Source organism: Artibeus jamaicensis, unplaced genomic scaffold, assembly GCF_021234435.1.
Source record: "Artibeus jamaicensis isolate MK-2021 breed Jamaican fruit bat unplaced genomic scaffold, CSHL_Jam_final contig_467, whole genome shotgun sequence".
In the NCBI taxonomy this organism is placed as follows: Eukaryota; Metazoa; Chordata; class Mammalia; order Chiroptera; family Phyllostomidae; genus Artibeus; species Artibeus jamaicensis.
The window spans coordinates 3,923,337-4,195,098 of record NW_026521845.1 but is presented as its reverse complement, the minus strand read 5'-3'; the positions used below and the strand labels follow the sequence as shown (position 1 = coordinate 4,195,098).

The 271,762-nt window shown below is 40.8% G+C and overlaps 6 protein-coding genes and 2 long non-coding RNA genes across 13 annotated transcripts; 6 read left to right on the top strand and 2 right to left on the bottom strand.

The window, feature by feature from the left end:
• The first annotated feature begins 4,229 nt into the window (after positions 1–4,229).
• CFH (complement factor H) lies at positions 4,230–50,635 on the top strand. The gene is made up of 22 exons (XM_053667278.1): positions 4,230–4,566; positions 14,732–14,917; positions 15,853–15,958; positions 18,952–19,028; positions 20,669–20,860; positions 22,984–23,154; positions 27,055–27,228; positions 28,664–28,852; positions 29,253–29,429; positions 33,333–33,515; positions 35,056–35,232; positions 37,296–37,472; positions 38,433–38,615; positions 38,963–39,142; positions 40,630–40,806; positions 42,913–43,089; positions 43,563–43,772; positions 45,130–45,303; positions 47,118–47,300; positions 48,876–49,049; positions 49,583–49,765; positions 50,213–50,635. The coding sequence occupies exons 1-22, from the start codon at positions 4,509–4,511 to the stop codon at positions 50,410–50,412; spliced, it is 3,708 nt and encodes a 1,235-aa protein (XP_053523253.1). The 5' UTR covers positions 4,230–4,508; the 3' UTR covers positions 50,413–50,635.
• A 9,243-nt stretch (positions 50,636–59,878) lies between these two features.
• Positions 59,879–88,987, top strand: LOC119047441 (complement factor H). 4 transcript variants are annotated; one of them, XM_053667279.1, is made up of 17 exons: positions 59,879–60,034; positions 60,442–60,615; positions 61,993–62,181; positions 62,606–62,782; positions 65,479–65,661; positions 67,187–67,363; positions 68,660–68,836; positions 69,917–70,099; positions 70,453–70,632; positions 72,104–72,280; positions 81,328–81,504; positions 81,979–82,188; positions 83,522–83,695; positions 85,503–85,685; positions 87,267–87,440; positions 87,973–88,155; positions 88,593–88,987. In XM_053667279.1, exons 1-17 carry the CDS (start codon positions 59,965–59,967, stop codon positions 88,787–88,789), a joined length of 2,985 nt encoding a protein of 994 aa, XP_053523254.1. In that variant the 5' UTR covers positions 59,879–59,964; the 3' UTR covers positions 88,790–88,987. The 4 variants fall into 4 exon arrangements, with proteins under 4 accessions (XP_053523254.1, XP_053523255.1, XP_053523256.1 ...); XM_053667280.1 differs by lacking the exon at positions 60,442–60,615 and having other exon boundaries at positions 59,880–60,034; XM_053667281.1 differs by lacking the exons at positions 60,442–60,615; positions 61,993–62,181 and having other exon boundaries at positions 59,880–60,034.
• An 11,681-nt stretch (positions 88,988–100,668) lies between these two features.
• LOC119054641 (uncharacterized) lies at positions 100,669–130,034 on the top strand. Its single transcript, XR_008392057.1, has 4 exons — positions 100,669–101,460; positions 120,127–120,248; positions 127,292–127,418; positions 129,743–130,034. It is a non-coding gene; the product is annotated as an uncharacterized LOC119054641 (long non-coding RNA).
• Positions 116,151–183,453, bottom strand: WDR64 (WD repeat domain 64). Its single transcript, XM_037152595.2, has 28 exons — positions 183,309–183,453; positions 181,319–181,449; positions 175,216–175,315; positions 173,247–173,350; positions 170,410–170,439; positions 169,095–169,205; positions 167,296–167,510; positions 165,814–165,948; positions 163,179–163,258; positions 158,755–158,894; positions 155,327–155,453; positions 152,326–152,474; positions 148,850–148,973; positions 146,749–146,924; positions 143,888–144,064; positions 143,341–143,471; positions 140,494–140,595; positions 139,423–139,489; positions 138,477–138,513; positions 137,789–137,928; positions 135,200–135,305; positions 130,770–130,828; positions 127,329–127,438; positions 121,398–121,586; positions 120,131–120,236; positions 118,580–118,660; positions 117,958–118,071; positions 116,151–116,234 (listed from the first exon to the last, which is right to left on the bottom strand). The coding sequence occupies exons 1-28, from the start codon at positions 183,451–183,453 to the stop codon at positions 116,151–116,153; spliced, it is 3,270 nt and encodes a 1,089-aa protein (XP_037008490.2).
• Positions 183,454–191,182: 7,729 nt separating this feature from the next.
• On the top strand, positions 191,183–226,861 carry OPN3 (opsin 3). The gene is made up of 4 exons (XM_053667287.1): positions 191,183–192,411; positions 216,748–217,067; positions 220,621–220,872; positions 225,089–226,861. Exons 1-4 carry the CDS (start codon positions 192,039–192,041, stop codon positions 225,350–225,352), a joined length of 1,209 nt encoding a protein of 402 aa, XP_053523262.1. The 5' UTR covers positions 191,183–192,038; the 3' UTR covers positions 225,353–226,861.
• CHML (CHM like Rab escort protein) lies at positions 198,602–205,699 on the top strand. Its single transcript, XM_037152588.2, has one exon. The coding sequence runs from the start codon at positions 198,913–198,915 to the stop codon at positions 200,863–200,865; it is 1,953 nt and encodes a 650-aa protein (XP_037008483.2). The 5' UTR covers positions 198,602–198,912; the 3' UTR covers positions 200,866–205,699.
• Positions 226,487–267,902, bottom strand: KMO (kynurenine 3-monooxygenase). 3 transcript variants are annotated; one of them, XM_053667284.1, is made up of 16 exons: positions 267,564–267,901; positions 257,631–257,700; positions 257,051–257,148; positions 255,732–255,821; positions 249,347–249,395; positions 245,538–245,625; positions 243,987–244,152; positions 240,916–240,987; positions 239,779–239,900; positions 236,857–237,004; positions 235,018–235,075; positions 233,507–233,589; positions 231,987–232,088; positions 231,832–231,891; positions 231,653–231,752; positions 226,490–227,731 (listed from the first exon to the last, which is right to left on the bottom strand). In XM_053667284.1, the coding sequence occupies exons 1-16, from the start codon at positions 267,615–267,617 to the stop codon at positions 227,607–227,609; spliced, it is 1,485 nt and encodes a 494-aa protein (XP_053523259.1). In that variant the 5' UTR covers positions 267,618–267,901; the 3' UTR covers positions 226,490–227,606. The 3 variants fall into 3 exon arrangements, with proteins under 3 accessions (XP_053523260.1, XP_053523259.1, XP_053523261.1); XM_053667285.1 differs by lacking the exon at positions 240,916–240,987 and having other exon boundaries at positions 226,487–227,731; positions 267,564–267,902; XM_053667286.1 differs by lacking the exon at positions 231,653–231,752 and having other exon boundaries at positions 226,496–227,731; positions 267,564–267,656.
• LOC128627761 (uncharacterized) lies at positions 251,267–255,738 on the top strand. Its single transcript, XR_008392060.1, has 3 exons — positions 251,267–251,430; positions 254,746–254,958; positions 255,638–255,738. It is a non-coding gene; the product is annotated as an uncharacterized LOC128627761 (long non-coding RNA).
• Positions 267,903–271,762: the final 3,860 nt, after the last annotated feature.

Below are 271,762 nucleotides of genomic sequence, written 5' to 3'. Positions count from 1 at the left end.
ATGCCTGCTCCCATGGCCAGAGCTTTCCCCTAATATTTGTGGAGAAAACTTTTAACATGTGTGTATTTGCCCTTGACAGTCTTATGCAGGATTTGGACTAGACTTGGGGCAAGGTTGCTTCTAGACACATACAGCCCAGGCTGTATTTTAAAAAGCCTCTTACCCACTCCTTACCCCCACCTTATTTTTCCTTCAGTCTCTGGGGACAAAGTTTTGGGTGTCTTCTGGGGTGTTCACACGTGTCAAAGAGATGGAAAGATTCACCACTTCAAGGGACAGAGAAAAAGGAGGCATATGATACCCTAGGCGTTCAGGTGTTCACATCTCTGTTATCAGAAGTCTAGGCTGATTGCTATTTCAAATTTTCCTGTGTTTTGGAGGTGGGATAGCACGGGGCATGGTTCATCTCACTGGCCAACTCTAAGAGTTTTCTCTGTTCAGAACAAAAATTGGGGCCGAAGTGTGGGGGTAACGCACATTTACAGTCAGAATGGGGGTGGGAAGCCAAGGGTTGACACAACCAACCGTAAAACCAGGCAGGTTGGGCTCTACTCTTAAGTAGGTCACTAAGTCACCTGTGTGAAAATGGGGTGCTAGAACCGGCTTCCACGGTTTATGGGGGAATTGGAGTAGATAATGATTTGATACAGCACCTGGCACACAGAAGTTAATCATCAATCAGCCACGGCTGCCGGCTCAGGGGGCGTGGTGAAGCAATCTCCGCACTGAGGCAAACAGGGGACTTTGCTCACAGAGTCCGCATAGAGGCCTGAAAAGTCTCAGAAACATGCAGCTGGGGGGGGGGCGCCCTGGGGTGCATGCATGGGGACCAGGGAAAGAGGGCCTGTGGGTGTAGGGAAGGGAGGGGCTCGTCCTCTGCACAGGCCCCTCCAGTCTCCCAAAGGTGCTCCGACAAGACTGAGAAAGTTCCAAGGAGATAACAGGGTTTTTTTTTTTCCTTCTTTTCGGTTAAGAGGTTGAATCATTCAAAGAGCCTGCAATCCAGTTGTAGAAAAGCACCTAATAAAATAAGTGCAACAAATAAAAATGGAGGCCCTTGGGTCCTCATTTCCTCCCAAATAGAATTAAAGAAAAGGCAGAGATGTTGTTCTTTTCTTCCTTAAGAATGATTAAATTAGGCTTTGCCAGCAGAGTCGAGGTGCCCCTTGGGAAGAAGTGAAGGCGGGCACCTCCTGGGAGGCAGGGAGGGGAGCCCTGCAATGGGAGGGCTTCTCCAGGCAGGTGAGGATGCACAAGGAGGACCTTCACCTGAGCCCGTGCTTATGTTGGGTAACCTGTACCTGGTTTTTCACGTGACCGAAGAGGAAAGACGACAGTTCCCCAGGTTCTATGGAATTAATTTAAACTTAAACAAGAGTAAGTTTGTTCATGGCCGCCATTGCAAATATGGGTTCAGAAGCCAGAGCTGTTAATGGCCTGAAGCAACCCAATAACAAAGACTGTCATGCGGGGATTAGATTCAGGAAACCGTAAGGGCACGAAGCACTGTCCTGTAAAAACACGTCTTTGGGACGACATAAGGGTCCTTCTGGTGTCCTAGATATCACAGTACAGAGTGACCCTCGTTGTCACCTGTCACTTTTTATACTGCACCGTACTCAAAAAAAGGCCCAGTCTCTTTGGATGGGGCCTGCAATTTGGACAGACCGCCTCAAGGGGAACGCAGACTGAGAACAAAAATTAGCATTGAAAGCAAATATTGGCTTGAAATTAGAAATCAAAAAAGAAACTTAAAGTTAGAAATGAATTATTGCTAATCACAAAGTTAATACACTTACAAATACTGTAGACATTATGAAAACCAGAAATAACCTAATCTGCATATTAATTGTCTGACACACTATGATGCCCTTACTTTACATTTTTGGCTGAATACTCTGTGGATTATCTCTTCACATGACACAATTCTCTAGTATTTACTGTATGGAGAAAGTAGAAAAGTAATTCAGTTTTTTCTTTTGCGGGTGTGATTTAAATCTGTTGCCTGTTGTTGAAATGTTGGAAAGGTTCATAACTCGTGATCTGTACTGTCCTATAAATTCTTAGGGTTGTTGGCAAGTTTTGGAAAAACTCCGTGAAACCTTCCTGACATGATGAAGTACCAGATTTCAGGGCATTGGAAGAGTCTTTGAGCTGCGATCGATACTTTTAAACACTCTCCGGACTGAGGTCCTGAGAACTAGTTTGCCCTCAATGCCACTGGCAGAGACATTCAATGTCCCGGCATCCTCACTGATGTCAACGCAGCCTGCACAAGAGCAGACTTCCGTCCTTACCAGCTTACCAGGCACCCAGGAGAATGGAGCCATCTACTTAAATTGGTATGTGTGTGATGATCATTTCCATACTTTTACACACTTCTTTCTTCTTCAATACCCGTCTAGCCCTGGGCCAGGCACTGCCTGGCACACATGTGTGTGCTATGCCTTCAGCCTTCACGTTGGTGTCACGGTGCCCACTGGTTGGACGGACATAGGGGTGACAGGCATATTGCTAGGAGCCAGTCTTACACTTGGAGGGCCGCGGTTACCAGGTTATTTACGATGGTGATTACAGCATATCCCCGAGCGATCGCAAGCTAAGTGGATTCTGTCCTAGAGTTCTCGGTTGAGTCCCCCACCTGCCCGGAGCTGTCTGGTGTCAGCAGACGTGGTAGAAGCAAGTTGGAGGGGGAGCTTACGCTCCAGCAGTTAAAGGTGTCTTCAGTTTTTACAAAAACGTCATACCCTCAAAGAAACATCACTGGGGGTGCCTTTTGGTCCTCAACTGGGTCTGTTCAAATGAGAATTCCTGTGGCCACATTTCATCAGCTCCGACTCTTTTCTCAGTTTTGCCTTTGTCTTTCCATGTAGCTTCCAGCCACTGGTGAGTCAGGAATTCCTTCAGGAATCTGCTCATTTGCTACATATTCTCCCAAGGCCTTTCCTCTCCCTCCATGTCATTGCAACTGCCACGGACACTCCCACACTGAACTTCCTACAGTCCTTTTCCTTGATTAAATCTATCAGAGATTACATAGTGCCTATAAAACGATGTACGGTTTTTTTAATCTGAAATTCAAACCACTCCTCATTCAAAACCCCTCTTACTTCTTCCGCAACTTCTTGCAACTTCCTGGTGCAACACCAGGGCTCCAGTGTCGGTGTTCTGGTTAATTCTAGAACATTCGACACTTTCCTCTGTACCTCAGAGTCTTTGCTCAGGTGCATGCTTCCTTTACACTATAATTTAATGATGAAATATTCACAAGATCATCCCTAATCAAGGCTTTGGAGGAAGTAATTTCTTGCTGTACACTCCCGTGGTATATATGGATTGCTCCTACCAGCCATTTGCCACTTAACGTAGATGTCGCTGACTTCTAATTCTAAAAATATGAAATGGTGATTTTTTGAAACTTTGAATAACATAGCAGTCCAAATGAGAATCTACTCAGATGCCCATTCACGGGCACAAAGATAAATAAAATGTGGCATATTCAAGTAATGGACTGTTACACAGCTACAAAATTTATAATCTGTGTATCTATGCACAAAAGTGTGGTTGAATGAACTAAAGAAAATTCTTAGTGGAAGGATCTCAACACAAAAGAATCAATCTTTATTTGATTTATATAAAGTACCCAAACTGGCCAACCGATCCCATGGTCTTTGAGACCAGGCCAGAGGGCACCTGTGTTGGGGGAGGAGGGGGGAGGGCCTGGTGGAATGGGAGGACTGGGGTTTTCTGCAAGGGGGTGTTGTTCAGTGTCTTCACCTTCTTAATATTCAGCAAGCATTTGCTTCTATTCTCTTTCTGCAGTCTCAATACAAAGTTTTAAAACGCCAGCATTCCCATTTTGTGCTTTCTTAATTATTAAATTCGCTTATACCTGTGACTTGACACACAGGAAGATTAACTGCATAAATTTCCAGAGAAGCAGGTGCTCCGGATCAGCCAGCTCTGCATTCTTGGTAATGTTGACCCACGTCATCCAGGTCTCCACTGTGGGAGGGTTGTCTGCCCTCGGGTTCGGTAAAGGATTTTTAAAAGAGCTTCAGTACTTTATCTGCTGGGGTGTCTGTACTATTGGCCTGACAGGGGTTTGTGTAAGTGGAGGGTCTCTGAACCCAGAGGGCATCAGGAGTTATTGCTCTGCCCACTCCCAGAACACGGGCAGGTTCCCGCAGAGAACTTGCCTGGGTTTATAAAAACAAAGCAAGAGCTGCCAGCCAGAGCACTGGCATGCAGTGGGAGGGAGCGCCCTGAGACTGTCTGCAAACTCTGAGCTGCTGGGGCTTGTGCTGGATTTTTTTTCCCCCTAACTTTGCAAATGTTTCTGATGGGAGGGGCATTTGGTCATCTCTTTGTTTCCTGACCTACATTTCAACTTCCTTCTGGAGCAAGTACTTTCCTGCACTCATCACAACTTTTCTTCACAGAGGAGAGAACCCGAGAGAGTGTGAGCATTGTCAGCCACTAAATGTACCCCTGAAAGATCCCCCGAAATGAGATTCCCAGCAAAGGTCCTGTGGCTTATGTTATGGACAGGTTGTGTAGCTCAAGGTAAGAGTAAAAAATGAAAGGTTTTGGGGTTTTTTTTCTCTAACTCTATTATCGGGCATTTGCTAATATGCTTTTCATAGTGGTAATAAAAATGTGGTCTACAAAATGTGGATTTTTTTACAGCTGTGTAGCTTAGCATTTGAGTGGTTTTGACGGTGTGAAGTTTACATCCTATACAAAGCTTATTTGAGTGACTTTCTGATTGTTTTCCATAATTTTATGTGTTATAAGATTCCAGAAAATATTTTTAAATATTTTCGAACATTATAATATGTATAATTGCTTCTTTTGTAACTGTCATAAAATATGATTTACTTTTTTGCTTAGGATTTTTACTAAAATGGCTTTATGTCAAAGTATTTAACTGTATGTGAATGTTCATAGAACCTGAACATGAATTAGACAATAAAATCCTTCAAATCATATAATGATTGAATTTATTTCAGAAATAGATATTAACTCTTTCTCAAGAAATATTTATCATTTAGCACTGATATTGTCATGGCCTTAAAATTCTGGTAGGTGTGTATTTACTTGAATCATTAGAATAAAAACATTATATGATTTTGAAAAAAATGAAAATGTAATCTCTGTAATAGAGATTGTTGAAAAGGGTTTTCTCCCTGTGGTTGTATGTAAGATAACATTCTAAAAGAATGCTCTTTAGGTGTAGTGAATGGGAATGTGGGGGAGTTTCTTTCTGGCATCAATAGGGCAATTTCTGGATTCATAATTACATGCAATTCTATCACCATGTCTCAATACATTAATAAGTTTCTTCTTGAAGGAAATTCGCTTTCCTGGTTCATGATAGTTAATTATGTGATAGGTAGACGATTGGTATTTTAAAACCAAATGAATTACTTATCATTCATAAATTCTCAAAAGTCTTCACTAGGGTGACAAGGCTCGACTACAAAGCTCCCTCCTGTCAGCCTTTAACCACTGAGGAATATTGTCAGGGAAGACCTGCCTGGGGGTCTTTCACTAGAAAATAAAGGCAGATATCTTTTTTCCCTTATATCCTATAGCAATTTATTTAAATTTATTCCAATGTGTTTAGTACTTTTTGAGAAATAGAGCTTATTTTAGTGATACATTCTAATATATTATTGTGTGATTTTCAGCTTGTAAACTTTATAGCAGCTACTTTTAAGACGAGGCATATAATTATTTCCCTGCACATATCAATATGACAATAAGTGTTTAGAAGTAAAACATTATACCTTGACAAACAGTTCGGAACAATGTCAGTGTTACTAATCTTAGAAAACTTTTTCTTTACACGTGTCCTGTCTTCTTGTAGTAGGAATACTTTTAGGGTCACGCCTATCACTTGTTGTTTGTTGAGGTTTTACGGAGACATCTTTTGTCACGTAGAGATTTGTTTTCTTTCTAGTTCATGTTTAAACCTCAAGAATCGAGCCAAGTTGGATAAACTGTTTAAGTGATTACAAAGTGCAATTTGAAGTGTCAGGACTTGCTGCAACAAAGTATTAGTGATAAAAATTGAAGGAGTTTAAATTCTGTGCTGATGTAATCAATTTCAAATGGCGTATGCCATCAGTGTGTGTTGAAGTGTGACATCAGTTTCTGCCGGTGAGCTGGTCCCTATAGATGTCACAGGGAGATGACTATGCATCTGGCTAATTCCGAACAGGGTAAGTGCAGCTGTGATGTTTAAACAACACTCAAGTTAGTGTCACGGCTTTGACAAATGCATCCATAATGCACCAGCTGGTAGAGGGAAATGATGTGAATTTTCCGTGACTACAGAACGACCATTTTATTCCTTGTTTGCAAAAGAATTCTGAAACTAAATTAGTTTTCTGTGAATTATTACAAGTGGACAACTTTCCTGCAACAATTTTAGTGGGGGGAAGTAGAAATGGAGGAGAAGCAGTGTAAGAACCAGACGAAGCAATTCTGGAAGATGGGTATTTCCAGGTAGCCTAGATCCAATAGATGCAGTGGTCCAGGACACCGTTTGAGATGGGGTGGAGACCTACCAAAGCAAGCCTTGTTATTTAAGGGTAGGCATGTCCTGGAAATGCATCTACTCTTCACATGCTTGTGGAAAATGGTAAAGTAGAACTGAATGGTTTCAGTGTTGCTAAAATTATTCTCAGCTAGAAGCAAGTTCCCAAATAGAAATTGAAGCCCAGGTTATTAGAGATTCTTCATTATTGACCTTTGACTGCCAGGGCTGGAGCCAGAGTCTACACTGATCCATTTTTATTTGGTCAAACCCAGATGGTCCCACTGCCTTTACCACTTTCCCTTCTTTCCAGCATGGCCTCCTCCTCCTCACCCCACACCCATTCCCCCACCTGCCTGGTTGTGTTGTTCTGCCAACCAATCCATTCTGCATTCTCTTCACTCATGTGCACTTGACCCATTTCTTAACAACTGTAACTGGTCTCAGAACACAGTGCATGAAAAGGACATGGTGTAATGAGGGAAAAATTTGTTAGATTTTAGCTTAAAATGATAAGGAAACATGAAAATGGTTCTGAGAAAATAATGAAACAGAAAAAAACCACACAAAAAAATAAAGGGAAAGGAGAATAAAAGATTTGACAGGGTACTTTTATTTGTTTGGACATTTTAATGGAGAGAGCCAAGTTTCTCATAACCCCTGTTAACTAGAAATATAATGGATTGAAAGGAGATTATAAAAATGTTCCTTTAAAGGTTCCCACAAGGTATTTTTAAGCAAAATTGATTTATGACTTTAGAAAGTGCAACATAAATTCAAACTTAGGGCATGTGAACAAGACTGGACAGTGGGTTATAGATATTACAGTTTTTTGAGTCCATGCAACTAAGGTTTCAATGTTGTGTCCTCCCTGCTCGTCCTTTACATTTGCTTCCATCTACGATGCCCTTCCACAGGTTGTCCACAGCAGACAACAGATACAATGGAAAGGTTCCGAGCTAGCTTCATGCATTCATGCATTCATTCATTCATTTGTTCATTCTACGATTATTTCTGGATTAACTGCTAAGTACTGTGCTCACTGGCTGACTAGCACTTTCCAAAAGATAGTCACTTAGTGGGGAAAACCAAAAGAATGATTATTGCATTTAATTAGCATATTGGATTTTATCATATAAAGTATTGTGATGGAGGTAAACAAAGGAAGTACAGGGAAGGTGAAAATCCCAAACTGGATGGAGAGAGTGGAGGGAGGCAGTGTCTGCGAAGCTGGTTTGTGAGGGGCGTAACGAGGAGAGAGGAGTGTGTCAGGCTTGTGATGAGAAATTGTTATGCTCTTTTTCACGATTAACATTTTAAAAAGAAATTGTATAGTCATCTGTTTAACTTTGTAAAATGCAAATTCATTTCTTCAAATGCTTATTTAAAGCAGCATAGTTTTTCCTGCTTTTCCTAGAGTTTATTTTTAAAATGTTATTGTAAGTAATATTTTATTTACATGAGTACTTATTTATATTACTTCCCAAATTACTTTTAATTATTTTGTTAGTTGTAAAATAACCAGAATATCTCTTATTTTGAAAAGTGAGTTGGATCATATCATATACATGCATATATAAGTAATATGCATATATACAAATGAAAAGATAGGAAGGAAATTTAATATAAAATATCTATTTTTGCTATTCTTAATTTATCTGTTTTTAAATTTTTAGTTTTGCCTTATAATATATTTTAATATTTACTAAGTTTAGAATTAGGCTAATTAAAAAGTAGAATCTGCTATTTTTTACCAAAATAATTTTAGAAAAATAGATTAATTGAACAAAGAGACCCACTTTATTTTACCAAAGAAATGTGGAACAAATTTGATTAGGTTTTATCAAGTGTATAACTTTATTGTGATTTATTTAATTTGATTAAGGATACTTTTGAAACAATAGTTTATATATGTACATATAGGCACTGAAAACAAGTAATTACTTCTGTATTTGCGTGTCAATAATACCCCTTTAAAATTTGAAAGTAGAAAATTAGGTAAATACTGATTACTAAAATATCAAGTGTATTTGTTTCTTACCTTTGACCAAAATTTTTATATTATCTGTTAAAATAATAAAATTTAAAATATAAAAAATATTTATATTTTATATTTCAAACTAAACTAAAATAAATTCTATTCCAGTCTAATAGCCAAATCTGTTCACACTCTTTATTTATAGACTGAATAATTTTAAATTAGAAAGTCAGACCAAGTAAATAAACAGTTCACCCAGGTAGTGTTTTACAAAGAAAGAAATGAATTATCATTTAATGGACTGAGTAAACACAAGATGAAGTACTCATTGTTTAAATCCAAGTCAATACTTCCACCTAAGAAAGCTTAGCTTCCTCCTTAACTAGTACTTGGGAGATGTGATGGCTATTCAAAAATAATAATAATAGCTTTCAGATTAATCCTACCTCAAAAAGATGCTTCCATGCTTTTGAAAATAGTTTCCTCTCATTTAATTCAAGTGAATGATGTTAGTGTACATCGGTGCCAATAACTGTTTTTCTACTTGAAACTTCCTGACAAAAAGCTTGAACAGTTAGCTATTTGTCGATGCAGGCAAATAAAAGTTGTGTCATAAGATCGGTTTAATTATTGTTATAACACAATTTAGTGAATCATTCCTGTAAATATTTTGGTATGACATGAGTTTCTAATGCTCAAAGTATTAAAAAGCAGACCAAAACCAGACAGGAGGTACATTTGATATTAGAAGCGCAGAATAGTAATGAAACACCCCCCCCACTATAAAAAACAGGGCAAAGGGGTTCTTATCCTCAGGGAACCTACGTGCGGATGGGAGAATAAGTGAAATTCTAGTAAACATAACAATAATTATGAATCATAAGCTACATTGTGAAGGAAATCATATTTAAAGACAGCCAGAAAGATGAGACAAAGCCAACCATCAGAAGTCTGTGGTGAGAATGTTCCACCGTCAAGGCGACAGACAGATGAGGGTCATCAGAGCCAAGACCGTGGAGAGAGCCACAGAAAGATCACAGATGGACCAGAGGTGACATATCTTTTCTTATGGGGTCAAGAGATGCCATTTAAAGCCCCTGAAAGAAGCACAGAGCTTCAAGTACTATTTGAAGTGAAGGGAGTAATGAACTTGGGAGCTCTGGGAGGAAAGGGAACAGGAGCAAATGTTGACTCTAGAACACAGAATAAACACTGAAAAAAAAAGCTGATGGGAAGATTATGGGAGATGTGTATCTTTGTCTTCTATCTCTGGTTGTTAAAAACAATGAACTAAATTCTAAAAGTCAAGAATTAGAAGGGTAAGTCTGGGAATATAACCATAACCAACAGGAAAATACGTCGCCTCGGGCCAGCAAATAAATGGGCTGAATGTTTTAGTGTCTGGGTTCCTCTTTGGGTAGGATCACTATATTAGTAACCATAATTTAAATCAAATAAATTAAGTGATAAAAAATTGTATTACCTTTTTCTTGTATTAGCTTAGGAACAGAATAGGAACCAAGTTTATCAAAATCTTACTATATTCGTGGAAAATTGTTCTCTATTCACAATATAGGCATCTACATTTGAAATTTAACTTATTTATTTTACTAATAATCTGAATGCCATGAAGTGAGTCTGAACATTCAAAGTGAAAAACACTCTAATGAGTCTGTAATTCAACAGAAAATTTTTATCTAAAAATAAACAGGAACATTAAAGTTGTAAAAAAGAAATGAAAAACTTGCTTCGGCAGGCCAGAGGTGGCAGGCTGTTCTTGTGGTTTTATGGCAGGGTATGACCACCATCTAGTGGCAGAAGGTATATTTATTTAACTTGTAAAAATCAAAAACTTTGCTGTGGAATCATTTATTACAAAGTTCCCAGACATAAATGTGCTAAAAACATTCAAAAACTTCAGAGGAAAACTAGTACCTATGGAATCCTACACAAATAGTATTTATCACATAAAAATGTAGTTTCACATGGAGCTTTCTATTCTATAAAATGTTGCAAAATGTTTTCATAATGCTTATATTCTGTGATGAGATCCAGCTGCGTGCATTGTATTTCTCCCTTGCCCTTTAAAAAGAAATTCTGGAATAGAAAGTTAAACTGTGGGTTTTTTTAAATTTTAAAAGAATCCTTTTTATTTTCTTTACCTCTCATAGTTTAGAATATGTTGGGTATTATGTTCATACAGGTCTAAAAAAGCTACTCTTACAAAGTCAAAGATAGTTTATCTTCATAGGGCCGTAATATTGTATCATACTAAAGTAGTAGAAATGTTTAAGGATTATATGATATTTTTTATACAGAGATTTAATAACTTGGTGGCAAAACAACTGATTATATGTCTGTAAGAGAGGAATCTTTTCTTCAGTAAAACCCTAAGTAACTTTTTAAAATATATTTTATTAATTATGCCATTACAGTTGTTCTATTTCCCCCCTTCATTCCCCTCCACCCTGCCCACCCCTCCCCCACCATTTTCCCTTTTAGTTTATGACCACGTGTCTCAAGTTCTTTAGATTCTATATTTCCCCTACTATTCTTGCCCTCCCCCTATCTATTTTCTACCTACCATCTATGCTAATTATTTTCTGTACCTTCTCCCACTCCCCTGATGCTAACCCTCCATGTGATCTCCATTTCTATGGTTCACTCCTGATCTAGCTGTCCTTTTACTTTGCTTTTGTTTTAGGTGTGGTTGTTGATAATTGTGAGTTTGCTGTCCTTTCACTGTTCATCTTTTTTATCTTCTTTTTCTTAGGTAAGTCCCTTTAACACTTCATATAATACGGGCTTGGCGATGATGAACTTTTTGAATTTGATCTTATCTGAGAAGCACTTTATCTGCCCTTCCATTCTAAATGAAAGTTTTGCTGGGTAGAGCAATCTTGGTTGTAGGTCTTTGGTTTTCATGACTTGGAATACCTCTTTCCAGCCCCTTCTTGCCTGTAAGGTCTCTTTTGAGAAATCTGCTGACAGTCTGATGGGAACTCCTTTGTAGGTGACTGTCCCCTTAGCTCTTGCTGCTTCTAGGATTCTCTCCTTCATTTTAATTTTGGCTAATGTAATGATGATGTGCCTTGGTGCGTTCCTTCTTGGGTCCAAATTCTTTGGGACTCTCTGAGCTTCCTGGATTTCCTGGAAGTCTATCTCCTTTGCCAGATTGGGGAAGTTCTCCTTTATTATTTGTTCAAATAAGTTTTCCACTTGTGGCTGTTCCTCTTCCCCTTCTGGTACCCCTATAATTCGGATGTTGGAACATTTAAAGATGTCCCTGAAGGTTCCTAAGCTTCTCCTCATTTTTTTGAGTTCTTGTTTCTTCATCCTTTTCTGTTTGGCCATTTTTTTTTCCTCTTTCTGGTCCACTGCTTTGATTTGAGTCCCAGTTTCCTTTCCATTACTATTGGTTTTCTGTGTATTTCCACTCACTTGAATTAGTTTAGCCTTCATAGGTTCCTCTAATTTGTGTCTAAATCAACCAGTTCTGTGAGCATCCTGATCACCAGTGTTTTGAACTGTGCATCTGAAAGTTTGGCTATTTCTTCATTGCTTAGATTTATGGGCTCTGGGGCTCTGAGTTGTTCTTGAGCCATTTTTGGTCTGTTCACACCTGTTAAGTATGAGGAGTGGAGCCTTAGTTGTTTACCAGGGCGGGGCCACCCAGGTCACTGGTTTGTGATGCCGTATGTGGGGGCGGGGTCAGAGAGGGACAATGGCGGTTTCCTCTGCTGCTTCCTGCTGCTGGGGCCTGGGCGGTCCGTCTCACTGCTCACTCCTTCACCGGTTTATCAGCGCACGAATGTGTGACAGTGATCAGCCCTCAGTGGGTCCACCCGCTACTCCACACCTGGGATCCGCCCACAGCTGCTGGCGCACCTGGGTCTCGCGCCCGGGTCAGTCGGGTGGATCTTTCCTGCTGAACCCCGCTCTGCTGCTGGCTCTGCCCCTCTTATCAATTTGGCTGAAGGGTTCCTAGTTGTCAGACTTCTGTGTAGTTCAATTTTCTGTGGTTTGGCTGCGTTTTTGTTGCTAAAACTTTGTTGTTTTTAAACTTGGTCGTGCAAGTAGGGGCAGTGCTTCCACCTATGCCTCCATCTTGGCGGAAGTCCTAAATTGTGGTTTTAAAACCAAGTCAGGGAAGGAGTTTAGGGATGAAAAAATACCAATAAATATGTGTGCTGATAACTATGTGTCTTTATATGTGCCATTTTTTAAAGTAATGTGTTGGGAGTTTACTAATGTAATCATTCTAACACCAGGGGTAGTTATATGTAAATTAAGTGATAGGGAATATTAAAAATATGAGCAATAATCGCAGTGGGCATGAGCTTCTTTGTTACTTTTCTGTGTTCTCTTTATAAGTCATTCAGTTAATTAATTTTTGCAAAATAATCATACTGTACATGCAGATTCCATTAATTCCGTGTTCATTGTAAAATATAATGCATGTGTAAATAAAATACGATTGTACTATGGTAGAATTAAGTATAATCATCCTGTCAAGAAGTAGAATGTTTGGCAAAACCTGTGGGTTTCTTTTAGATTAATACCCCTACCTTCCTCCTAGAAGAAAATGTTATCTTACTATTTATGGTCATTACATTTTTGCTCTTCTGTAATAGTTTCAGAGCCTATGTACTCATTCCTGATATATATGTCTGTTCTTGAATTTTATATAGATTAAATAACCCTGTAGCAGTTGCTGTACCTCTCCATCTCTTTACTTCATGTGATTATTTTTTTCTTTTCACATCGTTTTGTAGAACTGGTATATCATTCCACTGCACGTATATTCTGCACATTTTTACATGTTCAACTGTTAATGAGCATGGAAACTGTCTCCATTTTTGACTGTTAAGAAAATCACGTGGCTATGGGTTCCCGTGCTAGAAATCGGGTTCCCTTGCCCAGGAGGATGTAATCCTGGGAATGGAATCTCTGGGGGGTAAACAGCTGTGCTGGGAGTCGCTGGGTGCTTTTCTGTGTCGGCGACTCTGGCTTTCCTCCCTGCCATCAGTCTCTGGGGCTCCACGTTCTTTCCCAGTGGTCAGATTTTTTGAGACTTCTTAAATATTTACCAATCATGTTATTTTACTCAAGGTTTATTATGGTTTTAATTTTCAGCGGGAGCAATTTTTCATACGTTTATGAACCTCTTGGGTTTCTTCTCTTTGGTAAAATGCATGTTCAAGTCCTTTACTATCATTATCTTCTTTGTTTTTTCAACTACCCTGGTCGGGTTTTAATAACTAGTTTATTTCTCCTTGTATGCTTTATAAAAGTAGCAGATGAATACAACCAATTCTATAAATGGATGCTGGAGTTTTCTTTCTACTTTTTGGTTCTACAATTCTTGAGGTTTTAGAATCTCTCTGAGTCAGTTTTAAGTCATTTTTTTCTAGGAATGCATCTATTTCATCAGTATTCTGTTAAAAATTTTTTATTGTGAAATTTTTAGAGCGAGGGGAAGAGAAGGAGAAAGAGGGGGAGAGGTACATCACTGTGTGGTTGCCTCTCACACGCCCCTTACTGGGGACCTGGCCTGCAACCCAGGCATGTGCCCCGCCTGGGAATTGAACCTGTGACCCTTTGATTAGCAGGCAGGCACTCGATCCACTGAGCCACACCAGCCAGGGCTGTTAAAGTCTTTTTGACATTTACAAGATTTCTAAAGGAATCCCTTTCTGATTCAACATCATGGTTATTGGCGCTTTCTCTCTTTTTTATATCGTGATCAGTTTTGCCAGAATTTTATCACTCTTATCAGAATTGATGGCCCTGTTCCATCGTGTTCTGTCTTATTTGAAATGTTTCCATATATTTGTGTGTCCTGTCACCATGCTTTATATTTGTAAAGAAAACTCATCTATCTACATCTCTCTGACTACTTATTTAATAACTCACTTCCTTACTGGGGCAGACACAGTGTCTTTTTTCATTCACTGTTTTTTCTTCACAACTTAGATTAGTGGCCAGCAAATATTGTCCCACTGTGGTGCATCAGTGAAAACAAGGTAGTAAAGAACCATTCTATTCCAGAACTATTCTTACAAATTTATGCAGATTCAAGTCCTGTAAGCTTGTATATATTTGTAAAATCTGGCTGGATGTATAACCATATAGATATTTTTAAAACCAAAAAGAACCTAAGCATAAATAATTACTTTAAGCCCTTATTCTGCTTCCATCATCTGCAGATTGTGTAAGTCCTCCTCCAAAAAAAGACAGGGAAATTCTTCTGGGTTCCTGGTCTGAACAAAGCTACCAAGAGGGCATGAAGGCCACATACAAGTGCCGCCCTGGGTTCAGGACATACGGCGTGATTACAATGCAGTGCAAGGGAGGGCAATGGGTGGACCTCAACCCATCGAAAATATGCCAAAGTAAGTGACCTGTGTTTGTTTCCCCCCTTTTTAAAATTAATTATTTATTTTATTATATTGTTGCTCAATTACAGTTGTCTGCACTTTCTCCCCACCCCTACCTCCCACCCCAACCAAATCCACCTCCCTCCCTTGCTTCCACCTCCCCCCTTGGTTTTACCCATGTGTCCTTTATAGTATAGTTCCTAAATACCCTTCTCCCCTCTCTCCCCTCTCCCCTTCCCTCTGGCTATTGTTAGATTGTTCTTAATTTTAATGTCTCTGGTTATATTTTGCTTGCTTTTTCCTTTTGTTGATTATGTTCCAGTTAAAGGTGAGATCGTATGGTATTTGACCCTCACTGCCTGACTTATTTTGCTTAGCATCATGCTCTCCAGTTCCATTCATGCTGTTGCAAAGGGTAGGAGCTCCTTCTTTCTCTCTGCTGTGTAGTATTCCATTGTGTGAATGTACCATAATTTTTTGACCCACTCATTTACTGATGGGCACTTAGGTTGCTTCCAGCCCTTGGCTATGATGAATTTTGCTGCTATGAACATTGGGGTGCATGCATATTTTTGGATTGGTGTCTCAGGAATCTTAGGATATAATCCCAGCCATGCTTTTTTTTTTTAATTTACAAAACCTTTTAGTTGCCAAAATACTGAATATTCCCTCCTGCAGCAATATGAGATGAGTTATATCAATGTTACCAATTCAATACAAAACACAGCACTGCCATTTATTCTTAACAAGGGAGTGGTAATCTTCCAAAACTCAAAAACAAAACCTACAGACAGGTTCAATTCTCAAATAATGACTTTGCCATTTGTGACTTTTCCGTGGCTTTGGTTCTCTCCTCTAACATAATATCAAACATCCTTGTCCCTGACCTCTCCACGTACAATGCATTTCCTGCACTACATGCTGCTATTGTATCCTTTTCTTCATTTCAGAAAAGCCCTGTGGGTACCCTGGAGACACACCCTTTGGCTCATTCGACCTTGCAATAGGAGACAGCTTTGAATACGGTGCCAAGGTGGTTTATACGTGCAATGAGGGGTGAGTAGTCAATATAAAACAATGTCTGTGACTGAGGTAACCACACCTGATATGATCAATCAGAACTGTCCTAATGTATATTTTTAAGCTTACTGTATTTTTCTATGAGCCTTTGTACGGGCAGCATGCACGTAACTCCCCAAATTAAAATTAAATAGTGGAAATGATTATATCTGGATACCATGTTATCTCCTCAACATTGAAAAGTTACGATGAATTGTAATAACTGTGTTAGAGGGGTGGCTGGGAAAATAGTACAAGTATAAACAGGGGTTCATGCCAATGAGTCCTCAGCCCATTCTGTGATGTGCGGGATATTACGGGGATGCAGCGGGTCGGGCACAGAGGAAATGGTGAAGAGTTATGTGACCTGCTACCTGTTTTGGTAAAATCTTATAAACTGTAAGAAAAGCAAGACTTTTTACACTGAAATAATAATAACTATTCTGTAAGGTCCCACAGTCTATAAATTATTCTTATCATGTTGGCCCCCAAATGCTGCTGTGTTTATCCTCATTGACTCAGGTCCGACTCCGGTTTTCAGGAGAATCTGTGCACAGGGGCTTACCTCCTCACCGCCCACTGTCCCCTGTTATCCCCAGCCAAGCCACAAACTGGTTTCGAGGAACGTTTCACACATGGAGAAATCAGGCTCATCGCATCAATATAAATAGCACCAAGAGATTACAAACGACGTCTTGTTATCCTCTCCCCATTGACTTCCTGGTGCATCGGCTTTGGAGTGAACCCGCATTCCAGAACTGCGCCACTCAACAAATGGTTGCATTTTCCAAAATCCCACTTCACTCCCATCTCCTCACTTATAAAAGCAGAAATGTACCGGGCGCAACACAGGGTCGGTGGGGGAAGTGAACGAGACCCACACTGGAAGCCCTGAGGTTGCCAGGGACTCCGTGGACACCCTCGAAGTGTTAAATCTCGTGATTTAGTCTTCAGTCATTACTGCAGACTGTACCACACGTGCCCAGCAAGATGAAGACCCCGTGGGCTGCACTCCCCCACTCCCTCCTCTCTGTACCTCTAAAGTGCCCCCTTTAGTCCAGGCTCGTTTGGTCTTTCCAGGTTCCACCTCTGACCTGGTAACAAGAGTGAACACTCCCAGACTTTAGAGCCCCTGCCGCTCAGCACCCAGCAGTGTTTAGAATGTGGTAAAGAAATGAGTGGCCTGCTTACTTCTAAGTCTGGCTCTGCTCTGCTCACCTGCACCCCCTTCACCCTGTATGAATTGTGGGTGTCCTCAGTGACAGGCTCCTGGAAAGTAATGGTCTTCTCACTCAGCCAGGGACTCCAACAGGACCAGATATTTGTCAGCAAAAAGAAGTTCTTGGGTCACCCAAGGTCAACAAAAGGAAGTATTGTACGCCGTTTTTAAATTTTACTTGAGTTTGACCTATCTGAGGGCGTGTAAGCCTTTTGACCCAGTTGTGGGATCTAATGGCAGAGGGCGTATACTATATCCATAGTTCCTGCCAGTAAACTTGACCTCAGGCCCCTTGTCCCCACTGACCCACTCTTCACTGAATCCCTATTTAGCTGAATACCAGGCACTTAGGGGGAGATTCAGGGTGGGAACCCTGTTTCACTGTCTTACAGGTCGGAAGAGTTAAGGAGGCACCCTGCAAAGGTTCTGGTGTTTCTCGTAGCTGGGGTGGCAGAAACACAACCCTCACTGCCCCCACCCTACCAGTACACGTGTGTACAGGCTTTCTCTCTTCCCCTCCCCACCATGCATACAGATTCTGCAAGGTTTTGTGTAGAATTGTGTGGAGTTGCTGAAGGAGCTTTGGGGGAAATGGATGGGTCTCCGTTGTAGGTGGGAACTGTTAACCAGGAAACCTGCTTCCTCTGGGCAGAGAAGAGAGGAGAACCTGGAATAACCAAGGCCTTTGCCTCCTTCTAAGCCTGAGGCTCAGATGCTTGACTTCTGAGGTTTGCATTTAATTTCATTGAAATATTTCCTTCCCTGAGAGAACTAGGAACAAACCAACAAGAATCAAAGAAAGACAAGGTATATTTGGAGGAAGAGAGCTTATTTGTGTTACTTGTGCAATGAGCGGGACTGTATATCCTTATTTGCAGATGGAGGAAACATATTTGTCTATGTCGAATTTCTGAGAAACTTATCAAAGGCCCTTCCCAACACTCTCTCTCTCTTGTGGTTATCAAAATGCCTTCCCATTATTTATTCTGGGGACACCAGCTTTGGGCTCACAGCCCTCCACTGTAACTCAGAGAAGGACGCTTTCCCTGGATCTGAGACCTCTCGCCACGACTGCCCATTCTGCAGCCATCTCAAGGAACTTCCTTGCACATAGAGAACTTCAGATTTTAAGGGCTGGCTTGATGAGTTGCACTAATTAGATAAAGTCGACACTGCATGGGTTCTGTAAGCAGACTGGGCTCCACAGCCACGCTCCAGAAAGAATGTCAAGGATGGGGATGGGGACAAGCGCCGACAATACATCTCACACTAAGGAATTTTTGTGGGCACTGTCCTTGACTGTGTAAAAGGCCCAAAGTGAGCAGAAAACGTCACCGTCTTGGAGGACAGGAGAAAGCTAGAGGAGGGGGACCATAGGGTTGTCTGCTGGTTACTGGCTCTTTATGGTTGTCTTTCTTTTGGGTGACAACTCATGGAGCCTATTACATTGCTAGGTGGAAGGAGTTAACTGACTCAAAGAAAAAACAACAGCAAACTGTGCGTGAAACAGTGAATCTGTGCCATCGACCAAGGACCAAGATTATTCCCAGGTCATCTCCCTGAGCATTTATGGGTCTTTCTTAAGAAGGAAAAAAAATTAAGAAAGATAAAAAAGACATAAGAGTTCAAAACAGAAAGAGATGGCAAAAGAAGAAAACGCATATGCTCTTAACTTCCCCTGAAATGGAAGTTGACCGTGCAGAATGTTATCAAATTTAAAACTGCACAGAAACACACATCCGCTGATGTCCCTGTTACTTTTGGGTTTCAGGTACCGAATGATAGGTGAATTTAATTTCCGGGAATGTGACGCTGATGGATGGACCAACGACATCCCTGTATGTGAAGGTAGATACAAATTCTGAAAATACCTCAGATGGTTTGCAATGTCTTACATTAAAATATCCTTAAAGTCTATAATCAAATATTTCTCTTTTTTTTTTGACCCAGGAGGTCCATACCATTTATTGTAAAGCACAAAACAGGCATTTTAAAAGTGAAAGTATACATTGAAAAAGTATCTTCATATCACAAAGCATTGACCGCATGATAGTTGCAAATACATTTGCTGGAATGTGTACATCTGTGCTAAATACCGAAAAATAGTATTTCTTACTCAAATTATTTTTATGGTTTTGAACATAATATAGAGTATATAGCCAACCTTTTTACTACTGCATGATTTTGTGTTTCAATAACCAAATATGAACACAGTCTCATCTGATCTAATATTTAAAGTATTAGAGCCTAGGACACCTAAAACTTATTTTTCCTTCCTTTTGGATTCTAACCTCTAGAAAGAACACAAATATCACTCTTTAACCTGAAGAGCAGAATCGCAGTATGAGTAATGATGCGCTCACCCCCAAACCGCCCCCCTCCCCCCACCCCAGCAGGATCTCTGGGCACAGCCAGGGTGGGGAACCCAGCTGAGAACTCTCTCCCTTCCTGCCTGCCAGAGAGAATTTCCTGGGGGCTTAGTCTCTCTGGAAAGACAGGGGAAGTAAGAGAGAGCTCCACCCCTTCTTCCTGAGCCAGAAAGCAGGCAGTAAGAATGGGGAAATGCCCATCCTGTCTCCAGAATTTGAGCTAGTAATCCCAATACTTGCTCATCGTGGAGATAAACAAGATCAGTCAGAATAGGGTTTCCCAATTCCATGGGGAGGAGAGAAGAGAGAGGGTGAGAGAAAGGTGCAGAAAGAAAGGTAAGGAAGGAGTACAAGAGGAAAGGAAGGAAGAAGCAGAGAAATGTGGTCATGAAAAATAGAGGAGACCCCTGCTTTAGAGAGCAGCTGCGTGGGAAACCACCTGGGGCGCAAGTTAAAAACTGAAATTTGGGTTACTGAAGACCTCCTGAAGGGACATCTGTGGGGTGATGGGCAGGGACATAGCCATCACCTGTCCATTTTAACAAGCGTCCTGAGTCACCTCACTGTTCAGTGAAGCTTGAGCATCATAACCTAAGAGCTATTGGGGAATATTACGTAAAATCTAAAGAAGCACTCAAATTATTTTGAACGCTGATGTGGAAGAGAAAGGAAATTTCAAACCTATTTCCCTATTGAAGTAAATACAGTCAAAAAAGTTTGCCGTTACACCTCTAGGAATACAGTGTTAATGAGTGTGAGACTGAAGTGGAAATTTTATATTTCATTCTTCCAAGCTGTCTATTTCTCAGTTATTTAAGAAGCACTCGTTTGTTCCTATAAAAATATAAACTGGTAGTCAAAGTAGTACTCTCCTTCATCCACTTCCATACAAAAGTTTCAAAGATAAATTTACTATTTATTTTTCCCTTAGCAGGCTTGATCTCCAGCAAATAGGCATGTTGAATGCTTTAAAAACAAACAAACAAACAAAAAACACACAACCCACATTTATTTCCTCCAATCTTATCTTGATGACCTTATAATTATATATGTATCTATGCATATTTTTCATGATAAAGTTCCCAACTTCTATTATAAAACATCCTATTTATTTTTCAGTTGTTAAGTGCTTACCAATGACAGACCCAGAGAATGGGAGAGTTATCAGCAGCGCATTCAGACCAGACCAGGAATATTCTTTCGGACAGGTGATAAAGTTTGAATGTAACCCAGGCTTCAAGCTTGCTGGCCCTAAAGAATTACATTGCTCGGAAAATGGTGTTTGGAGTGGAGAAAAACCAGGTTGCGTGGGTAAGCTACGCCTGCTGTTCATTTGATTATGTGAGTGATTTGGGGTTTTCTCGTGAAAGTATACATTTCAAAACACTGTGCCTCCCAATGAATCTAAATGATGCTGCTGATAAGTAGCATTTATTGGACACTTCCTACTTCCCAGGCATTTCTCTAAGTTCTTTATATGTGTCATTTCATTTCACATTCAAAGTGACTTCCATACCCTGTGTGCCAAATGCTCCTCTGTTTTATCATCGAGGGAACTGCAGTGTAAGGAGGTTAAATCACACGTACACGGCTACCCTGCACATATAGTCGAGCGAATATCCAAACCCAAGTGACCTGACACTGAGGTCTACGCTCCTAACCCTGATTGAATTGTACTCGGCTCTTAGGGTTTACAAGAGCGGCAAGCTTTCCTGCTGCACGTTCTGATGCTGGCCTACAGAACTGGCTTCCCTTACATTGGACAGCCAAAGATTTATTATTTATTTCCAGTGATGCATCATGATGACCTTGTTTTGAAATAATCTTTCTAAGAAGTGGCTATTTTATATTTGGGCTGTGCCTGTTATAAGTATTGTTGAACTGAATTGAATCCATTAAATATGCCTTTGCCTTTAAAATAGAGTTCTAGAGTAAACCATCAGACAAGAATTCTTTAAGGTACAGCACAGCGAATATAGGCCAATGAAATGTCATACGCGTATGGTGCCAGGTGAGTGCTGGACTTATCAGGGTGAGCACTTCGTATTAGAGAAACGTCAAATCGCTGTGTTGTATACATAAAACTAATCTCATATTGTATGTTGATTGCAATTGAAAAGTTTTGTTATATAAACTACTGACCCACACATCATGCCCCATAGGATGATTTTGACCTTCATAAAGAAGCATTTTGGTCAAGTTATTTGAAGCCTCATACTTTGGTTTTACCAGCATTTCTTTGGCAGAAATGTCTGCCATGTTTATATGCTAACATTACCTAAACTCTCCAAATGGTTTACACTTTCTTAGTCTAGTCTATCCTACAATAAGATGCAGAGAAAAGCATGCCTCTTCTTAAAAACTTTTTTCTAACAAAACTAATTCTTCGAGTCAGAAATGGTAAATATTTCTATTTGGTGTAGCAAATACTGTGGACCCTAGAGGCTTATGGAGAGGGTGTACTTCTCTCACAAGTAAATTTCCGTGGTCAGCGAGCCCTCCCTGGAATGACTAATGCCTGGAGTGTCTCAAAGGGAGAATGGGAACTTGTTGTTGAAGTTAAGGAGGGAAACCCATACTAGTCAACAGAAGCTCATGCAGAAGTAGCCAAATGTATCCAGCAGCATGAAGCTCCTGGTCCCCTTTGTCTTCAGGCCCAGATAAAAGACGCAAGTAGGGATTGGCACTGTGGGACCAAAGATGGCCTGGTATGAGATTCTGAGCTGCTGAAGAATTCTATACTGTACTGAAGAATTGGGCTTTCATTCAGGCTGAACTGGGAATCACTGAAGGACTTTAAGTGAATCAATGAAGTGACAAGAAAAAAAGGGTCATTATGTTACAAACAGGACAAGCAGTTGGGAAAGTGGGAGAATAGAAACTAGAAAATTAGTTCTTGTGGCCATCGTACTAGGAAAAAAGTGTTTGCGAGGAAAAGGACAGCAAAACCACCCAAGTAGAGGCCAGTAACTTTTTGGAGCTATAATGACAATGAGATCAATTAATTTATTTGTCAAAATCAATAGTTAATAGCTCTGTCAATAATCACTCTATTATTGGTAACAGGGAAATATGTAGTTTTGCAGGTTACTCCATGACAATGCTTATCACAATAGCCTCATGGCTATATTCAATTTTATATACATCAATTTCATATGATAAATGTGATTGCCACTATTTATTTCAACAAAACTAACTTATCCTTAGACCAAATAAAATTAGCAACATAATTGTAATCAGAATTTTAACTTCTTTCAGAAATGAACAGTAAGAGTAACAGGTAAGTTCAGCAAGCATTTAAGTCAAAGCAGAACTTACATTTGATCGCCTGCTTTATTCAATGGGAACAGAATTTATGTCTTCGTACAACTATGTCTTGGACACAGCCCTTTAATGTATCACAAACATTTGGGAATGTTGTCCCTTCTATTTAGAAATTTCCTGCCAAAGACCAGAAATTCTGCATGGAGAGCCCACATCCCTGAAGAACTTGTACAAGGAGAAAGAAAGACTTCAGTACAAATGCTTCTCAGGCTATAGCTACAGTGAAAGAGCAGAGGCCGTCTGCACCCTGTCGGGGTGGATGCCATACCCCTCCTGCAAAGGTAACGTCATACTTCTCGTCAGCGTCCTCTGCCATGGGCTCTACCCATTGTTTTAATGACCTTCACTCTCTGTGCCTAACGCTATACCCCGCATACTCCTGATTTCCCTGCTACAATGGACAAATACCTGCTGACAATGAAGAACCCCAAAAGTACGTATATTTCTCTTAAATCTTTAAGACATTTGAAACTAAATAATAAAGGAAGTTTTGAAGTAAAATAATATAGACTAAAACACTTAAATTTTCTTTCATCTGGTCTATGATTTGTATGTGTCAGGGAGTTTATTGGAAGGAAATTTATCAAAACTTCAGTCTCCGTTCCCAGTAAGGGGCAGTCTCTGACAGCACATCATTGAGAAGAATAATTAAAAGCACCAAGACCTGCTCAATAAAAAGCACTCTCGATCCAACCTCTGCCAGTCCCTGTGCAAACTGGATTTTCTACTGACTGACAGCAGAGACTGCCAATACTGAATTATTAAATTATTTCAAATCTTAATGACTATTCCTAACAGCAGGAAAGTGTGGCCTCACACATTTTAACAGTCTCAAATATTAGTATTTTGGAAAGAGGCAATGTTTTGATAGCACTGTTTATTTTAATGTAGATTATAAGAGTAGAGAATTAAATTTTTTCAAAGGATGTATGCCCACTGCTTGAAAGCAATCACCAAAAGGTCTTCTATTCTTAATCAACTCAACAAAATTCTCCCAATATTACTTTGTTTTGGTCTTAGCGACACTTGTGATTAATTTTTTCATATTGTAGCTTTTTGGGGGATTAGTTTTAATTTTTTTTAATTTTATTTAGTTATTTTTCAAGTATAGTTTTTTTTGTCTATTTCTCCCATCCCAGCCCCCCTGCCCCGTCATATTGTAGCTTTTTACTGCAAACCTTGGTGTTAAGTTTAGCTGTATCAGAAAGTGAAAACTAAGATGTGTCAATTGGGCTGCAGTGGGAATGTGAAAATGTGAAGGACATAGCAGATTAAAGTGAGAGAAAAAATTAACATATTTAAGTTTCCTTTGAGGATAGTGTCAACATCCAACACTGAAGACATATTTTACTTAACACTTGTGTTTAGGTGCTCGTATATGTTTTCTATTATTTTTAATATGGTCACTGCTAATATACGTAAGTACCTCAACTAATTGTGTCATGTTGGCAACAGGGACATAAAGCTTACTCTGGTGGAGTGGAGTATAAATTTAGGTCCAACTGAGAGATTACTACAATAGCTGTAGGAGCTGAAGGTACACAGCAGAAGTATGGTATGGAGAGGGGAGATATATAAGCAATATTTACACCTCTAGTGTTTAACTACTGGAGTTGATGGGAGGAAGAAAATGGGGGTACACTTCAGGCTTCTGTCATGGGGTCCTGTGTCAGAAATTAAAATACGGAAAGAAGACTGGTGATTTTAGTTGGACCTGTAATAAGTTGGATACGCCTTTGGTTATATGCATGAATCCTTCTAATGTAAAGCAGCAGTTGGATTAGAGTCAGATTAGAGTTGGATTAGAGTCTCATGGAAGAAGTTGTGAGCATAAATGGTAGTAGCTTTTGATCATGGAAGTGTCTTGAATCACACAGTGAATATGAAGAGAAAGCCAACAAAGTTGAGGGTAAATACTCAAGTAGAATCATAACTATTCATTCACACATGTCTATAGGGTCTTTACAGATGATGCTTCTGGGCTGTGATAAGGACCAGTGAGAGGACCCAGCAGAGAATCATTGAGGCAACAGGGCATGAAAGCAGACGTGGCAGAACTAAGCTTGGCTGAGTGAAAGCCTGGCAGTCCATTGTATTGACAGCTCAGAGGGCAGGGAGGAAGTGGAAGGAGAAGTGACCTGAGCAGGCAGGGTCCAGAATTCAGTAGAGCAGAGGAAGAGGAACAGCTACAAGTGGACTAACTTAAGGAGACTAAATTAAACAAAATGGAATTGTTTGTGCCAAGATAACGAGAGCTAGGACGACAGAAGAAAGCAAGGCACTGGAGAACTTCAAGAAGTCAGTGATGAGCTGTGTGAAGTTCTGCAAAGGGTTTTTATGTATTCAGTACAACAAATAATTAAGGAGCCCACATTCTAGACCAGCCTCTGCAATATGTGGAATACAAGAGTTGGTGGATCTTGGAAGTGGAGCCCTTTGGTGACTTCTGTCAGAGCAGGGCCCGCGCAGGGGAGACATCAGAAGCCACTGGGACGTGGGTTGCAAAACAAATGGAAGAATGAACAAAGTGGAGAGAGCAATTGTAAAAGGGCTTTTGAAGAGTCTTGGCTATGAAGCATAGGAGAAAGATCAGACATTAGCTCAACTTGGGTAAAAGGCAGAAAGAAGGAGTTTAAAACTCCTTGAGCATCCATTCAAGGGGAAGTGGTTGACAAAGTCAGAGTGATGGAAGAGATAAGCAATGGTTTGTAACCCATGGCAAAATAAAAGGGTTGAGAGGCTTGCTTGAATATAAAAATAGGAAAAGGCTTAAGTTCAGAAAAGATATAGCTAATGTTAAAGAAATTTTCAAAAGCTCTAGGCAACCTGCAGCTGGTAGTCTCAGTAGCTTTCTAGGAAGGCAACTCTCACTATCTAGCAATGAAAGAGCAATTGTATTAGGTGACTTGAGTAAAATGAGACTATTGATCCCTTATCATGGGAAATAGAATAAGAAGTGAACTAGGGTCATATACCTGAGTTCAGTCAATACTGAATGTCCACCACAGGTTTTGAGTCCAAAATGAAACATGGCAGCAATATAAATGGTAATATAACATTTCTACAACAGTTAAAAGGCATTGGTTGGTTGTCTCGATGTTGATCAGCATTTCTCAATGCATATTTATATCAAGTCATCATGTTCTACACTTTAAATGCATACAATTACACTTGCCAATTGTCCCTCCATAGAGCTGGAAAAATGAATTAATTAAATTGGGGGGAAAAGGCATAGCATTTTATCACAAAAGGCGTATTAGGAGATGATCTATTGTAATATAGCAAAAAGTTGATGAGAAGGACCCAGAGAAGGAGCTTCATCACTTAGGGTGGACTAGGTCAAGGGAGATAAATGCCAGGTCTGATCCCCTTCATCCCCATTTTATAAACCAAGTTTCCATACAATACAACCATGCACCACAGCTGCTCATGGTAGTTTGCAGCAGCTTCTGCAGTCCAAAGACAGAGCAGACTGGCCAGCAGAGACTTTTACCTGGCCCTTCATATAAAAGGTCTCCCAAACCCTGGACTAGGTTATCCTATTACAGTAAGAAAAGTATATTCCCAAATTTCATCAGCCCAACAAAGTAAACTTTATTTCCTCACCATGCTGACTTCATATGTAGGTCTGCAAGGGACTCTGCTCGTGCAATTAATTGTAAGAATCAGAAGATAGAGACACAGTCTTCCCTTGCCCTTCTATAATCACTGCTGCCAGGGGGAAGAAGAGATAAAAGTTCACACAGTGGCTTTCAAAACATCCTTCCTACAAGGAAACATATTACTGCCACATTCATTTCATGGCTGCATTCAAGTCGAGGAAGAGACTCAGGATATTTGTGAACAGTTCTTATCAGAACTTCAGAAGCCAAGGAGGTTGAGGGAAGAGGAAAGTGTGGGCAAAAGTCATATATTATGAGCTCAGGCCCATGCACAGAACAGCACCATGGACGCAATGGCTTTGGGGAAAGAGGATCCAAGAGCGCAGGTGGCGCAAACACCTCAGGTGAGCCAGGTGAGGAGGGAAATGAGTGATGTGGGGAAGGCTGTGAGTCTGTGCTCAATTTAATGCTATTTTGCTCTATGATAAGAACCAAAAAATGACATTCACTCTATTCTCCTGGACTTGACTTTTCCTGGGCAGTGGTTCTGCATTATCCACCTGTCCTTTTTCTTTTCAGAAGTGACATGTGATCCTCCAACTATTGCCAACAGCCACTACATTCCTGACAGGACCTCATACCGACGTGGGGATAGAATCACATACCAGTGTAAAGGTGGCTTTTATCATTCCACCCAAGGCAGTACATCAGAATGCACCGATATGGGCTGGAACCCCCCTCCAAGGTGCACCTGTAAGTTCCAAGCACATCATGACCTGACTCTAATTCTGCAGTTACTTCTGTTGAACACCAGTGTAATGGGAACTGAAAGGGCCCCCACACTTCCTTTACTGAGAGCGTAAAGCAGGGGATGCAGAGGCGTGCTGGGCTGTTCAAAGTAGCCACTTCAAATGAAGTTCAAAATGATGTATTTCTTTTTTTAAAAGATTTTATTCATTTATTTTTAGAGTCTCTGGTTAGGAAGGCCTCAATGAGTATTCTTTAAACCTTCTAATTCTTGGTACTTAGGGTTAAATACATGTGGGTATGAATATGTGTTTCTCTCACTAATATTCTAACATGCAAATTAAAACATTAGCTAAGCACGCTACCATTCACCATCTAGTATATTTGTTATTTACTGCTGTGTAACAAATGTACCCCAAATATTACTGACTGAGAAAAACCACCCTCTCATGACTCAGGGTCACAGGGTCAATCCTAGGGTTACTGCTCAGCCCCCAAGTTCCTGTCACTCTCTGGGTGGCACTGGGACACTGGTCCAGAGTGTGGGCTGAGGGCTGGGTGCAGCTGGGACCAGCTTCCAAGAGGGCACCTCCCTGCTGGTGCAGAAGCCTCAGGGCCTAACCACATGGGGTCTCCATAGGAACCTGAGTGGCACTTACTATTCCCAGAGTGAGTGATCTGAGACACAAGAAGGACACCTCTGTGCCATCTATGACCTGCTCACACACAGTCACCTGAGCCATTTGTACCTTTAGAAGAGGGTCCCTGAGTCCAGCCCACACTCAAAGGTGAGGGCAGTGGGCTTCTTCTCTGAGGGAGGAGAGTGGGAGACACAGTTGATTTTCTGACACCATCACATGTCACAAAGTGCCACTCAGTTCAGCAGGGTGTTTACTTCTGGGGAGGTTTCTTTGGCCCCTTTCCAGAAGCTTTCTGCCTTGACCATCATGTTCTTCTTGTTCACATATCAGTTCCCTGTAGAGGTGTCCATGTTGCAGCTGGACTCCATGGCTGAAAAACAAAATGATGCTAATTGGAGGTCAATGGCCTCATGTCAGTTCAGGACAAATGTCCACATGAAAGTGACAGTGTGATGCCCTAAGAGGGGCTGCTGGCCTCACCATGACACAGACCTCCATGAGTGTGACCACCACAAGGAGAGTGTCTGTGTACTCACTAGACAGAACTGACAGGCAGCACTGTGCTGTTTCAGGTGTGTAACAGGATGACCCCACGTGTGCACGTATCGTGATATGACCAGAGACAAGTGTTCTTTACATCATCTGAGTTTACAACCCTTCTTGTCCTAGAAACCCTAATGCAATGAGGATAATTATGTTAATAATAATATAATTCATTAGGGAAACCTTTTATCTCTCATTGGATTCTATTAAAGGAAAACATCATTTATGTTGGTTTTTTTGTTTGTTTTTATTGCAAGTTAAGCCATGTGAATACCCAGAAATAAAGCATGGGAGCCTATACTGGGCACGCAGAGAATACTTTCCAGTCGCTGTGGGACAATGGTATTACTATTCCTGTAGTGGCAACTATGTGACGCCCACAGAACGCTACTGGGATTCTATTATTTGCACAGCAGATGGATGGTCACCTGACGTTCCCTGCCTCAGTAAGTAAACCTCTTCCTCCTTGTGTACATGGGGACACTTTGGAGAAGAGGGGGCATTAAACAAGTGAGAACAATGAAGCTGTGTGCCCAAACTAAGGTGGAGGGCTGAGTTCTGTGAGCAGGAAGACCAATGTTGGTTGTTTGTTTTATGAGAGGTTCTTCATTAAAAACATGAGTATGCAAGAATACCTATATGATTAGTACATATTATAATTGTGAACTGCAGATAATTATATTTAATATTATATTTTACAAAAAATATTTGATAGCAGCTTTAGTATTTCTTATTCTATATGTTATTTTTGGATGCTTATGGATTCTAATTTGAATATGAGGAATCATTATAATTTCTCATTTGACCAATTGTTGGGGGTTTTTCATTATCACTTATCATCCTTAGGAAAATGTGTTTTCAATTACCTGGAGAATGGATATTATCCGAGGTATGAACAAAAGTATTTACAGGGTCAATCTGTTAGAGTTTCCTGCCATCCTGGTCACAGTCTTCCAAACCAGCGGACCACGATGACGTGTACAGAGAACGGCTGGTCCCCTCCTCCCAAATGCATCCGTGTCGGTAAGAAAACATGTCTGAGATCCAGGCTGTTTGTCATTTTCTAAGACTTCCCTCTAACTACTGTGAAAGATTTTTATATCAGCTTCTTGTTTTGTCAATGGACTTACTCGCTTTTATTTTTTCAAGTGTGTATAAGTGGAAATGCCAGTTGCTTGACATGTCAATAGCATGATAAAGACACCTATTGGTAGACATTAATTTAGAAAACCACCAAATACTGCAGAGAGGAAACATCTAATTTAATACATGGAAAGCAGGATGGCATGTCAGCTGTTCCTATTGTCTTTCCACAGCCAACATTGACTTTGGCCATCACTCTGGATAAGGGCAGCTTTGTGAGAGTCAGGAATCTGGCAGACAGGTTCCTCCTGCCCCTGGGGCAAAGAGACCCAAGACTGGGTGCATGGAAGTGTCTGGGAGCAACAGCTTCACCTCCCTGAGTTAACTCCTCCCCAGTCATGCACCTTGTGGTGGTTTGGGTCTGAGACCTCGAGTCTTAGTGGTTTTATATTTTGTTTTGCTGTTCAGGTGGATTTGATCCATTCAAGGCTCGTTTCTAAACTAACAAAGCTGGTTTGGCAGCCTGCCCACTGGGACCAGTCTATTCAGAATATGGATGAAGAAGGCGTCTTCTGGCCCCTCTAGTAAATGAGTTGTGTTTAAAGACATCTTTGCAATTTGTATGATCCAATGGGAATATCTCCCAGTGTTGAGGGTGCCCTGGGAATTTTTGAACTGATTATTTTCTGCTGGTTCTTCTTCGAATGGTTATTCCCCGCCCATTGTCATGGGACTCTGCCCTGCTCTAGAGTGTCATGTTTTCAGCCCTGCAGATGTGTAGAGCTCTCTCATTCTGTAGAGCTCCCTGCAGATGTGTACAGCTCTTTCCACTGGGTTCTCTAGATTCCAAGTTCAGTGATGTCAGCCTGTTTCAGAATGCTGGATTTTGTCCTTCTATTCAGTGTGACTGATGATTTAGGCTTGAGTGTATTCTCCCTTGTTGTAATCGGAAGAGTTTGCACCCCCACCCCAATAAAGCCACTTTGAGAACAGAGCTCAAAGCATTCCCCTTACCTCCCAGGAATCAGAGCCTGGTGCTGGCCTTGTGCACACACCTCACAAGGCTGTTTTCATAGGTTTGATTCAGTTTCTTCACTATGCAGGGAGGGAATTCTCTTCTGTGTTCTTACTGTGCATTTCTTAATTTTATTAAATTTCTCCATGAACCACTTTGAACTCTATTCATTTTCTACAGTGTGTTTTTCATTTATGTCTGGTGGCATTGTTATTTTTTCAAATATGTTTTTCTGTGTTCAGTGTTAATGGGAATGGAATATGTGGCAGCTTGTTATGTTGACACGTGCACAGGAGATGAAGTGACCACCAGGTCAAGGTTGTTAGCATACCCATCCCCTCCTGTAGGGACCATGGTTCTGTGAGAGCCATGAACACCTGGCTCTTCCTTCTCAGCAATAATTAAAACTCGTCCTGGGAATAGATGTATGCCAGGAACGCACTGGTCAGCTATAGCATTCCACATGCAGTAGACAGACAGATCCTAATAATTTATTCTTTATCTTCATTTTTATTGGTGACACTATTACAGATGTCCCCATCCCCCCCTTTGCCCAATGCCACCCCACCTCTCCTCCTTCCTCTGGCCATCAGTAATTTCTTATACGGCAATCTGAATCTTTTAAGTCTTCCTTAGTTCCAAGATCTGTTTTTAATATCTTTTTAAAAATTACTATTGTTCTGTTACAGTTGCCTGGCCTTCTTCCCTTTGCTCAATTGAACCCCACCCCCTCACTCCCATAGTTAACCCAACCGCACCCTCCAATTTTCTATGCCCATGAGTCCTCTATTCATGTTGCTTTGCTTGTCCCTCACCCTTCTTTCCCCTGTTGTATCCCTCCTACACCACTCCGGTCACTTTCAGTGTCTTCTTTATTTCCATGTCTCTGCTTCTATTTTGCTCTTTTGTTTTTGGTGTTGATTAGCTTCCACTTATAGGTGAGATCATATCATATTTGTCCCTCACTGCCTGGCTTATTTCACCTAGCATACTGCTCTCCAGTTCCATCCATGTTGTGTGCAAAGGGTGGGAGCTCCTTCTTTCTTTCTGCTGGGTAATACTCCATTGTGGAAAAGTACCACAGGTTTTTTTAAAAATATGTTTTATTGATTATGCCCTTACAGTTGTTCTATTTCCCCCTTCATTCCCCTCCACCATGCACACCCCCTCCTTCACCATTCCCCCCTTTAGTTTATGACCATGTGTCTCAAGTTCTTTAAATTCTATATTTCCCATACTATTATTGCCCTCCCCCTATCTATTTTATACCTACCATATATGCTAATTATTTTCTATACCTTTACCCACTCCCCTGTTGCTAACCCTCCATGAGATCTTCATTTCTATGTTTCTGCTCCTGATCTAGCTGTCCTCTTAGTTTGCTTTTGTTTTAGGTGTGGTTGTTAATAACTGTGAGTTTGCTGTCCTTTCACTGTTCATCTTTTTTATCTTCTTTTTCTTAGGTAAGTCCCTTTAACATTTCATATAATAAGGGCTTGGTGATGATGAACTTTTTGAATTTGATCTTATCTGAGAAGCACTTTATCTGCCCTTCCATTTGAAATGAAACCTTTGCTGGATAGAGCAATCTTGGATGTAGGTCTTTGGATTTCATGACTTGGAATACTTCTTTCCAGCCCCTTCTTGCCTGTAAGGTCTCTTTTGAGAAATCTGCTGACAGTCTGATGGGAACTCCTTTGTAGTTGACTGTCCCCTTATCTCTTGTTGCTTCTAGGATTCTCTCCTTTATTTTAATCTTGGTGATGTAATTATGATGTACTTTGGTGTGTTCCTCCTTGGGTCCAATTTCTTTGGAACTCTCTGAGCTTCCTGGATTTCCTGGAAGTCTATTGCCTTTTCCAGATTGGAGAAGTTCTCCTTTATTATTAGTTTAAATAAGTGTTCCACGTGTGGCTCTTCCTCTTCCCTTTTGGTACCCCTAATATTCGGATGTCGGAACATTTAAAGATGTCCTGGAGGTTCCTAAGCCTCTCCTCATTTTTTTTTTTTTGAATTCTTGTTTCTTCACTCTTATCTGTTTGGTCATTTTTTTCTTCTTTCTGGTCCACTCCCTTGATTTGAGTCCCAGTTTCCTTTCCATCATTATTGGTTTCCTGTGCATTTTTCTTCATTTCAATTACTTTAGCCTTCATTTGTTCCTCTAACTTGTGACTAAAATCAACCAGTTCTGTGAGCATCCTGATCACCAGTGTTTTGAACTGTGCATCTGAAAGTTTGGCTATCTCTTGGTCATCTAGAATTATTGGTTCTGGGGCTTTGAGCTGTTCTTGAGCCATAAGGTTTTGGCGCAAACCTACCACAGGTTTTTGATTCACTCATTTACTGATGGACACTTACACTGTTTCTAGCACTTGGCTATTGTAAATAAGGCTGCTGTGAACATTGTGTTACATAGGCTCTTTTGAATTGGTGATTCAGAATTCTTAGGGTATGGTCCCAGCAGATGGATTGTTTGATGGAAAGTCAGTGCCATCTTTAGTTTCTTGAGGAAACTCCACACTGTTTCCCACAGTGGCTGCACCAGTCTGCATTCCCACCAGCAGTGCACTAGAGTTCCCTTTTCTCAACAAACTCACCAGCACTTGTTGTTTGTTGATTTGATAATGATGGCAATATCTTGATATATATTTTTGGAAACTCATAGCTTATAGTCTCTCACACCACACCTTGGATGATTAGGATTTTCCAGGTTTTCATTGACAACACACGCTTTAGTTTTTGTTGTTTTTGTTGTGTATTGTTAGAATCCTAATGAGCATTCCTAGAGACCATATGCTTAACTTTCCCCCACATTCTCTTCCTTTTAGTGACATGTTCAAAATCGGATATAGAAATTGAGAATGGATTTTTTTCTGAATCTGAACTGACATACCCCTTACATAAAGAAACACGATACAAGTGCAAACAAGGTTACTTAACAGAAGATGGTCAGACCTCAGGAAGGATCACGTGTCAGCAGGACGGATGGTCCCCTCCCCCCAAGTGCATCAGTAAGTCATTCATGATGTTGAGTTATTGCCCCATTGCCAGTGGCAGAAATGTTCACTTTACCTGATTTATTTTCCCTGGGATGGTGGAAGCTGGGGTGGTTCCATTCGAAAAGATAAATAAAAGGTTTTTGAGAAAGTATATGCAAGTTTTTGCCTTTTAAAAATGATTACTAGAAGGTAGATATAAGATCATCTTTCAGTTCAAGGTTTTGCCTCCACAGAACTTCCTGTGATTTACAAACTGGTGAGGGACCTTCTGTGTATTCTGGTGTCAACTCGACACCTTGGCCTGGGCCTGTTTCCAGGTGGTCAGATTTTTATGTCTGGGTGTTCATTCCTAGAAATAAAAGTTATGTGTTTAAGTGAAAATATATGTTCACAGTGCATAGTTGTAGAATAATGTCCCCTGTGTAATTTATATGTGATACAGCAGAGCAAAAAATTCTTCTGAATAAAATTTATATTTTTAAGAAAACATCTACAACACTGAGTCATGGAGAGTAAGAAATGCTTGGAGAGTAAGAAATGCTTGTTGCTTCCTTGATGTTTACGAGAATATTCTAAGACCAGTTTTCTCATTTTATATTACTTATCCAAAGCCACATAACAACATTTTTCATTCACATGAAGTGAATATTTAAAATATCCATTTTTATTTTTTTCATTTTTTTCAGTTTCTATACTTACAATGGGAACTAGCGAAAAAAATGATAAAGGTTGCCTTTATATCAAACTAATACTATATTCAGTTGGGATTAATTATCCATTACAACACTCATTAGAAAAGAAAAAATGTCTCTTATTATTTTTATTATTATAGTTTTCTCTAGTTTTTTAAATCTTTAAACTAGCTGGCTGCATAATAGGTCTTAAAATTTGAGGAAAACTATTGAAGTCTGTATTAACATCAGTCCAGGAATGTATTAGTAAAAACGAAGACTATTTGTTTAACAATTTAATTTCTTATACTAGCTATAAATGTGGAACTATTTCTACATTCAATCTTAATAATTATAGAAGAATATCCATTAATTTGGTGGATATTTGTAAAAAGCTAAAGTAGCGTGTGAGTTTTTAAAATAGTAAGTTTTCAAGTAGACTTCTATAGAATGTTTAAAAATCACTCTCACTGTTGAAAATTTCTCTTTTTGTTGAACCACTGAACTTGTTTCTGCCATTAATGGCACAACTGCTACTGAGTTTGGCACCTACCTTGATTCACAAACATTATTCTACTTTGCCAAAATTCAAATCCAGCACATCTGTGAGGGCCTAGTTTACTGCTAGGGTGGAATGCATGTCTAAGTATAATGGCACTGAGAAAAACATTCTTAAATTTTTCAGAGGATTTAAGTGATGGTAAAACTGCTTTGTAGAAACACCCGCTTTCTTCTTGAGTAGCAATATGAGGACAATGAGTTATCACTGGTATTCAGAGATTGCTCTTTTGTGATACATTGCCTTGGGATGGGACTTAACTCCATTTGAGTGTGTGTTAAATGCTACTGGACATGAAATCTTCAATTCCATCATGCATTAGAATCTTGTGAAATGCCAGTGTTTGAGAATGCCAGAGCCAGAAGTGGCAGCACGTGGTTTAAGGTCAATGACACGTTGGACTATGAGTGCCAGGATGGATATAAAAATGAAGATGGACACACCACAGGCTTCATAGTGTGTGGTCACAGTGGTTGGTCTGGTACACCCACCTGTAACAGTAAGTCACATTTCAGGATTATCATAATAACATTCATTTAAAATGTTTTTTACCAATTTGGGTTATGTGGAGTTATTTTTAATGCACAGTGAATAAAACTGAGGTGTCTTCCTTCTGATTTAATGCAAATTGGGAGGAAGGGCTGTTTTGAAGTCTAAAGAGAACAGCCGATCTGACCCAGTGCATTGATGCGCCCTATGGCCCATGCACATCACAGATCTGTGATGAGAGCATAATAGTGCTCTCAGTCTTTCCTGGAATCAAAGGCAGAGCTGGGTTGTATGAACCCAGAAGCTTTGATAGCTTTGAGGGCCTCCTTTAAGGAAGAGCAATCAATCAGGAATATGTGATTCCAAGGCCATCAGACATGACAGAACAATGTGAATGAATGGATGTGGAAGTGACAGAGACAGCAGTAGAAAGCACTGGGGCCAATATGGCTCTCTATTGGAAATTTGCAGTAACTGATGACTTTGAGGATGCATTGGTCGGAATTCACCAGCATGATGTATTGCTTCCAGGGATGCAGCAAAGAAATGGCAGTTTAGCATTCTTTTCAGATAACTTTCCTGGGTTGTGTGCAGGGAGTGGCCCACTGAATAGCTGATACTGGAATTTACTTCAAATGTCCTGGAAAGTCTCCCTTTAGGGGAGGATTCCAAGGAATGTTATCACAAACCATTAAGCCAAACAGTGCTAACAGCAATCTTAACTAAATGTACAGTTCAGAATCCAAAATCTGTACCAATATATTCAAGTCTCAGTGCTAGGATTTAGAAATTTGATATTTACATGAATATTAATAAATTATATAATTCAGTATATGCCCATTTATTCTCCTCCTTAAATTGCATTCCTTAAGTCATTCTATAAATATAACAGCTGGAAATAGCCAACAGCCAAGATCTTTTCATTTGGTTGTTTGTTTGGTTTTTTTTTTGCTCAAGGTTTCATTTGTTTACAATATGATGGGAGAGAGAATTTATACAAAATGACCACAAAGTAGGTAAATGAGAACACATACTAATAAAAGAATCACTATGCAGAATATTAGAAAAACATTTTAGACCTATCCCAGTGGTTCCCATTCAAGCATGATCTTCTCAATAAGCTACAAAGCTCAACATTAAAGTGAAAGCCAAAACAATAGCAAATTACTGAGGTTTTTTGTGACACCACTTGTAAAAATCATTACGTTATGTCTACCTTTATGATTATGTGTTAATACTTGACTTTTAAATCATATAAATTTTCTTTTTGGTTTGATTGCAAATTTTAAATTCCACTTATTAATTTTTTATATTAATTAATGAGACAGAGGAATCAAGGAAAATATATTTTTATAACATTTGGCAATGCCATAAACTTCACAAATTTAAAAAAATTTAAGGCATAATTCACACATTTCTAACTTGACTCAGAATAATTAATAATTCATTAATAGCCAACATAAACTATACCTAAGTAAGAGCAGATAGTTTTCAATTATGTAAATATTCAGGGCACCTAGAATATGCCTACCTGTGTGACCTTGGGAATGTTATTATATCTTCTTTTATGTTTCATTTTGATTCCATTTTGGTTTAATTTATCAATTAAGCAATTTCTAATGTTCCTCTAAATGAAATATATCATAAATGCCATTCTGAGTGTCCTGGTTTCCCATGTGTATTAAACAAATTTCCAGTATTTCCTTACACAAGCAATTTAAAACTGTAGCATCAGTGGGGTTTTTTGTGAGAGAATAGTTTTGTTTTGATAATACAAAAACTGGTAGCATTAAATTTTATAAATGTCAATGATAAAATCAGATCCATATGAGCAAGCTGACCATACAAATTTTCAGGACGCATGTATTGTTCAGAGAGTCCCATATGAAATTTGAAGAAGGTGTAAACTGAATGGATAAGTGATTTTCTGGGAGAATATTTGTTTGTTGCCTCTCTGTATATGCAACACCCAGCAACTTATTTTTGCATGATGTATAGCATATACTTTGGCAGTGAAAAATTTTATGTGCTCATTAAATTATTTTCATAACAATTATGAAAATGTTTTTATAGAAAAAGAATGCATTGTTCCTGATATAGCACAAAACATAATTGCTCAGCCCCAGAAAGAGAAGTATTTCATTGGAGAAGTGTTGAAATTTTCCTGCAGACAAAGACTGAAACTTGTTGGACCAGATTCAATTCAGTGTTACAACTTTGGGTGGTCACCAGATCCTCCAACATGTAAAGGTGAATGTTTATCTGAAAATTGCTCCAACAAGAATTGGAATTTTGGTTATCACATTGTGTCTCTCTGTTAGTTTTCTGTTGGATTCCAGGGTGTCTCTAACCGAGGGCATTAAGCCAGAGATTTACTTGAGAAAACCATGCATTGGTAGTATGTGCCTCAGATGTCCTTGTTTAAGAAGGTCACCTTCAGTGGTGTCTGGTGCTAGAGCCACGTCTTTCCAGTCCTATTTTTGCATCTCATTCCATCAGCATGGGCTTCACTTCAAGTTCCACTGAGTGTGTCTAAACAATATTTAAGCATCTTGGGGTCAATTCAATCATACATATGACTTAAAAGTGGTTGATCACATGCTTGGCTCCAATGATGGTACTTTTTCAAAAAGTCTTGGCTCTGGCCAGGTAGCTCATCTAGTCAGAGCATCATTCCAATGTCCAATGTTGCAGGTTCAATCTCAGGTCAGGGCACATACAAGAAGCAGCCATTGAATACATCAATGAATGGAACAACTAATCTACATTTCTCTCTCTCTCACCCTTCCATCCTTCCTTTCCTCTCTTTAAGCTAAATAAATAAAAAACATTTAAGATAAAAGTCTTCATAAGATGTTTCTAAGGAAAATGAACATCATTATAAGTTACACTAGTATATTTTTTAATTAGTTTGCATATACTTTTAGACGAATATGGAACATGTTTCCTGGGCTTAAATATACATACAGTTTGCTGAATTGACATAAGTAACAGAACTGGGAGATGTGAATCTAGTGTAAACACCACACTTTTTTTTTCAATGACTGCTATAATAAATTAGATAATAATAATGACTATACTTTCAGAAATCATTTCTATAGTTTCTTAATAAATTAGATAATAAGTAAGAAATTTAAGAAAAAATTGTACTGGGTTTCAACTGGTAAATTACACTGTTTAACCAGTAATTATACTGCACTTCTACCATAGAGGAAGTAAAATCGTGTGGTCTACATCCTCAACTCCCCAATGGGAAAGCTACAAACACACCAAAAGAAGAATATCAACATGGTGATGTTGTGGAGTACATTTGTGACCCCAGGTTTCTGTTGAAGGGCTCTAAGAAAATTCAGTGTGTTGATGGAAAATGGACCACCTTGCCGCAGTGTATTGGTAATGTATAAAAATTTTAATACTTGGACTTGAGTCAACACTCTGTGTTTATATTCATAAAAATGCATTCTTTATATTTTATCATATTGTTTCTTTTGAGGAGCTTTATTTTTTATTTCTATTGCTGTTGAATTACAGTTGTCCCCATTTTCCCCCATTTCTTTCTCCTACCTACCAACCCTCCACATCCCACATTCAATCCCTCCCCAATGTGTTTGGCCATGGGTCCTATGTACATGTTCCTTCACTTAACTCTTCCCTTCTTTCCCGCAGCGTCCCTCTCCTCCCTCCCCTCTGGTTACTGGCAGTTTGTTCTTTATTAGCATATGCTTGTGACATTTTCACAGAGGAGAACAGCACCTGTGAAGACATACCTGACATTGTTCACGGCTCCATCTATTCCCGGGAGGGTCCCTATCACCATGGAGAGTCCTTGGAGTTCAGCTGCAGAGAAGGGTTCACATTGGTTGGGCCCAGATCAGTGACATGTTTCAAGGGAAAGTGGACCCAACCACCTGAGTGCATTGGTGAGCATGCCCTTCTAAAATGACCCTGTAAGACAATTTAATAGTTTTACTGTAAAGCCCTTGCCACCATATTTTTGAAATGTGGAGATGTTCTTGAAAGTGTCAGGTCATGAATTACAATGAATCCAAAGATTTGTTGTTTATAGTTCAATAGTGTCTACAGGAGAAAAATAGAAACTAGTGATAGAATTGTATGAATCTGTTCTGATGTTAACATAATTTATAAGTATGAAGCTAAATTTTACTTGTAGATAGATGTATGATTAAAATTTTCTCATTTGATGTTTATTTTGTACCTCCCTAGAGTCTTAACTTTTTGTTCTCCTCAAGATGCTTATTTTTTCCTAATAAGGAAATTATTTCAGAAACTAGTCACCATAAGACTTAGGATAAGAAACTCACACATCCTTTCAACTATAAATCCTCCTTCAGTTACCAACCTTGAATAGGAATATTGTTGTGGGGTTGGTTTTTTTTTTTCAGCAGTCTGGAAAAGTCATGGGAAAATAAGACTAATTCTCAAGAATCTACTGTGTTTTAAATTAGTCCCCTTTATTTTTTTCAAGTTTGCATTACAAAATCCTTAGTATTTTTAGGCAATTACTTGCATTTTCTTTCTTCTGTTCATCCTCATTTGATATCATTACCAAATTATTAACAAATATGACCTGAGACCTACACTGACATCAAGTTCAAAACAGGATTTGCCATATGCATGAAATTTTTGCAATACATACTTATATAAAAACTTGAATAATCTACAGATAACATTCTGAAGCCAGCAAAATGGATTGTTCTAGCATTATGATATTGCATTATATAATATTGGATTATAGGATGATCAAGTGTCTAAAACAGCTTCTCAAAGATTCTACAATATGTGTGCAAATAGGTTATGAATTAACCACCTAAGTTGTTATTCTGAATTCTGGTGATCATGCGCAAGATGTGCTTCAATATTCACATTCTATACTCGACACCTTAGATCAACTTTTCTTGTTATTTTACCTTAACTTTATTGAAACAATATAATTAAACTACCAATTTCATATATTCTATTTGCACAGATAATTGCTTTCTTCTAATGGTCTAAGATTGTGGTTAAAAATAACGCAGAAATGTTTGAGATCAAGAAAAGAATGAATGTGAACATTTGCACAGATTTCAGATGGGACCAAATTTTGTCATGTGATGACTCTTCTCTATGCAGATAAAGCAAAACTGAACCTCTATGTTCTTGCAATTCCCGAAGTGCAAAATGCCTGAATGATGGTTATTCTCCCTGAGATATCAGCACTTACTGCATATGGGACTGTGTTCCTACATAATAGCCCACCTCATGCACCATGATCGGGAATAATTTTGCTGGTGGAATTTATAGACCTAAATTCCAATTTCATTATACTCTGGCCTCTATAGCTATGTTTTGTATTAGTTGCTTAGATTCTCATGATTAGTGTTTTCAAGGTAATGTCTTTATTTTACAGAAACAGCTAACATTAAGATGTGTAAATTACTGAGGTCACATGAATACAAAATACTCCAGTCAGATAGAGTTGACTACAACCATGATGAGCAAGTGAATTACACATGCCCAAGGAGGTCAGAGCAGAAGCACTCAGTCTGCGTCAATGGAAGATGGGATCCCGAAGTGAACTGCACAGGTCAGCTCTTGATTACAACATTTTCAAATGTCATCCTATTTCTTCCTACCTTGTAAAAGGAGTCCTGTTGTGTCTTAAAACTTGTTATTAACTATTTCTTATTACAAGTAACTCCCAGCTGGAAGGTGATTTAGAACATAACCAGAGCACTGTTTCAAAATCTTAATTGTATCATGTGTGCTCTACAGCTACGTGACAAACCACTCAGGAACTGGTGACTTTCACATTGGGGAGTGGATCTGCTCATTGCTATTGGAATACCATTGCTGCCATTGCTACTATTTTTTTGTGTTATTATTGTGCTTATGCTTATACCTCTAACTCATGTAGCTATCTTAGCATCTAGGGATGTACATACCCTTCTGTGTATGTATCCATCTGTCTCTGTAGGTATCTACCCACTGAGCCATCTATTGTTTTGTTTATCTGTATCTGTCGTAGAAACAGTCTTATTTCCACCCCCAGTTCCAACAGCACAGGGCTCATTCCCATTCCCCACTTTCCACATCTGTGTTGCTCTTCTCCAACTGTAGGGCACGTGGACTCACTGCCCTCAGTTAACGCTCATAGGCAGTGATACAGTATTCTTTCTTTACTTTCACGTACTTGATTTACTGATTCGGTTTTAAGAATTTTCCCATGTATGTTCACAGAGGATATTAGATTACCATTGCTGTCTTGGAATGTCTCTCCCAGGTGTTGTTATCAAGACTATTGAGGCCACAGAAACCCAATAGAGAATTGTTCTTGGCTCCTCCGTTTTCAGAAAGTACATGTGTAATGTTATTGAAATCAGAGTTATTATATTATTTTTCTCTTTAAATGATTGATAGAATTCACCTGTGAAATCATCTGATATATAGTTTAATTTCTTTTTTTTTTCCAAAAATGTTTTACCGATTAACGTAATTTCCTTAACAGAGAGTGGGCTATTTGAACTTCATATATATTTCTCTTACCAATTTGGCAAGATAGGAAACAAAAAGCTGCAGGAAAGTTTTAAACTTTTAACAATAAATAAATCACTAGGTAACATACCTAATTTGTATCTCAGCCAAGACTCTGTATCAAATTCATTGATCTTTAACGAAAGGCAATTACTCGCTATGTGACACAGACTCTGGCCAATGGTGTCCATGGTATGGTGGATGTGATGAACAAAATCACATGGACTTCAGCAGTGATGTGCAGAGAAGAGACTGCATGGCCTCTCTCTGAGTAAGAGAATGCCCCAACCCTTGCCTGCACAGGCTTTTATTGCTCTCTGGGAACATAACATCAAGGAAGGTCCTCATTCATTATACACAGGTTTGCTTGAAGTGATTATTTCTTATAGATAACAAAAAATGGAATGTTGCAAATGCTAGGAAACAATAAAAGTGATGGATCTGATTACACTCCATGCTTGGAATGCCTTAGCACAGACTTTAGTGAGTTACTTCAAAGATATACATTAAACATCTGCTTTCTTAGCTCAAGTGAGAGAGTCTTAGGAACAGCAAGCCTCAAAGCAGCCTAGAAATAATGCAGGGCTGGTCCTCCATGGGAAAGCCGATCTGTGGGACTGGCTCCTGTGTGCCACCTCTCACCTCTAAGTTTTCCAAACCAGGGCTGAGCTACATTCACCATTGCCACATGTTCCCTATACCTATGGGTATAGGGAACAAATACCTATGGGTATTCAGCCTCTATTGGCACAACATCTTCTCAGGGTTTTCATCAGCTCCCAGTACATTTGTTGAGGGATATCCATAAAAAAGATTCTGATATCTATCTTGATTTTATTGACTGTTATTGAATGAATCATCCAGGTAGGATGTTCTACTGGTTACAAATCTTTAAAACAGGCTTTCCCCAAATTAGCCAAGCTTGATCACAGAAAGAATAAGAGAAAGACTCTACAAAGAAGGCCATGAGAATATAAACCCAGTGTGGTATGTTACAGTGGTAAGCAAGAAGGAAAGTATAACAAACTTAAACCTAGAACAAGTCATAATAATTTGATCTTTTCATATGCATAATTACTGCCAGTTTTATTTACTGAAATATTCTTTTAATATTTTTAACTTGTGGTTTTCCTAAGAAATCTAATTTTAATATTTTTAGAAGTACCAAGATGTCCACCTCCACCTCAGATTCCCAAATCTCAAAATATGATGACCACAGTGAATTATCAGGAAGGAGAAACAGTCTCTATTCTCTGTCAAAATAATTCTCTGATTCTGGAAGCTGGAGACCTCGTGTGCCAGGGTGGAATCTGGAAGTCAGTCCCGCGCTGCATTGGTCAGTAGTGCGTCACTTGCATCACACCTGTCTGTCAAATGAGGGTTAGACTGCCCTGTGCTTTGTGGACAGGGACAGATGAAGCCCTTTCTCCATATCCGTTCCACTTCACCTCAAAACGCTATAGCACAGTCTCTGTACTGAATCGATCAGCATTATTCCCCTTGTGTTGTGAAGTGAGCACAGAGAGAAGCTTTGAGTTATTGTGGAAACACCAGACACGGTTGCTCCAGTTGTGTATTTTGCTCCTCAGGATGAGCAGGGAGGGAATGAAGGGGCCCAAGGAATGAGTGGATAGTAGCGTTGATTTTATGGAGACATATATCTTTGCGCATTTCAAGTTTCATTTAGTTATTAAATAATTTTGTTAGTTCAAATTATTCTTATTTTAAAACCCCAAGTGTGTTTATTTTATTTTTCATTGTAAATATGATCTTTGTGCCTGATCCTTCAGCCTCTGTTCTGCATTGTAGAGAAAACACCGTGTTCTCAGCCACCTGATATAGAACATGGAACCGTAAATTCCTCCAGATCAGAAGAAGAAGGAGAGGAAACACTGGAGCCCAAGGTCTATCCACATGGCACTAAGTTACATTATGTTTGTGAAGATGGTTTCAAGATAACCGGGAAACCTAAGATAGCATGCCACCTGGGGACATGGGGTTCCCTGCCTCGTTGTGTAGGTGAGGACAGCCTGCAAACTAAAATTCTATTTTGGTGCAATTCATTAAAATAAGCAATCATCATCAAAGTCATGAGAGATAATTCTTTAGATTTATAAGTAAGCAAATCTATTTATATGTTTATGCACTATTATGTGTTAACGTATTTTACCAAACAATTTTTGTATAAACAAATACATCCTATTTTTGTTAATGTCATGGGTTTATTATGAAATTGCTTTAGTTTTTCTTTCTGTTTCATCATGACTGAGGTCCCCATTTCCACCTCTTTGTGCCCTTCCACCCAGCCTCTACCCCCTGACTTCTCTCTGGCCACCTCCACATTGTCTTCTGTGTCCATGGGCTATGCATACATGTCCTTTAGCAATTTCTTCACCTTTGGTCACTCAGCCCCCCTCTCCCCAATTCCCTCTGACAGTTGTCAGTCTGTCCCATGTGTCCCACACCTCTGTTCTATTTTGTTCACCAGTTTCTTCTGTTCACAATTCCACATATAAGTGAGATCATATGGTATGTCCTTCTCTGTCTGGCTTGCTTCACTCAGCATAATGTTCTCCAAGTCCATCCATGCTGTCGCAAAAGGTAAGATGTCCTTCTTTTTCACAGCCACATAGCAGCCACTGTGGAAAACAGTATGGAGCTCCCTCAAAAATTAAAAATGGAACTGCTTTCTCACCCAGCCATCCCACTCCTGGGAATATGCCCTAAGCATCCTGAAACACCAATTTGAAAGAACATGTGCACCCCCATGTTCATAGCAGCCAGGACCTGGAGACAGTCCAAGGGCCTATCAGTCCATGAGTGGAAAAAAATGTGGCACATGAAATCACTTCCAATTATGGCATTTTCCCTACCAAAACTTGATGTGTAGTGAAATTAAACTATTCACATACGTACAGCTATTCATATTATTCTAAATATTTGTATACGTTGCAGTGAAGGCTTTGCCACCAGGTTTTTAAAATTTTACGTTCTTCCTACACTGTCCTTTCTGACCTCTTACAATAGATGAGAATTTTCTTAACATGATTCTCAAAGTGTTTCCTTTTGTTACTTGTGACTTGTTAGAGAAGCAGGGATAGTCCCATTCCTAAATATATTGACCTTTTTCTTTTCCATCAATGCATACCACAATTATGGTTTTAGCAAGCCTTTATGCACCTTTTTCATAATATAATATATCATAATAATATATCATAATAATATGACATATTATTGGCATCATAATAATATATCATAATAATATGATATATTATTAGCACCTGTGTGATCATATAAAAGTACTATGACAACCAGTACATGAAATAAACTTCAGAGTTAGTGAAATACGCAGTCATTCTCAACTTTTCTCTTTCAGGACTTCCTTGTGGACCACCACCTTCAATTTCCAATGGGGCTGCACCCAACAGGAAACAGAAATATGAGTATGGAGAAGAATTTACATACAACTGTGCACAAGGATTTACGATTCATGGACCTGCATCTGTGATATGTTTAGGAGGAAAATGGAGTCCTCCCCCAGAATGCACAAGTACGGTGTATTTAATTTTATTCTCAGGCTGATCAATATCTGTAATTAGAGCATGAATAATATAAATTTAAACCTATAGTCACTCTAGAATTTACTAAGGTATCTCTGGAAAGTTCTGGATTCTGGTGGAGAATTAATAGCCCTAGTCACAGGAACAGGTTGGCAACAGGAGCCTCTGGCGGACACTGGCCAGCAGCGTCCACCTGTGGTGGCTGATGGCGAGAATGAATGCACAGGCGACAACAATCCTGTGTGGAAAAAGGGAACAGGCACGACTGCTCTCTCAAGGGGAAAGTGCCTATGGGTGCCTCAGCCACTCCCTCAAGAGGGGAGCACCCTGACCCTTGCCTAGACAGGCTTTTATTGTTTTCCTCAGGTCTTACATCATAGAAAGATTTATTGTCTATTACTTAAAATATTATTGTCTACATTTTAGGTACAATCAAGAAAATGAAATTAACATGCAGAGGGGAATGGTGATGAGCTGATTAGCTCTGTCCTTGGGAGAACTCATACAGGCTTTGGAAATTACCTTGAAGATAGACAATACACATTTGTTATTTTTAGACCAGGGTGATGGAGTTTTAGCAAGGGCAAGCCATAACAGTCTGTATGCATTTTCTAGGCCCGATTCCCATGGGAAAACTCGGTTTGAAGGTTTGGCTCCTGCCCACCACTTCACTTCTGTAGGTTTTCCATACAGAGCTGAGTCACATTTGCCAGGCCAAAACAAACCAATCCCCTACAATTCCCCCCTTTTTTTCTTTTTGTAAAGGCTGTTGTGGTGACACATCTCACAAGACTTGCTACTTGCTGGTCTCCTTTATGACCCTGAGCAAATAATTGCACCCGAACAGGGAAGCAAAGGCTATCAGCCACAGGAGCCCCATTGGGTTACTTGGAAGTCCCCCGTCCCCTGCCCATGTTCCATGTGCACACTCAGACATGTCCTCTCTGTGGAGGGCAGCTGGCCCCTGCTCACCAGTCTCATCATGACCCAGCTCATGTCACTTTACCAGTTACCTACCTATAGACATTTGTGTCATTTTCCAATGCTTCACGTAATTCTGGGAAATGGACTTGGACAGAAGAAAAGGCTAGGAATAGGGATATAATGTAGATGGCCTCTCTGTGCAAAAAGGAATCTGAATGTAAGTAATTTGGTCCTGATCTCTTCAGGCTTTCCAAACCATCAGTCTCATATAATACATTTTTTCAATTACTTTATTTATTTTTTAATTGTTTTTTAGACACAGTTGTCTCCATTTTCCTCCCACTGCTCCCCCCCCACCCCACCCATCCCTGCTCACCACCCTCAATCCTACCCTCTTTGGGCTTTGTGCATGTGTCCTTTATACATGTTCCTTGATGACTCCCCTCCTATTTTTTTCATTGTCTCTCTCCACCCTCCCCTCTGGTTACCATCAGATTGTTCTTAATTTCAATGTCCTTGGTTATATTTTGCTTGCTTGTTTATTTTGTTGATTAGGTACAACTTAAAGGTGAGATCATATGGTGTTTGTCCCTCACCACCTGGCTTATTTCACTTAGCATAATGTTCTCTCCATCCATCCATGCTTTCATCAAGGGTAGGAGCTCCTTCTTTCTTTCTCTTCATAGCCATATTACACTTCTGATGAATGTAGAGTCATTCAATGTAATGAAGTCAAGACCACTAACACATTTTCGAGTTATAAAAAATATTGTACAGTATGTATTCATTTGGTATGCACCTATTATTCTAGAGTAAAGTTATTGGCCAATGTCTATTTTTAAAGATTTGCTGAATGAGTATTTTGTGTTCTTCCTTTCAGAAACAACTTGTCCTTCCCCACCCAGCTTTAATCATGCCATGCCTAAAGATGTAAATGGGAAGAAGAAATCGTATCAGCCAGGAGATGAAGTAGCTTATAAATGTCAAGAACACTACCAAATGGATGGATCCAATGTTGTTCGCTGTGTGGCTGGCAGATGGATAGGGACACCCACATGCAGAGGTGTTTCATAAACTTTGACATTTTATTTTCTGAAGTGTCTTCAATACTATAATATAGCATTGCTTCTAGCATGATGAAGAGATGAACATAGGCTATGTCTTAGGCCAGATCAAGGGGGGTTCGTGCCTTCACACAGAGGAACCAAAGGGGTGGTGATGGTTGACCTGAGAGCCCTTTGTTCTCATTGGGTGGCTCCTGACACAACAGAATCAGCACCTACTGGGAAATTGGAGGAAATACAAATGTAAATTCACAGGTTTACTCAGAGTACTATCAAAAACTCGGGGTTGTGACCTGAAAATTTGTTTTTGTTGTTGTTATTGTTCAAGTACAGTTCTCTGCCTTCTTTTCCCACCCTCACCTTTCCCTGCCACTTCAGCCATCCCTCCCTCCCTCCCCTGATATCACCTCCAAGTTGGTTTTGTCCATGTGTCCTTTATAATTGTCCCTGAAAACCTTTCACCCTCTTCCCCCCAGTATTCCCCCTTGTACCCCTTCTGGTTACTTTCCGTTTATTCTTAATTTCTATGTCTCAGGTTATATTTTGCTTGCTTGTTTGTTTTGTTGACTAGATTCCAGTTAAAGGTGAGCTCATATGGTGTTTGTCTCTTACCACCTGGCTGATTTCACTTAGTCTAATGTTCCCCAGTTCCATTTATGCTCTCACAAAGGGTAGGAGCTCCTTCTTTCTCTCTGTTGTATAGTATTCCATTCTCTAAATGTACCATTGTTTTTTGATCCATTCATTTACCGACAGACACTTAGGTTTCTTTTAACACTTGGCTATTATAAATGGTGCTGCTATGATCATGGGGTGCCTAAGTCCTTTTGAATTGGTGTTTCAGGGTTCTTAGGATACCATCCTAACAGTGAAACTTCTTCAGTGAAAATTCCCAGCAGCTTTCACTGGGTCCTATTACTACTTACATCCAGCTGGACCTCATTGCTCATAGCATCAACCATAAGCATTTGTACTCTCCACCCTAAGAATACTAGAGTACTTTAAGTTATAAATTCATTTTTCTCATTCTCTGTTTGGATCTGTTGTGAGATCACCCTCTTCCTTTAACTATGTGGAATTCCTCAAAGTGTTTAATTCTTGACTTACTCATTAAGGAAATGACTAGTGTACTTATGAGTTCAAGAGCCTAAAACTACAACGAATAGACATGATGATTTCAACCCAAATTTGAGGCCAAATAATCTGCTATTCTGCATTTTTAGGGTTTATCAATTGATCTTAAATTGGTAAAACTTATGTTTCTTTTCTAAATTCAAATGGGAAATGTTCTGAAAGCCATCATTTACACTCAGCAGAAATGTCTTTTAATCTTTGAGAGGATGGGAAAGAAATTTAAGATGTAGAAGCTTAACTCTTAAACACACACACACAAAAAAACAGCAACAAACCTGCATCATCTCCTCTTTTTAATCATACATGTAAGTTTAGAAAATTTTTCAGTCTTCATGACAGATTAATATGGATTTATCCTCCAGAAATATAAGGTAATCTCATTTGTTGATTTGAGTTCTAAACATTCATTACATGATATATACTTTTTTCCTTTAATTCAGACAATTCCTGTGGGAGTCCTCCCATTGTTGAAAATGCCACTATACAAAACAAGAAGATTCGGTATCTGTCTCGTGAGACAGTACGTTACGAATGCATGAAATCTTTGGACCTATTTGGAGATGTAGAGGTGACCTGTTTGAATGGGAACTGGACAAACCCACCTCAGTGCAAAGGTAGAATATCTTATTCTCCCCCTCACCCGCACTTAGGAGGATATATTAGGGGTGAACTGTGTTGGTATGAATACATAATGAAGTAGTTCCTATGAAAGAAATAAATTCATGGAAATAAAATGGTGGTGCTCAAAGTCCACTTCTATTAATGGATTGAGTGAGTACTATGGCGTATTTCTTCTAGGACAGATTTGGCCACGTTAGAGAAAGAGATGTTCTGTGTTGTGGATTCCATAATGAGGTAGAGAGTGTGAGCTCTTCAATGGGGTCTTTCAGCCCAGCTGCCCTCCAGCTTGTTAGCCACTGTCTATGGTGGGAGGGTTAAAGCTGTCCGTAAGTCCTCTTTGCTTATCCATTTGTGTGGCTGCTTCTGTACACCCTAGGTTTAAGAGTCTTGGTCAGGCATCCTTCATTTGGTTATTCAGGTTGCTTACTCCCTTATTTAGCTGTAGTCCAGTTTGGTGCCCCTAGAGGTGAAGATAGCTCCCATCCACTCCAAAGCCACCTTAAATCAAAGACTATCCCTCTTGTAGAATCCAAAGGAAAATGCGGGCCTCCTCCAACCATCGACAATGGGGACATTACCACATTCTCATCAGCTGTCTATGCTCCAGGAGACTCAGTGGAGTACAAGTGCCAGCTCTACTATAAACTTCAGGGCAACAGGATAATAACATGTCGTGATGGAAAGTGGTCAGAAGCACCCAAATGTTTAGGTAAGTGTGTTGCCATTCCAATGCCTTCTAGGAAATCTGTGTAGAGAGTGTGACGTTCTACTCTTTATAACAGAACTTTCATGGATTAACAGTTATTCTGATGAAAGCTTGACTCCCTCATAGTGATGTGTGAGCAAATAACATATGAAAAAGTCTTAAGCAGGAAGAGCAACAAAAATTCTTTTATGAAAACTCTATATGTGACAACTGGTATTATGAACTTGGATTTAATATTTAATTATCACAAAGAGTACCTTCTTTTACATCATTAATTGTTTACTGACTTACATCCTGACTTACAGGATGGCTTTTCAATGAATTATATTGGAAAAGGTTTTGAGAATGAGTTCCTGGATCTGTGTAGAAGTTTTTGCATGACAGTCTAAACTTCTGTAGTGAGTATTTGCACAGCACTTAATGTTTTATGTTCCTTGTTTTTACCTTTAGAGGCATGTGTAATCTCAGAAGAAATGATGCAAAAGCATAACATACGTTTAAGATGGAGACCGGACAAAAAACTTTATTCGGAATCAGATGATACTCTTGAGTTCGAATGTCGATATAGGTATCGTGCAAGGTCACCACCTTCTGCATTCCGGGTAACATGTCGGGAAGGAAAACTGACGTATCCTACTTGTGTAAAATGATGTGTTATACAAATGATGTGTATAAAATGATGGTTATATTGCAGTCTGGACATTGAAATACACATATTCATTTAGAATATTTTGTAGTAATCCGATTCTCTATTTCTCCAAGTATATGTTATCTCATTTTTCTTCATAATCTGAATTTATGTTGATGTCATTGTAATCCGAAAGACCAAGGATCACTCTGAAAATGATCTCATTAAAATGTGGCAAACCACAATGCTGTGTGTTCTGTTCGTGAAACATCTGTGGTGAGGAATCCCAGCCATCTCTTCATGGCCCACTTGCACCCAACCACTCCCCTAACATTCCCATCACTTTGTCCAAAATTTCTGAGACCCTTTGCAAAAAGAATGGGAAAACATGCTTGTCTGCATCTTCAAAATATAATCACTTCACAAACATGTCAAAACTAAACTATGTCACACCTGTGTTGGCGAAAAGATGTCAGCGGTTATTACCTGTCCTAGCAAAATACACACCACAGATGGTGACAAGCATGATCTTCTGCACTGTCCCTACACTACATACAAGCACTCAGACATGTCACAGAGAGCAGGTGGAGTTCAATTCAGGGCATGACTTCGGGACAGTGGCACGCACCCTGATGAAAACACAGCATCAGTATGAACACATTCACATGTTCTCACAACATGCTGTGAACAGTAACAGAAAGTCACTGTTCACAGCAGAAAGTGCTGTGACACACTTACCACAGCTCTACTGTATGTAGATAATGGGGGGAGGAGTTGGGGTTCACTTCCCATAGTCCCCCATTCTCAGTATTGAACATATATCACCTTTGAACCAGGAAATATGTTAATTTAGGGTAAATACATACAAAAAGTAAGACGCACACATGTTGAGAACTGAAAAAAGCTGTGCATGAAGATGGGTGGATTGAATGTCATTTTACTGCTTTATAGAGTTTTGGAAACTTTTAAGTACCACAGCCTAAAATATGTTTTTTATGTTTGTGCATTTCAAACACATACTTAATTAAAATTACTTGACTGCAAACATTTTCAACTTCTACAAAAACATTAATACTTTAAGATGAATGCGAAGATATAGATCTTACAATTTGCAACAGCATGGATGCACCTGGACAGTATTGTGTAAAGTGAAATAAGCCATTCTGAGGAAGACAAGCTGCATAAGATTTCAAATATGTGCAGAATCTAATGAACAAACTAAACTAACAACCAAAACGGAGACAGACACACAGATACAGAAACAGACTGAGAGCTGTCAGAGGGGAGAACTGGGGGGACTCATTGAGAACTATGAAAGCATTAAGGAAAAAAATAAAATAAAATAATAACCTATAGAAACAGACAACAGTATGGTGATGACCAGGGGAAGGGGGGTGGGGGAGGTAGAAAGGGGTAAGTGGGGGATAAATGGTGATGGAAGGAGACCTGACTGGGATGGTGAACACAAAAACACAATTTGTAGATGGTGTATTATAGCATGAATTATATAGCTGAAAGCTATATAATTTTATTAAGCAATGTCGCCCAGGGAATTCAATAAAAATTTTAAATGAAAATAAAGCTATAAGTAATTAAGCTGCAAATACCTGAAGTGGTACCTTGTTGCTCTGTGTTAAAACCAAATACGGGACAGCGTACCAATGAGGAGACTGGCTGTCACCAAGGAGCCATGTTACAGAACCTGTGTCACCAGGATGGCCAGCTGTCATGTGAAGGGACATTGTCACGATGGACACGTCTGTTTGCTATTAACGCTGATGTTTGCACACATACTGTTTCTCCCAACCTTTTGCCCAATAGTAGTGGAACCTACACCTGGTTTTCATCATTTTTTCATTGGTGGCCGCAAAATAGTAATTTCACAGATCAGTTCTATCATTCTTCTGTGTTCATTCACTGTACCTTTGTACAAAGATAAGTGTCCCTTCACCAATGCTACATAAGTTAAACCTTCACCTAGAAAGATAGGGGTAACCATTATGTTTGTCCTTCAATCTCCAGTTTTTGGAGCAAGACTTGTATTTGTGTCCTTCTATGATGGTGTTCAAGATTTCTTTTCTTCTTTAGAAATGCTCAGTGTTTAATAATCCATTTGTCACGTTCATTTTTGCATTGGCGGCCTGGATGACCCCAGTCTTGGTGAGGGGCTGTCCCCAGAACTGCATTCTCGGAGCTTTGGCCGAATCCCCACTTTCGTCATTCCACCTTTCTATTCTTTTTAGCACAGCGTGTTGTTCCACACTCACCATGTACTTCTCCCAATTGCTCACGTGCACACACATGCTTGCAAGAAACTCAGATATTTTTTTATTGGGAAATAGCATTTAGAACCCAAGAACTGTGTGCTACTGGTGCCGCATGGGTGTGTCCAAGAGTGTGAGAATGTTTTCACTTTCAATTTCTTTAGCTCGTCAGATCATTGAAATGGAAATGAAATTACAATGCATTGCAAGGATTCACAGTACACACATAACAAGAGTAAGTACATTTTTACAGACATGATACACTCTTCTACAAAGAATTCATCTGGCTCTGAAACAGCACACGTAACAGAGTGTTGTCACAAGTCAATGAAGAAAATACTGTTACGAGAATGAACAACAAGCAGGTCCCAGTGCCAAGCACAGTACCTGACATCCAGAAGGCGCTCGGCAAATTTTTGCTCATCATTGCAATTAATAACACCTATGTGGACTTCCGCCAAGATGGAGGAGTAGGTGGAAACACTTTGCGTTCTCGCACAACCAAACCTAAAAACAATAAAGTTTTAACAGCAATAAACACAACTAAACCACACAGAAAATCCACAATACAGAGTCCGAAAACATCAAGCTGCTCAGCTAAACCAGTGAGTGGAGGGAAGCCAGCAGCGGAGCAGGTCAGGCAGGGAAGATCCTCTAACCTGAGCAGTGCACAGGCAGCCAAGGACTCGAATCCCAGGTGGGGGCTAGCTATGGGCGAACACAGGGAAGAGGCGTGGCTGGCTGTCTGTGGTCGGTTGAGCATTTGCACACAGATAAACCAGTGAAGAGGTGAGCATTTAGACGGCACGGCACAGGGCGAACGGCTCGACTTTTGTGCTCAGATAAACAGGCAGGGAGTGAGCAGTGAGGCGGACTGAGCAAGTGGAGAGGACCGACATTGCTCCCTCTCTGACCCCGCCCCCACATACAGCATCACAAGCCCAGCAACCTGGGTGGCCCCACCCTGTTGAACACCTGAGGCACGTCTCCTCATACCCAACAGGCACAAACAGATAAAAACATGGCTCAAGAAGAACTCAGAGCCCCAGAGCCAATAAATCAAAATGATGAAGAAATAGCCAAATGCACAGTTCAAAACACTGGTGATCAGGATGCTCACAGAACTGGTTGATTTTAGTCACAAATTAGAGGAACATATGAAGGCTAAACTCATTGAAACAAAAGGTAATGCACAGGAAACCAATGGTAATGGAAAGGAAACTGGGACTCAAATCAAGGGAGTAGACCAGAAGGAAGAAAAAAATGACCAAACAGAAAAATATGAAGAAACAAGAACTCAAAAAAATGAGGAGAGGCTTAGGAACCTCCAGGACATCTTTAAACGCTCCAACATCCAAATTATAGGGGTACCAGAAGGCGAAAAGGAACAGCCACAACTGGAAAACTTATTTGAACAAATAATAAAAGAGAACTTCCCCAATCTGGCAAAGGAAAGACTTCCAGGAAATTCAGGAAGCTCAGAGAGTCCCAAAAACGTTGGACCCAAGAAGGAACACACCAAGGCACATCATCATTACATTAGCCAAGATTAAAATGAAGGAGAGAATCCTAAAAGCAGAAAGAGATAAGGGGACAGTCACCTACAAAGGAGTTCCCATCAGACTGTCAGCAGATTTCTCAAAAGGGACCTTACAGGCAAGAAGGGGCTGGAAACAAGTATTCCAAGTCATGAAATCCAAAGACCTACATCCAAGATTGTTCTATCCAGCAAAGCTTTCATTTAGAATGGAAGGACAGATAAAGTGCTTCTCAGATCAGATCAAATTCAAGCAGTTCATCATCACCAAGCCCGTATTATATGAAGTGTTAAAGGGACTTATCTAAGAAAAAGAAGATTAAAAAGATGAACAGTGAAAGGACAGCAAACTCACAGTTATCAACAACCACACCTAAAACAAAAGCAAATTAAGAGGACAGCTAGATCAGGAGTGAACCATAGAAATGAAGATCACTTGGAGGGTTAGCAACAGGGGAGAAGCAGATGGAGAAGGGGGGAGAAGGTACAGAAAATAAGTAGCATAGACAGTAGATAGAGAATAGATAGGGGGGAGGGTAAGAATAGTATAGGAAATATAGAATTTAAGAACTTGAGACACGTGTTCATGAACTAAAGGGGGGAATGATGGTGGAGGGTGTGCAGGGTGGAGGGGAACAGAGGGGGGAAATAGAACAAATGTAATGACATAATCAATAAAATAAAAAATATACTAAAAAAAAGAACTTGAGACACGCGTTCATGAACTAAAGGGGTGTAATGGTGGGCAGGGTGGAGGGGAATGGAGGGGGGAAATAGAGCAAATGTAATGGCATAATCAATCAAATAAAACATATATTTAAAAACATTAAGTATATTATTAAATAAATAACACCTATGTGTGTAAAATATTAAACATTCAGCTTACGATGAGTTCACAGAATATCATAAGGTCATGGACTGCCACAGGACACTTGGCTGGCCTTGGGAGTGGAATGCAGTCTGTGCTTTCAACAAAATGAAATAAAAATAATATTCCAGAGCTACAGAGATGAATGAACAAATAGATAAATAAAGAAAGCATTAGTTCCATTTAGATTTTACAGTTCAACTAATAATACAGGATCTAGAAACTCTTCAATGCATTTTCTCTGTCTCATTACTTCTATATTCTTACATCTCAGTTTCAGAAAAAGGCTTCAACAGTGCAATGCAAACACTCCTGTTAGCAGTGTAACTACTGAGTGATGGTTAAAATGCTTTTGTATTTATTCTGTCCCAGGATGTAGAGGGAATACACCCTCTAGTATTTAAAATGACTGGGCAGAGATTCTAACCTCTGCTCTCCTTGCTTACCAAATTAGTAGTAACATTTTACACTTACTTGCATTGGTGATATTTTCCAATTTTAGATTTTTCTGCTTTGCCCTCTATGAGTGTAATCTTCTTTCAGTTTATTCACTTCTTTATTTCTTTCCTGCACACGCCCTTATAAATCTCACCATTGTATTAATGAAAACTCTACTTATTTGCTTTCTTTTTTAATATAATTGTATTTTAATTGTTTTTCAATTACAGTTGTCCCCATTTTCCCCATTACCCACCCCCTGCCCTACCCACACCCCCCACATTCAATCCTCACCCCACCCCGTGGTCTCTGTTCTTAGGTCCTTTACACATGTTCCTTGACAGGTTCCCTTGCTTCCCCTGTTACCCCCCTGCTCCCACCCCTCTGGTCTATGGGTTTGGTCTTCATTTCCATGCCTCTGGTTTTATTGTGCTATTGTTTGTTGAGTTGTTAAGGTTTTACCTAAAGATGAGATCATATAGGTAAGAAGCCACCTGGCTTATTTCACTTAGCATAATGCTCTCCAGTTCCATCCATGCTGTCTTGAAGGGTCTATTCATCTAATCTTTGACATACCTGCAAACACATTCATGCTGTAAAAGTCCAAGTGAGAGAGAAGAGTCTGTGCAAAGTCATCTGACTCCCATCAGACCTGTTCCCCATTTAATGTGTTTCCGTTTTATCCATTTCTGACATCTCTCCAGTGTTCTTTAGTGAAAAGGAAGGTTATTTGACACATTTATCTATGCCTTGCTGTTTTCACTTTACATGTGTCTGAGTCCATTCCCATATCTTACTGTCCTGGTAATAAATGATGTAATGGACATACTCAGGTGGGTACATTGTCCATTACTGCCCAAAGTGAAAGGTATGGATCCTCAAGCAATTTCACAGACATTTCTACTCTTTCTGAGGGATTTGTTGTCAATATGTAGATGTTTTCATCTTCAGTAGATAATACGTGGTACCCATGAGTAGTTTTAAAGTTCATTTATTATGAATGTGCTTATTAGCACAGAAGACATTTAAGGGCCACTTGTCCTGGGATTTTTCTCTTATTTCCTGATTCACATACCAGTCCCTATTTCTATCATTGTTTTTCTTTTGTTGAGAAATAATACAATCAATACTTTTTAGACTTCTGTCTAAAATTCAGACTTCTGTGATAAAATTAAAAGTATTTTCCACCTTGTTATTTGGCTTTGAGTTCATGTTAATAGTTCTAGGGAAAATGTTTGAATTGTATGCTCTCATACTTACTAATCACTTTTTATTAACTCGAATTCAAGGCTAAAATCAAACCAAATTTTCAAAAGCATGAAGTCATAAGAAAGGAAGCTGTTATCACCATGAGGCATGTCACTATGCAGGTGAATTATAAGAAAAATATTCACCAGATTATGGTTGTGTTTTCAAAACAGTGGATGAGGCAGAATGTATTTGGGACCAAGTGAGGTCCAACTGTATCTGGACTAGTGGGACTTTCTGGGGTCTTTCTTGGGGTCATGGACAAGGTGTGGAAGTTGGAAGGTTTACCAGATAATTTGCAATTTCTTCAAATGAACTTACCAGATTGGGAGGTACAGGGCTCTGTTTGCAGACCTGCTCTCTCATCACTGTGTGACCAAATAGTTTGGGGTTTTAAGGGAAAAGCAGTGAATTCCCTTCTGGGAGGACATGGAATGAGGACAGTATGTCACAAACAGTCCAACATGCTTTCTGGCATCTGTAACACTTCTCAGTGACATTTAGCTGGGGTGACGTGGACATGAAGGACTGTCCCACAAGAACCCACTACACCAGCACAGAGGGACTAGCAACCCCTCTAGAAATTCATGAATATCCAGTGAACACTAAGATCTCTAACATCAGCCCAAGGTGCACCCACTGTAGCTGCTCAGGAGACCGCCACCTGCATTGGCCAACATCTAAGAGGGAACCTGAGGCAGCTCTCAGTGCCACGCATCTCGATTCTGCTCTGCCCATCAGTTTTCACTCTGTCCACATTCCGTGAAACACCAGAATGAGGTGGATAACTGTCCCTCTTCTTGAAGCAGACCACCAGGGTTCCAATCTCTTCTCCACTATTTAATGACAAAACTAACGGTGCCTTTTCAGACCCACTTTCCGCAATCCCAGACTCAGTTGTGTCCAAGGCAGAACGATTATTACGGGTCACATGTCTTCATGTATCTCGGTGAAAACTTAAGCATCTCATGTCAGGAGAAAATATTCAAGATCTCCAAAAGCCACTGAAACTACACAGAATGTTACTCAAGATAATGAGACTAGATGAGCATTTTATCCCCAACATTAAAAGCTGCCAAGAAGTAGGAAAACTCCATCAATGATGTGAGAGAGGAACAGACTGCAGGCCAAACGCTGCACCTGGGGTGGGGTCACTCCCAGGTCTGTGTTGGAAATAAGACTCTGGGATGTGCGAGCATCAGAGTTCAGAATCTTCCTAACAGGCCTGTGGAAAGCACTTGAAAATGTCCATAAGCAAGCAAGACAGGAAATGGGGCAGTCCACTTGGAGGTGGGTGCGATCTTGACTATTTGGACAATCTGTGTGTGTCTGCTAGTCACTGTTTTAAATGTCATTGCTTACAGTTTCTATAAATAGGACCATAGTCTGGGGTAAAAAATACTACTGGTCTGGTATTAAGAGTGTTAGAGTATTACTAAGTCATGTCATGTAATGGGCACATTTTCTGAATTAATATGTGTAAACAATAGGCACTTGTACATTTATTCAAAAGTATTCAATAGGTAAATAATGCAATAAAACACAATTATATCCCTTTGAATATTTTTAATAAGATATACTTAAAGATGCATTTTCAATTAAATTTGAAGTACCCCATCAAATGTTTACCATAATTTACTTATTGAGATATTAAGAAGTGTTTCTTTTCATTTTTCTGGTTAATAAAAACAAAGTCTTGCATAAATGACTATTTGAGACAGGAGATAAAATGTTATTTTTCTGTGTGATATGATACAAAGAGATATTATTTTTCTATATTTCTTACACTGTCTCCAATAACTGGTGGGGGGGGGAACCATGAATGTAAGGAAATAAAACAAGGAAACTATGAGACACCACAATCTCTCTGCATGAACTAGTGTGAGAAGAGAACCCAGGGTCCTCTTTCTGCTGAGAAATGAGATGAAACAAAAGGGGGACACAGGAGCTGAGAGCTGAAAACAGCCCCTTCATCCCTGGAGACAGCACACCTCTCCTCTCCCAGCGCTGGACCACAAGGACTCTGGAAAACACAGCAAGTGCGTCCGAACAGTTCACTTTCTCCAGAGTCCACATCCAAGTTCACAAATCACACGACCCATGAGACATAATCTCTTTCACCTCAGCAAGATGTCCACACCAGCTCTGCCCTCCAAACCCTGTAACCCTTCTCATCCCCAGAGCCCTAAACCAGGAGGACAGTGATGCCAAACAGGAGATAGTTCATCTATGAAACAATTCTTCTGTGTTTTCATTGCTCATGGAAATGATTACTTCATCTGCTCCTTGTTTTTGTTGCCAGTGACACCATGAAATATTCCAGAAAGAAAGCACAGATGTCTGTACATGAAAGGCAGGTATGAACTATACTTTCCAGCACCTGAAGGAAAATGGTGCTACAGCTGTGCGGACAACCGTGTGACATTTTCACAAGGTGGCAGGATGGCATCACTTGCACGTGAGAAGGTAGGTCGCCAGAAGGACCAGGCCCCAGTAAGTGACCTGTGTAAAGCTCCCTGTGTGTGAACTTTTCAAAGATCAGAGACAAAGGTGCACACAACCGAGGGCAATGAAGTCTGGGTGACGATGATGAGCTCAAGGGGAACATTGTGGGAGTGAAAATGTCCCCAAATGTCTTTTCTTTCATGAGATGCTCTTCAAAAAAACCACAGGAAATGTGAAAGAGTCCTTACAAGAATAAAATATTAATTATACATTTTTTAGTAATAAACATTTACATAACATTGAATAGTAACATTTTAACAAATGTTTGCTAGTAGCTTTGTTTGTTGGTGCTCACAGACCCAAAGGAATGAGGCTGGGTGAGGACACATGCAGGACAAAGGACAGTTACAGGACTTGGACTCAGAGTTATTCCCTCAGAGTTATTTCTCTGGGTGGAGAAAAAACCTCCACCATTTCTAGAATTGTTTAATTAAAAAATTACTCTTTCATGTCAGGTTTCGATCAGGTGTGTTAATGTCACTAAGAGAGGTTGTGCAAGTGCAATGAGGAAAGGGAGTCACGAAGAGATTGGGAAACTTTTAACCAAAATTTGCATATCTTGCGAAACTCTCTGAACTTTGATAGCAAGTGAGCTCAGCAGACCAGCTTCCTGGCAGTGCCCTGAAATTCAAGGTCACACTAACCACCGCTCACAAGGCAGACTCACAACCCACAGAGCACGGCTGGAATATTCGTGTTAATACACTGTCGGGGATGCCCAGCATGCTGCTGTCCCTGATCAGTGTCATTGTCACCTTGTGGGTCTCCTGGGCTCGTGGACAAGGTAAGCTGGGCGGGCACAGAGCTGCACACTCAGCTCCCTCCGACCTGCAACTTCTTCTCCTTCCTACTTGCTTGTGTCTCTGGGTTTAATGAATGGACTGGGTTTAAGGGATAGTGTGTTCCATGACATCAAACAGAGAATAACTCATAGGAAGATCATGGTATATTCATCGAGAGAAAATAAAGTGAGTAGTTTTCTCTCTTCTGAGTTCCACAGTTGGAAAGCCTCTCCACAAATATTAGAGTCATGCAAATATGCTCATGAAAACTTGACTGGAAAATGGGTGACAGAAAAGCTAGTTGATACCCCAAAATGTTGGGGACAGTCTTACAACATTTGCTCTGTTCCCATGGACTTGACTCTTCTCCTGAGCAGTGGTTTCTGCATTATCCACCTGTCCTTTTCAGAAGTGACATGTGATCCTCCAACTATTGTCAACAGCCACTACATTCCTGACAGGACCTCATACCGACGTGGGGATAGAATCACATACCAGTGTAAAGGTGGCTTTTATCATTCCACCCAAGGCAGTACATCAGAATGCACTGATATGGGCTGGAACCCCCCTCCAAGGTGCTCCTGTAAGTTGCAAGCACATCGTGACCTGACCCTAATTCTGCAGTTACTTCTGCTGAACACCAATGTAATGGGAACTGAAAGGGCCCCCACACTTCCTTTACTGAGAGCGTAAAGCAGGGGATGCAGAGGCGTGCTGGGCTGTTCAAAGTAGCCACTTCAAATGAAGTTCAAAATGATGTATTTCTTAATGAAACCTTCTAATTTTTGGTACTCAGGGTTATATACGTGTGGGTATGAATATGTGTTTCTCTCACTAATATTCCAACATGTGAATTAAAAAATTGGCAAGCACGCTACCATTCACCATCCAGTATATTTGTTATTTACTGCTGTGTAACAAATGTACCCCAAATATTACTGACTGAGAAAAACCACCCTCTCATGACTCAGGGTCATAGGGTCAATCCTAGGGTTACTGCTCAGCCCCCAAGTTCCTAGTCACTCTCTGGGTGGCACTGGGACACTGGTCCAGAGTGTGGGCGGGCTGCAGACTGGCTGCAGTTGGGACCAGCTTCCAAGAGGGCACCTCCCTGCTGGTGCAGAAGCCTCAGGGCCTAACCACCTGGGCTCTCCATAGAAACCTGAGTGGCACTAACTGTCCCCAGGGTGAGTGATCTGAGACACAAGAAGAACACCTCTGTGCCATCTATGACCTGCTCACACATTGTCAGCTGAGCCATTTGTACCTTCACAAGAGGGTCTCTGAGTCCAGCCCACACTCAAAGGTGAGGGCAGTGGGCTCCTTCTCTGAGGAAGGAGAGTGGGAGACACAGTTGATTTTCTGACACCATCACATGTCACAAAGTGCCACTCAGTTCAGCAGGGTGTTTATTTCTGGGGAGGTTTCTTTGGCCCCTTTCCAAGAGCTTTCTGCCTTGACCATTGTGTTCTTCTTGCTCACATATCAGTTCCCTGTAGAGGTATCCATGCTGCAGCTGGACACTCCATGGCTGAAAAAATGAAACAATGCTAATTGGAGGTCAATGGCTTTAGTGTCAGTTCAGGACAAATGTCCACATGAAAGTGACAGTGTGATGCCCTAAGAGGGGCTGCTGGCCTCACCATGACACAGACCTCCATGAGTGTGACCACCACAAGGAGAGTGTCTGTGTACTCACTAGACAGAACTGACAGGCAGCACTGTGCTGTTTCAGGTGTGTAACAAGATGACCCCGTGTGTGCACGTATCGTGAAATGACCAGAAACAAGTGTTCTTTACATCATCTGAGTTTACAACCTTTCTTGTCCTAGAAACCCTAATGCAAAGAGGATAATTATGTTAATAATATAATTCACCAGGGAAACCTTTTATCTCTCATTGGATTCTATTAAAGGAAAACATCATTTATGTTGGGGTTTTTTGTTTGTTTTATTGCAAGTTAAACCATGTGACTACCCAGAAATAAAGCATGGGTATCTATACCGGGCAAACAGAGAATATTTTCCAGTCCCTGTGGGAAAATGGTATCATTATTACTGTAGTGGCAACTATGTGACGCCCACAGAACGCTACTGGGATTATATTACTTGCACAGCAGATGGATGGTCACCTGACGTTCCCTGCCTCAGTAAGTAAACCGCTTCCTCCTTGTGTATATGAGGCCACTTCACAGCAGGGGAGAGGAGGAGGGCATTAAACAAGTGAGAACAATGAAGCTGTGTGCCCAAACTAAGGTGGAGGGCTGAGTTCTGTGAGCAGGAAGACCAATGTCGGTTGTTTGTTTTATGAGAGGTTCTTCATCAAAGACATGAGAGATAAAAATAGAGTCTGCAAGAATGCCTGTATCATTTCTACATATTATAATAGTGAACTGCAGATAATAATTTTTAATATTATATTTTACAAAAAATATTTGGTAGCAGCTTAGGTATTTCTTATTCTATATGTTATTATTGTATGCTTATGCATTCTAATTTAAATATGAGGATACATTTTCATTTCTCACTTGACCAATTGTTGGGGGTTTTTTATTATCATTTTATCATTCTTAGGAAAATGTGTTTTCAATTATTTGGAGAATGGATATTTTCCGAGGTCTGAACAAAAGTATTTACAGGGTCAATCTACTAGAGTTTCCTGCCATCCTGGTTACAGTCTCCCAAACGAGCAGACCACGATGACATGTACAGAGAATGGCTGGTCCCCTCCTCCCAAATGCATCCGTGTCGGTAAGAAAACGGGTCTGAGATCCAGGCTGTTTGTCATCTTCTAAGACTTACCTGTAATCACCATGGAAAAAAGTTTATATCAGCTTCCTGTTTTGTCAATGGACTTACTTGCTTTTATTTTTTCAAGTGTGTATAAGCAGAAACGCCAGTTCCTTGACATATCAATAGCATGATAAAGATGCCTATTGGTAGACATTAATTTAGAAAACCACCAAATACTGCAGAGAGGAAACATCTAGTTTAATACATGGAAAGCAGGATGGCATGTCAACTGTTCCTATTGTCTTCCCACAGCCAACATTGACTTTGGCCATCACTCTGGATAAGGGCAGCTTTGTGAGAGTCAGGAATCTGGCAGACAGGTTCCTCCTGCCCCTGGGGCAAAGAGACCCAAGACTGGGTGCATGGAAGTGTCTGGGAGCAACAGCTGCACCTCCCTGAGTTAACTCCTCCCCAGTCATGCACCTTGTGGTGGGTTGGGGTCTGAGACCTCGAGTCTTAGTGGTTTTATGTTTTGTTTTGCTGTTCAGGTTGACCTGATCCATTCAAGGCTCGTTTCTAAACTAACAAAGCTGGTTTGGCAGCCTGCCCACTGGGACCAGTCTATTCAGAATATGGATGAAGAAGGCGTCTTCTGGCCCCTCTAATAAATGAGTTGTGTTTAAAGACATCTTTGCAATTTGTATGGTCCAGTGTGAATATCTCCCAGTCCTGAGGGTGTCCTGGGGATCTTGGAATTGGTTGTTTCCTGCTGGTTCTTTCTCAAGTGGTTATTCCCTGCTCGTTGTGAGGGGACTCTGCCCTGCTCTAAAGTGTCACATTTTCAGCCCTGCAGATGTGTAGAGCTCTCTCATTCTGTAGCTCTTTCCACTGGGTTCTCTAGATTCCAAGTTCAGTGATGTCAGCCTGTTTCAGAATGCTGGGTTTTGTCCTTCTATTCAGTGTGACTGATGATTTAGGCTTGAGAGTATTCTCCCTTGTAACTGGGAGAATTCACACCCCACCCCAATAAAGCCACTTTGAGAACAGAGCTCACAGCATTCCCCTTACCTTCCAGGAATCAGAGCCTGGTGCTGGCCTTGTGCACACACCTCACAAGGCTGTTTTCATAGGTTTGATTCAGTTTCTTCACTATGCGGGGATGGAACTCTCTTCTGAATTCTTACTGTGCATTTCTTAATTTTATTAAAGTTCTCCATGAACTACCTTGAACTCTATATGTTTTCTATAGTGTCTGTTTTTCATTTATGTCTGCTGACACTGTTATTTTTTCAGTGTTAATGGGAATGGAATATGTGGTAGCTTGTTATGTTGACACTTGCACAGGGGATGAAGTGACCACCAGGTCAAGTATACCCATGGGTTAGCATACCCATCCCCTCCTGTAGGGAGAGCCATGTGAGAGCCATGAACACCTGGCTCTTCCTTCTCAGCAATAATTAAAACTCATCCTGGGAATAGATGTATGCCAGGAACGCACTGGTCAGCTATAGCATTCCACATGCAGTAGACAGACAGATCCTAATAATTTATTCTTTATCTTCATTTTTATTGGTGACACTATTACAGATGTCCTCATCCCCCCTTTGCCCAATGCCACCCCACCTCTCCTCCTTCCTCTGGTCATCAGTAACTTCTTATAAAGCAATCTGAATATTTTAAGTCTTTCTTAGTTCCAAGATCTGTTTTTAATATCTTTTAAAAAATTATTATTGTTCTGTTACAGTTGCCTGGCCTTCTTCCCCTTGCTCAATCGAACCCCACCCCCTCACTCTGACAGTTGACTCAACCCCTGGTACCCCTCTGGTACCCCTATAGTTCGGATGTTGGAACGTTTAAAGATGTCCTGGAGGTTCCTAAGCCTCTCCTCATTTGTTCTGAATTCTTGTTTCTTTGTTCTTTTCTGTTTGGTGATTTTTTTCTTCCTTCTGGTCCACTTCCTTGATTTGAGTCCCAGTTTCGTTTCTATCATTATTGGTTTCCTGTGTATTTTCCTTCATTTCAATGAGTTTAGCCTTCATATGTTCCTCTAATTTGTGACTAAAATCAACCAGTTCTGTGAGCATCCTGATCACCAGTGTTTTGAACTGTGCATCTGAAAGTTTGGCTATCTCTTGGTCATTTAGAATTATTGGTTCTGGGGCTTTGAGCTGTTCTTCAGCCATAATGTTTTGGTGCAAACCTACCACAGGCTTTTGATTCACTCATATACTGATGGACACTAATGCTGTTTCTAGCACTTGGCTATTGCAAATAAGGCTGCTGTGAACATTGTGTTACATAGCTTCTTTTGAATTGGTGATTCAGAATTCTTAGGGTATGGTCCCAGCAGATGGATTGTTTGATGGAAAGTCAGTGCCATCTTTAGTTTCTTGAGGAAACTCCACACTGTTTCCCAGAGTGGCTGCATCAGTCTGCATTCCCATCAACAGTGCACTAGAGTTCCCTTTTCTCAACAACCTCACCAGCACTTGTTGTTTGTTGATTTGATAATGATGGCAATATCTTGATATATATTTTTGGAAACTCATAGCTTATAGTCTCTCACACCACACCTTGGATGATTAGGATTTTCCAGGTTTTCATTGACAACACACGCTTTAGTTTTTGTTGTTTTTGTTGTATATTGTTAGAATCCTAATGAGCATTCCTAGAGACCATATGCTTAACTTTCCCCCACATTCTCTTCCCTTTAGTGACATGTTCAAAATCGGATATAGAAATTGAGAATGGATTTTTTTCTGAATCTGAACTGACATACCCCTTACATATAGAAACACGATACAAGTGCAAACAAGGTTACTTAACAGAAGATGGTCAGACCTCAGGAAGGATTACGTGTCAGCAGGACGGATGGTCCCCTCCCCCCAAGTGCATCAGTAAGTCATTTATGATGTTGAGTTATTGCCCCATTGCCAGTGGCAGAAATGTTCACTTTACCTGATTTCTTTTTCTTGGGCTGTTAGAAGCTGGGGTGGTTCCATTTGAAAAGATAAATAAAAGGTTTTCGAGAAAGTATATGCAAGTTTTTGCCTTTTAAAAATGATTACTAGAATGTAGATATAAGATCATCTTTCAGTTCAAGGTTTTGCCTCCACAAAACTTCCTGTGATTTACAAACTGGTGAGGGACCTTCTGTGTATTCTGGTGTCAACTCATTTATTTCTAGCTGACACCCTGGCCTGGGCCTGTTTCCAGATGGTCAGATTTTTACGTCTGGGTGTTCATTCCTAGACATAAAAGTTATGTGTTTAAGTGAAAATATATGTTCACAGTGCATAGTTGTACGATAATGTCCCCTGTGTAATTTATACGTGATACAGCAGAACAAAAAATTCTTCTGAATAAAATTTATATTTTTAAGAAAACATCTACAACATTGAGTCATTGGAGAGTAAGAAATGCTTGTTGCTTCCTTGATGTTTATGAGAATATTCTAAGACCAGTTTTCTCATTTTATATAACTTATCCAAAGCCACATAACAATATTTTTCATTCCCATGAAGTGAATATTTAAAATATCCATGTTTATTTTTTTCACTTTTTCAGTTTCTATACTTACAATGGGAACTACCAAAAAAATGATGAAGGTTGCCTTTATATCAAACTAATACTATATTCAGTTGAGATTAATTATCCATTACTACACTCATTAGGGAAGAAAAAATGTCTCTTATTATTTTTATTGTTATAGTTTTCTCTAGTTTTTTAAATCTTTAAACTAGCTGGCTGCATAATAGGTCTTAAAATTTGAGGAAAACTATTGAAGTCTGTATTAACATCAGTCCAGGAATGTATTAGTGAAAATGTATTATCAATTTAATTTCTTATACTAGCTATAAATATGGAACTATTTCTACATTCAATCTTGATAAGTATAGAAGAATATCCATTAATTTGGTGGATATTTGTAAAAAGCTAAAGTAGCATGTGAGTTTTTAAAATAGTAAGTTTTCAAGTAGACTTCTATAGAATGTTTAAAAATCACTCTCACTGTTGAAAATTTCTCTTTTTGTTGAACCAATGAACCTGTTTCTGCCACTAATGACACAACTGCTACTGAGTTTGGCACCTACCTTGATTCACAAACATTATTCTACTTTGCCAAAATTCAAATCCAGCACATCTGTGAGGGCCTAGTTTACTGCTAGGGTGGAATGCATGTCTAAGTATAATGGCACTGAGAAAAACATTCTTAAATTTTTCAGAGGATTTAAGTGATGGTAAAACTGCTTTGTAGAAACACCCGCTTTCTTCTTGAGTAGCAATACAAGGACAATGAGTTATCACTGGTATTTGGAGATTGCTCTTTTGTGATGCATTGCCTTGGGATGGGACTTAACTCCATTCGAGTGTGTGTTAAATGCTACTGGACATGAAATCTTCAATTCCATTATGCATTAGAATCTTGTGAAATGCCAGTGTTTGAGAATGCCAGAGCCAGAAGTGGCAGCACGTGGTTTAAGGTCAATGACATGTTGGACTATGAGTGCCAGGATGGATATAAAAATGAAGATGGACACACCACAGGCTTCATAGTTTGTGGTCACAGTGGTTGGTCTGGTACACCCACCTGTCACAGTAAGTCACATTTCCGGATTATCATAATAACATTCATTTAAAATATTTTTTACCAATTTGGGTTATGTGGAATTATTTTTAATGTACAGTGAATAAAACTGAGGTGTCTTCCTTCTGATTTAATGCAAATTGGGAGGAAGGGCTGTTTTGAAGTCTAAAGAGAACAGCCGATCTGACCCAATGCATTGGCGTGCCCTATGGCCCATGCACATCACAGATCTGTGATGAGAGCATAATAGTGCTCTCAGTCTTTCCTGGAATCAGAGGCAGAGCTGGGTTGTATGAACCCAGAAGCTTTGATAGCTTTGAGGGCCTCCTTTAAGGAAGAGCAATCAATCAGGAATATGTGATTCCAAGGCCATCAGACATGGCAGAACAATGTATAGGAACAGATGTGGAAGTGACAGAGACAGCAGTAGAAAGCACTGTGGCCAATATGGCTCTCTATTGGAAATTTGCAGTAACTGATGACTTTGAGGACACGTTGGTCAGAATTCGCCAGCATGATGTCTTGCTTCCAGGGATGGAGGAAACGAATGGCAGCTTAGCATTCTTTTCAGATACCTTTCCTGGGCCATGAAGTAGGGAGTGGTGCACTGAGCAGTTGATACTAGAATTTATTTCAAATGTCCTGGAAAGTCTCTCTTTAGGGGAGTATTCAAGGAATCTTATCATAAACCTTTAAGCCAAACAATGCTAACAGCAGTTTTGACTCAATGTACACTTCAGAGTTTTAGATCCATACCAACATATGTGACCTTGAGAATGTTACTTCATCTTTTTTTGTTTCAGTTTTATCACATTTCAGTTTAATTTATTAATTAAATTATTTTAAATATTTTTGTAACTGAAACATATCAGAAATGCTTCTCTGAGTGTTCTGATTTCCCATGTTATGAAACAAAAATTCCAGGTTTTGTTTAAGCGTGCATATAAAATTGTAGCATCAGTGTTTTTGGTTTTGTTCTTTGTGAGAGAATAGTTTTGTTTTGATAATACAAAAACTAGTAGCATTAAATTTTATAAATGTCAATGATAAAATCAGATCCATATGAGCAAGCTGATCTTACAAATTTTCAGGACAAATGTATTGTTCAGAGAGTCCCATATAAATTTGAAGAAGGTGTAAACTGAATGGATAAGTGATTTTCCGGGAGAATATTTGTTTGATGCCTCTCTGTATATGCAACACCCAGCAACTTATTTTTGCATGATGTATAGCATATACTTTGGCAGTGAAAAATTTTATGTGCTCATTAAATTATTTTCATAACAATTATGAAAATGTTTTTATAGAAAAAGAATGCATTGTTCCTGATATAGAGCAAAACATAATTGCTCAGCCCCAGAAAGAGAAGTATTTCATTGGAGATGTGCTGAAATTCTCCTGCAGACAAAGACTGAAACTTGTTGGACCAGATTCAATTCAGTGTTACAACTTTGGGTGGTCACCAGATCCTCCAACATGTGAAGGTGAATGTTTATCTGAAAACTGCTCCAACAAGAATTGGAATTTTGGTTATCACATTGTGTCTCTCTGTTAGTTTCCTGTTGGATTCTAGGGTGTCTCTAACGGAGGGCATTAAGCCAGAGATTTACTTGAGAAAACCATGCATTGGTAGTATGTGCCTCAGATGTCCTTGTTTAAGAAGGTTACCTTCAGTGGTGTCTAGTGTTAGAGCCACGTCTTTCTAGTCCTATTTTTGCATCTCATTCTATCAGCATGGGCTTCACTTCAAGTTCCACTGAGTGTGTCTAAACAATATTTAAGCATCTTGGGGTCAATTCAATCATACATATGACTTAAAAGTGGTTGATCACATGCTTGGCTCCAATGACGGTACTTTTTCAAAAAGTCTTGGCTCTGGCCCGGTAGCTCATCTAGTTAGAGCATCATTCCAATGTCCAATGTTGCAGGTTCAATCTCAGGTCATGGCACATACAAGAAGCAGCCATTAAATGCATCAATGAATGGAACAACAAATTCACATTTCTCTCTCTCTTCCTCCTCTCTCTTCTACCCTTCCTCTACCTCTAAGCTCAATGAATCAAAAATATTTAAGATAAACGTCTTAATAAGATGTTTCTAAGGAAAATGAACATCAATATAAGTTATACTACTATATTTGTTAATTAGTTTGCATATATTTTTAGACTATCTAGAATACGGAACATGTTTCCTGGGCTTAAATATACTTCTAGTTTGCTAAATCGGCATAAATAACAGAACTGGGAGATGAATCTAGTGTAGACACCACTCTTTCCTTTTCAAAGACCGCTATAGTAAATTAGATCGGGGTGTCAAACTATTTTCACTGGGAGCCATATTTCCTCGTGGTTCCCTTCAAAGGGTTCAAAATTAATTTTAGGACTGTATAATGTATCTATTTAACTAGGGAATTTGTAGAGAGGTGCTGGGCCAGATAAAACAGGTGGGGGCTGAAGTGTTTGATGTCAGTTAGATAGTAAGTAAGAAATTTTTTTAATTGTTCTGGATTTTAACTTGTAAATTAGACTAATTTAATCAGTAATTATACTGCACTTCTACCATAGAGAAAGTAAAATCGTGCGGTCTACATCCTCAACTCCCCAATGGGAAAGCTACAAACACACCAAAAGAAGAATATCAACATGGTGATGTTGTGGAGTACGTTTGCGACCCCAGGTTTCTGTTGAAGGGCTCTAAGAAAATTCAGTGTGTTGATGGGGAATGGACCACCTTGCCCCGGTGTATTGGTAATGTATAAAAATTTTAATACTTAGACTTAAGTCGACACTCTGTGTTTATATTAATAAAAACACATAATTTATATTTTATCATGTTTTCTGTTTCTTTTGAGTTTTGCTTTTTATTTCTATTGCTGTTCAATTACAGTTGTCCCCATTTTCCCCCATTTCTTTCTCCTGCCCTACAAACCCTCCACATCCCACATTCAATTGTCCCCTCCCTGCTGTCTTTGGCCATGGGTCCTATGTACATGTTCCTTCACTTAACTCTTCCCTTCTTTCCCCCATCGTCCCCCTCCTCCCTCCCCTCTGGTTACTGGCAGTTTGTTCTTTATTAGCATATGCTTGTGACATTTTCACAGAGGAGAACAGCACCTGTGAAGACATACCTGAGATCGTTCACGGCTCCATCTATTCCCGGGAGGGTCCCTATCAACATGGAGAGTCCTTGGAGTTCAGCTGCAGAGAAGGGTTCACATTGGTTGGGCCCAGATCAGTGACATGTTTGAAGGGAAAGTGGACCCAACCACCTGAGTGCATTGGTGAGCATGCCCTTCTAAAATGACCCTGTAAGACAATTTAATAGTTTTGCTGTAAAGCCCTTGCCACCATATTTTTGAAATGTGGAGATATTCTTGAAAGTGTCAGGTCATGAATTACAATGAATCCAAAGATTTGTTGTTTATAGTTCAATAGTGTCTACAGGAGAAAAATAGAAACTAGTGATAGAATTGTATGAATCTGTTCTGATGTTAACATAATTTATAAGTATGAAGCTAAATTTTACTTGTAGATAGATGTATGATTAAAATTTTCTCATTCGATGTTTATTTTGGACCTCCCTACAGTCTTAACTTTTTGTTCTCCTCAAGATGCTCACTTTTTCCTAATAAAGAAATTATTTCAAAAACCAGTCACCATATGATAAGAACCACATACATCCTTCTGACTATAAATCTTCCTTCAGTTATTGTCCCTTGAAGAAGAATATTGTTTTTTTCTTTTTCAACACTCTGGACAAGTCCTGGGAAAATAATACTAATTCTCAAGAATCTACTGTGTTTTAAATTAGTCCCCTTGATTTTTTTCAAGCTTGCATTACAAAATTCTCATTATTTTTAGCCAATTACTTGCATTTTCTTTCTTCTGTTCATCCTCACTTGATATCGTTACCTAATTATTAACAAACACGATCTAAGACCTACACTGACATCAAGTTCAAAACAGGATTTGCCATATGCATGAAATTTTTGCAATACATACTTATATAAAAACTTGAATAATCTACAGATAACATTCTGAAGCCAGCAAAATGGATTGTTCTAGCATTATGATATTGCATTATATAATATTGGATTATAGGATGATCAAGTGTCTAAAACAGCTTCTCAAAGATTCTACAATATGTGTGCAAATAGGTTATGAATTAACCACCTAAGTTGTTATTCTGAATTCTGGTGATCATGCGCAAGATGTGCTTCAATATTCACATTCTATACTCTACACCTTAGATCAACTTTTCTTGTTATTTTACCTTAACTTTATTGAAACAATATAATTAAACTACCAATTTCATATATTCTATTTGCACAGATAATTGCTTTCTTCTAATGGTCTAAGATTGTGGTTAAAAATAACGCAGAAATGTTTGAGATCAAGAAAAGAATGAATGTGAACATTTGCACAGATTTCAGATGGGACCAAATTTTGTCATGTGATGACTCTTCTCTATGCAGATAAAGCAAAACTGAACCTCTATGTTCTTGCAATTCCCGAAGTGCAAAATGCCTGAATGATGGTTATTCTCCCTGAGATATCAGCACTTACTGCATATGGGACTGTGTTCCTACATAATAGCCCACCTCATGCAACATGATCGGGAATAATTTTGCTGGTGGAATTTATAGATCTAAATTCCAATTTCATTATACTCTGGCCTCTATAGCTATGTTTTGTATTAGTTGCTTAGATTCTCATGATTAGTGTTTTCAAGGTAATGTCTTTATTTTACAGAAACAGCTAACATTAAGATGTGTAAATTACTGAGGTCACATGAATATAAGACACCCCGATCATATAAGGTTTACTATGACCATGATGAGCAAGTGAATTACACGTGCCCAAGGAGGTCAGAGCAGAAGCACTCAGTCTGCGTCAATGGAAGATGGCATCCTGATGTGAACTGCGCAGGTCAGCTCTCAATGGCAACATTTTCAAATGTCATCCTATTTCTTCCTACCTTGTAAAAGGAGCCCTGTTGTGTCTTAAAATTTGTTATTAACTATTTCTTATTACAAATAACTCCCAGCTGGAAGGTGATTTAGAACATAACCAGAGCACTGTTTCAAAATCTTAATTGTATCATGTGCGTTCTACAGCTACGTGACAAACCACTCAGGAACTGGTGACTTTCACATTGGGGAGTGGGTCTGCTCATTGCTATTGGAATACCATTGCTGCCATTGCTACTAATTTTTTGTGTTACTATTGTGCTTATGCTAATACCTCTAACTCTTATAACTCTCTTAGTATCTAGAGATGTATATACCCTTCCGTGTATGTATCCATCTGTCTCTGTAGGTATCTACCCACTGAGCCATCTATTGTTTTGTTTATCTGTATCTGTCTTAGAAACAGTCTTATTTCCACCACCAGTTCCAACAGCACAGGGCTCATTCCCATTCCCCACTTTCCACATCTGTGGTGCTCTTCCCCAGCTGTAGGGCACCTGGACTCACTGCCCTCAGTGCTTTACCAATTTCCTCAGAAATAGAATACAGAGAAATCAATTTCATACCAATACTAAAGTCATACTTATTTTCAGATCTTCTCTTTCTATTCTTTATTTTTTTTTAGATTTTATTTTCTTATTTTTAGAGGGAGGGAAAGGAAGAGAGAAACAGGGGGAGAGAAACATCAGTATGTGGTTGCCTGTCCAATGTCCCCCACCGGGGACCTGGCCTGCAACCTGGCCTTGTGCCCTGACTTGTGCCACTGGAATCAAACCAGTGACTTTTGGTTTGCAGGCCAGCTCTGAATCCACTGAGCCACACCAGCCAGGGCATATTTTCAGATCTTAATGGAAAGAAGTAATAATTACAGTCTGTAAAATGCAAGTGTGCATCTGTTTTCTTCTAAGAAGCTTTATATAGTTTTAGCATTTATGTTTAGGAACATGTTATCCTATTTCTTCCTACCTTGTAAAAGGAGCCTTACTTCTCCATGTTGAATTAAGCTTAAGTGGGCTATAAAACAAGGGTGGATCTTTTTTGCAGACGGGCATTTAATTGTTCTAGTAATATGAGTGGGGAAGTCTTTGAAATAAAAATCAATTGTCTCCGGAAGTGACAGTTCATTGTTCAACGGTCTGTTTAGCTCATTTACCCAGTTTTCTATCCTTGGACCCATTATTTTGCCTTGATAAGTACTACTTTACACTAAGTCTTGGAGTCTGCTGTGTTTTCACCAATTATGCTCTTCATCTTCAAGATCGTTTTAATTATTCTGGTCTTTTCATTAACAGAAATTTGGGGAAAACTAGTCAGTTTCTGCAATGCATCTACAGGTAAAAGCAAACAGATGGCTTGTCTAGTGAAAGATAAATCAGGGAGAGCTGGCATCTTTGCCATGTTGAGTGTTCAATCCATAAACTTGATATATTTCATCAGTTATTTATTTTGGCTTCTATTTTCCCAGGAACGATTTGTGTAGAAGATGTAAAGATTTTGAAATGTATTTATATTTTACATTTTTGATATTTCAAGTGGTATTTTTCATATTTACATTTTCTAATTTTTGTTCTAAGTATAAAGAAATGTACTTTACTTTTGGAAATTGATTTTATACTCTGAAACTACACAGAATGATGTTATTCATTTTATGTATTCTTTTGTAGATCAAGCATATCATTCAAATACACAGATTTCTACCTGCCCTTTTTATTTTGCTATTTTGCTTGTCTTCTTTATTGTACTGGCTCAGACCTTCAATACAGCATTGAGTACAGCATTGAAAGGAAGTGAAGAGAACAGGCATCTTCTTCCTATTTTTGACCTTGGGGAGACAGTATTTAATTACTTACCACAACTACAATGTTAGTTTAGAATTTTCGTAGGTTCCTTTTATCAGTAGAATTTCCTTCTACTCCCACTTTGCTCAGTAAACAATTTTATCATCAAGTACTGTTGGATATTTTTAAGTGCTTTTTATGCTTTATTGATGGGATAATACGACAATCTTAATTTTTTAAATTACTTTATTGTTGTTCAGGTACAGTTGTCTGCATTTACCCCCCACAACCTCCCCAGACATCCCCACCCCCTTCCCCTACTTCCACCCTTCCTCTTGGTTTTGTCCATGTGTCCTTTATAGTTGTTCCTGAAAACCCTTTCTTTTTCTACTCCATTATCCCCTCCCACCTGCCCTCTGGTTACTGTCAGATCATTCTTAGTTACAATGTTTCTGGCTATATTTTTCTTGTTTGTTTGTTTTGTTGATTAGGTGAAATAATATGGTATTTGTCTTTCAGCACCTGGCTTATTTCACTTAGCATAATGCTCTCCAGTTCCATCCATGCTATTGCAAAGGGTAGGAGCTCCTTCTTTCTTTCTTCCTGCTGTATAGTATTCCATTGTATAAATGTACCATCATTTTTTGACCCGTTTATTCACTGACGGACACTTAGGTTGCTTCCAGCACTTGGCTATTGCAATTGGTGCTGCTATGAACATTGGGGTGCATAGGCTCATTTGGATTGGTGTCTCGAGATATTTAGGATATAATCCCAGCAGTGGAATCACAGGGTCAAAAAGCAGTTCCATTTTTAGTTTTTTGAGGACATTCCATTCCATACTGTTTTCTACAGTGGCTGCACCAATCTGCATTCCTACCAACAGTGCACTAGGGTTCCCTTTTGTCCACATCCTCACCAACACTTCTTATGTGTTGTTTTGTTTATGATGGCCATTCTCACCGGTGTGAAGTGGTATCTGATTGTGATTTTAATTTGCATCTCACTGATGGCTAGTGATACTGAGCATCTTTTCATATGTCTCTGGGCCCTGTGCATGTCCTTCTTGGAGAAGTGTCTGTTCAAGTCATTTCCTCATTTTTTTATTGGATAGTTTGTCTTTGTGGTGTGGAATCATGTGAGTTCTTTATATACTTTGGGGATTAAACGCTTGTCCTAAGTATCATTGGCAAATATGTTTTTCTATATAGTTGGTTCTCTTTTCATTTTAATGCTGTTTTCTTTAGCCATGCAGAAGCTTTTTAATTTGATGAGGTTCCATTTGTTTATTCTTTCTTTTATGTCCCTTGCTCTAGGGGACATAACAGTGAACATATTGCTGTGTGGAATATCTGAGATTATTCCACCTGTTTTCCTCTAGGCCCTTTATGATGTCATGACATATTAGGTTTTTATCCACTTTGACTTTATTTTCATGTATGGTGTAAGTTGGTGATCAAGTTTCATTTTTTTGCATGTGGCTGTCCAGATCTCCCAACACTATTGGTTGAAGAGGGTATTTTTGCTCCATTTTATGCTTCTTCCCCACTTTGTCAATTAATTGGCCATAAAGACTTTGGTTTATTTCTGGGATCTCTATGTTGTTCCATTGGTCTATGTGTCTGTTCTTGTGCCAGTAAGAGGCTGTTTTGATTACAGTGGCCTTGTAATACAGTTTGCTATCAGGTATTGTGATCCCTCCTATGTTGTTCTTCTTTCTCAAAATTGCTGCAGCTATTCGGAGTATTTATGGTTCTATATAAGTTTTTGAAATGTTTGTTCTGTATCTGTGAAATATGTCATTGGTACTTTAATAAGGATTGCAGTGAATCTATGTATTGCTTTGGGTAGTATGGACATTTTGATGATGTTAATTCTTCCAATCCATGAGCATGATACATGTGTCCATTTGTTTCTGTCTTCCTTATTTTCTTTCTTCAGTGTTGCGTGGTTTTATGAGTACAGGTCTTTTACATCATTGGTTGGGTTTATTCCTGGGTACTTTATTTTTCTTAGTAAAGTTGTGTATCAAAGGGGAAGTTTTCCCATTTGATGGTTGCTATATCAAATGGGATGTTTTCCCTGATTTCTGTTTCTGATATTTCATTGTTCGTGTACAAACATGCCTTTGATTTCTGAATATTGACTTTGTATCCCACTCTTTTACCAAATTCATTTATTAGGTCAAATAGTTTTCTGCTGGAGTCTATAAGATTTTCTCTGTACACTGTCATGCCACCTACAAAAAATGACACTTTCCCTTCCTCCTTTCCAATTTGAATTCACTTTATTTCTTGTTCTTGCCTGATTGCTGTGGCTAAAACTTTCAATACTATGTTGAATAGGAGTGGTGAAATGGACATCCTTGTCTTGTCCCTGATCTCAGTGGAAAAGCTTTTAGTTTTTGTCCATTGGGTATAATGTTGGCTGTAGGTCTCTCTTATATGGCCTTTATTATATTGAGAAATGCTCCCTCTATTCCCAACTTGCTGAGTGTTTTTATGATAAATGGGTGCTGTACCTTCTCAAATGCTTTTTCTGCACCTATTGATATGATCATGTGATTTTTGTCTTTCCTTTTGTTTATGTAATGTCTTATGTTTATTGATTTTCAAATATTGAACCATCCCTGCATACTTGGGATGAATCCCACTTCATCATGGTATATGATCTTTTTAATATATTTCTGGATGCGGTTTGCCAATATTTTGTTGAGGATTTTAGCATCTATGTTCATCATCAATATTGGCCTGAAGTGTTCTTTCTTTGTTGTCTCTTTATCTGGTTTTGAGATTACAGTGACACTGGCTTCATAAAATAAAATTTGTGAGTCTTCTATCTTCTTAGATTTTTTGGAATAGTCTGTGAAGGATAGGGATTAACTCTTCCTTAAATGCTTTGTAAAATTCTCCTATGAAACTATCCAGTACAGGGCTTTTCTGTGTCAGGATTTTTTTGATTATTGCTTCAATTTTGTCAGCTGTTATTGGTCTATTCAGGCTTTCTGCTTCTTCATTCAATTTTGGAAGATTATAATTTTCTAGAAATTTGTCCATTTCACCTAGGTTATCAAATATATTGGCATATAGTTATTCATAGTAATTTCTATTTTAATATATTTTATTGACTATGCCATTACAATTGTGCTATTTCCCCCCTTCATTCCCCTCCACCCTGCACACCCCCTCACTCACCATCCCCCCCTTTAGTTTATGACCACCTGTCTCAAGTACTTTAGATTCTATATTTCCCATACTATTCTTGCCCTCCCCCCTAACTATTTTCTACCTACCATCTATGCTACTTATTTTCTGTAACTTCTCCCCCCTTCTCCTTCTCCCACTCCCCTGTTGCTAACCCCTCCATATGATCTTCATTTCTATTGTTCTGTGCCTGGCCTAGCTGTCCTCTTAGTTTCCTTTTGTCTTAGGTATGGTTCTTAATAACTGTGAGTTTGCTGTCCTTTCACTGTTCATCTTTTTTATCTTCTTTTTCTTAGGTAAATTCCTTTAACATTTCATATAATACGGGCTTGGTGATGATGAACTCCTTGAATTTGGTCTTATCTGAGAAGCACTTTATCTGCCCTTCCATTCTAAATGAAAGCTTTGCTGGATAGAGCAATCTTGGATGTAGGTCTTTGGATTTCATGACTTGGAATACTTCTTTCCAGCCCCTTCTTGCCTGTAAGGTCCCTTTTGAGAAATCTGCTGACAGTCTGATGGGAACTCCTTTGTAGGTGACTGTCCCCTTATCTCTTGTTGCTTCTAGGATTCTCTCCTTCATTTTAATCTTGGCTAGTGTAATTATGATGTGCCTTGGTGTGTTCCTTCTTGGGTCCAACTTTTTTGGGACTCTCTGAGCTTCCTGGATTTCCTAGAAGTCTATCTCCTTTGCCAGATTGGGGAAGTTCTCCTTTATTATTTGTTCAAATAAGTTTTCCAGTTGTGGCTGTTCCTCTTCCCCTTCTGGTACCCCTATAATTCAGATGTTGGAGCATTTAAAGTTGACCTGGAGGTTCCTAAGCTTCTCCTCATTTTTTTGAATTCTTGTTTCTTCATCCTTTTCTGTTTGGTCATTTTTTCCTTCCTTCTGGTCTACTCCCTTATTCTGAGTCTCAGTTTCCTTTCCATTACTATTGATTTCCTGTGCATTACCATTCATTTCAATTAGTTTAGCCTTCATATGTTCCTCTAATTTGTGACTAAAATCAACCAGTTCTGTGAGCATCCTGATTACCAGTGTTTTGAACTGTGCATCTGAAAGTTTGGCTATTTCTTCATAGCTTAGATTTATCGGCTCTGGGGCTCTGAGTTGTTCTTGAGCCATGTTTTGATCTGTTGGTGCCTGTTACGTATGAGGAGCAGAGCCTTAGTTGATCACCAGGGCGTGGCCGCCCAGGTCTCTGGTTTGTGATGCTGTATGTGGGGGTGGGGACAAAGAGGGACAATGGAGGTTCCTTCTGCCGCTTCCTGCCACTGGGGGCAGCACAGTCCATCTCACTGCTTTCTCCTTCACTGGTTTATGGTTTATTGGTTTGGTTGAAGGGTTTGTTGTTGTCAGACATTTATATAGTTCAATTTTCTGTGGTTTGGCTGTGTTTTTGTTGCTAAAAACTTTTGTTGCTAAAAACTTGTTGCTAAAACTTTGTTGTTTTTAAACTTGGTTGTGCAAGAAGATAAAGTGTTTCCACCTACGCCTCCATCTTGGTGGAAGTCCCTCATAGTAATTTCTTACAATCCTTTGTATTTCTGTGGTGTCAGTTGTAATCTCTCTTCTTTCGTATCTGATTGTGTTTATTTGGGTCCTCTCTCTTTTATTTCTTCATGAGTCTGCTTAAAGTCTTGTCAATTTTGTTTATCTTTTTAAAGGACCAGCTCCTGGATTTACTGATCCTTAGAATTGTGCTGTTAGCCTTTATGTCATTTAATTCTGCTCTGATCTTCATCATTTCCTTCCTTCTACTTGCTCTAGGCTGTTTTTGTTGTTGTTCCTCAAGTTCTTGTAGGTGTACGGTTAGGTTTTTTACTTGAAATATTTCTATCTTTTCTAGATAGGCCCATATCGCTACAACCTTCTCTCTCAGGACTGCTTTTGCTGTGTCCCATAAATGTTGGATTGTTGTGAGTTCATTTTCATTTGTTTCCAGAAAGTTTTTTATTTCTTTCTTAATCTCATTTTTGACCCATTCATTGCTTAATATTGTGCTATTCAATCTCCATGAGTTTGAGTGTTTTTGAGTTTTTTCCTTGAGGTTTGTTTCCTGTTTCAGTCCCTCATGGTCAGAGAAAATTCTTGATATTATTTCCATGTTCTTGAATTTGTTGAGGTTTGTTTTGTGTCCTATCACATGGTATATCTTTGAAAATCTTCCATGTACATTTGAAAGAATGTGTATTTTGCTTCTTTTGGATGAAAACTCTATATATATCTGTTAAGGCCATTTGATCTAAGACATTGTTCAATACTCCAATATTGTTGTTGATATTTTTTTGGAAGATCTATCTATTTTTAACACTGGGGTGATAAAATCCCCTACATTAATTGTGTTGCTGTCAATATCTTTCTTGAAGTCCTCCCAGATTTTCCTTATGTATTTGGGTGTCCTTATATGGAGAACTTTTCTTCTCTTTATTGATGTTCAAGTACAGTTGTCTCCATTTTCCCACCACAAACAATACCATTGAACTGCATATAATAATTTCTCATCCCTGGAGTTCATTCTAGTTGACAGTGTCATGGTATTCTTTCTTTAGTTTTATGTACTTGATTTGTGATATATATTTAAGAATTTTTTGCATTTATGTCCATGGGTGTATGAAATTACAGTTACTTTTTCTAGGAATGTCTCTGCCAGTCATTATTACCAAGGTTATTGTGGTCTTAGACACCCAATAGAGAATTGTTCTTTGCTCCTCTGTTTCCAGAAAGTACATCTATAATATAATTGCACACAGAGTGATTATATATATTTTTAAATGATTGATAGAATTCACCTGTGAAATCATCTGATAATTAGTTTGGGTTCTTTTATCTTTAAAAGACTTTTCACTGATTAACATAATTTCCCTAAATGAGAATGGGCTATTTGGACTTCATATATAGTTCTCTTACCAATATGGCAAGCTAGGAAACAAAAAGCTGTAGGAAAGTTTTAAACTTTTAACAACGCGTAAATCACTAGGTAACATATCAAATTGCATCTCAGCCAAGAATCTGTATCAAATTCATTGATCTTTAACTAAAGGCAATTACTCACTATGTGACACAGACTGCAACCAGCAGTGCCCATGGTATTGTGGATGCGATGAACAAAATCACATGGACTGCAGCAGTGCTGTGCAGAAAAGGGACTGTGTGACCTCTCTCTGGGTGAGAGAATGCCCCAACCCTATGCCAGACAGACTTTTATTGCTCTCTGGGAACATTACATCAAGGAAGGTCCTCATTCATTATGCACAGGTTTGCTTGAAGTGATTATTTCTTAGAGATAACAAAGAAAAGAATGTTGCAAATGCTAGGAAATAATAAAGGTGATTACACTCCATGCTTGGAATGGCTTAGCACAGACTTTAGTGAGTTACTTCAAAGATATACATTAAACATCTGCTGTCTTAACTCAAGTGAGGGAGTCTTAGGAACAGCAAGCCTCAAAGCAGCCTAGAAATAATGCAGGGCTGGTCCTCCATGGGAAAGCCGATCTGTGGGACTGGCTCCTGTGTGCCGCCTCTCACCTCTAAGTTTTCCAAACCAGGGCTGAGCTACATTCACCATCGCCACATGTTCCCTATACCTATGGGTATTCAGCCTCTATTGGCACAACATCTTCTGAGGGTTTTCATCAGCTCCCAGTACATTTGTTGAGGGATATCCATAAAAAAGATTCTGATATCTATCTTGATTTTATTGACTGTTATTGAATGAATCATCCAGGTAGGATGTTCTACTGGTTACAAATCTTTAAAATAGGCTTTCCCCAAATTAGCCAAGCTTGATCACAGAAAGAATAAGAGAAAGACTCTACAAAGAAGGCCATGAGAATATAAACCCAGTGTGGTATGTTACAGTGGTAAGCAAGAAGGAAAGTAAAACAAAGTTAAACCTAGAACAAGTCATAATAATTTGATCTTTTCATATGCATAATTACTGCCAGTTTTATTTACTGAAATATTCTTTTAATATTTTTAACTTGTGGTTTTCCTAAGAAATCTAATTTTAATATTTTTAGAAGTACCAAGATGTCCGCCTCCACCTCAGATTCCCAAATCTCAAAATATGATGACCACAGTGAATTATCAGGAAGGAGAAACAGTCTCTATTCTCTGTCAAGACAATTCTCTGATTCTGGAAGCTGGAGACCTGGTGTGCCAGGGTGGAATCTGGAAGTCAGTTCCACGCTGCATTGGTCAGTAGTGCGTCACTTGCATCACACCTGTCTGTCAAATGAGGGTTAGACTGCCCTGTGCTTTGTGGACAGAGACAGATGAAGCCCTTTCTCCGTATTCGTTCCACTTCATCTCAAAACGCTATAGCACAGTCTCAGTACTGAAATCGATCAGCATTATTCCCCTTGTGTTGTGAAGTGAGCACAGAGAGAAGCTTTGGGTTATTGTGGGAACACCAAACACGATTGCTCCAGTTGTATATTTTGCTCCTCAGGATGAGCAGGGAGGGAATGAAGGGGCCCAAGGAATGAGTGGATAGTAGCGTTGATTTTATGGAGACATACATCTTTGCAAGTTTCAAATATTGTTTAGCTATTAAATAATTTCATTAGTTCAAATTATTCTTATTTTAAAACCCCAAATGTGTTTATTTAATTTTTCCTTGTAAATATGATCTTTGTGCCTGATCCTTCAGCCTCTGTTCTGCATTGTAGAGAAAACACCGTGTTCTCAGCCACCTGATATAGAACATGGAACCGTAAATTCCTCCAGATCAGAAGAAGAAGGAGAGGAAACACTGGAGCCCAAGGTCTATCCACATGGCACTAAGTTACATTATGTTTGTGAAGATGGTTTCAAGATAACCGGGAAACCTAAGATAGCATGCCACCTGGGGACATGGAGTCCCCTGCCTCGTTGTGTAGGTGAGGACAGCCTGCAAACTAAAATTCTATTTTGGTACAATTCATTAAAATAAGCAATCATTATCAAAGTCATGAGAGATAATTCTTTAGATTTATAGGTAAGCAAATCTATTTATATGTTTATGCACTATTATGTGTTAACGTATTTTACCAATTTTTGCATAAACAAATACATCCTATTTTTGTTAATGTCATGGGTTTATTATGAAATTGCTTTAGTTTTTCTTTCTTTCTTTCTGTTTCATTGTCAACGTCATGACCAAGGTCCCCATTTCCACCTCTTTGTGCCCTTCCACCCAGCCTCTACCCCCTGACTTCTCTCTGGCCACCTCCACATTGTCTTCTGTGTCCATGGGCTATGCATATATGTCCTTTAGCAATTTCTTCACCTTTGGTCACCCAGCCCCCCTCTCCCCAATTCCCTCTGACAGTTGTCAGTTTGTCCCATGTGTCCACACCTCTGTTCTATTTTGTTCACCAGTTTCTTCTGTTCACAATTCCACATATAAGTGAGATCATATGGTATGTCCTTCTCTGTCTGGCTTGCTTCACTCAGCATAATGTTCTCCAGGTCCATCCATGCTGTCGCAAAAGGTAAGATGTCCTTCTTTTTCACAGCCACATAGCAGCCACTGTGGAAATCAGTATGGAGCTACCTCAAAAATTAAAAATGGAACTGCTTTCTCACCCAGCCATCCCACTCCTGGGAATATGCCCTAAGCATCCTGAAACACCAATTTGAAAGAACATGTGCACCCCCATGTTCATAGCAGCCAGGACCTGGAGACAGTCCAAGGGCCTATCAGTCCATGAGTGGATAAAAAATGTGGTACATGAAATCACTTCCAATTATGGCATTTTCCCTACCAAAACTTGATGTGTAGTGAAATTAAACTATTCACATACGTACAGCTATTCATATTATTCTAAATATTTGTGTATGTTGAAGTGAAGGCTTTGCCACCAGGTTTTTAAAATTTTATGTTCTTCCTACACTGTCCTTTCTGACCTCTTACAATAGATGAGAATTTTCTTAATATGATTCTCAAAGTGTTTCCTTTTGTTACTTGTGACTTGTTAGAGAAGCAGGGATAGTCCCATTCCTAAATATATTGACCTTTTTCTTTTCCATCAATGCATACCACAATTATGGTTTTAGCAAGCCTTTATGTACCTTTTTCATAATATAATATATCATAGTAATATATCATAATAATATGATATATTATTATTAGCACCTGTGTGATCATATAAAAGTACTATGACAACCAGTACATGAAATAAACCTCAGAGTTAGTGAAATACGCAGTCATTCTCAACTTTTCTCTTTCAGGACTTCCTTGTGGACCACCACCTTCAATTTCCAATGGGGCTGCTCCCAACAGGAAACAGAAATATGAGTATGGAGAAGAACTTACATACAACTGTGCACAAGGATTTACGATTCATGGACCTGCATCTGTGATATGTTTAGGAGGAAAATGGAGTCCTCCCCCAGAATGCACAAGTACGGTGTATTTAATTTTATTCTCAGGCTGATCAATATCTGTAATTAGAGCAATAATATAAATTTAAACCTGTAGTCATTCTAGAATTTACTAAGGTATCTCTGGAAAGTTCTGGATTCTGGTGGAGAATTAATAGCCCTAGTCACAGGAACAGGTTGGCAACAGGAGCCTCTGGTGGACACTGGCCAGCAGAGTCCACCTGATGTGGCTTATGGCAAGAATGAATGCACAGGCGACAACAATCCTGTGTGGAAAAAGGGAACAGGTGCGACTACTCTCTCAAGGGGAAAGTGCCTGTGGTGCCTCAGCCACTCCCTCAAGAGGGGAGCGCCCCGACCCTTGCCTTGACAGGCTTTTATTGTTTTCCTCAGGTCTTACATCATAGAAAGATTTATTATCTATTACATAGAATATTATTGTCTACATTTTAGGTACAATCAAGAAGATGAAAATAACATGCACAGGGGAATGGTGATGAGCTGATTAGCTCTGTCCTTGGGAGAACTCATTCAGGCTTTGGAAATTACCTTGAAGATACACAATACACATTTGTTATTTTTAGACCAGGGTGGTGGAGTTTTAGCAAGATCAAGCCATAACAGTCTGTATGCATTTTTTAGGCCCGATTCCCGTGGGAAAACTCGTTTGAAGGTCTGGCTCCTGCCCACCACTTCGCTTCTGTAGGTTTTCCATACAGAGCTGAGTCACATTTGCCAGGCCAAAACAAACCAATCCTCTACAATTCCCCCCTTTTTTTCTTTTTGTTAAGGTTGTTGTGGTGACACATCTCACAAGACTTGCTACTTTCTGGTCTCCTTTGCGACCCTGAGCAAATAATTGCACCCGAACTGGGAAGCAAAGGCTATCAGCCACAGGAGCCCCACTGGGTTACTTCGAAGTCCCCCGTCCCCTGCCCGTGTTCCATGTGCACGCTCAGACATGTCCTCTCTGTGGAGGGCAGCTGGCCCCTGCTCACCAGTCTCATCATGACCCAGCTCATGTCACTTTACAGTTACCTACCTATAGACATTTGTGTCATTTTCCAATGCTTCACGTAATTCTGGGAAATGGACTTGGACAGAAGAAAAGGCTAGGAATAGGGATATAATGTAGATGGCCTCTCTGTGCAAAAAGGAATCTGAATGTAAGTAATTTGGTCCTGATCTCTTCAGGCTTTCCAAACCATCAGTCCCATATAATACTTTTTTTTCAACTACTTTATTTATTTTTAATTGTTTTTTAGACACAATTGTCTCCATTTTCCTCCCAGTGCTCCCCCCAACCCCACACACACCTGCCCACCACCTTCAATCCTGCCCCCTTTGGGCTTTGTCCATGTGTCCTTTATACATGTTCCTTGATGACTCCCCTCCTATTTTTTCATTGTCTCTCTCCACCCTCCCCTCTGGTTATCATCAGATTGTTCTTCAATTTCAATGTCCTTGGTTATATTTTGCTTGTTTGTTTGTTTTGTTGATTAGGTACAACTTAAAGGTGAGATCATATGGTGTTTGTCCCTCACCACCTGGCTTATTTCACTTAGCATAATGTTCTCTCCATCCATCCATGCTTTCATCAAGGGTAGGAGCTCCTTCTTTCTTTCTCTTCATAGCCATATTATACTTCTGATGAATGTGGAGTCATTCAATGTAATGAAGTCAAGACCACTAACACATTTTCGAGTTATAAAAAATATTGTACAGTATGTATTCATTTGGTATGTACCTATTATTCTAGAGTAAAGTTATTGGCCAATGTCCATTTTTAAAGATTTGCTGAATGAGTATTTTGTGTTCTTCCTTTCAGAAACAACTTGTCCTTCCCCACCCAGCTTTAATCATGCCATGCCTAAAGATGTAAATGTGAACAAGAAATCGTATCAGCCAGGAGATGAAGTAGCTTATAAATGTCAAGAACACTACCAAATGGATGGATCCAATGTTGTTCGCTGTGTGGCTGGCAGATGGATAGGGACACCCACATGCAGAGGTGTTCCATAAACTTTGACATTTTATTTTCTGAAGTGTCTTCAATACTATAATATAGCATTGCTTCTAGCATGATGAAGAGATGAACATAGGCTATGTCTTAGGCCAGATCAAGGGGGGTTCGTGCCTTCACACAGAGGAACCAAAGGGGTGGTGATGGTTGACCTGAGAGCCCTTTGTTCTCATTGGGTGGCTCCTGACACAACAGAATCAGCACCTACTGGGAAATTGGAGGAAATACAAGTGTAAATTCACAGGTTTACTCAGAGTACTATCAAAAACTCGGGGTTGTGACCTGAAAATTTGTTTTTGTTGTTGTTATTGTTCAAGTACAGTTCTCTGCCTTCTTTTCCCACCCTCACCTTTCCCTGCCACTTCAGCCATCCCTCCCTCCCTCCCCTGATATCACCTCCCAGTTGGTTTTGTCCATGTGTCCTTTATAATTGTCCCTGAAAACCTTTCACCCTCTTCCCCCCAGTATTCCCCCTTGTACCCCTTCTGGTTACTTTCCATTTATTCTTAATTTCTATGTCTCAGGTTATATTTTGCTTGCTTGTTTGTTTTGTTGACTAGATTCCAGTTAAAGGTGAGATCATATGGTGTTTGTCTCTTACCACCTGGCTTATTTCACTTAGTCTAATGCTCCCCAGTTCCATTTATGCTCTCACAAAGGGTAGGAGCTCCTTCTTTCTCTCTGTTGTATAGTATTCCATTCTCTAAATGTACCATTGTTTTTCGATCCATTCATTTACCGACGGACACTTAGGTTTCTTTTAACACTTGGCTATTATAAATGGTGCTGCTATGATCATTGGGGTGCCTAAGTTCTTTTGAATTGGTGTTTCAGGGTTCTTAGGATACCATCCTAACAGTGAAACTTCTTCAGTGAAAATTCCCAGCAGCTTTCACTGGGTCCTATTACTACTTACATCCAGCTGGACCTCATTGCTCATGGCATCAACCATAAGCATTTGTACTCTCCACCCTAAGAATACTAGAGTACTTTAAGTTATAAATTCATTTTTCTCATTCTCTGTTTGGATCTGTTGTGAGATCACCCTCTTCCTTTAACTATGTGGAATTCCTCAAAGTGTTTAATTCTTGATTTATTCATTAAGGAAATGACTAGTGTACTTATGAGTTCAAGAGCCTAAAACTACAACAAATAGACATGATGATTTCAACCCAAATTTGATGCCAAATAATCTGCTATTCTGCATTTTTAGGGTTTATCAATTGATCTTAAATTGGTAAAACTTATGTTTCTTTTCTAAATTCAAATGGGAAATGTTCTGAAAGCCATCATTTACACTCACTAGAAATGTCTTTTAATCTTTGAGAGAATGGGAAAGAAATTTAAGATGTAGAAGCTTAACTAATAAACACACACACAAAAAAAACCCAGCAACAAACCTGCATCATCTCCTCTTTTCAATCATACATGTAAGTTTAGAAAATTTTTCAGTCTTCATGATAGATTAATATGGATTTAAGTCCTCTAGAAATATAAGGGAATCCTATTTGTTGATTTGAGTTCTAAACATTCATTACATGATACTTACATTTTTTTCTTTTAATTCAGATAATACCTGTGGCAGTCCTCCCATAGTCGAATATGCCACTATACAAAACAAGAAGACTCACTATCTGTCTGGTGACACAGTACGTTACGAATGCATGAAATCTTTGGACCTATTTGGAGATGTAGAGGTGACCTGTTTGAATGGGAACTGGACAAACCCACCTCAGTGCAAAGGTAGAATATCTTATTCTCCCCCTCACCCGCACTTAGGAGGATATATTAGGGGTGAACTGTGCTGGTATGAATACATAATGAAGTAGTTCCTATGAAAGAAATAAATTCATGGAAATAAAATGGTGGTGCTCAAAGTCCACTTCTATTAATGGATTGAGTGAGTACTATGGCGTATTTCTTCTAGGACAGATTTGGCCACGTTAGAGGAAGAGATATTCTGTGTTGTGGATTCCACAATGAGGTTGAGAGTGTGAGCTCTTCAATGGGGTCTTTCAGCCCAGCTGCCCTCCAGCTTGTTAGCCACTGTCTATGGTGGGGGTGTTAAAGCTGTCCGTAAGTCCTCTTTGCTTACCCATTTGTGTGGCTGCTTCTGTACACCCTAGGTTTAAGAGTCTTGGTCAGGCATCCTTCATTTGGTTATTCAGGTTGCTTACTCCCTTATTTAGCTATAGTCCAGTTTGGTGCCCCTAGGGGTGAGGATAGCTCCCACCCACTCCAAAGCCACCTTAAATCAAAGACTATCCTCTTGTAGAATCCAAAGGAAAATGCGGGCCTCCTCCAACCATCGACAATGGGGACATTACCACATTCTCATCAGCTGTCTATGCTCCAGGAGACTCAGTGGAGTACAAATGCCAGCTCTACTATAAACTTCGGGGCAACAGGATAATAACATGTGGTGATGGAAAGTGGTCAGAACCACCCAAATGTTTAGGTAAGTGTGTTGCCATTCCAATGCGTTCCAGGAAATCTGTGTAGAGAGTGTGACGTTCTGCTCTTTATAACAGAACTTTCATGGATTAACAGTTATTCTGATGAAAGCTTGACCCCCTCATTGTGATGTGTGAGCAAATAACATATGAAAAAGTCTTAAGCAGGAACAGCAACAAAAATTCTTTTATGAAAACTCTATATGTGACAACTGGTATTATGAACTTGTATTTAATATTTAATTATCACAAAGAGTACCTTCTTTTACATCATTAATTGTTTACATTGACTTACAGGATGGCTTTTCAATGAATTATATTGGAAAAGGTTTGGAGAATGAGTTCCTGGATCTGTGTAGAAGATTTTGCATGACAGTCTAAACTTCTGTAGTGAGTATTTGCGCAGCACTTAATGTTTTATGTTCCTTGTTTTTACCTTTAGAGGCATGTGCAATCTCAGAAGAAATGATGGAAAAGCATAACATACAGTTAAAATGGAGACGGGACAAAAAACTTTATTCGGAATCAGATGATTCTCTTGAGTTCGAATGTCGATATAGGTATCGTGCAAGGTCACCACCTTCTGCATTCCGGGTAACATGTCGGGAAGGAAAACTGACGTATCCTACTTGTGTATAAAATGATGGTTATATTGCAGTCTGGACATTGAAATACACATATTCATTTAGCATATTTTGTAGTAATCCAATTCTCTATTTCTCCAAGTATATGTTATCTCATTTTTCTTCATAATCTGAATTTATGTTGATGTCATTGTAATCTGAAAGACCAAGGATCACTCTGAAAATGATCTCATTAAAATGTGGCAAACCACAATGCTGTGTGTTCTCGTTCGTGAAACATCCGTGGTGAGGAATCCCAGCCATCTCTTCATGGCCCACTTGCACCCAACCACTCCCCTAACATTCCCATCACTTTGTCCGAAACTTCTGAGGCCCTTTGAGACTCTTGGTGCAAAAAGAATGGGAAAACATGCTTGTCTCCATCTTCAAAATATAATCACTTCACAAACATGTCAAAACTAAACTATGTCACACATGTGTTGGCGAAAAGATGTCAGATGTATTTTGTCCTAGCAAAATACACACCACCGATTGTGACAAGTGTGATCTTCTGCACTATCCCTGCAGTGCATACAAGCACTCAGACATGTCACAGAGAGCAGGTGGAGTCCAATTCAGGGCATGACTTCGGGACAGTAGTACGCACTCTGATGAAAACACAGCATCAATATAAACACATTCACACGTTCTTACAACATGCTGTGACAGTTACTAGAGCACAGACTGGTAGGAAGTGCAATGACACACTTACCACAGCTCTATTGGATGTAGAGATAATGGGGGTAGGAGTTGGGGTTCACTTCCCATAGTCCCCCATTCTCAGTATTGAACATATATCACCTTTGAACCAGGAAATATGTTGATTTAGGGTAAATACACACAAAAAGTAAGAAGACACATGTTGAGAACTAGAAAATGCTGTGCATGAAAATGGATGGATTGAATATCATTTTCATGATTCTACTGCTTTATAGAGTTTTGGAAACGTTTAAGTACCAGAGCCGAAAATACTTTTTTTATGTTTCACCATGAATGTAAGGAAATATAACAATGAAACCATGAGACACCACAATCTCTCTGCATGAACTGGTGTGAGAAGAGAACCCAGGGTCCTCTTTCTGCTGAGAAAGGAGATGAAACAAAAGGGGGACACAGGGACTGAGAGGTGAAAACAGCCCCTTCATCCCTGGAGACAGTACACCTCTCCTCACCCAGCGTTGGACCACAGGGACTCCAGAAAACAGAGCAGGTGTCTCTGAACAGTTCCCTTCCTCCTGCATTCACATCCAAGTTCATACATCATATGACCCACAAGACATAATCACCTCCACCTCAGCAAGATGTCCACACCAGCTCTGCCCTCCAAACCCCGTAACCCTTCTCATCCCCAGAGCCCTAAACCAGGAGGACAGTGATGCCAAACAGGAGATAGTTCATCGATGAAACAATTCTTCTGTGTTTTCATTGCTCATGGAAATGATTACTTCATCTGCTCCTTGTTTTTTGTTGCCAGTGACACCATGAAATATTCCAGAAAGAAAGCACAGATGTCTGTACACGAAAGGCAGGTATGAACTATACCTTCCAGCACCTGAAGGAAATGGTGCTACAGCTGTGCGGACAACCGTGTGACATTTTCACAAGGTGGCAGGATGTCATCACTTGCACATGAGAAGGTAGGTCGCCAGAAGGACCAGACCCCAATAAGTGACCTGTGTCCCACTTGAAGGGGCTCTCAGGGACTTGCCTAGGACCTCAGGAGTGGCCCCAGGTCCACCCCTGGGCACCCTCCTCCTTCCAAGAAAGTGGGGACCGGGGATGTGTACCTTCCCTGGAGTAGGGGGGGAAGGGGTGGCACTGGGGGCACTTTCCCCAGCTCCTCACCCACCAGTTTGCAAACCTGCTGGTGTCCCTTCCCTGGCTTAGCCTTCCAAAGAAGATGCCACACAGCCATGGGTTGGGACAACCAGTGGCAGGGCTGTTGCTGTGCAAACTTTCCTGCATCAGATATTATGTCCTTTGGCCTTTGCTTATTTATTCATCTCATACACCATTTCACCCGGGCAGTCAGAATACCAAGACACCTATTACAGCTGCTTGTTCTTCTGCACCCAGGTCCCGGCAGAAAGGAGCCCATTATTGCTACCCACGCTGCAGACTTAGAGAAAGGTTTAGTTGTTAAGCAGTTAAATAAAACGAAGAAAGAAATCTTCAAAGTGCTTAGCACAGGGCTTAGCATGCAGGAGGAAGTTGAGAAGTTAGTTTTCTTCTTCCTATGTTCCTTTTTTTCTAGGTTAGTTTTCCCCTCTCCTCTCTTCCCAGAGAAAATGCAACTGCAAACCAACAGGGTCCATTAGGGGGTTCCCAGGCAAATCATTCAATGACCATGAGCATGAACACTTACCTCTAAATCACACTTATTTGTCAGAAACCTTCAGTTATAAATGACAAGAACCCAACCGAAACTGGCTTCAAAAGGTACTACAGCCCCCTTCACTGAACAGTCCAGTGGGGTTCAGGCACCGCTGGATCTAGGTCCCAAGTGCTAGTGTTGGGAACGTTTCTCTATCTCTCTGTTCTACCTTCTTCAGCATCGGCTTCACTCTGGGTTAGGCTTTGAATGTGGTGGCAAAAATTTTTCTTTCAGCACCTCCACATTGACAGATTTGATAGAAAAATGGAAAAAAAAAAACACAACATTCTCTTTCTCCAAAAATCCAGAAAAAGCCTCAGGACTGACTCTTACTGGCCCAGAACAAGTGATATGTCTATTCCTGAGTGACAGCTAGGCCCTGTGCAGTCCTGAGTGGCATGTCACCTGGAGGCAGGGATGGAGCCCAGCCACCATGGTGTATTCATGTCCTAGGACCGTCATAGCAATGTGCCCCAAACTGGGTGGCTCAAACAACAGAAACTGATCATCTCACAGTCCTGGAGGGCAGAAGTCCAAAGTCAAGGTGTCAGCAGAACTGGTTCCTTCTGGAGGCTCCGAGGGGGCATCTGTTCCCTGGCTCTCTCCTGGCTTCTGGTGTTCTTCCCCACTTGTAACTGTCCCCCTCCCTTCTCTGCCTCCGTTCCTTCTATTGGCTCCTCTGTGTCTTCAGGTGGCCTTCTTAGAATGACACCCATCGTTAGATTTAGGGCCCACCCTCACCCAGTACGGCCTTATCTTAACTCATTACATCTGCAAAGACCCATTTCCACATAAAGTCACGTTCAGAGTTTCTAAGTAAACATGAGTTTTGGGTGGGGCCACTGTTCAATCCAGTTCAGGTGGTAAGCCAAAAGAAAAATGGGGTACAGGTACCAGAAAAAAATAAGATACAGATGCTTGGCAGGCAAACTTCAAAATACCACATCAGTGACCAACCATCAGATTGTCAAAACAGGGGAGATCTTAAACAAATGTGTCTTCCCAGGGCCTTGAAATGACTGTGCCTAGTTGTTACACATGGGAAATCCCATAGGGAACCCAGTTCTACAGCACCTAGAAATCTCATTTTGATGGGAATGGTTCTTCGAAGCTGAGCTAAATTTACAACAAGTCAGGAAACTGCCATTCTCTTTCAGGCAAGCTCACAGCAGCTCCCACCCCCACCCGCTCCACTGTTCTGACTTCACATGTGTCTGAGACGGTGAGAGCCCTGCCCTGCAGGGAATTCGACCAGCCCACAGAGCCCGGCTGTGTCTAAACATGTAAAGATGCTTTGGGAAGACAAAGTCAGCTATTTCTAAATCCCCAGCCTCGGAGGCTGCCCTCTCAGTTGGTCAAACTGGCCCATCTTCTCAGAATCACCATCACCAATACTCAAACCAGTTATAGATGTTCCTTCTTTTCCTCCCTGCAGAAAAAAAAAGGATAACTTCCAATTTCTTGGGGGGAAAAGTTATAGGACAGTTTAAGTCAAACTCTTGGCAGTGGTAATCTCTGGACAGTAAGACAGAGGAGGGTTACAGAGCAGAAGTTATTACCGAAAACAATTATAAAGATATTTCTAAATTAAAAACATCCAGTGGTTCTGTGAAGGCTACCATATCATGTCAGTGAGCTAACCACCTTTGATTCAGGATGTCTAGTAACTAAGAACATTGCTCCCTCAACAGTAAGGAAAGAGAAAAGTTTAAATGAAAAGAAAGCAGTGGATGCAGAAAAGTACATGTCAAAAATAAAAATCCAAGCCAAGTGACATTTCACATTCCTATTTCCTCCAAAAGCGAAGGTTTCCTATTTGGTGCAGCGATACCTCCTGGGGATGTGAGACCCTGAGTAAGAGTCAAGATTCCCAGGTCCGACTCACAGCATTGCCACTCCCCAGACATGTGACTCCAGGCGAGTCACTTTACCCAGCTGAGCCTCAATCTCCTTATTTTCTAAAAATATCTCTACTATTCAACTTTATTTGTATAGTTGTCCTAACACTCAAATGGTTCCACCTATAGGCAAGGGCTCTGAAAACACCACAAACATTATAGGGGATTATTATGAAAATTCTGTTATTTAAGCATGTGCCGCATCCTACCAGGCCCCAATAAAGCACATAACCAACAAAAGGTAATCCTTTTCCTCAAAATGATGGCCCTTTTTGCTTCTTTATTTTGCCCTCAGGTATACTGCAATCATCACACTTAGCCCATGAAATATGATCACACTGGCCCATGCCAGCTTCCACTCACTCACTATTTGTTCCATTTGCTCCCCTCCCCACTCCCATTTGCCTCCTCCCTGCCTATAGGCAAGTATTTCATTCTGGTTAATGCGTAGTCTTTTGTACACATTCCTTAAGAGCTGTGTATATTTGCCCATTGTTTCATGATTCATTTTGCTTCTTAGAGTTCTCTTTAAATTCTTCGGATCCAGCTGTGTTTTTGTATACCTGGTCTGCATTTCTTCTCATTTTGGCATTGCACTTCATGTACGACCATGGCACTTTACCAGCCTAGTCTTCCAGCTTAAAGGAGGACCCCCTTCCTCTCAAAAGAACACTGCAGGGAACATCTCGGAACATCTCTGCTCAGACCCTGGGCATAGGCTCAGCTCCAAGGCATGTGCACACTCAGTTCGCTGCTCTCTAGTTTAACGTCCTTGCATCCCCAACACACACAGCATTATCCTGCTTCCCAAGAGATACAAATCTGTAGACATAGAGGGAAATGTCATTGGCTCATTTTCATCTAAATGATTACGAATGCTATTAAGCACCTCTTCGTGTGTTTATTACTTCAGGTGTGAGGGAAGGTTCTTTTTCTAAAAATTGCCTGTTCATATCCTTTGCCCATTTTGTTAGGATTTCCTGTCTTTCTCCTGTCCATTTGAGGGTTTTCTTGCAAAGCCTAAGTATATATCCTTCCTCCATTCTGTCATCTGGTGACTTGGCCAGAGATCCTTAATTCTAATGTGATCAACTTCCTCTCTCTTCTGCGTTGTGGTGTGCACTTTTCTGTGAGGCACTCCCTATCAGCACCCGTGGGAGCCACCCACATACTAGCCAGCAGCCCCTGCAGCTATTGTGAGTGGTCCATCCTGACAACCAAAACTCACCTGTGCCTTCAACTCTCTTGTTGGCTCAAGGATGAAATCAAAGCACCTTACTCTGGTATACAGGGTCCTTATGAACCTAATCCCATCTTTCCTGGCTCTTTTCTGCTGTATAAGCCCCCACTTCCTTTCCAGGCCCCTCTACCCCACCTTCCACAAGGCTGTCCTACATACACTGTTCGTGTTTTTAAGATACCCCCACCCTGTCCTTCTTCTTAGCAGGTAAATGGGAAGACCCTTTCAACTGTTGCTTTTGCCCTTGTTGAAATAAGCAACAAGGGCAAAATATTTGCAAGTGTAACAAACATGGTCAGAAGGCAATCCTAATGGCCTGTGACAGGTTACTGTCAGTACAGTCACTATAGTCAGTCACTGTCAGCCACAGAGCAGCACACAGGAGAAGAAGAAACCGTCACCTCTCCATCACACGGGTCGGAAAGCTGAGACTCTTATCCAAGAAAAACAGCACTGGACACGTGTTCAGGCAGAGTTTGTTCAGACGACTGCCATAGAGGATAGAGACTCCAGCGTAAACTGAGCTCAACCCCAGCCAAGACAAAGGTAACCTGAGGTTTTTAAAGAACAGAGAAGAAACAAACAAACAAAAAAGGTCTACAGGGAAGTGAAAGAGGGTCAAAAAAGACTAGGCAGATGCTAAAGAAACGGGAAATTACAGAAGGGAAGGAGGAAGAACTGCTGTGCATGGTGTGGCAGAGTGAGGTGAGGCCATGCACATTTTCAGATTTGACATCACTGTGCTTTCTGGAGCAAAAACTCAGCGTGGGGGCTGAGGTCACTTTTAGGAACACGGCCTAGGGCTTCCACCAGGCCAAGATTAGTAACTAGCACAGTGTCCAGGCAAGTCCTTTGTGCCACACTGGAGTTCACAATTCACTCCTTCTGGTGGTTAGATAGTTAGCACGTGGCTGTACCAGCAACAGGGCAAAGCCTAGGCTGAAACACAAGCCTGCCTGACCATGAAGCCCTGTTTCTGGTTAGTATTTGTCATTTCAGTGAGGCGCTTATTTGGAATGATCCCGGGGGGCTCCTCGAGAGCAGGAAGCAAGCATTTATCTGATGAGGCTGCCCAGCTACCCTCAGGGTTGGGGGGCAGGAGGTTCTCCTCTGGCCCTGGGGCAGCAGGAACTCTTGTGAAGGAATACATAAACTGTTTTTTAAAAATCACTTTGTAGAAATTTGCTACCATGTGAGAAAAAAAAACCATATGGCAAAGTTGATGAATGATAAAATATGCAAGAACTATGGAATACAACCTAGAAGAAAGCCTAAACATTTCCTTCACAGACACAGGAAGGAACTCCCAGAAGTTTCTAGAAGAAGCCCTCTCAGTGTCTCCATTCTGAGACACGATGAACTCCCTCAGTGGATTTTGGCAGAGTGCAGTTTTAGGAGTCACCTGGACATGAGCCAGGAGGCACCTGGCTGCTGGCCTCACCCTTAGCAGAGAGACATCAGTAACACTACTTTCTGGGACAGAGAACATTATCAGGCTATAAAACTCAAATCCCTCTCCCAGTCTCACGTGGATAATTATAGTTTGCTTCCTAGGACCCTCCCTGTGGATTCAGCCGGCTTCGGTTGTCCTCTTTACTGCTATTCTTCTAAACTACAGGATAGGGCAGGATTAAAAGACCAAGCCTCCTACAGGGAGGATGGAGCCAGGAAGGCGGTTTCCTCTATCAGCTAACTACCCCCTCTCTGGGAGAACCGACTCCTTGGCACAGAGCACAGAGTGCCTGCATTTGGGACCACGGCATCAGAAAAGTGAGGGAATCCCGTGTGGCTTTCCTGCCCTTGCGCTGTCCTTGGACCCGAAACTGTTCTCCACAACAGACCAGGTGCTGGAACACCGGCTGGTCTGACTCGAGGCAGCACCGCACAGCGGTTACGAGCATCTGGTCAGAGCCAGGCTGTTTCCGAAACACTGGGCTGAGACAGACGCCTTCCTCACTGCGCGTCAGCAGAAGTGACTGGCTCTTTACTCACACCAGGCACAGGAGGGCCCCCAGCATGTGCTCAAGAGCATCAGCTCCTAACTGTCCACCCAGGATCAGGCCACCAGCCTCTCTGAGCTGGGCCAAGGCCAATATCATGCAGTTATTACAAATGAGGAGAGTGGTAGTGCAGTGTGTATATACACTTGACCCTTGAACAGCACGGGTTTGAACTGTGGGGGTCCATTTATATGCAGACTTTTTTCAATTGAGCCACACAGTTCAAACCTAAGTTCAAGGTCAACTGCATAGGTTGTTGTGAAGAGAGGAGTTGTTACGACAAATGGCAGGCCCTTGGCATGCGGGGGAATGGGCCACAGGGTCTGGAATGGGATCTATCACATGCCGGCTGTGGGGTCTTGGGTCACACACACCTCCCTTCCTATGCCTCTATTTCCCCCTCTGAGAATACACCAGTTCTTATCTCTCACTTTCCATTCTAAGGCTTCCAAACTCTGCCTGGGCCTAGCTGAGACATCCTGGCAAGGTCAGATTTTAAATTCATCTCAGCTTGTAGTGTTTATATCTATACTGAAAATAAATCATCTGCAATGAAGACAAAAATGTGAAATCTAGGTAAAACAAAGGTATTGAGTGACCCCCTACACAGGCCTCTATGGGGGCGACTTTCCTCGCAAGTCCCCCCGTGTGCCACAGATGAGAGTAATCATGACTGAGACATGCTGTGATCTGCTTGGGGAGGCGAGGTGGCCATTTTCCCAGAGAAAAAAGGTCTTGAGCAGTGGCCAGTTTCTCAGGGGAAAAAGACATTGAGCCGCCTCTTCCAGAGGCTTTTATTGGGTTGTAATACACAGGAATACAGGGTGGCAAGGATCAAACGGTAGATAACATTTCAAAGAGATCTGAGGGCTTAGTCTGAGTCAGAGTCTGTCTGGAACAGAGTTTTAGGGTTTCCTGCTCAAACCCTTAACATATGAATGAAAGCACTCTTAGCAGAGCAGATTTCACAGGTTTATCAGCAAGTCTTTGTGATACCAAATTTTTCCCCAGGACACGCTCTAGCAAGGCAAGGAGCTGCACCTTTCCCAACAGGTATTCAGGCTTAAGGGGATTAGAGCCAGGAAGCGCTTCTCCCAGAGGACACAGGGACTCAGGCTACCTCAAAGCCAGGGACGAGAGTCCATTGCTCTTTGCTACAGCCCCCCCCACAGTCCTTCCATGAAGGCCTTCCACGTGATTGAGTCTGGCTTAAGTTGCCCCCCTCTGTGAGGGGTCTTACCAGTTATTGACTTCCAACCAAGCTTTGGGGGCAGGGAGAGGAAACAGAGGCAGTGTTTGCTACCAGAGACAAGCTTTGTCTCCTGTGGCTCGCATTCCAATGGTTGTCTCTCGCCCTTAGCCCCAGGGGGGTGAGTTATAATTCCTAGAACCAGGCAGAGTGGTCCACAACAGGCCTCCAAAAGTAACACTGAGATCGGGGACTGAGGAAGGGGAAGGAAGGGAATTCCTCATGCCGGCTGAGTAAAGATGGAGTCAGAAAAGCACTTGCCAGGAGGCGTTTCAGAAATCAAGGAAGTCAGCAACGTCACCAAGTGAGGGAGAAAGTAGGAACCGGGGCCAAGGCCTAACCCTGCGGACAGAGGGGCCGTTTTGCTGGACAGGGCCACCCAGCAGGGGCACCCAGGCCACATGCCCATGTGGGCCAACCTTGGGCCCCACAGGACCAGCCCCAGGTTCAGTGCCCACGTGCTCATGAGAACAGGGCCTAATGAATGACCAGTGCCCTCTGCTTTGTCTCCAGCCCAGGTTGTGTCTGACACATGAGCTTGAAATTCTTCAGGGCCTGAAGCCTGCTGAATCTGGGGACGGCATAATGACAGCCAGAGAAATCCCTCAATAATTTCCAAGGCCCATTTAGGGTTTGATGCTTAGAAAGCAAGCTCCATTTGTTCAAATCTAAAATGTTAACAGCCCCCAGTGGACAAAAGCGCTATTTACAGGCCTGGTCCCCACCCCCTCTCCTCTCCTGGGCATCGTTGGGCAGCTCAGCGTGTTTGCTGTTTTTGTGTGCTGTGTTTTGTTCTCCTTCACGTTGGTTCTGTGTTCCAAGAAAAAGACAAGACTGACAAATTGAAGAGAGAGCAGCCCTCTCCTCTCTGGTCTACAAGGGCCAACATCTCCTTGGCAATCAGCCAGCCTAATTTAATGTCTTTCCTAATGATGGGAAAGGGCTGCTGATTAAAAACCTGCAGACAAGGCCCATCAGGAGGCGTGGCAAACCCGAGGGGACTCCAGGGGCTGCACAAAAGGGGCTGCCAGGAACTCGCACCGCAGGGGGCTCACACCAGCAGGGTCAGACCTGCCATCCAGCTGCCCCGCCCTCACCTCTACCAGGCATCATCACCAGACGCCAGTGCACTGGCCTGGGGAGGCGTCTGTCGTAAAACTGGGTTTTGCTGTAGACGGTGCAGACAGCAGAGGGCTAGCCAGGGCCCTAGCAAAGAAACAGAGGCAGAGCGCTTGCCAGAGTCGTACTCCTTCCCAAGCAGACAGAGAGACTCGAGGTAAGAGGGAGGCAGGCCAGGGAGTTGGGACCTCAAGGGGAGGAGGGTCTAACCTGACTGCAAAGGCCCTGATTCTGTTCCTACAATCATGACCTCGCGATGTTTCATCCTTGCCTGCCCTGGGCTTTGAGGCCCACATACTCAGCTGCCCATCAACACCTCTTTCTGGCTGAGAAAAGCATGTTAGGTATGTTCATTGTGTGGTTACCCATTCCTCTTTATACCCTGTGAATAGAACCTTGATTTGGTCTGGGGTACGGTGTGCTCCCCAGATTGCCTTTCCAGTATGTGTGGCTGTGACCACGGTTGCACCCCACAAGACACAGGTGGAGGGCCTGAGAAAAACTTGTGCTTTCCTGATACAGTTTCCTGTTTCCATCCCCTCCCCGCCAGCCCTCTCCCCCGCCACTTTCCTGCTTTTTCTTGAATGAAGGTGGGCAGGTGACGGTGTTACCGAACAGGAGGTCCGAGGGAGGGGCAATACAATATTTGGCCCACCTAGGGATGCCCAAAACTGCTATACAACAAGGGCCCCTCCCAAAAACAAAATACTAAAATCTACTGAGCCCTTCTGTCCGCCGCCAATTGGAAAGACATCTCTCAATGCCAGAGATTTGTGAGAAGGAAACAAAATGTTTATTTAATGCTATTCAGGCCTAACTCCTCCACTAAAATATCAAAGTCCTTTAGGGTATACACCTACACCCACACAGCTCTCCCTTCTCCCACTGTCCCAACTCCGGGTACCGTAAATCAGGAAAAGAGCACATGTCTGTGTTGCAGGCCGCTGGCACCGTCAGCTGTGTCACCATGCAGGCAGGATCTCTCTCTAGTTAATCCAAAGTACTGTGGTATCCTCTCATGGTCCACTGGCAAGAGTTCTTTGTACCCAGTTCCAGTCAAAGTCTCTCTTGCTTTTCAGGCCCCGCGGCCAAAGGGGGCACCCCAAAGCCGCGTGGGCCTCTTCTACCAAAGCTTCAGGGGTTCGCACTCCACCAAAAGCATGTGGCTTTCTTCTTCACCTGGCTGCAGGGACCTCCATTCTGGCCAAGCTGCGTGGCTTTCCCTTTCACCTGGGCAGTTATCCCCTCATGTCCTGGAGCCCATCTTTTCCAAGCTCCCACACCGGCACCTCACTTAGGAGTGCAGCCCCTTGTTACATCCTCCTGAGTCCCTGCTACTCCCTTCTCCCTGGCTCCAAACTTGGCCACAGCTATTTAACATATCTATGAAACCAGTTAAAGGTTATAGATATGTTAAATAACCATTCCAGAGGTTAGCTGCAAAACTGTTGCTATGCAAAACAGCTCTCAATGGCCTGGCTCCATTCCTTTCTTCCCCCTGGGGGTGGGCGGTGAGGACATCTTATATGTCTCTCCAATATTCCTATACACTTTGAATTCTGGACACCATTCCAAATCTTTTTTTTGCCCCGCCCCCCCCCACGCTGCACCCTGTATCAGCGGTGGGCAGCAGTGATCACTTATGACTGAAAAGCCACCAACACGCGGACAAGGTGGCAGAGCGGAAAGGCGTGTACAGTTTCATTTTCAAAGGCGCCCTGGAGCCGTCGGTCCAGGCCCAGAGCCACCACCTCGGCCTTCTCACTCCACAAGACACACAGCCCCACTGTTTCGTGCACGCTTCTGCCACTCGCAGCAGTGAACTCAGCACACCCAGAGCCAAACTCGGGACTTCTCCCCAACCTGGATCTCTGCCAGTCTTTGCACATCTGCAAGACGGAAACCAAGGGCCGCCATGAATTGCCCAGGTCCCTCCTCCTTTCTGCTGAGACGGACCAATTACCTGTCTGTCACTCTCTCCTCCTCCGACAGCGCCGGGCAAAGGAAGGGGTGGCGCGAGCCACCTAACTCTACAGGGGCTCTGCTGTTGCCTCCTGAGAGAAGCCTGCGCAGCACGAGCCACTGCGCTGCGGACGCGTTAGCTAGCTGTTCGCTCCCGGACCAGCTCCAGGCGCTCGCAAGCAGGCAGCCGGGGAGCTGGCGGCGCGCCACGGGCTGCTGCTGCTGATCCGGCGGGGCAGCAGGAAGCAACCCCTGCCGAGCCCCTCCCTCCTTACCCCGAGGCCGACGAGTGGCTGCGGGACACCCCCTCTTCGCCTGCAGCCCCGCCGCGCCACCCGCGAGGGCCGCAGGGGCCAGTGCAGCCGATAAGGTTTGCGCGGGCTCGAGCTGGGTGGACCTACTCCGAGATCCGGGAGGCAGGCGCCTTTGCCATTTGCCTGGGCCACCGCACTGGTTTTTTCCCCCCTAGGTCCACGTTTCATCTTGCTCCCATCTCGCCCAGATTTGGAGCTTTGCTGCGTCTAGATCGCTTTTAGCTCTTGGCAGTAGTAAAGTTTCTGTGGTTTGGTATTTACTCTTATTTTTCTAGAAGGCTCTCCCCAGGCACCCGGCAGCGCGCGTGGTTCGACAGTCCCGGCGAAGGTCTCCACTGTGTGCGGGCTGGGAGATCCTTTTCTTCTGCTTGACCCTCTCCTCCCGGTAGCCTGCGATGGAGCAGGTTACCTGGCTGCCCCACTGAGAACCCCCGACTCGCCCGAGTCCCTCCTCCAGTGGTGTGTCGGTTTTTCTAAACCAGCTGCACAGCCGCAGGACGAGCGCCTGAGCCCCGGGAAGTCGGCTGGGAGGTAGGTCAGGGCTCAGGTCCCAGTGGTCCTTTGCTTGGGAACGCAGGTGCGCTGGAAAATGCGGAACTTGCTTCAGTGCTAAGGGATAGGATTCCCTGGTGTCCCTAAGTGGGTGGTTGGGGACTGCAGGCCAGGCACGCGGATCACTATCTCTGGCCCTGGCTCATCCCAGGGAACTGGCCGGGGCAGGGGGACAGGTGTATTTAGGGGGGTTGGCCCAGGTGGGGACCTTGGGATGCAATTCTTGACTGCTTCCTGTTAATGTAGTGGCATTGGATTTGCTCGGAGGTAGAATCAATTCCCTCAAATTGAGATTTTCATGGGGGCCTTGGAGCTGCTCTTATGCAGGGTAGTTTCTGAAGGCGTCCGATTTTAATTCTTTTTTAAAGAGGGTGTCTTGCGGACCAATTAGGGGAAATTGCGCCATCTAGAGGAAGTGGTGAGCTGCGAATTCCTTTTAGGCTGCAAAGTTAGGTGTTCTCTACAACAGGTGTCTCCTGGGCCAGGTGGGGAGGCAGGAACAAGACTGCAGGGAAGACCAATTACCTGGGTTTCTACAGACCCGCTGAGCCCTAGAGTCTGAGCTCAAGGGACAGAATTGCAGGTCGTGGTGAGTGGCACGGTCATGCTGTCACCTCAAGGAGAGCCATCACCTTCTCCATCCGGCTTTAGGATCCTCCAGCAGAAATATAACATAAAATGTTACCTGCTGATCAGAAGGGGTGCCTGCTCTTCAGGCATCTGTGGCAGAAATCTGGAATGTCTGTGCACAAACCTTGCTCTTCTCCCGTGCATTGCACAGATGAGTTGATTTTCCAGGTGAATCTGGAGCCCCAATCCCTGGAAACAAAATGAGCTGTGCTCTGAAGGGCAGCTGAAGGAGAACTCGGCAAGGCTCTTACCAGTCTGTGCAGGAACTGTGTGGTGTAACAAAAGTGGCATTTTTACATCTACAAAGAAGAGGTTTCCCACTGTTCCACCACCATAGCAGGTGACAGGCAAGCCCCGCTCGTGAGGGACGTGATTTCCTGTTAACAACAACAGGGCAGACTTTGCTGGGCGGCAGGCGGAGCGGAGGAAGGCTCTGGGTGGGGCTTCCACACCTCCAGGCATCCCCACGTTCTCCGTGGCTGAATTTTCCTGCCACCTTCCAGGCCGGATGGGGTTAGCAATGAGCTGAGTTCTCTCCGTGTGAAAAGGGGCCTTGGTCCCTTGTACGTCAGTGCCAGGTTCTGCTTGTGGTGAAGACCCTGCCCCATGAGATCCTCGGAGCTTCGGTGGTGGCTCTGCTCCCTTCATTCCTTCCCAGGTGTCAGACAGGTGCTTCCTCTCTGGATAGACGTGGAGAATGGTGGGTGGCTTGTCTCACACCCCCAAGCTGTCTCTCCCATTTGCAAGTGTTTATTTAGTAACCAGATTTGTGACAAAAGAAAAAAAGGGCCTTGCAGTAACCTGGCATTTTTTCAAGGAGGGCTTCTCTGATCTTTGCTGAGAAACCTCTGTTTGCCTTCTCTCCTTCCAAGCCTCCTCAAGGCACAATCCACTGCCTCCCTAGTGTGTGTAATAATACAGTATGAGGCGCCAGAAGCTCCTACTTAACGTGGCTCTCCAAACACCCAGTGAGGGACCAAACACGGGAATTCTTAGATGAGGAGACGCAAAAGAAAATGAATAGATACTGAGCATCCCTGACAAGGGGGTAGGCAGTTTCCTGAGCCACGCTCCCAGTGTTTCTGCATGTGCTGGTATTTCCATTTCTCGGAAGAAGAAACTGATGCTCCAATAGGTGAAGCAATGCCGGCCGGGGTCTGCAGAATCAAAGTGCTGTTTCCCCTACAGCCCTGCTACCAAATGAATGAAACTCAACACATGCTTTTACACTGTGTGGTCCCCAAATCCGGTTATGCCTCAGGAGGTACCATCACCGATCTCTCCAGAATTCTGCCATCCAGACAAAGAGAAGGTGTATTCCTAAGTGAAACAAGAGCTCAAACAAACGTATTATCAAAAGTCAGTGTAGCCTCACTGGAATCTGTTAGGTTGGTGAAATGAAGAGGCAACACTCCTGAAAGATCACTGCTCTAGAACTTGACTTATAATCCCAAAGAGAAGGTCAAATAACTTTTAAGCATCTGTGGTGTCCCTGTGGCTCTTTAGGAAATGGTTTTGCTTTTTAAACAGCATCATTGCTTATTCATTCATAAACTGAAAAGAAATTCAACCTGAAGGAGCGAGGTCCAGGTTTACCCACCTGTGGTATCCAGCCCTATTCAAATGACAGCTTTTTTTTACTTATTTTGACCAAACAACAGCTCAGCATTAGCCTCCATCCCCTCAATACAGGGCTGTGAAGGAGCAGTAAACAGGGCAGTGGAAAAACCTAAGGACTGCCTCGCCCAAGGGCATATATGAGGTCAGAGTCACCTGCAGACCTGATGAGGTTCCTGATGGCATCCCCCCCAGGTCCAGCCCTGTTCATCATCGCTCACGGCTGAGTCTGGCAGGTCATTCTGCCCCCAAACGGGATTCATTGGGGTTAATATTATTTTACATCAGTCAGTCCAGCTAAAATAGTGTAACACTTAGATTTCAACATACTGATTTCCAAATGCTTCCCTCACGATCCTGAAGCACACCTGGTTTTGGACCTTGGGTGTCTCAAGATAACGCAGTGAGAAAAAAGCCAGATGCCAGCCTCTTCCATGCTATCGGGGTTTTACATTGCTTCGATGTTTCTCTGTTAAGACATTTTGAGAAAGGATATCCCTGTACTCCAAGTGCCTGATTTGTTCATGAGCGTATGGATTCTGTTGGCGGCCTGACTGACTTTGGACCTCACAGGGGATATATTGCCCCTCTGAGCCTGGGCCCAGAGTTAGTGAGGGCAAAGCAAACCCAAGCCAAGATGGTGCCCAGACCCCTCCCTTCCAGGGTCAATGACCAATCTCTAAGGGCAGAAGCCCATCTAGCTTTGAATTTGAGGTGTGCCCTAAATAGCTTGTGGCCTCAAGGGACTGCAATGAATGGATGCTATAGATAGACTCGCCTAAACGCGTGGTTCTCACCTGTCACTCAAAGGCTTTTAAGTTCAGGGAAGTACTGTATGAAAACTTGACCTACATATACCATTTAGAATGCAAAAGAAAAGAATTCTGTAACTAGTTAACTTACTAAGTTTGTAGGGAGATGAGGGAGATTATTCAGGGAAACTTATTTTAAAATGCATGTTTTTTATTTCTGGAAAACAGTATAGCCCTAAACATAGTCCCATCTCTAATGCATGGTCCATCGTTAGACATACAAGGTATAGTATCTGACTAACAGCAGCAGCAAAAGCTCTGGGTGAAGATGAGAAGCAGCGTAGCAGTCTCCTCATTTATGAATGGAGACGTGTGCACCCATCCCATAGTTGAGATGACCCTGCAGTTATGTGGGAGACTTCTAACAGGAGCTCACCAGAACTTGAGTATAACTGAGAGTGCACTTAGAACCCACCAGAAGTCAAGTTTATCTAAGAGTCCTCGGGGAACTCGGCATATTTCCCCCTGGGAGATACTGTCCTAATCCAAACAATGGTCCGTTTCCATAATCTAAAACTAATATTGCCAACCACTCATCAGCACTTTCTCTGTGCCAAGCATCTGTACAAAGTGGCCTGTTATTGTTTTCACTCATTTAATCCATACGAGCGAGCCCTTGTATGATGAGCTAAAATGTGTCCCTGATTTACAGGTCCAGGACTCGGCTCAGCCTGCATGTTCTCGGCCAGCATGCTGCCACTCAGTGTAGATGTGGAGGAACCCCTCAGCCTCCAACACATTTTAAAAAGGATACCGTGGAGGTGGAAGGGAAAGTCACATCCATCTGACACGTCTGTTCTTTCTGCATTGGCACTCTTCCCCACCTCCCAGCAACCGGGGATCTTCTTTCCTTCAGCTTTGCATGGGCCATTCTAAACAACTTTGAACTTGATAAATAACTTGGCTATCTGTTCCTATTGCTAAACATTTGTGGTATGGGTGCTTGGCACCAAACTGTTCATTAACCCAAACACTCCAGCCTTCTGCCAGTTGAGAGACACACAGAGGCTCACTGTCAGTTCAGGCACTTGCCTCTTGGTGCCTAAATGGGCCCACACTGGTTCTTCTCCCAAGAACTTAGTGGAACGGGGAGAGGTAAACAGCAGGCTGTCTGTTCTCCATGACGGGAACCTGGTGCATCTCGATATGGTACCCAAAAGCTGCTTTAGAACAAGAGGTTACTAAATGTTTTTTACGGTGTGGTTTCAGATACGTAGAAGTATTGCTGGGGGTTATAACTGAAGAATTCATGCTGCAACTAGAGCACAAGATGTCACTCCTTAAATGACATTCCCCACTTGTTCAGTGACGTGCTCACTTGGCATATTAAAAAATGCTACAGATGAAGCTCGTCAGAGTCAGAGGTGGGTAAGGCCAGTTAGTTACACAGCCAACACCAGTTCACGGGATGCCTGGACACATGGGGTCCCTCAAGCTAGAAGACTACCCGCCAGGCAGCCAGGCCATGATTCTGTGCATTGAGAAGCTGAGGGGGTAGAAATAGGACAGGGCACCCAGGGGCCACAGAACTGGAGGTAAAGTTACCCCACACCCCACATCTCTTTCTCCATATCTACTGCCATGTCTAGAAGTCTCCATCTCAACGCTGGCAGTTAAGCAATTCAAAATGCTATCACTCTCATCCCTGGCTTTGGAGGCAGAAGGGTTTGCAAGCTTGTAGACCAGATAATAGATATGCTCTGGAGTCTCAGATGAGAGGCTCAAGAGCGAAGTAAGAAAAGGAGACTTTTGTATATGAAACTCCTGTTAAACACTAGTTTATAATCCCAATAGGGAAAGATGGGAGAAGTATCAAAAGAGAAAATGTGGCTGCTCCAGAAGTTTACTGAGCAACTCCAAGGTCAAGAAGGAGAGGTGTGAAAAGACAGAGGGGGTTGGGGCTTAAATGCAACCCCAGAAACTTTTAGAGGTCACCAGGAGGGCTCCAACCCAGGTTGAGGCTGGGGCGAAGAAAAGACCCCTTGCCCTGTCCAGAACCAGAGAAAGAGCCCATAGATGCAGTAGGAATACCAGAGGCAGAGAGAAGACCCAATATTCCCATGCCTGAGCAGGAGTTGGTGAGCTCATTAGAGGTGGGGTGACGGCTGAGAGTCACCTAGACCCACTACCATGTCAGCTGGGTGACTTCTGCTGAGTTACCTGCCTTCTGCACTGGAATTGGGGATAAGTATGAGTTGTCTGACTTCCCTATGAGAAGGGACAGAATTAACAGCTTTACATGGGAATTGAAGTCCTAGAGAGGATGTAGCTGATTAAAGGCATTTGGCATCCCTCATCTGGACTATTTTTTATGTAAGTCTGCCTGTACATCCCCTTTGGCCGGTGAACTCAGTTCTTCTCTGACCGCTTATGCCTTGCCGTGATGATGGAAAGGTTCATAGGACTCTTTCACTGAGAAAGAAAATAAAGTAGGAATTATCCACCAAGGAGGGAGCAGGCAGGGGGTTGCTAATAGTTTTTGGTAAGACGATAGGTAGCTTAGATAGCTCGATGGATTGATATTATATCTGTCTACCCCAGGACCTTCTGAAGGGGAGGGACCATGGGTAATTAAAGATGGTAGCAATACCTAGTGGCCCAAATGAGTAACTGTCTTTCTATGCCAGAGATGAAAGGACTGTCCCGGACCCAATAATGGGCGGAGTGAAAAGAGGGGCCTCAGAGCCCCTCTTGGTCCAATAGAACACGGCTGAGGGGCGGACCAACTGTCAGCACAAGCAGACAGCCCTTCGCTGTTGCCAGGACTGGGACCTCTGAACGTCATCCCTCGTCAGAAGAGTCACCTTCTCTTCTCCCGTCAGATGCTCTTCCTCGCTGAACTGGCTGACTTGCAGGTGGCATTGCCCCGTGGCCAGGCAGGGTGCCTCCTCCCTGCCAGAAAATGGTTTCGGATTCGATTCTCATTGTGCTTCCCAATTCAGTCTTACACTTAAAAAAAACTGGGTACTCAGATGTTTTTCTTAGTCTTGTGCAGACTAAAACGGAATTGGATATGGTCAAGAGGGTATTTCTGATTGCAGCCAGTCGATAAGCACTGATTAAGCTCTTAGAGTGAGCAAGGAATTGTATCACACAGAGTGAGCAATGAAGAAAAAGGTGACTTCTTGGGGTTTTTTTAAGATTTTATTTATTTTTGAGAGAGGGGCAGGGAGGGAGAAAGAGGGAGAAGAACATTAGTGTGTGTTGCCTCTTGTGTGCCCCCTGCTGGCCCACAACCCAGGGACATGCCCTAGACTGGGAATCGAACCAGCGACCCTTTGATTTGCAGGCCAGCACTCCACCACAGAGCCACGCCAGCCAGGGTAGATTTCTCTTTTTAATGACGTCTGTGTGCTGCCTCCTTTAGAAATTGATCACAAGTATTAAATAACAACCTGAGTCAGTCTTGACGACCTAAAGCTGTGTGCACTTCACAATCATTTCGATATCTAAAATAATCAGGAGGCCCTGTCTCCATACCAGACCCAGCTGAGTTAGCGTTTTTAGAGGGTTGACCCAGGAATCTGTATGGTATTTAAGGAAATCAGCCTTTCGACTGATTGGGCTAGCCTTTGGAAATCACTAGTCTGTATTTCACCCAAATAAAAGTCAGTTGGAATGTCTGGATAGAGAAATAACTAAGTCGTGTTAGTTTATCTTTCCATGGTTAATCAGACAACTTTTAGAAATTCAGGAAAGTTTTCAGTTTTGTAATTTTGTAAAGGGAAAGCTCAGAGAAAAGAAATGTAGTGCATGCCTTTTCTCTAGAGGAGGCGAAGGCTGGGAGGAGGTGGGCAGAGGGGAAAACCGAGGGCAGCTGTGAAAGTGCAAACAATAAAAATAAAGTTAAAGAAAAAAATGAAATGTCTGCGTTTTGTCTTATGTGGAGTTACAGAAAACTTGTACTGTGCCACGGTTCATGATTCAGCTTTGCTCACGAGTGCTGATGGAAAGAGCGTCTGGCATATTGGAAAATTTGTTACGGCAATCACAAAGTTCAAAGTGAATGAGAAGTAGTATCAAGTGCCTGCTCTGCACCAGGAATAGTGTGCAAATAACCAAACCACAGTCTAAGAACCAAGGAAATGGGCTAGTACGGCAAGTCAGACTAAGGGAAATAATTAGATTTATAAATAGAAGCAATAATATCAGGGGGATTATCATCATAATCCCTTTGAGTCAATCAAGGGCAAATTAAATTCTGTAGTGTTGGAGTTAATGGCACTGATGTTGGTGTTATTTATGTTTTTAATATTAATCAAAATGAACTTCTAAGATCATCTTATGTTACATACATTCAGCAGGTCATGTACTAGTTTCTAATGCTCAGGGAGGTCAGTTTACTAACTTTTAAGGCAGGTAAAAGAATATAGAGAGAGGAAGAGTAAAGGAATTGGAAGAGTATCACAGGTTCCTGACCCAGGACAACTGACCCAGAAGCAAAAATTAAATTATTCCTTTGGCAGAGAATAAGGTGTGGGGGAGGGGAAGAGAAAGAAGAGCTATAATTGAGGTTTGGGGTAGGAGTCAGGTGTGTGAGAAAATGGGGGAAGTCTTTAAAGGAAGGTAGAAAAAAACGGTATTTGAAAGCCACAGTGGCATGGTATACTGATGTTCTAAAATCTTGAAAGGGATGGTACTCCTTAAAGTAGATGGGGGGGCGGGCGGGCACAGACAGGGAGAAGGAGGGATCGATACATAGTATTGTAAGTGTTTGAAGGTAGGTTTTACTTCCTTCCTCTTCAGTACCAATCAAAAGATAGTTCTGAAGTTTCAGTGGAGAACAATTTAAAAGTTAGACAACCTTTCCTATATTTCTAAAGAGTAAATTACCATATGGTTTGGTTTTTCAATATAGTAGCCCAAATTCCTGAAAATGCCTATGTAATATAGTAATAAGTACATCTAAAGGAACCTTTTACCTCTGGATATAATAAAAATATTTTTGTAATGATTGTATATTTCTTATAAGGCATCTAAATAGCTTAGTGATAACATTCTCCCTGTTGCTTGCATATCATTCAAAACAATTAAGGAGGATTGTATTAACAAGAAGGATGTCTCATTAGTTATGACGAATGTTCATGCCCCAAGTTCTGTTTTCGGTGGAGTTTCCTCATTTTTTGGTTTATCATGATTTCAGTAATGAAAGAGGCTTTTGAATTCTTACTCCTTTTCCTCTTTACTCTGCATGCCTGCTTACATGGAAAGATCTAAGTTTATTTTCTACAGTCCAGAGGTTTCTGAGTTCCATCTGGAGAGGAGGAGCTCGTTTGTGCAAACTTTTGCTACTGAAATTTGATTTACAAATAGACTGCTTAACTCGGGTGGTGCATTATGATAAACGAGTTGGCTTTGAGAGAAGGAACTTCTACTCACCAGAGAAGCATCATAGAAACAGACAAGATCATTCTTCGAAGAGAACTGGGGACATGGAAGGAAATTGAAAACAAATTTTGGCTGCTTTTTTATTCTTTGAAGCCTGAACTATAAAAAATATGTGTGTGCATATGTATGTAATTGTCCATCCACATGAGATCTTATCCTACAAAAAGGGCAAATTAATGTACAGAAATACATACCATACAAAAGGTTAAAATAACTTGGGCAGTCTGAACCAGAGGCCTCCTTGTACAAGAATATACAATAGTGTCATGCTCTGGAACAGTTGCTAAGAGGAGGGTGTGAATTTGGTTCTAAACTTTCTAAGCCATCGGAGAAAAGAGAAATGGCATCCACTTACCGGAATTATGGTGCCCACAACATCCAGGCAGGTTAGTTCTCCCGACACGGCTCAGCCTTTCCTGCCCTGAGCCCTGAGGCAGAGGCTTCTCTCTCCGCTCTTTCTGAGGACCCCGTGTGATCTAGGAATGATGCCATCATCATATCTGGATCCCTGTCATTACCATGACAACAGCTTCTGCTTGGTTGCGCATCACGATGTTCCTCAATGTAGGTCCAACAAAGCCAAAGAACCGATGCAGTTCAGTGAGTCCCATTCACAGAGATTCAGTGAAAGCAGTTCAGTGACTTACCACAATAAGGTAGTCCAATTAGGCAGCTTTGGAACAGAGTAATATGACACAAGAGACAACCATGTATTAAGTTGCTTTTCACGTGTATTGAATAATTCCTTAAGGAATGAAATGAGAAGAATCATGCTACAGCAGGAACTCTACAGAGGAAGAACTTAAGAAATGGAAAGAATAACTCCTTTCATTCTGCACAAAACAATAGATTTCTTTTAGTCCTCCTGGCACTAGGAAAAACGGCAAAGCTACTGGGAAGGTGGTTTGTGAGGCTGATCTCCATAAGAGAGCTACTTGTGGGCTCTGAACTCCAAGACCCAACATTTTCCTTTTTTTCTATGTGTTGCTAATATTTGCTCACTGATTTGGCTGCTAAATAATCTGGATCTTTAAAGTGATGACTGGTAGGCATATAGAGTTTGCAAATCCTTCAAGAGGCTCCAGAGAGGCTGGGGGATCTGGAGGCCTTGGTTCCCGGGGTGTCTCTGCTGTTGAAATAAACTTGTCATTAGCGATCCACGTGGTGTCTCACTCCTTCAATTTCACAGCCTTCACTCATGGCCAGTGCAGTGTACGTGGGCCTGTCCGTGAAGGACGAATGATTTTTTCATTTTTTTCCCAATTAGAATGCAGTGGTGATCAGACAAAAATATGAGACAAGTCAGATCTTACTGGGCAGCTATACCACATTGTGCTCCCAAGAGGTGGGGCGCTGAACCTCTTCCTTGTTATTAGCTCATTTAATCCTCCTACAACCATATAAACCAGGCACAGCTCAAATCCCACAATGTGGGCCACTGAAAGCCAGTCAGGTGGCTATCATTCGAGACTATTATAAATCATAAGGCTGTGGACATTCTTTTACGTGCCTTTTTGAATACATGTACACACATTTCTGTTAGGTATGCAGACCTAGGGGAGGAATTGCTGTCACGCAATACGCATTTGTGCCATGTTAATGGGTAAGACAAGATTGCTTTCCAAAGTGGTTGAACCAATTTCCATGTCTACCAGAAGCACTTGAGTTCCTGCCGCTCCACATCTCTGCCAGCACCTGGCATTGTTGGTCCATTAAATTCTAGCCGTTCCGGGGTTTGTGTGGAGGCATCAAATGTGGTTTTGGTGAGCATTATGCTAATTACTCGGGAGACTGAGCGTGTTTCCATACATGCACGGGCTATTTGGAGGTCCTCTCTTATGCGGTGTCACTTCACGGCCCAATGGCTCTTACTGTGATGTAATTCTCTTATTCATTTGTTGGAGATCTTCACATATTCTGGATACAAACCCCTTTTTTGTTGTTATATGTGATACAAATCTCTGCCATTCTGTGGCTTGTTTTATCACTTTCTTAATAGTGTCTTTGGTAAGCAAGCATTTTAAATTTTCATACAGTTCAATTTGCCAATATTTCCCTTGGTGTCAGTGCTTTGTGTACACTATTTAAGAATTTTTCCTGTGTCCCCAGCTCATTAAGACAGTCTTCTTTTATTCTAAAATTGTTTTATGTTCTCCCTCTCATTCATAGAATTACAATCACATATTAATTTTTATGCAGTGTGAGGTGGAAGTCATTTTTATACATATTTTTTCAATATAGATATCTAATTCCCCCAGGATCACTTATTGAAAAGATTATTCTGTGAAGTGCTGCTAATGTCCAAATCAAACATCAAGATATGTGAGGATTGTTCTCTGGGCTCTTCATTCCACTGCTCTGGTCCATGTGCCTATTCTTGGGTCCATACCATTCAGTCTTAACTACTGTAGTTTTTTAGTAGGTCTTGGTACACAGTCAAGCAGTTCTATACTCTTTTACCATTTCTTGAAGAGGATCCTAGTTATTTTAGCCTTTTTTATATTCTTAAATAAAGTTTTGAATCCATTTGTCAACTTAAATTATTTTTAAATCTGGAGATTTTGATTGAGGGCATTTATTTAAAGGTCAATGTCTTCAACTTTGATATGCATAAAACATAAGATGGATTGATGGACTCATGGCTGGATATGTGATAAAGCAAATCAAATAACATGTTAATTGTAGAATCTAGGTGGTAGGTATATAGGTCATCATTACAGAGTTCTTTCAAATTCTCTGAAGGTTCCAATTTTTTCTAATAATAAAATGATGGAGGAAAGAGAAGTTTAATGAGGAAATCAGTAAAACATTTTAGAGAAAATTGAAAGCATCTCTGTATAAAGGCAAAGATGTATTTATATTCATGGTTTTGAAGACTTAACTTTATAAAGATGTAAATCCTCTCTAGGTTATTTAAAACAAACCGCCAAAATATCAAGTGGATTAAATCACCAGTGACTTTATTTGCTCATGATTTTGCAGGTGGGTGATTTGGGCTGGGCTCAGGTTGGCACTTCTGGTCCTACCTGTTGTCACCACAGTGAGTGGCCCATGTCACATGCCTTGTGGTTGATGCTGCCCATTGCAGGACCTCTCTGTTTGGTCTCTTGTCCCCAAGGAAGCTTAGCAAGAATTCTTGATGGTCTCAAGGTTTCAAGAGGATAAGGATTTCTATTCTAGAAATGGAAAATTTTGATTCTAGAATTTCCATTTGGTTCTTATTCAACAATTCCTAGTTTTCTGCTGAAATTCTAAATGTTGTGTTTTATCTTCTCCAGTAGAGCAAGCACAGTTGTTTTAAAATCTATACTTGCTTCGAAGTCCAGTATCTGAAACCCCTGGGTATTTGTTTCTATTACCTGCTTTTTTTGTGTCAATTCTTCTCTCCTTTCTCCCCATGTACTCGGTCATTTCTTATAGTAGGTCAGACATATATCTGGAACACTAAAGACATATAATTTAAGGCCTAAATGATGTCATCTTCCTCCACAGTATTTTACCCTTGCTTCTGCAGGCTCCTGAGGCTCTAGCAATTTCGGGGATTGAAAGAGTTGGGAGTGAACTACAGTCCACAGTTGAAGATCTGTCTACTTTGGTGTCAGCCATATTTCTAGGATGTGGTTCTTTGGAGCCTGGACCGGAAGTGAGAGGAGCCTACCCCTTGATGAGGCCTGGATTCCATTCCCTGCCTGCGTAGACCTAATTACTGCATCAGTTTTTCAGCTTCTTCAGCACCCCTTCTGAAATCCGTCCCTTCTCTTGCAGGAAGAAATGGGCTTCAAATATTGGGCTTACCTACTTGAGCCTCAGGCCTTTTCCAGAATCCAGCACATACTTGGTTCACCATCTTGTTTGTGTTGGATGCCTTCATAGGGATGTTTTCTGTGCATTGTTTGTCTGTCCAAGTTGTCCTCAGTGGGAGTGATGGGTCTAATTTACCTAGACTACTATTATCTGAAACAGAAGCCAGTACTCTCTATTTTAGCAAACATTTTTACACCACACCAAATATGATGTAATAAAATATCCTGATTTGTCAAGTCCGACCTTTTCTTAAATGATTTCTTTAATCAGCCTGCCATTTGACAAATGACAGAAAAGACAAAATTTTCTGCATATTATGTGATCCTAACAAATTATAATTACATAATTAGTTATACTGCCATTCTTACCAGTATATGACTGATACAAAATCTCTTATTACATAATGGATAAAAATACTAAAAAAATTTTTTTAATTTTTAAATATCAAGAAATTGTATATTTCTGTTGAAAGAGGTTTGAGAGAGTTGCTCAGTCAAAAAGGGCAGTGAGAGATAACTGAGAATCTCAAATGTCATATTTTTAAATATATTTTATTGATTATGCCATTACAGTTGTCCCATCCCCCCCTTCATTCCCCTCCACTCTGTACACCCCTCCCCTACCATCCCCCCCCCTTTTAGTTTATGTCCATATTAAAGGGATTGCCTACACAGGAAGGTATTTAACATCATCTTGTTTTAAGAAATCTACACCTAGGGGTGAAATTACCTTCTGTTACAACTGAGATTAAAAGGAAGGAAAGAGAATCATTTTCATAAACTCCTTGGAATTTTTTTTTCACTTTTAGAATTTTTTAAAAATCTTCTGGGGTGAAATAGGTAAAGGAGGTCAAAAGGTACAAACCTGAGGACATAAGTAAGTCATGGAGGTAATGTACAGCAAGGTGACTGGAGCTAATAACAGTGTCACATGTCTGAAAGTTGCTCAGCAAATAGATCTTCAAAGTCTTCATCTCAAGAAAAAAATTTGTAATTATCTGGTAATGGATGGTAACTAGATTTATGGTGGTAATCATTTCTCAGTATATATTAATATCAAATCATTATGTTTTACACCTGAAAGTAACATACTTTTATGTGTCAGTTATTCCTCGGTTAAAAAAAGAATCTATGGCTTACTTAGGTATTGATAGTACTAATTTTCCATAACTACACTGTGTTATTATAAAGTGTCTTCTTTCACTTGAGTAAATTATACAAATTATTTTTTAAAAGTCTAAAAAACCTTAATGTTCATTATTTTCTTTTGGAACTTTAGTTTTTTGTGTAATTAAAACACTCAAAGAAAAAAGTTAAAAGAAAACTAGTAGGAGAAATCACATTCAGTATGACTCCATGCCTAGAAATAAACTGAAGTGTGTAAATAAAGTTTATATGAGTAAAAATTTCTTTAGCTCTCCGTCTGAAGTTGTTGGGACTTTAAGAACTATAGAATCCTTCCCAGAATGAAAAGGCAGAACTGAATTCAGGGTCCATAGTTTTTGTTTGTTTGTTTGTTTGTTTGTTTTAACCAAGTGGCCTGGTGCTTTGGGGAAAGTAGACGTACATTTGATCACTCAGAGCTCTGAGTCATTTCCCAAAAAGGTCCAGGTCAGCATGTCAGCAGGTTTTGATTCTGGTACTTTCCTCATGCCTCTGACTTATTTAAAATCTCATTTATTATTGATCAAACTTAGATGCTTTTATTTTTTATAAGAGTTCCCATTGGCAAAATAAATTATTTGGTCAAAATACCAAAATGAATTAATAAAAGCATTAGTAAGCAATTAACCCTAGGAAGTTCAGATAATCATTCAAATTCTATTTATGTGGAGTTACTTCTAGACTAAATGTAGATAACTTCTGACTTTATAACATTCTCTTCCATACTTTATTTTACTTCTCTAAATAAAGAAGATGAATAGCTAGAAGCTTGACTGGCACATTTTTCTCTTTAATAACAATTCTTTTGTATACTACATAGCATGACCTACAAGTAATTTGCCTCTTAACGCATACATTTTGATAATTCTGGTTATGAATTAGGGTGAACAATGGGGAAGGGGGAAAGCTAATTGCTGATGGCCATATTGTTTGGATCCACTGATACTATGGATTTTCTTTGTGTCCTTTGTTATTTTGCTGTCAGTAAACAAGAAGCATCGCCTATTCCTTAAGTAGATTTCAACGTATGGAAGAAGTTGGCCACCGGGCTGCTTGCTGCTTGCTTGGTGTTCAGAGCTGAGGCCTCCTGAATTTCCTGAGCAATCATGGAGCAGCTGGCCTGAGGTTACTGGGAGGGGGGACAGTGTCTGGTGGACCCTCGCTTTTACCCTGACACAAAGACGGGTGTATCATTGAGACCTTGCCGTTCCACAAGCAGCTCAGGCCACAGCAGCTGGTTCTGATTTTTTCTCTCTTATTTGGGGATGCCTGGGAAGAAGGCGGAAGCCAGATTTATTTGTGGGACGAGATTTCTTTTCAGACTTTTCCTCCGTTGTGTCTGTGAAATAAAGGACATATCAGCAATGAGTCAGCCTTACAAGATAAACACCATTTTCTAGAGTCAAGTGGCACTGCTAATTTTTACAAAAATTGAGTCCTCCTAGAAAGAAAGTATATTGATTTACTTAATGATCCTCTTGAAAAGTAAAAAAATAATAAATCAAAGAGAATAGATGCCTGCTTTTGAACTTGGCTCAGAGAAATTTCTCCCTTCAACGCAGAGCACAGGGTGACATTTTCAGGGATTCTATAAATGTTTGTTTCACAAAATTGGAATCTGAACACTAGGCTTTCTGAGGCAATTTTATGTCAGCCTTCCTGGAAGTCCTCTTTACAAAATTAGGCGTTTGATGTGTATTTACTGATTTGGCTTCATCCACTATTTCTCCACTCACAGCTGTTTGGGTTTCTGTACACAGTCTGCACAGACGGGCAGTGATGTGTCCATTCCACGCCAGTCTCCAGACTTAACCTGCCATCTTGCTACATGCACAGTTTTCTGAAAGGGACCTGATTTTATTTTGGAAACTAATTTTAGCCCTGTGGCTACACTTAACTCTTTTCTTCATCTAACCAGAAGGGGAATTTTTAATCATGATTTTTGTGGCTCCTTTTTTGTAAATAAATACAAAATCCCTTTGACTTTTTCTGTGTGGTTAATGACCTATCAGAGCAATTAAGAGAAAAGAAAGCACCTATTAAAATAACAGATATGTTAAAAATTCCTCAATGTCTGGATAATTTGTCATATTTAATGATCTCTGATGAAATTCATCATCATAGAGTCAATTTCTGGCTGAGTAAACATTATTCATTATGTAGATTAACCATGGATAATTTTTAATTCTATTTGTGCTTTCCCTCTGGTAATTAAGATATATTTGACCACTTTTTCCCTTGTCCCTTAGTTTGTACTTTTAAATAAGTATATTCAACTGAGTAAATCAGAGGATGTAACTGACTTTATTATTAAATGGTTCATGAATCAGGCAGCATCCCATCTAGTGAACAGAAAGGTGCTCTGAGGAATCATATAAAAGGGAGGTTTTTATAGTCAGAAGGAGGGTGGGGCAAGGTGGTTAAAAAATCAAATTATTTCAGGCCAGGTCACTTCCCTTTAGGGGAAGGCAGGGAGTTGTATCACTAGTGTTGATCTGGCAATCCCAAACTGCTTCGTTTAAATTAGTTTAAAGTCCTGGGAAGGACTGAGCCTGCAGTTAGGTTAGGTAGTGAGTCTTGGTGGGGCTTAGCATAAGTGACTCCATTTTGGATCTGTTGTTTCTTTTGCATGGTACTTAGAAAATGTAAAGTACATTTAATACCAGATGAAGTAAGAAAACCTAAATACAGGGCATAAAAATATATGAATTATAAAACCCCAAACAAACACTCTTGCTTGCTTGTCTTGGATAATTTATACCACTGTGTTTTATCCATTACTTAAATTAAAAGTAAATGATACTATGTGTATAAAAACACTCTTCTGTTGCCAAAATTTTTTATTCAAACAATTGGTGGAATTGATGATGAAGAGGATTCATTCATATTTTCATTAAGGGCATAAACTAACAAAATTGTGGTCAAGTTTTGTATATTAATTAAATAAAGCAGCTTTTTGTTGTTGCTGTGGTTGCGTTTGTTATCTGTTACCCATTTCGGTGCAGGCAGTAACATTCCAAACATAAGTGGGGTACACCATGGACTTCCAAATACTAACTTACTCTTTCATGTTGAACATGACCTCCCTTTTTCTTGCCTGGAACTCCATCTGGAGCCTCCTTTAATGCCTCTGAACCAATGAGTGGAAGGAATCTCAGACTAGTGGGGCTTTGCACCTGTTAGCCATAAACAAAGAGTAAGACATACTGAAGGGATTGCTTCTGTGATGTGACTGAGGTGGGGGATACGGAGTGAGAAACTTCAACTGCTTTAAAACACACCTGCAACGCCTTTCACAGGTGCCCACTATTAATCACACAGTTCAGGCAGAGGTAAGGCCATGAAAGGTTTCTAGGTCAGGTGAAAAGCATTCAGATTTTGTCCTGTAGGTAAGTAAGAGCCAGGGTGAAGTTCAAAACAGTTTCCCATAGTGTTGTCCATGTGGAATGCCAGAAACAAGTGATCGAGGCCGTGGGGACACAGGACCGCAGACTTCTCGGGGCAGGGGCGAGGGGCGGGGGACGGGGTGGGGTGGGGGTCTAGTCGCGCATGCGTGTTTATGGAAGCATCAGTGAGCTCAGTTATGCCGTTTTCTCCCACCTGGCTCGTAGCCCAGGGCTGGGGATGAGATGCCGTCTCCCTATTGTTCTGTAACCACATTAGTCCTAGAAACGGTCGACTCACCCTGTATATAGGCAGAGAACCAAAAACAATCCCGGCCTCTTTGTTTTCAGTCATGAAATCTTCCAAGGTATGTTTTCGATTCTGCAAAACAGGAGTGAATGTTTAGTGAAAGGGAGCTTTCTGTAAGTGGTCAATTCCCTGGGTTCAAATTCAGACTCTCACTTACTAGTTGCATGACCTCAGGCAAGTTTTTGCCCTGTTCAGTATCTGTCAGATCAAATAAGAGAATGTGTATAGTAAGGTGGTACTTAAATGTAAGATTTACTGTCATTCTATTATTACTGGTAATATGTCAAGAAGAAAGTAGGAAATGGAATAAAGAAATAATACATAATTGATCATGAAGAGGAATGGGCAAACAAGATGGCTGGTAAAAATCAGAGATTTCTAAGTGGAAGGTTTTTTAATGCAACATTAGCATTAAACCTTTGTTATTTTACCAAACAATTGAGAAAATGAAAGTGTGGTAAGGAGAGGATAAATCTTTGTGATCTTTGGAGGCATTTAATTGTTTTAAGAGCTTTAAAACCTTTCTAGAGATTCCCCCAAATGTATTTATTTACACTAAATGACTTTTGAAAAAATATTATCTTCAGTGAGCAGAATAATGGTAACCAACAATGTCTGTTCCCTCTTCCCCCCACCCCCAACTTGGGAATATATTGTTTCATCTGGCAAAAGGGACTTTGCAGATGTGATTGTTAGGGCTGGAATTAGATAAAAGTAGCCAAAAGGAACCCGAGGCAGGCTCCAGACTGTCTCAGCAAGGAAGATAGAAAGTACAGAAAGTACAAAGAGTGCTGAACAAGATACACCGCCTTGTGCATGACCTTTTCTTTGCAGAAAAGTATCCATTGTTGCAAGCAGAGAACATAGCCATGTGTGTCCTCTCGGGATAGCCAATTGCTAACAGCTACGTCTGCTTCTGTATTTGCTTGCTTGCTCACCCCAATAAAAACCCCAGGCTGTAAGCGCCAGGCGCGACTCTCATCTGCAGCCATTTTGGCACCGTGTCTCCGGAGGCACCCTGAGAGTTCGCCCCTGCGCAGGTAAAACTTTGAAACTTTGGCCAATAAAGTTCCATCATAAACTCCTGAAGGCTTCCGACATTTGCTCGCATTGGGGTATGTTACATGATTAAGGTTAAGAACTTCGAGATGGATTCTCTGGGGCGGGGGGCAGTCTCATCACAGGCCTCCATAAAAGCAGAGAACCTTTCCTGAGTCAGGGGACCCCAGAAGGCTGGTCAGAGAGATGCATCATTTTTGGCTTTGAAGATGAAGGAAGGGGGCCTCACGCTAAAAAATGCGAGTCTGCCCTAGCGCCTCCGCACAAGGAACACAGTCCTGGCAATGCCTGAGTTTCAGTCCAGGGGAACCCAGGGCAGACTTCTGACCCACAGAAGAGTAAAATAATTCATTCGTGCTGTTCAGACCACTTAGTGTGTAGGAAATTGCAACAGCAGCCATGGAAAATGAACACACTGTCCATATCTACATTCAGGAAAATAAAAGCAAAGTGCTTGTGTGTGTTTGTGCTTTTAACAGTTACCTTGGAGGAAGAAAGAGACTTGAAAAACTTAAAATCACTTTCCACTTCAAAGGCCTTGGGAGGTGTCCGTTTGAAGAGCAAAGACATCGAGCTCATCTTCTGCCATCTGCATGTGAAGGTACAAGAAAAACAGTGAGGTACCTACCCACGCCTCTATTCTCTGCCTACTAAACAAACACTCATTCTATTCCTTTTTCTCTGGGTCCCCGAATTCTTTGGCTCCTGTGGCCCCTAATGATGTTACCTCGGCACTCGAGTCTTATTCCATTTGGTTTCTCAGATTTCTCTCCTGGTAAGTGAGAGATTTCTACCAGGCCTGAATTTTTCATGTAGTTAAATTCATGAACAGCCATTTAAAAAATACTGTCTGGTAACGGTGAGGGTACACAAAACCAGTGCTTGCTATTTCTGTGACTTGGGGAAGCTTCTGCTGATGGTAAAACTTACTTATGCATATTTAAAAGCCATAACCAAGCATTAAAAACATTTCAAAACAAAAAATATCCCCATGAGCATCTCATATTTGAACCTGCCCAAAACCAAACTCCCCATCCTTTTCTTTTTCCTTTCAATTTTCTTCTGTGTGAGGTTTCAGGTACACAGCTGAGTGGTTAGACAACCATTTACATTATTGTCTTCAGACCTGCTTTTCCTCACGTGCATTCTGTCACAGTGATTTTAGCAATGTTTATTTATTTATTTTCTAGTTTAATTAATTTATTTTTAGAGAGAGAGGAAGGGGGGGAGAGAAACATTGACGTGCAAGAGATACATTGATCGGTTCCCTCCCAAGAATGCACCCTCTACTAGGGACCTGGCCTGCAACCCAGGCATGTGCCCTGCCTGGGAATCGAACCTGTGACCTTTCGGTTTGCAGGCCGGTGCTCAGTCCACTGAGCCACACCGGTCAAGGCTGATTTCAGTAATGTTTAAGATCTTTATGTTGGCCCATAAAAAAAGCTCATTGTGCTTTAGTTTCTATAAACTTTCATTGCTCTCCCTTCTACCATGTCCTCCCGATCACTGCCTCTTTGGTCTTCTTTGTTTGGGTAAGTCTTGTTACCTCTGTGATTATCTTAAGAATTAATGTTTTTTAGCTGTACTGTTATTCTGGGTTGTAGGTTATTGTGCATCCTTCCATTGGATTGCAAAATTATTGAAAAGTTTTGAGTTTTTCACCTTTGAATTCTCCATGTCCAGCACAGTGTTACAATATCATATTAGTTCAGTTCTTGTCTGCTCTGTACAGGAAACCCAATGGTCTTACCTTTGCTGGTCAAATACCAGAGGATATATATATTTTTGTTTATTGTCTGTTAACTTGCTTTCTTCTTTTATTTCTATGGGATACTCATTAACATCACAAGGCAAAATGAAGTCGCTGGTCTGTGACAGATCAAAGGACCTTCGTTGTCCAAAATACCCACAGTAATGACCACTGAGGGCATGCCAGAGCCTGAGGAAAGGCAAAGGGGGGAGGAATGAAGTCATTGGAATTCTGTTAATAATCAGATTTTTATTTGTCCACCGGGGATTTTAAACTTGAGTCTAGGACTCTCCCTATTAACTATATCGAGCTAATCATAACACATACATTTTTTCTCAGAATTCTAATCTACAACAATTATTGGGAAATGTCCATTTGAATCTGTACTGATGTTCACTCATTAAAGTCAGAAAATAAGGAACCAATGTTCCCCCAAATAGCACTCTTCATTTAAGCTGATTGGAACTCACAATGACGGACAGTGTATTAGTTAAATTAGGACTCAGACGGGTCTATATCTCAGCTGCCTACTTTTTGTATCAGCATCAACAGAACAGATGCCCACTGATGCTTTTACCAAAGTGCTCTCAGCCTCCACCCATAATTCCTCCCATTGTGGAAACGCCACGCTGATTTTTACAAATGAAATAGGATGGCAAAAGAACTGGTTCTTCATCCATATACACTATTTTGTAGGGGACTGGTTTGTCTTGGCCTGGCAAATGTGACTCAGCTCTGTATGGAAAACCTACAGAAGTGAAGTGGTGGGCAGGAGCCAGACCTTCAAACCGAGTTTTCCCATGGGAATCAGGCCTAGAAAACACTTACAGACTGTTATGGCTTGCTCTTGCTAAAACTCCCTCACCCTGGTCTAAAACAGCAAATGCATATTGTTTATCCTCAAGGTAACTCCCAAAACCTGTGTGAGCTCTCCCAAGGACAGAGCTAAACAGCTCATTGCCACCCCCCTCTGCGTGCTATTTCTATTTCCTTGATTGTACCTAGGATGTAGACAATAATGTTCTGTGTGATAGATAATAAATCTTTCTATGATGTAAGACCCCAGGAAAACAATAAAAGCCTGTCTAGGCAAGGGTTGAGGCGCTCCCCTCTTGAGGGAGTGGCCGAGGCACCATAGGCACTCTCCCCTTGAGAGAGTAGTCGTGCCTGTTCCCTTTTTTCACACAGGGTTGTTGTCGCCTGTGCATTCATTCTCATCATCAACCACAACAGGCAGACTGCTGGACAGGGTCTGCAACACTATTTCACCGTCAGTTCACTCCATAAGGTCCCTCTCAATAGTCCACATGGTTTAAAGCAGTGATTTTCAATGGCTGTGCTGCAAGAATTTTTAAAACATGCACAGTCTGATTATTTAGTCAGGGGCACTGATCTCTTTTCCCTTGGATTGTCAAAATGAATAAGTAAATAACAGCTAAAGCAACAATAGCTGCCTGGTGTAAATAAATCAAAATTGTACCTACTTTTTGTCAGGTTGGCAAACATGTTTTTCTGGTGTGCTGCAGGATGCAGAAATTAGTTTATGTGTGCCATAGGATGAAAAAGGTTGAAACCACCACTTTAAAGTATACAGGATGTCCTTAGCAGGAGCAGGTGTGCTATGTCTAATGGAAAGGTCAAATAGCATTCGGAAGACCTTCCTTTTATGTTGAATTCAACCTCAGAGCAGCAAATGACAGGAAAAATCACTATCTGCTCTTGGCAATGACCCAAGAAAAGAATGAGCTACATGAACTAACAGGAGATCCTACCAAGTGCTAGCAGTAGCCCAGGTTCAAGCAGAAGGCACTGCAGAAGAGGTGGGGAGAGGTACCCAGTCAGGACTCCTCACATTGACTGTTCTGTGAAGGTGACATGACTGCCATACACCCCTTAAACATTCACATTCCCCAACACTGAATAAATGTCAAGGTCCTACCAGAGCCATTACCAAGGTGAAATGCACCAGCCCTTCTAACACAGGATTCAGAGAGATGAGGGACTGACTTAAGATGTCTCTAAATTTATGCCGTGTGGGCAAGGATGGAAGTAACTTTTGGTCTCCTTGTTTGGTGGCATTTGCTCTTCCATGTAGGACTCTCCCAGGGGATGGGTCCTACCACTCACTCAGCCTGACATCCTGGACCTCAGCTATGGAACCTCAGTTCCTCTTCCCCCGTGTCCCAGAGCTAGACCTTATTATGCCTTTTCCCATTATAAAATTGTAATTTTTTTGACAAACAAATCCGAAGTGTTAGAACTGCTTACTCCTTCAGAAAGTGGCAGCTCGAGTTAGCAAAAGGGCGTGGCTTGGTTCTGAAGGGGAATGTATTCTGAGGTAGCTCCTAATAGAGCTTGATTTTTACAACTATCTTGGAAGATCTTCACTTGCAGGAATCCTAAAAGTAGTCTCTCCATGTAAAAGGATAACTGGTTTGAGCAGGGGCTGCTTGTAACAACAGATGTGTGCACACATGTGATGTATATGTGTGCATGGGTGTGTATTACAATCCGCAATGAACACTTCTTTTTTTTTTTTAAAGATCTTATTTATTTATTTATTTGTAGACAGAGGGGAAGGGTGGGTGAAAGAAAGGGAGAGAAATATCAGTGCGTGGTTGCGTCTTGAGCACCCCCTACTGGGGACCAGGCCCACAGCCCAGGCATGTGCCCTGACTGGGAATTGAACTGGCAACCCTTTGGTTCACAGGCTGGCACTCAGTCTACTAGGCCACACCAGCCAGGGTCCAATGAATACTTCTGATCACAGGCAGCTGAAAATCAGCTGGACAGAATTGTAAAAAACATCTCTAATAATGTAATGTCATGTTCTTAATTTTCCCTCATTCCTACAGAGGAAGCAGCTCTATTTGCCCCCAAATAGGACCTGGCTCCACAGACTGACCTTGAACTCAACATTTCTAAAACATCTCCTTCATCCTTTCACATTCTAAACATTTTCCTCTTTCAGTGACTCCTCTCTCAATGAATGGCTAGGTGTATATGCCAGGAATCATTCTTGACATCCATTGCTTACCTTCTCTTTCAGTTAAAAGTTCACATCAAGATTTTACATTCCAGATAGTTCTCCAATCCTAAATATTTATCTCTGGTGCTGCTGCCTCTACCCTAGCTCAAACCAAGCTCCTCACCACAGATATCTAACTGGCCTCTGCTCTCCCACCTTGGCTGTGCTGAAGTCCATTCCACACACATTATTTGTTAAATTCTTTATTTTTTAACAGCATTATATAAAATTCAGGTGTACAACATTATAGTTCAATATCTGACCCACTCAGCTAATTACCTTTTTGTCTTCTTGGTAGTTTTCTTTGTTGTACAGAAGCTTTTATTTTAAATTTTATTTTTATTGAATAAATTGGGGTGACACTGGTTAATAAAATTATATAGGTTTTAGGTGTACAATTCTATAATACATCATGTGTATATTGTATTGTGTAGACTGGTGTCGTCCTATTTACTTTCCCTTGACTTCGAGTCAAGGGAAATAGTGGTAATAGTTGCAAATTCTTTCATTTATCTTAAACTCTCAAGTATACTTTGAAGCCTCTCTACCTCTTTTGATATTACCTAATTATAGTCCCATAAGAGGATAATTCATTACCATAATTTTAAGACATTTTAATATATACCAATTTGTCTCAATAAATGTCATGACATTTGTTTTGAATTCATATTTCTATATTTGTGTTTTTAGCATTTTGTGTATGTATATTTAGCATTATCTAGGCAATTAAGAATATGTAGGCTTTGTGCATCATGGTGACTATAGTTAATAATATTATATTGCATGTTTGTTTTTTAACTTCTCATTTTTTATTTATTAAATATATTTTATTCATTATGCTATTACAGTTGTCTCATTTTCCCCACTTTATTCCCATTTGCCCTGCACATCCCCTTCCACCTGCATTCCCCCACTCCTTAGTTCATGTTTATGGACTGTACATATAAGTTCTTTGGTTTCTACATTTCCCATACTATTTTTAACCTCCCCCTGTCTATTTTGTGCCTACCACTTATGCTACTTATTCCCTGTACCTTTTCTCCTATTCTGCCCTCCTCTTCCTCCATGTGATCTCCATTTCTGTGATTCTGTTCCTATTCTAGTTGTTTGCTTAGTTTGTTTTTGATTTTGTTGGGTTTTTTTAGGTTCATTTATTGATAGTTGCAAATTTGTTGTCATTTTGCTGTTCATATTTTAATGTTCTTTTTCTTAGATAAGTCCCTTTAACATTTCATATAATAAGGGCTTGGTAATGATGAACTTCCTCAACTTGACTTTATCTGTGAAGCACTTTATCTGCCTTGCTATTCTAAATGATAGCTTTGCTGAATAGAGTCATCTTGGATGTAGGTCCTTGCCTTTCATGACCTTGAATACTTCTCTCCAGCTCCTTCTTGCCTGCAAGATTTCTTTTGAGAAATCAGCTGACACTCTCATGGGAACTCCTTTGTAGGTAACTGTCACCTTTTCTCTTTCAGCTTTTAAGATTCTCTCCTTATCTTTAAACCATGGGTAATGTAATTATGGTGTGTGCTTCCTTGGGTCCAACTTCTTTGGGACTTTTTGAGCTTCTTGAACTTCCTAGAAGTAAGTCTATTTCCTTTGGAAGATCTTTTTCATTATTTTTTCAAATAAGTTTTCAATTTCTTACTCTCCCTACTCTCCTTCTGGCACCCCTATGATTGGGATGTTGGAATGTTTAAAGTTGTCTAGGAGCTTCCTAAGCCTGTTCTTATTTTTTTGAATTCTTGTTCCTTCATTCTGTTCCAGTTGAATGTTTATTTCTTCCTTCTTCTTCAAATTCTTGATTTGAGTCCTGGTTTCCTTCCCTTCACTTATACATTTTAATGTTAAATCCTTGTACATTTTCCTTTATTTCACTTTTCATAACCTTCACTTATTCCTCTATTTTGCACCCATACTCAACCATTTTTGTGAGCATCCTGATTACCAGTGTTTTGAACTGTGCATCTGATCGGTTGGCTATCTTTTTGTCATTTATTCGTATTTTTTGGAGCTTTGATCTGTTCTTTCCTTTGAGGCTTTTTTACTTTTTCTGGCAGTTCTGGTTATTTTTTGTTTTTAAATTGTTGTTATCCTTCTTTTGGTTGTGTAAAGAGGCACAGTGTGTCTACCTACATGTGTATCTTGGCCAGAAGTCCTATATTGCATATGTGAAAGTTGCTAAGAGCCTAGGTCTTCAAAGTCCTCATGACAAGGAAAAAGTTCATGGTGATAGATGTCTTCTAGACCTGATATTAACTACCATTTCACAGCATAGACAAATGTCAAATCACTATGTGTACACCTATAATTAATGTTATCTGTAAATTACACCTAATGAAGAGAAAACTGACCCTGAAGGGATGCTCTCCAGAGAACGTTATTGACCACAGTCCTAGTGTAAATCACCCTCGTTTGCTCCATTGCAGCACTGTGCTAACCCTTCTGAATCAGAAGGGTGTAGCAGCCACGGAAAAAAAAGAGTAGGCTTTGCAAAATCCATCACATCATCATCGAAACAATTAGCTCATTTCCACTTTTCTCAATATTAGTTTTCCTTTCCTATGACTTTTTAATGATGGCTGATACTGTCATTAGCTTCCCTGGGCTTGGACTTATCACTCTGAGCTATCCATCATGCTGAATCTTTTGAAGCAAGTCTGCAAAAACACTTATTGAATGCATTTAGGCTACTTTCTAACATAGATGAGCATGGCATCTCACTTCCTTGGACATGGAAAAGAATTCCAGGTCAGTGGCCATCTTCTCCAAGCTGTTTTGTGCTCCCTTTATTTCAGTCAATTAGTCAAGACTGCATTTAGGGTATGTACTTACACTGTAGCTCAATCACTTTTCCTCTCAGACTCAAAACCCTGAATGCACACTGTGGAAGTTCCTACCTTACGGAGCCATCGATGGAGGCAGTGAGCACCACTTGTCTGTCTTCTACGTAGATTACCTGAATAATTTCTAAAGAGTGAGCACGCCAGGTAAGCAGCTGCTTGAATTTCTAGATGGCAAAAATCATATATTATGGAATAAGCATATGCTGGTCAAAATTCAATCTTAATCAAAACTATTAATCATTAAAGAGCCCACCTTATGAGTGAATGTTATGGGGATAAGTGGAAGGTGATGATGCCCCCACACCAAATAGCTCTCTCTTGCTTTAAGGTACCCAAAACTCTACTTTTATTTTATAATTATTATTTTTTATCCTCACCTGAGGACATTTTTTCATTGCTTTTAGAGAGACAGGAAGGGGCAGAGAGAAACATCGATTGGTTGCCTTCCTCACATGCCCAGACCAGAGATTGTATGTGCCAGAACCAGGGATCAAACCTGCAACCTAGTTATGTGCCCTGACTGGAATCGAACCCACAATCTACTGGTTATGAGATGACACACCAACCAACTGAGCCACACAAGTCAGGGTCCCAAAGTTCTATTTTTAGATATGTGTTAATCTACATAGTTACCTGGAAGAAAAAGTACCTTATGCCTTTAGCAGTTTATTTAATTGGAGATTAGCAAGTCATTTAGCTGAAAATTACTGGATGACCAGATGAAAGAATAGAATAGTCTTAGGATAAAGGTTGTGGGGGAACCCAGAGTGGGTATAATCAGGAGCTGGCGGAAGCAAAGTTGAAAGGTGGAGACTAAAGAAGAGATTGGCAAAAAAAAGGTTTTACTAATTTCAAATTTTATCCAGATATAGCCCTGCCTATTTTGTTCTTTTTCTCCTTTTCTTAGGGAGGTCCTGGGTGATGAGTTATATGTAATAACTACATACCACAAGGAATTAACAAAAGAAATGGGCCCAGCACATTCTCTTTCAAAAACATCATGATGCTTGATTGGTACATTCCTTCAGGATAGAGCTCAAGTTGAGAGCTCCCAAATGGGCCACCAAAGATATTTCTAAAGTGTGTGAACTTGAGTGTCAACCGTGGTGCTTGTTCTGCAGTCACGTTTTCAGAAAGTATGTTCCTTCTATCATTGATGGACACAGACTAAGACCTTACTTCTTCCTGGGCCCTCTACTTAGGAGTATTTGTGTAGAATTCTGGCACTGCAGGGGTCTCCTATGAGGCTCCAGTTCATTGAAATGTTAAGAAAGGTTGGGCACAATTCCTCTGGAATTACTTGGCCTTTTGATTTAATTCCCTGTGGTTCTCCTTAGAGATCCAGGGTGACATCTATGTTCTCCTCCTCCTTATTGCCTGCAAGCTGTTTAAGAACATCTGGCCATCCAAGGGCCCCTTCCCTGCCTTGATGGGGATTTTTTAAGGCCAGTGTTTCTCTAATATAAGCCACATCTATAGTAAGAAATAGGTTTTACTTCAAGACACAGGAAATGCATACCTGTATATGCATCTGAAATGAGTTTCAGTGTCTTTCACAAAAGGATGCTTAACTTTATTATGTATGATGCACACTGACGCTGTCTATCCTATTCTATTGCATTTAATTCCACTTTATTCTTTTCTGTGTTTATGAAACTACTACTGCTTGCCACTCATTAAATTGATTTTATAACCCCCCTAGTGGATTATAGCTCATAATTGGAAAGACACTGCTCTAAGACTTACTTGTATGCATGTTTATACAACACATGTGTGGCCTTCTCTCTGTGGACGGGCTTTGACTCTTCTCTCTCTTAGACTGTCTGTGCCCCATGGAGCATCTTTGTCACAGTGCTGGTGCGGGAGAACCAGACTAACCTCTGATTTACAGACTTACGTACTAAGTTTCCATTATAGTTCTAATTTAGAACTGAGTGTGGTTTAGTGTGCGGCAGGAACTAGTCTTGGTAACAATGAGGCATCTTATAACCAGATTCTGTTGTATATTCATAAACAGGCAGCCATGTAAAAACTGGAAAATCACATTGTTCACACACAGAGAAGATTGAAATGAGGTTGAATGGGGGAAAATAATAAGTTACTAAAATAGATTCTCTCCTTTTAAATTGGTGGAAATGCTTTAAGATCAATTGCACTATCCTTCTAATTCAATATTAGCATATAACTTTGTTTCAAATATTTTGTCTGAATTTTGAAGGGTCTTGGTCCATTTGTAGGAAATCCTTTAGCAAAAATCATATTTTCCTGTTAACATGAATAACAGAATATTGATAATCATCTCAAGCACGAGAAAACAATTAAGTAATCTTCTGCCTATGCATGCTTTGGGACTATGATTGTTTTGTTAGGCTCCTAGCACACCTTGATTATAGGATATCTGTTGCTGTTAATGAATGAAATGCTGTTGCTTCGTAAGCTGAAGCTTATTCTTTTCCATTCAATACCAGTATGAGCTAAGAGTATACATGGAAAGAGCATCAGGTTAGAGGCCAAGAGCCCTGGCTCTAACCCTGATTCATTGGTAACTGCCCATGTCATCCTGAGGAAGCCACTCTCCAATTTCTTCTCTGCAAACTGAAGATAATCCCATGAAAGCTAAATACCTGAACTTCATAAAGACTACCATGGATTCTTGGAAACAACAACAAAGTCCTCCACAGATAAAATGAAATAATATTTAAAACAATAACCATTCTAAAATGCTCTGCAAGGAATACAATCCTAATCTATGTCGCCATATGTGTATACCTATAATTCAAAAATAAAACATTATTATTTAAGCTAAAGTTTAGCTTTTGGATTTGAAATATTAGCTTAAAGGAAAATAAACCTATGCAAAAACAGTGCTTCCTTGTTGTGTGTTTTAATTAGAGTTGAGTGAATTTTTATAACATATGTACATATTTGTATCTCCACATATACACAAGAAGTGCATATTTAATGGTTATAAAATAAGGTGTTGACATTTACATCATATTAACAGTAAAAATAGAATATGTATGTTTAAATTATAAGAAGGATTGAGACTAGATGTGAGAAAGTCTCTTGATAATAATAATAGCTGAACACAAGGGTAGGCTTGCAAGAAAAGGTTATCCAGTCCTTTTCTGTGAAGGTACAGAAGATACAAAATCTGACTGTGGAAGACTAGACCATCTATGCACTTTTTGAAGTTCTGGGTTTCAACATTGATTTGCACAGATATGTCAAAACGTGAAGTAGGTGTGGTGACCAGGGGCTGGGACACTCACTCACTCATCTCCCTTCTCACCAGGAGACCACTGTGGCCTATCATACAGCTTTAGCGATGGTGTATATGACTTCAGTCATGAATATGTGACATGTGTATGACATGTGACTAGAGACTAGGAGGTCTTGTCCTGTGTCTCTCTCTTTTGTTGTGATGTCTAGCACAGAGAAATGCTCAATAAATGTGTGCAGAGTCACTAATTAAACTACAATGAAAGTTCTTACCTTTTCATCATGAGGTGGATCCAGGAAGGAACCAATACTGCAAAGGATAACGTGTCCTTCTGTATAAAATGTAAACATTGTAACTTTATGTTGGGCATTCTGTTTTCTAAGTGAATACTGCCCAGACCGCCAAAATATTGTGATTCGGGCATTTATAAGGGTAATCAATGTGGAATCTGAGAAACCAGAGATGAAAGAAGAAATGTCCTGTCAACTTTTATATGTAGTGATCCTTTTTTGTCTCTGGCTAAATAACTCTGAATGAGGTTGCCTTATACACTCAAAGTCAAAGTTCTTCAAGACATCAGGGAAGATGACATGGAAATGAATACACCATGACCAAATGGAGCCCATACTGTTATAGAGATAATCGTCCTACAACTGACATGATAGTTATGACAACTAGACTTTAAAAAGCAACAATGACTACACCTAGGCATATCATATTCCAACTGCAAAGTCAAAGATAAAGTCTTGGAAGAAGCTGCTGGGGGGGAACGTTACTTAAATAAAAGCAAAGATAAGAATTACGTCTGACATATTCTAAGAAACCGTGCATGCAAGAAGAGAATGGAGTGAAATATTTAAAGTGTTGGGCAAAAAATAGCCACACCAACCTAGAATTCTGTATCTATAGAAATTACCCTTCAAAAGTGAAGGAGAAATAAAGACTCTATTAAATTGTAATCAAGATAATTAGTTGCAAGAACACCTACCTTGCAAATAATATTTTTCAAAGTTCTTGAGAAAGAAAATGCCAGATGAGAAAGCCAGATTTACATAAATGAAGAACATAAGAGAAGAAATGAGTAAAGACAAAACAAAAATAAATAATAGTTTATTTAAATTAATAACAGCTATAAGGTTTTTGATTATTATGATTTATGAATACCTGAAATGAATCAAAGTAGTGATATATGGGATGGGAAGGAGAAATTAGGAATACTTTTTTATTACAAGGTATTTAACTACCTGTAAAGTGGTACAGTGTTTTTTGAAAGTAGACATGAATCTGATGTATGTATTCATAGCAAACACTGGGGAAGCCATTAATTTTCTTTTTTAAAAATGTATAATTAATATGCTAAGGATAGAGAGAAAATAGAATCACATCAAATACTCACTTAAAACCACAAAAGGCAGAAAATGGGTGAAAGACAAAAATAGAAACAAAAAAAACCCTGGTCAACAAATAGAAAATAGGAAGAAATATGGTAGATATTGATTCAGTTATGTCAATAATCTCTTTAGAGTACAGATAAACCAATTAAAAGACAGAGACTGTTAGAAAAAATTAAAAAGCAGTACTTAACTGTATGTTGTCTATAAGAAATCCATTTTAAATATAAAGAAATATATGGACTAAAAGTAAAGTAATAAAGATTTACATGCTAACACTAATCAAAAGAAGGCGGGAGTAGGTATATTAATTTCAAACAGAAGATTTCAGAGCAAGGAAAATGATCAGGGATAAAGAGGGGCCTTACTGATGTTACAGAGGTCAGTTCTCTAAGAAGACATAACAATCCTCAATATATATGTGCCTAAAATCAGACCATCAGAATGCCTGAGGTAAAAACTGAAAGACTGTAAGTAGAAATAGATGAATCTACTTTTATAGTTGGAGAGTTCAATCCCCTCCATCAGAAATGGACAGATCTGGCAGGAAGAAAATCAGCAAGGACAGAAAATTCAACAACTCCATCAATTAACTGGATATAATTGACATCTATAGACTACTTCATCCAACTAGAGGAGAAAACACATGTTTTCAAGCTTTCTGAAACATTCACCAAGATAGGTCACATTCTGGGTCGTAAGTCAACCAGTAACAAATTTCAAAGAATAGAAATCAAAATGTATGCCCTCGATGTATAAAATTAATAATAGGTTGAAGAAGAAATCTCAACAGAAATTTTAAATATTTTGAACTAAGTGAAAATGAAAATACAATTTTTGTGAAGCAGTGAAGACAGTGCCTACAGAAAAAATTATAGCATTGGATATATATTAAAGAAGAAAGATCTTAAACAAATCATCTAAGCTTGTACTTTGGAAAACTAGAAAAGGAAGACCAAATTAAATTTAAAGTAAGCAAAAGAAAAGAAATAATGAAATCAGAGTAGAAATCAATGAACCAAAAGTAGGAAATTGATAGATAAAATCAATGAACCAAAAGTTGGTTCTTTGAAAAAATCCATCTTGTATTTTTTTTAAAAAGACATAACATAGCAGGTAAAGTTGGTATAAAAAAGTGGAAGCTGTTTTTACAAAGAAACAACATTTTCCTGATCTCAGATTTCTTGACTATTCTGCTACAACCAGAAATTGTGTTATATAAACTACAGAGACTGACAGATAAATAAATGTAAGATGTCAAGAATAAGAATATCAGAAAAGGATTGGTGGTGGGCAATAAAACCAGATAAAATCAAAGTAAATTTAAATTAATGCTGTAAATCTACTGATACTATTGAATGCAAATACAAACAATTATTTTCTGTAATTTCCAGAAGACTTAAATAATTGTTGGTACAAAATGGTTTGTTGTGACTTTCATAAAAAAACTTTTGAAATGAAAAAAAACTTCCTAAAAGAGAAGATATAAAATTTAAATATTAATGTAATAGCCCTGTCTGAATATAAACCTCCAGATTACATTGTAGTAGACTGCTCTGCCTAATTTTAGAAATTGTATCTCGACCCCTTGTGGCTAAGGGCAAGAGACGACCTTTGGAATGCCAGCCACAGGAGACAAAGCCTGTCTCTGGTAGCAAATGCTGCCTCAGTTCCTCTCCCTGCCCCCAAAGCTTGGTTGGAAGTCGATGACGGGTAAGACCCCTCACAACGAGGGGCAACCTAAGCCAGACTCAATCACATGGGAGGCCTTCATGGAAGGACTGGGGTGGGGGGCTCTGCAACAAAGATTAATGGATTCTTGCCCCCCAGCTCTGACAAAGCCCGAGTCCCCGTGTTCTCTCGGAGAAGTGTTTCCTGGCTCTAATCCCCTTAAGCCTGAATACCTGTTGGGGAGAGGTGCAGCTCCTTGCCTTGCTAGAGCATGTCCTGGGGGAAAATCTGGCACCACAAAGACTTGCTGATAAACCTGTGAAATCTGCTCTGCTAAGAGTGCTTTCATTCATATGTTAAGGGTTTAAGCAGGAAACCCTAAAACTCTGTTCCTGACAGACTCTGACTCAGACTAAGCCCTCAGATTTCTTTTCTAAATGTTATCTACTGTTTGATCCCTGCTGTTCTGTATTCCTGTGTCCTACAACCCAATAAAAGGCTATGGAGAAAGGTGTTTGGGGCCTTTTTCTCCTCGGAGAAACTGGCTGCTGCTGGCCTCTTTCTCTCCAGAGAAACTGGCCACAGCCCATTCCTCCTCTTCCCCAAACAGATCTCATCTTGTCTCGGCCATATTTATTCATTCATCCGTGTCTGTGGCACGGGGGGACTCTCGAGAGAGAAGTCGCCCTCACATTACATTAGCAAATAGGTTGGGGGCATGCATAAAAAAGAGAAAGGCAAAGTGGACTAAGCTTTCCATTTAATTGTACAGATGCTATTTCCATCTAAATTCTAAAAAATCTGTTATTTTTAAGGAAAAATTTAAAGGTAAACACTAGTAAAATTAAAAACTATTTTTGGATTCATGTACATTCACTGGCACATAATCTATTAATGCATGGGAGAGAAGAAATGAGGGAAATTTACAATTAATTCAAATAACAGAAGAAAGGAAATAGAAAGGAAGCATCAAAAAAAGAATAGTATACATGAAAGTACTAAGACCAATTATATCAGTTATAACGCTAAGTATAAAATAAAGTCCTCCTTTGAAAACAGTGATTTCTTTCCTCTCTGTTCATGCCACTACTCCCTTCAACAATGAAGAATAACACAATACAACCCTTTCAAGATTAAGAATGAAAACTTCACATTCTTCTCAATATGTAAGGTAAGGGTAGTTGTATATCCAACTTAAAGATGGAAGAAAGAGAATGTCTTGCTGTAAGGAGAGAGCTAAGAAGAAAATAGGTTCTTTTCGTAGGCGCAGAGGGTGGTCTGGAGAAAAAGCAATGAATATTAACTAAGACTTGGGGAATTAAAACATAAGCATGTGAAAAGATATGCATCAGCATTAAAACAAAATAAATATACAGAGTTAAATATTAGTAACTGTAATAAATATTACCAAGTTGAATCTAGAAAATAGAAAATAAAATAAAGGAAGATAGGTTTACTTTTCACATCATTCATTGTTCTATTTGCTCAGCAAGCTATCGACAGCCCTCTCAACACTCTCTCATGTTTGAATAACCCTCTTATTCTTTCGTATCAACATACATCACCCATTTTCCTATATTCCTTGTTATATCTTGTAGGTTAAGACACCCCTGGCCAACTACATGAGAGTAATGACTTACCAACGTTGCTAGTCAGTAGAACCCTGGTGCAGGAATCGGTGCACAGTGATGTCAGAGAAATGGCAGTGTGTCTGGTCAGAGGTAGCACGTCTTTCAGCAGTCTTCCCTGCACAAAGTAGATTAACAATTCTGTAACAGACATACAAGCCATTGCAGTTGACTTCCTCTGTCTAACAAGTCATGTCGACTACTGAAGCATGATTCTATTTGTAATGAAGTCATTTGAAACTATTCATAGGGACTCACTTTTCTGAAATTAAATATTCACAAAGGTATAGACACCTATTAATGATAAGCATCTACAATCTATTATAGGTCATTTCTACATTTGGGGGTTGTTTCTTGTATTTCTCCTGACCCTTTCATAAAACTCCTCTGACCAGTTATATATTCATTTAAACATTCTTTTCAGGTTTGAGTGTATCTCACTTGTGTTAAACAGGAATATTGTATTTACTTTTTTAGAAATACCTAGTTTTGAATGTTGGCACAAGATTACAGCCTATAAGAGAGTTGACACATGCCAACATCAGGAAGAACTTCCACATTCACTGCCTGGCCTAGAGAATAAACATCCAAACTTGAGAAGACAGAATTTGAATCTGCCACTCATTTCTGAGATTTGCTTGGATATAATCATTTTTCCTCCTAATTCTCTCACTCACTTATTTCTCTATCAGAAAAAAAAAAAAAACCAACATTGCTCCAATACTAGGATGACCTCAGGCACAGTTACTGGTACACTAGTTTGTACTTTCACACCAAAAGTTTCTCCTAATAAGCTGGGATCCATGGCCTCAGAGTCTTTACCCAGCAGGGCGAGACCGCCCTGTGTGGTTGGATTCTGCTATGTGCCACACACAACGGTAGCTGTTTTTTGATGCTTCCCTCTCAAGAGGAGCCTTATAAGTGGTACCCTCTCTCTTGTCTCTCTAATTTCCCTGTCGCTGTGACCCACCTGCTCAGCATCCTCCCTTCCATCAGCTCCTGTTGGCTAGCTCAAACTCCGCCTACCTTCCACCCCTGGCCATTTGTTACAAAAGCTTCTAGTACATGGAAGTTATATTTTCTACTGTGAAATGTCTAAGTGCCGCGGTCCGGCCGCAGCGGGTCAAGGGGTCCCACAGGTGAGGGTAGGCGTCGGCGCTGGGTAACAGACAACACGCCTCAAAGGACAGTGAAGCTCTGTTCCGTTTATTGCAAGTACAAGCAGGTTTTTATATTTTCATTTTAGGTAGTGATTAATATTTGCAGTATAACATGATCATTTAAGCAGAAAAATTTAATACAAAGGTAATCAGTAAAAGTACAAAAGTTCCTATAGATTTAGTTAAAGATTATTTTAACTAGGAGAGCCATTAATCAGACAATTAGAAATATCTTATTGTATATTAAAGTTTCTCAGAATTTGGTATAGGGCATAAGGATACGCTAAATTGAGTAGAGAAAATAGGAGATTTATTATAAGGCCCTTGTGATGTCTAACTTAGCTATCTACCTTTTTTTTTGCTTAAAATGTTTTTCTGTGCACTATAAATTCTGACTCCCTAGTGACTGTTTAGTTTGTAATAACTAATTAGCTTTTGTTATTTCTTTGCCTGTCTAGTTGATATATATTCTTATTCAAGGTAAAGGAGGGGCTATTCCTATGTTGCAGGGGGCTTTTAAGGGTACTTCTTTTAAGTTTCTCTAGGAGTTCTTTTATAGACATGTTTTGTACTTTGATACCCTCTAAGAAAGTAGTGAGATCATCTCCTGATTTCCTAGAGTATTCTATCTTATCTTGGGTGTTTTTCTAATGATCTGTTATTGATTAAGCTTGAATTCTCAGATTGTTCTGGTTGTTTCTTTGTACCTATATTCCCTGACGTTCTAGTATGATATTATTATTCTGTTCATTGAGCCAGGAAAGGTCCAGGCACACTATCTGAATCACTGCCAGGGTATTCATAATGATTAAAGCAAAAAGGGTCATGATCTCCAAAGCAAGCACAATCACAATAGGTATTGCAAGGCCTTCTATGCCACGTCCACCAGGTTGGAAACTGCTTCCTTGAAGTCTTACACCCCCTCTCAGGACCTTGTCACGGAGAGAGGGATCCAACAGTGGACGCGGCAGTGGACGTGGCATCTAAGGATACCAAATACAGTGTAATAACTGCTAATAGTTTGTAAACTATTGGATAACTAATAGTTTGTAAATTTATGGATACTCAACATTTCAGTATTCTTCTTTTACAATAATATAGCATTGAAATTAAATACGCAATAAAATATTCAGCAGTGTGTACTCCTAGCTCAATCTAAAGAAAAGAAAGATGCAAAATAGTTAACTTTGCAGGGTTGGCAATTTGATCTCCTGAGTTACAAAACTGGCCTGTTTTAAAGTCTGAGTGGCATTTTCAGTGAGCAATCTGCAGAAGCAGCAGTTTGGCTGGAAGGTTAAAAAACCCTAAAATTGGATGCTATACAGAACCACAGAAGGCTAACGTTCACTTAGTGTTTACCTCCTTTCTAACCTTCACTTAGCGTTTACCTCCTTTTCTTCTCCACCCTCTGCTCTTCCAGGTAAATGACAGGCCTCCTCACCTCCATAGTCCACAAGCGCAGGTTCCCATCCTGGTGAGCGGTGACCAGAAGTGGCGGCTTAGACTCAGTGACACAGGCGCCCCCAGGATGTCTTTTGTCCCCTGGCTTTTGCTCTCCCACAGTGACATCTGTTTGCTCACCTGTTGGAAAATTACTGAGCTACCATGGTGTTTGCAGTACTCGGAATTTCAAATTCTATAGACTGCGAAAGAGGAGGCAGGTAGGAAATACCAAAAAAGACACATTCTTTCCCTAGAATTTTTTTCTTTTTTCACCCCAGAGAGTTTCAGTCAGGGCAGAGGACAGCAGAAGCATTAACAAGTGGAATCTTGTCCCACCAGAAAAACCCAAAGAGCTAATTTTGGGTCCTATCAAAAGCCTCTTTATAATACATAACAACTGAAACTACATAAACATTCAGTTTAAGTCTTACGTAACTAGTGTAAGATTTAGGAAAATGGTGGGAGGTTAAGAGGCCCAGTAATATTTTGGATTTCTAAAATCTAGAATTAGTATTTAAAAAGGTATCATCATAATGAAAATGCTACCTCCTAGGAACTGAACCCTAAAGCTCCTCAACATTTACTCGCGGGAAGAGTATATATTCATTAAGCGTATTCTATCACCTGAACTCCCTATTGCCAAGGAATCATCTTGTTATAAGAAAGACAGGAGATTTTATACCAACCTTTAGACTCACTGTCATGTATGCTCTGCTTGCTCCCCTGAATCATGGGAGAGAAAGGAGATATTTCTATAACATCGTAAGCGAATGAAATACTAGATCAGCAGATTCTTCAGATACTTCATACATATCTAAGCATACATATCTAAGCATTTTGGAGTAATTCTTTGAAATCTGCATTGCAGAGATTTCCCTGTGCATAAACTGGGCATCTATAAGACAACATTTTCCTAGTGGCTTAGATACAGCATTATAAGACTAATTAAAGGCCTGATGCCTGCCATGTTCTTAGGGCAAATTATTTCAAATTCTGTGAACAACCATGCAAGTTAGCCTTATTATGTATGATGAGGAAATAGAAACTCTGAGCTGAAGTACTTTCTATAAAGCTGATCGGATAAATGAAACATTTGGATTCAAGTTCAAGCCTGACCTTTACATCCTTGTAAGTTTATTCTTCCCACCATGTTAGCAGTTTTAAAACCATGTTTGCCATGAAAACTTCCCCTCAGACAAAATCCTAACTAGAAGCATAATGTGTAAAAATATGTAAAGATGCAACTGAAGACCCAGTTTGAAAACCCCACATTACATACATTGTGTAGTCTCTTCCCCTGCATAGAATGTGTGTAATATTTTTGAGCAAAAGGATTATTGTACAGTTACTTTACAAACGTAATAGTAGAATTTGTAATTTATTTTATCCATGATTAGGTATCAATTCTTTGCAGATAGGAAAGCCTTCAGAAGCAGAAACAAAAAAAGTGAAAATAGTTTAGGCATTTCTTTCTAAGAAAACCAAACTGAAGTTTTACGTACACACTTATCCACGGAGGACTCTTCATCTTTACCTTCCCTCAAAGGAAGGGCTCCAATGCAACAAATTGCTGTTTGGGACCAACCACATGGGGTGTAACAGGAAGACATACTCTCCCTGTCGCTTGCTCACCTTGCTGCTCTGCCCCTTACTGGAACCACGCTGGGACGAAGAGCACAGGGAATCCTGACTCAGTCGCCTACAAGAAGAGGGAGGAAGCCCAATAAGAAGAGGCTAAGATAGTCTATCGTACTCAAAGGGTGATTTGCCCCGTATTCATTTCAATGGATTCCTTCTTTTATCCTCTGTAGACGCTGAACCACTCACTTACTTACAAACAAAGCACACCCTGTATCTTGTGTAACGAGTGCTCATCTGTCTGGTGTTAGTGGCAATGGTTGGGGAGCCTCAGGAGCTAAGGTTCACTGCTGCCTGGTCTAGGAACTAAAAGTGGGTCCTGTCTGGTGCCTGAGGCTAGATGTGGTCCCAGAGGCTCTGACACCAGCATGGTGGGAGTGAGCTGGTGGCATTGGTGGGGGTTCTGAGCACCCTGGCAACTTCTGCCCTGCAGTGTCCAGTTCTGGCCTTGCACAGACTGCACCATGCTCTGCCGGGATGGGCTAAGATGTGCATTGGGGTTCTGGTGCAAGCAGATCCAGAACAAATCCTCAAAATATTCTCAGAATAAGGAAATTTCCAGCCAAGGGGTAGAAAAGGTGTTATATTCTAACTCATGACTGGGTGACCAAAACTAACATAGAGGTGTGTTTATCATGGCCTATTGACAGAAAATCAGAGCTCTTGTGCAAATGTGAAGAGAAAAAAAATACTTTTTTTAGATATATAAATAATGGCCTGCTCTCTCAGACATGGGTGAAGAGTGCTCAGTTTTAGGGGACGTCCAACAAAACCTGCTGCCATATGATTTGTCCGTTGGCCTTGCAAGTTGCATCTGCTTCATGTCTGTGCTCAGAGTTGGATGTTGGCTGTGAGGGTGGCCAAGGGAGCATGTCCCTCTTTGCTACTACTGGGAAGGGGGCCGTGGGACAGACAGAGTGCAGGGAATCGCATCTCCACACGGCAAGCTAGACCCTTGGGGACCACCCACCCCAAGAGGCAGTGCCCGCAAAGAAGGCTAAAACAAAATAGGGTACTCAATCTGTCTCCCCTTAATTGTATCTCTTGGTCGGGAGGCACAGTTACCTTGCACATTCAGGGGTCCGGAAAAGGAACAGTATGTCATTAATTCGAAGGCTTTTGGGATCCAAGTCAGGATTTTCTGTGAGGCACTCTTCAGGTCTGTATCTGGAAAAAGCACACATGTACATGATAGATACTTACAAATCAAGTAATGGACATTACTTGTATTGCATATCCTAGGCAGAGCTAATGAAATCCTAAAATGCCAGTGTCATTGAACATGTAGGGAAATCCTAGAGGTGGAGAGTGTGAACATATCTGTCTTAATAAGGCTGTGTATAACGACATGACCGTTTAGTATTTAAATCTCTTTTAACTCAGACATCTAGTCCAGTCTTCCTAGTTATACAGGTAAGAGAGAGGACTTATATAAACTTCCAGAAGTTTCATACAGTTTAAAGAATAGAATTGTACTCTTGGAATAAGTAGAGTGACAAATTTGGATCAAGTATGCTTACTGCCATCAAGAAACTTAGAGTTGAGGGGGCCAGGCAAGCAGGTAATTCAGTGATTATACTATCCATGTTACTTGAGTCTCCCACTGACCCGGATTCCAAAGCACCGGACACCTTCCTAGGCAGTTTCCTGGGAGGAAAGAGATAATCCCTAATCCGCCTGCACTGGTACTTCATGCTGAGAGCTCTTAAAGCCACACTTAATATTTCTTACAGCAAACAGAACTTGTAGCAAGGAGTTCCTTTTCCTTGAGTGGAAGTTGCCTCTGCTAATTAGACCTGATGAATGATGAAGGAACCTCTTGGGGGAGAACCAAAGAGGAGCTTATGGGCCCTGGCTGATGTGGCTCAGTGGACTGAGCACTGGCCTGTGAACCAAAGAGTCACCAGTTCAATTCCCAGTCAGAGCACCTGCATGGATTGCAGACCAGGTCCCCAGTAGGGAGTGTGTGAGAGGCAACCACACATTGATGTTTTTCTTCCTTTCTTTCTCCCTCCCTTCTGAGGAGCTTGTGGGCTTAATGACTTGTTGAGCTCAAACTTTGCATATTTTTGTGCTCCACAGATTAGCTGAATGGTGAAATGGACTATTAATTGGCAAAAAAAACCCCACAATTTCTAGTTTTGTCCCCAAAGCTTTGACCAGGAAGAAGTATTTCTCCTGAGTGATGAAGGGATCTTAGGCAAAATTTGGGGTAGATGGTCTCCACCATGAATATTGACACCCTCCTTCATGTTTAAGCCTTTTAAGTTGGGCCTAAATTACATTAGTCATTTCTGTGCTAACTTGTGTGTTTTGCAAAATACTCCAATGACTCCAAATGAATGGTTTTACACAATCATCTTTTTCTCAGAAGGGAACACTATGTGTGACCCTCTATAGCCAGTTATCTTCTCTGACCAGATATTGACTTTGCACTCACCCCTGGGAAAAATGCCCAGCACTCCATCCAGGGGGATCTCCACCTTTAAATTGGACATGCCCTCAGGGTAGCTCCCCCTCTTTAGGCTGTGGCATCAGTACTGCAGTCTCCGCCTTGTCCATCCATCTGATCTCCGTTGGTGGTGAGTCATACACAGCCAACACTCACAGTGTGAGAATGGCATTAACAAAAGGGTGAGACACTGTGCAGCACATATTTGAGTGACAAGCACAAAGTCTGTGAGAAAACCCTAGGTGTGAGGGCAGACAGGCAGGAACAGAAGGAGGGCCAGAATCCCAGGGGCAGGGGCCAAGAGAACATGGGCTGTGGTACAGACAAAGGGTCTGCAGAAGCAACTACTTCAACTAAAAGGTTCCAAGGAGAGTAAATCCAGGGTCTAAATAAGGAAGATGCATGTCCTGTCAAAAGCTGGTGAAAAGTGCAGACTCAGCCTTAGATTGGAAAGGAACATGGAGACCAGGTAGACCAGTAGTATAACACACTATAAACAGAGCAGAGATTTCCTTTGCATTTTCTTTTTTTCCTTATCCTCTCCCACTCTTCCCTCCTCCTTTACACCCCTTCCCTTCCTCCAATTGCTTAGATATACTTGGTTTTATTATTATTCATTCCTCAAGGTTCTCGCCCACCTTGTACCTCAAAGTACAATATTACAAACTCCTTTGATGTAGGGTGTTCACACATGGCACTTGCTTTCTAGCCCAATTGCACAACAGTGGATTGCTTATTTATTTGCAATACATCCACAGCAAATAATACAATGTTACATTATTTCCTTTACCACCAATGGCAGAACATTTAGAAATGAATGGCAGGGAGAGGATGATAAAGTTTCTGGTGATAGTAGGAAGAAAATCTAACTGGTTGGGTTTTAGAATTGCATAAGCCATGCCCTTGTTGGCATATATCTGTAATGCATTAGATGTGTTGGGGTGATGAACGAGAAGGAAAATTCATCTAAATGCCTCTCACCATTTGACTATGGTGACTTGGTAGATGGTGGTGTCACGGGGAATGTTTAGAAAGAGGAGTTGTTTGGGGGAGGAGTAGATTGAGGCAATGTTTGGGGCATGTCGGGCTTTAAGGTCCTGGTAATTGCCAGATATGTATGTGTGAAGCTCTGGGGAGATTAGAGTTTACAATGAGTATGCATTATAACTGTTTGTTGAGGTTATAAATTTGGACAAGATCACATGTGAAAGCAGACACTAAAGTGAGAGGAGTGAAAGTTTGAGCACTTGAAAAGACAAATCCCTGAGGCTGACCTTATTTATGTGATTCTGGGATTAGACACTTAGAACATAGTCTCCTCACATTTATAACTCCAGGAAACCTGCCTTGAGAGTCTTTACCATTCTCATTTTTTGCTTTTGCTTGTTTGCCTGTTTTGAATGTTACTTTGGCTCTTCCGTGGTTCAAGTAACATTATTTCAGGGAAAGATGCGACTTACAGTTCTTTGACAGTGGATGTTACGAAATTCCATAAGATGATCACACCATTTAAGGTTCCAGCAGCTATCAAGTTATATCCTTCTACTTGCAATAAATCAATGCAGTTCACTTGGGTACAAGCCACAGCCTTCTGAAGAAGGAAGGAAACCAACTCACACACCATCCTGGACACAGGACAGACACTATGCCTGCACTTGGTTACTCGAGAATTAACTTAAAGTGTCTTACTGTGACTTTTCAAAAACTGTATTGAAGTGTAGTTGGCATACAGTAGTATATGCATTTCAGTAGTACAGCATAGTGATTTGAAATGTATATGCTTACCATGTGATCCCCACAAGTCTGAAAACCATCCACCATGCAAAGTTACTATGAGATTATTGACTATATTCCCTGTGCTATGCATGACATCCCCATGATTTTCTTCTTTTGTAGTTGAAGCTAAGTCATAGTCCAGTGAAGTTTGTCAATGATATTTTCTGTATTTTTGTGTTTGCTTGTAATATTCCACACTAAACAGGAAGAAAATCAGGAAACGGAACTTACACTAGCATGTGGAGAAGAGGTTTCCTCAGCTATCAATGTCACATCTGGGAAAGGAATGGCCATGCTCCTCTCTTTAGCAGATGACTTCAGATGCACAATGCGATTTACACCTTGTAGGATAGGTGTGGCGTCAGGCAGCTCCCATACCACCGTGAGACAAATATCACTTTCTTTGCCCTGTAACAGAAATCTAGCGAGTACCTGACAAACTCACTTAACTATTTTACTTTGAGCTGTTGTAAAGATATAGAGAAAAATAGAACATATCACGATGTATCTACCATCCATTTTTATCCAGTCTTAAGTTCTATCCATCCTTCCCTAACATAATTCCTCTTTCTACTTCCCTCCTCAGAGGTAACTAGTAATCTAAATATGATATTAGTTATGAAAGTTTTAATATTTTTATATAACTAAATATTCACATTCTACATAAACATATGATACACATACACTGCTTTCAGGCTTCTAACTTTTTTATAAATGTTATCAAATTGTACAGATTCTTCTTCAAATTGCTTGCTTCTTAAACTTGTATTTTAGAGATTTATACAAGTCATTACATGGAGCTCTAGTTCATTTATTGTTAACTGCTTTGTAGCACTGCATAAATATAATTTATTTTTCCTCTTAGTGATGGATGTTCAGATTGTTTTCAATTTTTTGCTGCTTTTTAACTTTTTTAAATTGTTTTTATTGTCACCCCAGGACATGCTCATTGATATTAGAGAAAGGAGGTGAGAGGGAGAGAAACATTGATATGAGAGAGAAACATTGATCAGTTGCCTTTCATATGTACCCTGACTGGGGACCAATCCCGCAACCTGGGTATGAGCCCTGACCAAGAATCAAATCCGCAATCTTTTGGTTTAGGGTATGATGCTCCAACCAGCTGAGCTACACCATCCAGGGCTTCTGCTGTTACTTTTATGGACAATTGCTATAGCTTCTTCTTGAGCAATGCCTTGAGCAGAATTATCAAGTTGTAAAGTGTGCACATTAACAACTTTACCAGATATCACTAAGTGACTCTTCAAGGGACTGTTATCTACTTCCACTCTGACCAGGACTAGATAAGAGTTCTTTCTTCACATTCTTCCCAACACTTGATTTTACTTAATTTAACTTTTTGGCCTGTCTGATGGGTTTGAAATGGGACATTTCAAAATTAATTTTAAAATTAATGATATTAATTGCATTTTCTGAATTAGTGAGTTGAACTTTTGTGTGTATGTGTTTGTGAGACATTTGGGTTTTCTTACCTGTCCCTTGTCCATTTTAATCTTGGGTTATTTGTTTCTATTTCAGATTTGTGGGATTTCTTAAGCTACTCTTGTTCCTAATCTTTTCGAAGTTACCTGGGGATACAGTGAGTAGTCTTTCATACCATGTGACTTGTTTTTTTACTTTTTAAAAAGAAAAGTGATTGTTTTTAATGTGAACATAGCAAAGATATTTTGTTGTATCCCATGTATACAACAAAAAAATGTCATAGCTCTCCATATTTTCATCTTGTTTTTTTTTAATGTCCTTTACTTTCCCCCCCCCCACAAAACTCTTGCATATTTTTGTTGAATTCATTTTAGGTGCCTCATATTTTCCTCTGCTATTATAATGTAATCATTTATTCTACCTTCTTGTTGAGTATTATTGATGACATGCTATTGATTTTTGAATTGTGAGTTTTTATATGGGGATAAAAGCCAAATTCTTAACGCTGAATGCAGCTATGATAAAGTGGAGAGAATATCGGTCTAAGGGTGAAGATAACACATTTCTAGCCTTGGATCTAGTGAGAGACCGAGGAAAGCTTATGTTTGGGGGGCCTTATTTTTCTTGTTTGTAAAATGAGGACTTCAGCCTTTTATGAAAAGACCGGGCAGTTTCATAAGCTCGTTTCTGAGACTTAAGAAAATAAAGTCAAGAATGTCAAGTGCAGAGGAGACGTTACATTTCAAGCCATTACAGACTGGTTTGTGGTCATTAAAAAGAAGTACATAGCACTCATGGGCATGCGGCCTCAGAGCACAATGCACTAGCCATAGTCCTGGGCGACTGAATGTGATGATGGAGGCCATGTTTGCCTGCTCGTCAGTTTGCTTAATGAGGCTGAGGGTCTGGAAAGAAAGAGGTCTGGTGCTTCTTTCCTTCGCTCCACTTGCAGCTCCAACTCCAGGAATGAACTGCATTTCTGCCACATATATTTACTGTTGTGTGCCTTACAAGAGATTTCTTATATTTCTTTACGCGAAGAGTATGGTCCATCAAGGAAACTTTTCACTTCTTTTTTCTAGCAGGAGGGCCATCAATAATCATCTTCATCTTTGCCAGACTTCTTTTTCTCTGATCTTAGCTTTCAGAAGGTCTAATGATGATGATGAGGATAAGTAATAATAATGAGTCCTCGAGTTCTAGGCAAGGACAGATTCACTCAATAATCAGAATAAATGAATGATCTAGCCGTCATTTGAAACATGAAGAAGGCATTGTAAGGTAGCAATAGACTCACAGGAAAAATAAATTACCCTGCTTCAAACATCCCAGCACAGCCCTGAGCAGACTGCATCACTAACCTTAACGTAAACAAAGCAGTTTTGGTAACAACCTAAAAAAGTGGCTTGAGCATCCCTGAATGCAATAGGGACTCTAAGAGACAGAAAAGAACCACCACTCGCCCTTCTTTTGTGCTCTGTACTTGGACCTGGGCAAGGTTTCTTAGGAGCATCCTAGGAAGATGGTAGGGAAATGCCGTCCTTAGCTGGCTGGCAAAAGAGGAGTTCTGTGAGGGAATTATCCACTGACGTGGCTGATTTTCCACAGAAAAGCAGGGAGAGTACCAAGGTCAAGGTGGAATTGCAAACCTGGATCATTTTGATCTTCCCACTTCTCTCCAAGGCGAGGAGAAGGGACTGGTGTTTTTCTGGCGCTTTCAGAAAAATCAGGCGTTTCATGCCGTGCTCTTCCTCCACCCAGTCCTTCCCTTTGGGCAGCGCTTTCACCTCTTGCCCGCTGTCGAAGTCCCAGATTTTAACTGTTCCTGAGCACACACAGGGAAGACTTGGTGGTTAGAATGAATGTATAGAAAGCTTGGCTTTCATCTCAGTGAAAATGGATCTATTTGAATGCTTTCTGCCAACAATTTATCCCCTATTTGTTTCCTACCAACATGTGAATCTCCCTAGCCTTGCTGTACACAAAATATTATTTCTGGATGCCTCGATTTGTCACGGGATGATAAAAACTAAACAGGACTGAGCAATACCCTGAAACTGTGACAGTTTTTCAGACCCTCTTGTCTGAGCTTTCTGTCTTAAATGGATCTTTGCTGCCTTTATTCTCCCAGTGCTTTCCAGTTTGCTAAATAACCCCCAGTACCTCCCAGTTATTATCAATAGTAAATATCATTGTTGCAATAAGGTCACAGTTTTGAAGGTGCTGACATGTCTTAGGACTTTAGTTCTCATTGGCTAACAAAAGGTTTAAGGGAATCCTAGCAGATAAGAAACCATCAAGCGTTGAATTGTTTTGTTGGTTACATGGAGGGAAAATACAAAAGGAATGTTCAATTTCTTCTTACATTTGAAATCACAATTTCTTTTGAGTTAACGTCACTCATTTAATTAAGTAATCTTGATAAAAGGGCCAGGAATGGTGATAAGCAGTGTAGTTGTTGAATGCCTAGTTCAAGGTCAAGAATCAGGCTCTGACATGGGCCTTTACAGTGGCCACCTCAAGGTTAGATCCAGCAGGATGCCCCTCACAGCACTTTGCCTCCACTCCCTTAACTGTCAATATTTAAAAGAACTCTAGACTCCAGCAGTAACAAAATAAAAAGTCTGTGCTTGTGTGAAAATAGCACCATCTCAGTCACGGTGAATTGCTCAATGCTTATATCTGATAACATTGTGTACATTGCTCAGAGGGTCTGTTATGGCTGATTTCCACGTGGTACAGGGTGTGCCGATAAGAGCAGCAAACTGCTTTCCTACGAAGGGTCCCACGTGGAGAGCAGCTGCGTGCATTCACACCCCGTCAACTCAGCAGCCTGATTTTATTTCACCAGCAGTGTTACCTGCTTATACTTTCCAAAATCAGACTTTATGTTAGGATGTCCTCTCAAGGCATGGACTGCCCTACCAGCCAGCATTTATTTAGTAAATATGTCTCTTAAGTAAATAAGTGTATTCTGCGTGGTGCCTGCACGAAGCAGTTCTATGTTCTAGACAAAGCAGGTCTTTCCCAGAGTTAAGAACACAATGAGTGGGGGTGGTGGAAACAGGAGGGAGGTGGGTAGGGCTGGGGGGTGGGCTGGGAGGGGACTAAAAGGCAGAAAACTGTACTTTAACAGCAATTAAAATTATTATATATATTAATATATCCCAAAGTCCCACAGGATGCTCCCCAGCACAAGGCACATCAAACACCACAGCACACCCTGAGCCACACGCCCCCTCCCCACCCCCCCGTGTGTACATGGCACATGCCCCCAAGGTGCTCGAACTTGTGAGCAAGTCCAAAGGAGAATTCTGGGAGTTGTGTGACAAAGCTGGCTGGATATTTTGTTTGGCTCCCAAATTCACTGTTAATAAAAATATTATCAGCAAGTACTGAATCTAATGTCTATCTCTTGGCTGATGATACCCGAAAGTAGACAGAATGAGTCCATGCAACACAGATTAAGTCGGGCCAAGGATGGAGTGAGATTGCAGGTGTGAAAGACTTTTGCAAACTGGAAAGCAATGAGATAAATGTTGTGTAAGGTATTGATTGTTTTGAGCACCAGTATCAGGGCATTAAGGCCTATTAAAAATGAGCCCATCACTCCTCAGTCGGGCACTGTGACCTCACTAGCACGTTTCATCCTGGTTCCTGCTCTCCCCATAACCCAAACAGCTAACGAGTTCCTAGGACAAATTCTCAGAGCATTAACGCAGGGAGGCTGTAAATGAATACTAGTCTGACCGTTATACGCTCCTGTAGCAAAGAGAAATCCACTTTCATTGATAGATGCAGAAGTCAGTTCAACATTGAAGCCATGAGGGTCTAAAATCTGGTAGATTTGGAGGCCAGTCTCAAGTTCCCATACCTGTAGGTAAGAACAACATCAATAACAAAATCAAATAACCCACATGCCCTTCAGTGCTTAGCAAAATTTCACAATATTCAAAACAACCTCAAGAAGGGTGCAGTACCCATCTAACACCTTCCCCAGCATCCCACCATGAATGCTGCTTTGATCAAAGGAGGTGCTGAAAGATGCGACCCTACAGAGGAGTGTTGTGTCTGAGCTGTCCTGGAGCGTGCTGCATGCGCCCGGGGCTGAGGCAGGCAGTGACTCTATTCCAGAGAGCCCCTGGCTAGGAGGGGGTACTCAATCGCTATTGTAAGTGTAAAGCAAGATAGAAATGTTACACTTATGAGTCCAGCAGACAAAATACCAAACGGGATTTTTTTTCTCTGTTGACACTCATCCAAATTAGCTCAGGGGTCACTGGACAGAATCCGTGGTTAACAGCATGGAATCTAAGAGAACCCTGGGGAAGGAGCTCACTGACCTTTCCAAGGAGTGTTGTGGTTAGAGAGACGGCTTGGGCTCCAGAGAGAAAAAGAGAGAGAGAGAAAGAAGTTGGGGGGAAAGGCTGAGACTTCAGAGAAAGCTGTCCCCGGAACTAGGCTGGGTGTAGCCAGACAGCCCAGAAACATGTCAGGACTCTTCATTCTCTCTCTTTAGAAACCCACTAGAGATTTTATAGTCCTGCAGACTTTCAGTGGGAATTTCCCCTCTTCATGGATGGATGGGCTGGGTTCACACGTAATAAAACTGAAGGGGCAGCACAGGATGAATTTGTTTGCATTCAAGCTGTTTGGGGGCAGGGGCTGCACAAGCAAAGGGCCGGGGCAGAAGGCAGCACTGATGGCCCCTCCAGGGAGAAGCTGGGGTGGAACAGGGAGGGGGAGGAGCTGAGGAACCGGCCTGGGAGGCTGATAACACATGCCACCTGGGAAGTGGTGGGGCCATGATCTGAACTGAGCCTGTCTGGCCCTAGAGGCCATGCTCCCCATCTCTTTGTGCCCCTGGGTATAGAGGGGTCCTTTAGGGAGAAAGAGAAACATGTGTCACTGCATGAGTGGGTTTCAGAGGTGACCCATCTCCTGGCCTGAAGCACATCCGTCTCTAACCTGTCAGGTATAGAAACTCACCTAGAGGTCTTCCTCCCCCCAGGGAGATGCACCCCCTTCAACTGAGAGTTGTATTTTCTGAAAGCAGGGCAGGTTTTCCTTTTAATTTCCCTCTACCTACTCTCTAGGCATTACCAGAGTTGAGGGATAGTCATGAGAGCTGGACCTGGGAAACTCTCCAGCGGATGTGCAGGGAAGGTCAGAAACCTCGAGGGGACCCAGAGGGATTTCACAGGAAGGCTCTCTAGTGACATCGTCTCCTCTTGGAGGGCACGCACGAGTGAAAGGATGACACTTGATGCAAAAACGCCCAGCCACCACAGCTAGGAGCCTGCTGTGGACGTGATCACATGGCCACGTACCCTGGACTCTGGGGAACCCACAGTAATGGCCCAACCAGAGGAACACAGAGGAAAGGGCATGGGCACTCACATCGGATGAACCTGGGTTCATATCCCAGGTCTGGGGCCGGACCTCACTGAGCTCTGGTTTGCTCCCTTCCACGTGTCATTCTGTCTGTCCACAGACAATGACTGTGAGGATTCACTAAAGCCATGAACTTAAGGCACTCAGCACAGAGCCTGCACCTATAGAGATTCTAGGAAACATCTACCAATTTCTTTCTCTTTCCTCTTAATATACCATCTTCCCCTAGCTCAGTTTTTTTTTTCAATTGCATATATATAGTATATCTATTGTATTTTGCCATGTATAATGGATACCCATGTTTTGGGGCCCAAACTTTCAGGAAAAAAAAATCTTTTGTTTAAATTTTTTAATTCAATTATTTATTTATTTATATTTTGATACTTGTTTTTTATATTATTGTATTTTGCATATGAATATCATTTTTGCTTTCTAGAGCTACACTTTTAACGCACAAGCATACATACAAGAATTAAAAACATTTATATCAATTCAGGATTAGTACTAGCCATATATAATGTGCATCTTTATTTTTCCCTCAAAACTTTGGACAAAAAAGGGCACATTACACATGGCCAAATATAGTACATACTATTTTGATAGTGACAACTAGCTTTATTTATTTAATTAAACGTGTGACAGTGATACAGGGTGCAGCCAGGGCCCCCCCCCCACAAAAAAAAAGATTTGGAATGGTGTCCAGAATTCAAAGTGTATAGGAATATTGGAGAGACATATAAGATGTCCTTACCGCCCACCCCCAGGGGGAAGAAAGGAATGGAGCCAGGGCCATTGAGAACTGTTTTGCATAGCAACAGTTTTGCAGCTAACCTCTGGAATGATTATTTAACATATCTATAATCTTTAACTGGTTTCATAGATATGTTAAATAGCTGTGGCCAAGTTTGGAGCCAGGGAGAAGGGGGTGGCTGGGACTGAGGATGTAACCAGGGGCTGCGCCCCTGAGTGAAGGTGCCTGTGAGAGAGCTTGGAAAAGATGGGCTCCAGGACATGTGGCAATAACTGCCCAAATGAAAGAGAAAACCACGCAGCTTTGCCAGAATGGAGGTCCCTGCAGCCAGGTGAAGAAGAAAGCCACATGCTTTTGGTGGAAGCTTTGGTAGAAGAGGCCCACGTGGCTTTGGGGTGCCCCCTTTGGCCGAGTGACCTGGAAAAGCAGGAGAGACTTTGACTGGAACTGGGTACAAAGGACTCTTGCCAGTAGACCATGAGAGGGTACCACAGTACTTTGGATTACCTAGAGAGATCCTGCCTGCATGGTGACACAGCTGACGGTGCCAGCGGCCTGCAACACAGACGTGTGCTCTTTTCCTGATTTACGGTACCCGGAGTTGGGACAGTGGGAGAAGGGAGCTGTGTGGGTGTAGGTGTACAACCTAAAGGACTTTGATATTTTAGTGGTGGCATTAGGCCTGAATAGCATTAAATAAACATTTTGTTTCCTTTTCACAAATCTCTGGCATTGAGAGATGTCTTTCCAATTGGCGGCGGACAGAAGAGCCCGGTAGATATTAGGATTTTGTCCTTGGGAGGGTCCCTGTCGTATAGCAGTTTTGGGCATCCCTAGGTGGGCCGAATATTGTATTGCCCCTCCCTCGGACCTCTTGTTCGGTAACAACAGTACCACGCAGCTTAAGCTGGCTTAAAATAGTTGTGTTTTTTATGGGTTTGTGAAAGCTTAAAAATAGATCGAATGTAGGGTCTTATCATATGCCACTACAGTTACTTAATCATTCAAAGACTTACTAGTAAGAAGAGAAAAATTCTATGTGTTTTGCCTCCCCCCGCCCCCAGAGTCAGTACGTACTTACCTTAATTATGGATTCGGAGCAGATGGTAAGTACTTGGTGCAAACATTTGTTGTAAAGCATGACATTGATTTCCCGTTCGTGAGTGTGGGGGACCTGTTTTGTATCCTGAATCATCCTAGTCAAAGGGTACATGTCGATAACACTGGATCCTGCAACAGAAGAAAGAATCTCATAAACACTCGGCAGTAGAAGTTCTGCATCACAGAGGATTTTATCCAACCAGGTGTGTCTGTGAAGAGCCAATCAGTGAGATTAGCAATATGAATGCTTAGGAACTTTAATGAGGTGCAACGACGTCCGTTTACAATTTTGATAATAAAACAAATACGATTTAACCAGAGAAAAGCATTCATTTTCAGCTTCATTATTTTTAAGAGCAAGCCATTCAGATTTCCTTAATATCCTCTTTCCAGTGGCCTCTATTTTCCTATTTTTATAGTCTCCTTTTTTCTCTTTTTAGAGTGGCTGGGGTGCACCTCTCCATCCCGTGGAGAGTAATAAGGGAGGTGGAAATGGCAGGGAAGCTGCCATTTAGTGATTGGAACTTATTGTTAGAGGGCCCTTTCCAACCAACAAGTGTTAAAAACAAAACACTGTCAACATCGCCTTGTTAAGTGTAAACAACGAGAATGATTGCAGGCCGGTGCTTGTAACATTAATGTTAAATGAGATTATTTTCCCCATCACCATAGTGAGGTAGCCAGAGAGCACGTATTCCTTACTCGAATTCTTCTAAGGGCATTTGGTTCAGCTTGACAGTAATATGGTAATCTGCAAGCATGATTTAGCTCAAAATTGACAAACTATGTATCCTGGTGGAGTGTAATGTCTGGAAGTATAAAAATATAAATAAGAACCACAAAGCATCCCATTGCTCCAATGAAAACAAAGTCTCTTTCCTATGTTGATGTGGATTTTTTTCTTTGCATTGACTTTCTCAAGTCTCTCCAAAGAAATCTCAACTTTAGGAAAGGTTTCAGTGGGAGTTACACACTACTAAACACTTTCCTTGGGTGTTTAAGTTTTAACGTAAAATGTATTCATGTGTGAAAGACTTCAATGGGCTCTTCTGAGAACGTTTTTCATTCAAATACTTCAATATGGAAATAGGAGGAATGTGGTAACCAGCCAGTCAATTAGCACTTGAAGCTTCTTGGTAGATCCTTTAACATTATATTGATAGTGATGTTATTAGCAAAGCTAGATAAGCAGGACAAGTGCAATCCCCTCCCTTTTGGGCTCATTATACTGTTGCTATGGAAACAACGCTGTACTGAAAAGTTTTGTGGATTCAGGGTCAGAGGCTTTGGGATCCAATCCCAGGTCTATGTTTCCTCCTTGTATCTTTCTACTAGTCAGTCCAACACTGGGATATTCACTTTTGTCATTTATGAAACAGGATAAATAATAATCCAGCCTCGTGTGGTGATCGTACAGACCACAGGAAATGAAGCACATGAAAATGCCTTGTGAAAGAACCATACAGACGGCTGTGCTTTAAGAGTGGTGACAATGACAGTGATAATGCCACAGTATATTCTACACAGCAGTCCGGAATGTGGCTGTGTCACTAGGGTTTAGAATATTATACTGGCTGCTTCACTTGAATCAAAGCATGAATGAAAATCTGTGCAATAAACTTCACGTCATTCCGGTGTCAACTAAGAGTTGCAGCCAATGTATGCAGCGCTAGTGATTAAGCGATATTCAGAGGTATGCATATTTTTAATTTTTATTTATTGATTTGAGAGAGAGAGGAGGAAAGGAGGAGAGAGAGAGAGAGATCAGTTTGCTGTTCCACTTATTTATGCTTCCCTTGGTTGATTCTTCTATGTGACCTGACTGGGGATCGAACCCACAAACTTGTCATACCAGGACGGCACTCTAACCAACTGACCTACCTGGCCAGGGCCAGAGCTGTATATTTTTATAGGCAAAATATTGTCATAATGACATACAGTTAGGAAGAAAATTTGATTTTCTATCCCTTTTTTTGGTCTTAACACTCAAGTCCTCAGTAACTCTGATGATAAATGGGATGGAAATGATGACCCCAATAATCAAACGTGCAGGTTGGCACACTAAGGGAGACAATTTGCTTGCAATTTTTAGGATGTTGTTTGTAGAGGAGGGATGCTTACAACCAGAACTAAGTTCTACTTTCCAATCTGGAAAATTATTTATTAAGCATGAAGTGCTAATTCACTCATAATCCAGAAAAAACTCAGAATTTAAAAATAATGATGTTCTCCACCAGCAAAAGCACTAACCTCTTGGAAGGTCAGAGCCATTGGTCACTGAGAAAATGCTTAGGAAATTCATTCTAGGTTGGTGTTGCAGGAGGAAAATGAATTATTAATGTGGTTCATTTTTCTCCTAAAGCCTGAGGGTAAGCAAATGCTTAGCATTTGTGTCTTTAGTAAGCACATGTTTCTAAGAGTCAACAAGAAAAGGAGGAAACAGATCTGTTGGCATCAGCCCTGGGCATCCAGAATTCGGGCCTCTCTTCTCTCTCTCCACTGTTCTTGGTCTAGAAGCAAAGGCCCGTAGGAGGCTCAGCACCCTACCTACCTAGTAACTAGAGTCCCAGTGTCAGTGTCTGGGACCAAACTGCCTCATTGAAAAAAGCGGTGCATCCGTTCTAAGGTGGACCGTATTCCTGCTCCCAAGAGTAAAAACACAGCTGAAGTTACCTTGCCTTAGCAGCAGGGAACACCTCGTGTTTCCACAGAACCCACACCACATCTCCCTAGGTTCAGGAACTTGGAGCCCTGGCATGGTATTTTCAGAGAACACTGGCTACACCTTGCATCCACCCAGCCATGGAGATATAGGAGGGAGTGGAATTCAATGAAATATCTGCTGCGATGAATCAAGGTTTATATACCTCCCTCCTAGTTTGGTTTTCCTTCTACTTTATGCTCAGGTACTAGTTAAAAACAAAAACAACAGTTAAAAATCAAGGTATGAGGTTTTTTTGCCATTAGTTGGGGGCACTTACCTGCAATAAGCATGCCGTGATTGGAGTCATAGATCATGGAATAAATCTGCATGTCTCCGGGTCCTCCCTGGGTGTCATGGAAGACTTGCAGGAGCGATAGAGTCTGGATGTCCCACACCCTGAACACCTGGTGGAGTAGGGGACACAGTTCACAGTTCACCACTTTGACACTTCACCCTTCCCATTCAAAGCTGTTTATGTGAAGCATTTTCAGAGTCTGCCATATGCTCCTAAGAACTTGTAGCAACGTATGACTTTTATGATGAGCACATGTTTGCTAAACTCTGATTGGGCTCTTGGTTCAGTGATTATTCATTAATATCAGAGGGAAACAGCAGTGATTACATGTTTGCTTAAAGGAGCTAAATTTTTGTGTCATTACAGAAGAGGGGAAAACAGAGTATTTATTATTCTTTAAGAATTTGGAGCCCTGGTCAGGTAGCTCAGTTGGTTACAGTGTCATCCTGATATGCCAAGGTTTTGGGTTTGATCACTGGTCAGGACACATACAAGAAGCAACCAATGAATGCACTCATAAGTAGGACAACAAATTGATGTTTCTCTCCCTCTCCCTTTCTCTCTCTTTCTAAAATCAATAAATAAAAAATTTAAAAGGAATTTGGAGAAATAATAAAGGACTGTTAACAGTGCAATGGAAGTCATGTTTCTCTTTGTAGATTAGAAAACAGGGAAGACAAATTTTAGGTCGAATGTTTCACGTTGCTCTTTCACGACCCTAAGACAATGAGAACGAACATCTTAGTAAATGCGGGTTATAAAAACCTCCCCCTTCCTGCTGCCCAGGCATACAAGAATTAAAGTTTTTTGGAGGTGGTATAAATATAGTAAGAGTATAAGGAAATAGGTTATCAGAACTCTCCTTTGAGGAAGAAAATAGAACTATGTAATACTCAACTACAGCTCAGGTCAATGAAAGCGAATAGAACGAATTAATTCAGCAAACTAGACCAAGTTTACCCTTTGTCACTTGAAATAACTGGTTATTGTTTTCTTTATTTTCTGTCTGGCTGTTTTTTTAAAGCAAGTTACAGTGTGATTGAATTTCAGAAATAAGTGTGATTTCATCAAGGATTAAGGCATCATCAGCCTTAATATTTTTGTATTATAATCATTATTATTAAGCTATTAAATTAGAATCTTTGTTGATTATATAAGTGATCTTTTTATTTTTAACTTTTTCCCACGATCATCATGGCCATTTAGTCCCATTACGCCCCTCCCCTGCCCTCCCCACAATCACCACACTGGTTTGTCCAGGTCCATGAGTCCTTCCTCCTTTTTGCTCAGCTCCCTAACCTGCTGCCACCCAGGGCTGTCAGCCTGCTCTCCGTCTATAAGTCAGCCTCTATTTTCCCTGTTAGTTCAGTTTGCTATTAGATTCCCTTATGAATGAAACCATATGGTACTTGCCTTTCTCTGACTGGCTTATTTCACTTAGCGTAATGTCCCCCAGGCCCACCTATACTGTTGGAACGGGGGAAACTACATAGAAAGCTCTAAGTACTTCTGCTAACAGAGACACCAACTTCTTATTTGAGACACTTATAATATAGTTAACTGAGTTAAAAACTTCACTACTACAGATGCAGGGTAGCCCTTATGTGTAGGGACAGAAAGATGTCTAAGTAACATAATTTTGGGGACACTGCTGACGAGCTTTGATGCATTTGTATACTCCCTGTAGACCAGGATTACTCAGAACTTGTACTTCCTTTGTTCTACCAAACATGCAGGTTTTGAGAGAGTAGCTAGAACACCGAACCTTTTCAGTCTTTTGTATCATAGAGTAAACTAGTATGATGAACTAGTTATGAATTTTATGAATTTTGGTTCAGAGCCTAGAGTGAGTGGCAAGCAGAAGAAGAACAAACAGTGGGATCGAGGAGCGCCAAAGAAATTGATCTCTATTCAAATTGTTTCTAATTGTATTGCTTTGGCTGGGATCCATCCATGGTTGGTGGTCTTTCTAACTCCTGTGTGTATACTCTGAGCTATGGCTGGCGGAGAGAACAAAGATGAGGCAAAAGACTGGGGTTTCAGTTCTAACCTACCTTTGAAATACCCTGACCCTCAGTTTTCTTGCATCTAAAGTGGACTCAGTAACACCAACATGCTCTCCTTATTGAATTGATGGGAGTATGTTCTGAAATCTGTGATTTTTTTCCCATAGAGTAATTCTATGTTTTCATAGTTCTCTCTTCTTCCGTGTTCAGTCCTGTTGGTCTTCCATGTGACTTCAGGGAGGTGGGACTTGTGGGTGGGCAGAGGCACAGAGGTCTTCATCCTGGGGCTGCATCTGTGCTCTAGATTTTTCTGATGCTCTCTCCCTCATGCCCTCTTTGTTACTGTCATATCAAACCGATTCCAGTTTTGCAAACTCTCTCTTTCTGATCTCTGGGCATCCATACACATTCCTTGTATCACCTCCACTTCCCCCCCAACACTCTGTTCCATCCAGCAAACTTGAAATTTGGAAAACTGGTATTCAAATAATCCCAAATAGCATTAAATGCATCAGGGACCAGTTACGAGGAAGACAATTTTTCCATAGACTGGGGGTGGAGGAGGTTGGCTTCAGAATGACTCAAGAGCATTGCATTCAAACTCACCTTCTGCTGTGCAGCTTGGTTCCTAATAGGCCACGAACCAGTACCAGGCTGTGGCCCAGGGGTTGCGGACCCTTGTCTTACAGTACAGTATTCCCATGCAGAAATGTAGACTGTCCTTCTGCTCATGTTCTTAGATACAAGTACCTCAGAGAAAACTTCAGAGTTATCTTACATTTCTAGTGAATATTGCTTGTTAAGGAAGTACTTCATAATTTTTTGCCCTTGTATATACATCCATTTGACCATTTTTTCTCAACTGGTTGCTACTCTTACATAGAAATTTGTTTTTGTAAATTGCCATTATAACCAACTGCCTTATTAAATTGGTCCTAACATTTTGAGCTGATTTTATTAAAATTTTCAAGCAATCCCATTATCTGAAAATATAACAATTTAGTCTCATCTGTAATAGTTACAACTCATTTTTTCTTATGTTATCACATTGGTTAGAAGATTTAAAACACTGTTTGATGGCAGCAGCAATAACAGAAATCCTCATTTTTCCCTGCGTTTAATAGTGCTGTTCCTGTCTGTTATGGGCAGGCCTTTTGTGTCTGACTCCTGAGGATAATGCTGCCTCTTCCCAGAGTTGTGTTCTTTTGACTCCTCAACCATATCCTTCCTTGTTCTGCATTCAGCAGAAACAACAGTGGCTCACCATTTCCCTCTCCACACTGATATTTTTCCCAGTGACTGTTGCTATTTCAGTCAAAAATTGTCTGTATTCTAGATCGTCCAACAGTTGATTTCAAGGGAAACAAATCGTGTGTGTGTGTGTGTGTTTTTTCTTTTTATTACCTTGGCAGAGGAAAGGCTGATGACCAGTTGATCTTTCTCATTGGTTACGATCTCAGTGATGCTGAACATGTGCCCCACGAGCTTTCCCACTGGCTTGGTGCTGATATTGGGGTGCCACAACCGGAGCACTTTGTCATCTCCTGAAAAGGATGTGAACGGTTGCTTATTTTCTTAGGGATACAGGCAGTGACAGTTTAAAGGGTCTGTGTCTCTCCATGTTCCCCACCCCCAGCCCTTGATTCTAGGAGTTCAGTTTATATGTATAAGCATACAGTGTTAGTCCTTCCCTGTATGACTTATGGCACTCAGCGTAATGCCCTCACGTAAGTCCACCCATGTTGTCACAAAGGGTAAGATTTCCTTCTTTCTCACAGCTGGATAACTGTCCATTGTATATAGTCTATGACCACAGCTTGTCTATTCATCTATTAACAGACACGTAGGTTATTTCCATGTTGTGGCGGTTGTGGATAGTGTTGCAATGAACATGGGGTGCAGATGTCTCTTGGACACCTTGGTCAGAGGGTACAAACTTGCAGTTTCAAGGTAAATAAATTCTGGTCATCTAATGTATGGAATGGTGATTATAGTTAATAATAATGTATTATGCACTTCAAAGTTGCCAAGAGAGTGGATCTTAAATATTTTCACCATAAAGAGAATGGTAACCATGTGATGTGACGGAGGTGTTAGCTAAACCTTGGTGGTAATCATTGTGCAATATAAAAGTGTAGCAAATCAATAAGCTGTACAACATATACATTATATGCCAATCATGTGTCTGTAAAGATGGACAAAAAAAGTGTCTCTCAGTCACATCCTTATCTCCCTTCTAAGAGCAAATCACAGTCAGTTTCTTCCAGGATGCAGCCTGGGACTTGCCAAGAGGCCGTGTGCCTTGTTTGGAGCTGCTTCCTTGCATCAGAGTTGTTTTGTAATAATTGTATTTACACATACAAATGTGAATTCCCATAAATATTTGATTCAGTACTTTCCCACCCATTCATGCATTGATGTATTATTTCTTCTTTAATTACTTCCCCAAAGCATTTAAGGCAGCTGTTCTTTTGTTTCCACATTCCTAAATTATGCAAAAATTATAATAAGAGAGGAAATCAAAGGAAGAGGGAAATTGTACATAATTTATACCATTATATCAAATCAACTGTTTTCATAATTCCATATTCCTTCCTAACATATATATCCATAAGAAAATATAATTTATATGTAGGTACTATAATAGCATGAATACTGTTTCCTAACTGTTAAAACCATGCAGGTACATAGTAAAAGATTTCTACAGTAAGGAAGAGTATAAATTTTTACTAAAAAAACTTCCTTTCTTCCCATAATTTCTAGTTTTAGTCCCAATAGAAACCCACTGTTAATTTTTTTCTCTCTTACAAATAGACTGTTTCTAGAGTTAAGAATAACACTTTTCCATTCATATTTAAATACTTTAAATTAGGAAGATTACCATTTCTTAACAACAACAAACCCCAATCACTAATTTTTATCTTTGATACACACCTAAAAATGTGCTATACATGTTGACAAAATGCAAAATCACTGTTTTAATATGGATTTTTACCAAGAAGTTATAGCCAGTGGTATTGAACGTATGGAGACACAGACAAAATTAAAGTTTTGTAGAGTAGATTTGTCATTTTGTTATTATGTATAGACTGAATGGAAGATTGTTTACTTTTTCTTTCCAGCTTTATGGAGATATAATTGGCATATGACATAGCGAAAGTGCAAGAAAATAAAATTCTGTCGTTTGAGCCACTCATTCCAGTCCGTGATATTTCGTTATGGCAGCCAGGGTTCACTAAAGCAGCAGCCAAGATATTTTAAGGGATACTGTCCAGTGTAAGTGGGATATTTTATTAAACTGAAAACTTCCACTGTAACCTTATTACCAACAAGAAGAAAAAAATGTCTTAAGAAATTACTGTTTGGCACTTTGCTAATTGTTGAGCATACCATAGAATTCTACATATTGACTCTATCAAAGTCTACTTTTTCAGAAACCTCCCTGAAAGCCTCTTCTAATTACTTTCCCCAGCCTCAGATTGAGTTAAGATTTCCTCCGTGTTGTTGTGGTGTTTTCTTGAGATTTTTCTTAAAGCACAAATTCTATTCAGTTTTAGTTGTTTGCTTCCATATATTTTACCCATTATTTGGTATTTCTCATTTATAGCAGTGTTTGACAAATAATGAGTGTTTGCTATGTGATTGTTTAATAAATTAGTTGGTTACTAGAGTCACTTATGAAGTGGTTAAGAATATCTATTTTAAGTAAGTCTGCCTCAATTTCAAACCTGGCTCTCTCACTTACTGGCTTTATGACTTAGAGTAAGTGGCTTTACTATCCCTTGTCTAAGTTTCCTTATCAGTGTAAAGGGGATAAATGGAACTATGTCATAGCTTTATTGTGAAGATTAAGTGGATCATACATGTGTAACTTTTTTAATTTTTAAAATTGATTTCAGAAAGAGAGGAGGAAAGAGAGTAAAACAATGATTTGTTGTTCCACTTACTGATGCATTCATTGCTTCTTATATGTGTCCTGACTGGGAATTGAACCTGCAATCTTGGCTACTGGGATGACATACTAACCAAGTGAGCAACCCAGCCACGGCCATACATGTGTAACTCTGAACAGTTTCTGGACCATGAACTAACTATTACTACTACTACTACTACTACTACTACTATTCTAAATCCCTGCCACGTACAATTCATTTGAAAATGTTTGGGGTGGGGGGGGTGGAAGGGAAATTGAGGAACAGATAAATGAAACATGGTCCCTGCTCTTGAGAGTTTGTAATCTGGTAGTACCACAGCAAGAATGAAAGACATACAGGTAAAGTAAAAATTCATAGAAAAGATATCAAATCTGAAGATAGGACATTGGACTATAAATATTATATTATGGTTCTTGTATCTTTGTTATTTTCCATGCACTTTCTTTTATTTTGTTGTTAAACCAGAATTTTAATAAGGCCACACATACAAGATAGGATTTCTTTCCTTTAGTGAGCTCTTATTTCTGTTAGTGAGTCACTTGGCCAAAATGCATCACTCTCAGTGAGATGAGTGGGCTCCATTAAGAGAGAAAAGCAAAGGAGGGAGAGTCTGGGGAAAACTAGATTACTGTCTCCAAGAAGGACAGGGGCTGGAGCAAAGAGAACCAAGTCAAGTTCAATTCCTCCAGCAACCAGCAGTGTGAGCTGTGACAAATCACTTTCCTTATGAGGACCTCATTTCTTTATCTGTAAAATTTTCATCTGGAGATTCCTTCTAGCCCTAACATTTTATGATTGTGAGAGTAGACAGCAATCAGAAATTTGTTAAGGTAATGAGAAACACTCCAGATTAGCAGGTCCACGATTCAAACTGAGTAATTCCCATTATGCAGTATCGCATCTGCATTTGCTTTTCATGGGCAGTGGCCAGGAAGTGTCACAAGACAGTACTCAGGTGTGTTCAGAATCCCAAGGCTCCGGCCTACAAACAGTTCTAGATACTGTTGGCTGGAGCAGCTCTGCCACGGGCGAGATCACTCCTGGAGCATGAGCTCAAGCTATACCCAGGAGAAAACCCGACTTACTTGCCTATCTCATGAAAAAGGAATCAATTGAGGATTGCCACCTTGAAAATGTCCAGGATGCTTAACCTAAGGGCTGTCTATGTCCAGTGTGCATTACAAAGGAAACCCAATCTTCCAGAGGTTCCCTGCTACCAACTGCTAGTAGCCCTCCAGCCCTGCTGGCTTTCTGTTGATAGTAAGAGAATCCATTCACAGTCTGTGGGTGGCTTTCTGCAACCAGAATAAGCAGAAAGGAATGTGGTGCTGAGCTCTAAATGCCTACAGTATTGCATCTGTGATTATGATTATGATAATGATGATGATCTGTTGACTCATGTCCCACTTTGTGTGAGCCATTTAGAAACATGTCTTATTTGTACTATTAGATTTTGAATTTGTAAGATAAGAAATACAACTTGACCTTTATGAGCTTTATAAATAATGCTTAGTCCCTGCCAGCTGTGCAATCACTATTTCTTGAAGGAAACATTCACAAATGTATGCAGAGCCCCCAAGGAATCTTTCATTGGCAGAGAATTGTTTTTATACACTTGACCTTCCAAACTAGAAGTTCAAGTCCTAAAGTGGCCAATACATACAACTGTTGAATAAAGAATTCTTGGTGGTCACCAAAATAATGCTCAGGAAATTGGCTTTTTTTTTTTAATCCCTTGCTCGTTTGGCTTCTTGCTCTTTTCTCTCTTTTTTTTTTTCCCCAGCAAATGCTTCTGTTGTATTTTCAAGCTCATCACATATCCATAACTTTATGAGAACTCTATAACTATGTTACTTAAGGAGAAAACCCCTGCAATGTGAACTATTGTCTTACCTCCGGTGACAATGACATTTGCTTTCACACAGTAACAAAAGCTGTTTGCTCCTCTTGGCATGGAAAACTCTCTGACAGGCCTGGGGCACACAAATCCGAGTGAAAACGTGTGTTTTCCTGTGTGAAGCTAATTCCAGTTTACACATAGATTATGTTCAAGAGGTTCATTTCTCTGTTGGCTATAAATCCATTTACCCACAGAAAATGTTGTAAGTAATCATTAACTCCTTACTGACTCACAGAGTTTACTTACTGCATCATGTAGTGATATTAGCACAACGTTTTGCACTGTTTCTACTTAATAAAAAATATTCAGAGGGAGGGGGTTTAGGGAACTGAATGGAAAAGGTAAGGAGATAATAGAATAAACAAAAACTTAAACAAAAAAGAAAAAGGCGAGGGGGTTGAGGGGTACAAATTGGTAGTCACAAAATAGTTGCGGGGATGTAAAGAACAGCATAGGGAATATAGTCAGTGATATTGTAATAACTATATAAGGTGCCAGGTGGGCACTGGAAATACCAGGGGGGATCACTTTGCAAAGTATGTGATTATCTAACCACTATGCTGTATACTTGAAACTAAAACAAAATAACATTGAATATAAACCATAATTCAAAAATAACATGTAAAGGCAATTCTGCTCCCTAACAACAAGGCCACTGAGCAAGTAGCATGTCCTCCTATTTTTTCTCGCTTTGGTCATGGGGCTTGTTGGTGGGAGTGAAGGCAGTGGAGAAGGAAGAAGGCATTGCTATCATCTCCTTGACATTGTAAAGAAGAAATTTCAGGGTGCCTTGGGTAAAGGTATTTTTTTGAGTGGTCCTCAATCTGGATTATCAGCTGTTGCTGAGCTATATAGATCCATTCCCAAGGGAGAAAGTCATAGAAAACTGTAGATAAGGAGTTGGCAAACTTTTTCTTTAAGGAACAAGATAGTAAATATTTTAGACTTAGCCATACAGTTTTAGTAACTACCCAACTCTGCCACTGTAGCAGAAAAACAGCCGTAAATAATACATAAATGAGAGAGCATGGCTGTGTTCCCAGGCAACTTTGTGAGTGTTAAAATTTGTATTTCACGTAATTTTCTTGGGTCATGGTATGTTATTTTTCTTTAACTTTTTTCAACCATTTAAAACTATAAAAACTATTCTTTGTTAGCAGATGTTACAAAAACGCATGGCCCTCTGGACTTGACCCCGACCCCCAGCTTTCCTAACTGCCATTCTAGATGTGGGAGCACAAAGCCCAAAACAGTACAGACGTGTGATAGCGCCACCTGTTCGCCACAGGATTCAAATTCTTTCTTCAGATGCTTTTCGGTGTTTCATTAAAGAAACAAAAAGAGGAACTTACACTTGTTGAGCCCAGTGTGCCAGATGTAAAGTCAGGCACTTCCTGTGAGTTCACTTAGGTGACTTTTATAAGATTAGGGGAGGCATAGTCATTCCCACTTGGAGATGGAAAAATTGAGACTAAGGAGAGCTCACGGTAATGGTCACAAAGCTAGTGAGGGTGAGGACAGAAACCAGCTGGCTTCTGGCTTCGCAGAAACCCTACTGATGGTACAAAATAGTAGGCATATGATTCAATTATTTTTAGTAAACTTACAGAGTTGTAGAACAACCACCCCAATAAGTTTCAGAACATTTCCATCACCCCAGAAAGTTCCCTTTGCCGTCGTGGGACCCCCTGCCCCCACCGTCACCAATCCTAGTGGTGTCCCTTCCTGATCTACTTCCTGTCTCTACGAATTTGCCTTTTCTGGACATTTTATGTAAATGAAATCATGAACATAAGGTTTTTGAGGTTTACCCACATGGCAGCACAAATCTCAATGCATTTTTAGAACTGAGAATTAACGTACAATAACTGATAGTTACTATATGTTACAATAATATACTATTACCACATAGGAATATAGCTATTCATAGATAGTTGCTACATAGTAATGGGTATTAATAAACATTTAACCATGCTACTCAAATTCTCATGCATGTAAGAAAGCCCCCTTTGCATGTAGTGCACATGGAATATAACGATCATGCAGCACACCCTCCCGGGCCTGTTGACTTGCGAGAAGGATATTAAAAGCATACAGATTTGAAAACTGCTCAGCTCTACCAGTAGAACTGTATTGGGGAAGAAGACGTTATGCCTGCACCTGTGTTTATTTATCCCAACAGATTGTAGCAGCAAACAGCAGGCTGTTGCCAGGAGGACCCATCATGTCAAGATGTACATGAATAACCTCAATTGTTTCCCTGAAAGTCTAATCTTGTCAAGCAGATGGAATAATTAAGGTCTCATTTTCCTAAAACCCAGTGCGGAAACTCCAAGGCAGCCATGGGCTTATGAACTGTAAGAAGCAGCAGGCACACTCCCTCTCGGGCACATGCCTGCCTTGCCTTTCCCCACTCCCTCCCCCCGGCCTGTCTCCTTGGCCCTTCTCTCTCCTAGGCTCCAAGGGCCCTTCTTCTGCCTCCGAAACTTACTTCCTGAGCCTGGGCAGCCCAGCTGGCTCACCTCTACTGCATCTGTAACTTTCTAAATAAACTTTGTCTTACAACTAAAAAAAAATCAAAAGCCAGAAAGTCACAGAATATTCACGCACATAAACTATTGTACTTACGAATTATCCTCAAGTTTCTTCAAAGATTCCAAGACTAGCGAGTGAACGCTATCTAAGGAGCAGGATCCGAAGCAGTTTAGGGTTGGAATATATCTAATTTTCATAACCCAGTCATTATGCAGCTTCCTTTTAACACTGGGAATTAAAAGGAAAGAAAGGGGGGGTTGTTTATGTTAGAATGTCAGACACAAACACACAATGTTGAGTGTCTATTTGGCATTCCAACTTGCTCTGAACTAAACCGTAACTCTAAACCGAGGCAAAGCCTGCATATATAATACCATCCTGTGCATTATACCACTTTTAAGGGTTTTAACTAAATTTTCGTAACTTGTTTATTTAAAGTGGGAAAGTAAAAGATTGTCAGCAAATTTTGAGACTCAATTAAAAATTACATAAAAGTATCTCAGTCCGATATTGGTACTGTCACCTTTACTGGAAAAATTCTTGTCATCCAAATGAAGAACTTTGTTTCGTATTGCTTTTGTCTTATGTGACTCAATTCATTTTTATATTTTCCAGTGAATACTGATCACTTAAATCAGTTGTTCCCCTGCTGTTGGACACTGGATATTCTACTATTAGAAATAACACAGTGATCGCTATACCAATACCTCTCAACACACGGGGATCTCGGGTCCCACTGAATATTTTAATCTTTTTCAATTTTTTAAGTGAGAAATTATATCTGATTTTATTTCTTTGATTAATAGAGAAGACACATGTAATGCAAAATTTGCTTTTCTCCCAATAAAAGAAATATATGTCTTACTCTAAAACCTTCGGACACAGTACAAGTATAAAGGAGATAATGAAAATACTCATAACCTTATCAGTTGGAGATACGTTTTGTTAGCATTTCTGCCCAATGAGCATTTGAAAATGTTCATTGACAATTTGCACTGTGTGTGCCTGTGTGTGAAGTATCTGTTCATGACCTTTGCCCTTTTTTCTCTGGGGGGAATTATTGTTTCTTCAACTGAATTCTAACACCTATTAAATAGACAATTAGTCCATCATCTGTCATATCTGTTAGAAATACTTATTCCAGTTCATTTACTTTAAAAATGTCATCTTTTGAAGCCCAGAGGTTTTATATCGTGTAAAGTCAAATCTATCAAACGTTTTCTGTGAATTTCATATCTATTGCTTTTGGTCAGACTCTTCTGTCATATTCAAGTGCTAGTAAATAGACATGTGCATCTTTTATAGTTTTTCATAATTTCGTTTTTTATGTTGCCCCTTAATCTATTCAAGTACCTATATATTTTCATTGTCAATAGTGCTTAGAATAGGAATTTTAGTTACTAATTCTCCTGGGTGTTTTCCCTTTCCAGTGGAAGTACCTTGAGGCGAGAAGCCTTTCTTGTCCAGCTTTATGTTGCAAACCTTCACCATGGGGTCCAACTCATTGTTTCTACTCTATAATTACTTGCATGATGTCTGTGTGACGACAATTGGACTCCCCATGTACCCACTTACCTTTTAAAGTTCTTTGAGTCTATGACCTGACTTTGCAATTTCTTTTTGGATTTTGCCTGCTTCAGTCCGAAGTCATCACTTTGGACTGTGAATTTGCTCACAAAGCCGCCATCGTCCCCCAAGAGGATGTCGTCTCGGCAGAGCTGGTCAGTCAGGGACACGACACACACGCAGAGGAGGCAGTGGTCCATGGGCTTTATGACGAAGTAGTTTTCCTAGAAACAGATGGGCACTTTTATGAGACTGACGCGCTACCTACTGCGCTAACGAGGCACCTCACATGGGCACTTTTAATAAGTTATTGCATTGCTCCAAAGATCTCAATGTTGAACTTAAATATTGTCCCTATTAATTTTTTCAAGCTTTTATTTAGTTGTTTTTAAAGAGAGGGGAAGGGAGGGAGAGAAACATCAATGTGTGATTGCCTCTTGCAGGCGGCAACCTGACTGGGGACCTGGTCCACCACCCAGGCACATGCTGTGACTGGGAAGTGAATCAGCAACTTTCTGGTTTGTGGGACAACACTCAACACATTAAGCCACACCAGCTGGGGCTGTCCCTATTATTGGATAAATGTTTTACTTTTGATATTTCATATTTTAGGTCTTCCCACAGTGTTGAAGGAGCTTGAGGGGGAAAAAAACAGTTAATCAAATAGAAGTTAATGAACACTCACTGTGAGCCCTACATTGTGTTTGGGGCTGTTTTGTTGGGGAAAAGGTAAGGTACCAACCTCTGGCTCGGTAGTGATGAGACTTCCTGGTGGAATATTATGAATGGCCCTCTCTTGGATTTATAAGACAATACTAACAGGAAGTATAAAAAGGTGTAGGCGTTCAAACAGTACTGACATAAAATTGGATGGTAAATAGGAAACTCAAGCATTCAAGTCCCAAATATTTCACAAGGAGCTATCAGGGGAAAGCTGTCTTGACACTTAAGTTTATTCAGAAATACTCAGCAAGCATTTGGCCAGTTGACAGTACCGCTGAGCTGGGCTCCTTCAACTGCACAGTTATAGCTCTCCTGGAACTCAGTCCTTACCTGAGATAGAACAAATAAATATTTTAAAAATTTAATTGTTTTTGTTCCGATTAGAATGAGTGAGACTGGAACATATTGAGAAGTTCTTTCAGTCACTCAACAGACATTTATGGAGCACACGTGCCATGCCAAGAACTACTGTAGGCACTTGCCTGGACAGGGATGAGCAAGACAGGTGTCTGGCTTTGTGGAGCTACCATTCCAGTGGGGGAAGACAGGAGAATAAAACAGATCATTGCACATAACAGAAGTCAGTTAAGAAAATAAACCACAGTGCCGAACTAAAGAGTGACCAAAGAGGCGGACCAGAATTGGTTGAAAGATTCAGCAGATGTTAAGAGGAAGCAGACCAGAAGGAGTGATTAATGATTATACTTCTGCTACAGCAGATTTTTTTGTGCCAGAATTAAGCATTTAATTTGAATAATTTTCTTGCCACACAAAGCTGAACTGGAGAGAAAATCTTTGAACTTGGTAACATGAGCATAGGCAAAAAAGCTAATATTTGGATTTAGAGAAGGGTATGAAAGGAAGAATTTAGCCTCTACTAAAAAGAAACAAATACCCGCCCCCCAATGAAATACACACTAAGTGGAAAGTATTAATAGTAATATTAGCGCTGGACTTGATTATCTACTTAAACCCCTCGTTTTACAGATGAGGAAACTGTTAAGTAGACGATGGGTGGTGCTCATATCCCACCAGCATGGAAAAGACAAAGCTCCCTTCTTGAAGTATTTCTCCTGATACAGTACCTGGCTGGACCCTTGAGCTTTATAATCCCAGACGATAATGGTTCTTTCCGTAGTGGCAACAATCCGTTTCAGCTGTGGCAGGTAATCGCACCCTGTAATCCAGGAGGTATCCTGATAGAAAAGCATAGATTTGGAGGGGGGATGTATATTGTGTTTTGTCCTGACATATAGCGATGATCACTGAAACATAGGTTAGTTACATTAAAGGCCCCATTTAGTCCCCTTATTTGAAGCGCAAGCTCCCAATATTTCTTCTCTGAGGTTTTTTGGGGGGAGTTGTAACCTTTCTCCCTCACCCCGAGTTCCTCAGACCACCAGCTGCAGAGCAGTGGAGCTGGAGCTGTGGGTGCACAGAGCAGCCAGGGGAGCAGCCATCTTCGTGCCCTATTCACTTAGGTGAGATTGCTTCCTCATAGGGACACACAGGGAGACGGGATGAATCAAGGTCTCTGGCCCTGTAGCCATGCTTAGCATTTTTAGCTAGAAATGACCTCACCTCACCACCTGTCATTGATCAAGTTGAGGCCAATGAGTTTGTGTCTTGCCCAAAGTCACCAAGGTGGCATGGGTAGGACCAGTAGTACCCAGGACATCCCACGACTGACCAGGGACAAGAGCTCCCCTTTGTGAGGGCCAGAAACTTCTGGGTGCATTTCATGCATGCTCCTGAACCTTCTGGAAAACATGCTGAGAATCTAACAGTTTTTTCCAGCTCTAATATATGAAGGCTCAGAGGCTTAGAGAGAAACCAGACCCCTTCTCTGCAGTTCAGGGCACTGGGTGTGAGGCAAGCAGGGTCTGGGAAAAGTCAAACATTTCCCCACCTCGTAAAGTCATGGTGGGATTCTGAGAGCAAGCCCCTGTAACCCGGCATCTGCCACTGGGTTCCTTTTCCAATGAACAATGCAGATTAAACAAATTCCAACATTGCACTCCAATTGCAATGCTCTTTTCAAATTTTAAACAGAATATTTTAAAGTTATTTCTATTGGCTGTTTCCTCGCTGTTCTCACAGTTGGATTGCATATATTTTCTACATTCCTGAGTAGTGGGTGCTGGGAAAAACCTTGGTGAAGGTTTTAAATAGAAGCTTCCCAGAGTAATCACCTTCCAAGCATTCTCTGCAATGCATTAATTCCACAAAGCAAGACCTGGGTCCCCTTTGCTGTTGCCCAAGGTTTAGTTCTAGTCAATAAACCTAAATTTGCAATCTTGGAAAACATCTGATTCTCAGAGCATTTTGCTGGGAGTGGGATTCGTTATGGGGGAACTACCACCATAGCCCTACTTTTGGCTTCATTAGGAATTCACTTACCGTGACATTGGTGCTGGTCTGCACCCTCATCTGTAAACAAAGGAAGAGAACAGTGAAACCCAGCTGGCTCTACACTACAGGTGTGAATGCTTAGATGACACATTTCCTCAGTTTCACCTCTCTTGTCATTTCCACCGCTCTCCTCCCTCTTTCCTCTGAAGCTTCCGGCACTGTGGCTAATGCTCTGCTCGCTTTAGGTTTCTGCTTCTGTGGCTTGTCTTAAAGCCTGGTGACACCGCATTACCCACAGTCTTACACTTACTAGTTATTTTGTCTCTTATTTGCCAACTGCCTCACATTCTTTAGCGATTCAGAGCAAAGCACAAAATGGGAATGCAAGATAATACTAACAGCAATGGTAAGAGCAGTTAAAAGAATACTAAAGAGGTTGCTATAAGTATAGATTGATGTGGGAAAAGTATTGCTTTATTTGAGATTTAGCTCTCAAGTCACTGAGACACTTAAAAACAGTCTGTCCAGTGGACTCCCTATTTCATTCAGTAAGTATTGAATATTATGCTCTGGTACTTGAGGGTCATAGATTGGTTCCCTAGAGACTTAGGATATACACAAGCATCCTTTTATACCCTTAAGGCATGTTAGTTCATTGTTTAGTTGAAGTATATTAATGACCTGGGTTTTTTTGGATGTTTAGATATGTAGGAAATGGCTGCCCAGAAGGAATAGATTGTGTGACAAGGAGAAAAATTAAATCAGCGTGGTGACTAAAATTGCCAGTCATGGTCATCACAATATGTCTTTCATCTGAAGAGTTCACAAAGCTTTTTTTTTTTTTTAAATAAACCAGGGACCTATTTATAGGTGGCCAAATTTCTCGAACTTCACCTTCAGAGGTCATGAAAGTTCTCTGCTTAAAAGTCGATCTTCTGAAAATTTAAAATCTAGCCTTTTTGGCAGGAATTTTCATTAATGCCATTTAAACTCTAGACTATACAGCCCCCTAGAGAGCACCAAGAAAATTCTTAAAAGTATTTATTCAACTTCAGATAAAGCCTAAATTGTGGAATAAGCTGTTACAAGATAGTTAACATTATTGACTACCTTTTAATACATATTTCCTGTGACCTAACCTACGAAATGTCTATTCTCATAGAATGTGTCATTCTATTCGTGAGGCATGCAACACCCAAAATGCTGTTTATCCCTGGTGTGTTAAGTCTTAAAATAAGTGTTTAAGCAACCTTTTCTCCCCAGTTTCAATATCTTATAAGAAACGTGCCTGCATGCTCGTGAGTATACGTGTTCACCTGCAAGCGTGGGTGTTTGTGTGAAAGAGACGTATTTCTGCAAATACGATAATGCTGCCTCGCTTATTTCACATGGTCCTGAACTGCCTCCTTATGAAGTTCATTATTTCCCTTCTCCCGTTTTTATGTGGATACCATCTCAGTTCTATTTTTTGAGGAAATAAAGGTAAAAATGAGAAGAAAAATGATGCACTGAAGAAAGACATCAGGAAAGACGTTCTCATTTTGTTCCCACATCGTTCCTTCACAGCCCCAATCACCAACATTCTCTTAGTACTTACAGTGATGCTGAGCACTTTATGTGTCTTAACTTACTGGATCAACAGAGCTTCCCAGGAAGGGAAGTTGTCTGGTTCTGAATGAGGAGGAACCAGGGCCTGGGCAGAAATCAGTAACAGGCACAGCTGGGGGGTCCCAGGCCCCACAGCCACATTCAGTCCCCCACTGGAGGGCCTCTGGGTGCCCAAGGCCCCCTCCTTACCCCATCTGGCTGCTGTACGGGAGATCACTGAGGAGCTGAAAATTATTGTTGACATTTTAATCATCTGATGATTATTTGAATACACAGAGTCCAGCAGAAGTAAGGCCTGCTTGAGTGTGGTTGGTAGGGTAATAATATGGGTGTAATAATTTATAGTTTTCATTTGAACATTTCACCTACAATGTCCTATGGTGTACTTGAGTGTGATATTGCTGTGTTACAGAATTACATGCTTATGATTTTGTGATAAAAGACTTTGTAATAAAGAGGGGGCATTATCTATTCTGGACCCTATTATAAAGCTTGCCATTCATTGGAAATAAACAAGTAACTAAAATAATTTTTTGCTATTTAAGACCAAACATTCACCTTGGATAGTCATAGTGCCCTATGATGCAGACCACGTCTCCATTAAAATCTCTCCTATTTTAAAAATAGAAGTCCAAAAGTATATATTTAGAATGATGTTAATGAGAGCAATCCGTGACGTTTGTATGGGAATTTGTCGTTCATAAACTGCTTCCACGTTCATTATCTCGCTTGCCCTTTGCTACAACCCTCTGAGGGGACAAGGACTGGCCCTGTTGTGTCCTCATTTTACAGAAGTGAAAAAAAAAGGGACGCGAAAAGGTATGTTGTCTCTGTAAGTTACCTGCTTCCCATCCCAGCTGGTAAAATAAAAGGACTGGAATGCGAGCCTTTTTCCCCCTGTACTCTGGGGTTCTTGTTCAGAACTCTTGTATTCTATGGTGGGATTATGACAAAAATCACTTGGCCATGCCCTTTTCTGATCGTATCTGAGGAGTCACCAGGGTCACCCTTCAATTGTGTGGATGCCACGTGGGCCCTATGCCACAGGAAGGACAATGCAAAATGCAGTCACTACCTCTCAGCAATTGCTCTGGGGTCCCACAGTCTCTTTATCCCCGTCATTTTTAGTTCGATGTTTCGGAGTAACTCTGAAACGTGGTTTGTGGTTTCTGCTGTACCCGATACATATGCATAATGTGTAGGTAAAACAAAAGAGAGGAAGGGAGGGAGGAAAGAAGGAAGGGAGAGGGCAGGAGGAGTCCAAGATTTGAACTTACCTGGTTGTTGAAGACGGTTATCAATCCTCTCTGAGAAGCTGCTATCAGTAAATCCAACTGGGGGATCTTGACAATGCACTTAATCACATCCCGTCTCCTACTACCTGGTAACGGCATAACATTCAGTTCAGCTCCCAGCAGTAAAGTCCCTAAAAGTCCTTTGTTAGGTTTGTGTAAAGAGAGCAACCACCTCTTTTTCAACAGAGAAAATACTGTCCCCAGGAAGGTGCAGGTTGGTGCTGGGCTGTGTGTGAGTGAATCTCACTTTTTTTGTATGTAACACACCGATATACAGGCAGCACAAAAACAGCTAGGCAGTGTATCTGAGGTCTTAAAATGCCACCGGGTCAGGGGAGGGGCTGGAGGGGCTGGAGGGGCTTGGCGTGAGAAGGGCCCACGATGAGAAAAAGGTCTACAAGGCTTCTTAGGGGATCAAGGATGGAAAAAAGGCTGAGAACATGTTCTCACGCCAACCCACCCCCAACCTCTCTGAGTCTGGCCTTGCCCCCCTGTAGACTGTTTTCTACAGAGAAGCCACAATGAACACTTGAAGTAGAACTTGGATCCTGCCTCCTTCCGTCTGCAGCCCTCGTGCAGCTCCTCCGAAGTCTCCAGCGTGGCCACAAGGCCCCAGACATGTGCCCATACTGTCCGGCATCTCCACCTTCTCCACTCCTACCTGAAGGGTACGGTTTGTCTCTCTCCAGGACATTATCACCTTCCCAGCGTGGTCTTCGCTGACCGCCTTACTTAAAACCCCACACCATGTTCCCATCTCCAAGCCGACTTCTTTTTCCACAATCCGCTTACTTAATTTTTTGCCTGTACCACTTAATACCATCTGACCTATTATATATATATTACTTATTTGATGTTTTTAAATTATCTCTATCTTTTCATTAGAAGTAAATTTCATGAGGTCAGGATTTATGATTTATGATTGTTTTCCCACTGCCGTGTCTCCAGCACTTGGAAAGCTACCTGGCTCCCGTGGTAGACCTTAACACGTGTTTGCTGAGTGAATAAATGAACTACAGAACTTAATTGCCATCTAGACAGATGTCTTCAAAGTTCTAACTTAGGATGCGGGCAGCGTGTGCCCCTGCTCATGAGCCCCTCCTCAGCACAGGGGCAGGGGCAGCAGGAATAGACCCCTTGCTTCTGTTCTGTGATGAGAGTTCCATTTCCAGAGCTTGGGCTCTGGTGAGGCCCCCGTTGAGCTAAGGAAGGGTCGAACACACAGGTGGGCTTGAGTCACAAAGGGCTGAAATAAGTTCAGGTGCTTTTTAAAGGAAGACCAGATTGAAACAAAGACCAGTGGTGCTTGTTTCAGATTTGGAGTGAAGTGCTAGAGAGCAAGGGCAGATTCCAGGGCTTGCCTTTCCTCTTCCCAGACCACCCTCTTTCTGGAGGGAGATAGGAAAGAAAACCCACAGTGTCAGCAATGCAGAGGGAGTGGGCTTTCTGGTCCCAGGCTCAGATTTTAAAATAACTGGCAGGCCAGCTGGAGACTTCTTAACATGACACATCACCCCTCTGTGATTGGCCCAAATGCCTAGCGTCACATCTAGAGTTAAACCTCTGTGAGATCATCGAGAATGAGATTTTTTTGGACACGAGTTCTAATTAGTGAAAACTTGAACACTCAATTTTAAGAATATAGTTAAAGAAACCTGGTTCCATTTGGTACTGGAACGTGCGTTACTGAGGTGCCATAGTGGAGAATTTTAACTTGGGATCGGTGCCTAGTCAGTAGAATGTGATCCCCCCACCCCCATCCCCCCCATACAATGTCCTTTAGAGCAATGATAGTATATCAAACCCATCCGCAGGTACTGTTCCTTCTGAGACTGTGTATAAAACTGTCACTGATAAAGTAAACGAGAGGAAAGGGATTCTATGGAAATATCGATTTTTGAGAAAATACCAAAACCTCTATTTAGTTTGGAAGGGAAATTAACGATATCACCTGAAATGACAACTCGCTGTTTTCTAGAAACAAGGAAAACCAGATTTTCTTCGTTCATCTGGGAAGTGAGAGAATCTTCAGAGGAGAAATATCCAAAGATCTAAAATCCCAAACAAAACATATAAACATGAGCGATATTTCAGAATTGCCTGTGGAGAAATGGCTTGGATGTCGTTTGGATTTAAAGTCTTGAATTAACAGTCAAAATTTGTCTTATAAATGCCAGGGGGTCCCCGTATGAGGAGAAGGCTGTGTGATGTGTTTAACACACCGGGTGCTGGTGAGGCATGACTTTTAAGCAGACACTGACTTTTGCTTTCCGGTGGATGGGCTGGGCTGGTGTCCTTGCTCAGACTGAGAGTTCTATTGGGAGCAGGCACTTGGTTGGAAATCAGATCAGGCTTCATCAGACAGGGTTCCCCACTGAGACTCTTGACCTTGAATTTGGTCACTCTCAAATGACTTTTCCTACCCATTTTCCATAAATCTTCCTGGGAAAGATTTTTTTATCCTTCTTAGGATGAGTTTTGGAATTCAAGAAGCTGTACAGCTTACGATAGATGTTCAATTGTCTTATGAATAAGGAGAAATAAAATTCTTATAAGTTAATGACAGTATTTCTCATAAGCTTGAGACTGGTTGGTGCTTGTCAATGAATAGACAGAATGAACCGCAGAGTTTTTCTGAAACAGTAGTATGAACACAAATCAGTGGGAAGTGTGTGAAAATACAGATTCTCATTTGGAACGTCCAGGATGGGGCCTGGGAGTCTGCATTTCTAACAAGCTTCCAGGACAGACCACACTTGTGGTAGAAAGAATCTACTCACAAAATGACTTGCCTGAACATAAATCAAAATGAGCTCTATGTCAGTTTGTTTTCATAACGTTTACTGTGATGCTTGAGGACTTCATACTAGGTTAACATACATGCCTTCAGTCGCTTCACACATGTTACTACCTCCTCTCTGCACCCCTCGACTTCCAAACCTCACAACACACCATGACTGCCCTAGGCATTTCCCACACTTAGATTTCATTTGCTGGGAAGGCCAGGATCACTCGGCGAAAACAGCACTCAATAAAACCTTACCATTACCATCTTTTTAGTAACCACTGCTCGCTTTCTATGGGTACCAAACTTCTGGATTTAGCATCTGATTTCTTTGACGGACTGAGAAACAGGGATAAAGGGTGCTCCTGATAAATCTATGTTGGAATGGACAGGAAGCTTTGGTCACTGCAGAGTCCATCCTCGTTATCAATCACCGATGCATTATCAAGTATTGATTGGCACCTTAGTGCTGTGTACAAGATAGCCTCATGGCGAAGGGCATACACTGTGGAATCAGACCATCTGACATCTGAGTTCAGGCTGTGTAACTAGTCAGTACTCAGAAATTGGACAAATTCCTTCACCTTTGTAAGTCTCAATTTCTTTATTGGAAGAGTAAAAAGACAAAGCCCTGAATTTAAAAATGATTTTTCAATGTGATAACGCATGTAAAATCAGGCTGGCACTGTGACGGGCTGATGGTGTGTGGACCCTCCCTGGGAAAGATCTGTATGATTTCCCCAGCCAATCAGAACCGAGAAGGAAACCAGTCCCTGCTCCTTCAAATCCATCGGGTCCCTGGGCTTTTGCTCCCTTTCTTACCCCGGTTAGAACTGGTGGTCAGCCACCTTGATCACTGATTTCTGCAATCTTCCAACCCTTTACATCACTTCAGTGGCCTGGAAAGACGCCCCCTGCTGGGGAAATACAAATGCGCCTTGGCCCATGCTACGGTGACTGCCACCCAGCCACCATCCCTTGCTTCCCTAGGTGACTGAGTCTATTGCCCCCAGAAACAAGGTCAAACCTCCACTCTCGTGGATACGGACAGGATTCCACCTTTTTGTCACTCTCAGCAGTTGACACACCTCCTACTTCAAAGGATAGTAGAAGCCTCCAGACAAGAGTCCCAGCTCTTCTGGCCACACTCTTGCAAACCAACCTGGTTTGGGATTCATCCGTTCCTACCTCCTTCCCTTTTAAAGCAACGTGTGTTTCCCTTCCCCAGTCAGATCCTTCTTCTGCTCCCTGCATCTCACCCCCTTGCATCTCTTCAGAGCTTATCTCCTTTTCCCCTTAGGATCCTTCTTCTGCCTCTCCCTTCCACTGACTTTTGCCTTGAGCATATTCAAATCTCTCCCGTCTCAAAAACAGCAATACAGCAATCCTTCCAACAGCAATCCTTCCAACAGCAACCACAGGCAATCCTTGCTCTTTCTCCTGATTTTCTCCCGCTTTTCTCCCTCCGCCTTCTGTAAGTGATGTTCCTCCTTCCATTGCTATGGAATTTGGATTCCTCTCTTAGCTACATTTTGGTTTTTGCTGGTTGTTACAGCCGACAGTCTTTCTGAACTTGGACGCTTTCTCCTCTGTATTAGCTTTCTATTGCTACTGAAACAAATAATCACACAGTGGCTTAAAACAATACCCATTTACTACAATAGCTCACCAGTCCCACAGGTTACAAGTCCAAAATGGGTCTCAATGGGCTAAAATCAAGCTGTCAGTAGAAATGTGTTTTTTACCAGACACTTGGGGAAAATCTGCTTCCAAGGTCATTCTGGCTGTTGGCCCAGGCTCTCTGCTTCCTGGCTGGCTGTCAGCTCTAACACATGGGCCTTCCACCTCAGTACCAGCCAATGGTGCTGCAAATCCTCATCCTACCAGCCAATGGTGCTGTAAATCCTCACCTTACTAGGAACCTCACTACCCCCTTCTTCCTGTGACATTGAGGACTCAGGTGGCCACACTGGGTCCACCCAGATAACCCAGGATAATCTCTCAAATTTAAGATCAGCTGATTAGACCTTAATGACATCTGCAAAAGTCCCTTCTCAGCAGCATCTCAATTGGTACTTGGAAGGGTGTGCCTTTAAAATGCCGCCTATCGTGTCTTCATTTTATAAATGCAATTCTGTACAATTTAAATGACTCAGGCAAAATACAGCCAAACATCGACCAATGTTAGCAACCAATTTAACCACAGGTAATAAATTTTAAAAAGATTGGCAATGATGATGAGAATGATGACTATTTTGTGCTACTGAATACACATGTTTCTCAAGGATGGGAGAACTCTGCACCGCACAAGTTGTCCCTAGTTGGAAACGATGTTCTCTATCTGTCTACAGAGAGAGATACTATCTGTCTACATGTGGTATGATACTATCTGTGTACAGTACCTATTAGTTTTTAAAAAGCACGTTACTGACTGGCATGCAACTTGATTTGCACTTTGGTGTAATTTTTATGGAGTTGGTGGCATAGTATCTGTTAAGAGTTCAGAACAGATGTGGGGAGAAATCTAGGAGAACGGTCTTGTTTAGGGCAATGTTGGGATCTCTTTTTAAAAAAATATTTTATTATTTTTTAGAGAGAGGGGAAAGGAAGGAGAAAAAGTGGGCGAGAAACATCCATGTGTGGTTGCCTCTCATGTGTCCCCCACTGGGGACCTGGCCTGCAGCCCAGGCATGTGCCCTGACTGAGAATCAGACTGGTGACCCTTTGCTTCACGGGCCCATGCTCAATCCATTGAGCTACACCAGCCAGGGCATGTTGGGAGCTTTTAACTTGGGCCTGCAAGTCACATGACCTCAGGCATGACTCTTCATTTCTCTGTGTCTGAGTTCTCCCCATCTGTAAGGTAAGGATACTCAATAATAACCAGAACTATATGCTCTGGTGTAAGAATTGAATGAGGAAGTGCACGATTAGATTATTTAATAATTAGGAAGATTAAGAAGTACTTAGGTTGCACCAAGTGCCAGGTTGGAACTCAATCGACCTCAGCCTTTGAGCGAATATAATTCCCAGTTTTGTAGGGACAATACCGGAAATGGAGCTCAGGAGTAAACTGCCTACTGGGCACCTCTGCTGCCGGTCCAGGCAACCCATCAGCCGTGCTATCTGTCATGTGTGCATTTTATAGTCACATCTCCTTGTAAGCGGGGGCCGTCCTGTGGGGCATCTGCTCTGATGAAAATAATAAATTGCTACTTCTACTTGCAATAACACAAAGTTACAGTGCTTACCAGAAATAACTTCCAAAGGACACTAAAAACATCAACTTGCTCAAATGTCTTGAGGAAAAATTTAAGGGATATTATACTGGATATACTCCTTCCTAAAAGACAACTAAAGTTTTACACTGGAAGAAAATGTTTCAAACAAATATGTTTTTAAACATTTCCTATGATGCTTTATAGCCTCAAGGGTCTCAAATTTCTCTTTCACCAGTTAAAATTTCAGTCTAGTAATTGTACTTGTGACATGCTTGGAGCATTTTATGACTGTTAATGATTTAACTATTAATAGTCAAATTTTATGACTATTAAGTGGTTCACTTTTTTAGTACACTTATTTTGGGGATTGCGTAAGGAACGCATGTTCAATGTAGAACACTACAAGAAAATGAAAAGCTGGTAGAAGGGAACCAGAACCTTATGCAACTTGTTTTTAACCCTGGAGCAAATATAGTTTTAGAGTTGTGCTAATTCACTTGAAATTCACTTTTGGGGACCCACAGTCATAGGCACCCCACATGGTGTTTGTTGTATGCCAAACAGGCATACAATTAATGTGAGTGTTTTTTAATTAATATGAGTGTTTTCATGAGCTTCCCACTGGAAACTAGGTTAACATGGATTTGTAGCCACAGTATATTGTATCTGTACCAGAACTATCCACTAACTAGCTTCATAAATTTGAGACAGTCACATTTCTTTGAATCTCTTTACATCTAATTTTTCTCATTATAAATAAAAGGGGCAGGTCTTGGGGATGTTTTAGTTGAGTTCTCAGGTTGCCTTATTCTATAAATATCAATTTTCCCAAGTGCATTTGTACCTAAAATCTAAAGAAAGAAAGTGCACCTTCTTGTGGCATTGCTACAATAAAGAGATTTATACTCGGAATCAGGTTTGTGCCTGACTTTAAAAGAGTCAACCTAGTTCTCATTACCTGATGAGATTACTATTGGCTGATAAAAAGTGCAGTTAAATCACACTAAAAAAGCTAGTCTTCCAGTAATGTGTTTCCATTTTACTGATGATGGATCTGAAGCCCAGAAAGGTTAGGTCACCCAACTGGAAATAGAAATGCCTCTTAGGAGCCTTGGCACAGATAGTTTGTGAGGAAAGTGATAGAAAAATAAAAGAGGGACCTTTCTGCACTATTCTTTTCAAACATCAAGGTAGTCTTCAAATACATACGATGTGTCAGACAGCCAGCCCAAGGTTTTCTATTAAACTTGCATATGATTTATAGGGACCCATGAAATTTAACCGGATCATGTCATGAAAGGAAGAAGGAAAGGAAAGAACAAAAGAAAGTTAGCTTGGCAACCAGAATTCATGATTTTTGGTGCATAAATGTGGTATTCCAGAAATGACTTTGTAATGCACTGCTGGGTTCAACTCGTTAACATTTCATTCAAAACTTAAGCATTCATAGTCATAAGTAATAGTGGCCTATAATTCCTCGACATTTTATCTTCATTCAACTCAGTGCTATTTAGCCTTTTTAAATGACAAGGAGACAAGGCATTTTCTCTCCACTTCCATCATCCACTTTAACAACCAAACATGCTTCTTCTACATGTTCTTCCAAGAACACTGGAGTTATGTCAATACTGTTCCAGTGAGAACATTACTCAGAAAATGGAAGAGGTGGTCGATCATCACCCTTTTCTTATACTGAGAATTTGGATACACTGGAATTGGTATACATTGATATTATTGAAAAGGAATAGTTCATTTAGTATGTAAAGAAGACCACTAAGACCTTGGTTGTGGTTAATAGCCTATAGAGTTCTTTCAGTTGGTAACTTGGTCTAGAAGTATTAGGAGTTACTTGTTAATAATACAGTTAAACATCCTTCTGGTTTACCCACTTTCAGTGATGGGCAGTGGACACCTCTGGAGGGTGTGGGCATTTAAACATTCCCCCACATTGTTCATGTCCCCCTGTAGGAGTAACACTTCGTTTTAATTGTTTATTCTAAACAAAGAAAAACATGCATGCATTTCATTTAAACAAAAAAAGTGACTACCTCACACCAGTCGGTAGGTGCATCAGGGTTGTGGCAAAGTTTCCTGTAAAAGTATTTCACATCCTGATTCTTCACTTCTGAACCAAAGAGATCTTGCACGGCTCCATAGAACTTCTCATAATCAATCATATCTGCATTGTAACAAAGTGCAAAAACATTGTCATAAAATCCCAAGAACTATATTGTATTTGACAGCTGTCTTTTCATTCTTTTTTTACAAAAAGAATTTTGAAAATATGCTTATTGATTTTAGGGAGAGAGAAACATTAATGCGAGAGAGAAACATTGATTGGTTGCTGCCTGTGTATGCATCAGCTGGGGTAGAATCTAAAACCTCTTGGTCTGTAGGATGATGCTCCAACCAACTGAGCCACACTGACCGGAGCCAGCTGTCTTTTCTATTTGCTAGCTTATATCATTTTAACTTACAAAAGCCAGACTTTTCTGCATTTTAGAGATTTTCCCCCATTGGAAATATAATGAGGGACTTGACTAAAGTCAGAAGAAAATAGTTTACTTTGGAGTTTAGTACCTCCTCTTTAGCTTTTGTTGCACAACTGTTTCAGGATTTTTGTTCAGGAATACAAAGATGAAAAGGTGAGTTACTTCTTTCTAATTGTTAAAAGTTTTACCCATCAGGAGTCTCTGCTAGAGTTCATCTTGAGTGAGCAAAGAGTGATCCTTGATTGGTTCTTTTTTTTACCATTTTTTTATTGATTATGCCATCACATTTATTCTATTTCCCCCCCTCCATTCCCCTTCACCCTGCACACCCCTCCCCCACCATTCCCCCCCTTTACTTCATGAATACATGTCTCAAGTTCTTTAGATTCTATATTTCCCCTACTATTCTTACCCTCCCCCCATCTATTTTCTATCTACTGTCTATGCTACTTATTTTCTGTACCTTCTCCCACCTTCTCCTTCTCCCAACTTTGTAGTGCACAAACACACACAAAACCCACAAACATGCCATTTTTGGAATATAGATTTTGCCTAACTTGATGATTCACTGATATATGGCTACCTAGTCAAGGACAAGAAGGCATTAGATGCAAAAATGTGTTAAGCACTTGCAATGTGTCAGAACTGAGCTAGACATTGGACTGGGAAAAGAGAACTAGATAGATCTCATTTCCGAGAAATTCACGTTCTAGTGGGAGAAACAAAATGAATGGGAACCACCAAATAAATATCTGCAGATTGTGACAGGAAGACCACTAGCAATAGATATTAGATGACTGGCTCTCTGTGTTAAGTTGAAAAGCACATGAGGAAGCTTTCTGGGATGGTAGAGATGTTCTTTGTTTCAATCTGGTAGATAGCTACAGGTTTATTTACCAAGGTCCAAATTTATTGAGCTATATACGTCCAATTAGTGCATTTTAGGGGCTTCACTGTACATATATCATACCCTAGTAACAAAGTGAAACTCATTATGTGCAGTATGATAAGTGGCAGGAAGGAAACCAAGAGGAATCTGTGAAATGGACTGGTAGAGTGCATTAGATAGTGTTGGTGCACGGGATGGGCCTCAGGGAAGCTCTCCCTAAAAGCATGGGGAAAAGATGAAACTGAGACCTGAGAAGCAAAAAGCAATCACCATATGTGATGGGAGACCAGAGTGTTCAGGCAGAGGCCAATGAAAACAGGGCTGCTGGTTGGGAAGGAGATGGCAGGGTGGCCCTCATGGACTACAGAGTCCCAGACCAACCAGTGAGCCATGAAATGACATGTGCTGCAGAAGAACCCGTAGATGTCCTTTAATCCAACCCCTGATTTTACACTTGAGACAATTAAAGTTCAGACAAGTGGAAAAAAAAACACAATTCCCCCAAGACCACTTAGCTATTTTGAGTTAGAATGAGGACTCGGGCTCCCTATTAAGTGTCTTTGCTTTTAAGCTATGTCACTTCTCTCTGATGGCTTAAAACATCTCCCCATTCTAATGAGCAGACCCAACCAGACTGCCCTTCATCACTGCTCTTACCTTCCTTTGGGACAAACAAGCCTGCTCTTTCATCTCTTTTCTGGGCTGCTACATGTTCAACCAGTTTTTCAAACTCATATAGGGATATCTTGAAATTTTTCGTCTGAATCACAGCATCCAGACTCTTTTCCTCCCTGATATCCATTGGGATGCAGGGAATGTTTATTTCTGCCCAGGAAAAAATAATGCAAATTTGTCAACTTGGAAACCCTCCAGGTTGCCACACTGCCTTCCTGCTGTCTCAGTCGTCAGCCTAGGTCTCATCCCGCTGATCTTCAAATCCCATTCTGTGGGTAGGGGTATGAGGTGCAGCAAGGCTGCTGACTAAGGTTCAGTGCATATAATGTGGGTGAATATTTCAGTGCAATTCTGACCTCATAATGTTACCAGTGTCCTTCACATGGCACCCATTGCATCATAATGCCTCTGTAACATCCTCCTCTTTTTAGGAGGAGGCTGAGGTTGCTCTTCCCACAGATTGTGTTTGTGTATGTTGTGTGTGTGAGTACACTGCCAGAGAGGGAAGAAGAACGGGTAAAAAAGACCAAGAAAGGAAACTGGACATGGCTTTCTTCTTTCCATGTCTCCTCTCAAACCTTTTGCCTTCTTTCTCAGGATTCTGTGGAGAGTAACATTCACATTCCTTCTTGCAGCTGTGCTGGATACCAAAGCAGGAACTTCTAACGATGAACACCTATTTCAGCATCTGTCATTTTGATCACAAATGAAGATATTTTCAGAGGCCATAGAGAATAAAACTGCCTCTTACTCCTATAGGACATTGGCTTTCAGTTAAAATGGTAAAGTGGTCTAATAGACAAACAAACTATGAAGACAAAGAGTAACGGTGCGTGTTGGAAGATAAATAAGAGTAAAAGGGTTAGGGAGTTTAGAGAAGGCATCATTTAATAGACCTTTAGACCAAACCAGAGGAAAGGGAGATAATAAGCCCTGTGTGTAAATGGTGGAAGGATGTTTCAGGGAACAGAAAACATAAATTCCTTAAATCAACATGTGTGTCATACAGCCGAGAAACAGCAGAGAGGCTGGCCGATGAGGTGATGTGGATGGGGAAAGGTAGGAAGGTAGGAGGTCAGGGGCTGGGGCCAGGTCCTGGAAAACCTTAGAGGAGTTGTGAGGACTTTGACTTTTACCCTGAAGAAGATGGCACATTTTTGAGTAGGAGAAACTAACAGGGAGGAGGGGTAGAATCAGGGAAACCAATGAGGTGGCAGTTTCAATAATCCAACTAAGAGATGATAGTAATTCAGATCCTAGTCATGGAAGTAGGGCTTGGTGGTCAGCTCGTGTGAAGGTGATGAGATTTGCTGATCAGGAATAGAAGGGAGTGTGAGAACAGAGAAGGCTTAAGGAGAATCATGATTGTGGCCTCATAAAACAGTTAAAGTGTCATTCATTTACTTTGGGGGTGAAAGTTGGTGGGAGGAGCAGATTTGGGTGGAGGGACAATTAAGAGTCCAATCTGGAAGATGTTAAGTTGGAGATGTCTATTAGATAAGCAATTGTAGATGGCAAACAACCAGATGGTAAAGAGTGCTGGAGAATCATCACCATTTGGATGATATTTAAAGCCATTGGACTGGACGAGATCACATGGGATCCGTGTAGGTGAAGAAGAAAGAAAGCTGAGGACTGAACCCGGAACCTGCCAGTGTTCAGGTCAGGATGCTCTGGAAATGCCAGGGACAGAGACTAAGGGGCGTGGCTAGTGAGGTAGGAGGAGCCAAGAGAAAGTTGTAGCTCACAAACCACGAAAAGAGATGTGTTTTGAAAAGAAAGGGTGTACTTGGGGGCCATTCTGTTTATTCAATAAAAAAATTGCATAGGAAGAAAAAAGAAGGAGCAGGGACATACAGATTTAAATAAGCTTTAAAGACACACTGACCAATCATGGGTGGACTTTATTTAGAGCCTTGCTCAACCACAATGAAAAATAATCACACTTATGAGACAATTGGAACCCCAACAAGATATTTGCTGATATTGAGAAATCACTATTTATCATTGTAGATGTGATCATTGTCATTTATATTATATTGCTGCATATCTGATATTCTATTTTAGAGCTACATATTGAAATATTTACAGCTAAGCATTAACATACAAAGGAGTGGTGAACTGTGCCAAATAGCACTGATGAGCTACATCAGATGAGGGCTGAAAATTAAGCATTGGAATGTGGCAGATGGTGACCTTAAGAAAAGCCATCTCGGTGGTACAGTGGATTAAAGAGAGTGGCAGGAGGGCATGAAGGGACAGCAGGTACAGATGCATGCTACGGCACCAGCTTTTGTGGACATCTTAAAAGCACATGCTGGCACGATTCACAGCTATTATGGCTATTTATAGAGCAACAGGATACATCTGTACTATTTTCCTAACTGCAAAAATTATAAAACCACCAATTTAAAGAATCACCAGTGTAATCAGCAATATTCCTACCTTTCTTACAAAACTATTGCTTTTTCAAAGACCACCTTCTAGGCCGAGGTCACATACTTTCGTAACTATATGCAGTTTCAATAGCACTATGCACATTATTTAAATATCAATCACCATTTCATAAAGCTGTAGCCATGATTCTGATGTCCTTTTCAAATAGAACTCTTTTTTCTTTTCTTTCTATCTTTCTCAAATATTTTTAATTTTGTCAATTACTTCTTACATATAAATGATTGTGGTGGATGATTGATGTAAGAATTCAGAAGCAAACATGCATAGCTGTGTAAGGAAAAGATGTTAGTGGTCCCCCTGTTAGAAAAAGGCTCTAGGGAAAAAAATATTTGGAATGGTTACGATGGCTTCAGCTTCTGTGAGTCCTGTCAGAGCCACGTGTGAAAAGCAGTGGGAAAGGCCATGACACAGGCCTGGGGTCAGATCCTCAGCAGGTCTGTGACATGGCCCAGGCACTGGCCACCTGGTAGAAATTATCAGGAGAATAGGTAGCTCTGCATTTTCTGCTTCCAGGTTCACTGCAGCCAAGTCCAGTTCTCAGGGTAAGTAGGTCAGTGCAGAACTTTTCTGGGGTGAAATGAGGATTGTCAGTCGAAGGATGTGACAGGTCACAGAGAGGGGACAGCAGCTTCAGTGGGGCAGGATGCTGGCTGACCAGGGACTGGGTGGAATCTGGGCCGTGCTCATGCAGGCATTTTCAAGATAGAAACATGATCCAAGAGCAGAAGGCATCTTGGTAATGCTAGTCCACATGTCCCTTGAGTGGCATTCCTGACTGATACCTTCTGTATGTCAGGGCCTAGCTGTCACACTGCTCTCTTTCTTTGCCATCATTTTGGGAAAGTCCTTATCTTCTCTCCTATAGTCTAGGTCACAGACATTGTCAAACTCATGTCAAACTCATTTTCACCAGGGGCCACATCAGCCTCGTGGTTGCCTTCAAAGGGCCAAATGTAACTTTAGGACTGTATAAATGTAACTACTCCTTAACAGTTAAATGAAAGTTCAGTGCTGCTGCCAGGTACAAACAAGGTTCCAGGCCTCAGCCCGTGGGCCTTGTGTTTGCTACCTGTGGTCTACATCCTCTTCTACAGTTTGTTCCCTCGATTTGATGATTCACATCCAGTAGTACCTGGAAAACATATTGTTGGTACCTTGCATGTCTGAAAACATCCTTATTCTCTTTTTGCAATTCGACTCATATTTGGTTGCATGTAGAATTCTATGTTGGAAATTGCTTTCTTTCAATATTTTGAAGCTATTCTTACATTGCCTTTTTGCTTCTAGTGTTGCTAAGAAGTCTAATTTAATCAAATTTGGTTGCCGATTATAAGCTATTCCAATCCCTGGCCTTTGAACACAACTTGTTTTAATTCCCCCTCCCGCCCCAATCAGGAAGCCTGTAAGTGCTCTTTGTCCCCAGCGTGCCCAGAGCTCACTATTTCTCTACAGTGGGTATCAGTGCAGGGGTTACATTAACTGAAAGTGAACAGACAGGCTTTGATGACTGACGATTGAATGTCATCCAAACTCAGTAAAGAACAGGTAGAAAGAAGACATTTGAAATGAGCAGTGGGAGAGAGAATAAAGTAACTTTTTGCTTGGACCACGGAGTCTAGCTTACTCAGAACATGATCGTATCTGTTTACTTCTTCTACTCTGAAAAGGGACACGCAGGCACAGTTTGCATGTACAGTTTTTGTGTGAAAAGAACTTCCAATTTTATTTTTAATTGCTGTTTACATTTAATATTATTAATTTTCTATTAGTATTATGTCTATAGCATCGCGGTTAGACAATCCTATACTTTACAAAGTGATCCCCCAATATTTCCAGTACCCACCTGGCACCACACATATTGTAATATTACTGACTTTGTTTCCTGTGCTGTGCTCTGCATCCCCATGACTAATCTGTAGCTACCAATCTTTACTTCTCAATGCCTTCGCCTCTTTCACCCAGCCCTCCCCCCCCCCGCCAGTCCCCTCTGGCAACCACGAGTCTGTTCTCTGTGTCTGTGAGTCTGTTTCAATTTTGTGTGTTTATTTTGTTCTTTAGATTTCACATCTAAGCTAAATCATATGGCATTTTACCATCTGTGACCCCATAGACGAATGCACAGGGTATTGTGCTAAGTGAAATAAGTCAAAGAAAGACAAATGCATGCACTTTTTTTATAGTAAAAATAGACATAATGTACAATTTACCATTATATACCACTTTAAGTGTACAATTCAGTGGCATTAAGTTTATTCATGACAGTATATAGTTATCACTGCTATTTATTTTCAGATCTTCTGCACCCTCTCAAACCTGAAAGCTCTGTACCCAATAACCACTAAGGCCCCATCCCTTCCTCCCCCCAGTTCTTGGTAACTATTATTTTACTTTCTGTCTCCATGAGTTTGCCTATTTTAGGTACCCTTATTTAAGTGGTATTTTACACTATTTTTTCTTGTGTGTCTGGCTTATTTCATGTAGCATAATGTTTTCAAGGTTTATCCCTGTTGTAGCATGTACTAGAATTTCATTCTTTCTGTAACTGAATAATATTCCATGGTATGTATATGTCACATTTTATTTATCCATTGATCTTTTGATGGATATTTGGATTTTTCCCATCTTTTGGCCATTGTGGATAATGTTGTTATGAACATTGACCAGCAAATATTTATTTGAGTCCCAGCTTTGAATTTCTTTTGGTATATACCTAGCAGCAGAATTGCTGGATCATATGAAAATTTTATTCTTAACTTTTTGAGCAACTGCTAAGCTGTTTTCTGTAGTGGAAACATTTTATATCCCTACCAGCAGTATGCCAGGGTTCTAATTTATCCACATCTTCATCAACCCTTGTTATTTTCTGTTTTTGTTTTTATTTTTAAAATTTTTGATAACAGCCATCCTAGTAGTTATGAAGTAGTATTTGATTTTAGTTTTGATTTGCATTTCCCTAATGACAAATAATATTGACCATCTTTTCATGTGCCTATTAGCCATTTGTACCTTTTTATAAAAATGTTTACTTAGATCCTTTGCCCATTTTTGAATTGGATTGTTTGTGTTGATGAGTTGTGGAAGTTCTTGATATAGTTTGGATATGAATCCTTTACCAGATGCATGATTTTCAAAAATTTTCTCCCACGTTATGGGTTGTCTTTTCATTCTCCTGAGAGTATTTTTTGATGCACGAAAGTTCTAATTTTAAGAAAGTCCAGTTTATTTTTTCTTTTAGAGCCTGTGTCTTTGGTGTCATATCCAAGAAATCATTGCCAAATCCAATGTCATGAAGATTTTTTCTCCTCTGTTTTTTTCTGAGAGTTTCATAATTCTAGTGTTTAAGTTTAGCTTTTTGATCTTTTGGGGTTAGTTTTTAAATGTGATGTAAGATTAGGGTCCAACTTCATTGTTTTACATGTGGGTATACAGTTTTCCTGGCACTGTTTGTTGAAAAGATTGTCTCTTCCCCATGGAATAGTCTTGGCACCCTACTGAAAACCAGCTGAGCCTTGGCTGGTATGGCTCAGTTGGTTAAGTGTTGTCCGTACACCAAAAGGTTGGAGGCCTGGGTGGGGCGCACACCTGTGCTTTTTTGTGGGTTTGATCCCCAGTTGGGGCAGGTGTGGGAGGCAACCAATTGATGTTTCTGGCATCAGCCTCCCTCTCTCTCCTCTCTCTCTTTCTGTAGGAGACCATTCTGCATAGTTTGGGCCCAGCTGCCCTCCCCCCCCCGCCGGGGCAAACATTTATTGCAAAGTAACTTCCTAAAATCCATGCTAAACCTTCCTAGGACCAGTGTAACCAACCAGTTCAACCACTGTTGCCCTTTTTTTGCAAATACCCCTCTTCTGTGATGTGATTAGTGCCACTGGCTCTTTTGTTTTCTGTAAAAGGTAACCACCTAAAACAACCTGTGCATAGTAAATAAGGATCATCATGTAATGTGCCCAGAAACCCAGCAAAGGCCGGTGAATACAAGAGCCGAGGCTTTTGCTCCCCTTGAGAGCAAAAGCCATGCTGTGCCCTTTTCCTCCACCAGGCTCAGCAGTCTGTGTGAATGTCTCATTCCGTCCATAATGACGCGTACACTGCAGGCCGGTGTCCCCATCATCTTTCCCTTCCTCTCTCCCTAAAATCAATAAAGGCTGTCATTGGGTGAGGATTAAAAAATATAAAAAATAAAGAAAATCAACTGCCCATATATGTGAAGGCTTCTATAATGACTCTATTCAGTTCCACTGGTCTGTATGTCTGTCCTTATGCCCGTATTGTACTTGCTTTTTAGGTTGTAGTATTTGCCGTCATCCTATCATTATGTAATTCTGAAAATATATAAAAACATATATCATTATTGACAAGATAACTGATATTTGTGGTAACGTTGTTTATCTCTCTCTAGTACAATAACTATCCTTAACAGTATTGTAAAAACGATGATATCAAAATTCTTACATACTTGCCAAAAATATCTTTTTCCTCTTTTGCTTCACTGTTGCTATTACTGTCACATGGTGGTTGTCCTGGGCTTTTACTCTAGAGAAAAAGCCAAAGTCCTTTTGTTAAAATGGCCAAGGCCCCATATGATCTGGCCAATCACTAGTCACCCACCTCTCTGGCCTCATTTCTTAATTCTCACGCCACTCCAGCCGCATTGGCCTCCTTGTTTTTCCTCGAACACGTGCAGGGTTCTCCCACCCCAGTAACAGGTACCCTGTGTCTACTGTGAGGTTATTGCGGACCACCCTGCACAAAATGACAACTTCATGTGCTCTCCCAGCAGCACCGGAATTTAAGCTTTAGGAGGGCAGGAACTCAGCACCAAAAAATGGTGAATGAACGAATGAATGAATGAGTGAATATTTTAGGAAAAAATATAGCAGCTCCTTCTTTATTTATTCATTCAACTAAATTAATGACTTATTAATTAATATTTATTGAGAACTTACTGTGGACTTGACACAATGTTGAAAACACAGCGGACCTGTTAAAAGGTTGCATAAATCTAAAATATAAAATCAAATGAGATTTTTAAAGAGGTGGGTGTGTTAGATAGTCTCACAGATGACAAATCCAGGCTGGAAAGATTAAAATGAAGGTTTTGGGAGCAGAGCGCACTGGTCCTCACTTCTTGCTCGGGGCACCCGGGTGAACAGCTGACTTCCTAAAAGATTAGTTTCTATCTATGGGAATTTGGAATGACAGTTCATGGAAGCTAATCATCCTTTACTAGTCTTTTAAACACAGCTGGGAGGGGTAAACCCCTCCTGGAAGGCACTTCCTTTTGCCTTTCCACACCATGCTAGTCACCAATGCCCAGGACAGCCTGCAGGTCTGGCTCAGTAGTGCAGTCCTCCTGTGCGTCCTTGTTCGGGACGACCACGCAGAGACTCGGGAGCTGCCCTTGCTCTGTGCTCACGTTCACGATCTATATTTGACTCGGACTATATCCTCACCGCTAATGGGGAAAGGCCAAGTGGAAAATTCGTGCTGCTCTAAATATAGCACCTGCCTCTCCGCAGCTGCTAGATTTAGGATGAAGCTTGGAGGCCACCGTCTGGCAGTCGCCGCCTGGGTGGGCTGCGGCAGTGCGCTCACTAACAGGATGTCTCTACCGCCGCTTCGGGGCCGGAGGGCCGAAGAACAAGGCCAGCGGCTTGGGCTCCGGCCTCGGGGCTTCCAGGACGCGTCACGCGGGAGCGGTATTGTGGGCCGGCTGCCTGGAAAAGGGAGAAGCCGACGATGGAGTCCTTCATCTAGCCTTCTCCTAGCTCAGAGTGGGCGCACGCGCCAGGGGACATTTACGAACGAGGGAATGAGAGTGAATGCGAGAGTGAATGGACTTGGGCCTTGCAAGAGGGGTGAGGGGAGACAGCGTGTGAGATGCCATCGCGGTTGATTTGTCTCCCTGGTGCTTTATGCTCCCGGGAGCACACTGGGGTAGGGGGTGGAGGGGACCTGAGGACGCGAGCAACAGGGAGAGCGTGGAAACCAGGTCCTGACAATGGGTTCAGGAGGACGCAATTCCAGCGAGAACTCGACCTCCGGGGAAGAGGTGTGGCTACGAGGGTACGCAGGGGGCGTGGCTACCAGTGTGTTGGGTGACGGCAGGAGGAGGGGGCGTGGCTACGGGGCACACCGGGCGGAAGAGCTGGTCCTGCGGATACACTGCCCGAGTAGGCGGTGGGTTCCTCGTCCCATCCCGGGCAACGCAGAAAGCTGAGCGCCTCCACCCGCCGAGCCTGCCGTCGCCGGGCCATGTACTCGGGTAACCGCAGTGGCGGCCACGGTTTCTGGGAGGGCGGCGGAGCGGCGGGCGCGGAGGGGCCGGGGCCGGCGGGGACGCAGAGCCCCGCGCCGCTGTTCACCACGAGCACCTACGAGCGCCTGGCACTGCTGCTTGGCTCCATCGCTCTGTTGGGCATCGGCAATAACCTGCTGGTGCTCGTCCTCTACTACAAGTTCCAGCGGCTCCGCACTCCCACCTACCTCTTCCTGGTCAACATCAGCCTCAGTGATCTGCTGCTGTCCGTCTTCGGGGTCACCTTTAACTTCGTGTCCTGCCTGAGGAACGGCTGGGTCCGGGACAGCGCGGGCTGCACGTGGGACGGGTTTACCAGCAGCCTCTTCGGTGAGTTGGGTTCGGAGGAGAAAGCACCCGCCTCTCCTCTGCAAACTTACCCGTCCCTGCATTGCTATCCGATCTGTGCATCCTCCTGCCACGCACCCTCGCCCACTCTCGCCCCATCGGCGCTCGGCCTCATCGTTCCTACTCGCCCTACCCGCCCGCGCTCTGCCCTGGACGCGCCCCAGGCCCCCAGGCTGCTTGGTGTTCCTTCCTTCCTTCACCTCTTCCTGCCCCACGCAGACCTCGACTTTGTGGTGCTCATCTCCATGCATGCCAACCCGACACCCCAACCCATCATCAGCTCCAGCTCCACCACAGCTCTGTCCAGCCGCTGTCCAGCTCATCCCATTTCGGTTTTCACCTCCTCCTATGATTTGAGGAAAGAAATGAGGGATAGAATCAGGTATTCAAAAACAAAAGTGATGAACTGGTGGAAGTTGGAGAGTGTCATGAGGTTTAATTCATATTCTATTTGTTTCTGAAAATGAGAGGATAGAAACCTCATAGCAGCAGTGTGTAATTTAAAAAAAATTTTGTTCACTAGCAGTTGTAAACAATTCGACTGCTCCCTAGGAAGTGAGATCTTTCATTCATATCCTTAGGATGCAAATAGGCATGTGCCCTGTAAGCTGTTTTTACTATATTTTTCTCCTCATAGGTTCCAACACACCAAAATCTAAGGTGAGATTTAAAAAGGCGCAGAGAATCCCAACCCAAATGAACAAAAATTTACCTGTGCAGCCAGTCCGTTTCATTAAAGTCAAACTTGATTGTTAATTGAAGATATATTTCAACAATACATTTCATCCTTAGAGTAGATTTAAGTCTTACTGGGACTTGACATTTTGAAGGGTGTTCCACCCAGCATATCATTGAAAATGTGATTTTCTAAGCTTGAGAAAGAAGTGATCTTTTTGTGTGCGCTCTAGGTTTTCATGTGTATGATTTGAAATAGAAATATGTACTTCTCAAGTATTATGGTTTCTTTTTTAAAAAATCCTAAATTCCATTGATACTTTATTACTGTTTTATCTTGGCAGGGTTTTTTTTTTTCATGGAAATTCATTCTTAAGTTTATTGGTAAAATTGAAAAATAACAAGAATAGTTAAGAAAAATGTTAAAGAATGAGGAGAAAATACTTGCATTATCACACAGCAAAATACATTACAAATCTATAGCAACCAAAATGGTATGATTTTTGGCAGGAGTCTTGTGGGCCACATCCATGCATAAATGAGGATTTGATATGTTATACAGACGATGCTTCAAATTAGTTGGAGGAAAGACAGAATTAAAAATGTGGCTTTTGGGCATTTTAGCTCACTTGGAATAATGTAATTTTCCAAGTTCTCTCTCGCCCCACAGAACTGTTCTCACACAGAACACAAAAATAAACACAAGATGGATTAAAAATTTAATATATAAAGTTCTAAACATTGAAAAAAACTCACAATAATTTTTTAAAAGGAATACATATGACAGATTTGAGTTCCTAGGAGCAAAAACTTCTGCAAGATGAGGGACAGTTAAAAATTAAAAGACAAAGGACAGATTGGGGTGAGTATTCCTAATACATGCATAACAGACCCCTAATGTCTGGTGCACATGCACAGTCTCTATAGACCGACAAATAATGCAAAGCAGTCCTGTGGGAAGCTGAGCAAATTATATGATGGGTTATTCAGAGAATAAGAAATACCAGCAGCTAATAAATATGAAAAAAGCTCAGGGGGATTGAGAAAATGAAAGTTAGAATAGTAGTGAGATAGATTTTTTTTTCAGATGCCACATTTTATCTGTCAGGCTGGGAAAATTGTAAAGAGATGAGGGAAAATAGAAGTTCTCTAGAGTTCTGTTAGTAAGAATACAATTTAATACAATGTGAGATTTTTTTTTATTTTTTTTCTTTTGAAGGTAATTGTTTAGCTCAATTAAAAATATCATAAATTCTTTGCCCTAGTAATTTTATAGAAGTTTTTTACTCCAGGAAAATATTGGTACACTTTGATAAAGACAGATCCACTGTTTGTAACATAGGTTTGATCCATTTTGAATTAATTTTTATATATGCTGGACAGTAAGGGGCCAATGTCATTCTTTTGTATACAGATATCCAGTTTTCCCAGCATCATTTGCTGAAAAGACTATCATTTCATCCTTGAATGCTTTGGGCACCCTTGTCAGAAATCAATTGATGAGACATATGAGTGTTTATTTCTGGATTTTGTATTCTCTTCTTTTGATCTATACAGCCATCCTTATGAAAGTACCACACTGTTTTATTTACTGTAGTTTTGTAGTAAGTTTTGATATCAGGAAGTGTGAGTCCTCTTCGTTCTTTTTCAAGATTGTTTTGGCTTATATATAGGTTTCCATAGATGTCCATTATCAGGTTGAGGAGTTCCCTTCTCTTCCTAGCTGGCTGAGAGTTTTATAAAGAGATTTTGTCAAAAGCATTTCCTGTATCTTTTGAGATGATCTCATGCTGAATTACATTTAGCTTTGAATATTAAACAGATCTTGAATTTGGGGGATAAACTCTACTTAGTTATGGTGTATTTTTCTTTCTATATGTTGTTGGAATCTATTTGCAGAAACTTGGTTAAGAATTTTTGCTTCTACATTCATGAGGGATATTGGCCTTAATTTTCTTTTAATGTTCTTTTCTGGCTTTGTCATCAGGGTAATGCTGGAATAACATGCAAATGTTCATTCCTTTTCAGTTTTCTAGAAAGTTTGTGTAGAATTGGTGCTATCATTTTCTCATTTCTTAAAATGGAAGCTGAGATTGCTATTTGATTGTTCTCTTCTAAGTGAGCAATGTCATTTTAATTGTTGTTCAATTCAAAATAGTTCCATTTTCCCTTGAGATTTCTTCTCTGACCCATCAGGAAGCATGTTTTTTCATTTTCAAGAGTTAGGAGGCTGTCCACCTATTTGTTATTGATTTGTAATTTAATCCCATTATAATTAGAACACACTACTGTTATACATTTATGAAGATTTGTTTTATGGCCATAGGTTCAGTGGTACTAAACATTCTGATTTCCTTCTCCAATCGCCCTGCTACCAGCTTCTCTAAGTTCTCTGCCCAGGAGTTTGGTTGCATTCAGTGAGACAGACAGGAGGAAACTCTTGAACATCTGAATCAACTTCATGTTCAGTGTCTTCATCCCTAACGGTGTCCCTTGCATCCACCCAGCCTCGCCTCCCTGGAGTACACCAGGCTCTTGGAGTCCCACCACCAAAGCTGGCTTTTCTGAAAGGCTGGGTGAAGTTGGCAGGGTTTTTTGGAGAACAAAATCTTTGTAGTGTTATCAAAATTTTCTTATTCACCAATCTCTTCCTTTGACAAACTGAAATATTGTGTTTGTTATGTTTCATTTTTTGATATTTCAAAGGAAACAGTCATAGAAATCATGATTCTATCTATTTGATTTCTTCAGTGATTCTATTATTCTAATACTATCTTTTCTCCCCAGTCAGCATTAATCTGAGAATTTCACCTGTACAGAGTTGGAACTTGGGAGGGTCTGTAAGTGTATGTAGGTGGTAGTATAGATGGTTGTGTACATTACTCTCTTTATATTCATTTAAAATACCTATCAGGAAATTTGTTAGGCAAGGCAAAGTTTGTTTTTTATTTTTTGTTTTTTCATTTAATCTTTATTATATATTTTTTCCATTACCATCTAATGGCTAAGCTTTAGCAAGGGTGACTTAAGCTGAAGCCTAAAGTGTCATCAGTGACACTTCCTAGGATGAGCAATAAGTATTTGGTCCCAGACACAAAATTTCTTGTTTACAAGCAGTGCTTTTTCTGTGCTAGGAAATTCTATTTCTAGCCCAACTCTGCGCTGGGAGTAGAAACAAGGGCTGATTGACTTCTTTGTTAGTTGCAGCATTCAGTCACTTCCTCATCCTCCCTGCAGTGTCTCCTTGTTTCTGCTGTCCCTTTTCACTCTGTGTCATCCCTGCTTGGACCCCGTCCCCGTCAGAAGGGACAGCCATTCCAAGGCTGCTAGAAATGTTCACCACATGTCATTTTTCCCAATGACTGCTTGATTTCTGTGGACATTTAATTAGTGTTTTCAACAGTGACTCTCACTCTTTGTGAATTAGATGTGAAGACTCTGGGTTAAATTAAGGGATTAATTTAAGTGCCGGGAAATAAATCAACAGCAGGGTTAAGATGGAGCTTAAAACACTGTTAGCAGAGATTAAGAATTTCTTTGCCTGGAGTCAGTACTAAGGGTTGTGCTTCTAGATGAGAGTTAAGGATGGGGAAAGGCAGGGTGAGTTTCCCTTTGTCTGCTCTGAGCAAGAACTAACCAATCACGGAGCAATGAAGCGGGGGTCATCAAAAATGCTGAAGGTGGCCACTTGCTTCTGAGACTTCCAGAGAGGCTGCCCTATCATTTGGAAAGACCACCAGCCTGAGGGCATGAGAGTGAGTCCTCCTTTGACCCCATGGCCAAGCCGTTATGTGGACTTTGCCATCTCTTCAGCCTTCATACCATCTCTATTCCGGGATAACAGAGCTAAATCATCTTTAAGGTGGTCTTGTCCTACTTGCTGTGTATTTTTGAGGACTCCTTTGACAGTTGTGGGTTGGAAGTTGCCTGGTTTTAGCATTTATGTCTCATATCCTCGTGTCTTACTCCCATCCTCAGCTATGTCTTATTCAAGGATAAGCACCTATTGTGCTTATACTTCTTCATAGACCCTGATGGGTTTTGTCTTCTTGTGCGCCCTCTACTGGAAGAAGGCATTCTCAGTAATTGAGACACACAGATACCTGCTCAAGAGGGTCAGGCAGCCACCTTGTTCTGTGCTCAATTCCTTGTTTCTCAGGGAATGCTGGGAAGAAGTGGATTTCCTGATATTCTTGAGGCAGAGGCTTTGACTCGACAGGACTGTTAAGATAGTCATGTCTCTGAAGCTGGTCAGTTCTGTGAGCTAGTTGATTTCAGTTCCGATTGAATGGCTTGTTTTACAGATATCCAAGGTAACTAGTCACATTAGTCCAGGCAGACCCGGATTGCACAGGTATAGATTTTAGTAGGTGTAATACTGGGAAAAATCAGAGCTGAAAGAGCTCTCACTCTTGCTGGGCAATGATGAATGATAACAGACTCCCCTAGTATATGTCGTTCTTTAACCTGAAAACTTCTAGGTGAGCGAGTTTTTCACCCCTTTGGTTGCCCATCTCCCACCCCCAGCACCACACACGTGTTCTACACGTGGAATATAACCGCTGTTATGCCCGAAGTTAACAGGAGAGCCTTTGCCCCTTCAAAAACAAGAATACCAAACAACAAGTTGATCTAGGCAGAAGATATTTAGACCTTTATCTCATGAGACAGAGCTGCTGGGTCACAGAGCCAGAGTCTGGAAAAACACAGGCCACCCCATTCCCATGTTAGAAGTAGGTGTTATTTATGTTAAGATGTTTTAGCATATGAACCCAGGGTTTTTTAACTTACACCTAAAAAACACGTGCATATGTACATTCATATTGTATATAGATTAGTTCTAAATACATTTTCCCTTCAGTGGGCCTATTCTTTTATGCACTTAAATATCGTAAAATGCCAGCTGTTTTACTGAATCAATGGTTTTGTAACAATCTGGTTAATGCCGTTGAGATAGTCTCATGTTTCTACCGTGAGATCCTAAGGATGGCAGGGAGTGGACAGCTTCTGTCCAGCTCCCCTACAATGACCCACAGACTGGTTTGGGCCCGGAGATATTCCTAGTTGTGGCAACGTGCATGTTCTGCGTACTTTATTTCTGGTGATATTCCTGGTCACGGCAACGTGCACATGCTGCGTAGTTTGTTGCCATCAACACCCAGGAGCCACACGCTCTTACAGCCTAAGCTCACAGTTGTGTATAGTTTTATTCGAATACCAGTTTTCTTAAAGTCAAGAGTTACAAAATTATGTTAGTTCTTTGTTATTCTGGGACATTATTATATCCATTCTCCATTACCGAATTGCCCGATTTGGGGGAATATATCTCTATTGTCATTTCCAAAAAGTTAGAAACTATGTGGAAAAGCACTTAATGACTTGCTTTAGTCGAGGCTTTTGTAGTTACTGTTGCATGAAATTACTTTTCTCCTGATGTTGTTTACAATTGTATTCTTGAATTTTCTTTCACAGAAAAGTTCCAGTCACAAATGCATACGTGATGCATTTTGACATTTACTGCTAAGGTGAAATGCAGAAATGAAAACCACCCATCCATTTTATTAGTCTCAGATGTGATTAGATGTACTTTATCAAGTTTTTATGCTACTGGCATGTAAAAAATAAAAAAAAAACACTAAAGAAGGGTACCAGCACAGCTAGACCTGCAAGCTCGGTACTTCTGGGGTGATCTGAACATCACAAGGAGAGATTTTATTGCAGCGTATTCACACCTCATCTGAGCCCTCAGCCTGGATTCATACACAGTCCCCTCCCTGGCAGTGGTCACCAGACACTCTCCCTTCCAGGATGGCGGACAGTCTCCCTACAGAGTTTGATGTGGTTGTTATAGGGACAGGTTTGCCTGAATCCATCCTTGCAGCCGCCTGTTCAAGAAGTGGTCAGAGGGTCCTACATCTTGATGCGAGAAGTTACTATGGAGGAAACTGGGCTAGTTTCACCTTTTCTGGATTGCTCTCCTGGTTGAAAGAGTGTCGGCAAAGCAGTGACATCAGGGACGGGAGCACCGCTGCGTGGCAAGACCTGATCCGGGAAACGGAAGGAGCCATCTGCCTTCGTAGGAGGGATGAAACCATTCAGCACACAGAAGTGTTTTGTTATGCCGCTGAGGACGTGGGTGACAACACTGAAGAGATTAATGATTCGCAGGGAAGTCCTTCCTTTGGAGCATCTAGTACCCTCACTAAGCCTTTGGATTCTGCACGCCTGACTGCAGAAACACACTCATCCGTTACCAGCTGCAAAAGGCCTGCCAAAGACACTCCAGACAACGATGGGGACATCTTACTAGAAGTAACTGATACAAAGGAAACTCAGGCGAAAGAGAAAAAATTCCATGGAGGTAACACCTGTGTACACACAGTTCCAGACAGAGATAAAGATGAAAACAATCCCATAGTAGAAAGCAATGCTGATCGGCCAAAGAGAAACAGGATTACTTACTCTCAAATCGTTAAAGAAGGCAGGAGGTTTAATATTGACTTGGTATCAAAGTTGCTGTATTCGCAAGGATTGCTGATTGATCTTTTAATCAAGTCAAATGTTAGTCGTTACGCTGAATTTAAAAATGTCACTAGGATTCTTGCTTTTCGAGAAGGAAAAGTAGAACAGGTGCCTTGCTCCAGAGCAGATGTCTTCAATAGCAAAGAACTCACTATGGTAGAAAAGAGGATGCTAATGAAGTTTCTTACATTTTGTTTAGACTATGAACAGCATCCTGATGAATACCAGGATTTCGTACAGTGCTCATTTGCAGAGTACTTAACTACGAAAAAACTCACCCCCAACCTCCAACATTTTATACTACACTCAATCGCGATGACAGAGTCGTCCTGCACCACAATAGATGGCCTTAAAGCAACAAAAAACTTCCTTCGGTGTCTTGGACGGTTTGGCAACACTCCGTTTTTGTTTCCCTTGTACGGCCAAGGAGAAATTCCCCAGTGTTTCTGCAGAATGTGTGCGGTTTTTGGTGGAATCTATTGTCTTCGCCATCAAGTACAGTGCCTTGTGGTCGACAAAGAATCCGGAAGATGCAAAGCAATTATTGATCACTTTGGCCAAAGAATAAATGCTCAGCATTTCATTGTGGAGGATAGCTACCTCTCTGAGGACACATGCTTGAGCGTGCAGTATAAGCAGATCTCCAGGGCAGTGCTCATTACAGATCGATCCGTACTGAAGACAGAGTCAGATCAGCAGATTTCCATTTTGATGGTGCCTCCAGTAGAACCAGGGACGTGTGCCGTGCAGGTCACTGAATTGTGTTCTTCAACTATGACATGCATGAAAGACACCTATCTGGTACATCTGACCTGTTCATCTTCTAAAACAGCAAGAGAAGACCTGGAGCCAGTGGCGAAGAAGTTGTTCACCCCATGGGTTGAAACAGAAATAGACAAGGAAGAGCTTACAAAGCCAAGGCTCTTGTGGGCCCTTTATTTTAATATGAGAGACTCCTCAGGAATCAGCAGGGGCTCATATAATGGCTTACCTTGCAATGTTTATGTCTGCTCTGGGCCTGACTGGGGACTGGGAAGTGAGCATGCGGTCAAGCAAGCCGAAACCCTTTTCCGGGAGATCTTTCCGGGTAAAGAATTCTGCCCCCCACCTCCAAATCCAGAAGACATTGTTTACGATAGTGATGATAAGCAACCAGAGGCTTCTGGAACCAATAGTGTATTAATGGCCAAACTGGAGCTCTCTGAAGGAAGCAAAAACACAGAAAGTCTTCAAAATTAGAAGAAGGGAACTGGAAATGCTACTTTGGACCTTCATCCTAGCATCAGGGTATTCTCATTAAAGGACAGTTTCTTATATGAGAAATCAGAAGTGGTTATACGATGAATGTAGGCAGATGTAGACTTTAATTCTCTTTGAGACATTTCAGCCATTGGGTGTCTTTATTAACCTTTCAGTAACTGACTTATTGGTTATTGCACTGTTCGTTTCAGCGTGTACTCCATGATCCAGAATCCTAAACAGAGTTAGCTTTATTTTAGTATTGGGTATTTATGTGAGGGTTCCATATTAGCAACTGTGCTTAAAGGAAGGTGGTATTATATATGCTAATGAGCTTCAGGTGTTATTGTCTACAATGACAATGTCTGAGGAGTATTTTACTTTGCAGCTATTACTGTTGCTGCCACCTGTGAATGAAACCCACATGCAGTGGATCATGTGGGTCTCTTGTATATAATATAAACGTATGTACACAGTAGCAATAGCAACTAATGCAAATGCCAATATAAAATACATTTGTCTAATTAAAAGATTAGCTTTGCACGATCCTGTATTTGTGAAGGTCTGATGTTTATATGTCTTACTATTGAATTTTCCCCTACTTGACCCTTGCACCCCATGAGGCAACATTGCCACCACAATCTTCTACATCCAAAAAAGTCCCCAGAGGTCCCTTGTTGAAGAGCTCACCCATGGGAGGTTCGGTCCCAAGACAGTCTAGGGCATGAGATTAGTCCTGGTTTAATACTTCAGAAAATTTCTGCAGAACCCTGCTCTGGCAACTAAAAGAGAAGAATATTCAAAGAGTAACTCAGGCCAAAAGAAAATATAACTTTCCCCAGGAAAAAGACACTTCAGAATGACTGTTCAGAAATTCCTAAGGAGAAACCAGGGCAGTCCGGTTTCGATCTGCAGCTGACTCCGAGCTTTCTCAGTGAGGGCAAGCATGCCTCCTTGTTGACTCTGCATCTGTAGTGAGCACCACCAACTACAACTGAGAGGAGTGAATCTAAGAAGGACATACTACGTCCTTTCCGATGTGCCCCATCCCACACACAGTGAGTAACCACCCCATAATTGTTTCTGCCTCTTGGCTGTTATCTATGCAGAGGGGAGAAATACATAATTTATCCAGAACCGCCGGAAGTTGGAAAGCTGATGTTCCTGCAGCAGTAAAATCCTGTGGAGCTGTCGCAGGAGGTAAACATCCTTCCCTGTTAGTCCCTTTTGCGTCCCTCAGTTGGAGAATGGTGGTCCTCTAGGGAGAGGGCCCTGCGGTGCCAGTTTTTGTTCTGCATGTGAGCTTTCACAGTGACCTGGACACTTATCCTGCTCTCTCATTAAGGTTTCTCAACCCTGAGAGGCAGAAGTTACTGAATACATTTTCAAAGACAAAATAAAGACTTAATTCACAATTTGCTCAGAGTCTGGCGAGGGGAAGAGCTGACATCGGAATCCAGGCTTTCTTGATCTCAGTCTTCCGCCCAACATTAAGTGTCAGAGGAGTGCGGTGCCGAGGGGGGGAAAAATGCCCATGACATCAGTCTAGTGTTGCTGGTGAAGAAAGGCTGGCAGAAATTGGTCTCTCAGCTTTAATCGAAGCAGAGAAAGGTGAAGATCCAGGAAGCCCTGGCCGGTGTGGGTCAGTTGGAGCATCTGCACCCCAAAAAGGCTGAAGGTTCCATCCTGGGTAAGGGTGCATGTAAGAGGCAACTGATGGGTGTTTCTTTCTCCCCCTTCCTCTCTAATTAAAAATGTAGCTTAGAGCTGAGTATTTATTGAAACAGAATTTGGCTAAGTTTTTAACAAAATAATGCTTCTTCATGTATCTTTTGACCTGAACACGGTGGCATAAAAAATTTAGTTGTACGAAGCCAAAAATATGCTCTGAATAGTCCTGCTGCTCTTCTGTATGTGAGGAAAATGAAATAAGACTTCAGTAATTTACACCTTATTGGAAGCAGAGAAGCCATAATTTGGTATTAATATTTATATATATTTTTAATATAACAAAGTGGTTTTATTCGGTGGATCCTAAAGTTTCAGTTCAGCCAAAATGTCTGAAATAAACCTAAAAGTCATTAAAATGAAAAAGAATTTAAGATGATAAATAAAATGTAGGTGAAGGTAACCCAGATCCACTGAAAAAAAATCAGTGTGGATATTATTCATAAGAATTGAGAGAAGAAGCCATGAGGGGAGAAGTTGCAAAAAATGCTAGAGCTAGACGTAGTAGAAACAAAAAAAATATATGTTAAACTAGTCCAAAATGAAGGTAGTTTAAAAAACTACTTGAGTGCAAAGCAAATCAAATGAGAAAAGTTATAACCAATAAAAAGCCTTAAAAGTTAGGGGATATTGTAACCTAGTATAATTTTAGAATCTTACCCTAATGGGCTTATTACTGTATTTTTTCAAATGCTCAAGGAATAAATAATATATTTATGTATCATTAAAGATGATACACTCATATTTGCATTTTGAAGTAATATGGCCTTAATGCTAGAAGTCAAACATTTTGAAAAAGGTCTGATTCTGAACAAATGCAAAATGGAAGAGACAGTCAAATAATACACAACAAACACAGTGCAGGCGAACCTCATTTTACTGCACTTTGCTTTAGGCACTTTGTAGATCTTACTTTTTCACAAATTGAAAGTAAGACCCTCCATCAGCAAAAAGAGGAGGACTTGCATTTTTTTAGCAATTAAATGTTTTTAGACATAATGTGTACAGTTAATGGACTGCAGTATAGCATAAATGTAACTTTTGTATGCACCAAGAAACCAAAACATGCACGTAATTTGACTTCATTGGAATATTCACTTTATTGTGTAACTGAGCCCACAATAGCTCTGAGGTATACCTGTAATTGTTTTCTACAACTCAGGATTATAAAGCCAATGCTCAACTGAGCAAAATAGTAAAAAATTCAAAATACACATTAAAAATCTGAATCACATCATTCATCTTTGACTTAATTATCTCTGGTAAGGATTTTATTAGTTTCTCATAGTGTGATAAATAACTTCTTAAAACCAAGAACTAACATTCCTATTAGTCAAATATATAGAAAATATTTCTCAATCAGAAATTAAACCACCTTGACACCACTTTTATTTATATATGGTTGAAGGAGCTTGTGATAAAATCTTAATGAGCATTCACAAAGTGGGAAAGATGAGGGAAGAAAGCAGCACAAATATTTTCTATAGCATGGTTTTGTAACTAGTGAAACCTTCATATATAAACATACAGTAAAAGACTAACTCAGGGAGTTGCGGAATATACAATCGTTAAAAAATTCATTTCTAGATTTCCTCAGTGACAAGCTAAAATTTTTAAAGCGTTATACAACAATATTGGGATAAATTAAGCATCCCAATACAGCAATATTGGGATGCTCATGTAGAAGCAGGCTGAAGGAACTACATCCCAGTATAATGGAAAAGAAGGAAATAGGGAGTTGGAAAACCAAAATTAGAGGCATCACTTTACTACTCACCAGTTGTATAATCTTGGGAGAATCACTCCTACCTTCTATTTCATCTATAAAATAGAAATAATACTTTGCGGCATTATTCTGAGGGTTAAATTAATGTACATGAAATGTCCAAAGGAATGGGAATGGCTAACATTAGCAGGTAGATTTACTGTACTGCCACTTAACATTCCAACTAGATGTTTTAGAAGATAATTTGCCAGAATTGTGATAAATTATTTAAAAAAATAAACAAAGAAAGATATGTCTTTTTAACTTAGGGGGGAAAATGGGAGTCATACCTCAAATTCTTAAAATGTGCTATTAAGCAAACTTTCTAAATGTACTAAGTAGAAGGTCTAAGACTAATAAGGCAACTGGAAAGAAATAAATACATAATAACTGCCAGTGGAAAGACTAGCTGGATGTCAGTATGAAAAAAGAAATTAGACTCAAATTGTATAATAACAATTCATTCCAGATTAATTAAAACATTAAGTGTCGAGTTAGAATTAAACACTACAGTTCTCATCCCAATAAGGATACAAAGGAAACATTATGGCAATGAAAATCATTATGTAGGTGAGGTTAACTAAGAGAAAAATTAAAAATAGAAATATTAAAAAGAAGACAAATGGATTTAGAAAAACTACTTACATTATATATGGGTTAAATGCTTAGTATTTTTCAAAAAGGAGGTGCAAATCCATAAAATTTTCTACTTTCTACTAGGCAAATTTATTAAAGGGTTAGGTACAAATGAGAAAATACAAATAAAACTAAATTCTTAGAATGATATCCAGAGTCCCTAATATTAAAAATGCAAGTCGAAACAACTTTGACCTAATTCATGCTAATAGCAAAAAATTTTCAACTACATGTTTCCTCATTCCAGTAGCATTGTTATATTAGTAGTGTTTTTTAAAGGACTATTTAGAAAATTATAAGAGCTCTATAACCAATCTATGTTTTGATAGGTCTAACTCACTTTGAGAAGCATATATCCAGGAAGATAAAAGAAAAAAACTACTTGTATAAAGATATTTCTAGTAATTCCATTCATTCAAGTTTTTTTTAAAAGACCAATAATTGGCAAATGTATAAGTAACATTTTGTATATTGCTATTGCTATCAAAAACTGTTATGTAACCATGAAATAATATTTATATATGTAAAATTATATAGAAGATGTTTAAATGAAACTCAAAGTGTTAGAACATAAGTTATTATATTTACTGTTTATATTTATGTACACTGAAAAGAATCCGGAGAAAATGTAATTAATGGGAATTTAACATTATGGGGTTCTTTATTTTTTTCTGTGAAATGCTGATGTCTGCAATGAAAAATAAAAGACTAATGGTATAATGGTTTACTGAATTGGTGAAAAATTGATTCTTTGAAAACTTTTTAAATTCTCCTTTAGATTAAAAAGTATATCTACTTTTAAATGTTAAATTTGAAAGATAATCTCCAAAAATGTTGAGATTGTAACCAGAAAAGATACTGGTGTTCAGACTGCCTGTCACTACCAAACCCAATAAGCAATGACAGCGATTGAATCTTCACAGGCGCTTTATCCAGATGGCTGGTGATCTGAGAAGATGGAGGGTTCATACCCTAACAGACCCTCTTGCCCTCTCTTTTCAGGCCAGACTTTTTATAATAAAGTAAATAAGGTACAATGAGGGCTTTGAGATTCGTGGAGGATTAGGTGAAAGGAGCTGCAACATTCCTGTCCTGGGCAGTTAGCTGTTCCCAGGGGTGGTGGTCCTCTGTCTCTCCCTGGAACACAAAGGCCCAGATGCCCCCAGTTGTCCTCAGGCAGTCATCTTTAGCAGTTCCCCAGGAAGTCAGCTATTTTCCCAGGAGCCAGGATGGGCCTTATCTGGTTTCTGAAACAAAAGCTTTAACATACACGTTACTTCCTAGACTTGTAACTTTTTACCTTAAAGTAAAATTTTCCAAGTCATGAGTCCCCTCTCAATATGAAGTCTTACAACTCTTGATGGGAAGCATTCGTGGTCCAAGTGGACTTTGTATCTTTTATATATTTTCTCAGTTACTCAGCATTAAGAAATGAGAAGGCATGCTGTGGTGATACTTTTTTTTTTTAATAGAAACCTCAGAGCCAGAGGTGGAAATAATAGAAATAGTATTCATGCATTCCAGGACGTCAGCACAAAGACATTGCCGCGTAGTTAAAGTACGTTTCCAAATCCAAGAAAGTACTTCATTTGGGAGCCTTGGCGGTCCAGGAAATGAAGGTTGGATTTGGATTCCTAGCAGAAATCCTGGGAGTCCTAGAAGGCCACGCCTGGGTCTGAGGAGCATTTTCAGGGGGACCCATGCTGAGGTTAGCTCTCTGCGGGAGCATGCTGGGCTGACCTTTCTTGTTAGCCTGAGAGATGCACATCAAGGTGAATTAATTCTACACACGTCAGTTGCATATTAACAGTGAGTGATCGGTTGGCGTGTATCTGAGTCTTACAAATAGAAAAACAAGTAAGACTGAGAACAATTCTCTTGGAGGACATGCATACCTTTATCTTAGTGAGAACTAAGATGTTTTCTATCCATCGGACTGCCCATTATAACTACTACCACCTCTTTCCCCAAAAGAAAAGAAAGAAAAAAACTTTATCTGTGATGGCATTCCTTTAAAAGGCCGCCAAAACCTTTTATTAAGAGCTGGAAACAAGTAGCTTGCAAGTTAAATGGTTGGTAGGTTAATACTTTGTGAAATCTATTTCAGCTAACATCCAGTTAATTAAGAAGTTTCTGACATTAAGGGGAATTTCCGGTCTTGCCTGGGGAAGGAGAGAGGAGAATGTGTGTGACCTAGGGCCCCAGAACCCCCTGCACCGAGAGCTCAGGGAGCAGGAAGGTAAAGAACCCATAAGGAGAATTGCCCGTAAGAAAGTTTCAAGACCCAGAAATCTGATTAGGATAACTTTTACTTACCTTCCTCTTGGCAGGACGAATGGAAGTCCACTCTTATTGCATTGAAGTTGTTGCCTCCTTTTCGAAGATTTAACAGGTTTTAATTTTAGTGCTTTTACCTTTAGTAGCATGAGGCATTATTTCCAGTATCCTTCTTAGCCTTTTAACCAACAACCAGATGTATTCACAGTTCAGCAGCAGGGGGCACACTACCTCCAGCCTCCTGTCAGGCTTGAACTAAGAAGCTGAGGGATTCGGTTGAGAGCATTTGATTCTAATACAAATATTAGGACAGCTGTTCTGCTGCAGCATCTGTGGGAATACTGCCTTTCTCCCGAGAGCTACATTTTCAGTGTGCACCTCAGGACAACTCTGTAAGGTAAGAAACGGCAGGTATTTCTATCCATCTTACAGATAAGACATGCAGGAGTCATGTGACTGGCCGGGACTTCTGGTAAGCTTTCGGATCCATTCAAAGAACTGAACTGTAACGTCTGCTGTGCCTTCATTACACAAAAGAATGCATATCACATAAATCACTATTCCGAAAGTGCTGGTGTCTGGGATTCTAGAGTACATTTATTTCTCAACAAATACAAGAATCGTATAAAGTAAGATTTGGGTAATTAAAGTGGGCTGACTTATGTTGGAAGAGGGAGAAGACAGCTCACAGAGTGATGTGTGTCTTCAGAGAGGTGTCACGGTAACTCCAGGAGCGAGTAACTGCTGTGCACCAGAAACTGTGTGTGTGTGTGTGTGTGTGTGTGTGTGTGTATACACACACATATATATATATACATATATACACACACATGCAGGGTTATATATAAAATAACCCTGAGAGATCGGTGTTAATGTTTCTGTGTCGATGCGAAGTAGCTCGGTAAGTTTCCCAACGTTACGAGCGGGTAAGAGTGGCACTTCCCGTGCACTGCTGCTGACCTTGCTGAACAATTAGCCACTGCTGGGCCCAGTAATCAGGCCCAGATCATCTCTACGATAGAGAGATAAGCTTGAATGGGTACACAAAGTTATTTTAAGTCCGACTAGGGAAATCCGGGGAGGCTCCATGAAGGAAAAGGCCGGGGCCCCGCAGGCTGAGAAGGGTTTTTTTGGGCAGATACGAGAACACAGTGTGCGTAGGGAGAGCAGCAGAAACGGGGGCAGCGGGACCTTGCGGGCGTTGCACGGCGTGGAGCCCTGGGCCTGTGGCAGGGCATGTGGGACGGGCTCCACAGTCTCGGTGGTCTTGAAGACCACAGGGCGGCTCTCAGTGGCCAGTGTGGAGCTATTGAAGCTTTTTCCAGATGAGGACTAAGAAAGGTCAGCCTGGTGGCAGTGTGAAGCGGGGCCAGAAGGAAGGTGCAGAAGTTCCATGCAGGTGACCGGAAGGAGGAAGACTATGATAAGGCCTGGGTAGGGCAGGATGATGGGAGTGAAACAGGCAGAGACAAATTTGGAGCTAGAACCACAAGAGCTGGAAAATGGCTGTGTGTTCCAGATAAGGTAGAAAGAGGAGGGAATTGAAAGTGACTACCATTTCAGCTGTGCTACTTGAATGAGTGTAATACGTTTAACCAGGATTGGGAACGGGTTTGGTTTTGGTCACACAAGGCGAACGGGAGATGGTTCTGGAAGGTCTCCGAGGGCTGAGGAGTTGTGGCTCTCCTAGTGGAGCAGCGCTTAACACTATTAAACAAGGGGGCGGGTTCCAGTTGGAGCAATAACCCTGGTATCTATGGGAGGGTGAGCCCAAGGGGGGCAGGAATGCAGCAGGGAGACCAGATAGGAGGCTGCTGAAATAGTGGGCCAGCGATGATTCAGGCCTGCCTTGGGGCGATGTCGCAGTTAGGACAGGACAGGACAGACCTGAGAGCTACTGAGATGAAATGAGCACGACTCAGTGATTATACAAGTGCTGTTAGGAAGGAAGAGAAATCGGGTGACAACTGAGCATACCAGGTAGGTGTGGACCTATTGGGAATGAGAACACGGTGCCCTGGCTGGTTCAATGTAACTCGTTCCCCTGGATTAGTCATGGACTCAGAACATTTCTTTTCTAGGATTCCTAGGTGTATAATCGCCCCCTGCCTCCTGAGCTCGTTAAGCCTCAAGGATGTGAGTCAGAGCTGCTACTATGCACCTTGGTTACCAGAGTCTGTCTGAGTCTTGGGCCAAATAGAGCAACCAAGCCGAGGAAGGGAGGAGAGACAGATTCCTGACACTCCTTCAGGCCCCTAATTATGGGGCTCTCGTTGTATTTCATCGGTCCCCATGCTTGGAGCCACTGCCACTGGGACTTGCAGTTACATAAGATAATCTGTTTCTTTTCTTTCTTAGAAAAAAAACCACAACAAGCTGGCATAGAAATAGGAAATGGGGTAGGAGAGAGGCTTTAGAAGTTAAGGGGAATTTCAAAAGAACCTGGTGTACAGTGTTGCTATTGCAAAGAGGTTGGGTAAAGTTTTAGCAATCGATTGATTTATCAATTGAAGCAAATGGGAATGTCTTTAAAGTACATATTACCAGGTACCGCTCCAAATTCTGGGTCAGTGAGTAAACAGGGCACTTGTAAGTGGTTGCTGGGTGGTGCTTGGTTGTCATGCTTTGTGACCTAAGTGAGAGACAGTAAACACAAGTGTCCGGTGGTCTGATGGTGGGGATTTAATTTATCTTCCGGTGGGTATTTTAGTGTTGTATTGAAAGTATTAAAAATCTCTGCACCTTCTCACCCAACAATTATATTACCAAGGATTCCTAAGGAGGTAATCACAGATGTATGTAAATATGTAGCTCATGGATTATAACGTCCATAGCTAACACTTTGTAAGCATGCCAGGTACCATTATAAGTGCTTTACACACATTGAATTTGTAACTCTTAATCTTCATCACAACTCTGTGAGGAAGTTAGGTGCTACTGTTACCCCCTTTTGTACATAAAGAAATTAAACCAGCAGGAGATTAACTTGTTCAAGGTCACATAACAAAATGGAGGCTATGGAACCTCAATGGTGACTGTCCCTCCTCACAGGATGTTAGAATAGTGACAAATGGACGTAATCTAAGAGAACACTTGTTTCTGAAATCAACATACTGCCAAGGAAGTCATTCAGGACCCAGACCCTGGAAACACTTTAGCTCCCACCGCCCCAAAACAATAAGAGGTGATCAGGACGAGTCCCACTGTAGCTCACATTCCCGCTGAGGTCAGCCGTTGCCAGCAGGGCAAGTCTCTCCTTGGCTGGACGCCCATTTCCTCACAGGCTGCTTCTCTGTTGGGTCCAATGCTGGTCTCTCAACTGCATGCTCAGAGCCTCCCCTCATGACCAGCCAACTCCCCTGTGTCTTCAACATCTCTGAGCATCTCCTCGCCCTCCTTTCTTGTACCCTGGCTGCCCCCCAGGACCCCAAGCAGTAGCGTTTTTTTCCTAACACCCTTTTATGACTTCATCAAAACAATGTTTGTTATGTGGAGTGTGGGGTGCCCGATGGTGAATCTTGGTTCAACATCACAGTACGAGAGAAACTGAAATAGACTATCACTGCGGGTCCTGGAGGAAGTCCAGGACATGCTCTGAAGGTCACACAGGAAGGTCACGGCAGAGTGCACACAGAGAGGGGCAGGACCTGGGGCCCATGCCTTTATTAGGGTCTATGGGTGCACACTTTGGGGTTCTCAGGCAAAGGCCAAATCAGTCCATTCAAACCAGGAAGAGCGGGGTTTTAAGAAGTTCTGCAAGGGTTTAATCTAAGGGCCACATAAAGGGAAGGTCCCTGGAAGCAGCAGGGACTGTTGAACGCAAGGGCTGCTGGGGAAGTCACGTTAGGAGCTTAGGTTTGATTGTGAGTCTTCTGGCTGCTCCCTAGGGCATGTTCTTACATGAGATGCTAGTGTCAAAAGTTCCTGCAGGCCTCTTGGCCAAGGAACATGGAGTCGCTGGACTAACTTCTCCTCCCCTACATGCATCAGGGCCGTGTTGGTTGAGTAGGGGACCCGTTCATTTTCCTGCTGCTTCCCAGGCATAGCAGGTGGTTTAATTTCATTCTGCTGGAAGACTCCGCTCCATCACCACTCACCCAGAGTGAGATTGCACTGTAACTCCCACTCTGACGGGGCTCACATTATGTTTCCACTGGATAGCAGTGCTCTAGGGCACCTAAGAAAACCTGGAGTTGCTGGGCATGGCAAATGCTGGGTAAATTTGCAAATGGATTTTTCAATGCCCTTCGGTCCTCCCGCCCCCCCCCCCACTTTACATAAAGCCCTCCCGTTTTCCAAGTCCTTGGTCATCTTTCCTCTCTCTGAGCTCCTAGGGCACTGAGGGTTCTATGTTTTGCGTGGCACTTCAGATACGAATTTTGTATCTCGCTTGGTCTTTTTATGATGCTTTCCCCCATCTCCATCAGGGGCATTGTGACTTTGCTTCCCCAACACTAAGCTCAGGGCCCTGCGTGTTAGAGCCACCCACATACTTACAGAAGGTTTAGACACTCCTGGTGCAGACATTCTGCTTCTCAGCTGTGATTTGTCCTTTACCGAGAATACGCCTAACTTTCCTATGCAGCCAGGCCTCACCCCGCTTGCCACAATATGAGAAAATTCCCTACAAAGTGGTCTTGGTCTTCTCTCTGCATCTCTGTTCTTGATGAATGGCCACTGTCTCCCCACCAAGAACCTCACTGGCTAATGAGCTCTGGCGTCTTGGTACCTGCCTGAATCAGGGAGAACCTCACATGCCCAGGCTCTTTAGTTAGATTTATAACAGCTCCCTTTCAAACACGTTGCCTTCAGTCCTTTTCTGATAGGCTGCCTCTGGTTCTATAAAACATGGCCCTAAGATAGCTCTGGGGACTATAAAAGCAGCGGACGTGGGAATAGGTACATAGGAGTAAAAACTAGAGGTGAGTAAAATATTTTGAAAATTAGAGCTGTCGATATAAATGAGACAAGGTCCCCCTTCCCAGAGCTGAAGCTTCGTGGGTGACACAGCCTCTGGCGTCCCGTGGAATCCCGTGGCTTTGTGAAGTGTTCACTCAAACGAATTCAGTTGTTTCTTTGAATAGGCCTTCTTCATCCCTTTTCCTTCTGGGACACCCATTCTCCTTTGTTGCCCTTTCTAAAGGAGCTATTTCTCATAGAATTTATTCATTTTTAAAAATCTGGGTGCTTTCTCTTTTTCTGCCTCCATTGTTTCTTAATTTCTATCTTTGAGCTCATTAATTTTCTCTTCCACGCAACCTTCTCTATTTCCAGTGCTTTCTACTGAATTCTTCATCTCATTTGTTGATTTCTTCAGCTCCAGGATTTCTGTTTGGTCCTTTTTTATAGTTTAAATCTCTTTGGTAATCCCTTCTGTTTATTGATTTTAAAAATGAGCTCATCGGGCTGCCTTTCTGGGTTTTCTTACATCACCTTAAAAGTCTTCATGACGGCTATTTTGAGTTCTCTATCTCTTAGATCAGTCTTCCAGGCTTTTGAGATGGGTTTCTGGAGAATCATCACTTTCTTTCTGTGTTCCCGTGTTGTTTTGGTCGTTCCTGGTTGCTCGATGTGTTCGTTGTTCCTCCGCGGGGAAGTAGTGAACACTTTTTTTGTTTAGGTGCCATTTTGATAATTCAGTGGTTTGATTAGATGTTTTTCTTTTGCTTGCCAGTAGATGGTGGTATAAGGCAAGTTTTTGTTTTCTTAAAAAAAAATTTTTTTTTTCCAATTAACTTACAGTCAATACTATTCTGTATTAGTTTCAGATGTACAGAAAAATGGTTAGAAACTGACATGCTTTACAGAGTGGTCCCCCTGATGCCTCAAGCACCTACCTGGACCCATACAGAGTCGTCGAGACATTATTGACCACGTTCCCCTGCTGCAGTCTACATCTCTGTGACTACTCTGTAGCTACCCATCTGTACTGCTTCATCCCTTCACCCTTGTCACCAACCCCCCAAAGCTCCTCTCCTTTGTCAGCTCTCAGTCTGTTCTCTGCCCCCAGAGTCGTCACTTTGGGGGGCAATATGGTTGTGGGCGTCACTGCCTGGGTGACGGGTGGTGGACACCCCTACTGTATCTGATCGCCTGGTTCTAGAGGTACCAGCAGCATGGTGGGGGGATGTGGCGGGTGGGTAAGAGCCAGCCCAGTGTCTGCAATGCCACCTGACTCCTTAGGGCTACGTATGCTGTTGGATGCCATAGACGTGTCTCTGCTTCTGCTGCCGGGCTCTGGTGAGGGCTCTGTGCCTGCCCCTCTTACCCTCCAACAGACGTGTGGGGGCCTCACCCCAACTACTTTATGGCTACTGCGTTACCTGGGGCCATGGGCGCAGCCAGGTAACCATGTCTGCGGGCAGGGCCCCTGTCCTTCCCCTGTCCCTGCCTCCCCAGGCATTCTAACATGCCCCCCCTTCAGGTGCGCCAAAGGATGCGCTCGGGCATCCTGTGTGTTGGGCAGAGGAGCCTTTGCTGGTTACTGCTGTCTGACCGGCTGTAGGTAGGTTTATGGGAAGATGCAAAGGGGTCTCTCCCTCTGCCGTGATGCTCCATCGTTTTTTATTATTGTTTTCTCTTGTACAGACTGCACTGTAAGTTCCATGAGACACTTATTTCACTCACTTCTTTACACCTGTTTTCTAGTACAATGACTGACACATGCAGATAAGCAATAAATATTTAATAAATAACTAAATGAACGACTGTATGAATGAAAGATAAAATTATACCAATTATTGCTTTAACCACTATTTTCTGAAGGATTTCCTGTAACATATTTCAAAACCCAGTCTTCTTCCAGTCACTCATGTGTGTACTGGACATTCACTCTTTATCAACGAGCATTGACTGATAGCCACAAGTATCAGACCCTGGGGAGAATGCTGCTCCCCCCCAACCCACCGAAAAACCCGAAAACCTATCATGGTATAAATGAATATTAACCATGTTCCATCAATCACTTTCTGTGCATGGGATCTCTTCATTTCACACGTTTATAATTATAAAATCACAAAAATTGTATAAAGTGCGGGGCAATTTTATGTCAATGAAAATAAAACTAGAGTCTAAAGAGACTGCATTCACAGAGCCATTTAGCGGGGAGCTGGGACTCACACCCAAGCCTCTTGGAAACCTGCCCTCCACACCCCTACCCTACTTCTCGTGAGACCAGCTGTATTTTCATCTTCCATTAGAACCACCTTTACAACCGGTTTTGACCCATTCATGCCAGTGTGTCGTAGGAAACTCACAATTTCATTTCCTCCTTCATACCTGCTCATACACCTTGTAGTTTTAATGGCTGTCAATGTAATCTGCACATCACACAGGTTAGAAATCTCCAAGTTATTCTTTTTTTTAAATTTACTAATGAATTTTTGATGTTTATCTATCACAGTTGTCCCTTTTTTCCCTTTTGCCCCCCCCACCCAGCCCACCCCTCTCACCCACAGTCACTCCCCTCTCTGTTGTCCGTGTCCATGAGTCATTCATACATGTGCTTTGACCAACGCCTCCCCCTTCCTTCCACCGTTCTCCCTCTCCCTCCTCTCCTCCTACAGCTGTCAGTCTGTGCCCTGTTTCCATGTCTCTGGTTCTGTTTTTCTCATTAGTTTATTTTGTCCACTAGATTCCAGTTATAAGTGAGGTCCTATGGCATCTGACTGGCTTATTTCAGTCAGCATAATAGTCTCCAGTTCCATCCATGCTGTGGCAAAAGGTAGGACTTCTTTCCTTCTGCCGTGTAGTATTCCATTGTGTACATGTTTCAGAATGTTTTAATCTGCTCATCTGCTGATGGGCACTTGGGCTGTTTCCAATGCTTAGCTTTTGTAAATAGCACTGCTATGAACATAGGGTTGCATAAATTCTTTTGAATTGGCGTTTCAAGGTTTTTAGGGTACATTCCCAGCAGTGGAATCGCTGTGTCATAAGGTGGTTCCATTTTTAATTTTTCGAGGAAATTCCATACTGTTTTCCAGAGTGGCTGCACCAGTCCGCATTTCCACCAACTAATTATGCTTGACATACAATATTATATTAGTTTCAGGTTTGCAACACAGGGATGAGACCTTTACATATCTTACATAAACTGATCACTGATAAGTCTAGTACCCATACGTAGACACCATACATACATAGTTATCACAACATTATAGACTATATTCCCTATGCCGTATCTCTAAGTTATTCTTTACTCCTCTCTTTTCCCTCCACTCTTCACAAGAGCTGGAATTCAGTTGATATTAATTGTTAAATGTCTCTAAAATTCAGACTTCATTGTTTTCGCACCTTTCATAGACCTTTTCAAGGTACCCTACTTCAGACCTCATCTTATCTTGCCTGGACCACTGCAGTAGCCTGCAGGCTGGTCTCCATGCCCTGGAAGGTGTTTCAGCTTCTACTGCTCCTGGAGTAAGTTCTTTCCGAGGGGAATGGAGGAGACATAAAGGAGAACTCAACCATTGTCACTTCTATGCTTAAAAAACGTGATGGAGTATTATCTTTTAATTTACTATTTTATACAAGAAAAAAAGGTTTTTTTTATTATTTTTTAAAGAAAAACAACAAAACAAACAAAAAGCCTTAAGAAGAAATTAAAAATCTTCCACAGGATGGCCTCATCTGCTCTTTCTAACTTTCTCTCTCTCATGTCCCCCGAGGCCCTTCAATGGCCTCGATGCTCTGGTGCAAAATTCTTCAATGCCCCTCCTGCCTCATCTGCAAAGGCCCCCTTGTCTGTGGGTCCCACCACACACTGTGTCGGCATTGTAGCCCTTACACCTCGTGCAGGGCCCCAGCTGTTCGCACATCTGCATCGCCTGGGACAGTTCACATCCCACCTCCCGTGTCAGCGTGTTGAGTGAATAAATCACTCCGGGGACAGGCAGAGAAGTAAGCAAGTGATGAAGTGTGTTTACTGCAGATAGAGGTGTAAATGAGGACCGTGGGAGCAGAGCAGACTTCACTCGCTTGTCAGCAATCCCTGCAGGTGAGCAGTTCTTGCCAGGCAGGTGGCTGACCTGGCCTTCTGCCTGACCAGCCCACGACTTTGGTCCCTGCGCACTTGTGGAACCCGCTCTGACTTTATTTCTGATGGCTGAGTCAGACACAGCTGACAGGAGGAAAAACCACATGACAGCTGCCTTGGTGACTCACCCTGACACGCTCCAGAGCTTTTCTTCACAGGAAATTTAACGCAATAGGGGCACCACGGGGGCGGCCGATTGTAGGGCTTTTATTTTTGTCCTGCTGCAATCCACATGCCATTTTCTGTTCCACGTTTTCTTTTATGGGCAAAGATATTTCCAATCGGATTTCCCGCGGATTACGAGGCTCTATTCCTCTTACACAGGGCGGCATGTGGAGCGCGTTGCGGGTTCCAGACACCGCGGGTGTCCAGGCAGGTAGCGCTCCGGGACTGCCGTCTTCCCCAGTGCCACGCTATACTGTCGCCCTTTCTCTTCCCGCAGGGATCGTTTCCATCAGCACCCTAACAGTGCTGGCCTATGAACGTTATATCCGCGTGGTCCACACCAGAGTGATCCATTTTTCCTGGGCCTGGAGGGCCATTACCTACATCTGGCTGTACTCGCTGGCGTGGTCAGGAGCCCCTCTCCTGGGCTGGAACAGGTACACCCTGGATGTACACGGACTGGGCTGCGCAGTGGACTGGAAATCCAAGGACGCCAACGATGCCTCCTTTGTGCTTTTCTTATCTCTTGGTTGTCTGGTGGTGCCTGTGGGCGTCATAGCCCATTGCTACGGCCATATTCTGTATTCCATTCGAATGGTGAGTTGAAGACTCTGAGTGCCCCTCCCCCAACTGGGTCCACGGCAGGACATTTTGAGTGAAATCAAAGACAACTAAACTGGTCCTAAATGATCAGTAGCTACCCACAGCCGAGTAGCTCTTCCCATTTCATAGAATTTTGCACTACAAATCTCTTTCAGAAAAGATCGATATGGAATAACATTCTTTCTATGCCACCAGTCTGAACTGGAAGGAGGAAGGAAAAGGGTTCTGGACAGAAAAAATCAACTATAACTCCCTCAAACCCCTTTGTCTTCCAGCACACATAGAATTTAAAAACTCTAAGGAAGGGAATTCTACACTCCCCACAATTGTTCTCATTCAAGGGTCACATAAAGACTAGTAGAGGTATTTTGTCGGGAGATCAATTTTGAGCCATAAAGGACAAGATCTGACCACCAGCAGATTTTCTGTCGGGTACCAGCAGGAATGAGATCTGAAATGGTAATGGTAATGGCACGCTCCATGTTCCACAGAGGCAAAGGGTAAGAGTTTCCTTTTTCGCAACTGCATAGTATTCCACTGTGTAAATGTACCACCTCTTTTTTATCCACTCATCTCATATCTTCATTGCTGACTGGCCCATCTTCTCAAGTCTCTTTCAAGGGGCTTCTTTTTCATGGGCCTCCCTTGCATTTTATACTTAGTTCTCATCTCATGCTAGACACTAGCCCTGGACAATCTCATGGCCAGGATTTATCCTCCTAGCAAGAGCTGGGTGATAACTTTGAAATCTCTACTTCTGGTCCAGGTTGTTCTTCTGACCTCTGTTATATCCACACAGTCAATTGCCTATTGAATATCTTCATGTGGATGGTCCACAGACTAGTGAAACTCAACATGTGTGAAGATGAATTTGTCACTTTCTCCCCCCAAACCCGCTACTCATCCATCCTTTTTCTCGGTGAACCATTATTATCCCTAGCTACCCAGAAATAAAAGACTGATCTTTGACTATTCTTCATCCCTGTTTTCCCTCATGTCCAACCAATTGTCAATTTTTATCTATTCAACCTCAACTTTTTTTTTCATGTATCATTTCCCCCCAGACTCAATCCTAATGAACCTTAGTTTTTCATCCTTCATTCTTGCTTTCCTCTAGTTCATTCTCTTCACATTACTTCCACCAGAGTAATTGTTCTCAAATACAAATATTCTCATGTCACTGCCTAGCTTAAAATCCTGTAGTGGTTCCATTGCTTTCGTCATGAAGCACGAAGCCCCTGAGTGTGACTACCAGGTCCAGCAAGGCCATCCTCTGGCTGCCCGTTCTGCATCATTTCCTGACATGCCCTCCCTCTTGCCACCTCAGGGTTCAGCCAATTGTAATCTTATTTCTAGAACTTGACGTGTGTTCTTTTACCTCTTGCCTTAACATTCGTCCTTTCCCTGGAACATTCTTCCGTCTCTCCTCCTTCCTTGACTAACTCCTACTCACCTCTGAAGGCTAAGATGTGGATCTGCTGGCTCTAACCCACCCCGGAACTGATTACCCACCCTGTGTACTCCCATAGTCCTCCATGCTCACCTCCCCTCCTGGCACACATCACTTAAAGAAGCAGAAGGGTGTTTGTTAATTCCTTAAGGGCAGACACCCAGTCTTGTAGTTCACCTATGGCTGGAACAGTACACACATGTGACAGGCGATCAGTGACTATTTTGGAGTGAGAAACAGACAGATGGCATAGGAAGGGGAAGTGGTGAAAGAGCCCAAACAGCCCGTCTCTCGTGGGGTTACTGTGGTCGGGGGGTTCAAACTCTCAGCTGAGTCTGAGCACTAGAGGTTCTGCGCCCTTCAGCCGAGCTCAGGGGATTTGCAAAGCTTGGAAATCGAGTTTGAGCATGGTATCAGGAGTTTAGAGATGGTTCCTAATCCTAGGCTAAAAGGAGCCATCTGGGTCTTGAAAAGGTTTTGGTTAATGGGCAAGAAATTTTTGGTCACTTTCCTTTATGGACTCAGGGTCTGTGAATGTTTAGGGAGATACTATCTTAGAAGAGGTCAGGAGTATATGTGTTTAGGTTGATTGTTTACATGGTTAACTTTTTATTTTTTAGATTTCACAAATTCAAAGGAGAAGAAAAAAAATCCCAAAAGGAATTATTTGTGTTTGTGTCTGATCCTTCTACTCTAAAAAAGCATCAAACATTTTAATTATCTATATTATCTTCTATTTTTGTCCACATGAATACATGATTCCAATAATAATCTTGTTTCTTAAATACGACTTCAGATAATATTAATAGGTTAGATATATTAGTTCAAATGCATTTTTAAGTACAATAAGCAAATGAGCTAACTTATTTGGAAATTTTCCTTAATTTTTACAATAATGCCAGAAATAAAAAGAACACTTAGAGTTTGTTGAAATGCAATCAATATCCCAGTTTAAAATTGCATATTAAATATTAACAGTATGCTGGGTACCTTTTTAAAAATCAATATTTAAAGTATTTGTATTTTTGCAGCATAATGAGCTTGGACTAGTCAGAAATAACCATTTTATTTAAGAACATACTTTTGGTATACGAGAATATTTTCCCCTTCACCTTAATACCATATTTATAATAATAACAGGAGGAATATCTAAAGAATATTTTATCTGAGAAAGTTTGTCAAAGAACTTTAAAAATGTAAGACTTAAACAGGCCTGGCTGGTACAGCTCAGTGGATTGAGCACAGGCTTGTGAAGCAAAAGGTTGTTGGTTCAATTCCCAGTCAGGGCACATGCCCTGGCTGCAGGCCAGGTCCCCAGTAGGGACACATGAGAGGCAACCACACATTGATGTTTCTCTCCCACTCTTTCTCCTTCCCATCCCCTCTCTCTAAAAATAAACAAATAAAATATTTTTTAAAAAATAAATAAATAAAAATGTAAGACTTACACAAAATCTAATGGGAACACAGTAGGAGTAGATAGGCTGGTTTTTAAGGAAAGGTATCATGTAGATTTTGCCAAGTGCTCATCTCTGCAACCAAGCCCCTGATGAAACCAATCACAGATTCCTCATCAAATCCCACTATAGCCATTGGCTGTAAATTGGAAGTCGCAGTAGTTTCCGGCAAGACTTCATGTGTGACTTCAATTCCCATTACGACCAGCTGTAGGCTTAACCATGTAGAACTCTGGATGTCATGTGTTTGCTCTGAGAATCTGAGGGTTACGTTCTCAACAAGAGTTTCCAGGATCAGGGAGAAACTGTTTCCAATTTATCATGACTTTTTCGGGCTGTGTTTTAGGGATGTGATTATCTAAGTCTCGATAAAATTGTTCATTTTATACTTCTTTAATTAGAAAACTTTGCAAACCATGAAAGGATCTAAGAGACACTATAGTTCAATGTATTATGTCAGAGATGAGAAGACTGAAACCCAGAGAGATCAAGGGCAGGTTCTGGGTCAGGACTCGGCCTCCCAAGTTCCTGCTCAGTTCTCTTTCCATTAAGGTTGGGCCAAGAATGGTGCCTGAGTCTCTATTATAAAAACAAAAATAATTCTATCCTTTCCAATCCTTTCCTTTCTTTCTTTCTGCAGCTTCATTGTATTGAAGATCTTCAGACAATTCAAGTGATCAAGATTTCAAGATATGAAAAGAAAGTGGCCAAAATGTGCTTTGTTATGATATTCACCTTCCTGATTTTTTGGATGCCTTATATTGTGATCTGTTTCTTGGTGGTTAATGGTTACGAACATCTGGTCAGTCCAACTGTATCAGTTGTTTCCTACCTGTCCGCTAAATTGAGCACTGTCCATAACCCACTGATTTATATCTTCATGATCAGAAAGGTAAGCTTTGTAATGAACTGATTGCTTCCAGCCTGGGAGGTGCAGTTATTGAAAACTAAAATACATTTACAGAAATAATTCAGAGAGGCTTCCACGACAAAAACCCAAATTGAAAATTTTACAGGAAAGCAAAGGCTTCCAGGAGAAGAATAGAATATTCTGCCCCAAAATGATAACAATTCTACCCCTGAAGGTTCATGCTTGTTAGGTAGAATTCTATTAAAATTAGTGTTTAACAGAAACCATTTTATGTCTACTGATAATAACAGCCACACCAGACATTAATAATAATATGGGCATACCAGGGAGATACTGCAGGATTGGTTTCGGACCACGGCAAATATAAAGAGTATTACATGTAAAATTTTTACTAGATTGCTCTGGTTGGTGTGGTTCAGTGGTCCCTGTGAGAGGGGACCACGATATTTTGGATTAACTCGAGATCCTGCACAGTGACACAGCTGACGGTGCCAGCGGCCTGCAACACAGACGTGTGCTCTTTTCCTGATTTACGGTACCCAGAGTTGGTGTTGCCGAACAAGAGGTCTGAGGGGGGGGGCAATACTTGGCCCACCTAGGGATGCCAAATATTGCTACATAACAGGGGCCCTTCCCAAGGACGGTAGACTAATATCTACTGGGCTCTTCTGTCCTCCGCCAATTGGAAAGACATCTCTCAATGCCAGAGATTTGTGAAAAGGAAACAAAAATGTTTATTTAATGCTATTTAGGCTTGATACCTCCACTAAAATATCAAAGTCCTTTAGGGTATACACCTACACCCACACAGCACTCCCTTCTCCCACTGTCCCAACTCCGGGTACCGTAAATCAGGAAAAGAGCACATGTCTGTGTTTCAGACCGCTGGCACCGTCAGCTGTGTCACCGTGCAGGCAGAATCTCTCTCTAGTTAATCCAAAGTACTGTGGTACCCTCTCATGGTCCACTGGCAAGAGTCCTTTGTACCCAGTTCCAGTCAAAGTCTCTCCTGCTTTCCAGGCCACGCAGCCAAAGGGGGCACCCCAAAGCCGCGTGGGCCTCTTCTACCAAAGCTGCAGGAGTCCGCACTCCACCAAGAGCATGTGGCTTTCTTCTTCACCTGGCTGCAGGGATCTCCATTCTGGCAAAGCTGCGTGGTTTTCTCTTTTACCTCACCAAGAGGGGGTCTGCACTCTGCCGAAACCACATGGCTCTCTCTTCACCTGGCCAGGAAGGGGTCCTCACTCTGCTGAAACCGCGTGGCTCTCTCCTACATGACTGCAGGGGTCCTCACTCTGCCCCAAACCGCATGGCTCTCTCTTCACCTGGCCAAGCGGGGACCCTTCATGTCCCAGAGCCAGTCTTTTCCAAGCTCTCACACAGGCACTCTCACTCAGGGGTACAGCTCCTAGTTCTATCCTGGGTAGAAGCCACTCCCTTCCCCCTGGCTCAAAGCATAGCCACAGCTATTTAACATATCTATGAAACCAGTTAAAGGTTATAGATATGATAAATGACCGTTCTAGAGGTTAGCTGCAAAACTGTTGCTATGCAAAACAGCTATCAATGGCCCTGGCTCTGTTTGTCTCTTGGGGGGGGTGAGGACATTTTATATGTCTCTCCAATATTCCTATACATTTTGAATTCTGGACACCATTACAAATTTTTTTTTGCCCCCCCCGCCACTGCACCTTGTATCATTGGGACAGTGGGAGAAGGGAGCGCTGTGTGGGTGTAGGTGTATACCCTAAAGGACTTTGATATTTTAGTGGAGGTATCAAGCCTAAATAGCATTAAATAAACATTTTGTTTCCTTTTCACAAATCTCTGGCATTGAGAGATGTCTTTCCAATTAGCAGCGGACAGAAGAGCCCAGTAGATGTTAGTATTCCATCCTTGAAAAGGGCCCCTGTTGTTCTGTAACAGTTTTTGGCAGCCCTAGATGGGCCAAATATTGCCCCCCCCCCCCAGACCTCTTTCTTGTTCTGTAACAACACCACACCTGGAGATCCTGTAAAAAAGGCATATTCTGATTTAGTATGTTTAGGTGTCCAAGATTCTGCGTGTCTAACAACTCCCACTTGGTCCTGAGGTTTCTGGTATTGGGGAGTGCACTTTGAACAGAAAGTGTAAAGGATGCAACAAACAAAAACAGGCAAATAATTAATGAAATAATGGTTCTTATCCTCAAGGAGCTTACCATTTAAGTTGGAAAACACTCTCTTTGGTGCATAAAATCTATTTAGCACTTCTAATAAAGTATCTTTAGCAGTTAGCCGGATGCACCAAACAGTAGATCAGGGAATCAAAAAAATCTCAAGTAAATATTTTGAAGGTAAGTATAAATTAAATGTTAACATATATAAATGGACTTCAAAGAAGGTAGATTCAATGTAGTTATACTTTTTTATTGATATTTCCTGATCTGGGAAAGCCTACATACTACTTTAAACAAAGGGGATAAAAAGGAAATTAAGTAAATTTTTATTTATATGCTTTATTGGTTGTGGGAGACCATTCTGCATGGGTCAAGGTCTCACTTGGAGATGCATAGGACCCACGCCCACAGATGTTTCTCCCATGGGTAATCAGGACTGCAATATGCCTGGGCCACTTCGAGTCTTGCTTTTTGCTAAAAACTCCCTCACTCGGCCCTGGCTGGTGTAGCTCAGTGGATTGAGCACGGGCCTATGAAGCAAAGGGTCGCAGTTCAATTCCTGGTCAGGGCACATCCCTGGGTTGTGGGCCGGGTTTCCAGTAGGGGACACATGAGAGGCAACCACACACTGATGTTTCTCTCCCGCTTTTTCTCCTTCCCTTCCCCTCTCTCTAAAATATATACATATATTCAAAAAAACTCCCTTACCCGGATTTGTGCCAAACATTCACTGCAAAATAACTTCCTAAAACCCATGCTAAACCTTCCTAGGACCAGTGTAACTGATGCAACCACTCTTGCCCTTTTCATTTGCAAATACCCCTTTTCTGTGATGTGATTAGCAGCATTGGCTCCTTTACTTTCTGTAGAATAAAGCAACCTGTGCATAGTAAATGAGGACCATCATGTAATGTGCGGAGAAACCCAATGAAGGCCGGTCAAGACAAAAGCCAAGGCTTTTGCTCCCCTTGAGAGAAAAGCCATGCTGTCCCTTTTCCCCCACTGGACTTGGTCGTCCATGTGAACGTCTCATTTCATCCATAATGACTCGAACACTGCAGGCCGATGTCTGCATCAATTGGTCACAGTAGACAATTATAACAAAAACCCCAAGATGTCAGTGGATTAACAAGAAAAAGGTTATTGCTCATTCAGATCAGAGTCCACAGTCCAGTGTCTGTGATGGAGAAGATGGGATTGGTTCCTTTCAGTCACTTAGGAAGGTGGGTTAAGACCAGCTGTACCCCTTGAGCGCCAAGGTCTTACAGAAGGGAAGAACCAGGAGGGACCCCTGAAAGGGGGCCGAAAAATGGCAGTGAACCCAGGACAAACACTGGTGTTGGACACCAGCCCTCTCTGCTGTAGTGGTTTTGCTCCAACTGATCCACAGTCTTGGTGGAAAAAATAATTCTTCCCCCAATTAAAGGACCACTAGCCCTGGCTGGCATAGCTCAGTCAATTGAGCGCGGACTGTGAATCAAAGGGTCACAGGTTCAATTCCCAGTCAGGGCACATACCTGCGTAGTGGGCCAGGTTCCCAGTAGGGGCCACGTGAGAGACAACCACAGACATTGATGTTTCTCTCTCTCACTCTCTTTCTCCCTCCTTCCCCTCTCTAAAAATAAATATTTAAAAAAAATAAAGGACCACTAGTGGGCCCACCACACTCTCTCTTCCCTCTGCCAGGAAGGGCCCGGCCTGCCCTTGCCGCTCACAGCATCTCACACTGTAGCGCCGTGATCGTCACCTGGGGAGTGCAGGGCTCACCGATGATTTGTGGGATGAATCTTTATTCAGATCTCTTAAGGAAACAAATGTAGCTTCTCTCACAGACAGTTCATGCAACTCGAATCTAGAGATGCTAAGGCGTCAAACGTTCCTACACGGCCTACTTAATAGAATGATAATAAATAAAAGGCAAAACTGCAGGGTTACTTAGGTAGATCTGATTGTGGCCACCTAACCCGAAACCCCTATCAGAGAACGACCCGAATTGCATTTAACTAATGGCCTTGAATGCTGATCCAGATTAAGGGCCAGGCTGTTCTTACTATTCAACCTTATTTTCTCTCTGCCCAGTTTCGAAGGTCCCTTTTGCAACTGCTGTCTGTCCGGCTGCTGAGGTGCCAGAGGCCTGCTACAGACCTGGCAGCAGCTGGGAGTGAGATGCAGATCAGGCCGATTGTGATGTCCCAGAAAGAGGACAACAGGCCAAAGAAGAAGGTGACTTTTAACCCTTCTTCCGTCATTTTTATCATCACCAGTGATGAATCACTATCAATTGACGACAGTGACAAGACTAATGTCTCCAAGGGTGATGTAATCCAAGTACGACCTGTATAAGAATAAACAATGGTAAGACGAGATGGGTACTTCACTGAACACCAGCGTGAGACTCCCATTATGAGGAGTTTTGAAATCCCTATTCTATGTAATATCAACTGAGCTTACACAGCCCCAAAAGAAATTCAAATTGTTCATGTACTCTCCAGCCTCTGGGAGCAACTGAGCAAGACCAGTCCTTTCCGCTCAATGGGCGCTTTATATAGTGAAAAACCTCATGGGGGCACAAGACAGGTACTTAGCACCATCAGCGTCTAACATGTTAGAAACTTTCATTTCAGATACAGTTTTTAAACGACTGTATTTCCCAAGGCGCACAATACATTGTTCCCCAAAAATGCATACTATATAAATAACTTTGTCTCATACACAAGTATGAAATAGCTAGAAAAGCTGGAATTTGCTGGAGTGTTGGGTTCTATTTGGTGTCATGTCCAATGTTTGACCAATTAAATTGATCAGAGACAGTTCTAAGATGAAACGTAAATCAAACCCCTAACTCTATCTGAAAAAAAAAAAAAGACTTGTTATATGTTAGTATGGTAAAGAGGAGCTTCAGACAAACGTGCTGCTAAGTGAGCTCTAGGAGATGCTACCAAAAAGCAACAAAACCAGAAAAATAGGATGATGGATTTCAAGGTCATCATGGTGTGTAGGCAGTCATATGTGAGCAGAGAATGTACATGGTAGGAATCGTGTTGATGGAAGACCGCTATCCCCATCACGGGTGTCCTACCTTCTGGTGTCTCTGGGCCACACTGGAAGAACCGTTGTCTTGGGCCACACATTAAATACACAAACGCTAACAAAAACTGATGAGCAAAAAAAAAGGTTTGAAGTAAATTTACGATTTTGTGTCGGGCCACATTCATAGCCAACCTGAGCTGCATGTGGCCTGTGTCCCACAGGTGGGACAGCCCTGAATGTATCATTTCAAACATGAACATGGCAAGATTACCTCTCTTTTTAATAATTTTCCACAATTTTGCTAAGAGTTCTGGATTTAATTTCAAGAGACAGTTCCAAACAAGCAAACAAACTTACATTTGTAGGGGGATGAAAGTAAGTGTAGAACTGTATTAAATAAAATAAAGTATTTTATTTAATCTTCATTACCATTCAGTCAAGCTACTGGATAACTAATAGTATACAGGCCATTTTTCCATGAGTCTTCATTTAGCCTGAACATGGATTATTAGAACTGAAGGACTTCTTTGACACTATACAGGGGAAACAGTGAGAAATGGTTGTATTTATTTTATTGCCTCATATTTATTTCTTAGATGACTGTCCTACTAATGTTGCATTTTCATAGTCCATCATCTTTGAAAGATTCCTAAATGATTTACTTGGACTTTTGAAGAAGGAAGAAGAAACAAAGAACACAGTTTTCACTGAACAAAATCATTTTATATCTGGTTGTGCCACAGCATGTAGTTCATAAAGAAGTTAGTAATTTGCTTCCAAAAGTCTGAAATGAAATAAAATATGCCTTCCTGTTTATAAAAATACCATCTCCCTTTGTTTTCTTTCTGTTCTTTTGTCTATGTAGGTATTTCCTTCATAAATACAACCCTTTCTATCCTTCACTTAGCATGGCATTCCTAGACTTTTCTAGTCTTCAGAAGGTACCACTGGCCTTTGAAGACTGGGAAATAATATCCATTCATTGTGAACTCTCCAGAAAGCCCCCCAATTTTGTATTTACATGTCTAGCTTCATGAAGTGAACTTGAGCCCTGTGCTTACATAAGTTTCATCCAGGTGCTCAAAAGTGTTATTCACACTGTTAGGCACATTGGAATATTTAGATCCAGGGATTGAGTCCAATCCTGTCATGATCTCTGTTATCTCCATTAAAGAAAATGTGCAATCCCTGTCCTCCTCGACGTCTCCAGGGCCTCGCTTTTTGAGCAGTGAAAGTAGCATGAGTCATGGCACTTTTATATTTAGACATAAGCACGGTGTTGTGGGAAGCTGCTTGTTGCACCTTCAAGTGATGGCTTCAAAAAATATATAGTTTCAGTGAACACATACAGTAATTCTATACTGAATTTAATGCTAAGATGACAGATGTCTTCCATTAGTGAATTAAATATGGTGAAGGGAGACATGGGTTTTGATCCTTCGATTTGATTAGAGGGAAATCAAGTATATTTGCTACTTCAGCACCTGTATCACCTGCTAGTGACCTTGAAGATTGGTTCTAGTGACTCCATGGAGTTGGCAGGGAAACATGTCCTATATTCTGGAAGTTAGTGACCAAGCCCCATGGTCTTCTCAAGTAGTTCTGGAGTCTCGGTGACATGAAGCTCATAAGCAGGTAGGTAGTACCAATGGCTATCAGTGCTCCAAAGAAATGGAATCCTTTGTTTATCACCTGTAGAGACAGCATGAACTCTCACATTATTTGTGCAGAGATTAAAATCTTGAGATAAACTTTATTTTTAAATGATCAAGGAGTATACAATTCCCTCTTTGTTCTTGAACCTGAAACAGCAATTTAATTTCATGACCACTAGGTAGTTTTGCAATGGCTGGTAAGGTCAAGAATTTGGAGCTTCCTTCCTTTCTCTATTTCCAGAGACACCTGAATCCATGTATTCTGTATAAGGAATTCTTAGCAGTCAACCTGCGTAGTCATTAAAAAATCCAGTTTAGAAAAAGAGCTATGAACTCTTAGGAGAGTACTGTGCTGAAGCCACGAACAATCCATTGCTCAGACCCTGCACTAATGTCCATGAGAAGAGTGATGGACCCAGCAGCCTCAATGACTCAGAAGACACACACACTCAAAGAGTTGAAACACAGTGTCTTTACCACCTGCGGTATATCAACTGCATCGGTGAGGTACACTCTCATATCACCCTGGTCTCTGTCACACTGTACTTATTGTCCTGTATTCTAACTGCCTGTCACCATCTCTTTCCCCTATTACACTGTAAACTCCTTGAAGCCAGAAAGGGACTCTGCTTTACTCATCTCTGAATGAGTAAACTTGATTCCTTCCAACCCATTTTCCACACAGCAAAGTAATCTTTCTACAATCTGCAACCAAGTTTATTAGCTTCCTTCAGTCTCCCTGCTTCCCTTGAGTTAATATTCAAGATGTTTATGATAGCCATTCTGACAGGTGTGAGGTGATATCTCATTGTGGTTTTGATTTGCATTTCCCTGATGATTAGTGATGTTGAGCACTTTTTCATGCACCTGTTGGCCATTCATAGGTCCTCTTTGGAGAAATGTCTATTTACATCTTCTGAGCATTTTTAAACTATTTAAAATTTTTAATTATAGTTAACATATAACATTATATTAGTTTCAGGTGTACAACCCAGTGATTAGATATATATACAAATGACAAAGTGATCACCTAATAAATCTAATAACCATCTGACACCACACAGTTATTATTGACTATACGCCCCATGATGTACCTAGCATCCCCATGACTATTCTGTAACTACCAGTTGGTACTTCCTGATCCCTTTTCCTTTTTTACCCACCCCTCTAAACCCCCCTCTCCTCTGGCAACCATCAGTCTGTTCTCTGTATCAATGAGTCTGTTTCTGTTCTGCTTGTTCATTTATTTTGTTTTGTTTTTTGAAGGGTGCACATATAAATGAAATTATATGGCATTTCTTTCTCTGTATCACTTATTTCACTCAGCACAATACCCTCTAGGTCCATCCGTGTTGTTGCAGATGGCAAAATTTCATTTTTTTGTGGCTGAGTCATAGTCCATTGTATATATACACCACTTCTTCTTTATCCGTTCATCTTGCTGCTTTTAAGATTCTCTATTTGTCTTTAAACATTGGCATTTTAATTATGATGTGTCTTGGGGTGGGCCACTATGGGTTAATCTTGTTTGGGATTCTATGAACTTCCTGGACTTGTATGTCTATTTTCTTTACCAGGTTAGGGAAGTTTTCTGTCATTATTTGTTGAGTAGGTTGTCAATTTCGTGCTCTCTCTCTCTTCTGCTTTAGGTAGCCCTGTGATGCAAATGCTGGTACACCTCATGTAGTTCCAGAGGCCCCTTAAGCTATTGTCTTTTTTTTTTTTTGCTTTTTTAATTTACTTTTTATTAAGTTTATTGGGGGGACATTGGTTTGTCTCATTTTGTTTTGGATTCTTTTTCTTTTTGCTGTCCTAATTGGGAGTTTTCTGCCTCTTTGTTTCCCAAATTGCTGATTTGATCCTGTGCTTCATCTATTCTACTGTTAGTTCCCTATAATATATTCTTTATTTCAGTTCTTGTATTCTTCATTTTTGACTATTTTTAAATGTTTTCTACCTCCATTTTTGTGCTTCCTATGTCTTTGTTGAAGTTTTCACTAAGTTTATTTACTCTTTTCCTAAATTCACCAAGCATCATTATGACCAGTGTTTTGAACTCTGCATTTGGTAGATTGTTTGTCTTCATTTTGTTTAGTTCTTTTTCTAGTTTTGTTCTGTGCTTTCATCTGGGTCATGTTTCTTTGTCTTCTCATTTTGGCAGCCTCCCTGTTTGCTTCTATGTATTAGGTAAAGCTGACGTATCTCCCAGGCTTAGTAGAGTGGCCTTATGTAATAGATGTCGTGTAAGGCCCAGAGGTCCAGCCTCCCAAGTCATCCAAGCTGAGAGATCCAGCTGTAGGTCCTGTGTTTGGCTGTGTGTACCCTTCTGTTGTAGTTGAAACTTGATTGTTTCATCAAGTGGGACGTCATGGGGAATAATTTACCCCCAGACACTTTTGTTGCAAGAACCAGCTACAACTACAGTGGAGAATCTACTGTGCAGGGGCCTACTCCACAGGGCAAGACTTGCTTCAGTGGGGTTCTCCTGCCCTACCAGCCCACCCCTTGATGTGTCATTGGTGGAGCTGGTTGTGTGGTGGTCTGGCACAGTCTGAAACTGGCCACTGGGTATGCTGGCTCTGGGGCCTCCTAAGAGGTACAGGCTGAGGTCAGCCACCATTTGTGCCCTGCCTAGGGCCACCTGAGCTACAAAGTAATCTGCAGATGGCTCTATTTGGGAAGGCCTTGGAAGTGCCTGAGAGAGGCCAAGCTGCAAGATCAAGGCTGGCTGCTACTAGTGCTGGGCCTGGGGCCACTTAGCTAGATATATGACACATGCTGAGACCAGGTGCTGGTTGTTTAGGATTTGTGAACCTTTGGGAGATTTTATAAATTTCTGCAACTTAAGCCAAGACAGGCCATTTGCGTGGAAAAACCACTGGAAATGTCTTGGGTGGGCCCTCAATTTGGGTAGGGTGGGGTCTCAGGGACTCACCAGGGTGGGGCAAACAGTGCTAATGGTGTGAAATGTGTAACCAGGTTGATAAAGACTCAGATAAGGTGCTCACCTGTCTCTGCCAGCTCAATTGGGGAGGGTTCAGCAAAGAAACAATGGCTTCTGCCAACACTTCTGTCTGAGAGATAGCTGCCCCTCCAGCTCTCTGCCTCTCCATGTGTCCCTGGCACCTGTACAGCTGCTGCCCCAGCACTAAAGCTCAGAGCAAATAAGTCCTGGTAAGTCACTAAGGGAGTAGATCTTAGAAGTTCTTATCACAAGAAAAAATAATTGTTAATTGTGAGTGGTGATGGGTGTTAACTAGACTTACTGTGGTAATCCTTTTGCAATATACACAAACATTAAATCATTATGTTGTACCTGAAAGTAATATAATGTTATATGTCAACTATAGCTTAATAATTTTTTAAAAAAATAATGCTTAAGGCTTTCTTACCATTCCAGCTTTTGATTTAGCCATTTTCACATGTATGTGTTACCTTCCAGCTCCCCTGAAATCTTTACTACTTTCACTCTGGACACACGAGAGGTTTCTTCAGCTTCTGGTGTTTTGGCCCACACCCACTCTCCTCCATGGCAGTTTGTACATTTCCACTACATTGGTCCATTCTCCCACTAGTCTCTGAACTATGAGAAGGGTAGGGACTATTTCTTGTTCACTACCATGACCAGCCCAGTCTCTACACTAAATCCAACTATTTGTTGAGTGCATAAAGTTGTAAAATTTCCAAAATGGAAGATCAGGAATCCGAATGTCTATTTACTGGCTTCTCTAGGTCAACTGCCCAAAATGAATGTGGGATAGCGTTTTGTTAGAACTTGAATATTCCTTATAAGTGATTTATTTTTGTCCAGTTATATAAATGAAACCCCTAAGGGTATTGCATGAGGCAAAAGTTAATCGATAAATAAAAGTAAAAAGTCACTTCAATTTAAAAAAAGTAAAAAGGTTAGAGTTAGCACCAATTCCTTTTTTAATATCTTCCCTTCCGAAGCTCTCACCCACTTCCTTTGCCTCTTTTGTTGAGCGTGCTTCCTCCTGTGTACCCATGGCATTTGGAAGGCAAACATTCCATGTGAGTGGCTTCATTTCTTCACTTGCCTGAAGTACACATAACCACATGCTATGCATCTCAACATGTCAGATTTAAAACAAACAAAAAATATGAGTCTGTTCCAACCTTTTTTTGCCAATGCCAGCGCAGCAGCGCTTCATGGTACCTCATTCTGGAAAATGTGACCTGTAAGAAAGTTTAAAGAGTAGCAGTAATTTGTGTATTCTTTAATGGCTAATCAGAAGATTAAAGTACGGAAAAGTCTTAAGTTCGGACCTTACCATGGTGTAGAGGGGAATAAAGGTGGAGGGCATGATAGCATGAAGAAATCTCTCCACATTCTTCTGGAAGATGAACCATCTTGAGTTGACGTGTGCTCGCATCTGCAATAATGCAAGAGTTTTAAAGAATACCTTGGACAAAATACCTTTCTTTCTTTACAATAACTTATTACTACTTTTTATTCTTATTTATCATAAAGCCAGACATAAAATAGTCAGATGAGTTCTTATTTCCAAAATTGTCATCCTAAATCCTTTTTAGTAATTCCCAGCAATGTAGGTCATTATCTTGAAAAGATAATGCAATTATACCAAAGGTAGAGCAATTATGCCAAATCTGTTAGAGAACTCTGTTTTGCTCAGAGGTATATATGAGAACTCTACTGCAGTTTTTTCAACTTGATCTGTGGGTAATCAGTGAGCCCAATGATTTAACCAATTTCTGTTGTTTTCTGGTTGGTTTGGGATACTGTTTACGGCAGGAAGAGATCTGTTTAAGGGTCTCCATCTCCAGAACAAATTTTTGGTTGTAGCTGTCTTGCTTTAAAGACACGGGAAAGACACATTAATGAGCCATTTAGTATGTTATAGAACTTCCTTCAGCACATATGAAACTACTCTGCTCAAATGGAAGTCCACTCTATTACTTTCTGGCTTTAAAAAGAAAAAAAACAGCAACACTCTCTTCTTTAAACTTATCTAATAAAAAATTTAAACTATCCATTTAAGCTAAACATAAACTATGCATTTAAACTAAACATTTGAAACTATAACCACAATTTATTGTGAGTTCTTCATGTGACTGGCTCAAAAGGCATTATGGTTTTTTTCATGTAATTAATTTTCTGACCATGATTTCTTTTTTCAAAGATTTTATTTATTTACTTTTAGAGAGAGGGAAAAGGAGGGAGAAAGAAAGGGAGAGAAACATCAATGTGTGGTTGCCTCTCATGTCCCCTACTTGATACCTGGCCTTCAACCCAGGCCTGTGCCCTGATTGGGAATCAAACCAGGGACCCTTTGGTTCATAGGCCAGCACTCAATCCACTGAGCCACACCAGCCAGGGCCTCTGACCATGATTTTTTTTGGTGTTACTTGTTTCCCCAAAGGATGTTCAATACACTAAAGGTTTAGTTTATAATGATAAGAGTGGAAAGTCCACTTAACATTTCTCAGACTTTTCAAAGATGTTAACTAACCCTATTAAAGGTATATTTTCATTAAAACAGCATATTACTGACTTTACTCAATGTCTAAGATTTGACCTTGTGAATCACCAGAGATCATCAAATCGGACACTGTGTCATCTCTGTTACCTCCCACATGTCACTGAAGTGTAGACAGAGGTGACGTGCACAGGTCGTTGTCACTGTGTACACAGTCGTGATCCACCTGTGTGTAAGGAATGCTGTGTGTACGTGTGTGTTCTTTTGCACCTATTTTTAAAATTTCTTTAAAAGAACACTTGTCAGAGTTTCAGTGAATGACCACATGGAGTAGAGCCACGCCTCTCACTCACCTCTATGTAATTGTACATGGATAGGTCCAAAATTGCGTGGTCATCTGGAATTCTAAGTCTTGAGAATTCAGGAAGACATATACCTGGAAGCCAAGTAAAATAATGCAACCTTTCCAAGACAGTCTGTAAAAACTTTGCTGGACTCCACTGAGGTAAAATTAAATAGTGTATTCTTTCTAACCTTTTAAAACTGTGGGTAACCAGGCTACATGACCAAGAACCAAGGGATACTGAGCAATAATACATTAGTATTTCCTATTGTGATTAAATAACACTTATGACAAAGCTCATATAATGTACACAGGTTGTTTAGTAAATCATTATCTTCCTTGGGTCACAGCTGGAGAGCAGTTCATGTAAATGAGTGTACATGACCCTCACCCCCTGTCCCACTTAGCATTTGGTCTTCTTCTTGCTACCCGATGTTCCCCCTTGCTACCCGATGTGCCAACTTTCATCGCACCTGAGATACCTTATTAGCTTAAACTGCTGACCCCCCATCAGGCTGTGATCTCCCAGAAGCAGGCCCCATGCTACATTTCTGTTTGAAATCTTAACCTGGTAACTGTTAAATACCAAATAAGTGTTCGGTAAATTAATAACTAACTAATACAGCTTTCCCATGGCCAGACAACGCTAGTTATTTAGGAAGTTGTTTCTAAAGTCAGAGAACCTGGGTGCAAGACACCACTTCTCACCTGCATGACTTGGGCAATAGTTTCTCAGCTTAAGTTTCTTCCGTTGTAAATTAGGGACAAGCAGAGTGCGCATACCCCATGTTTTCCATTGAGGAGAGCACGAAACAATGCATTAAAAGAACATCAAGTTACCCAATTCATATGAGCTACTCAGTGATGTTAGTTATGATTATTATTGTAGCATTATAGATTGTTGTCGTATAGTAACCAAAGCCAGTATTGACAGTATGTTCTGCCACATGAACCTTCCATCCACTTCATTGATAGTAGCAGATGCAGATGAGACCAATCATATGAGGGCAAAGAAGGGAGGAAACAACACACCTCTGGATGTCCAGCGTCTGAGTAAAATGACTGGGAGAGAAAGGAAGAAAACCACAGGCGATTTGCTCTGGAAGCTATAGCCTGTGCTGAGCCCAGCACCACAGTGCCAATGACTTCCTACAACCATCACACACTTGCTGGGAACTTCTTTGTGCCAGCTTTTTTTTTTTTAAAGCTTTACGCAAATTATTTAATTCACAACAACTCTCTGAAGCTGTTATTATTATCACAGCTTTATAGATGGAAAAAAGCACACCTGAGACTTTAAAAAGGTGATGTGAGGACTGATATCTAGGCTGGAGGAATCTGGAATGTTTCCCTCTCTAGGTGCTGGTCTGATGTGGACAACAGTAGCAGAGGCTAATAATAGAAACATTTATAATCCTGAACAGGAAGTATGCAGAGTGGTGTGTGATCATCCAGGATCAGAAGTAGGTCCACAGTTAATCAGCAGGGCCAATCCATGTCCATTGGAGAAATTCTACTTACTCAGGTCATCATTGAATTTATCTAATAACTCGTCAAATACCAAGCAGTCTTCAAAGCCCTGAAATAAGAAAAATGGGAAAAAATAAACTGGAAATTATAAAAGCTTCTTGGCAATTTGGAATAGACCTTCCGCCAGTAATTCATAGGATGTTTACCCTCATCCAGCTCACACCAGCTGAATAGTCAGTCACACCTGGCATTGAACGATCAAGATCATCAACTGCATTACTGATGGTTTTGTCTTTGCCCAATTCACATGTGTTATTTATAGTGATTTGGAATTTGATCAAAATTTAAATTACTCTTGTAATTTTGATGGATTCCATTGCTTCTTCAAGAAGCAAGAATAATTATATTGCTTTACCATGAGTATTAGAATTATATTTAAACTGTTTGCGTCTCTAAGATTCATATTTTGAGCAATTTAATGACAGCATAGAACTCTCATATTGATTTAGCTCCTATAGCCAAGAGTAAAGCAAATTTCCAATATTAAGAGCTCTACAAAATCAGTAAGGTACTATGCAAAATACAGTGGGGAAGAAGGAAATCAAATCTGTTCCCTTCTTTCTAGGAATTCAGGCTATATTGGAGACAATATAAGGCATATAAAAGTTTAAAAAAGTCACATCGAATACAGAAATTATATCCAAAGCAAACAAATTTACTTGTCAATTATAGAGACTGTTAGTTTAGATGTAAGAGATGTCATATACAGATAACACTTTTAAATCCTCTACCTAATTAACTCATTTATTCCCCAAGAATCTCTATGAAATAGGTACTATTAAAATCCCACTCTTACAGATAAGGAAATGAAGATAAGTTAGTTGTATAATAACATATTTTAACAAATTCTGGAGCAGAATTTGAACCCAGGCCTTTTGAATTCAGCTCCTGGGCACTTATCTAATACAGTTAAGTGTGTATTTATGTTTTTATAAAACACAGTGTTAACCACCGCTTTCTGGAATGTATAATTGATTAGACTCCCAACCTATTTGTATTTGGAATATATCCCAATCACCCAAGCAATAAAAAAGACTACGTTTATAAAGCTCTTAGTTACCAAACACGCCCATGATATTTGATCACTATTTCTTTTCTGAAATGTTTTTCTAGCCAGAAAGATAAAATTTCCAGGAGAGCAGTAGTATTCAACATCTCATCTGTTTTATAGTTTAATTTAACCCTGTCAAATGTGTTTTCCTTTCTTTTGGAAAAAAAGTAATGGAAAAAGAATATTTTGAGATATTTTCTTTCTCTGAGCCTAACATTTATATACTTATGCATAATATCTAGTAAAAAAATTTTACAAATTAAGTCTTGAACTACTGATAGTCAAGTCTCCAAATTTTAGACAACCAATACATTTTCTAAGTACACAGATACAATCTTAGGTTTTATGCTTTTTTTCTACATTAAAGTACTGGATTAAACAATTCAAGACACCCGTAATTAGTGCTAAATCTAGCAAAACAGCTGCTATGATTGTTGAATTGATTATGTTCTCAGAGATTCTCTGGGAATAGTTTGAGACGTTATTTTTTAATTCTTATCCGAGAATATATTTACTGATTTGGAGAGAGAGGGGAAGGTGGAGAGAGAGAGAGAGAGAGAGAGACAAACACTGATTTGCTGTCCCACTTACTTACACATTCACTCGTTACTTCTTGTATGTGCCCTGACTGGGAATCAAACCAGCAATCTTGGCCTATGAGGACAACACTTGAACCAACTAAGCTACTTGGCCAGGGCCTAGACACATTTTTTTGTTTTGTTTTGTTTAAATTTAAGAGCTTTTGGTTGGTTGGGATTTCCCCGGGGAAACGAACTTGCCGCATTCATTCCTTGCCCAAAGAAGGGCACAATGGCGTGAGCCGCATCTCCCATCAGCACACAGCACAACTTGAAGTGAAAAGGTGAGCACTTCACAGAGATCATGGGCTGGGCAGGCAACAGAAAGAAATCTCGCGTCAGGTTTTGCCTTCAGAGAAAAACAGAGTGTAAAGATGTCAAACTGGGTATGAAATACTGCTCAATTCTTTCACATTTACTGGCTTTATCACCGTAGGATTTTACTGACAGATACACAAGAACACCAGAAAGAAAACAGGAAAGAGAGGAAATCAAGTTTCCTCTAGTCCCCAAATTCCAGCGTTCTAATTATCTTCTTGGTTTGCTACAATGTTCATCGCATTTGAAAAGAACACATTTGGTTGCTTGTCAATAATCTGAAATATGTCAGCATTATATATCATAAGAATGTCTTGTATGCGGGTTGTGCAATTTTCAGTGATGTTAGTATGTTTTAGGTTATGGACACATCAAGATGTTGCCATGCACTGGATTAAACACCAACACACCAAAATGAAAATTAATGTGAATATATATGTATTTGAAAGTAGACAGTTGTAATCATAGCTAGTGTGTGAAAAGCATCCACAGAGGTTTGTGGAAGCATAATTAGACAAACAGTATACAAATCTGGATCTTAAATCTGGTCAGAAAGGCGAGAAATAGCCAAGGGACGTATGAGTTACATTTTGGTGCCAGACAGATTTCCATCAAGGTTGGAAAGGGAGTACATGTAGGGAACTGCTTCACAGGATGCGGAAACGTAGCTCAGCATCCACGTGGAAAACCAGTGTGGGGTGAGTCTGCATGTAGGACCACGCCCATGAAGAACTTCTCCCATGGGAAATCAGGCCTGCATTATACCTGGGCTGCTTTGTGATTTACTCTTGCTAAAACTCTCTCACCCTAAGTTCAGGCAGCAAGTACTTGCTGCATATCTTTAAAGTAACTTCTTGAAGTCTATGCTAATTCTTCCAAGGACTGAAGTGTAACCAGACATGCTACTCTTGTTGTTCCCTTGCATTTGCAACATATTTCAATGGACTGAATTTAGAAATTTGGGTCATGGCAGCCCTCAGGTTCCCCCTTGTTTTATTCCTTATCTGTGCTTTATGATGTATATGGAAGTTGTTTTCTTGTGATCACATTAAAAAACAGCAAATAGTAAGTTTCACAAGCTTAACAACTACAATTGATTTTACAAATGAAAAATGGGGAGTTGTTGGGAACTGCCCTGCCTGGGTTCAGAAGCTGTAACTCCCCCATAGCTAAGGCTGAGTGAGCAACCTTTGGACCATAAGCCACTAAGGAGACAAAGCTTATCTCCCTGGCAGGGGTGCTGCTTCTTCTTCTTTTTCTTCATCCATTACTGGCCCTTGATGCTTGATCGGTTAGCCAATGACCAGTAAGATTTCCCAAGGAGGGAAGGACCTAAGACGATCACGATCATGGGGAGGCCCCAAGGAAGGACTTGGTGGGCTATAGCAAAAGGGGGTGATGGACTCTCACCCCTCGGCTTTGACATAGCTGGAGTCTTCATTCTGTCTGTGAGAAGTCTCCTAATCTCTTGGCTGCCTTACTTCCCCTGCCCAATTTAAGCCTGAAACAATGACAGAGGGCGGCGCAGCCCTGTGCTGGAAAGGGTGGGTTCTCCAGGTGATCAGGCCTAAGAAAGAATATGTAAAACCCCGTGAAACCTGCTTTGCTAAGAATGCTCTCAATTAAATGATAAGGGTCTGAGCAGAAAAGGAGTTAGTTTCCCAAAGTTTTGTAGCCCCTCAGCTAACAGACCCTGACTCAGAATAGGCCCTCATAGTTCTTTATATGCTATCTGTTGTTTGATCCTTATTGCCTAACAATGATTAGTAAACTTTATCTATATTCCTGTGCAAATTGAAACCCAATAAAAATCTGTCAAGGTAAGGGTCGGGGCGCTCTCCCATTGAGAGAGTAGCTGTACCGTCCCTTTTCCTCCACAGGACTCAGTAGTTCATGTGAATTTGCCTTGTATCACATCTATATTGCCGAGGACACTGCAGGCCAGTACCTGTGTCAGTACAGATGGAATTAATCAACAGGAAAGGATGAAAACTGACAATTGGCAGTGGCTATCCCTTTGACACAGTTAGCTCATTGAGTTTCCACAACTGCCCTAAAAAATAGGTATCATGGTGCCCATTTTAAAGGTGAAAAACCTGAGACTCAAGGAAGTAAAGGGTAGAGAACTATTAGAATCTTGCTCTTTCTGCAGCTTTATGATGTCTTTGTGATGACATTGCTGGAGTGTGAAGTGTGTCTGAGAGGGAGGGACAGTGAGGACAGTGGCACTGAGTGAGACCAGATGACAAACGGCCCACATGAAGGGTGGTGCTGACATGGGCCCGAGCAGCCAGGGGCTCTAATCCAGACAGGTGATACAATTAGCTATCAACCTTGAACTTCATGTGTGCCAGGCCGTGGGCTGAATGATTTATAGGCGTGGCGTTCTTTGGTCCTCACAGTAACCCTTTGGGGCAGGTGCAGTACTGTTATTATCACCATTTTACTGTGATGAGCTGAAGTGTTGGGAGGCTTACATGGATATTGAGTGGTAGACCTGAACTTGAGGCTGCAGGTGCCCAACGTGTCACAAATTTGCTTATCTATCAGGGGCTGGAGAGCCTGCACAGGATATAGAAAGGCCTGGGGACATCAGTGACTTGTCTCCCAGAGAAACTGGCCAGGGCCTCGTCTTGTTCTGCTAACTGCTGGTAGCACAGCATCCACTTTTGCCAATACAGGCTTCACGGCTAGGTCTCTGTGCAACCGACCACGTTTAAGCTAAACGGAAATAAGGTGCATCACCTGCATTTGAATTTTGAATAACTCAAACCGATGGAGCAAATGGCACATCTTGAAACTTACTCTCCAATTAGAGGAACGGCATCTGGGAAGCGCTTGTAAAAGAAATCCAGCACGTCTTGACTAGTTTGAAGTTTTTCAAACTCTTCAAAGGGCATGAACAAAGTACATGTGAAAGATTTGTCCTGTGAGAAAAAGAACAGTGTGAGAGGGAAGAGGAGGGCGTGATGTGGGCACAAAGGTGGGTCCCTAAACCTCAGGGTTCTTGCTGTGGCTGATGACAGGCACCAGGGAGGAATGTCCCAGCGGACGGGAAAGCACCCTTGCCTTTTCCTCTGACTCCCAAAGAAAAGCTCGGCCCAGTCTCAGGGCCACTCCCAAGCTTCTTGGTTATTAGGGGAATTTCTACCCTGTAAATTTGAGAAATTTCCACCAAGCCAACACTAAACCTTAGATTGCCAATAGGTTGGTTGGATTTGATTTCTCCTCCTTTTTTTCCTCCACTGTTCCTTTTATGACAGTATGAATAGGCATCGGACCCCAGGACTGATAACAAGAGAGAGAAAAAAAAACCAACCAGAGAAACAGATAGCTATATCTATCTATATTACATAATAATAATAATAATGACACTAAAATAAGAATAAGAATATATAGGGTCCAGCACAAATAATGCCCCATTTTTATTATAAAATCTTTTCTTACAAAATCATAAGCATGAAATTCTGTAACATAACAATATCACACTCAAGCACACCATATGACATTTTAGGTGAAATGTTCAAATGAAAACTACAAATTATTACACCCGTGTTATATCCCACCAACCACACTGATGTGGGCATTACTTCTGCCGGATGCTGTATGTATTTTATATACTTTTATATCAAAAAAGTGTTGGGTCTAATGAATGAACAGCCATCCTCTTTTTTGATAATCCATATTCTAATGTTTATGAATTCAAAGTAAAAGTCTTTAATATATCGGGGGGTGGTCCGTGGATGTCAAATCTCCTTGGCAAAGTAAATCAGTGGAGTGGCTTCAGGATTTTCCTCAGTCATCCCAAAGTTTCAAGATGTAATCACTCAATAGACCAATAAATGAGCTTAGTTAGGTTTACACATACCAAGTGCAAAAGTAAACAGCGAAAAATGCGAATTATACATGGGAAAGTACTGCTGATGATAGACTCTACACTACCTTGTTAGGAAGGGCGATCATCATGAAGGTGTTTCTAGGCCAAATGTGCAGATAATTAGGTTCCATGGCATACTGCAGAAAACATGTATATATACTTGATTAGTTTGTTAAAACAACAGATCTACAAAGCTGACTCTGCCGATGTTATCATTGTTTCCACAGCAATTTAAATCAGAATCGTATTCATGGTGATGTGCACGTCTATTTCCACATGAAGTGGAAATAGTCTTAGAATATGCTTTGTGTTTTGTGTTTATAAAGTCAAACTTAGGTGAGATTTTTAAAATAGAACCACTGATTCCCTTTTATTACAAATGTACTTGATCACTTGACTTCACAAAGTTTAAAATCAATTCTCTATATTCTATATGCCAGTGTGATGAGTTTTTGATAGTAGGTATAAATTAAGATTTGAAAACAGGCTATAATATGTTGTCTCTCTTTCTTCTCTTTATTTCCACATATACACACATATACATGTGTATGGATATACATACATTATATATGTGTATAATACTTTTATACCTTTCGTCTTATTTGGGGACTCATTTGTATGGATGGAAAGGTCCTAATTTAATTTTTATAGGCAAAACCAAATTTTGCAAACAAGTCTTTCATCTTGTTTCCCACAAAATAAATAGTGGAGAAGTCTGGTCCCTTTAGTGACCCTTCTATAACACAACAGCAACCTGAGTAAGTATTGATTACTCGGGTAGATCAATGGACCCAAGACCCAACTGACCCAAACCCTAAATATTTCCAAGGATATTTTACATACACAAGAATATCCAATCAATTTTCCAACTATTTCAAGTTTGCATTGATTTTTACAAATGTTTAGAAAGTACTTATCACATGCACATTTTACATAGGCAGAAGAACACAGGAAACATGGAATAGTCTCCTGGATGACATTTTCATACTTGGTCACAGTTATTTGTGTTTTAGGCGAAGAGATGATTCCTTCCTGGTTTTTTAATCCCCAGGTACCCAAAGAAAACCCAGTACAGAGACATAGGAGTGAATTAATACGTAACTGTTTGATCTTGAAGATCTTACAGTGCAGTTGAGTAGGCAACGTATATCCATAGGGAAAGCCAAATAACTTGTCTTCAACAGCAATGCAAGTGCTAGAGCGACAGTAGATGATTTGGTGCTGAATTAGAAGTAGAGGAAGTAAAAGTTGAGCAGGGGGACAAATGGTAATGGAAAAAAATACAATTAAAAATACAAAAATAAATAAATTAATTAAAAAAATAATTTTAAAAAGGAAGAAATTTGTGGGGTGGGAGTGGTTCAAACAAGGGACTCGGGGACTATATAAGGGGCAAAGGAAAGGGGCTTCCGGGGAAGGGGGAACTGGCTGGGCACAGTGGGGCTGCATGAGTGTGCAGTATAGAGATGGGCAATCAGGAGAGCAGCCTGGGGCAGGCCGATGTCCTTGCTTTTCTCTCTTGCTATCTTCTGACCACCTCTGCAGTGTCTTAGAACTCCAAAAGATAAGAAAGAGCAGAGGAACGACAGCTGACTGATTTATCATTTACTGCAATGTTTGTCTCAGGGCATATATGGTTTAACAAGGCAACAAGGGAATAAGAAAACTCCTTGGAGAACGTATTTGCCAATGGTACATCTGATAAGGGGTTAATATCCAAAATTTATAGTGAGCTTATAAAATTCGACACCAAACAACAAAGAATCCAATTTACAAATGGACAAAGGAACTGAATAGACACTTTTCCAAAGAGGACATACAGATGGCCAATAAACATATGAAAAGATGCTCAATGCCACTAATCACTAGAGAAATGCAAATTAAAACCACAGTGAGATATCACCTTACATCTGTCAGAATGGCTATCATCAATAAATCAACAAATAACAAGAGCTGGTAAGGATGTGGAGAAAGGGGAACCCATTTGCACTGTTGGTGGGAATGCAGACTGGTGCAACCACTGTGGCAAGCAGTATGGAGATACCTTAAAAAAATGAAAAATAGAACTGCTTTATGACCCAGTGATTGCACTTCTGAGTATTTATCCAAAGAAGCCTGAAACAATGATTTGAAACAGTATGTGCCCCCTATGTTCCTTATAGCATTATTTAAAATAACCAATATTTGGAAGCAGTCCCAGTGCCTATCAGTAGATGAGTGGATAGAAAAGCTGTATACGTATACGCAATGGAACATTACTCAACTGCAAACAGAAGAAAATATTACCCTTTGCCACAGCATGGAAGGACCTGGAGAACATTACGCTAAGTGAGATAAGTCAGTTAGAGAAAGACAAGTACCATATGATTTCCCTCATATGAATCTAATGAACAAAATAAACAAATAAGCAAAATAGAAACAGAGGCACAGATAGAGAACATACTGACAGCTCTCAGAGGGAGGGTGGGTTGAGGGGCTGGGTGAAAAAGGTGCAGGGTTGAAGGAAAAAAAGCCTCATACACACAGACAATGGTAGGGTGATTAAAGAGGGAAAGCGGGGTGAGGGAGGTGAAGAGGGTAGGTATATGGGGGGAAATGGTGATGGAAGGACACTTGGCTTGGGGTGGTGAACACACAATACAATATACATGTGATGCTTTGTAGAACTGTACACCTGAAACCTATATAATTTTATTAACCAATGTCACCCCAATCAATTCAATAAAAAAACTCCTTGGAAATCTCTTTGCAACAACTTGATGTTCATGTTATTTAATTTAATCATGAGAATAAGACCTCCCAATTTTCAGTGTATAGAACTGATCCCCAACCCATTTTTCCCCCCAAGGGAAAATAGAGAAATGATATTATTATCTGAGACAAATTCCCTGTGTGTTTCCAGTAGGGTAGTTATAATTCCTTTCTTTCTTTACTCCTTAGAAAAGTATCTCAAAAGGTGATGGAGAGAGAGTGATATTATTAAAGGGACCTATGGCCCAATTTATTACTAATGACAAAGTACTTTGCCAGTCCTCCAAACTAAGACATGAGACTGAGAACAATCGCACTAGAATATGTCTCTACCCTACTATGACGCCAGGTGTGTGTAAAGGGGATAGGAAAGGAAAGGACTTACATCTCCATCCTTAGATGGAATGGTCAACTCCATGTACCCATGAGGAATGTACTGTTGACTGTAATCAAAGCGAGGTTTCTTCATGAGATGAGCTCTGACCGTTGAATAGGCACCATCACATCCTATAATGAGGTCACAAGTGACATCTTTGGGAACTTTGTCAGATCTGAAAAATAAAATGAACCATCCAAAAAACTTTAAAAAGGGTCTAGTGGTAAAAATGATAATGTACCTCCACTTGGGTATAAAAAGTGGTAAATCAATAGGGCTACTACTCACTTTTACAAATCTGACTTACAGATTTCAGTTGACAGCTAGAAAGATGGTAACACCTCTACCACAGGTTTTCTTCTGAGAATGAGAATAACACACAACCACACTGATTAATAAAGACATGCTAGGTCATGGAAGTGTGTCTGAGAGTTGAATTCCCTGCATTAAGGAAGAGAATCTTGAAAAGAAAGTAAAGTGTTCCAAGTGGAGGGAATATATGAACCACTGAAGTGATAGGACCAGGATTTTTAATGAATACATTTGTCTTGAGCAGAGGGTAGCAGGAGATAAGCTTAAGGAAAGAATACAGTGTGGGGAGGGAAAAGAGGGAAATTATTTTGGATGCTATGACAAAAGGTTTAAATATATTTTCCTGGCAAAAGGGGAAAAAGTAATTGTTTTTCAGTTGGGTGGATGATGTAGAAAAGTGGTAACTCAATCTCACTTGAAGTAGATGGATTGAAGTGGAGGTGGAATGTAGAAGAGATGGAAAATGGGGACCATTCCTCATCTCTAATGGGGACTGCAGTAGCCTACCTAAAGCAGGGATGACAGCCAAGGACTCTGGTGCTCAGGAAGAAGACATGGACTCTGAGGCCATCAGAAAAATGAGAAGAAAATAGAAAAAGGATTGACATGACAGTGATGATTCTAATTCTCTGGATGATAGAACTAGTCAGGAGCAGGACATGCTTAGAGAAAAGCAGATGATCGAGGTTTCAAATGTGTTGGAGGTATGGCAAGAGGTACCTACGAAAATGTTTAATGAGAAACTAACATTGGTTAGGATTGAATTTAGGACTGAAAATGAAGGTACAGGCTGGGCTAGAGAGGTTCCTTTTAGAGATGTGAGTTTATAAATGTTAATGGACTGCGAGTCCATGACACATCCATCGCCAGAGTGGGATGGGAGACTTGGAACTTAAGAGGCAATAGAGCAAGCCAAGGAGAAGCAGACAAATAGCAACCACACAAAGAGGAGAAAAAGGGTGGTGGAGGGTCATCTATTTCTAACAAGGAGAGTGTGAAGTAGAGTGGGGTCCTCAGTGCGGGGTCCCCACTGTGGAAGACTGTGGGAGGCTGAGTGAGCAGGAGGACCGCTGGCATCCTAGGCAGAAGGTATCTAAGGTCTCCTTTCAATGTAAAACTCAGTGAATCTAGGAACTAGCTGAAAGTAATTCAACTCTTTTAAAAGAGTCAAAGAACAAAGTGTACAGATAAATTCTCCAGCCAACCCTTCCCTTTTCCCTCTGATATCAACAGGCTGTGAGGCATTACCCAAGCACTGTGATCGTTCCCTTCTCAGGATTACATTTCAACAGCCTGTGGCCAAAGTACACCTTTGTGTTGGGATATTTCTCAGCAGCTGAGGAAAAAAATAAAATAAAATAAAATTCCAATTCTTGTTTCGCTTATTCAAATTCAAATGTTACTCATTTTCTGACAACGGTATGACAAAGCTATTTATTCTTATCAATGTAAACATTATTTAAGTGGTCATTTGAGAGCTATTTGGTGAGTGTTGCTGGATAATTTGATAGTAACAGACATGAATAAAAATCAACGACTCTCATCTAAAAAAAAATCCAACTAACTACATTATGCAAAGTCTTACATTGCTGGGAAGAAACACACACTACATATTTTTAAAATTGCCTGTAATTTAAGGTTTCATTTGTGATTGAAAATGTTCAGCCAAACTCTCTACAACTTGAACTTCTAATTCAAGTTGCAACAAATATAGATTATTGTACTCATTCTTTTCATAATCACACACTGGGACACTAAGGGGGTAAATGAGTAATAGTACTTAAAATTTCTCAATAAATAGAATCAGACTATATTAGCATTTTATTAATTTGCCTGCTAGCTATCTATAGAACTTAGTGATTTTCATCTTCTTAACTATTAATCATGTTCTTGTCATAGTAGTAAAATATGATTTTTGCCCCTGGGAATTCTCAAGGATAAGAAAGCTATAATTACTTCTAGAAGGCTATTTATTGCTTCTAAAGCTACAAATCAGGATGTAGAGATCAGCCCCACCATATAAATGGAGTAACCAAGATCTTGGGAGGAAAGAGGAAATGCCTGAGATCACAGGAAATAAAGTCAGACTTTCAACTCAGTATTCTTGTCTGTGATTATCTCCTTTTTGTCTAAGCTTTGGACTCTTCTGTTCCATTCTGACTAAGTGTGATTTGGGATTTGAAGACTTTAAGATTCTAGAATGTGAGATTGAAGATTTTAGAATATTGAAATCTGAGCAACCTTAAATCAAAGACCTATTCATGTATAGGAACTCTTTGGGCAAATAATTTTAGAGGAATCAAAATTTACCTGAATGACTAAGGCTATATTTTACAAACACAAAATGTATCTGTGAAATCTATTTTATTTTTTTCTTAAATGTACCCTTAATACATCCCAAAGAATTTTCCATAGGACAATAGTCCTGGGATGTGGCCTGTCCAAGACAAGAAACTGTTTTGTGGCCAAATCCTTTGGAGAAATGCTGACTCTCTGACCATCCTGGATGTACTGCCAGGTCTCTAGCTACTTATGACTCTTGAATTTGAAACATGTGGCTGGTATGAATGGAGATGTGTTGTATACATTGAATTTTTACAACTCAGTACCAAAAGGGAGAGAGAAAGAGAGAGAGAGAGAAAGAATGAAAATATCTCATAATTAACTGTCATATTGACTGCACATTAAAATGGGAATATTTGGATATATTAGATTAAAACACAGTGCTAAGTTCACCTGTATCTTTTTAGTTTTTTTAATGTGGTTAACATAAAATTTAAAGTAACACATGTGTCTGGCATTGAGGCTACATCTCAGATGGCCCTAGAAGTCTGCCACACAGACTAGTAGAACCAAGCTCTGAGAATCCGTGTCAGAAGAAAGATTTAAAGCTTGTTTGATTTGGGACTTACAGACTCACTTGACCACATGTGCTTTTTCTGTTTGTCTTGCAGAACAGTTATTAACATCCCACAGAGCAGTGAACCATGGTGGGACAGAACCCCTCACAAAATGCTGATGGAAGAAAATGCTTTACTTAGAATGGCTCAGAGCAGAGACCATTCAACCAAGGAGAAATGAACAGTGAGTGACAAGTGATTGGACCTGCGGAATGGACAGCTCATACTTTCCAAACAAAGTTTAGGAGAGAAGAGGTTCAGCGTTCATTTTACTGATGGATTTACAGAATTTAAGAAGTTCCATGTGGTCCAGCACATTTCAGTGCACTGCGGCTGCATCTCCCCAAAATGTGTTCGCTCCGCAGTATTAGCAAATGTTTCTTATATAATACTGGGGGAGCCAGTGATGATAGTAGTTAAGAGCATGGACTTTGGAATAAACAGACTCAAGTTTAAATCCAGATTCTACCACTTATTAACAGTGTGACTTGTTACACTGAGGAGCGAGCCCTCTAAGCCTCTTCTACCATCTGTGCAGGTTAGAGAATGATAATTCCCACCTCTCGTGGTTATTGGGAGGGTCGCACAAATTGTTGCATATATAGCCCTTAGCATAGTGCCTGGTGCCTTAATGAATGTTTTCTGTTATTTTTATCCTAATAAATTCAGAGGACACTATAAAGAGATTGTCTTAGGTGCCCTATGCTACATTTTTTAAAGGTATTTTTTTGGTTTATTTATTTTCTTAAGAACAACATGAATCTATCTAGCCTTCTAGCCACCTTGCCCCAACACTCCCATCTGCCCATCCAAAAGACAGTCTTACAAATGCAGGCAAAGAAACTGATTTAAGAATACTAAGCCTTATTTCTTAGGTCCCTGCTGAATCAACTAGAATGACTTTCCCTATCACTCCTCTTTCCAGTTGAATTCAATTCAACAGACATACTGCAAGCTGGCTTTGGGTGGGGAATTGTGGAGATGCAGATAAATCATGTGAGCTGTCTTGAGCTGGATGACTCAGGACAGATTTAAGAGCCAGGAGAATTACTTTTGGACAATGCTTTGCAGGGAGTGAATATGTTCAGTCCAAATGCTGAAGAGGAGAAAGAACTACTATGAGCAAAGGCTACATGGGATGTGAAGGGATTGATTCACCGAGCTACAGATTTAATTACCAATCCAGGGGGGTTTCATTCATGACTAGGCCTTTTTTAGTTACATTAGAAACCTCAGGGTTATATTTTAGTCCTTCTTCTTTCTCAACCTTCTTCGCCCTCCACCTACTAGGTCTATTACAAATACCATGAATCTACACCCTTCTCTCCAACCATGTTGCTATAGCTTTAGTCCAGGGATTCATTGGTTTTAGGACACAGAGATTGTTCCAACACTCTTGAGGCCTTCTCTTAGCCTCCACACTACTGCTTTTTGTTTTTCTGAAGGGCAAGTGTAGCTGTGTCACCTTGCAAATCATGACAGTGTATCTGTAGTTCCACTGGACGGTGCATTGTTCATCAGGGAGAGCACTCACTTGTTCCAGTGCCTCAAGACAATAGGAATTCAATATGATCTCACCTTTAACAGAAAGCTAAACAACAAAACAAACAAGCAAGCAGAACAAAAACAAAGACACTGAAATAGAGAACAAGGGGACAGTTACCAGAGGGGAGAGGGAAGGGAACTTAAAGGGAAAAAGAGGGAGGGATTTGGAGGAACAAATAGGAAGGACATAGGGACGCGAACTAAGGGGGGTGGAAATAGGAGGGAGGTGGGGAGCACGGGGTGGGGGGGGCTTGGATGGAAGAAAGAGTCAAAAAACTGTACTTGAAAAATAACTAAATAAAATTAATTAAAAAAATTTTAAAAAAAGAACAAAATGAATTTGGGAAAGTGACCATGGCAAAAAAAAAAAAAAGACAATAGGAATTCAATACACGTTGAACAAATGATTTGCATTTAGAGCACTAAAAAGATTAAAAGGGTATGCCAGAGGATGCAGCACTACTACTTTTCAAGAAGGACTTGGTATCATATATTGTCCTGCTCTTAATAATTATAAAAAAATAGGAAACAAATCCCAATAAATCACATGACAAGATTAGTCTTGTGTGCTATTCTCAAAATGACAGCTGGTAAATAAAGCAGTGGACTTACCAGTTAATAGATCCTTGTTCAGATTTTCTCTGCTTATGGAAAGAATATACTGCAAGAAAAAGATAGTAGATACAGTTTGTTTCTGGAGAACAGGAAAATATAACTGTATGTTGCTCACTCAAAAATAGGAAAGATTTATTATTGAGCAGAAGGTTGCAATCTTCGTTTTGTGACCACTGAGCTACGTAGCCTTTTAAAAAATAAACGCTTTAATGAAACACATATGATATGATACTAACCTTTAAACTTAGGCTTTTTCAAAGTTTGATACTATAAAAACCAAACCTTTCTCTTGTAGGACAATATTTTCACTAAGAGAGTTTTATTTTAACAGCAAATTGTCAAATTTCATTATTTTCGTCTTAGGTCTCCAAACGAAGCTGTTTAAAAGAACTTTAGAAATGACAGCACCACCAGAATAAGTGTACCATTTCCCAAAGGCCTTCACTTCAAAGTGAAAGGGAGTGTGGGGGCTTGTTGGTGGTGGTGGTGGTGGCCAGAAGGGGGTCGGTAGGAGTGGGTCAAGCCTCCCCGGGACAGGTGTTGATTGAGACTTCAAAGGACAATTCAGTGGGTTGACTGTTCCGCGAGGCACGGCAGGCACGGCACGTAGGGCCCACCCTACTTTTAGTCTATTTATTAGGCCCACGTAATTTTAGTCTATTTAATTTTAATTTTAGTCTATTGTGAAATCAGAAGAAGAAAAATTAGTATAGTGAGTATACAAGAGTGAATCCAGCCTTTATCATATTACTATTTATACCAGTGCACTCATAAAATCTAAGTTTTACTACTTAATGTTCTGCAGAGGAAGGGGCGGGCCCCTGGAGGCTGGAGTGTCCACCTCGGGCCCGTGCAGGGCATGCATGATGCAAGCTTGCAATGCAGGGGGAATCTGTCGCTTTAAAAATCTGAACCATGTCCCTTTCCATATTGCGGCATATGTCACATTTAACACAAATATACTAATTTAGGACTCGACCTCATTCAAACGTAGAGACATTTAAAATTAACAGCTAAATCTGAACTTGGTATAAAAAGTTTGTTCATGCTACAGAGGCAATGACTGGGGAAGGGCTTCCTCTATCTTTGCTATAAACTGAAATTAACAGCGACCTACTAATTGCCTCTCTCCTCATTCTGATTTGCAGTCCTCTATAAGCTAATCTTCTATGTCACTAATCAACCTCATTTCTGTGGAAACCATGCTTGTTATTCAAAGTATGTTAGGAAATATTTTAATTATAAAAGTGTATTTACATGGAGAAAATATTCTTTCCATGTCAATAACCTGACTGCAGGGAAGGTCCCTGTCTGATCTACTCTGTATCTTTGACTGGTATTTTTTTTTTCATAATCAAAAGGCAGAGTCACTGCCATCAAGACTTTACCTGTTCTAAAATATTGATCTTATGAAAAATAATGTAAATAAATAAGTGGAGCTATGAAATGGCTCTTATAACCAAAATACTACTACTAATGATAATAATAATAATTTAAAGGAAGTTGGATTCTCTCCTCTGGAGACTTCTAAGACAAAGATTGCCATGCTAACTTTTTCAGATATATTAGAAAAAAATGTTCACATTCTTTGTGCTGAATGCCTTCAAAGGAGAATGTTTTAGAGTAAGGGAATGCCATTATTTTGGGCTCGGGAGATTAAAAGTAAAAACTGGTGAGCTCTGGCCTGCTCTGTATGTTAGGGAATAATTGGATCATTCCCAGGGCCCTCTGGAAGGGAGATGGGAGGAACCAGCAAGACAGGAAGGAAGAGTCTGGATGCTGCAGGGAGAAAGGGCCAAGAAAATAGCAGGAGGAGGGAGGCTCAGTTCAGAGAAGGGTTTCAAAATGGATATTGGAGATTAAATTGTGCCCATTGGGGATTTCAAGTTTGTTTGCTCTTCTGCAGGCAGTGTGAGCCCTGGCGGACCTGTAGGTCTTCAGGATGTTCGTGTGTTATTTGAGTGAGCATTGTTTGTGGAAATTGGTGGAAGAGGCGAACTTCCTGTCTGGACCATCATGGTACATGGTCAACACCAGGAGCGAGGGAGTGGTCACCAAGAGGCAGTGGAGGCCAATTGAAGGTAAGCTCCCCAGGGGTCCATAGAAATCCCAGGGTCCTGTGGCTTTAGACTGCCACAGGTGTGGAGTTAAGCAATTCAAAGCAATCTGAAAGGGTAAGGAGGCTCCCAAGTTCAAGTCAGGTGTGAAAACAATGGTGCAAGCCAAAGAAAGAGGGGTGACTATAAATTTAGCATTAACTCAATTCTTAAGAATTGAGCAATGGCAGGATTGGTGGGGGAGGAGTCATTTCCTCTTTCTTTTCATGCATGCAAGGCCCCCAAATGGAAACCCCCCACAGACACTGTCACCCTGTTGAGAAATCACTGGTGAGGATTTCTGCCTGTCCCTCTCTGGCAGTACAAGTAAGGAAGCCAACTTCAGCCTCAAAGTCACTCTCCTCACCCAGCTTTCCTGGTACAACTTTGAGCCATATCTCACTCCTTGGTCTATTTATACTTTATTGGCTCACTCTTTGCCAAGGGGATGGGTATGATGCATTGGCCTTCTTCAGCACATTTCATGTTGATCCAAGAAGAAGGTGGATTGATTATTAAAAATCACTCTCAATTTAGTAAGAGACATAGAGAAATGAAGCCGTACTGCACAGCTCTCCTGGAAGGGCCCCTGACACCATGCTCTGCTGGCTGTCATCTCAGAGGAAACCTGCCTCATTTTCCCTTTGATCCTGACCTCTTGTAATTATGCAACTTCTTTCTATACCTGTAAAACAAGGTGGGTAGAGTCAATGAATTTAATAAGGTTGCTGATCACTGTCAGATTCTGTTATATGAAAGTGCATTTACATGTTTTTCCATCCAATGCACACTTGGCACTTGAAAAATCTGTATTTTTTTTGAAATCCATTCTCACCAATGGAATCTGTGCTTTTATTGGTAGAACCTTCCATTGGGATGACACCATCTCACTGCTGAATTAAGATTTCAGTGAACTATCTCAAATTTCACTTTCTCTGTGAAGACTTCTCTGGAACCCAAACCTTTCCTCCCCCTCTGGACCACACGGATGAGCACTCCTGCCATCACTCAGCTGAGTTCCTTCCCCCATGAACTTGATTGCTAGCTATCCTTACCCGAGCAAGGGTTTTCTGAGACCCCTAGCAAGGATTCTACTGCCAGGTGTGTTCCAACTCTTTCTCAACTACCTGTAAATCACCCATTCTCACCCCTTTTTTCATTGTCCAAAAAAAATGCCTTATATACCCAATGTTGCTTCACTGTCACTGGAATTTTCATGGGTTTTTTACGTCTATGCAAATTCCCCATGACCTGTATTAAACTTGAATTACTTGGGTTAATCTGTCTCTGTTAATTACTGGCCCAGCCAGGAGAATCTAGAAGGTGGGAAAAGAAGTGTTAATATTTGTTTAGCTCCCACAGTTAACAACAGCTTATACTTAACTAGAACATGTAAATTTTACTTGCCTATTTAGAAGAGGTGATTTTTTTTGTCTCCTATAACACCAAGAGCAATTTGGGGCCAACTAAACAGAATATATTAATTGTCTGGAAATGTTTACCTGACTATGGATGGTCAGTGGACTTTCTTTCCCTTCATCCCCCCGCCAGGCTCAGGAAGAAAAGGCCTGTCCCTATTATTTTATACTGCCCAAATAAGCAGGGTATTATTTATAAAAAGTAACTAAGCAGAAAATTTTCATTCTTCCCTGCCACCTCTTTCCCCAAAGTCCTTAATTCTTGGAATGTTTTACTTTGGACCCACTTTTTAAACAAATTTTAATTGTGGCAAAATACCCATAATATGAATTTTATCATCTTAATAATTTTTAAATTTATAGTTCAGTGGCATAAGTTCATTCACAATGTTGTTACAACCATCGCCACCAACCACTCGCAGAACTGTTTTTTAAAATTTAATCTTTGTGGTATTTTTTCCCATTACCATTTAGTCCCTTTATAGAACTCTTCATCTTTTGAAACAAACTCTGTCCCCATTGAACGATAACTCCCCATTCCACCTTCCTCCAGCCCCTGGCAACCGCCATTCTATTTCCTGTCTCTGTGAACTTAACTGCTCTAGGGAACTCATGTAAGTGGGTTCATAGAGTATTTGCCCTCTTGTGACTGGCTTACTTTACTGAGAATAAAGTCCTCAATGCTCATCCATGTAGCAGCGTGTGTCTCTTCCCTTTAAAGGCTGAGTGATACCCACTGTCTGTTGTGCAGAAAACTTACACTTGGCCTGGTGTCTCTCTAACCCTCGCACGATCAACCCCAACTGGGTGTCCCATAATTTAACTCAATTCTGCACTAGCTGTCTGGAGTTAGCATCCCTCCCAAGGTTAAGGGCTCAGTCCCATAAGACTGCCCCCACTTCAGATGACAATCGTATGTCCCATTTGTCTCCTGTGCCTCTGACTGACTGGCTATAAATCAAAGGTTCCCCAGAACCCCTTTTTGGGTTGGAATAATTTGCTAGAGTGTCTCACAGAACTCAGGAAAACAGTTCACTGTTTACCAGTTTATTACAAAAGGAAATGAAAAAGCAGACAGGTGTCCGGAGGAGCACCCAGATGGAAGAGGTGTGCAGGTTGGAGCATGTGAGTGGTATTCAGAGATTCCGTGCCTTCTCCAGAATACCACTCTCCCAGCAGCTGCTCAAGCCTGCCAAGCCAGCAGCTCTCAGAACCCCACTGTTGGGGATTTTTATGCAGCTTCCTCACATGGGTTTGATGAACCATTTAATCCATTTTTAGACCTTCTCTCCTCTCCATAGAATGAGGGGTAGAGCTGAAAATTCAAGCTTATAATTATGGCTTGGCCTTTCATCCAGGAGCCCACCAGGAGTCACCTCATTAGAACAAAAGACACTCATACTACCCAGAAAATTCCAAGGGATTTAGGTGCCCTGTGTCAGGAACTGGAGTCAAAGACCAAACATTAGAACAAAAGATGCTTCTGGTGCCCTTATCGCTTAGGAAATTAGAGGGGTTGTAGGAGCTCTGTGCCAGGAGCCAGGGGCAAAGATATATATATACATTCTGTTATCTCACATATGCTTACACCACATTTTGCATATCTGTCCACCCATCAATGGACGTTTAGGCTGCTTCCACCTTTTGACTATTGAAATGCTGCTATGAACATGGGTATTCCAATGTCTGTTTTTGGTTCTTTGGGATATATACCAAGAAGTCAAATTGCTAGAGTACACAGTACCTCTGTTTTTTAAATATTTGAGGAATGGCCGCACTATTTTTCCTATGGCTGTACCAATGTATGTTCCCACCAACAAGGCACCAGGATTCATTTCTTTTTCTTCACATCCTTATTTTCTGTTTTTGTTTCTGATGGTAGCCATCACAATTGGCATGGGCTGGGTCAGCTACCTTATCATCACAAGATCTGGGAAGACCACGGTCCTGTGAGCACGTGTGTGTCTTCTGCTGCCTACCCCAAGTGTGGTCCACAGACCAGCAGCGTGGATACTACCTGGGGGTTTAGGGGTTGCAGAACTTCAGCCTCCATTCCAGCCACACAGAATCAGACTACATTTTAACAAGACCCCAGGTGAGTCTGACCATCATCATTATACTTGCAACGGCAGGTCTGTGGAGGGTCAGAGACTCAGAAGAATATGAACTTCATTTGGATTTTGCGCTTAGAATGAGGCATTGCTGGGCAAAGCAAGCTGGAGTTTTCCTCTTATTGATAGATGTTTGGTACATTCATCCTCTCAAAGAAACAAATTTAGAAGGTGTAACTCGATAAAAATGTGTACTTTGTACAACTCTGTGTGTTACTATATAAAAGATAAGTAGAAAAGCGATGGAGCAAGAAAATAGATTTGTTTTAACAAATGCAACATCACATTGTGGACTCTGATGTTTTAGAAATTATGAACACTGAAGGCATTTCAGGTTTATTCTATACATTCCATTATAATTCAATTTTGGGTGGGAGCTGACTCTTCCCTGATTGGAAGGCAACATCATAAAACCCTGTAAAGTTGTTTTTGCATATTATGCTTAACAATTAATATAGGGAAGTTTTCTCTGTGCACTGAAAGGAGATGGGGGGGGTGAAATTTGTCCAGTAGAACAAAGCATAGAGGCAAAAAATAAATAAATAAAAAGCCTAGTATGATGACAATAGCTAACTCTCTTGGGTGTATAGGAGGGATGGGGCCCCTATTTTAAGGGCCTGTTGTGAATTAACTTGTTAACTGGTTTATGTTCCTGAATTCTAGGCTGATACAGGAAATGTCAAAGATGGGTCCACGTGGCATGTTATAGACTTTAGACTCAGCTTCAACCAAACAAGCACCTCCAGTGTCAACCTACCTGGGATTTCATCCCGTAGGGAATTGCAGACTTTCTTCCTGAGAGAGAGTGAATCATTCTTGCTCTCATTGGAACCCCTTGAGCTACAACCTGGAATAAAACCAGAAATATCTATTTCAATTTCTGCAACATGGCATTATGCAAGTAAAATAGATATGAGTTTTAAAGTATGCTTTGTAGGTATTTTCAAAATATTAAAAATAGTGTAAAGAATCATGGAAGCATAGAATGGTGGAAAGTTAATCTGTGTTCTTGCAAATGTTAATTTTTGCTTTCTTTTGAAACTTTAGATTTCGGAATTCACTTAAAGTTTATTGGGTCTAAATCTACTATGACACTTGGGAAAGTGTTTCATTGTCAGAAAGGTTAAGTGATTTTCCCAAGATCACCCAAGAGAGTGATCTTTACATGGGGATAACACCCAGGACTCCTGAACCCAGTGCGATGTTTTCCTACACATGCACCTAAGAAAAGTGTAGAAATGCAAACAGAACTTATATTGACTTATGTCATCATTTTGAAAACCCATTGTCAGCGAAAGTCCTATTGGGAAAAATACATGATTTCTGTTCCCATTTTCCAGCTGCATGTTGGACAGGGAGAAGTTCAGTGATGTTGAGGTCATGTAAGAAAAATCTACTACAGGCCCACACTCCTTATCCACAATCTTGGGGCCCATTGGTTTCAGAATTCAGATGTTTTCAGATTTTCGAGTGGTAGTTTAGTGCACATGTGGCCATCACACAGCCAGCAGAGCCTGGAGCACCAGCCCATAATGAAACAAAATATTTCTGCAGTAAAACATAGTGACACCAAGTGAAAAAATGGGTATGGCCGTAAAAAAGTCTTACATCAGCTCAGATTTTCTGCTGGATGGATGATGAAAAGTTTTTATTTTCAGAGATTTTTGCATCATAGAATTGTGCGTAAGAGAGTATGGGTCCATATAGCCAAAAGAATGGAGTCTACTTGCCTCCCATCATCCTAATGCCATCCAGAGCTCACTTTTCTGTAAGCAGAGATAAACTGTCCTGTTGAGAGCTCACATCAAAAGTAATTATCAGGCAGGATTGCAATATCCCTTGCCCCAGGTCATGCATCAGGCTCTGGGTCCACAGGTTCATATTCTTCTGGGTCCCCAACCATCAAATATTCACCCTCTTGCCAGTTTAGAAGTTTGAAAACCTCTGTAAAATGAGTCTGCATGAAGAGGCTCTTGGCATTCGATAGTCCTGTGCACCAGGATGAAAGCTAGACCATGCAATTGTTGGAAAACAGCAGGTGTTATCTTCTATAAGGAAAATGTGTTAACAAGGTACCTGATCTTCTAGGCCAATGGCTTTCAAGGCTTCTCGTCCTCTATAAGAAAGGGCCAAGTTAATGCTTCTTCCACATGCAGCTTTGGCCACTCGGATATCTAAGACATTGGAAGTAGACTCCATGTTACACATTCCCCTTATATCCTAGGACAGAATGACCAACTGGTGCAGTCAGAATTAAAAGGCCTTGATTGATTCTTTTAAGGAAAATACTGCCCTGGCTGGTGTGGCTCGGGGGTTGAGTGCTGGCCTGTGAATCAAAGGGTCGCTGGTTCAATTCCCAGTCTGGGGCACATGCCTGGGTTGCAGTCCAGGTCCCCAGTAGGGAGTGTACAAGAGGCAACCACACATTGATGTTTCTCTCCCTCCCTTCCTCTCTCTAAAAGATAAAATAAATAAAATCTTTAAAACAGAAGAAAAGAAAATACTAATAATAGTACATTTGTGTTAAATTAATTGCAATAGTTGAGGTTTAAAAAATTTGAATAGTTCATTTTTTGAAAAAATATCTTTTTAAAATCTAAAAGGGAAGGAGCTCAGAGAATGAAAAACACATCTCACCATTTTTAATATGTCTTACCTTCTCTAGCTTCATATACATCAACTTGGAAATTCCTCTTTGCAAGGAAGCATGCATTTAACGATCCAACCTAGGGTTCAAAATGAGTTTCTTCATATTTTTTTCTGATTCCACCGGTACAGAGGATTTTTACTGGCCAAATGAAGCATTGAATATGACTTAGTTATCCCACTGATTTACTCAGTCACTACAAGAAAGCACCCTTTGCAAAAATAATGGGATAACTGAAGATTAAATTTTATAACTTTAGAGATAGACTTTTTACTTTTTATTGGCACATGTAACTCTCCTACAGAAACATCATAAAACATATATACAGTTTACAGAATACTTAGTGACCACCCATATAACCATCACTTTGGTCGAAAGCAGAGCATTGCTATACTCCTGAAGCTGCCCCCACAAGCTCCCCAACCACAATCCCCAACCTTGCACCAACAGGTAAACAGTATGCTGACCTTTGTGATAACCCATCCTTACTTCTTTATAGTGTTACCACTTAGGTATATATATCCCTAAGCCATATAGGTTAATTTGACTCATTTTTTAATCATATAATTAGAATCCCACTTGCGTATTATTTTGCATCTTGCTTCTTTAACACAATGATATGCTTAGAAGATTCATATGGTTGCATGTAAACTCCAGGTTATCCAAGTTTATTACTGTTTGAGTCATCATTGTATGAAACCTCACAGATGGTCCAGCCATTCTACTATCGAAAGGTGTTTGAGTGTTTCCTGGTCGGGGGATACTATTAACAATGCTGCAAAGAACATTTTTGTGCACAAAGCTCATGTATACACATGCATGATTTTTCTCTAGAGGTTTGTACTCAGAAATGGAATCCTTGTTCAAAGGTTTCTGTTTCTTCTCCCTTATTATGCCATGTGTTCCAACATTTTGCAATAATGTATTTTCCAACCAGCAGCTTCTGGGAGTTCATCTTTGCCAGCACCTGGTATTTTCAAACTTTTAAACATTGCAATTGGAGGGTAAGATGGGGAAGAGTGTTTTAATTTGCATATGTCTGGTAACTAAATAGGTTGAACACTTTTTCATATATTGATTGACTGTTTCAATCTCCTTGTTTATAAAGTGTCTGCAAAGTCTCTTGCCCATTTTCTACTGTGTTGGTGACTTTTTTTTCTATTAATTCAAACATTTAGTTATAGATCTGAGTACAAAGTTTTTGTCATTTTTAAATATTGCAAATATCTTCTATTGTGTGGCTTGCTTTTAAAACTCTATAGTATATTTTACAGATGAGAAGCTCTTTATCTCAGGTAGTCACATTTATCAATGTTTTACACTCTTGTTAATGCCTTTGGTATTTGTTTAAGTCTTTCCCCACTGTGACATTGTGAAGAATATTTTGTCTATTGTCTTCTCAAAGCTTTACAGTATTGCCTTCCTTGAAGCTTTATATAGGTTGCCATGACTTATCTGCTGCCTTATCACCAGCAACATAAATTGGGTGAGATCATCCATATTCAATTATCACCTCTGAATGTTCAGCAGCATTCAATCTATGCTGTTAACCAGCCTCTCTTCTTGAAACGCCAACACCATTTTTCATTTTCTGCTTTTTTTTTTCACGCACTTCTGGGATTCCCCTCTTTTCCCCTTTCAAGGAAAGACAATCCAATGTTGGAGAATCTCAAACCTGCATCCTAGTCCATCTTCCACATCAATGGAGATACAAAAAATTATACCTGCTACCCAGATCTCTTTTTTGGGGTTCATGTAAAACCGGTCACACTGCAGTGGGTTGAACAGGAGAGATTACCATCAAATCTCCCAAGGATGTAACTTGCAACCATGATAAGCTCTTTGTATTCAGTTCCTAGTGCTGTCTTCACACAGTACCACAAACCTGCTGGCTTAAGGAGCAGATACTTGTTGTCTCACAGTTTTGGAGGCTGGAAGTTCGAGATCAAGGTGTCAGCAGGGCTGGTTCCTTCTGAGGGCTGGGAGGGCAGGATCTGCTCCAGGCCTCTCTCCTTCGCTTGTAGAAGGTCCTTCTCTCCTGATGTCTCTTCACATGGTCTTCCCTTCATGCACCTATTAGGCAGGCCAGGGCACACAGAGAAGGGCCCGAGGCTTCGTCTATTTAGTTCACATCTGTTTCTACTCCTCTGCTCCAAGGCACCTTAGTATCTAAGCTCTTATGTATTCTTTTAAAAAATGTTCCTATGGTTCAGTTCTTGCATCTCCTCTTGCCATTCAGTGATACTGAGACTACCTAACTTTCTTCATATTATTCAATTTCTATAGACTGATGACGACAATTTAAAAAATACATAAGTCAATCCTTATTGAAATCATCAAGTGTATGAAAAAGTTTCAAATTTAACTGTTTTCAAAGGAATTCAATTATTTAATATTTTAGAAGGCCAACCAAGACATTCATGATCAAGATTATGACAGCTCTGGTTCTGTGTCACTGAGACTTAAATAAAACTAAAAGAAAGAAATATTGGTAGATGGGACAGAATTTCAGCTAGAAGGATTAGTCATGTGGCTAAAAGAGCACATTTAGACTCTAATTCAGTTCCTCTTCTCACTTTCTGTAAAGGGTGCTTAATCAGAAATAACTGTTGGTAACTTCTTTGTTGTTCCACTGCCAAAAAACCCCCACTAAAACTACTACGAAGATATAAATAGGAAGGAAAATGTGTGTACGCCACTCGGAACCCACCACAAACTCTCACAGAATGAACAGCTGGTTCTGAGAATAAATAAGGAAGAGAGTGTAGAGAGAAGTGAAGATACTGGGTAGGGAAACTCCTAGGAGCAATAAAAACTTTCAAGGTGCCAGTTCTTAAAAATGAGCTTTGGAAAAGATAGGACAGTTCCCTTAAGGACATGAGCAATTCTGAAAAGTCTCTCAATTTGTTTTGAAGCACCAAAAGTCCAGAATAGTAAACTCTTTTGGCCATAAAATAATTTGTAAATTAGAGTTTCATTAGCAAGTGGTCTAGCCTTTTGGTGCATAAGCAGAGCTCTGAGGAGATTCCTTGGTTACATAATTATGGATTTACCCAGTTTTCTGTTCTCCTTTTCCATTTTCTCCTTCTGTCTTCTCTTACTTCCTTCTTTATAGGCCACGTCTTTTGGCCTCACCCTGCCCGTGATTGATGCCTAGGTTACCAATTAAAAACATTATATGAAAACTTTTTTGTAATGACCATGATTAGATATCCTTCCTGGGCATTCAGTTGCGATGGTTTTATATAATATTAGGATTCACTAAGTTTTTGCTGGTTCCCAGGTGACCTCTCTAGCTGTGATTGTTCATAAATGCTGACCCTAATGGGAGGGGCATCAAAATGATTAAAATTGTATGCATTTTATACCCCTTTATTTTAGTGTGTTTGAAATTAGTCTGGTAATGTAATGTTAAAAATGTGTCAACTTGTCAACTACTTTTGACTTAATAAAGCACATAGAACTCTTCCTAAGATTTCATCTGAGTCTGTCACCAAATGACTTTTGAAAAGCCTGTTTATACCTCCTACTCACAGAATTAGAATTTGGTCTCAAGAATTTGACCTTTGGCCCTGGCTGATACGGCTCTGGATTGAGCACCGCCTGCAGATCAAGAACTGAATCTTTGCGCATATAAATGGAAGGAGAACTAGACTGTTAACTGCACTTAGTATGGCATAAGCACATAAAAATGTCTTCATTCTTAGTTAGCAACTGTGACATTGGCTAGAATTGTATAGGGTATGCCAAGTATATTGCTTTATCATTTAATTTTTACCCTGGCCTCTCTGACATGGATTTCATCTGGATTTCGTCCCTAAGGTTAAGTAGTCTTGATTCTTTTCTCCTTTGAGGATGATAAGGTGAATGTCCCATACGCTTGCTGTGGGGGTGTTAGGCAACCTGGCTGAGGACTTTTTTTCCATCCTCTGTCTCTCTCTGAATTCTGACTTCTGACTTTTCTGCCTGGGTGCCTTGTGGACATCTCCATCTCCCATCTGCCAGATTCAACTCATTCCCACCCTTTAGCCTTCAAAAGCTTTTCCTTTTGTATTCCATATCTCAGAGAGTGACAGCTTACCCACCGTTTTGCCCAACCAGGATACCTTGGAGAACATTACCAGCCCTTTCTACCCACCAACACAAATTTAACTAGGCAACAGGTGCTACTGGTTGTTCCTCTTGAGTCTTTCTCAGCATAGATCTCCTACCCACACCCTCTTTTCTTGGGGCCCTCATTACCCTCTGCCAGGACTACTGCAACGGTTTTCTGATATCCCTCCTGTCTCTGCCCCTGTCCCTCAGTCTCTATCTGTTCAAGCCAAACTCCTCACTAGGTATCGTCTAAAATGGAAATTGGATGAGGCATTTTCTGTGTTAAATCCTTAGTCGGCTCTCAGAAGCGTTCAGAAAAGTCTCAAGTTTTCAATAAGACATAAAGGATTCTTACACGTGACTCCAGTCTCTCTAGCTCATTTCTTGCTATTCCCATGCAATATCTGTAAGAGGTATACATACCAAAATCAGTATATATTTCCTTAATATACCGTGTATTTTTATATGCACATGCATTTAAATATAATGTTCCTTTTGTCCAATCTATCATTTCCTGCCTTCAGATATATCTGGAAATATATCTGGAAAATGTTTAGCCTTCCTTCACATTTGATATCTTTAGTTCTTCCTCCCTTCCTTCATTCCTTTCTTCCTCCCACCTCACTTTCTACCTCCCTCCCTCCCTTCATTTCTTTCTTATGGTGGTATTTGTTTTTAATTTCTTTTATTAATGTCTTCTAGTTTTCGATATACAGGTCTTTCACCTTCTTGTTTATATTTTTTTTTACATTTTAGTCTTTTTTTTCAATTTTAAATGGGATCATTTTCTTAATTTCTTTTTCTGATTGTTTGCTACTAGTTTATAGAAATGTGAAAGATTTTTTGTATTAATTTTTGTATCCTACAACTTTACTAAATTTGCTTATTAGTTCTAACAGTTTCTTTATGGAGTCTGTAGGGTTTTTATGTATAATTTCATCTGTAAATAGTAAGTTTTATTTCTTCCAGTGCAATTTTGACACCTCTTTCCTCCAAAAGACTTATTTGCCTTTCCTTCTGTAATTCTATGAATGTATATACATATATATGCACTTTAACATCTCTCGAAATGAATTGAATTATTTATTTATATCCTTTCTGATTTCCTCATCAGGCTGTATGTGGCCAGAGAGTTATGTTGTTTGTATGAACAATATTTTATCAGTCTATTTCTGGTACAAACCATAGTACCTGATACTTAGTAAGAATTTGGTGCTTTTTAACAAAGATTTAAAAATACAGGTAAATGAAAAGAAAAAAAGTAATTATCCACAATCTTACAACCAGAGAGAACCAGTGTTAACATTTTCTATGTGTATGAAACACATAATATTTCTTTTCTAAGTTGTTTTTTAATTTATCTTGGAGAGAGAGAGAGACATTGCTTTGTTGTTCTGCTTATTCATGCATTCATTGGTTACTTCTTTTATGTGCCCTGACCAGGGATCAAACCCACAACCTTGGTGCACCAGGAAAACATTCTAACCAATTGAGCTATTCAGCCAGGACCACAAGATATTTCTTTTAAAAAGGGTAGTAAGCTCTATATTTCATGATTTCTTTAAAAAAATAAATAGTATACTATGAATATATTTCTATGTCAGAAAATATTTTAAATCAAAATATTTAATAATTGTGCTACATTTATTGTACTCAGTGACCTCATATTTGGAGATTTGGGGTTTTTTAATTTTTTAGAATTATAAACAATTGTGTTGCACACTCATTACTTCTGATAAAATCACCACAATGAAATGGTCCACCAAAGAGAAAGTTTTAGTGAAAGGGACCAAATCCACAGAAACTCCGAAGACCCACATCCTCTTTCTGCCCCACTGGCTCTTGGGCTTTTGTAGCAAGGATGTAGGAAAGAAGAGAGAAGGGAGAAAAAGAGAGTCTGAAATGACTTGGGGAGAGGATTCTGACAACTTACAATGTAGGAGATGGAAGTTAGCTGCAAAGCACATGAAAGAGATAGAAAAAGGAATGGGGTGAGATTATTTTTAGAAGATTTTGGAGATACTCCATGTTTGTTTGTTTTAAGAGAACACATTAACTATCCTAATTGTTTTTGGTGTCTTGTTGTCTCAAGGACGATTGTTTCTCTAAATTCAATGCCACCCTGAGGCCAACTGCACAGCACAAGTAGCTGCTGCTGTTTTCTGCACATTTATCTTACAGAAAAAGTACCAATTTAGATTACCATCAACAATGTGTGAACATATATACAAATACGTGGATGGATGAATGTGTATCAAGAGATAGACAAAACTTCTGGGAGTATTTTAGGATAAAAAGCAAAGAAAAACACATTCTTTGCAGAGAGTTAACAAAGCTTGAACTGTCTAAAGTAATTGCATCTATTCCAGATACTGCTCACCAGGCAGTAAATGAAGTACACTCAGAGATGACCCAAGACTGTAAAACATTTAACACTCTATATGTGTCCAGGACTTACCTTGGGGGGAATTAAAATTCTGGTGACTCCTCCCCCCATTCTTGCTTTTACAAAGACTAGATTTAAAACAAAGCGAAGATCTGTGAGTAAGGAAGTATGAAAGAAAACAGTGAGATTTGAGTTAAAAGAGTGACCTAGTTTTACCCCAAATGAGGAAACTGAGACCCAGAGAGAGTAAGATTTTCTGCCTTCTAGCTGATCGAAGCCCCCCCCCCCCATGCTCGGTCCCCTCACTGTCTAATGAGGTTTCTATCCCACGAAGCTGGGTAAAGAGTGGTGAAGTGGAAAGATCCTAAGGAGATGGGGCAGGAGCACCATCCAGGGCTGATTCTATATCCAAGACAGAATCTAACATCTACAGCTGTGAGACACACAAACTCTCAACATCAAGGTCAAGCTGCCTCAAAGGCAATTTTATTAACAGAGGCCACTCACTTGACTGGAATCCCAGGGGCAGGGCACAGTGATGCATAATCCATCATAAAATGCAGGAATTGCCTCCCTTCATGTCCCCTTTAAATACTTTTTAATGGAGAATTGTGATGGGCCAATTATAGGAAGAATGAATCACAAAGCACTGCAGTGCAGTCGCCTGTCGGCAGGGGAGACAGAAGAAATCCTGAAACAATACCCTAAAATACACCTTCAGAGGGTGTGCCAGAACAGTGGACCGGCAACAGGAGGCTACAGCTGACCTTTTAGCGAAAGTTCTAGGCATTGATTAAAAAATGAGGGCTCCAGTGGCCGAAGCTGTCTCTGGAAGAGCTCTCTGTGGCTCTGATCATTCCATCACACCTGTAAACGCTGGAAATAGTCATCAGGGGCAGTGTTTCTCAAGACCCCAAGGACCTGAGTAGGGACAGAGTTTAAGGGAAGATGTTTAGATTGGAGAGCCTTGCTTCTCTGACTTCTCCGGCTTTATTGCTTTGTAAAGAAAAGAGACGTATCAGTTCAACACAAAGGAAGACAGCCTGAAGGGCAGTCCTTTTTCCCTAGACTGACTTGTTAGATTTGGAAAGCTACACCAACTCCTTCCAGCTAGAAAAGTAGAGATGGTTTTTCAAATCCTTTTGAAAGTTAGGTCCTTCGAAGGACTACATTCCTTACAGCAGCATTCTGAGGGACAGCATTATCTTGCTTCTAATCCCCATAGCTTCTAAAATGTGATTCCTTACTTTGTTTGGAAAGCAAATTCACGCACACAGAATATTTTAGTGTGTTTGATTATAGAAGGCATCAGGGTAACCTATAGGAGACTGTTCTGCGTGGCATGGGCCCAGACAGGGCCCACGCCCACGGGTAGGTCTCCTGTGAGGAATCAGGCCCACATTGTACCTAGGCCGCTATGAGACTTGCTTTTGCTAAAACTCCCTTGCCCTGAATTGAGGGAGGAAGTGCTTACTGTAACTTCCTAAATTCTGTGCTTAAACCTCCCCAGTATGGAGTGTAATGGGTTCAACTACTTTGCCCTTTTCATTTGTAAATATCCTTCTTCTGTGATGTGATTAGTAACATCTGCTCTTTTGTTTTCTATAAAAGGTAACCACCTAAAATGAACCCATGCATAGTAAATGAGGACCATCACGAACTGTGCCCAGAAAAGAAATAAAGACCTGTTACAGCAAGGGCCTTTTTCTCTCCACTTGAGAGAAAAGCCATGTTGTCCCTTTCCCTCCACAGGACTCGGTAGTCCGTGTGAATTTCTCATATCTCATCCACAATGTGGTGGACCTTAGGAACCGGGGTCCACATCAGTAGTCTTTATAAAAGAAAAAGCAGCAGGACCCAAAAATAAGACAATTATTAGACTCATGAAGTTAAAAACCTTCTTTGGGGAATAAACTGGTCTATCCTGTCTTGCTATAATTTTTCCCAGGCTTTCTCCACCTAACAGGCTGAGAAATCTTCAAAAACCACAGCTCGCCTTCCTACCTAAAGCCCTCCAATGACTTTCCATTGTGCCTGGAATAAAATCCAATCATCTTGCCTTGCCCTCTGAGATGGAGGAGGTAAGTCTCTCTCAGTCTCTGTAGCCCCATTTTTTCTGCCCTTCTGTCTGCTCCTTGAATGTGTCCGGCACTTCATCGTTTCATGGTTTCTCTTCTTGCTGTTCCCTCTGCCTGAAGTGATCTTTCTTTAGCCCTTCACATGGTGGCTTCTTTCTCATTATTCAGGTCTCTTGTCATCTGTCCCTTCCTCAGAAGAGGCTGTCCCTGACCACATGCTAATCAGATACTCTTTTGCCTTTCTTTTCCAGAGCTCTCCTTGAAATTATTTCACCATTGAACCACCAGTGTCTAAAACAACGTTGGCACGTAGCAGGCACTCAGTAAGGTGCTGTATAATATGTGAATTCTCATTTTACGCAAAATCTTGCTAGGAAAGAATTGGACTGAAGCCCAGTAGGAAGCAATGACAACACATGTCACATGCATTGACTAATACGGCACATCATGGCATTTCTTAGCACTTGAAATTTAGAAACAAAAATGCTAGAAGAAATGTCATAGTACTTGGGGAGAAAAATAAGGAAGACGAACCAAAGACAAAATTAGAATACACTATGTAAACATAGGGGTAGTAAATACACTAATCCATATACTGCCTAGAACAGAGTCTGGTACATACTAGGACTTCATGCTTGTTGAGTAAATAAATGAGTGAGTGAATACCTATGAGCTAACAGCCTACCAATGGTTAGACCAAAGGAGAAAACAAAATTATTAAACTTTAACTACGGGGGATATTCTGATGAGAAGGAAAAAATTCAGTTCACTGAGGCAGTCTCATGTTAAACAGAACTGGCTTTGGTACGAGGACAGTGGAAGCAGAAAGACCCCTACTGTGTCCTGCCACAGGGGGAGCATGTCCCCTGGAGGTCACCTCACCTGCTCAGGGAGGGGGCACTGCACTGCCGTGCCCGGGGTGACCAAATAGGTATCAATTCCGATCGCTCAAATAACTAGTGAGTGCCCAACATGGTTAAGTTTGCATTAGCTTCATGTTTCTTAACACTTTGATTCTTATTAGACAGTATAAACCAAGTTAGTAAGCAAAGCAAGGGGAATGTTTTCATCAAAATGACTATTTACAGTAATTAAAAAAACAGTCAACTTGGGAATCAATACATTCAATTTTCTGTTTTTTCAAAAATGTTAAATCAAAATGATGAGGGAAAACAGACACCTTTGCATTTAATGGAAATAAAATACCTTCCCTGAAAGAGAGCAAGTTGAAACTAATGACATATTGTAAACACGTCTATTTCAACATTAGAAAAGTTTTCCAAGGAAAATGAACGATTTATACAAGTGAGTCATAATAATCAGCAAGGGTAATGATAGTTCTCTAATGCCACCAACAGGAATACTATCCAAACAGATGCTTACCAAGCCACCCCCGATGACAGCGATTTTTTTCCTTTGGACGTCAGATGAATCCATGACTGCTGAAGCGTCTTCCACCACCCGTGGCAGCTCCTGTCACAGGGGAGACCTTAGCTCCTACACTCCGGTCTGCCCCAGCCTTTCTACTGTAGAAGCCAGCCAGCCAGCTCCGCCGCTTGGGCTAATTCCTCTTGAGCTAAGATGTAGCGTTTAACCCCTAATCAGCCCAAAACACCAATGGGCTCTGCTTCAAGGAAAAAAAAAAAGCAAGTGCATGACATTAACCACATTTTGAAAAATTCAGCCAAGCGGAGGCATTCTTTATCTTACGTGTAGGCACCCGATTTCTAAAGCACAGTCTTAGGACTTTCCTTCTCCTTTTTCTAAGGCATGTGCTTTGTAACTTTCTTACTTTCATTCTCATTCACAATGAATCATGAGTGAAATTTCCCTTGTCTGACATCCCAAAGCATCTTAAACTTCCTTTCGAGAGTGAGATTTTGAATTGTGTAAACTGATATTTCTTTCCCGCATGCCACCCCCCACTAGCACTTGATGTTAGAAAGTTTAGACTCTTATTTGTGCATTATCACTAGGGGAAATGATTAATAATATGCTTCTCGTAAACTCATTCCTGGCTTCATATTACCTCTCCATTTCTTTGTCTTCTTTCATCTTATTTTAAATATATCTTATTATTTTTTAAGATGATGTGGTTGCTGTTAAATAAATAAAAGATAATGTTTCTTCACTTCCTAGTGAGAATAAGAATTCAGAACGGTTCTTCCCTGATTAGTAACTCCAGTTATACATCGTTCATTAGTGACCCCTTGTGGATAAGTATGGAGTTGCTAGAAAACTTTTTTGCTCTCAGATACTGTATTTATTCATTCACATGATAAAACGTTCAAAAGAAAAATGATGAATAGTCAGTCATTCTTATAATGACTGTGTTCCTTGGCTGCCTGTGTTTTTCTGCCCATAGATAGCTACTATTTGGTGTTAGTTACCCTATTTACAAACATCTCTCTCTGTCCTCCTTCCCTCCTTCTTTCCTTTGCATATTGTAGCAATTTTGACACACTTGCCACAACTTTTTTTCATTTTACAACACACAGCTCAATAATTTTTAGTGTCAATATATAGAAAACAGTCTCATTCACTTTTAAAAATTATTGTCTATGGCACAAAAAAGTACATAAAACACAACTGTACAGCCCAATAACTTACTGTAAAGCAAGCTCCCATTTGACCACGAGCCAAGCCCAGGAAAAGAACATTGTCAGAATCCCCGACATCTACACCCATGCCTTATTGTTACCGAACAAGAGGTCTGAGGGAGGGGCAATACAATATTTGGCCCACCTAGGGATGCCCAAAAGTGCTATACAACAGGGGCCCCTCCCAAAAAACAAAATACTAATATCTACTGGGCTCTTCTGTCCGCCGCCAATCGGAAAGACATCTCTCAATGCCAGAGATTTGTGAAAAGGAAACAAAATGTTTATTTAATGCTATTTAGGCTTAATGCCTCCACTAAAATACCAAAGTCCTTTAGGGTATACACCTACACCCGCACAGCTCTCCCTTCTCCCACTGTCCCAACTCCGGGTACCGTAAATCAGGAAAAGAGCACACGTCTGTGTTGCAGGCCCTGGCACCGTCAGCTGTGTCACTGTGCATGATCTCGAGTTAATCCAAAGTACTGTGGTCCCCTCTCACGGTCCACTGGCAAGAGTCCTTTGTACCAAGTTCCAGTCAAAGTCTCTCTTGCTTTCCAGGCCACGTGGCCAAAGGGGGCACCCCAAAGCCGCGTGGGCCTCTTCTACCAAAGCTGCAGGGGTTCACACTCCACCAAAAGCATGTGGCTTTCTTCTTCACCTGGCTGCAGGGATCTCCATTCTGGCCAAGCTGCGTGGTTTTTCCCTTTCACCTGGGAAAGAGGGGGTCCGCACCCTGCCAAAACCACGTGGCTCCCTCTTTCACCTCACCAAGAGGGGGTCCTCACTCTGCTGAAACCGTGTGGCTCTCCCTCCATCTGGCCAAGTGGGGACCCTTCATGTCTCCTCGGAGCCAGTCTTTTCCAAGTTCTCACCCAGGCGCTCTCACTCCGGGAGCACAGACCCTAGTTTCCTCCTGAGTCCCAGTCCACTCCCTTCTCCCCTGGCTCCAAACTTGGCCACAGCTATTTAACATATCTATGAAACCAGTTAAGGTTATAGATATGTTAAATAATCATTCCAGAGGTTAGCTGCAAAACTATTGCTATGCAAAACAGCTCTCAATGGCCCTGCTCCATTCATCCCTTCCCCCTGGGGGGGGTGTTTGAGGACCTTATATGTCTCTCCAATATTCCTATACACTTTGAATTCTGGACACCATTCCAAATCTTTTTTTTGGGGGCCCCCCTGGCTGCACCCTGTATCATTATGGCAACTGTCACCCTGACTTTACATTTCCTTGCTTTTATTAATAATTTTATTGTCATACGTGCATCTATAAGACAGTTTTGCCTTTTAACCTTTACTGTAAATGAATTCATGCTTTTCCTTTTTTTTTTTTTTCAGTTTGCTTCTTTTTCTCATTACCATGCTCCTTAAGATCCAGCTGTGTTTTTCTTGTAGTTGTAGTTCATTCCTTTTCATTTCCACATGTTGATTATCCATTCTGTTGATGGACGTTTGGGTGCTTCCAGTTCTTTAAATATTATGAACAGTGCTGTCTCCACAGCCAACCACATGTATACACTATAGTGCTCACTGTGTATGAGTATCTTTAGAATTCATGTATGGTTAACACACACGTTTAACCTTCCTGATCAGACCAAAGCTGTTCTGAAGTATTGTGCTAACTTCTACCGGAGACAGGGAATTTCTACTTCCTGCAGGTCTGGAGAGTTCACACTGAACCTCATTTTCATTTTCACTCTTTGTTAATGAAGTTGAGCACCTTTTCACCTGTTTAGCCCCAACTTGCTTTCTTCATTTGTATAAGTGCTTCTTGTTTTTTGAGTAGTCTCTCTCAGTTTATAAATGACATTGAATATAAGTTTTATTCTTTATGCATGTTGCAAATACTTTCTTGTAAGACTATAAGTTTTATTTGTATATATGTTGCCTATTTGCTTTCTGAGTGGTGATTTTCAATGAAAAGGTATTCTTAGTTTTAACATATTGGGACTTATCCATTTTTTCCCTTTTTGACTAGTGCTTTTCATATCACATTTTATAATTTTTTTATAATCATGAAATCATAGAGCTATGCTTCTATGTTGTCCTCTAAAAGATATATCATTGACTTTTTATTTTTAGGTCTATAATTGACATGGAGTTAATTCTTACACATAGGAGCCCAAATTTTATTTTCTCTTCCAAGTGAATACCCAATTCTCCCCAGTACTCCTGAACAAAAAGACTTTTTTCCCCCCCATGACTGACTTTGTCTCGCACGTGTGTGGGTCTGGTTCTAGGTTTCTGTTCTGTTTCATCTGTTCTACACTCGCTTACTCCAGTGCCAATTCCACAGCCAAATTACTGTCTTTAAAATGAGCCTTCACAGCTTGAGCAATTCTGCCTGCTTTGTGCTTCTTCATCATTTTCTTGACTCTTATTTTAACACTTTGCGTTCTCATCCCAGTTTTAGAATTGCTTTGTTAATTCCACCAAGAAAAAATAAAAACAAAAAGGCTCTGTGGAGATATTTTTTAGTGGGATTGCTTTGAAGTTATGAACATTTCTAGAGAGAATAACATATTTGGAATATTGAGTTTTTCAATCCTTAAAAATTTTTATCTCTCCATTTGTTTAGCTCTTCTCCAAGTTCTCTCAAAGTTTTATATATGCCCCTTTTAGATTTATTTCTAGTTCAGTAATATTTTTATTCCATTGTAAATTACACCTTTAATTTAATTTTCTGCTGTTGATAGTACGTAGAAATACAATGTATTTTTGTTTGTTGAGGTTATATCTAGTAACACTGAAGAACTCTCTTACTAATTCTTATAGTCTTTAGATTCTTTTATTTCTTTTTACTATAATGATAATGACAGTTTTTTTTCTTTCTTTCCTATTGATTAAATGATTGCCTTACTGTGCTGGCTAGTAATTTCAGTACAATGTAGAAGAGAAATGTATTCAAGTTCCAAATAGATGGGATTCCTAGATATGCAACTGGTATTGATTTGTAGAAAACTTTCATTGTAA

Bases quoted from the DNA above. Each gene is read 5' to 3' on its own strand.
- CHML (XM_037152588.2), top strand. From the start codon at position 198,913: ATGGCGGACAGTCTCCCTACAGAGTTTGATGTGGTTGTTATAGGGACA.
- KMO (XM_053667284.1), bottom strand. From the start codon at position 267,617: ATGGATTCATCTGACGTCCAAAGGAAAAAAATCGCTGTCATCGGGGGT. The intron at 245,626-249,346 runs GTAAGTCCACTG...TTTTTTCCTCAG, and splicing joins GAACAAGGATCTATTAACTG to CTGCTGAGAAATATCCCAAC. The intron at 233,590-235,017 runs GTAAGTAGAATT...CTTGGCTTCCAG, and splicing joins TAAATTCAATGATGACCTGA to GTATATGTCTTCCTGAATTC.
- LOC119047441 (XM_053667279.1), top strand. From the start codon at position 59,965: ATGCCCAGCATGCTGCTGTCCCTGATCAGTGTCATTGTCACCTTGTGG. The intron at 62,182-62,605 runs GTAAGTAAACCG...TATCATTCTTAG, and splicing joins ACCTGACGTTCCCTGCCTCA to GAAAATGTGTTTTCAATTAT. The intron at 70,633-72,103 runs GTGAGCATGCCC...TTTATTTTACAG, and splicing joins CCAACCACCTGAGTGCATTG to AAACAGCTAACATTAAGATG.
- OPN3 (XM_053667287.1), top strand. From the start codon at position 192,039: ATGTACTCGGGTAACCGCAGTGGCGGCCACGGTTTCTGGGAGGGCGGC. The intron at 192,412-216,747 runs GTGAGTTGGGTT...CTCTTCCCGCAG, and splicing joins GTTTACCAGCAGCCTCTTCG to GGATCGTTTCCATCAGCACC. The intron at 220,873-225,088 runs GTAAGCTTTGTA...CTCTCTGCCCAG, and splicing joins ATATCTTCATGATCAGAAAG to TTTCGAAGGTCCCTTTTGCA.
- CFH (XM_053667278.1), top strand. From the start codon at position 4,509: ATGAGATTCCCAGCAAAGGTCCTGTGGCTTATGTTATGGACAGGTTGT. The intron at 4,567-14,731 runs GTAAGAGTAAAA...CATCATCTGCAG, and splicing joins GACAGGTTGTGTAGCTCAAG to ATTGTGTAAGTCCTCCTCCA. The intron at 38,616-38,962 runs GTAATGTATAAA...ACATTTTCACAG, and splicing joins CACCTTGCCGCAGTGTATTG to AGGAGAACAGCACCTGTGAA.
- WDR64 (XM_037152595.2), bottom strand. From the start codon at position 183,453: ATGGATATCAGGGAGGAAAAGAGTCTGGATGCTGTGATTCAGACGAAA. The intron at 140,596-143,340 runs GTAAGTCGCATC...TGCTTTTTCCAG, and splicing joins ACATCCACTGTCAAAGAACT to ATACAGACCTGAAGAGTGCC. The intron at 137,929-138,476 runs GTTGGTATAAAA...ATTTTCCAACAG, and splicing joins ACATGACAGTGAGTCTAAAG to GTGAGCAAACAGATGTCACT.